This window comes from Vidua macroura, chromosome 3 (genome assembly GCF_024509145.1).
Source record: "Vidua macroura isolate BioBank_ID:100142 chromosome 3, ASM2450914v1, whole genome shotgun sequence".
NCBI classification, from domain to species: domain Eukaryota; kingdom Metazoa; phylum Chordata; class Aves; order Passeriformes; family Viduidae; genus Vidua; species Vidua macroura.
This window is the reverse complement of record NC_071573.1, coordinates 104990663-105278383: the sequence shown is the minus strand read 5'-3', so window position 1 is coordinate 105278383 and position 287721 is coordinate 104990663. Positions and strand designations below refer to the sequence as shown.

The window sequence follows — 287721 nt, the reverse complement described above, 5'->3', positions numbered from 1 at the left end:
AGTCTTACTTCTGTCCCTGGGAAAATTATGGGGTGAATCCTCCTGGGGGCTATCACAAGTCAGATGAAACATATGATTGGGAAAAGCCAGCACAGATTCACCACAGGCAAATTGTGCTTGACAAACCTGATTGCCTTCTACAATAAAGTAACCTGCTTGGTTGATGTGGGGAGGGCAGCGGACATTGTTTACCTAGATTTCTCAGGGGCTTTTGATAGTTTCCCACAGCCTCCTCCTAGAGAAGATGATGTGTTACAGTCTAGACAAGCCATGGGAATAATCTCCCCAGGGAAGCAGTGAGTTCCTCAGCAGTGGACACTTCCGAGATTTGGCTCAACAGGGTGGAGGGCCATCTTGCCTAGACCAGGCTTTTGCCAAGAAAGGCTGAACCAGATGAACCTTGAGATCCCTCCCAACCTGATATTCTGTGATTCTGTGATACACAACTAATCCACCTTGGATCCTGTGTGTGGTAATGCTTTTCTCCACCAAGGCCATCATCTGTGTTTTAATATCTTACTCTATTAAGGGAAAAAATCATTGTCTTACAGTAGTGATTGAATAATTAGTAGAGAGAAGGCTGAAAAGCTTTTACAATCCTACAGCAAAAGTCTGTATAGATGCATATAATTGATAAAATAAATTTGTTTGAAAGAATCTGCACTCAATCCTAAATACAGTCTCAGCTGGAGCAAAAAAAAAGGCTGTGAGTGCCTGTTTCTACAAGGATTATTCTTCAGTTAGCAGTCCCACCAGTCTGTGGTCAGTGTGAAACCCACAGACCCAGTCTGTGGTCAGTGTGAAACCAACAGCTGGCTTTTGGTGGAGTTATCTTCCTGCCCTGCCTCCTGCTTAACGACACTGCTGAGGTGCTTGGTCATCCCTAGGAATGGGTGGCTTTGACCAGAATGAGGCATCTCTCAGGTGCCCCATCCTACATGACCTCAGAGCGTGAAAGTTTGTGAGGGGCTTGAAAATCATATTTATGTTGAAAAAGTTCTTCAGCTAAACCCTGACTGGTGCTGACATAGACACATAGATAAAAAGGAAGATCTTATAAATATACAGATGAAGGTATACACACCAAGACAAAAGTTTCATGGAATTTACTAAACCTGAACCAAATGACTTTTTTTTTTCTTGAGAAATTACCAAATATCAATTGCGATAGACAATAACCAAGAGAAAGAAATACAACACCTCAGATCAGTCATACTCTGCTTGTAGTGATTTACCTTTGGTTTCTCTGTTTGAAGCCTTGTGCTGTTCCATCTACCCAGTGAGCATCACCTGTGGTGTGAGGTCTGACCCCATTCAGACATAGCTAATGCTCACTTGTTGGGAAATATCATATACCACCAGGATCTGCCAGTTCTTGCTGATTTTGTTGCTAAAAAATAAAGCAGTTTTACAGCAATGTTTGCAAAACAAAGTGTATCTGACTAAAGGAAAAAGAAAAAGCAATAACTGAAGTTCAGGATGGAACTCCTCCTCTGGAGTAGCTTACCAGGGACACCAGGCAAGACAGTGCAGGAAGATGTGAGCAGCTGGTGGTGGTGAATCAGCAACAGGCAGGAAGGAATCTGCTGAGGGGGCAGGACACAACCTCATGCCAGCAGCCAGTGTGGTTGGTGGAATTTCCTGTCTGTCTGTCCGTCCTGTGGTCGATGTCACCGTGTGGCTTTTGAAGTCTGGAGAGCTCAGACTGAAGGAGTCTGTCCTGTGCAGGTTCTCAAACTGCTGTTGCTCTTGCATGGTTCTTGCAAGGGAGGAAGGTCAAAGGGCTGCCCAAAGTCCTTCAGGAGCAAGAATCATGGTGAAATACAATACCAGCTCTGAATGTTTTAATTGCTGAAACCTGGGCCTTTGTATGCTTCCCAGGGGACAGAATTCAGGAGGCAAAAGCTGGCTGATGGAGCTTCGTGTGTGCCTACCTTCCTGATGGAAAGCCAGTCCAGGGGGAAAAGCCAGCTGGACTGTAAGCATGTCAAAATAACCAGCAAAGAGAAGGCCCTGGGGAGATCTTACAGCACCTTCCAGTACCAAAAAGGGCTTCAAGAGAGCTGAAAAAGGACCTTTTACAAGGGTGTGGAGTGATTGGACAAGGGGGGATGGCTTTAAACTGAGAGAGGGTAGTTTTGGGTTAGATGTTAAGAAGAAGTTATTTCCTGTGAGGATGGTGAAACACTGGAACAGGTTGTATAGAGAAGCTGTGGATGCCCCATCCATAGAAGTGTTCAATGCCAGGCTGGATGGGGCTTTGAGCAACCTGGGATAGTGGAAGGTGTCCCTGCCCATGACAGGGGAGTAACTGTATGTAACTAGATGTCTTTAAAGCTCCTTCCAACCCAAACCATTCTGTGATTCTATGTGCAAAATAGATTTACATGCAATCAAATTTCAGCAGCAATAATTTGCAGGACATCTGTAACCATTTCAGGATTCTAGTACATTTAGCAGCTCTTCTATGCACTCCTGGCTGCTCACATCAGATGAATACTGTGTGTGCTTGTTAGGTACAGGAGCACTTTGAGAGGTCCTCCTACACTGACCAAGATTAGAAGTATGGTAAAATGGATTAAATTAAAATGATTAAGCAATACTCCCTTCCTAGGGAAGAGACCCTGACATTTATGATAACCCGGTGTTGATAAGCTGAGTCAAGTACAACACCTACACAAAATCCAGCACTCACAGGACTGTTAGCATAGTAGGAAGCCATTGCAAAGGTCTTTATTTTCCACGGCTTTCACAGAAATAGGAAAAGAAAGTGCACTCCATTAGTGCCTGACTGAGGGAGAGGCGCAGAGTTCAGCCCATGTTAGATAACTGAATGAAGAGAGAAAGAGCTTTGTAATGAACGCTTCAAGCACAGGAAACCACCAATTAGTCCCGCTACTCACAGGGTGACTTGTTTTTCCTGTCAGTGCTCAGAAGACTCCTAACAGGGAGTGACAGGAGCGATTTGTAAAGGTCAGCTAAAACCTGCGGGCATGTTTGTCTCCAGCAGCAGACCCAGCTCACTGCAGGCAGAGAGGGGCAGTCCCAGGTGAGTCGTGCCCCGTGTTTCGCAGCCCGAGGTGACATGGCCTCTGACAGCAGTGAGCCGGGGAAGAGATGTGTTTGTGGCAGCTTATGGCGGCACACGGAGCTCCTGAAGTCCCCAGATATTTCTTGAGCATCCACCTGGAAAGCAGGAGTTTGACAGAGTGTGCGATTCCTGGGGAACCCACATGGGAAACAGGGAAACCCACATCTCTCACCTCCTCTGGCAGATGTGGTAGGCCTCATTTTAGCTAATAAATGAAAAGTTTAAAGTTGAATTCTGGGTTTAAAATACTGACATCCTGCAGTTCAAAGTAGTATGACCAGGATAGAAATGGTAATTTTTTTCAGTTGCACAGGGCTCAGAATTCAATGGCATACATTGTGAATTACATGAAGTGTCATCTGACTCTTCATTGTTTTTGCTAGAAAATTAAATAAACTACATTAATACCGGCTTTGCCACCAGTGTACAATGTATTTGCTATGTGAGATGCCATCCATAATAAAACTGTGTAAGTTCAGTAAGGCCATCTTTTTTGTGAAAAATAATTATGCAGGTTATGACAGATAATACATCTCCCAAGCTTTCAGCCCTAGCAATTCCTGAGTCCTAAAAATGGTTGCACCTAAGAGCTAATAGAGACACACTCAAGGCTTCAAGTGCCTATCACTTGTGTCAGGGGCAATGCAGCTGTTTAATCGTTTGCCAGGCCACAGGTGAATAAATCCTGTGGAAAAGGTTTTAAGCAGAGTAGTGTTTCAGTCCTACTTTGCAAAGCGCTTCCTAAGAACCAGGCAAAAAGCTTTACCGTGCTCAGTCACCACAGGAGCCTGCCCTTGGGCTTTGGCTCTGCAGGGGTTGCCTGGAAAACCCTGGCTCCCATTCACACCATGGTTGAAGCTATCTAAGACATGCAGGGTTTTAGGGAAGAATAAATAGCAAAGGAATGGTCTTTGTGGGCTTTATTTCTTCCTGAAAATGTATCAAGTTTATGTAGTACTGTTGAAGAAACCCTTGTGGTCCTTGACCATTGGAGGATGTACATTAACTTTCTTGTTCTCCAGGATGTTGACAGGATCACTTAGGAAAATTTTTTAAAAATTGTCTATGATTCTCTATGTTGAAAGCATGAGTGGCTGTGTGGTGTTACATTTCAGAATGATTTTTGTTTTGTCAGGTTTTCCTCGACCTTGTACTCAGAGTGTACTCTGTCCCCTAAGCCATCTGCCTATGTATTTCTTCTGACTTTCTCAACTTTGCAGATGCAGTTCTTAAGCTTTTACAGGCCACGTTTGCACAGCTTGACACCCTGCTTGGCCATAGCCATGAAGTTCCTGAGTTGAAAAATAATGAGATAAATCACGACATAAATTAAATAAAATTTTCAACTCTTTTTTTCCATCCATGCTATTTAGGAGCATATGCTACAAATATCTAGAAGGCATCAGGATATAGGGAACTAAACTGGGATGAATTAATTTGTCCCAGGTATACCTACAGTGGTCCATAAAATGAGGCTAGAGTGGGGGTTCAGCCACAGGCACACATGACAAGCATGTCCAGCTGTTAACATGGACCCCATCACTGCTGGCTTGTACTGCCTAGCACTGTTCCAACAGCACCCTGAACCAGCCAGGGAACACCACAGGACAATTATTTTTTTCCTGTGGTTGGCTCTCCCTCAGCCAGAGTGTACAGGGGCAGGAATAGAGCTCAGCTCAGCCATCTGGATGGGGGCTGCTCTGCCCCAGAGCAAGCAAATGGTCCCTGGCCGATTTTATTTATTAATGAAAACTGAAGAGAGAAGCAAAACCTGGGTACAATCTGTTAAGTGATTTTAAAATTGAAGTAACTTGTAAATGTGCATCATGGTTTAAGCTGGAAATTGAGTCCCATGGAGCCGCTACCTTCCCCCATCCTGAGGCAGACAGAGACAAAAGGTAGAAATTCTGAGCTGAGGACAACTTACTAGAAACAGCAATGAGATAAAAAAACAAACAGTGACAGCAACAGCAAAAATATTAATAACAAAAGTATACAAAAAGAGGGGAATTTACATGTGGAAAATATTCTCACTGACCTGAGCCTGTGCCACACAGCTCCTGAGACAGGAAAGAAATTGTTCCCCAGACCCTCTGCATGCACCTTTTCCTTCTTGACTGCAAGCCATCCCCCTTTCTCATTGGAAGTGAGAATTCCATATTTCTATGTGTTGTATTTTGGGTTGGTTCAGTCAGGGATTTAATAAATGTTAGTTAGGTCGGTTCTCTGTACCCCTATTTTCCCTCACAATGGCTTGTTCCAAGTTGTCTACCACGGGAGCTCTTACATGTCAATCTTGTAGACACTCCTTGATTCTTCTTGAAAGTTCCGCATCAGTCACCCCACCTTTGCAATGCTATTTGTCCCAGAACACTGTACCCACCTCTGTTATGTTCCCATAGGTTGCTGTGATCTACGTCACTCCCCTGTTGTCTGTCCCTATTGGGCCAGGGGGGTTTCCACCCCTGTCTGCCCACCCCCTACTTAACCCGATGCTTTCATTGTCCAGTTGCCATTTTGCCTTGCGCTGCCTGGGAATGGTCACTCCAACCATCGCTGCGACCACGCGTGGAATAAAATGTTCTCAGGCAAGCAAGCAAAGTGTGCCTCTCTCGTCCCTTCGCTTCCTCTCAGCGTGAAGCTACCAAAGCTGCGTTACCCACGCTGGAGCGCTCAGCGCTAGCAGGGAGGCAAACGCCATAACCCTGGAGTGCCCGCTCCCCTTGCCTCTACGGTCTCACAAAGGCAGCGCTAGCCGGGGCTTTTCGACTGCTTGAGGCCATAGTGGGTAAAAGCCACATCTATCCCCTTCAGTGATGTAAGTGGTGTAGAATAACAACCCAGAGGTGCCCACACAGCTCCAGGTTCAGCCCTCCTCATGGCCTTGGACAAAACTAGGACAGTGTGAAATTGGGAATTTACAAAATATTAAGTCTAAATTTTTTCCAGCCTACAGACATGAGGAAAAAACTGGGGTGAGGACACTTGTTCCATGTCTTGGCAGAGGACAAACACACCGGGATAAATGTTGAGGAAACAAAATCCCAAAGCCATCCTTTCATTTAGTGCCTGGATTCATGAAAGCTGAGTCCATGGTAAGCAGGTCATGGAGCATTGCAGTGCCCTGTCCCTTGCTGTGATGATGGGGCAGCAGCTGGATGGTGGCACAGTTTCCCAGTGGGGTCCCCACTTCTCCTCCTTCCACTGGGAGCCAGAACTCATCCATCTTGGCCCAGGAGCTCAGGAGCACTGCCAGCTACCTGAAGCCAGAGCGATCAAGGGAGCATTGAGTGAATTTTTAAAGCAAAGATAGATTTTCCTTTTTAGAAAAGGCAGTCCACTGGCAGCCACTGTGGTGGCTGTTGAGGGATTTTTTATTTGTACTTTGCTCTAGCAGCCAGGCTGCTAAACACATGCTGGGCCTGCTTATCTGCCCTTGTATCTTCCATAATAAATGCAAGGCTCACCTTTCCAGCAGCATTGTTTGGAAGAGGTTTTACTTTCACAAAACTCAGTTAAACATCTTTCAACAAATAGAATTTTTCTCCTCAATATGTGCAAATAGAAAAAGATGTGTCTTCAGTCTGTGATGTGCCAGCAGATAGATGGGTGTTCAGCAGGTGGGAAGGCTCAGAACTTCAGAAAAGAGTGACAACAAGCCTGAGGGGTGAAATGTTTGCCCAGACACTTTTAGTAAGGCAGCAAAGAGGAAAGAAATTAATATATTTTTTATGCGCTTCCATCCCTCCACAATTCAGAGGGATTTGAACTTCCAGAGTTCAAGAAGAGTTTGGACAACTCTCTCAGGCACATAGTGTGACTTTTGTGTTGGTCCTGTGCAGGGCATGGAGATGGACTAGATAACCCTTGTGGCTCCTTTTCAACTCAGATTATTCTATGATTCTAATTCCATTTCTGCAGCACCAGCTTGAGGCATGTCCCAGTGAGGCACAGTTTTCTGGGACCACCCCTCCTGCTGCTGGGATCTCAGCCATGAGGATGGGTGGTGCCCCAGGGCAGGAGCTGGTGCCCCAGCAGAGTTTCTGTGGTCCAAGGAGTGAGCAACAGGAAGACTTGGGCAGGCAATGGGCCCTGTGGGCTGCTGCATAGGAGAAGCTGTGGGTTTGGGACAGAAGGGTATAAATACACAGGGAGCACTGGTTCAGCCCGGGGCTCCAAACCACCATGCAGAAGAAAGGAGGGAGATGGCAGACCTGAGATCATATCTTATGCTGTTCCCTGTGCCAAATCATGATTTTTTTGTCTAATCCCAGTGGGGTTCAGGCCCCTGGGGTGCCTGTGTTGCAGCCAGGCCAGTTTGCAAAAACACAGCCCAAAGGGCTCCCAGAGTGGATGTCAGTAACCATCCAGCCTTGGCGGAACTTTGTTCCAAGGAAGTTGCAAAACCTGCCTGGGAAGACAGGCAAGTAACCAGGCTCCAGGCAGCCCAAGTGCTTCCTTAAAAGGCTTCTGGAACTGATCCATGAGTGTTGTCACACATGGGATTTTATGAAGTGCTCATCTCCATCCCTGAGCCTTCTCCTTTTGCAGTGACTGGTGAGATTTCACTGAGGGTATGGCAATACCCAGGAGTGAATCACACACACCCTATGTGTAAAATTTCATGGCCTATGAGCTGTTATTATACAGCCCAGATGTTCCTGCAGCCTGAAGAAGCCTCACGGTTCCCTGGCAGGCTCCTTGCCTCAGCACTGGAAGCAGAACTGGGAGCTCTTTGTCCTCCTCCTTCTCATTTCATCTAACACACTGAGCATGGCAAGGGGTGAACTGCTCTAGAAATGACATCTGCTGTCAAAACAGCAAATAATAGCCTATTTTTTATTATTTATTACTAACCTGCTGTTTGTCTGGGCTAGTGGGATAATCAGCTGCTGATGGACTTGTTCAGTGACATTCAGTAAGCACAGGTTTTTAGAGTGGTGTTTTTTAAGACCTCAGAGAGTAAAGATGCAAGATATATCATTAATAATGTTCTAACAATGTAGAGACTGCTTTATTTTATATATGGTGTAACAGAATATGAAGGATACTGCATTTTATGGTACATGTGGAGGCAGGACTTCCAAGATCACTGTCACATTTCACATCAAGAAAACTCTACCCCACTGCTGCATTGTTTCTAGCTGTGTATAGAGACTGACACAGAAATAATTTTGACCATTAACAAACAGCACCTCTTTTGGAAATGCAGCCAAGTCCTGAACTGAGAAAGCAAACATCAGCAGTGTATAATCAGACTCCCAGCAGCTCAGGAGAGGAAGTAATAAATAACTTGCCTACCTAGAACTGCAGGAGAAACCCAGCAGGTTGCATGCAAGGACCCATCTGGGCACTAGGAAGGAAGTTCAAATGGGTTCTCTGGTGCAAAAAATAGGCTTGGGTGCTCCTATAGACACAGTACCTGGGCAAAATTTTCATGGATTTTCCCTAAACATTTCCCTTTGGCAAAACAATGCACTGTCATGATTTGTCACTTTGTTACTGACACAGACAAACCATTACCAGATATGCCTAAGCATTCTGTAACGCCAGGGTTAGTTGGGTAGGTTTTGCTGGAATCAAGCAGGTATTTTCCAATCAAGCAGGTATTTTCCCAGGAATTGTGCACCAAGAAGAGCTGTGCTGAGTCCAGGTGTGGAAGGAGCCACGTGATGGATTTGCCTGCTTGCCTTTGAGTGCAGGGAGAGGCTGGGATCTCTTGCAGGAGCACAGGTGACACCACGTCTCAGACCTGGAGATCAGACTCTGAGTTCAGACCAAATCTACTTTTGGATAGTTTTGTTTCTCTCTGGAAGTCTCACACCCCAGGACTGGGGATCTGAACTACATCTTTTAAAAAGACTTCACTGCCTGCCTACCGGGGTAGGAACTCAATGATGGGAGCTTGCCACTCTCAAATGCACATTCCAACTTTATAGTATATAAATGTGCCTCCATTTAATTCTCAGTTTACTCTGTTGTGCTTCCTTGTTGCCTCAACTTTAATGAAGTGTTTATTGCTTATAATAATACTGAATCTGTAACATGAATGAATGTTACATGACTGTTTTATTTCTAACTTTAAATAATGGCAAAACATTTTTAATAAAGTATATATTACATTCCCATATACTATATACACTATGCTTACCTTTTAAGTGTGTTTTATTATGTTAGTGTACACATTTTTTCATTGGAAGTTTTATCATAGCAAATTATTAAAGGTGCTGCAAATCATGGATTCACTATGTAGAATCATTTGTGTTCAGTATCTGTTAGGACTTGGACTTCGTCTTCATAGATTATGCAGTACATTTGTGAATTAATGATCAAATATTGGCTTGCTCTTATTCCTTTTAACTTCAATGGAAGTATGACTGACAACAGTATAGTCATGTGTCAATATGTTTCATTGATAAAAAACATTATGTTCAAAATTCCTTCCTTATTTGTAGCTAGGAGCTCAGTTTTTGTATTGTTTACAGAGCTGAAAAGCAGTGTAGTGTCAGAGTGACTCATGAATGGAAGTTAAATAGATTACAGTGGGTGATAATGCAGCCTGAAAAGGCTGGGTAAATATAACCCCCAGAAGGGAAATTTACTATATTTTTTCCATGAAAGATCAGCTGAACTTTGTGTTTATCACTCAGGAACGTAACAAGTTCTGGCTAGCTCCTGTGGTTTAGAAACTTTTCACCTTGTAATTTTGATGCTTTATTTCCAAGCTCCCTGGGAGAATTTAATTTAAATTTTGACTCTCTATTATAGTTTCTTCAGGTAGAACAAAATCAGATGTTTTATTTCAGTGTTCTGAAGTTTTGCTTTTGTTTTTTTTGTTTTTTTTTTTTCATGAAGAAATCACACAATGAAAGTGTAGCTCCAAAGTATTACTTCTCAGAGCTGCACAACACTTCACATCTGCCCTGACTTGCATAACCTTCTCTCTGCATTGAACAGCCATCTTTAATGAGGGAGCTGTTAAAATGTGCTCTGTTCTGCACTGAGACATGTGGGCAAGGAAAGAAAAGATTTTCAATTGCTGTTAAGAGAACTCTGGCTTCCTCTGACTTACTGTCTTTTTTTTTATATTTTAAATTTCATATAATAAATTACTTCGGCTGCTTTTAGGAAAACAGCTCACATACCCATTCCCTGCCATTTTATTTCCATACATCCCTAGACTGCCTGATAACAAACATCTTCTGTAGGGAGGGAACAAATGAAACAAGTTGATTCCTGCACCATGGTCACTTTTGGTCAGAGGTTTCTCCCATCCAGAGTATATCCACCACATTTATTTTCCTGCATGTGCTGTGGTACTCTGTGTGTTTATTCAGGTAGTGGTATGTCATCCACAGAAACACCCTTCCCAGGGGAAAGTTTTCACTCTTCAGGGGAAAATGACATTTGGATTATCTGTGTGCACCTGTGAAAGCTGTTGCAGTTATTCTCCCTCTCTGTTGAAGTCAATCTTGAGTAACACCCCTTGAATCCTCTGTGAATGGAGGGGTGAAGAACTTTAACTTGGAAGCATGGAAGAGAAAATTGATAGTACTTACAACCTGCCAGACATTATGTGCAAGAAAATATAAAAAGCAAAAGAAACCTCATAATGGATGAATAACTACATTTGTCCTTCCTGTACAGTTAACTGCAAATAATAAAATGGTCTGTAATCACATCTGGTAAAATGCTACTCTTTGGCCTTCCTTGTGTGTTACAATGGGCTTTGCAAGAATACAGATGCAAAGGCCACGATTCACATTTCAAGGGGCTTTCCCCTTCTTTTTGGGGAAATAAAACAATCAAAGGTATTCCAGGCTTTTCGTATATAACAGAGAACACTTATATCGAGGCATGACTGTTGTCTTCAGATGTCAATTTTGGAATCAGAGTTCCAGAGAATTATTGAAAAAACTACTTGGTAACAAGCACAGGAGATTTCAGCCTGAACCCTGCAAAGGGCAGGGCCAGCTTCAGAGCTAGATGAGATTGCCTACAGGATTTTTCCAGACAGGTTTTTCAAAAGTTTCTAAGGATATAGGCTCCACAGAAGCTTCATATTAGCCAGGTTTTAAGTTCTGGAGACAAAAAAATCCCGAGATTACCCCATAGTAATATTTGGAAAATATGTAATTAATTAACTCTCACGTGTACTGCATATTATCTCTGGCATAATGTCTAATTTTTTTACAGAAATGTGTTGAAGTACAATCTGTTGGTGCTCATAAAGGTAAATGCATGAAAAAACACGAAGAGGTGTGATGTGTGGTTGAGATAAGCTGGGAGAACAGGGGGCACCTGTGAACTTCCCCACCCAGCAGATGGGTGATGTTTTGCAGGAGAGATCTGTTCTTCCTTTCCTCTCTGCTGAGCAAGGTTAGATTTAGATCTTACCTAAGTGCAGGCTTTGTATGGTTCCCAGCACAATTATAAAAAGGTTTTTTTTTCTTTGTACATTAAAAATCAGCAGGAAAGCGAGTAACCTCTGCTGCTACATGATAATTTAATACTGGGGATAATATTGGTATATTGATGAAAAACAATCCAAACATAAATGGCATTATGGCAGCATTAAGAAAAGGAATGTTGGATGAGAATGCAGATTTATAATTATTTATTGTAGTAATGCAAGCAGATATCTACACTTAATTAATCCATGGTCAAGAGAATAGTTTCAGCCAGAAAGGTTAAGGGAAGGTCATTCCAGCTGTACAGGCTGATGGTGCATTTACCTGAGGGGAAGAGAATAGGGGTTCAGCTGAGCAAAACCATTTACCTGTGAAATAAGTTTCCCTGTGCCTTGAAGAGGAAAACTTCCTTCATCACTGCACAAGAGGCAGGCACAGCACTGTTTGGAGATCTTGGGAAAAGCAGTAAAGTGCTGCCACCTCAGTATTCCCATGAAGAGTGCACCTTCATACATACATATATACATACATTATATATATACACATACATGCATACATATATATATAACTAGAAGTATATATTTACATATATATTTGTATGCTCTGTAACCAGACTTCACAGCCTCCCTTTCACCAGAGTCTACTAAGGGTTGGAAATAATCTTGATATCTTCCATGATAACAAAAAATTCCATTTGTTCCCAGATGCCAATCCGCTGCAAACACTTCTCACAATCTCTGAGTACTCAAAACCTTTTTGGTACTTAAAGAACATTCCAGCCACTGTAAGTTATCCTCAAATATCACATGCAAATGTTTACATTTATGGAAACTTAAGTTTCTGCTTTTTCTTTCTTCCTGTCTTGGTCTCACAACGACCAAATTCTTGTGCAGTTTTTGACAGCGCTCATTAACAGCAGCAGTTTTATTTTGAGCCCATGGCTAGAAAATCTGTGATAAATCCTACACTGATCCCTACTGCCTTCTGTGTTTTGAAATGGGCAAGAAGTGTCAGGTTAAGCTCAGCCCACGTGCCTGAGCTGCCCAAGACATTGGTGGTTTCTCGTGGTTATTCATAGCGTGGGGTGCAGCTTCAGTGGGCAGCTTTTTAATAATGTAAGCCAAAAGTGAAAGGGTGATGTTTACCAAACCTGTTTCAAAGTGGCTGATTAATCAAATAAATGGGTGTTTATTGAGGCTGTTGCTAGGTACTTACTGTTATTGAGATAATTGTGTGACTCAGCTAAGCCAGACAAAGAACTCTACTGTTGCTCTAAAGCACCGACTGGCCAAGTTTGCATCTTGCACCAGAGTAAGAGCAGAGACTCTGCTCTTTCTGCTTAGCTTTTTTTCACAAAGCTAATCACTTAGTTCACTTATCTGCCACATCATCCCCTTTTACAGCCAGCTTCAAATACCTTCTTCCCATAAACCCCAGAAACACTGACCCTTCTGCAGAACCCCTTCGTTTTCTTTGCTGACACCAAGGTGTGGACAGACCTTTCTCTGGTGTATATTAATTATATTATATTATATTATATTATATTATATTATATTATATTATATTATATTATATTATATTATATTATATTATATTAATGTTTATAGTATTCATGCCTTTTTCTGCTAAACATCTGTATAAACCATAAAGTAATCACCGTTCAAAGCATTTGTTTACTAAATAACTGAGTACTTGATTAGACAGGCTATTAATGGAGATTTAATGGAAATTGCATAATACGAATCATGACTTATGTTTTTCATCTAAAAAAATACAAACTTTTTTTGAGGCAGCTACTAATGAGTATAATGATAGAAAACTCTCCTTGGTTCTCAGAAGAAAGCTTGGAGTACATGAAGTCTGAGGTACAGGAAGAGATTTATATGTGCTGATTGGGGGGGACACTAAGAACCTACACCTGCCCTCCAACTAAATTTATTTTCACTTATATCTTGGTTTTTTTCTTTTCATGTAATAGGCTTTTTCTCATTCCAAAGAAGCATGTCTGTGTTCTGCTGACGGCAATTTGCATACTTCAGTGAGTGGTAAAGGCACTTTGAAATCACAGGGATAGGTTTACTTCAAGACATCAGTCTCAAGTTGTACCAGTCCAAATTTGGAGTAATGTTACCAGCAGTAGTGTTATAATCAGATTTGCACTGATATATCTGAGAGGAGAATTTAACCCTTGCCAGTCATATTCTGTAGCAGATTTGTTGGGGTTTTTTTAATCTTCACCAAGATAAATTATATATTATAAAAAAGCAGTATTTTACTTGCTCAAGGTTGTATTTTGATTAGAAAATCTTCTGGTGTATGTTAGAGAGATCACTGCATTTTAGCAACAAACACTTTCACTTCCTGGAAATGTTCAATACTTACTTAAAATGTTCCACTAACATTTTCTTTACTATAACATCCAGGCATAACTAAGAAATTTAAGTCTCCCCTTGTAACAAATTCTGGAGGTTTATAGATCAAGGTCTGAACCAGGCTTTGAACCAGGAAGCGGGCTCTGTTTGAACCCTTGCTTTTGATTTCTCAAATTAATGTTTTACTAGAAGAGTTTTCACTGGAGGAAGAGAGCAATCCTGCAGCTGATCTAACACTTCTTACACTCCCAAATATGTTACTGAAAAAAAATGTAATGCCTATGATGGCTTTTTTTTTCCATTTACTGGTCATAAGCATAAATCACATTGAGCCTGTACTGGAGTCTGGAACCAGCCTCCCAGATAGGACAATTTATTAATGGTCTTTGTGGATATCCAGAGTGGGAAAATCCCCATAGCAAGCCACTGTACAGAGGCAGGTTAATGCTAGATTAGTGAGTGCTAAAGGAAAGTAAGTGAAGGGTGGAGCAGAAATCCCCTGCAAGTTCTGCACATGGCCCAGGGGGGAATTAGTGATAACATGACCCCAACTCTCTCTGTCAACTCCCTCCAACCTCTCAGACATCACCTCTAACTGTCACATTGGTACAAACAAAAAATAGTGGTTTTTCTCACATCATCACTTTGAGAAGGTGGGGTGGTACTGCCATCCCAACCCGTGGCACACGATTGTCTCTGCTGGGATTGTTGGTGTCAGCAAGGCAGGAAGCACAGTGGGAAAACTTGAAGAAGGTCTGGATGCAAGGTTCAGTCATGTTCTGATTTTCTCCACAGGGCAGAAGCCATTAGCAGAAGCCAGCTTTTTCTCCAGAAGCATGTGTCAAGTGGCCACCAGTGGAAGATGATAATGGTGTTAAGTCAAAAAGATATTTTTAATACAAGGAAAGATTAAGAGGCAACAGCTCTTCCTTGGCTCTCGCTTAACATGTCTCAGAATTAGGGAGCTCATTTGCCTGCTGAGAGGGCAGCAAGAGCCTTTCCAGGGTCCCTTTTTCCATGTCCCTGCTGTGGGGAACAGCAACCATGAGCTCCTCTCTCCTTGCAGCTTTGGGCAGGAGAGGAAAATATCAGCCTTTTTGATAACAAAATATTTTACATGCCAGATATTAAAGATATGTAACCCACCTACCCAGTGGCTGCTAACAACCTTTTTTGACAATGGACAATATAATTTACTAGCAAGTTCAATAGCAACAAACTACCCTTCAAAACACTTCTCCTCAGGTAGAAATTAGGATTTTTAACTCAATTATTCTTGGGTTGTTTTTTAAACCCAGAATTTGATTACATTGCATTTGCCCTGAAAACTTAGTGAAGGGGGTCTAGATACTGAAAATACTTAGTCTTTCAGTCCCTAGAGGCATGGAAAAAAATGGCATACTTCAATTGATAGCTGTTTCGTCTTCTAAGTTTCCAATGTCATTTTTGGTTTTGGGATTATTTTTTTTTCTTTTTTTATTTTCCCCTGTTTGCAAGCAAACAGAATGAAAGAAACTTTTTTTTTTTTTTTTACATGAAAAGTTTCAGTCCTCCCAGCTAAATGCTTGCTTTTGCCTTCTATATGGCCCAGCCAGACCTTGCTTACAGACTGCAAATCCTCAAGGGATTAATTTTACCAGAAGACACAATTCCTTTCATTCCTTTTACATTACCCTTTCCTTGGACAATGCTAAACAGAGCTGGGAATGCTGCTCCACACCCTTGGTCCTCCCAGTCTAACATTTTCCCAGGGGGGAAGCAGCCTGTTGGAAGTGGTAGCAGCACTGCCACCTTCAACCTGAGCAAGCACAACTGCCTGGACTGGTGAAATGGTTTTGGATTTGGGTTGCCTTGCAGCAGCCTCATTATGCCACACCTAGGTCATGTGCAATAGGAACTGTCTTGATGAAGGACAAATCGTTTATTTTTGTTTTAACCCCGTAATCGGTTTGTGTATTTGCACAATTTCAAGCAGTGTGTGGGAAGGAGGGAATGTGTGAAGGGAAAGCTGTGTCTGAACTTTGCTGCTGCTGACTGAGTTGTTTGTTGAATCTATTTACCAGAAATTACAGGAGTCAGATGAAAACAAAAGCCAAAATATCTGACATTTGGTGCCATCTGATGCATAAGATGAAGCTGGAAAGGTGCTTCCCTAGTTTTCTGTCGAAGTGGTGTATGTATTCGAGTTGTTTGGATAATATTTGGATCATTAAGCATCTCACTGGGGAAGCACAGATCAGCTCTCACTGACACCAACCTGTTCAGACACCTCTGCAGTGCAGGGACCACCTGCAGATGCAGGGCATGGCCTGGGGCAGGATCAGTGCCTGGGAACAGCCTCGAGAAGGTCGAGGGTTGTGTGTTCAGTGTCTGCCCCGCTCACACTCTGTAGCACCAAACCAGACCTGTGAGTGGAGACCCCCTGACCCTGCCTGAAGAGCCTGTCCAGATCTTCCCCCAGACAGAGCAAATAAGTCAGGCACGTGATCCTGATGACACTGGAGGGTTTCCTTACCTGCAACAGGACTTCTGCACATGTTCCTCACACTACAGTGCAAAGGGATGCCCTGAGTTAACATATTTTACAATATGCACATCCTTCACTGGGACAGTGTCTTTGTTTACAGCTCTAAACTCTTTGTCTGGCTGTATCCTCATGTCTCCCTGCACTTGCATCAGTTTGGCTTTGTTAACCCTCACCTATGATTAACAGTCTGAGCTGCTGTGCAGAGTACATAGCAGAGTGAACTGTGGGGTGAAGTTTGCAATATGTCCTCATTTCAACTTCAAAATACTAACCTCTTAAATAAAACCAGCTGCACAGAGCAATTAGCAGGCATGAAAATTAAAAAAAAGCTTAACAATTTGATTTGGGAAGCTTCTGAAGACTCTATGCTCCTGACCCTGGGAACTATGGCTTTGCAAGTTCAGTAAATAAATTACTTTCTTTTTTCCCCCTTTATCCAGGCACAAAATATTTTTTTTTTTGTCATATAAGAAGATTTAAAAATAAATATTAGAGGGTCATGTATACATGCACGGTAGCACACACGTGCTTACGTGTCCCAGTTAAACTGAACTGCTTTAGCTGTAGGCAGATGCATTTGGAAATTGGACATGTTTTGCTTAAGAGATACGGGAAACACTTTGGGAAAGTGTTAAAGAGCATCTGAGATGCATGCTGAAGCAATATAGTGCTAAAGCACTTTCTTGTAGCAGAACTAGTGCCACTTTATTTATAATGGCAGTGCTTGCAGTTTGCATTACAGAGACTCTGGGTTTTTTAGGTAACTTGCAGAAGTAATGGAAGGAGAGTCCTCCTTGGTAATTTCACTACATTTTTTTTCCCATCCAGAGTCAAATGCAATTCCGCCTCCAGCTTGCAATGAAGGAGCATGCTGAGACATCCGTATCACCTTTCAATTGATCACAGGGATTTTCTACGTCCATCTAGGACTTGACACCACTGTCTGGAGCACTGCTGCTTTTGCACCTCCTTTGCTGTCACTGTAGAAGTGTCACCCTGTCCCTACCACCACAGTCTGTCCAAGGACATTGGAGTCAGGACTGGTTTTCCATCACACATCACTATGTGTTTCATGGTGGAGAACTTTGGGGATGCATATGGGGGCAGACTGGTACTGCCTCCCTCCTTCTTCCCTCCTCATTTTTATGTTGTCTTAAATTAAAAATTCAAATAGTTGTATTAAGCAGACACCTAGGGAAGAGCAAAAACTCATTGAGTGTACACAGTGTGTCTCCAAGTCCTTTCCCAGCCTCCAGCTACTCCAAAATCAGGGATTTTCTGAGTCTGTTCAGCAAAGCTCTGTTTCAGTCCTCTCCATAAAGCCACATGGCACATCAACACATCAAACTAACTCAGAATGATGAAATCCTCCTGTAAGAGCTGTTCCTCAATCCAGCCAAGCCAGACTCAGACACTGGAGGCTCCTCACACAAGTATTGAGACACCTGGGAAACCAAATAACAGCTCCATCTTGGTGGCAACTGGCACTTACCATCATCCATGATCCTGAAGGTTGAAAACAAGCCACGATTTGCTGGGGAAAATTGGGGCCACTGCCTGGCCCCAGTGGGGTACCAGGGCTTTACCTCTGCCACAGAAGAAACAACCACAGAAAGGTGCTCCTCCCACAGCTCTGAGTCCTCTGAGCTCTCCAAAACTTGTCATTTACTCTCCTAAACCTCCACCACCTCAGTTTACACTTGCTGGCTTATGGTGAGCCTGCATCACCTTAACCCCTCCACCTCAGCTCTGGGCACAGCCACAGGTCAGGCTGCAATGGCTCTGCTCTGCAGAGGGACGAGCCATGTTTCAGCAGGGGCCTCGCTGCAACAGACCCTCCTGAGCAGAGCCCTCTTCCCATGTTTTATTTCTTCCCCATGCTCCTTTGGCCCATAGCTGCAGGCTACAATTACTAATAGTAACTAATAAAGCAGCAGAGCAGCTCCAGATGAAGCGAGAGAGGTCAACCTGAAAGCAACGGTTTGAGAGCAGCCAGAAAGCAATTGTCCAAGAGCAGCCCCAAAGCAATTATACTCCAGCTAACATTACCCCTCCACATAAATAACTCCTCCTGACTTCTCCAGGCCTTTGATTTGCTCTGTTTGAGGAGCTCTGCTGCTGCTGTCCCCCCGACAGGTCTCACCTCTCTCTGCAGCTGTTTGGGCTGGGGCTGCACTGCACCTCTGCCCATGCCAGTTCACCTGGAGCAAGTGACCCAAACAGTGTCTGCCCTTCCCTGGGCTCCTGGCAGTGCCATGTGATGGCATCAAGTGGGCTCCTCACAGTGCTCTGCAGCATCCCTTCAATACTCCTTGGATGATTTTTACTTTTTCCTTTGGGCTTTAAATGTAGAAATCATGTCTTGATGCTTTAAAAGCTCACATTTGGTATCTACAAGGAGGAGCTTTGCCATTTTTTTCCAAGAATGCTGTAGAAGTGGAAGGGGCCACTCAGCAGGTACTTGAACAAGGTGCCTTTAAGCCAAAAACCCCCCACCATTTCCATGTGACCATATGAATGTTAAGCCTTCACATGATTTCAAACAAGTAGCTGGACGAATTCATACCAGACAAAAGCCCATGTGGGTATGAAATGCAAAGTCCCTCCCTCTGGTGCAGAAGGCCCTGTGCTTTGAGTGAGAGAGGCTGGGAGACCACTGTGGGTAGGCTGGACATGTTTGCTCCATTCCCATGGCCTGCCTGCACCAGATGGGACAGGGACAAGGATGCGACCCTGGGCTGGGTAGATGTCTGATCCCACCTGGGTGTGTGCAACCATCCCTGTGCTCTCTTGTAGTGAGCAATAAGACTGCAGGGGCAAACATTTCAGCTGATTTTACATGATAATAAATATACTTGTAAGGGAAATTGCATAGTGTGGTGGCTACAGTGGAGCCTCTTCATGTTTTAGACTCCTCCCAGCCTTTTCCTTCTCACTTCAGTCACAGCCATTTCCAAGTGTCTGATTTGAAGACCTGATCCATGTTATATCAAATAAAAGATCAAATCCCTTGTTCTTCCAGGAGCAGGGCCAAAAGTGAAACTCCTATATTTTGTCTGGATTCAACCCCAGTTTCTTGCTGATATTAGAGATACCTGGAATTTGGCCCACATGGTTTAAAAATCTCAGGAGCTCTGAGGAAAGTGAAAAAGCACTGTCAGATTTTAGACAAAAGTAAATGCTTGGGAAAAACCTTTATGTTTTAGTTGAAGTTCACACAGTTACCCCTGTTCTGGATGAATCATAATAAATCCTTTAGCCTAATTGCACTCAGGATTTCTTCACAGAGCTCTCTGCAGAGATTATGACTCAAGAAGAGGAAAAGAAAATGGTTGCAAAATATGGGAAACGCAAAAGAGTCTTTTGCATACACTTATGCTCTGTGACAATGAACCAGCGTTGTCCAGGTCCCCAGTAAATATTCAGAGCATTTTATAAACATAAGAAGGCTTGTGAGTTAATGAGAACACAATACCTGGGTGCTGCAAAGCATTGGTACTGATTAGATGAATATCCTTTACCCAACCACAAGGATGAAATGTCACACAAGAGAAGTAGCAATGAAAATGTTGCAGATGAATGTCCAAATACAGGTTTTTCTTCTATAGCAAGAGTGAAAGTCTGTTGTTTCGTCTTCAGAAAAGGTGTCAATAAGCAGTGTTGTTTCCCAGCATGTTTGAAATTCAGAACACTGTTTAAATACCTCACTGTGGAATTAAGAGTCTATTTAAGGTCTTGCTATTAATGTTTCACCTGGTAAATATTTGAGGAATTTGCAATAAATATTTTTTCCACATTTTTTCTCAGTTGCGTATGAATCAACAAGTCCTGTGAATTTTTAAAGGCAGATTTGTGTTGCTCCCTGCTGCACAGTATATAGGAACTCCAGGTATTTTATAGAAAAATACAGAAACTATTGAGACTTGCATATGAGTTGTTGCTATTTTATGCTAAAACATGTTAGTTAGGTGTTAATGTTCTGATCTCACAAATATTTATGCCAATAAATAACTTGAGTCATAGGGGAAACATTGCTTACATGTGCGACATTAGTTACAGTCACAAAAATGTGCAGGACTGGGGTTTCATCTTGTAAACCTTCATTTGCTGAAATTAAAATTGTAAGAGGCCATGTTATTTTAAGCAGCATAGATTTTGACAATATCTTTTGGATATTTTATCTCATAGGGCACCATCCATAATTTATTGGTTTATTCCTGGAGTGGCTCTATTGCAACCAGGTGACAGGACTGTTTGTATCTTCTACAGCAGGAATTTGGGATCACCCTTCTGACTCAGTGTCCCTTGTGTTTCACTGCAGCTGCCCAGAACTCATCTGGGATCTCAGCAGCAAAAGTCTTCTCACCAGGAAATGTCAAAATGCAAAATCCAGGTTTTTATCAGAAATATGTTTGATCAAACCCACTTTGAGAGTTGCTTTAAAAAAAAAAAAAGGAAAATAAAAAATTCTGATTAAATTTAGAGAGGCCCACTGCAGGCTAACAGAGCAGAGAAGCATCTACAAGCTTTCAGGAGCCCTGTATCTATTAACTGGTTTGGCTCAGGCAGAGTAGAGACTTAAACCTTGCTCCCACACAAAGGCAGCCTGGCGTTTGGTTTACCTTACTCTTCACTTTCTGCATTTCCTGGCCAGTCCCAAGGGTAATGTATACTCCTGACACATTAGTACATGCTGGGGATTACAGCAAAAGCATCGACTACTGCAAGCTCTTTAGAAGGGCAGCAGCACCACACCATGAGTACATCTGTGCCCTGGGACTGGGTAAACTGAACAGTAAAGTAGCTAAAGAACAAAATTATACAAAATGCAAGCCATCAATAAACACATTTTCATGCTGGGAACTCTGTGAAATGGTGACCTTTTGTTTGCTAAAAGGAATCTGTGCAACTGCTTACCAGGTTATTACAGCATCAGCATTGCATCACTCCCAAGTACACTACAGACATCACCAATATAAAGGCATCAGAACAATGAAAGATGACTGTGACAATTATTATGTGGGATGTAGCTCTTGCCTTATTAAGCAATCTGTTTCCCACTCCTTTAGGGCAACCTGAATACGCTTTCAGTAATCTTGCTTCATTCCCTGGCAGGACAAAGATTACAAGGCTGTTAGAAAAGAGCCTGAGATGGAAGAACCCTTTTAAAACTATTTAGGGACTACTTCAGTCCCTGGAGAAGATTTGTTTTAGGTAAAGACAACGTAAAACCAGATCAACAGGAAATTCTTGTCAAGGACTTAGAAACAAACAACTGCTGCACAGAGCATCCTAACTTCAAACACCTTAATGCAATAATTTGTTTTTAATCATCCATGAGATGGAAAATATGAGGAAAATGTAATATAAATGTCCAAGAATAACAGCGGTTAGTTGTTTGGATTTAAAATCAAAGGCAGTTTCCATGCTGTTGAAGGTTTCTATACCGATGGGAGCTCAGGGTGCAGTAGGCTTCCATCCACCGAGGACAGGAGTAAGTGGCACTTGTGCTCCCCATATCCTCCTGCAGCCCCATATGCTGGGATAGCACTGCAAGGAGCTGTGCTGATGGGGCTGTGTGGCTTAGCCACTCCCTGGGGGCGAGTGAGCCTGGCTGGAGTCATTCTTCTTGTGGAGATCCTTACCTGGTGCCAAAGTTTTGCTCCAGCGATGCCTGGCAGCCGCCTCACCTGGACCCTCGGAGTGTCTGCAGGCTCTGCCACCACTGGGACCTGCCAAGCACTCAGAGAGGTCTAGAAACAAAGCAGTTAGAGGTCCACTTTAGAAAGACCCCTCTTATTTCCATGGTGATAAAAATAAAATGTTTCTACCCTCTTTTCAGGGACTCTCAAGCCTGGTTTGGGACAGAAAGGAAATAAATTTTTGTCGTGGGGAAATGGAACACAGAAAATCTTTGACGCACCTGTCTGCTGCTTTTGGTGCCTAAATACCTTTGAAAGTCCTGCCTTGAGTGCCAAAGTGATGATGGATCACACAGTATTTCCTTTTTATTATTGCAATGCATCCTTTGGGCCTCACATTAACATAATTAGGGCCATATGGCAACAGAATCTTTGTTGGTTCAAACTGATGCAGCTCCTTTGAAGTCAGAAAGCCTGTGCCAGTTTATACCTGCTGAAGATTTGGTTTATGGTCTGGGAAATAAGAGAGAGGGGGGGGGAAAGGGACCCAGGCACTTTTTGTAGTTAATTAAGAACTACATAGATGTATTTGTTCCCCGCTGCTGCTGTCCACCAGGAGCAGTGCCTGAAATGCCTTCATGGCTGTAATATCCTTTGTGTGATTAACTCTGACTGTCAGCTGCCCTGCCTCTTCTTGTGACTCAGAGTGTTTCAGTGGCTGCAGGTAAAGCTGCATGCAGTGACTCAGAGCCAGCCAGCCACCTTTGGACAGCAACAAAAAACATCCCATTCCCATTCACTTGGTCCTAAGGAGGGAAAGAGCTGCCTGACTGACTGTAGTCTCTGTGCAAAGGAATTACTCTCACTTTTTTCCCCTTGAATTTATTGTGAAAACACTTGACACTTACAAGTAAATAAATTCTTATGAAAATCTCTGCTGGGTAACACCAAAAAGATAACGAAATGTAGAGAAGGTAAGTAATGTAAATCCAAAGCACAAGGCCATGGAATTAGAGCCAGGGAGCAGAGAAGTATTGTGACTGGATGAAGCTTCAAAGCCCAGGACCAAAATTCACACTCCTGAACCCCTTTACAAGGCACCCAGAAAAAAACAGTAGATTATACTCTCAGAAATGTTGCAACTGGAGTCACTGAAAGCTCTGAGTTGTCAGTACCTGGAAAACTCTGGTAATTTGCCACTTGGAAAATAGAGTCATGTCTTTTGAGAAACTGAAATGTGAGTTTGTGCATCCACATTCTGCCCAGTTCCTGTAATGATCCTAAAATTATGTTTCAATTCCAAACACTTCCCTGTTTTGAGGCACTTCATATTCACATCTAACCAAGGCTGGTCTTCAGTGGATCACGCACCCACGTCCTGCAGCCAGCCCAAGTCTGACCCAGAGGGCTGGCTGTCCCCCACCCCCTACCCCAGCTCACCCCCAGGGCTCAGAGCCATCCTGGGATGCAGCAGCCCAGGTCACCACTGCACACATGAAATACATTCCTGGAAGTCCCCCAGCAGCTCCAGTTAGCACCAAAATGGACCAAATAAAAACCTTTTTGCTTCACAAGTGCTGTAGGTCACATGGAGAGCAGGATAATCCAAGTGCTCAGCTGTGGGCAGCAAATACCCAAGCTAAGTCTGGAGCCCAAACATGCCTTGGCCACTTTGCAAATGCCACACTGTACCTGTCAGCTGAGCCACCCTGTGCTCACTGCCTTTCAAATAACCCTTTTTAATCATAGAACCACATAATATGCTGAGTTGGAAGGGTGATTGAGTCCAACTCCTAATGAAGGAAGGCAAATTTTGGTCTCAGAAGGTCCTTGAGATGTGTAGCAAAGGGGTCTGAGACTGCACTGTCTGTCTGCTTTTTCCAGCCCTCTCAGTTTGCCTAAGAATGTGTATTACCACTCCCTGCAACACGAGCTCTTCCCGTGTCCCTGGGTGAGAACAGCAGCGTTGTGACCTCTGTGATCTCAGGCACCAGGATGTGGCTGGGGCTGTTTATACCACAGGAATATCCATGACAGTGGAAGCTGTCCCTGCCCGTGGTGAGGGGCTGGAACTGCATGATCTCTAAGGTCCCTTCCAACACAAACCATTCTATGGTTATGTGATTTAATCAGATATAAAGACAGCTCCTGAGAAAAGGGAAAAAACCAGCTCTTCCCAGGTGCCAGCAGGGAGAGGGCAGCAGCAGGACAAGGTGCAGAGGTGCCAGGCAGAGCCCTTGCCACCCAGACACAGTGTGCCAGATGTTGCTGGAGCCAGGGATGCTGGGCAGAAGTCTGTGTTTGCTGTAGGTGAAGCTGATTTTCTAGATCACATCTGTTCTTAATCTTCTGCTACGATGCACAGTTAAACATTTCACAGGGCTTTTATCAGCCAGCTCTCAGCTGGGACTAGGAGCTGGTTATTCTAAGGAATTTCCTGCTCTTAAATTAGACTGTCACAGGGCAGAGAGGGCTCATCTCTAACCACAGCTTCAGCACATGAGGACTCCTTCCGTATCTCACTGGATGGCAAAGTGATTTTATGTGGCCATTACCTCTTGGTAGTAATAATGAAGATCAGCAGCCTTTGTTAGAAGATGTTCATGTAACCAACGCAGTGTTAAGCTTTGAACAGAGTAAAGAATGTGGATTTAGACAATGAGACCAAAATTTGGTCTGTGTGAGAAAGTTACTTCCCCAAAAGAAATTTTAAACCCCCATCATCTCATATCTCATCAATGCAAATCAATCTAATCCAAATATGGGAAAATTTTACCATTGAGATGAACAGATTGCAAAAAGACTTGTCTAGATGTGAGGATTTCTTAAAAGGGGGGAAGTGCAGGTCATCAGGAATGGCTGTTTAGAGTCAATACAATATGGGGTCATTCAGTCCCTCATTCATGGCAAGAGGAAGAGCCCTGGCTCAGGCAGGTTAGTGGAACAAGGGACTGTACTTTACCCCATCCTCTTCCTCTCTGTGATGCAAAAAAAGTGGAGAATTATGTTCTAAATAACATCACACAGAGTAATTATGAAACTGTAGTGACTGTTTTACCATAAAAATCAGCAATTGATTTGTTGTCTGCATATGCAGTAATGTGAGTAAGTCAAATTCTTAGCACTTTTTGACTATCCCAGCTTGAAAAAATCATAGCTTATCTTCATGTTTTGGTGTTGATGCCACTGTTTTAATGTGGTTACATAACTTACAGCAATTAAAAGCATTTCATTAAACTTGTTTTGCAGGTTACATATCACTTTATACTTCACAAGTGCCCTCCATCAAATCATCTTTATACTTTTGGTAAGCATTCATTATATCCCGTGCCAGTCCAGCAAGGCATGGCAGCAGCGTCACAGTCAAATTGATTTGGCAGTGCAGAGTCAAACACCTGCAGGTGCTGGAAGAGATCAAGATTATTTTGGGGGGCTCAAAACTGCATAATTCAGACTTCCTTAGCGCTATTCCAAACCAACATAGAGTTGGGATAGTGGAAGCTATTGAGCTTTGGCCTTCAAAAACCTTTGTGCATTCAGGTTTCAGAGCAGGGCACTTCCCTGGACAGGGAGGAGTAGCAGAACAGGGATAATGCTGCTTAGAATGTAGGTGTTGGTGAAACAGGAGCGAGAGGTGTTTTGCTTGGCTGCAACAAGTCAAAAGACACAACCCTCCCCTCTCCTAGTCTAACTTTATGTTTTGCCTAATGCTGCAATGACACAAAATGCTCCTGGCAATGGGATGACATGAGTTTCCATCTGCCCACAGTGAGGACAAGGTCAGACCTGGACTGGTTACCCCTTGCTGGGAATGTTCCCCAAAGCTGTGGTGTTTCTGCATGCACTGAGGTGTTGAGGAAGCCCCTGTGGTTTCTCTGGACCTCTCTGGCCTTTGTGCTCTGTGTTAGGGACAGGAATATGACCAAGCCCTTAAGCAGAGCATGGCTTGAGAGGAGGGCAAGAAGAGGGAACCCAGGAGAAATGTGAGAAATGGTTGATGATAAGAAACAACCTGTGTAGGGAACCATATTCATAGTCCCATGTAAAGCTTTTCCCCTGGCAGGGGAACAGGTATGTCCTGGAGCACATCACCAAGCTGGTGCCTACGCCAAGCTGGCAGCATTGGCCACCACCTGCAGTTCATCACACCCTGGGTCTGAGTCCATCACAGACGCCATCACCAGCAGTCCTGACCTTGCTCTGTGCTCTTTGCTCTTCCTCCCACCCCCCTTTTCTGTCTTACACCAGCTAAAAGTACCCAAGTGTTTCTGAAATGCATTGAGTCCCAACAGTGTCCACCTCCAGGTGACCAGAATCCCAAATATAAACTGTTTCTCATTTGAGTCCAAGCACTCCCAGCTTGTCACCGTTGACTCTTTTAGTAAAATTTAGTCACTGTCCTCCAGGGTCTAGGTCCCTGTCATCTAACTTCAGCACCAGGCAGAGGAGCATAAGGCTGGAGCAAACCTTTGCCTCCCCTGGGAAGCATGAGAGGAGAGGAAAGAGTCAAACCCCTTTGGACCTCACATCCCTGGCATAATACTATTAACTGATTTGGCAGGAGTAGCATAAGGCTTAATTAGTAGCTATTTGTAAAGAGTATAAAGATAATTTGAAGTGCAAGATGATGTATTAACCTGAAGAATTAGTCTAATTAAATGCTTGAAATTGCTATTAGATACCTAACATTATGAGAGCAGAGGCTTTATATCAATAATGTAATGCAAGTACAGTTTTGATTTTCTGTTTTGAAAAAATACTGCCATAAATTTAATTCCAAGGTGCTTAATTATTTTATCCCCATTAAAAATAACCATATGTTAAAATAATTTTGCCTTCTCTATGTCTTTCATGCAGATGTGACTAACAATGGTTTTTCTTTCTAAGAAATTAATGCCTGAACTGAAAACACAGGAAAATATTCATCCTTTTGTTTTTTTCAAAATCATCTTTCAAAGGACTATAATATGCAAATTTGGCTCCACAGTGAAGTGATATGGACAGAGGTGTAAACTCTCCATCCAGGTAGATTCAGAGTTTTCTGGGATAAAATGTTCATTATGCAGAGTCAAACTAACAGTGGCTCATGAAAAGTGTACTCCTGTTTCCCTTTCCCATCCCTGTTCCCTTGGGCCAGTAAGAGTACTCTGACCTCGTTGTGAACCACCTTGTGGTGCTAACCCTTAGGAACCCTAACCCCACAATACACGAAACAATGTCTGGGGGACTGAATCCCTGAATCAACTTACTGTAGAGTAAGACGAGTGGCAGAGCAGAGGAGAGGTGGCAGGAGACTGTGCAGCCAAGGATGAAGGAGAAAGCAAAGCCGTAGCACTGCTTTAAACACCATCTCCTTCCAAAATGGCTTTATTTGTAGCATAAAGCCATGCTCTTGGAATGAGGGGCAGCCACCTGGCACACCACTGCCAAGCAAGGAGAAAACAATTAATAGCAATGCACATCAGTTGTGATCAGAGATGCAGCTGATCTCAGGCCTGCTGCAATATAGATTTGCCAAGGACAGGAGCCAGGAACAAGAACAGTTCCACCAAATCTCTCTCCTGCTTTCCCAATCAGGCAGTACCATGAGGAAGTAGGTCAATAGACTGTGTCTGATGGTGCAGTGCTGACACACTGAGCAGACGTGGACCTACTCGGCACAAAGCTAGAAAACATTTGTGCCAGCTCCAGCCAAAGGCTTAGGCAGCCCATAATCGTGCTGCCAACAGGATCAAAAATGGGCACCTAGGGAAATATACAAGGAAAATGCAAATGTAGCACGACACTTGCCCCATGTACTCTGTCAGCCTATACACGCCCATAGCTTATGGGCTCAGGCACTGTGTAAAGAAGCATTTCATTCAGTGAGTTTTGAATTTGCATCTTTTATCTTTGTTTTCCTCTTGTAGTGACAGCAAAAGCAGACAGTTCTTCTCAGCTGGCCCCTCTTCATGATTTTACAGACCTGTATCTCAAAGTACTCGGTTGCTTCTCATGACAGATGAATTGAGGCGCACATGGGTCTTCCTCATGTAGTGACCATCCTCTGTCTCCTCTCCTCCCTGCTGGCCTTCTTGGATATTCCCTTTCCGTGTGTGGGAAGCTGGATCCTTGATGGATGGGATAAAGGACAATATTCTGAAGGTGTAAGGTGACAAGCAGGATATAAAAAGAGGCGAGCCAATATCATAAAAATATTGGTCACTCAACTCCCAGAGGAGATAAAAGTGTGAAGGGATCCTACACATGTTCCTTTTCTGTATCCAGGTCTTTCAGTGAGCTACCCTTCAATCTTCTAGGAAAAACTAGTATTAGGTTTTTCCTGGTATAAGGTATATATATATATATATATATATATATATATATTATTGGTATTTTTAGTTTTCTTTCCATTTCCTCAGTGTCTCCACCCCATAAGCAGAATCAAAAATGCATGAAATAAGGCATTCAAGAGAGAGGGACACATCAAGTAAACTATCACCAGCAAAAAAAGGAGAAATGTCAGTATTGATCAGTATTGTTGAGCAAAGCCTCAATAAGACATCATTTAGTCATCCTAAGGTAAGGAAAGAAGGATTCAAACTGGAGCAAGCTCAGAGAAGACTAGCTTGAATGGCTGGAAGAACTGGCAGTCTATTAGACATGGAGAAACAAAAACGCCTTGGCTCCTTAACTGCTGCCATCCAAGACTGTGTTGTATAAAACAGCTGTTATACAATATGAGAGTACCTGTGAGACATGGAAAAGATGCTTAAGGAAAAGGAAAATGTTGGTACAGCAAATTATTTATAAGCTAGCCATGAATAAGGTTAGGTTGGGAATTGGAAAGAAGTTTCTTCCAGAGGAATGTCACTCTCTGAGCCTTTCCCAGAGAAGCAAACAATCCAGTCAGTTCTAAGCTTAAACAGTTTGTGAAAGGGATTATATCATAAGGCCTCAAGATTATGTCACAGCAAGTCTCTGCCAGTCCTATTTGCCAACATCCTCATACCCAGATAGAGCTGAGCCAGACAAAAACAACCTACGTGAATGGGGGAACTTGGCACAGCGACCAGACTGCAAAACTTCCTTGTAAAACTGCAATCAGAAACCTCCTTTTGGGAGATCCACTGAAGAAAGCAAAACCATTCAGTAAGTATTTCTGTACTGGCAAGGAAGAGAGCAGTGGGTTTCTATGGCTTCCCAGTCCATTAAGAGGACAATGGTGAATGTGTTGGAGAATCAGCAGGTCCAGGTAACTTGAACTCCAGAGCCACAAAGGAGTTAGGAGAGGGAGACTTAGTGCTCTGATTATAAATATTGGAAAAGCTGGAAAGTTCAAGAGGGAAGAAATGGTCCCATGTTAAGGCAGTCACACATGGAAATCAAGATTATTTGCATAACTACAGGCCAGATATCCCACCTCTCTCAGACAAGGTAATGGGAATAATTCCATTAGCAAGATTCATTTCACAAAGAGGGCACGAATAAGAACATAATTCATGGTTCACTGTCCTATTCAGATTAGTTTGATTTAATTATTGGGGGGACTGAACAGCTGAGTGGTAATGGTAAATAGGGGTTCTCAGAGCTTGGTACTCCTGTATCATTGCAATTCCAAAGACCAACATACACTGCCAGTAAAGCACACATTAATTGGACTGTGAACATGTTAATTGAGAGGTCTCAAACAGTGACTGTCAATGGGGAATCATCTAGTGATGAACTGCAGGGATCATTGTATAATCAACACTGCTCAAAATTGTCTGCACTGTTCTGGGAGTGCATATAAGGAACACTGCTGAGATAACTTGCTGTAGGTGACACAAAGTTTGACAGGATGATAAATAATGATGAAGATAAGGCTGTCATCCAGAATCAGTTGGAGAGAGAGATAAATTGAGCTGATTCAAACAACCTGTATTTTAAATTAGAGAGTTGGAAAATGACAGATTTCATAGCAAAGAGAGCTGACCATCTGCAGAGTGAGGCTGGCCCTGAAAAGCCATTACACTGGAAGGATTGAGGGATCTTATCAGTCAAGCAACACAATACCAACTCTCACAGTGACAGAAGAGGATAAAGCTATTTCTGTCTGTACAAGCAAGGAAGTTGTTTAGTAGCAGCAGAGAACATATTTTGCCTCTCCAATTGTCTAAAGCTGATCCTGAAAAAAAAAAAATCTCACAGTTCTGGTGCCCTTTTAAAAATACTCTGTCAAACAGAAGAAGTCAAGAAGAGTGTCATGGGAATTAGTTGAGCAAAACACTTCTAATGAGAAATACAGACCAGCCTCCTCAAATTATCAAAAACAAGAGTGAAGGGAGTTTGACTACAGTATATGCATTTTTTTTGCAAAACTGAAACCTGAAAAAAAAGAAAGGGATAATAAAAGCTATGGCTGCACACTGTAACCAGGTGAATTTTGAGGGAAAAAAAGGGCACTTTTCTAACAGCACATGTGCTGCAGTATCAGAAACAACAACCTGTGGTGTGTGCATCCAGGGAGCACTGCACACCTCTTTGCACTACGACACAAAATAACTCACACACACACACTAAGATCAGAAGAGCAAAAGGAAGGAACTTTTATTTCTGACCCCTCAATATACAGAATTACAAAAGTGACAGTGGATTGGAGGAAGAAATTGCCACCTCTCTAGCCACACTGGTCAAACCAACAGTCCATCAATTCTGTCCTCCCACAAAGAATGCAAAACAATCATTATTTACATGAACATGTGTGAGAAACTCCAGTAGAAATATGTAAACATCAGAAGGCATAGAAAACTTTTAAAATAACTTTAAAGTCTTTAAAAGAACAGGGCAACACACCTCAGCAGCCACAGGTGAGCTGCAGGGCTCCAAGGAGGGGAAATGTGTAGTTACATTAAGTTCTAACTCCCTACTGCAGTTTGGAGAGTGCTGTTGCTGTGTACAATGGAACAGGAACTTCCACTGAACTGCTGATGGACAGCATGGGATATGTGTGACCCATGGTTTGCGTGAAGCCACTGAACATGTGCTCTTCATACACTCATGAAGCTGGGCTTATTTCTGTCTGCAATCCATTGTGGGGTGGAAAGAAACAGTTTGTGAGTTGAGTCACATAGCAGGACAATGCATAATGATAATAATTGACCCCGACAGCACAACACTCCAGTGCTGATGAGTTCAAGCTTTTTGAAGTGCAGGCCAACATCCTCCTGACAGCCAGAGCTTGGTGCTGATTGAAATCTGACATTTTGTGCTCCTGGAGTGCTTGGGGCTGTGGGCATCCCTCCCAGCCACCACACTGGCAGCAGAAACTGTTTGGTCCCATCCTGGTCCACCCTTTTATGGGAGGCTTGTGTCAGATCTGCCTCTTGTATGAGTGGGTGATTAGCTCCAAAATAGTCAGGCTGAGAGCAGAGAAGCAGGTATAGGAGAGCTTGCTTTGACAGCTCTAGAAGGGTTGGCACTGACTACAGGGTGATAGGATGTTGGAGGACACTTGGCTGAAGCCTCTCCAGTGTGTCTCCAGCACAGGGAAGGGGATGTCAGCCTGGCTGTGGAACAGAAGAAAGCTGTGATGGAGGTTGAGCAAAAGCTCCTGGTCAGCATGTCTTCCCCAGCCTTTGTTTAATTTAACTGTGAGAGGTCTCTCAGGAAACCCGGAGTCTCAAAAGCCCAAAGTAAGCACAGAGAAAGGCACTGATAACATAGGAATTTGATAGATCCCAGTGAGGACATTTTTCCATGGATTGTGCGGAGTTTGGATGTGCAAACAGAGCAATGGGTGAGCCCGTGGCTGAGAAACAGAGACATCCAGCTCTGAAGCTGCAAGAGAGGGAGGCAGACAGCCTGTGAAATCAAAGACATGTGTTGCTGGGCAGAGTGGGCAGGAGAGAAAACCTGGGAAAAGCTCATGTAGTTTGGGAACTGTGATTCAAAGAAAGCCAGTTTTGCGTGAATAGTAACTTGCTGCTCCTGTCTTTAGGGAAGTAGGACTTTGTATTTTCTTGTGACAAAGCAGCCATATGTTTGAACCCATCTCCAGCTTTCTCTCTCTAACTGGATTTCTTTTACAAAATCCTGAATTTTAGTGAGCTACTTGGGTTAAAAAGTTCAATGGATGTTTGAAAGTTTTAATGCTCTGTGTGTGTGTGTGTGTGTGTTTGTGATTATGAGTTTAGGCACCCCAAATTATGTTTCAGCTTCCAGTCGAGGGCAGCAACTTTCTCTGCAATGTCAGCAGCCTGACTGGAAGAGCATGTTTCTAATGAGGGAAATGCAAAGTATAGCCAGAGAGAATTTAGGAGACAGACTAGAAAAAGACAACTTCAAAATATTGTTAGAAATGAGCTCATTAAATGTGCATGTTTTGATCTCTGCATCCCACACAGTACTAAGGGTCCACTGGCTGCATATCAAGGAGGGTGGAAGGATCAATTCCTATCAAGGACATCAGCAGAAGTACGCAAGGATTTAGGTGTCTTGTTTCACTTGTGGTTTTTTAATCTTCTGCTTATGACTGCATTTCATTTTGAGCTTTGAACCCAAGAGCAAAGGTGCAGTGAGCGACACATGTTGGGAGAGTAAAACAGGGACAGGCAGCAGGGCCTTGGATGTCAAGGTATGTAAATAGGGGCCATGGAACATAAACATGGGAGAATGGCAGGGTCATGGGCAGTAAACATGGGCTGTGCAAGGAAATCCTTTATAAACATGGTGTGTCTAGCAGGACATGCCTGAACACAGGGGTTTGGCAGAAAGACTGAAGGAGTTAGGTCCCTTCTCCTTGGAGAAGAGAAGGCCTAGGGGAAATCTCATCACAGTGTTCCAGTAGTTATGGGGTGGCTATAAAGAGGGTGGAGGGTGTCTCCTCACAGGAGAAACACATGAGTGTGGCAGGGCCATGAGCTACCCACACAGAGAGGGTGGGGGAAGGAGGATGCTCATGTGTGTGGAAACAGAGCAGGTCAGGGCATGAGACAACAGCAGAACTCTGGAATGGAGAAATTTGGGAAAGCAGCCCCCCTGCTTTGCAACTCAGCAGTATTGAGTGACAGCTCAGGGAGCAGGCTTCAGTCCGCAGATGCTGTAAGGGTAAAAAAGGTGTGGGAAGTATCTATTCCTTCTTAAGGATGGTGTGTATTATTGGCCACAAAAAGCAGCACGAGACAGGTTGCCTTTCCAAGGGGAGAGAGACATTTTGGACATAAAGTCAATATGGACATAAAGGAAATCCTCTTCTGCAGGAAAGTGTACTGTGAAGAAAAATGAACTATTGACTTGGTAATCAATGCTTTACTGGTTAAACTGGAATGAATCACATGTGCTTCTGCTTCTGATCTCATTGTTTCCACTGGATTCTTTGGGCTGAGTGTGGGAATCTCACTTCTGTTACCACACCCGTAAAGATGATCCATGCTGTGCGGCGTGGGTTTTTGCTCTCCCCGGCTGCACGCGGCTCTTGGGAGCCCGGCTGTGGCGTAGCTTCCACGTGCTGCCGGGGTTTGCTGCCGCGGGTTCCCGGACACGGCTCCGTGTCTCGGGCGCGTGGGCTGGCCAACCGCTGTTACCGTGCGCTAGGGACCCGGCAAAGAGGAAGGAATTTGTCCATTTACTCCGTGCTTGGCAGGAACGGTTTATTGGTCACGTATGGCGCGGTTCGATGGAAAGACGCGACCGCTCCCGGCACTCGCATGGGAGAAAATGGCCTCTGACTGCCGGCGGGATAGGGCTTTATAGAGGGGCGGGGCGAGAGGATCCACGGCCTGCCGCCCAATAGGGGCGGCTGCCGTGGCGATGATGTCAGCAACCGCGACCAACCAGAGAGCCCCGTAGGGGCGGGCGCCGAGCCGCGGGCTGAGCGGGATCGTGTGGCTCGGGGCGGCCAGCACGGGGTTTCCCGGGGCCGGACGGCAGGGTGGTTACAGGAGCAGCACAGGGGTAAGAGCCGGCAGCAGGCAACATGGGGGCAGAAACCGCGGGGGGGGAACAACGCGGGGGAAACGCGGGATTACAGAACTGGACTTATTTTAACATAAATTAAAAACCCTAATCTAAACCCAAACTCCGGGATGCAACATCTCCCCGCTTAATAAAATATAAAAAGAAAGCAGTGGTGTTGATTCAGTCTCTCAAGCGGTGGCCTCTTCTCCCAGCTTCTTCTGGTGCTGCAACTGCGGTGACTGCTACGCAGGTGGAGAGGGCCTGGAGATGGTGCTGGGGTTGGTTCTTTTCAGGGTGTTTAGGGATAGGGAAACTGGGACAACTTTATTACAAACATGGGGATTTGGGACACACACAGACTGGGGCTTTGGGGAAAAACATTTTTTTCAGGAGATTGTAGGGTCCTTTTTCTTTTGCGTCGCCTGCGGTTTGATGCAACCCCCCGATTGGTGGGGTCATCTGCCACGCTCAAAGGCACCCCGATGTTCTGAACTACCACCTGCACAGTTACTTGATAACTCACAGCTCCCCTTAAGGTGCTGTGGCCTGCCTTACTTTTATCTTCACGCGAGGCAGGTGCGCGTTGTTTCTTCAGTTTTTTGGGGGAATGGGATCTCCCTCCCCCCCTCTCCCCCCTCCCACTGTCCCTGGGGGTGCCCTGCCCAGAAACGGACATTGAACCACAAAATGTCCTCTCTGATTGCAGTGGAAGCACTGGCGTCTTGCTGGAGGCTGCTTCGGACCAGCGTTCTTTGGAGGCACGGCATCCAGGGCAGCAGTGTTCATGGATGCTGCTTCCAGGACAAACTTGTCCTGAACCTCTGATCCCTCTACATGCCTCTCATCTGTCGGCTCGACCCGTTCCACGGAATCTGGAAAATGCTCAGAAACCCACATCCCCCTGCTTCCCTCCCTCCCGGGTCTCCGGGAACCCTGGGACTGCAGAGGCAGGGGCTCCGATTCCCCCCCCTCTCCTTTTCCCTCCCGCCCAGACGTCTGGGGCCCATGGGAACTTGGAGGTAGGGGTTCCCGTCCCCCCCCCTCTCCTCTTCCCTCCCGCCCGGCTCTCCGGGGCCCATGGGAAGATGGGGATAGGGGTTCCCGCTCCTCCCTCCCCCCTCTTCCCTCCTGCCCGGATCTCCGGGACCCATGGGAAGATGGGGACAGGGTACGGGCAACAGGACGGGGGCTGCCTCCCTCAGGCAGCAGGGTGGAGATGGCAGAGCTCTCCCCGGTGGAGGAGGGCGGAGTCGATGACTCAGCAGGGACGACATGCAAAGGACTGGAGGGAACACCCACTCGAGGGGGAACAATGGGTGAGGGAGTAACCTGAACTCCCGAGGGGGCGGCGCCCACGCCCACGGGGAGGCAGGTGGGGGTTGGGTCAAAGGCGGGGACACCAGGAACAAAGAACAGAAAGGGGTTGTGGGAAGAAGAGACCCTGCCATGTGGCCGCCCTCCATCTTGGGAAGACAAAGAAATCGACCACGTGGCCTCGGCCTCCTCAGAGGAACAAAGAAAGGGGTTTAAAGAAACAGAACTGCGCGGGGTAGCGCCGAAACTGGGATTTTCAACTGGGAACAAGGGATTGGAAAAGGGGTTTAGGGTCATGGCCTCAGCGAATCGACCGATCTCGCTAAGGCGGGGACGCCGGGGTGGCTTGGGGGAGCCAGGCGCACGGTCCACGTTTGTGGAGCTGCCCTGCGTCTCAGACTGACGGGGTGCCCCCCCTCGCCCACCCGGGTTAGGGGAAGAAGGGGTAGGAGAAGGGGATGGGGAAACAGATTCAGAGGGAGTAACAGATTTTCCGGATGGTTCTTTCCTTTCCCCAACCGAGTTTCGCGCGGGGTCTGATTTTACTACATCCGTGATCAACAAATGGAATTTAGGGAAGCAGTCATCTATGGAGGGATCCCTACCGATCCCCTCTGCTAGCCTTTTTCCCACTTGCTCCCAAAATTCTGTTTTGCGCGCGTCCTCGGTAGACAGACGGGGGAAAGCAAAGAACAACCACCGGACAAATTTCTTCACTAAATTTTTTGGGTAGGGGCCCTTCACCAAAAGGATTTCTTTAACTTGGGAATAAAATTCCTTTTGTTGGGCAGATAGCACGGTCCCCATGCTTCTTCCACCCAAACCACCTCACCCCTGGGGCAGTAAAAAAGAGAAAAAAAAGCAAAAAAACGCAGGCGACTCCAGCGGCTGCCGTTCGTGCTGCGCGCTGCACGTCCCAACCTCGGGAACACGGCCAGCCCTCCCCGTATTAGCTGGACACGTTTCCACGACTAATACTTACCAGACTGAAGTCTCTGCAAAGAAAAGCTGCTACCAGGGTCCGGGAGTCCCGGGAAGTGTTCTTTCTTCTGCCCTCCTGGCTGCGAAAGTTTGCACTTCCTGTCCCACGCGGGACACACTGTCTGGTCCCTCGTGGGCGACGGAGACTTCACTGACGTACTTTGGAGAGCCCCTGCTCTCGGTTTCCGTCCGGCACGGAGCTGTGGTCTGGCGCGGATCGCTGCCCGCTCTGGCTTGGCGGCGGCGCTCCCCCCTTGGCGGCAGCGCGGCCCCTGGCCGGCGGCGGCGGCTCCCGGCGCTGTTCCTGGAGCTCCGCGGTGAACCTCCGTCCACGCAATCAGCTCAGCGCTGGCCTCGGCCCCACGTTGGGCGCCAATTGCGGCGTGGGTTTTTGCTCTCCCCGGCTGCACGCGGCTCTTGGGAGCCCGGCTGTGGCGTAGCTTCCACGTGCTGCCGGGGTTTGCTGCCGCGGGTTCCCGGACACGGCTCCGTGTCTCGGGCGCGTGGGCTGGCCAACCGCTGTTACCGTGCGCTAGGGACCCGGCAAAGAGGAAGGAATTTGTCCATTTACTCCGTGCTTGGCAGGAACGGTTTATTGGTCACGTATGGCGCGGTTCGATGGAAAGACGCGACCGCTCCCGGCACTCGCATGGGAGAAAATGGCCTCTGACTGCCGGCGGGATAGGGCTTTATAGAGGGGCGGGGCGAGAGGATCCACGGCCTGCCGCCCAATAGGGGCGGCTGCCGTGGCGATGATGTCAGCAACCGCGACCAACCAGAGAGCCCCGTAGGGGCGGGCGCCGAGCCGCGGGCTGAGCGGGATCGTGTGGCTAGCACGGGGTTTCCCGGGGCCGGACGGCAGGGTGGTTACAGGAGCAGCACAGGGGTAAGAGCCGGCAGCAGGCAACATGGGGGCAGAAACCGCGGGGGGGGAACAACGCGGGGGAAACGCGGGATTACAGAACTGGACTTATTTTAACATAAATTAAAAACCCTAATCTAAACCCAAACTCCGGGATGCAACAATGCTGGGAAGATGATGCCTTTGCTCCACTTACCACATTTATGGTGAAGCTGTTCTTGTACCACCATTTGTAGGGAGCAATGTGGGAAAAACAAGCATGTCAGTCTGACAGAGATAAGGGCATTGGATTAAACCAAGTGGATAGAGAAAGGGACTTGGTAATTTGGAGTTTAGCTAGAGCATCTCAGTTAGCTGGCATGAGTTCTGTCCATCCTCTCCTGTTTCATCACACATGACACAAATCCACGAGCTCCTCGTACGTGGCTTGTCTGCACTTCATCCATGGAAAACATTGAGTAAGAGGTGATGTGAGCCAGCCTATGATAAATCAGGTCAGAGCTGCTAATGGGGTGCAGAAACCATCATGGTAATTTCCATGCTGCTGCACACACGAAGGACTACAGTATATATTTCTATTTATATAATAAGGGAAATAAGTTATTAAATGGGATTCCAGCTGCAGATGTACTTGTTTGTCATAAGAGAGGTCATTGACATGTAGCTGAATCAAGGAAGATGACCAAGAATTCAAGAAATCTGGGCATGTATTATTTATAGAAAGAGAGGCTCAGCGAGGAGCTGTTTGGCAATTGCTGGGGGCGGAAAGACTCACGGTGTCTGGGTGAGGAATACTTTGTGTAATCTGTCTAGGAAGGGAGAAGTCATCTGCTTCAAGGAGAAAAGTATACAGATAACTAAAACAACCACAGGAGGTTGCTACACAAAGGCTCCCAGGAAGGAACAGAAGGGACATTAAGATGCATTTTGGGAAACATGAAAGCTCTGCATAGCACTGAGCACTCAGATGAGTCTGAGGTTTCTTTTAAAGACTGTGCTCACCACAGCTGAGGGCAAAGCCCAGCAAACAAATGAAGTATCATCTAAAATCCAGCAAAATGGCATAATCCCCCTCCCCTGCCATGATACACAGGGGCAGCAGAAGTAAGTGCAGACATCCAGAGCATCCAAGTTTGCTCCACCCTCAGCAGCAGGGAGAGATCCAGGGATCAGCCCTGAAAAAGCAGAGATGCTCTAAAACACAAGGACCAGCAAAGGCTTGGAGAGCAAAATATCTCCTGTGTATCTTTGGCAGCAATCTCTGCAAGGCGTGGGTTGGCATTAGGGGTAGATTAACAGTTTTTTTCTTTCTGCACCTTCTGAGTTTTAGGGTGGGACTCTCATTTTTAGACCTCTGTTTTCTCTCTTGCTCTTCCAGAGTGATCCCATCTCTCCTGGGTCCTCGGCTCTTCCCTCAGCCTTCAGCCTGCCATTGCCTCACCCCCTGGCAGGAGTTCAGTGATAATATAAATCCAAACTGAATTTGGTGGATTTAAGCCCAGCCTGCCTGTAACTGTGCTTCCTGACAAGCAGACATATCAATGTTATGGGAAAATTAAAAAGAAACTTAAAATACAAACCCTTTTGAGGAGAGCTAGTCCAGAACCAGTTTGAATCTGATCATATTTTATGGTTTAAATACAAATCCCTTTAAGGGGAAAAAGAAAAGCCAATAAACAAAAGAGATAATGTAATGGAAATAATGTTTCCCTGCCCAGGACAGAGCTGCCAGCCTGAGCCCTGGCTGCAATTCACACAGAGCTACCTCACACCTACTGGGTGAGGATGAGGCCCCACAGCCACATTTCATTGACACGTTGATGTAGTGCAAATAAAGTAGGTCTGGAGCTGTGGCTGCTACAGGCAAGAGGAAAGGAAATGAGCCAACTGTGATGTCTTCATATACTCGCAGATTATAGGAATGTGTTTTGCTGGCCTAATGGCAATCCGGACTTTGAACTCCCGTTCATTGCCATTCCTCTCTCCCATGACATAAAATAATTCCTCAGGACTGTCTATAACCCCCAAACTCCTCGGAGCTTGTTCTGTGCAATGTTACACCACTGGAGCTCCTCACACTATTGTGTAATGGGATGAGATCACAGACGAGCTCAGCTCGTGTGGCTTGCGCTATCTTGCCCGTCTAATGGTTAGCTGCACTTTAAAAACTAAAGAACCATTCCTGTAGGATTACAGCCATAATTCTTAATAGAGACAGGAAATACTGACATGCAAGTGATCCAGACCAGCAAGAAATCCATTGATGTGGGGAACTTTTCTGCTTATGTCTATAGGTTCATATGCTGTGGTCACAGTTTGGGAAATTCAGCCTTTATTTGTCTTACTGTGCTTTACAAACACATATGGATGGGTTAATTGTGGAGTCTGGTACAGGGACAAGAGCAGTGTCATGTTTTCAGATGTGGTGTTTGGCCTCAAAATGTTAAATTGAAACCTGAACAGTATTCATGGATTTAACGTCTCAGCAGATTCACCCTGATGCTCAGATTAAAGTCTCTGAGAATGAGGAACTACCATCCTGTGGATTTTCCTCTCAAGTGAGTCATTGGCCCTTGCCAAACTCTCGTGTTAAAAGGCTATGGAATGAGAGGCACAAAGACCAAGCACTCCAGCTTCCTGGGGTTTGCCCTCATTGAACAGTCAGGGGATTTTTGCAGCCTTTTTATTTACAAAGAGCCTCTGGAAAATGCAGTTTGAAAAGGAGCCTGGCATGGTTTGCTGAACTGTATCCTGGCTGGGAGGTCTGAGCAACAGAGATGGGACTCCAAGCTGTATCCTTGATGACTTATTTAGCTTTCTAACCACAATTCAAATCTCAGTGCATCATCACGTAAAAGTGAGTGCACTTGATCAAAAATAAGGTTATTTGGAAGCTTCAGACTGTGGTCTGATTGTTGTCACAGAATCATAGAATTCTAGAATGGTTTGGGTTGAAAGGGGCTTTAAAGATCATCCAGTTCCAACATCCCTGCCACAGGCAGAAACAACTTCCACTAGACCAGGTTGCTCAAAGACCCATTCAACCTGGTCTTGAACACTTCCAGGGATGGGGCACTCAAAACTTCTCTTGGCAGCCTGTAGATATTTTATAGATATTTGTATATATTTTATTCACTAAAATTAAAAGAACTAAAATTTGAAAAGCTTATCATATGGATGTGTGAATATGCTGATGCAGGACAGGAAAATAAGAACACATGTAGTAGTGTAGTCACTAAAAACTATTTAGGTCCTCTGGGGACATAAAATCTGTCTGGGCTGAAGGGACAGGAGCACCAGGCTCCCAGCAGCAGCCTGGCAGCTCATGGGATGCTTTGGTCTCCTCCAGTATCAGTGTTCAACCGTCCTGCTGCTGCTTTCCTGATGTCTATTACCTGTCCTTCACTGTTGACTATATAGAGTTAATGGATAATGAAAATATGCTTTGGGAGAGATTTATACAATCACATTTCATTGCTGGGTCATTTTCTGTTGGCCTGTGTGGCTATAAACTGAAGGGAATAGATTACTATAAAATAAACCTTTGGTTAGAGAGGATGAGCTGTGGCTGCAAAATGCCATTCACTGTCTAGAACAGGCTGAGAAGAGAAGATTGCAAATGCCCAAGAGCTTAAACATTTACACTGGGAGGTAAAACAATGACATTCAGTCACCCTGGGCCTGGTGTTGGCGTTGGCACCTGGCCCTCAGATCATTCTCTGGGCTGTTTTTCTGTAGCAATGCCATCCCAGGCTGATTACAGACCAACCCCAAGCCAGACAGAGGACAAGACTGTGCCTGTGGGTCTAGCCTGAGGGCCACAAGATGAAGATTTGACAAGAAACTAGTTTCCTGTTTACTTGATTAAATACAACTATAAAATTAAGATAAAACATATCCACAGCCCACTGGAGGCATGTTGTGAGATGCACCACTGAATGTTTGTAAAGTGATTTGAAAGTGAAAAACATTGCAACAATGCAAAGCCCTGTCCTTATGAAAGACAATTGATTGCTTCTTTTACAAGGCAACAAATTCCAAAAAAGTAGAATAGAAATTAGCAGGTCTCCAGATCCCTGGCAGCAGCTGCAGCTCTGACACAACCTGATGCTGCAATCTTCTGGAGAGAAGAAGAAAGCTATCTAGCACTCAGTGACTTCAGGATGTCCACTGAATTCTGCTGTTTATTCAGAGGGGTACAGCTGCAGCCCCCAAATCAGGAGTTCAGGCCTGAATTCAGCTGCCATCACAGTGACCAGTGTGGCTTCAGAAAAATCTCACCATCCCTTTATCACCAAATCTGCAGTGTTTCTTAGTCAAGGCCTGTGAGTGAAAGCTTCTTCAAAAAAGCTGGCAATTGGTGTCCAGTACATTTTGAAAACTGGCAAAATTATATGATGGCAGAGCAAGCACTGCTCTTGAACTTCTAGAAGCATTTGAGCTATGAGGATGAATGTTTGTATACATTTGTGAATATATGGGACACAACCCCATGAAAATCTTGGAGGGGCAGAAATATGCACAGTGTGTGTCAGTAGTTGAACCTTCTTGAAGAAGGTTGAATCCCTAATTTTATTGAAGGACCTCTGTAAGACATACTGCCATGGCGATTGATAATTCCAGAGCACAGTGGGGGCATTTTGTAGCTCTGTACTGAGAAATCTTGCTATGCAGTGAGGTACAAAAGATCTTCTTATTCCCTCATTGCCAATATCCAGTTGCCCACCATATTATTTGAAATATATTTCCTGACTGAAATGTTATTGCAGGGATCTACTGAAAAAGCAGTGAGAGCCTCTGCACTGCTTGTTTGGCTTCCAAAGGACTCTTGGTGGGCATCCTACCCTGTTTGCTGTCACCTTCTGCTGCAGCTCACCACCCTTCAGCTGTGCTGGGGCAGAAGAGGATGCTTTTATTTCCAGTGGGGATGCTTTCAGTGATGCTGTGGGTGAGGGGGTTTCAGTCACTGGTGTGCTCCCTCTCCCCTCCTGGGGAGGGCTGTGCCCTCTGCCCCAGGTGACATGGCTGTTCATGAGATAAAGCACATACAGCCTGGTGTGAAGTCCTCAGTTTAACCCACAGCAGTGGAGTTATTATGGACAGGGATGGCTCAGCCACTGGGAACTGGAACAGGAGTCAAGCAGCCTCTGTGCCAGTCCCAGCTCTGCTACCCTGTGGGACCAGCGAGACCACAGGAAAACGCACAGGGCAAAGAGAGTATAAAAGTCATCACCTTCCCAAAGCCCTTCCCTTTACCATAAATGCTGATTTAAATGCATAAATTGATTTAAACTTGCATCTCGGGATCATCACCAACTTGTGCAGAACAAAATGCCTTCCCTTTCCATCCTGTAAGCAAGAGGCAAAATGACTTTTTAGGAAAGCTGTGTAATTCCTGCCTGAAATTAAAGTGCTGATTCTTTTTGGTCCCTCCAAGCTATTTTTTTACAGTTCCTTAAGCCACAGATGAGAAGGAACAAAAGCATAACAAAAATCCAATTAAGGAAAAGCTTTGGGAAAGTGCTGGTTGTTTAAACGTGAGCTGTAAAGGTAGCCAGGAAAGGTGGGTTAAATGCAGAGCCTAAATATCCAGCAGCCATAATTGTTATCTGAGCCTCTGCATCATCAGCGATGCAGCAATACTGGTTTGGGTTTTCCCCTCCACTCTCCAGGTTCACATGTGAGCAGGTCTCCACAAGCTACTCATTTATTGGTCTGATGAAAAATTGGTTTGAAAAATAAAACTCTGTTGGAAAAAGAAAGTGTATGAGCAGGCAAAGTAACAATCTTGGAGTCAAGAAAAAAATCTTGGCTCCAAATTATTCTACATTGGGAAAATTCATCAGGTGCCAAGAGGAAAAGAAAAACCCAACAGCCTTGTTTTGATTTCCACCCATTCCAACTTATCCCTAGTGTGTAGGCTGAGCTTATCTTTTTAGAGAGAGTTCCTATTCAGTGAGCCACAAGCAGTGACTGCAGGGAGAAAGCACAGCCTAGTTTTATGTAGGATATTTCAGCTGCCAATGAAAAGATCTTCCTTCCCTGAACATCACAAAACCTACACCACCAAACTGTGCCATAAGTGATGTGCATTGCAACAGGATTTCCTTGTACTCCACTAAATACAGACAACCTGAGACCCACTTACCCCGTTCACCCATTGGAAAGGAAATGGGATGAAGAATCAGAAGAAGGAAGAAGATAATGAATGCAAACACATTTGCCATTAGTTCTTCACCTGACTTTTGTACAGGCTCTTTCTCCTCTTTCTTTCTCTCCCTGTGACCTCTATGTCTAAAACCACTCTGGAGGGCTTCTGCCTTTTTCAGTTTGCTGGTCTTGGTGAAGAGAAAAATTCAGCTTTATTAATTTAAGCTATCTGGCAAAAGGCTTGTTTTCTCAGATGGCTGCACAGATGCAAAAGGCCACAGACTGAGCAGTGCTAATCCACTGGGTAAAATGAAGGCAGAGTTTTTTGGGAAAGAAGTAGTTTTATGCAGGTAAGTGACTGAATCTGCTGCTAGAAAAGATCAGAAGAAAATAAATCAGCTCACTCTATGGATTAAATTCTGTCTGTGGCACAAAAAGGGAGCACAGCTGTACTAAGGGCAGCATTGGGCCCTGGGTATATATTTGGTTAAATAGATATTTTTCCTCCCTCCCAACCATGATAGCTTTGTTTTATGTCTGCACCTCTCTCTGGTCTAGCCAGCCCCAACATGATGGAAATGCCTGTTCCATGCTGCTAAAAGGCACAGGGATTCCTGTCTTTGGTAGGGAAATCAGGGAAAGCTGATGATATATATATATGTGTGTATCACCTCTTCTGGAAGTCATGAGCACTGACAGCTCTTAGTTCAAACTGAAGTAGCTCAGGTATATTCAGGGATCTGTTTGTATATATTATTCAAGTAAGTATGTGTGTAGATATATACAAAAAATGCACATGTGGCTGCATAATCCAAGTGATGTATTTCCATATGAACTCATTTATCTTGAGAGGCAGGCAAGGAACAGTTTCTGGAGCAGCTTTCTGCTGGAAAGACTGACTAAGAGTGATCTCCCTTTGGTCATTTAATGAGTGGTGGGGTCAGATTAAGATCTCTGAGGCTTTCAACATTTAGCTTTCTTTCTCCAACCTATTTGTCTTTCTTTCTTGCATTATGCAAGAGATGAGATGCTCTGATAAAAACTCTTCTTGTGAGAGAACATGACTCAGTTTTCGCAAGTGGATACCCCATGAAACATAGCCATCATTCCCTCATAAGTCTTCATATAACCAAAATAATATCAGAAGTGGAGGCAGGAGAGAAGCAGGGTCAGAGGGGTGAAGTGGAGGAGGAAGTCATAAACTTCCTTCTGTATTATTTGCACTTAGATACTACAGCCTCTGAATCACAACTATGTGAACAAAGATGTCACAGTCATCTGCAGGAGATCACCACAATTGTAATCATCACCCTTTTTACTCCCGAATTTTCAAGGTTAACACATTAGTGGCATAATATATTTGTACACATCCAAGTTATACCTCTGCCATGGAGGGGTCCCATTCCTCCTAATCTCATTCAACTGTCGAACATTTCTTGAATGGGTCAGGGAAAAAAAACTAATGGAATAAGCCACATCTTTGTCCACCAAGGGAGACAAAAACTTGAAAACTCATTGTTTTCTGAGACCCAAGAGTGGATATACCTAATTCAACCACAAATTGTTGGGCTGAGCAGGGTTCATGGCACAGCCAGGAAGACTAATTCCTTCCTCTGCAGGAATTACCATGTTAAACTCCCTGACCTGGGTTACACAGGAGGTCAGATTAGATTATCACTGTCCAAAATTCTGCTCCCAGAAACCAGTTTCCAGTGCCCATCTGGCTGCAATCCCAGGTAAACATGAAGAAAGAAGAAAAGCAAGCATGTGGTCAGGGTATCTCGTTTCTGTGTGCTGTGGTGGAAGGGCTCTCACTGCTGTCGGTAAGAAGGCAGCAGACATTCCTGAAAACAAGAAAAACTTTAGCAGATGTCAAGGAGGGATTTTTAGGGTCATGAGTAGCCAACATGGAGCCCTCCCAGCAAGGCCTTGTGTGCATGCAGGTAGTCCCTGCTGCTGACTCAGGGTTCCCAGATGCTCTGAACTTGGTTAAATACAAAGAAACTCCCCCATGGCAAAGTGAGTCCCAGAGGTACAAATCATTGCAAAAGGCAATGCTGCCAGTTTGCTCCATCCATTCCAGGACTCTCCTCTGGGCTATTAGGTCCCTACTGGAGAAGGGGCTGCCACCCTATGCAGCCATTCAATAACCATTTCTGCCTGTACAATAACCATTTCTGCCCCAGTGAGAGACCAAACACTGCTGCCTGTCTTAGCTGCAGCAGACAGTCCACATAACACAGACCTGGAATGGTGTATTTCCATGCCATGGCTACCCACAGTCATGTCAGCCCTGTACATCTGAAGGCTACAATATAACTGGAGAGGTAGCAGCTCTCTCCAGTCAGCCTAAGCAGCAGAACTTTATTTCTCAAAGAGTTGCAGGAACATCTGCTCCGTAGCTGCTCACCTGCCAGCACAGGCAGCAGAGCCTGTTTCTCTGGTTTGTTGGTGCTCACTTCCAGCTCACACTTATCCCTAAAGCTCCAGGATCCCTTTTTAGCACCTCCTGTGTAAAATGCTTAGGCAGATGGTACCAGCCAGGCTTAAGCTTTCTTTTGAGGTGCCATGGAATCACCTGCCCGTCCCTGATTACCAAACACTGGCCTCCATCTGCTTGTCCTGTCCCCACCCCTGGGAGGCTGGTGAACCCGGAGCTGTTCTGTGACTAATGCAGCATGAGCAAGCGAGGAGGCCATCGGCCACCTAAATCAGCTGAATCAGAACGAGCAGGGGAAAGGAAAAAAAAAAAAAAAAAGCTGTGTGAACAAGCACTAATCACTTACAAGCCGCAGCATGAACATCAGGCACATTAGTGAGTCACGGGTGAAATGTGTGACAATGACTTCGGTGAGGCTGGGAAGGGCTTCACGCCTGGGGGGCAGCGAGGGTGTGCAGTGGAGACACGGCCTGGCCAGCCAAGTGTTTCCCACGCACATTCCTCCACTCCACGCACTATGAAATTCGGTCAGAAGATAAGGCATGGAAGCAGAAAGAAATTCCTAGGAGGAAAGCAAAACAGAAAAACAAAGCAGCATGGTAATTTCTTGCGTGTGAAGAACGGTATTTCCATGTGCGGGCTTGCTCCACCTGCAATTTTACATGTGTACAGTGATTTCTGATACATGCCTCTGGTAAGAAGCTTGATCTGTCTCAGGAAAATCGCTTTCTTGTTAATTTATTATTTGATATATATGTAAAACAGCATACAATATAGCCTCAATCCACTGAGACTCATGCCTTCAGGGCTGTGGGTAAAGGAAAGAGTACACAAAAGATAAACCAGAGGGAGAGCTAAGCTAACAGCTGAGCACCCCGGGTTCAGAGCAGCCCCTGGTGTTCTTTTTGTCATGATTACTAGCACTGTGGTAGCACCCACAGCAGTGCATGGTGCTGTAGCTACATACAGCAGGTACCTATCAGTGGGTATCCCTCAGCAGTGCAACTCTGATGCTGGACAAACACAAAAAAACCAACCTAGGGATTTTCAGGGTAATGAGAGACAGACCCTTTGGTGGTCTGAACTGAACCAGATAAGTCTTTTAACTGGCAATGTTCAAGGTCAGGTTGAATGGGGCTTTCAGCAAGCTGCTGTAGTGGAAGGTGTCCCTGCCCATGGCAGGGGACCTGGAGCTGAATAATCTTTAAGGTTCCTCCCAACCCAAATGGTTCTGTGATTCTGTTATTCTAAAAGTTCCCCTATGAGTCCCAGCATCTGAACACTTTGCAGCAGAAGAGCATTTCTGAAGGAATGCTGCCTCTAAGGGCCCATCCACTCCACACCTTACCTCAGAAGGCATCTGTGCATGATGGGCAAATAGGTGAGAAAACCCTGCTCTGTAGTGAGGAGAGTACTGATTCAAGCAGTGACCTCACAGCCTGCCATGTGCTCCCCGTGGTATTTCAGTCAGCTGCACTGACATGCAGGTACCTGCCGGGACACCGACCCCACGCCCAGCCCCGGGGTGCTCTGTGCCCGGTAACAACGGAGCAGAGCTCGAGGAGGAGCCAAACTGGGATCACAAAAGAGACCTGAGCTGCAAAGGAACCCTGAAGTACTACAGCAGCATGGCAAACAGTGGCCCAGAGCTCCCCCAGCCAAACCACTCACTGGGTGTTGACGCAGCCAAAAAGCATTGGAGGCAGCAGCCTGGACGAGAGAGACCCCCCGGCCCAGCTCCTGGGGGAGGCTCAGCCCCAGCCCATCATTCCAGAGCAGCTCCTTCTGCCAGTACCGGCACACGGGTGAGCTTTCCATGCAGCCAGCTGTGATTGCAACACAATGACTTGCAGTGTATTAAAATTAAGCAAGCAGTTAAATCATTTTTCAAATCAGGTCCTAACATGAGACAAGATGCAAAGACAGTTTCATGGAGGAAACGAAGGGGGCGGAGGAGAAAGGGAGGAGCACTCCAGACGTGCTGTAATATAAACCAACAGCACACCCGCCTTGATGGCTACCAGTCTGGGTGTTTTTTCAGACACACCTGATAATGGGAGGTAAATGCCAGAAGCCCAGGCATACCGAGAGCCCACCACAAGCCCACAGGGTGACCCATCTCCTGTGTGGCTCACGTACCTCTGCAGCCTCTGTCCACCTCAGTGCGTGGTGTGCAGCGATGCCTCGTGGTTGCAGGGCTCCGTGGGGTTTGTGTTGTGTGCGCACGACCTGACCTGAAAGCCCAAGTGTGCAGAGCTGTGTTGCTGGCAGAGACTGCCAAGGCAAGCCCATGGTGCCTGCAGCTCCCTGCTTGCCTTCTTGGTGCCTGCCTGCAGAATTTTCCAACAGTTCAGCACATCTTTTGTTGTTTATTCTGCTGACCTTTGTACAAAAAACAACCTCTGTCTTTTGTAGTGAAGAGGACACTTGCAAAGAGCTTGCAGGTATTCACTGGCTCCTGGAACCTCTCTGGGTGCTAACAGAGAGCTAAACAGCTCTGAGCATCCTTCTTGCCTGTGAGTGACTGGCTCCAAGGTAATATTTTTGTGGATGTGCAAGTTTTAGTTCACACTATCTAGTAGAGGTACCCAGGAGGGGCTGTAGGACATGTGCAACAGCCCTTCACAGACCCTTTTGTTAGATATTAATGAGTTACCATGACCTTGGCTTCCAGGTCTCCATCCAGTTCACCCCAGTTCCTCTCAGGCAGTGTGAGTTGTGCAGCTCTACTGGAGCAGCTGGCCACAAATATACACTTTGTATATTATAGCAAAGAGATTGAGCCTACTTCCATCCTAGTATGAAATGAAAAGTACTCACTGTTCTCCTTTTTTCAGTCTTGCCTCTGGCCTCTCCACCATCATTATATGGCCATAAGGATTTAGCTTCAGTCATCTGAAATGTCTTTTGCATCCCAAAAATGTGCTTTCCTAATGATGCCCTTCCCCCCCATCCTCAAAACATTTTTTTTTTTTTTTTTTTTTACTGTAAGCTACAGTGAGGCCCTGGGACAGACAGGCAGAAATACCCTGGGAAGGAGCAAGGCTCTTCCTTTCCATAATTTCATGGGGCAGAGAACAACTACAGTCCTAGCCTGGCCCCAGGCTAGGGGCCAAAAAAAAAAGATGGGTGGAGAGCCTGGCTAACACCTGCTGCAACCCTACCATGTCTGGCAGGTGTTGGAGAGGCTTGGGAGGCCAGACACCCTCTCCATGATGGAATGGGGTTACAAGATCCCATGTCAAATGAAGTTGTGGCTAATGCAAGCTGTATCTGGGGCTGCTGTATTGAAACTGCATTGAGCACTGAGCTCCTGGTGCCACTGAAGCACTCTGCCTTCCCCAAACTTCCCGGGAAGTGTTTTGAACTTTATTTTTAAAAGTGCAATTAATCACAGACCAGGGCTTGAAATGAGTCCAAGTGCAATAAAAGCAGCCGAGCAGAGCCTGCTCAGCCCAGTGAGCATTGTTCACCACGGCCTGACTTCAGGCACCAGGAAACTTCCAGATGTAACTTTGCCACTCCTGGCTCCTGCAGGAATCTTAAATGCTTCCATCTGTACAGGGGAAAGACTTTGGAAAAGCAGCTCTCCCTCTCCTTTTACTTACATTCCTCCAAGCAGCAAGAGTTACTATCCCAGAGCCTCTGCAAGTTCTGCTGGCTTCACCCTCCTTGATTGAATACTGCACCCTGCAAGGGTGCCATTCCTTGTTGCTCCCATCCCTTGGCAGGGAGCATCCTGACAGAGCCCCTCCACCGGGCGAGGACAGGCCCCTCCATCTGCTCCTGTTCTGCATGTGGTTTACAGTACGCTACAGGAAGGCATTTTCTCATGCTATTAAGTTTTCACTAGATGTGGAGGGGGATCAGGAATGCCTCGGATGGCGTAAAAATTCCCTTCTTGGTTTGGTTATTAGCATCTAGCAGCAGCAGCAGGCAAAATTATAGCCTGCATGAAATCTGAGTATGCTGCTCTGCCATGGGTGAGGAGTGCACCCCGTCCCCATTCCAGGTACACTCAGAATCTCCTGGGCCAGCCCCAGAGCTTCTTCGGTTCCTCCTCAGGCCTCCAAATGCAGGAGTAACTTGTACCTGTGCAAGCTCCCTGTTTATGCCCACAGTCTGAGGGTCCAGCATAAAAGGCTAAAAGGCCCCAAAAGAGCACTTCCAGCTTAGTTGCTGCCCTGGGGAAGTTGTCCCTCACTCTGCTGTTTTCTTTCCAAGAAGAGGCTGCTTTTTGCTGCATGTTTATCACATTTTCCTCTTTCCCAAATAATTCTAAGTAACAACCATGCACAAGCTCTGTAGATGCTCCTAATCATCCCAGTCACATTTAGCACGTACAAAGCTCTGTGCTTGGTACTCTGTGAAGCATTAAAAGTGTCTTGCAAATGTAAATTAATTGATTTTTTCACTCTCAGAGGATGGAGGTGAGCTGGGGCTACACTCCTTTTGCAGATGAGGAGGCTGACACAGGAGAGGTCTGTGGCTTCACATAGGGCCACACAAGGGGTGAGTTAGATCAGAAAGCTCTGGCTCTTAAACTGTGCTCAAACCACCAAATGTCAGGGCAGAGGAAAATGGGAAGGAGTAGGTCCAAACCAGAAGTGAGCAGTGCCCAGGACTATAAATAGTTTAATCTGACACAGCTTTTGTGAAGCTTGTGTAAAACGCAGAAAAGGCTGGTGTTGCCCTGGGGTTTATGGCTGTGTTTCTTTCCAAAACCCTGCAGATCACTCAGCCCCTCAGTGCCCAGATGAGTCCTGGAAATGAAAGCCCAGCAAAGCAGTTTGTGACCACACAGACCTTGTCTGTGGCCAGGGCTTTGGGTGCTATCACAACAAACCCAGTAACAAAGTACAGCTGCTCAAAAGCAAACCTACACACAAGGCCTTGGAACAGTGGAGCAGTGAGTGAGAAACAAGGAGGAGCAGGGGAGAGAGGAATGGAGATGCTTGACAAGAGGAGCTCTGGTAATCCTGCATCTCTGGGGAAAGCTAAATTGCAGTACTGTCTGCAGTATGACTGGATGTGTTTGCACCCAAATACAGTGTGGATGTGTTCAGAGATGTAACTGCCTGCCCTGTGCTCCTGGCTGGGAATAAACCAAAGCCCTGCTCTTTGGAGAGGGGGGATTGTGACTCAGCATGGAGAAGCTCCAGTCATCCTGCCAGCATGCCAGAGCTGCTGTCCTCAGGCTGTACGTGTCCCTGGGGCACATCTTCTGAGAGGAGGGATGTTTTCATAGACACTGTGCCAGAGCAGAGGCAGGATGCAGAGACATACAAGTTACTCATCCTGGCTTAAACCCCACAGGATATCTCAAATGACTGAGCTGTAGGCTGAAATAGAGACTTAAACTATCAGTTTGTGGATTTTGGCAATAAGTCATTGTCCACAGGGAGGGCCAACATGAGATGACCAAGTAGATAACCCCAAATGACAGCAGAAAAAGCTGCCAGATGCAGTTGTCTGTTCCTGAGGGATTTTGGCATCACTAGTGGCTGTCAGTGCCCAGACCCTATTATGGCAATATCAGAGCAGAGAAATTGTGGTCACAGGAGGAACAATGCTTATTTTTTGCTCATCTGTGCTGGGTGATTTTTGTAGCTGTTTATAAAATTTTTAAATCAAGAAGTTTCTGTCTTCTCCATTTTTCTGCCAGTGCAGCTTCTGTTTCTGAGAACAGTCCCCAGATGGGGAGCACTGGAAATGAGATGTGAAATGAGAATTGAGATTTCACATTAGAATCAGAAATTAGGAACGACAGTTAGCTCACCTCTCCACTTGCTATGCAGGACAAATTAATTCCCTCAAATTTTCAATGCTTTCAGTGTTATTTGCTTAATCTGATGGAACAGATCTTTTATTAGGAAATTAAAATCTTGTAGTATGATTCATCAGGAAGCAGATAAAATATATTTAAGGAACTATGTTAAATTATTATCTGTCTAAACATGTATAATAAAGCAAGGATTTTCATATCCAATTTATACAGAAGGTTGTAAGAGATTTATTGGACCAGACATTCTAATGCATGTTAATTTTGGGTGAAATAACAGAAATGCAAAGCAAACTGGAAGACAACACCTGTGACAGTTGTGACATAGTGGAAATAATTCAACACCACCCATTAAAGCTGAGCAAAAATAAAGGAAACTGAGAAGTCAGGAAGATGATACCACAGAAGAACAGAATGAGCTGTTGCTCCTCCAGAATCAGACATGGTTTCTGTCTTTGCCATTTCTTAGCTCATTACCCCTAGAACAGGCTCCAGCTGTAGTGCATTGACTTAGTAGAGTCAGCCATCCTATTTCACAGCTACCTTCTCATCAAGTCTTTCACTAGAAACGAAATCAAAACCACTTGTGATAACTCTGTTAACTGCCAGCAATCTGCTGACTGGCTTTGGAAGCCATCACCCTCACCTTCCAGGTTGTAAGGTTTTCCTCACTTGTTTGCCCTTTTCCTTGGATTCTTGCTCTGTTTTCACCCATATATCCAACAGTATCACAGAAGCAGTTCCTCCACAGTTGCACAGACTGCTGTCCCAAGGGGGCTCACTAATATCTGTGTAGAGTAGGCAGGATTATGATGTTTTGAATGCTTTCTAGTGCTGGTTTTATTTACAATGCTCCTCATTTCAAGGATTACTTGTGATTTCTTGTGACTGATAGTGTTGCAGATGTTGCACTGGAGCTGTGATGGCAGCTGGAGCACACAATGTGAGAACTGAAATTCTGTTTAAAGTTCCTGCAGTAACCCAGGAAAATAATATTCATTTGCCTCCCATTCCATTCAAATACATATGTGTGGACACTATGGCCAGATGGCAGCCTGTACATTTATTTCTGCAGCTCTCTGAGATACTTTACAGGAGATTTTCTTTAGAATCCACATCGAATGGTGTTGCTAAACTTGTTCAGCTGGCCTGATTCCCTCTGGTCAGATATGTATAAGGGTATGTTTCAAACTTTATTTCATGGGGAAAAACTGTAAATAAAAAAGAAAAAATACTTCCTAGCTTATTGCTGCATTCTGGAAAGGTCTCTTCTCTTCACCAGGGTTTACTTTGGCAGACCAGAGTGTGCAGATCTGCCTGTGGGTGTCATTTCCAAGCATGTTTGCTGTTGAAATGATCAGCATCTGATCCTTTCCTATAGAGAAGTCTGGTTCCCATGATCTTTTTAGAAGTGGGAGGGAAATAAAAATGTGACTCAAACATCACAATGACTTGTATAAAGGTACCCTATGGCCAAGCTTCAGGACCTGTCTCTGCCTTCATGAGGTCAAACAAAATGACATGCATAAAAATCTGGACCTGATTCTCTAGGTTATAAACCCACAAAACCTGGGTCCAAGCTTAGAAAATCTTTCATTGTCTCTGTTCCAGGGGATGGTTCCTCTGGATTATTGAGCAATTCAGTTGCTCAGGAAGCCTACCAAAGTGCTAGAGCCCCTCAGCCCTGAGGTACCTGTGCAAAGGGTTCCTCATCTGCTCAGCCACTCCCTGCTGTGAGATGACAGGTGCTCTGCTATTGCCTAAGTCCTTTCCATTAAGGACTGTCAACGGCATGTGTTTGTTTGCCCAAACCAGCTGCGTTCTCAGGCTACACCTAACTCACTCAGGCTGCATCAAGGACTCGTGGCATCCTTCTCCAGTAAATGTGAGGGGATGCTGGTGCAGTAGGAGCTCCTTTTGCTTAGAGACCTTGAGAAACCCAAAAGTAATATAGGGTGATGAGTGCTGAGGACCCAGCATTCATCGAGAGTAGAGCACACATAGAGAGCTTACCTCTATGACATAGAACTCTATTGTTATAGCAAAACTAAATAATAATAGCAACCATAATAAAAGCTGTGACTAGGACAAAAGTGTTGATTCATGCCAACATCCTCAGGATACATAAATACACACAGACACAGACACACACAAAGACACACACACACACACAGAAGTACACTCTTGAGCCTGCAGGTACCAAAGTTGCATAGATAAATATCCAGATAGTTGTCACATGCATTTTACTTCTGTAGCACTTCCCTCTCAAGGATCTCAAGGGCCTTTGTGGACATCCACAAAGAGTTGAAGTGAATAAATATTGAATGTGCTTCTCCAGTGAGGAAATCCTGACCCTGCTCTGAGCAGGGATGTTGAGCCAGATGGTCTCCAGAGATCCCTTCTATCTGCAATGATTCTGTGAAACAGCCTTAGACAACATGGGAAATCTGGGTTAGGATCAGATCCTTTGAGTCAGCTCTGAGCACACCATTCATCAGACCACTTCTTAGGACTTAGATGGATGGAAGAAGTAGTTCTCCTCTAAGAATGTTACCATCAGGAATTTTATGCTGATCCCAACTACTACCTTATAAGGAAGTTGGACTTTGATGATCCTTAAGGGTTCCTTTTAATTCAGGATATTGGATGATTCCAAGGCTAGTAAAAATTCATCTTTTTTCAAAAGTCTTAGAAAAATTATACTCAACAAGGCAAAGTTCCTTCTTTGGATGAGCGTTTCCAAAGATCTCAGGCCTTGACTTGCTTCTAGTTGAATCCATGAGAAAAAAATAACACATTAATTCAAAAGGACTTGAGTTAGGTTGGTACATGGAAAATTCCACCATGTTGCTTTTAGTGAATAATGACTCTAATTAAAAATAATAAATTTTCTCTTTTGGTGCAATGGTGTACTCAGGTTAAATGATTGCTACTCATTACAGTGACAGCTATAACTGGTATGTTCAGTGCTAGGTCAGGTGGCACAGGATCTATTTTTCCTCTGTTCTCCAAATGGCAGTGCACAAATCCCTCGCACACAGGGACAGACAGACATTCATATGCACGTAGCCCAAAATGACTTGAGCCCATCACCCTTCAAGTAGCACTGGTCCATGTGGTTGCATAAGATTATTCTGATTATGTCTGTTACATCAGATCATTTATGTTCTCGTTTTTGTTTCCTGTGTTGTCCTTTTTCAGGGCTTCCTCACTGCAGCTTCTTTTCCTTTGCACACTGCATACCTTGTTTAGATAAGATATTCAGATTTGGATATCTTAGTCAGCTTCCATGGTATTTAGCTCCACAAAACCTTCTGGTAAGGCAAACCAAGCTGCTTGCCTTGGTGGTTTATTTTATCCCTGTCATAAAACTTAAGCCTGGTGTGATGGGGGTGTGTGTTGGGTAATGGGACAAACCAGTTGGGAAAATGCAGAGTGGGAGAGGTATGTCACTGCTGAGAATATTTCATTCACCATTCATGGGGAAGAAAGGTCACTGAGAGTGAGCCATAAAGTGGATGAATTGCCCAGGCAAGATATACAGACACCAGAGGTCATACATTAAGTATGACACTTTTTTATGAAACTCATTTAATGGGGGGTTCTGTATATCCTAAACTTTATTTTTCTTCTGACACAGGAAAATTCCCTTAGGCTACCAGCATCAGCTGTTCTCTGCTATACTGCCATCTGTTATGTAAAATAACTAGAATTCCTTTTTTCTCCTTCCCTCATGGCTTTCCTGTTTTTCAGCTTTGGTCAGTTTTGTCTTTTTGGCTTTCCTTTATGATGCAATATAGCTTTTTACTTGTTTAATAAATAAAATACTGCCAGAAGGACTTAAATTATTTATCTTTACATATAAAATGCATCATTTTGTTTTTACAGTAGTCATTTGAGAAATACCCATTGCTTTGCTTTCTAGTTGCTGACTTAAATCACAATGTGTTCCAGAGCGTATGGGGCATTTATACTGGGGGTTGAGGCAAGTCCCCTGTGATGGTATGGTGGTATACTTCAGATCCAAATCCAGATTCAGACTTTAAACATTTTCAAAATGGAAATGTTACTGAATTAAGGATTAGATTTAGAATTTTCATTCATTTAAGATCCAATACTCAAATTAGTGGGCCAGGAACTAAATATATGTAAAACTTATACTGCCAGTCCTTAACAGGGTGCTCCATAGATGGCATTGAAGTCTTTGGTGACTTCTTAGGTTGATATGGACTGTGGAAAGATCTGAAACATGCTGTAAAACAGACTGCACAGTTGTGTTGTTATCTTATTTTAACTATCTTCTTAAAATTATAGCTATTCTTTATTTTTTTCTGGTGAGCCTCAGACAATTTTTAGGGCAACCTCTCAGCACATTTTCCTGTGCAAACTCTACATTCACTGTTTCTCTGAAACTGAAGAAATAATCACTGTACATGTAGAAAATTCAAATTCTATCTGACCAAAGGGGTTTTACAGAAAAATGACTCTTCTGCAGATTTTCAGATGACTGTCGTAAAGCTAGGGTTCAACAGTCTGTACTGCCCTCAGAAGACAGCAGATGCTGTGATGCAATGTCGATCCCTCCAGCTCCCCTTCCCCCTGGGGGTCTGGGTAGCTCCCTCTGTTCCCTCAGCTGGTGGAAATCATCTTGGAGTCTGCAAACTCTCTGCATCACCAATCTCCTTATAAAAGTTTTTACTTTATAAATGTAAGGGACAGGAGCTTTTCTGTATGTTAACCTCAATTTTGAGCTCAATTTCCAGGAAGAGAGAAAATGTGATGGTGTGGGACCAGCCACAGGAAATTACTGATCCTCTGCTGTTATAAAAGGGACTAGAAGAGAAAAGGTGTTCACTGCCTGGTGCAAAATAGCTCTTCGGTGAACTTTTGTAGGGGAACTGGGAGGGAAGAGGCTGAGGTTTCTTCTTGGAGCTGATCAAGGAGAAGCAGAGAGGAATGACAGGATCTGATTTCACTGGGGACAGTTGTGTCTGCTGGCCTCCTGCAGATGAGCTGCTGGAAATCACATAGAATTCATAACCTTTATGCATTCCCAAACTATCCAGACTCTTTTTTTTTAGTTTTTCAGAAGAAAAGCCACAAAACTCACACAAAGCCTGTTTCTGTGTGTAGGTACTAACTTGCCATCTGCTCCACAAACTCATCCTTCCCTGGACAGCCCATGCTATTTAAGTGATCAAGTTGTCCTGCCTAGAAACTGTGACTTTCCTAAGGGTCAGCAGCAATGTGCTTGTGAGCCCCTGCTTTCATGAAGGACTAAGAGACAGAGATGTAAATTCAGATATGTAAATTTTGTTTCTTAGGTCTCAGCTCTTCTGAGAGTCCATTAAAGTCATTAGAGGCAAAATAGGAAGTTGGAGGAAAATTCTCTTCTTATCTAACTTTGACAGTTGCCTCTGAATGAGAAAAATACCCCCCTCAGCACACTCCTTTGATGACACAGAAGGCAGAGGGAAGCTAAAAACAACTTTTACACGTTGAAATTTAAGTGACACTGATCCCACCTCGAGTCTGTGCCTAATGTATACCAGGAGGAGCCTGTGGAGACCCAGCAAAGCTGAAAGCTGGCAAGCAGTGAGCTGACACTGAGCAGAGCAGACTGGGAATTGTCCATGGAGATGTTGACCAGATCAGTGGCACCACCACAGACACAACCGAAGTTGCTTAAGCTCTCTGTCAGATGCCAGTCAGACAGAACCAAATGCAGCTGCACAGAGATGTCACTCACTGAGGTCCCCTGGGGTAAAGAAGCAGTATATTTTAGAGGTTCCTCTGCTGGAGTATCCAGCATGGAGGATGTGTGAGGATTACCCAGACTTCAGTCTTGTAGCAACACATGGTAAACTGAAGATATTTCCCTCTTTTGTAAGAAATGCTTATTTGGATCAGTTGGGGAAATTGGCAATAAATAATGGCTTTGACCATTATGCCTTTAAGGCTACTAAACATGGGGGAAATTACATATATGCAGATTTTACTCTATGCAAGCCCTCTAAGAAAGGGCTACACGTGGTATATTTACTGCATTATTTTACAGGAATTCTCTGGTTAGGAAACGCAGGACAGCTGTAAATAGTAAGTTACCCAAGTCACAGGACAGTGGAGTTTGCTCCATGAGATGTGTCTTCTGGGGGCTTTAAAGGGAGTTTATAGAGGTTAGTATATTAGGAAATTTGAGCCAGGACACTGAGATAAACCTTTCTGTTACATGACAGGCACACTGAGCACTGTGGTGAGTTGCTGAAACTCCCCAGTCATGACTGCACAGCATGTTCAGTATCACTAACAGAAATAAGGGATTTATCAGTGGCAAAAATCCCAATAACTCATCCTGTCTGCCACTTCAGAATGATATATACTCAGATTTCTTCTTCTTCCACGGACTTGCAGCCACCTTCAGGGATCGGACAAGAGCAGCTGTTCAAACACTGTGTAGCAACCCTAAACCATGCAAGGAAGTGGAAAGATTTATCATTACTCTTCATCTCCAAGGAATTCCTGGAAGATGGTGGAAATTACTTTTCATCCCCAAGTATACCATGTCTCTTCTGACAAAGGTATGCCAAAGTATCTTTAGTGTCTCAGCACATTTGACTTCTTTTTTGTGCCCACCAAAGGAAGGACCTACCATTGCAAGGCTCATGGAAGAAGAAATATTGAGTTTTCAGCTCAATTTTGATAAATTGAGAAGTGAGTGTTAGGAGTGAGAAAGCCTCATTTAATGGGAGTACTGACGTCCACATGCTCTGAATTTTATTTTTTCCTAATCTCTCTGAAAATGCAGAGAATGCAAAAGAGTTTATATAGAAATCTGGGCAGAATTCCTTTTGCTTCTGGCCATTTCTGACTCTCTTGTTGATACATTACTTGATGCCCTTCTCTACAACCAATTTTTTTGTCTCTGAAGAGGAAGTGGAAGAGGTGTTCCTATGTGATTATTTTCAGGAAAACAGTCCCAATTTGATGATACTGTAGGCATATTTATCTAATTATGTTCTTCTAGATGTGTTAAAGAACTATCCTGAGAAGTGCACTCAAAGGAGATGTACATGATCACACAGGTAACACATCTAGCATTGCACTGGGAAGGATTGCAGTTAATTTAGTTAAAACTCAGACACGGGCTGGGCTGGAAGGACTTCTCTTCTTTGTTCAGGGTGCAGGAGTGGCTCCAGAGCCCTCCAAGCACAAAGAAAATCAGAAACAAGGTAGCTCTGCTGTATCTTCATGATCCAGACACACTGTGCAAGTGATACCTATTGCCCATGTCACAGAGGTAAAGGGTTTGATCCTTCAGCTGGACTTTGGATCTCTTGCACAGGCTCCCCAACACCAGAGCAGAGCAGCTAAAAGTGAAAACCTATCTGAGCCTTCACGCATCTTTAATTTTGGACAATGAAGCCTCTATCTCTGCTTGACAGATCCAATATTGCTCCTGGCATGGATTTAAGCGGCTGTAATGTCAAGGATTTACAAAAATTCAAGCAGAAGAGTATAGCCCAGGGCTTCAGCAAGCACAGTTTAAATGGTATCATTAGGCATTTACTGAGATGTTTCTTGGTGTAAATTGTATTACCTGTTATTCACACTTGCTTACAGTCTTTGTTAGCAGAGACAAATGGTACCATCATAAGTCCTATTGAAACATTCAACCTGCTTTTAATGCTGGGCTAGTAAATCCATAAATTCCAGCATTTATTAGAAATGCCATTCTTAGACCTTTACATGGAAAAGGAGCTGTTTATTACAAACCAGGTCCATTGCACCTCACATGTTTTTCAGGTATGGCCTACAGAAATCCAGCCTGGAAGTGCAGAGGAGCAGGGCTGTCCTGGCAGACTGCACAATGCCTTGCTGAAGACTTCTTTCCTCCCTCAGCCTTCATCCCTCTTATCTATCTGGACTGCAACCTCTCCCCAGGTGGCCAAAGTCTGTAAGCATTTCTCTAACATACACATATAAAACATTTTCAGAGGAATAATAGGACACTTGGAAATGGGAATTGCTTTTCCTTTTTGAGCTCCCTGCAATGGGAGATGTTTACCAATCTACCAGGAGCCAACAGCTCATGTTGTCCTTTTTCCCTCTCTCACCCTGACCTTGGTATAGCTCTATTATATCAAGATACAATATTCCTACTATTGTTGAACCTCACTTCCTGAGAGACAAAAATCTGGGTTCTCTCCCTCTGAAAGTGTGACTCACAGCAGGAAAAAAAAAACCTTCACAGGAGGTCTACTCTTCCAGAATAGTTCCTCTTTTTCTCATTCTTGAACTCAGGAAATTATATCAGGAAATTATATAATACAAACAAAATGTGTTTTAAAGGGGAAAGGGCAAATTTAGATTGAACAAATATCTTTCCTGTTAGGATGCTCATGATGAAAACTGCAAATATCTGTCAAGAGCTGCCCTTCAGCCAAGTCTGTGCTTTCTTTACTGACCTGAGTACTTTTCTCCTAAAAAACAGCTCTACCTGCTGTCTTACAACAGTTGCTAAGTGTGAAGAAAAATAGCTGCAGTAGAAATGTAACTTTTAAAACTATTGTTGGTAGATAGTTGTACGAAGAACTGGAGATGTGATTGAAGTTAATGTAAAGAAACCACCTGTGGACCAGAAGCATTTAATTTCTGTCAACAGGGTACAAATAGTAAATGGCTTTGGCTTCCAGCTATGATGCTTACCAATACCTGACACATACATATATAAAAGTGGATGTTTATTCTAGAACATTGTCTTCATTTTCTTCAAGGCTACTTTGAAACAAACCTTTGAGAAGCAATGTCGGCATCATGAGCCCAAAGGCTGAGCAGCCGTGGCTGGGCACTGCTGGTGGGTGTCCAGGCCCTGCCCCAGCCCTGGCCAGGACACCAACATCACTCAGTTTGGAGTCCAGCCCCTCTGGAACAGCCACAGGGTGTTTATTGCATGTGACTAACCCACCACAGTTTCCCCCTCTGTGCAATGAGTACTGCTCTCTGTATCTGCAGAGTAAATTAAGAATAACTCAGTCTCAGTTATTGTGGCATCTAAAGAAGCTAGAAAGGAAATCTAAGTTGTTTCAATTCTTTCTGTGCAATTTGTTCAGCTTTGCCTCCTTCAGAAAGGAGGGAAACATGCAGTGGCAAGTCTGACTGTGAATGTGTTTAGGGAGGGTGAATCTGTGGGTGTAACTCTATCATCCAGTGCAGCCAGGTTCACAAAACAGGCCTGTGAGCCTGAGAAAAATGGGCATAGAAATAGAGAGACAGAGGGAATAGACAACAGAGGGGAGAGGAAGGAAGGAAGGAAGGAAGGAAGGAAGGAAGGAAGGAAGGAAGGAAGGAAGGAAGGAAGGAAGGAAGGAAGGAAGGAAGGAAGGAAGGAAGGAAGGAAGGAAGGAAGGAAGGAAGGAAGGAAGGAAGGAAGGAAGGAAGGAAGGAAGGAAGGAAGGAAGGAAGGAAGGAAGGAAGGAAGGAAGGAAGGAAGGAAGGAAGGAAGGAAGGAAGGAAGGAAGGAAGGAAGGAAGGAAGGAAGGAAGGAAGGAAGGAAGGAAGGAAGGAAGGAAGGAAGGAAGGAAGGAAGGAAGGAAGGAAGGAAGGAAGGAAGGAAGGAAGGAAGGAAGGAAGGAAGGAAGGAAGGAAGGAAGGAAGGAAGGAAGGAAGGAAGGAAGGAAGGAAGGAAGGAAGGAAGGAAGGAAGGAAGGAAGGAAGGAAGGAAGGAAGGAAGGAAGGAAGGAAGGAAGGAAGGAAGGAAGGAAGGAAGGAAGGAAGGAAGGAAGGAAGGAAGGAAGGAAGGAAGGAAGACTGAAATGAGGAGAAAAATAAAGAATAGAGGAAAGGAGGGAAATACATCATGTTTTAAAATTATAACTTTCCTCCTAGTATAATTTTCATTACTGAGTCAATATATGAAATTTACAATTTAAAATGTACTAAAGGAGAGTAACACAGCAAATACTATAAGGATGGAAATATAACCACAGCAATAAACTAAAATGGCTCAAGGTATACCAGCTCTGCACACTAGCACCAAACACCTCTCCGTCCTCAAATATCAAGAGACAATATCAAGCCAAAGAATATCTCAGAGAAGTTTTTTCTCCCTAACTGTTCAAATCCATATCTGACCTCTGCTGGCCAGGTTTCTCCATGATGCATTTGCAGAACACCACGTCGGCTCCCCAGGAATGGCTGACTGAGGCTGGGAAGTGATGTTTTGCATATGGCTATTTTGATTCTTCTCTCAGCAGAGTTTTTAGGGAGCTGGGGAATCTGACCACTGTTTCTAACAGCTTCCAAAGCCTGGGCAGCCAGCAGTGCTTTGGCAGATAGCACTCGGCGGGGCGAGGTGTGCGACTGCTCTCCCGACAGGTACCCGGCAGCGTGACCTCGTTTCGCTCGCCTGCCTGGGAACTCCCCGGGTCAGGTTTCCCACGGGCCAGCACACCTTTACTGCCACCCAGCCACTGGGACAGCTACGGCTCTGCTGACACAAAAATCCAACCCCTTGCTCACAGAATTCTTTGTGGTCAGACTGTTATTAACACAGATTTTCATGTTCATGATCTTGCTGTGCTTATAAAATCATAATTGACTTTCCTTGCTCATTTTAAACATTTAGGAAGTGCAGAGAGAATGTGACTGCATGGGAACATGCTGGACTGGCCCAAAGCTGGGTGAGTTCTCTCCGACTGCAAACCTGCATCTGAGATGCATGTGACAGGTAGGTGATTAGTTTAATACATCACTGAGGGGCATTCACACACAGGGTGTGCTGCAGGGACCTGGGGGAGCACAGACAGACCACAGTGAGATGCATATTGTAGAGGCACAAGTCTCCACAAACACCCCAACCTCGTGCTCAGCCCTCAATGAGAGCCATGGCCTCGTGGGGAAGCGTCCCCCCCCCTCCCGAGTGCTGCAGGGAGCATCCCAGCTCTTCAGTAATAATAATAATAATTTAATTTCATGTGACCATCTGGCAATGACAGGTCCATGAACATTAATCACAGGTAGCCACTAAAAGTAGCTTCAGACACAAACTGTAGTGTTCCTCAGAACTGCCAACTCCTGTTTTAAATGGCAGAGTTTGTGAGCTCTTGAGCTTTAATATAAAGTGTATCGTGCACAGGAACTGGGAGCTATGTGTGGACTTAAATGTACTTTCTTCTTTCCTGCATTAATGTGTTGGTTTCACACTGTAATCCTTAGCTAGCCACAAAACTCTGTAGACTTCTAAATGCTTGTCCCCTGTTAATGAACCCAAAAGACTGATTTCTTTGTCTTATGACATCAATGTGACCTCATATTTACATGGAAAAATCGGTGGCTGAAAGTATTGGTGCAAGTCAAATCCTGAAATCCTTTCCCAACCAGAAACCTCATCAAAATCAGTAGGGCCAAAGATGTAAGAATTGCTCATGTAAAAGTTTCAGGGCTGTTCTTTCAATCTACATATCTAAAAAATACCCGTTAAAATGTGTCAGATCAGTTTGCTTTGTGTCTTTTCTTGCTAATTTGAAAAAAGCCTTGATGACTGCACAATCACAATCCTTCAAAGAATAGCTCTGATTTGACTGTAAAAAAGCTTCATAATGCTGGATTTGCCACACAGACTACACTTGCCTTTGAGATGAATGGGGTACGTTCTGCCTATCGAGCCAAAATCCATGCAGCAGTGCTCAGATTTTAATGAACAGAAAATCTTTGCTGGAAAGACAGGTTAGACTTGATTTATTTTTGTCTTAAGAAGAGAAAAATACTGTCAGTATCAGTGGGAAGGAGTCAATGTGTGTTCACTGGTTACAGCAGTTATAAGATCTTGTATATGAAAAAGTATTAGAACAGCATGGCTTTTACATTTTCTGAGGAAAATTTAGTTACAGATTCATATTGATTAACAAATGCCTTGAGCTCTTCCCACTCCTATTGACATTAAGGGGAATTTTGTCATTCATTTTCTAAGGAACAACTTCTGGTTATTCTCTTTATGCACAATAATACTAACTGAGCAGCACAGGGATTTAACTTCAGAACACGCTTGTGGGACATTATAACACAGACAATGCAGAAAACCTGATTTTAAAGATATGTCTTAACATAGACACTGTATAGGACCAGGGAATGAGCCTATTGTGTAGACAGCAGGCAGCCATGGAAATCAAGGACCGCAGACTGAATTTAAGTGAGTTCCTACTGTAAAGCAGGAGAAGATAATGTTATTCATGGATGTATGAACAAGGAAGTAGTGAGTAGGAGTGGGGAGCTGATCTTATCTCTCCTCACTGCTCTGGTAAGACTAATACTGGCAAAGTGCATAAAGTTTTGGTGCCTTGTATTTTAATTGTAAAAGCTGGAGACAGGTCAGAGAGAGGATGAGAGAAAAATGTCTCTCTCTAGTGAAAGCCTGGAAGGAATCTCTCTGCTTACCTTATCAAAAAGATGGAGACATGACTTGATTAAAGCATACAAGTACCACCACAAGATAATACCATATGCAAAAGATCTTCTTCATCTAGTGGAGAGAGCATAGCAGGAATCAACGGCTGGAAGCTGAAGCCAAACAAATTCATAAAAAGAAACCCAGGCATGCATTATTAATAGTAAGAGCAATTAATCCTGGGAACTACTTACCAAAAGTAGGGCTGGATTCTCTGTCTCTTGATGTTTTCAGATCAAGATTGGATGTCTTCCTAGTAGAGATGCCCCAGGCAAACCCTTATGAAAGGGAAGCAAGGTGAGACATAATAGTCTGTGATACACCATCAGACCGGTTGAGTAGATGATCCTGTTCTTACTACCCACTGGCTCTATCTCTGCTAGTAAATTAAAGTGTCAGGACCCAGGCCCAGACTCCAGAGCCTGATCACCTATGCTATTAAATTGTTAGGACAGTCCTTCACATGTTGTTGACCAGGGTAAACTGACCCTCTCCCAGACACACTTAGCACTGTTTGGGAACAAGCATAGTCCAAGGTTACAGGAAATTTGGACATGGGCACTGTATTTTGGAGAGGAAAGGAATATGATAGTGGTACATGCTGACCAGACCACCCTTTGGCAAGATCCATTTTCGCCTGTATTGCTTGCAAAGATTTGATTTGGCTACAGCAGCTCGAGGTTTGACACCAACCAAGAGAAACATCTGTGAATCAAATATTCCAGAGCCGCCTCCAAGTAGGTGGAATAATGTTGCACACTCACAGCTTTGAAGAGCTCTAAAAGGGAAAAAGGAAGAGTGTTCTGACATATTTTGAATATTCAGAAAGGCTAATTGTTTCCTGAAGTAACTGACATTCCATAGGAGTAGTGTATTCCTGCCCGTCATGTCCATACTAGATGGAGACATTGAAGCAGCGCTTCCCACACAGCCCTGGCAATTAGGCAACATGGAGCCTGATGACTGGGATCTTTTAAATGTCAACACAGCTTCCTATTCCAGTGCTCACCCGGCCCTCATTAGCAGCACTGAGTTAATGTCTTTGTTGCTGCTGGTGATGATGTGCAGGGACACAAGTGCTACCCCTCGATGTCTGCTGTAACAGGAGAACAAGGAGTGCAAGTTCAGGATTTAGTATCTCATCCCAGGGATCCCACAAGGATGCTCTTCACTGTTTCTGAGTGCTAGAAGCATTTCTTGCCTCCTGAATATTAAACAGATGCTAACCCTCAGGCTTTTTATAGAAGAAAAAATCCCATATGCTCTGGCTAAAGCTTTAGCAGGCTCTAAACAATTTCTACAGTGAAATTGCATCTACAATTAATTTTTTTTCCAGCACTGTTGAACCTGGCAGCACAGTATTGTTTGGGTCATAAAGACAGCTGGGCAGCAGTTGCTGGGCTACCACTGTGCACATCAGAGGCCCCTAATGCAATAGTTTGTCTATTAGGAGACATGGGACAAAGGACTGGAATTATAGCAAGCCCCTACATAGAGACTTCCAGATTTCATCCCTGTTTATATATCAGAACCCCCAAGAGAAAACAAAATAGTACTGCCACTTCTTTCTAGTGTAATAAATGAAGTCAGAAAGACTAGGTGCTTTAGGTCCATGAGATGTACAAAGAGAACTGGAGGACAGGTCTCCATTCCAGGCCTTTGTGCAGAGACACCACGTGGCTTTATGGTCCTGGATGCCTCCAAAAGAGATGTTTTGCTCCATGCTGAGTACTGAAGTGCCACGTCTAAGTTAACAGACAGTACCTGAATGAGAGACTTTAGCATAAGTTCCCATATCTCTCCAAATCTGCCTTTTGCTTGGTGTGTATCAAAAAACTCTTGCCCAGGAAAACAGAGCAATTCTGAATCTCTCTGAGGCTCTCCAAAATACCTCCACAGCTGCAGCAAGGGAATGCAAAAAGACCCTTTTCAGTTATCTTCTGCAAGCCTGAAGATCCTATGCTGACAACAAGGTCATCTATCTCAGATCAAGGTTTATTATTTTTGTGAAACTCAGATCACTCAACACCTGGAGGCAATTTCCTAAGCATCTGCACTTTTACAATGTGAAGCCAAGGTAGGATGAAAGGGCAAAACACAGTCAACTCTCAGAAAATCTGGCACTCCTGGGCTTAGCAAGCTAAGCTTGCCTTAGCTGAGTAAAGTTGCCATTTGCAGGATATCTGTGAAAAGCTTCTGGATTAAGTGGAGCAATTCTATGGTTGTGATTTTCACTTCATTATACAGAACACGCTTATTTTAGAAAATTTAATTCACATTTCATGCTGGCCTTAAAATATTATGTTGTCATAAAAGGTGGATATAATGCTGACAAGCAGAGCTCTGAAAAGATGATACAAAAATGTGAGTGAGGTGTAGAGAGGCCCATGGTTTGCCATCACTCATCCCAGGCCAGCCTGTGCTCCTGCAGTCATAGCTCAGGCATGGTTCAGGAGCTGAACTGCTGCCAACAGGCGTTTACAATGGGCCCACACAATTTTGGGGACAAGGTTGCTTACCTGTGTGGTCATGAGGAATGCCACAACTCTGTGTCACAACTTTCTGCCATGGGGCAGAAAGAGTCCTAGAACTACTTTCTTATTCATAGTGGTGACATCTTAGGATTTATCTTGCCAGGACATGAGAGGAAAGGAGCAAATTAAGCTCTCTGAAGCAATTTAGACACCAGGACTTAGCAGAAAAAAAGTCTTTATTAAATTTATTACATTAAGTTTAGGCATCTGCATCTAAGTGTCAACACATGAGATAAAGGAGAAGTTCTTTTTATCACCTGGAACCTTGGTGCTCTCTCTGGCTTCTAGATAGCAATGCAAACATATTTGAGACTGTGCTGTGTCAATTTCCACAGCACCACATAAAAGTCTTGTGCATCCCAGGACGCATGTCTAGCCAATGGAGCTGAGCCCACAGCCCCTCTTAATAGAGAGCTGAAACCCACCCCAAACTACCTAAGGACTGATTTTTAAATTTGTAATAAATATCATTAATTTTAAAAGACAGACAAATAAAATAATGAATTGGTCTTTTAAGATAATTTAAGATTATTTTAAGATTATCTTAAGATAATCTTAAGGAAATTATCTTTTAAGATAATTTGGTCTTTAAGATAATTATAAAGATTGAAATGCTCTTAGTTGTTTTATTGAAAGCATAGAGAGGTATCACAGATATCAAGGGCTACCAGTGTGGATTTCCCTACTTTGTATTTCTCTTCATTCTGCAATTCTAGGTACTGAAATTCTGCCTGTGTGAGATGGCATTGTGTTTTCAGAGAAGGTCATGGGTGGATCATGTCTCTGGATGCAGCACAGGTCTCTACTATTTTTAATATTTTTTATAGAGTACAGAAAGTAAATGTGGGGATAAATTCCTAGGACATATCTATGCTGCTACCGCCCCCTCTATGACAGTGACAGTGAATTTCTCAGCCTGAGGCTCTGCAGTGTGAGAACTTCCAACAGAACAAACAAAGGGACAATTGTAAGAACAGAGTGGTTTGGCAAATAAATAAGACACTTCCTTGGGCACATTCAGTGTTGCCAAACTGAGCCTGAACACATGACCTAGCATCTGTCAGGACATGTCTGTGTCCATGTCCAGTCTCGTGAGGGACATGCTGTCAGGCAGGCCGAGGTCTCAGAGATCTCCACTCTGCTATTGATGCTCTGCTGTACCACAGGATCACAGAGTATCCCAGGTTGGAAGGGATCCATAGCTGGGTTATAGAATGTCTTGAGGTGATGAGAGATCCTGGGACCGTCCCTCACCTCATCATTGTCATCGCATTTTTTAGGTTTTGTCTTCTAACTTCTGTAACACTTTCAGCATGTGCTGCTAAGTTGGGTCCAGTTTTGAACCACGTGTCCTTGGAAACTGAAGCAACCCTGTCTCAATCATACATTCAGAAACTTGGGACACTAAATGCCTCTGTGCACCTTGGATTAGGCAGTGTTTCACCAGTCACAGCAGAAAGCTTTAAATGAAGAGAACTTTATTGGAGGGAAGGAAACAGAAGGAAGCAACAGTCAGGGAAATCTGAATTAACACCCAGCCAGCCCCAGGCTTGACCCTCAGCAGAGTTATATAGGAATTAGCCTGGACTCTTCTTTCTGCTTGCAGCTGTGACAGCACAGAGGAACAGCACTGCCCTCCTGCCTGGTCCCATTCACCTTGAAACATGCCTGTGCGCAGGGTGTTATAGTGGGTTGCCTGCTCAGGCCATTTCCAGGGCTCTGAGTATCCCATGGACAATGCAGTTGCCCCAAACTGGTGCCCACATTTAAGAACTCTACACCTTTTAAGACAGCCAGGATCATGTTTACAAGCCTCCTGGGTGCAGCAGTTGTCTCCTACCATGTGTTTTCACCATACCAAGGCCAAAAAATGTAAAGTTTATAGATATTACTATTGCAAGTGACAAAGATGGTTTCCGTGATGCAATAATACCTGGTCTCTGAGGGGATTGTCACTCTACCTCATGGCCAGAGGTGATGGGGGTGCAAGGAGGGATGATATCCCTCTGCCCCCTGATGCCCCAGAAGAGGGATGTGTGCTCAGGTACAGGAGGAAGAATGGCACAAAAGAAGGTAAGGAAAGAAAACACAGAGAACAACAAAGGGAGAAAAAGAATAGGCAGAGCACATGATATGAAATGGGTCAAAAGAACAGGTAGAGAGACAGCCTATCTGAGACATGGTGCAGCCATTTCCTACTCACAATATTGCATTTTCCCTGAGGATACCCCAGCGCTTCTCCTTCTTTCCCTTCAAGTCTTCACTACTGGCACAATCTGTGACCTGGGGGCTGCAGGCCAGGACACCTCCTGCCTGGACAGCCACAATGGCCCCGGTGCTAGTGGCATCCTAAAGAGCCTGGAAACATTCGTTTTCCACCCTCAGCATGTTTGGCAGTGATATTAGCCTTGAAGGTTCTTATATCAAGAACGAAATGCACTTGGTTCAGGTTTGCCAAGTGCTGTTACAGTCCATACTTGTATTTCTCCAAAACCTTCCTCCCGGATCCCAGGGTATATTCTCCCTCTTACTACATGTTACAGAAACTCCCTTCGTGTTGCACACGCCAAGTACGGGGTTAACTGAGCCCTTCAGAGCAGTCAGATTTTTGAGGAATGGGCCGTGGGCATCGTTTCTTCCAGCGTGCTCCCTCCCGTGCGAGGTGCGGAGCCGGAGCGCTGGAGCGCTCCGTGAGTGACACGGGACGAAGCTCAGGCTGCTGTGACACCCCCGGAGCCGCAGCTGGGCTGTGGGCAGGGCTGCTGGCCCGGCCGGCGGAGACACGGCGCTCTTGGCTTCGATAAGGGCGTGTGAGAGCTGCTGGCACCAAGGCGGCAGTGAACAGCCCCCTCTCTCCCAGTGCCCCCGAGCCGGGCTGCCCCGCTCCCCAGGAGCTGACTCACGGAGATTCACTAATCGAGGGAAACGCGAAATATTTGACATTCCTCGCACCCTCTCATAGGAAAAAACATCCAGTAATCAAGGGAAATGTGAAATATTTGACATTCCCCGCACTCTGTCGCAGCAAGAAATGCTCTGGGTTTCGTGCCCTGCGGGCACCTCACTCCCAGTGTCCGTGTTCCTGGGAGCGCGGAAGGGCCCGCGGTGTTTCACAGGAGAAGGGAAATGCCTGGGCCGTGCCAAGGCCGCTGTGGGATGAGGAGGAGAGGAGCGAGCAGCCCTCAGCAGCCGGGGCTGGGCGAGGCCAGCCTTGCGCCGGGGACGTGCCGGCATCCCCCCGGGCATCAGGATGGAGCGGCAGTGCCAAGCTTCTCGCAGCCAACAGTGAAGAGTTGTGAGATGAAATGGAGACTTTCCCTGTGGAAGAGTCCTGATTCACATTGAAAAAAAAAAAAAAAAAATAATAATATCAGTCTGCTGCCACATGCCTGGCTTGGCCCTGTTAAAATTTACATGTGATTTTTGAGCAGCCCTCCCCGTGGCTGGGGCAGGCATCAGACATTTTGTGCTTAAGTACAAATTAAAGGATGTCTTATCTTTGTTTTCCCATCGTCTGTCCTCTCTGTATCTCATATAGCTGATCTTTATACATCCTTACTTTACAGGAAAGGGCAAAACACCCAAGAATTCACTTGTATCGTATCAAAGAGAATGTCTTAAAAAAACCCAAACAACAAAACCACAAACCCCCGAACCTGCCTCTGTTCCTCCCTCCCTCCCTCAGGTGGAGATTTTGGGACCTTGCAATATTAATCTGGCAGTTTGGGTTCCTGTTTCAATGGGGTGTCTTCATGAAATAAATCTTACTGAAATCTGCTTCTCCATCACCAGAAGAACCACCCTGGATAAATCCCACCTCTCTCCCTTCTCTAAATGGCTGTGATGATATCACTCACCTGTGCTGGATCTGCATTGGCTTAAAGTTAGCAACAATGCACAGAAATAAAATTAGCATTTTTACCATTTCTTTCTCAGATTCTCATCTCCTAATTTCTCTTTCTCACCTACATAGGAGAAAAGAAAGTGAAAGCCTTTCTGCTTGTGAGACAGTTAATTCCTCTTTTTAATTATGAGGGTGTTTTGCCGTAAATGTGGTTTAAATTCTACCCAGTTTGTCTTCTGCTTCTCCCACTACTTCTCAAAACCTTTAAAATATATGATGTGTTATTGCTTCATGGGCTCATTGACTCCCACATTGTGCTGGAATATGCTCCCATGGGAATACTTATTAAGTCAAGCTTTTTAAAAATTAAAGGGGCTTTAAGCAATCCTTCTCCCTGCCAGTTCTGATTGCATTGCTGAGGACAGACAGGGCTGAGTCTGCCTCTCTGCCTCCTTCCCACGGGGTCTAGGTGGTTTGAACCCCTGCCTCCCTCAGCAAGGCTGCTTTTTTTGAGCAATTTCTTAATTTCTCACCCCTGCAACAGCTGTTTCCATTGTTGAAACGTGAAAGGAAATCACCCCACAAGTACCCTGGCAACTAAAGAGATTTAAAAGTTTCCTACAGAAACCTTCTCTATCTGAAAATTTTGGTTCATATGAACCAAAATTTTTTTTTAGACTATGTGTATCTGATTTGGAGGGGGGAAAAAAGGAAATTATTTTTTGCTTAACACAGGAGAAAATTATTGCACAAAGGTAACTAGGAGGTCTTTGCCTAGACCAGAATTCCAATGTTCTCTCTACAAATATCTGGACATGAGAATAGGGACTTGACTTTTCCTCTACAATCTATATCTGAGTATGAAAACAAAACTTCCTGTTTAGGCAGAGATTGAATAAACAGTCAGAGGAAAAATTTTCCCTTAGATTGAACCAAGAAACAGAAGTTTAGGGTTTCTGGAGATGAGAAATACTTCTGTTAACATCTAGATATTTTTGATCTAAACCAACATATCTCTTAGGGGAGATAGAACTTAAACCTTCAAAGGCTTTTTTTTTTTGTAAATTTAAGGTAATTTTAAAATTCAAGATGGCCTTCTGCAGTGAAAAATAAAAGGTTTTGTTTAGCAAAAGCCAAGAAGGGATACCAAAGTAATATTTACAAAACATATGCCTCCATTTTGAGGGTCAAAATTTTTTGCCAAACTTAACCTAGATTTATAAGTAGATTTATTCTTTCTAAAGGTATTTTGATGGGTTTTTTAAAATTTGTTTTGAGTTTTGGTGGGTTTTCTTTTTCTTTTTTTTTCAGGAAAAAAACATACTGTTGGTAAAACTAAATTTAGAAAACTTCCATGTCCTCTCACTACATCTGGAATAAGGATTGTGACCATTTGGTTATGCTGAAGTAGGTAAGAGGCTTCTCCCTCATTCCTATTATTTTTTCATCTCTAAAAATAGTGGTTTTCTCCTGTGGTGAAACAAGGAATCAGTTTTCTAGTTGGATTTCTTGCCAGGCTGTGACCTGTCTCCCAGCGGGATGAACTCCACTGCAAACCTTCTTTCTCATTTAATGCCTGGCCAGGGCATAGGAACAGTTTTGAACAGGAAGACTGTCAGAAGACTGTGCACCCCTGTGCACTTTCCAGTCCTCTGGCATCTCACCAGGTGAAAGAAAGAGGTGATAGAGGAATTATCTCAGGCAGTGGCGCAGTCTCTTGGCAACTAATTCCTGAGGGAAGCAAGAAATACTGTCCTCCAGGTTTGAGGCTGTTACTATCCAAGGAAGAGAACAAAACACTAATGCATTACTTTTGGTGAGCTACCTATAGGTAAGAACACATTTAATTTCTTGAGCTGGGTATCAGTTACAGTGTTGTGAGTAATATCAGCAGGATTACGGCGATTTTGCCACTCCTGCAGAGTCAGAGGACGGCAAACTGAAATCGCTGCCTTGATCTGCTCTGCCTGTTTGCTCTTGTTAAAAGGCTATGGACTGGTTTTCAAGTGGGACAGGTTTTTGAGGGCTCACTGTCAACAGCTGTAAGTGCTTTCAGCACAGCTCACACCCAAAGGCAGGTCAGTGAGCACTATTTTTTCTTCCCTTGGAAATGTACTGAGCGACGCCAGAGATGCAATTTTATGTAACACAGTGGTGTGCTATGGCATTCTGCAGGCAATTTAGGGGCCTTGTGATCTAGACTAGCATGAAGAGACAAGGTTACTTTAATAAATGCTCACTCCTGCCCCTACGGTATCATCAAAACAAAAAGTTTTACATGACCTCAGCTTCAGGCATGCTGGTTTTCAATGGCAGAGTGGTGCACTGATGCACATGGGAGCTCCAGCTTCATAGCCAAAGCACATGCCACAAATTATTACAAATTCATAAAATAATAAAAATGTTTTGGCTTCCCCTATATTTGTAGGACCAACATGCTGCCATGCATATTATTGTGTCTTTAGATTTTACAACATTTCCTTCTGTGGGCAGAAACCTTAGAGCTCCCCAGATTAAAATAATTAAACCAAAGTAAATGCCAAGGGAATAAAGGCTGCAATGTAAACTGCCTAAACTCTGACTCCTCCGTGGATACCTTGCTTTTATAAGAACCAGCAAGTCAGAGTATGACCCTGAGTGCCCAGCCATTGCCTCCAGGCTGTCGTGGGGAAAGCAAAGGCTCATCTTGCCACCTGCTAATTCTCGAAAGTTCATAGTGAAATACAACATCTGAAAGGGCAGGACTGAGCTTTACGTCACTTTTTAATTCAATGGCTCATTCATTCAAATAAGATTTACAGAGACATTATGCAATTTTGCAGCACACAGTAACCAGGGCTGTGTAATGAGTATCTAACCCACAGCATGTTAAGCCTTAACTGGGTGTAGATCATCTCATGACCATGGTGGGGAAGCAAACAGGGGCCATGCACCAGCTGAGCTTGTAAAAATGTGTTGAAGTCTCTGACTCAATTGTTGTCTTATATAAAAGAGAAATGCTAGAGCATTGTGAAACCTTGGAGTTATGCAAGGAGGGAGTTTAATTACTATTATTGAATTTGTACATTTTTTGCACTGCTAGTAGCTTTTAATTACTCATTACATTTTAAGTACTCAACAATTAGAAATAAGAACTGCAGGCAAATTTGTCCTTGATACTGCTTTTAGAGTAATGGAAAGTTAAACCCATCCATAAGCTTATTTTACAGGGATATTTTAATTCATACATGATATAATGAAAAAGAAAAGCTAATAAAAATCTTATTCACTCGTTTCTGCCTAAGAACTTGTCAAAGAGATTAAATATTTCTCATTAACAGTGTTTTATTAGAAAGGTTTTCCCACCTTGAAAGACTCCAAAAGCATTTATTTATATTACCAGAAAGCATTTCTGGAAGTTATAACATGCACACATCTATTTTCCAGCCTGCAGTTTACTGGGAATATTGGCGTCGTTTCTTGCAAACAAAAGGTGTAAAAAAGGTAAAAATACAATATTTATTGCTAAATGTATGAAAACCTAATAATAAAAACTTGACACAATTAATTGGAAGAAAAAACTTCTCATTTAAAAATTCAGGAAGGAAAAACAGAAGCTTAAGTATACCTCATTCTTTACCAAAGTTTTGAGTGCTAATGACAGAATGCTTTGAGTGAAAGACAGAATGCTTTGGGTTTGGGTTTTTTTTTTTTTTTTTTACATGGACTTCTGCAATCATTCTTATAGAAAATATCAGGAGAAAAACAAGCAAAAAATGCATTTGATAATGATTCATACTTGCACTTGTAAACATGGCATAAGCACTCAACACAAGGAAGTGAACGTCAGTTCTGCGGAGTTACAGAAAGAAATATAATGTACGCTAGGCCAGAAAAAATATGAGTATTTCAAATAATGCTGACCTCAGTCCCCCTTGTCCCTTAACATAGTCCCCATGCCCATGGCAGTGATAGTCACTGGATTTAACTGAATTCTCAGTTAATTTCTGTTGCTACTGCTGGGTTTAATTTACTTATTTGGTTTACTAGGTAGTTAACAACTTGTGTGACTTCAGGTGACTGTCATTATCAATACCAGTATTGCTCAATACACGGGATTGAGTTCCATTGATTCTATTAACCAGCAAGAAGTACAGAGCCTAAATTGTGGTAATGGGGGGAAAAAAGTATCACACTGGTGTCCTTGTATTTTTATAGTTATCACTTTCCACTTAGTCTATGCTCTGCACATCCTCAGGGTTGCAGCAATTCATTCTGGTGGCTGATCTGTTTAGTAATTTAATTTTTTTGTTTCTTATATAGCAGAGTGATGGCACATATAAACAAAGCATGTCAATTTGATTTGAGTATTTTGACTTCTTCTCTGACATCTTTACAGCATAAGCACAACAATAATAAATCTCTGCCACTATTTACTTTTTTGCACCCAAAATCCCTGGCCAAGCTCAGGAGATGAACATAACTTATTTCTGCACAAAAGTTATGATTACATTTTTGCCCTAAAGGTTCAAGGTGGCCACAAAAATAACTGAGTCACTACCATGGAGGTATTTAAAAGAAAGACATGCAGATGTGTTGCTCAGGGACATGGCTTAGTGGGTGACTTATCAGTGCTGGTTAATGAGTGGACTCTATGATCTTAGGTCTTTTCCACCCTAAAGGATTCTGCGATTCTGTGAATTAGCATAATTTCCAGGTTTATTCCCACAGCCAGGTTTTCCTGGTAGCCAGAAGGAGATGGCAGGACGTGGAGGGTGTTTTGGGCCTGGATGTGCCCAAGTGCTGCACAGGACAGCATGGTGACCTAGAACAACATCCCGACAGGTACTGGTGCCTGTGCCTGGACCTGTGCCCTGCAACCCTGGAGTTTGCTGGTGCCAATACACCCAACAGGGTCAGACTTCCAGCTCCAGACACCTTCCCGGGGTAGTTACAAAACAAGCCCCAAATTACATCAAGCTCACTCAGCCCACCACCGGATATTTATTTAGCCTTGCCACTCTCAGGCAAAGTTTTCAGCTGGTGGTGAAGAATTTGATGCTCAACACTGAAGCCAAAAGCCCCAAAGGCTAAGAAGCTGTGAGAGGCAGTGGCGCAGAGCTGCAGATCCCGGCAGCCCGCGGTGACCCTGGCTCACCTGGCCCTGTTTTGGGTTACACAGTGTGGGTGACTCAGCCAGGGAGAGGGAGCCCTGGGAGGGGGAAATAAATGTGTTTAGAGGAGGAAATTGAAGGAAGAAGAGTATTTTCTGTAGGGGAGCAGAGTGTTATGTAGGACTGCTTGGTGGAAATCCAACATAAACCTTGCACAAGTCTGACTGCTATGATCCCCACCACTGTCTTTTCATTCCTTAAGTAATTGAGGCTTCAGCTCAGCAAAACATGAAAGCTCAGGCTTCTTTTTATGCTGGCAGTAAGTGCTTTGCTGAACAGGGGCTTAAAGTATCAAGCTCCTTGCATGAGATTTATCCCACCTAATTTTAGACATTTGCAGTGCAGACATCTACACCAGAGCTAGTGACCCCAGGCCTTCCCCACTGTGAATGAGGACAAATAAGCATCTCTGGGGTGCTATTCATTAGGCCTACTCTACCCTAGAACAAGAAATAGCACTCACGGAAGTATTTGCAATCAGAGCTCAAAATAGCGAAATCAGATGTAAACATCCACAATCCGTGTACCTACATTCACGCACCTGAACCACAACAGCCTCAGACAACAGATGAGTAGGAAGAAACCATACCAATTGGGAGAAATCAGGAAAATGCAAACTGAATTTTAACAGAGAACGGAAACTGAAAATTATTTTCTCCCTGAGAAAGTTACAGTTGGAATTGTTTTTAAGACAAACAGAGGAAGAACGGAATAGGCCATTGTTATTCCCTTGTTTAAGGCATTATTTCTTTCATACTTGCATTGTTTGAGATTGCTTCCCTGCCTGCATCAGTTACTGGGGATTCCTGCTCACCCGCCTAACTTTTAGAAAGCTGTATTTAGATGAGGCTAATCTCCTCTTGTGTCAGACAGATATTTTTGAAGGAGTAATCTCAAATATTTGAGATATTTCTGCAAAGCTATTTAATTTAGAGCTCATGTTTTTCTGAATATTGAAAAACACTGCTTTCCCTGCGTAGGCAACTGTGATGTAAACTTCTGGGGATCACTGCAAACATGGGAATGCCTGGAATCCCTCTGGGAAATAACTGCAAAATCTTTAATCCCCGTTATCTCTGAGAGCACATATTTTTGTTTGCTTGATTAGCAGTGGGAGAGGATGAGCGATTGGTGTGTTGGGCAGTAAAGTCTTGTGCTGTTTCTCTGCTGCTGCCTCAGGCTTCCTTGGGGAAGGTGCTGGTTTCTGGGCAAACACCCCTGAGCAGCAGAGCAGCAGCAGTGCTTGGTGTGAAGTGGTGGGAGGCAGGGAATGTGTGGCAAATACAAAATCAGCAGCAACAACTGCAACCGTTGAAAGTACAACACAGCACTGTTAGACTTAGTTGGTGCTCACTCACAGAATCACAGAACCACAGAACCACAGAATGGCTTGAGTTGGAATTCCAACCCTCTGCCATGGTCATGGTCACCTTCCACTAGAGCAGGTTGTCCAACACCCCATCCAACCTGGCTTTGAACACTTCCAGGGATGGGGCACCCACAGCTTCTCCAGGGGCAACCTGTTCCACTGTCACACCACCCCCACAGTAAATAATTTCTTCCTAATATCTAATTAGGAAGAATATCTAACTAATGTGGCCTGACTCCTATGGCAGGAGTTTGGGATGCCCATTTAAGCACAGAGTTGAGACAGTAAGTTAGCAGTAAAATTTCTTGACATTTCCTTCTGCAAACAGTGGAGACAGGCAGCTCTAGAAAAGAATTCATCCTATCCCACGGAAAAAAATTAAAATTTGTGCATTGAATCTCTCTCTGAATACAACAGTCTCTCTTTCTAACTGCAGGAAAGTTATGAGATACTTAACAGTAGTGGATAGTTCACTCCTTAAACATTGCTAATACAAACACTGCTAATACAGAATCTTACCACTGGAAAACTCTTTTTTTCTGCACTTTGACATCTACTAAAATGAGGACTGTGCTGAGATTGCTGCTTCCATGTGCTCTCACAGGGCAGCTGATAACAGAGTTCTGGGCTCTGTGAAGCCTGCAGAGGGAAAATTCATGTAGAGGACTACAAGACATCTTTCTATTTTGACATCTTTCTGACTCTAATGTGAAAGCTTCTACCACAAGCCTGGGAGCTATGTGGGGACCTGATCTAGTAAAGGGTGTATTTTACTTGGGGACAGATTCTGTCTGGGTGTTTTGTGGGACCAAAGAACAGGAAATGATTCACTGACAAAGGGGGGAACAGATGCCTTGACTCACAGTTTCCTGTTATAACCACTAGACAATTCCTCTAGCAATTCCTTAGTGCATCAAAAGGATGGATTAGTTTCTTAATTCCTTCAACATCATGAAATGGTTTTCCAGTATTATACACCCAGGCTTACCATATTGTCTACTGGAGGAAGATCTCTGGGTTTTATTCTGTAACTTAGTAGAAAAAGTGCCAAGCTAAGTGTACTTGCCTGTCCAAATGCTAATTGCTGATGGAACCAAAGTGCCAGATCTGCTGCACTGCTTTCCTCACATGTGGAGGGCTGAGAATTATGGAGTTGATTTACCCATATCTGACTTAGTTCATGAAATTCCAAAACTAACAGAAGATTTTTTTTGCCTAATTTGGTAAGTTTCTGGATGATGTTTAAGAATCCCAAAAGGATTATGTCCACATAAAAGCAAATTTCATACATTACTGTTCAATTAAATCATTCTGGGGTTTCACTTTCTTTCCAGTAAATAGAATTTCTTTGTATCCATGACCACTCTAAATGGTTTCTAGATCATACAAGGATGATCAAAAGAGCGATTTATCAGGCATGGATGCAAAAATATCACACTTAAGCTGTCAGCTGTATTTGAGAATCTTAAACGAAACTCCACTGCTATCAGATTGTCTCATATATGCAGTTTCTTTAAATTATTTCTCCTAAAGAGAAAACACACTGTTTTCAAAACCAGTATGCTTAGGCTGACAAATACACAAGATCCCCTTGAAGGAACGCTCAGATTCACAGCCCAGGCAGCATTTCCCCTTGCGGGCTGATTTTAGTTTTAAGACTGTGCCACCTGCTGTTGGAATTGCAGATTTCCCTGGGTCCGCAGAGTCTGCAGTAGTCAGCTCCGACGGCCGGGCCACACATGACTGTGATTTGTCCCAGGTAGGGGACACGTTGTAGAGTGACTGCCATCCCTGTCAGAGGCTTCAATCTTCCCAGGGTCATTTATTTCACCGCTTTGAAGGGCTCTGCTTTGGCACGGACATGTAAGGGCTTCCATTTTTCCCTCCTGCTCAGAAGTATCAAAAGTGGTATGACACACATGGGCTGCAGAGTCATATTCTACAATATTAGATTTTAGCAGAAAATAGAACCTCCTTCTGCTCTTCAGTTCCATGAACAGAGAAGGTGCACAGACAACTAAGGAATGGGCAATTTCACCTTCCCAGTCTTTAGTTCCCATTGTTTATATGCTTGTGGGATCACAGAGCTATTAAAAACTAGACTGAACAATAGAGATATTATTCTGCTACTGAAACTGGATTACACTCTTAACCACAAGCATCTCCTGTGTGCCAACATTAAAGCGATACCGATTTGGAAAAACTGAAAATGACTGTGCACTGGGTACTCAGATTCCTCACATGCGTAACCCACATCCTCTGCAGAAGCATTTCTGTTTTCAAAGGTCTACCAGGAAAGACTGGCAGGGAAACATTCCCAAATGCATTTTGAAATTTAACATTTCAACACAGGGCATTTTCCTGACAGTCGCTGCAGAACAGGCATGCTGTGCTCCATGCCTGTCTATGGCAGCTCAAAAATGAGGCAGTTGGTATATGGACGAGCTCTCCAAGGGAACAATACCACATTTTGAGAGACACAACTGACCTGGAACGTCTAATCCCACTCCTGCTTCCTGTTATAACTACATCTAACTGCCTCACATCACCAACATGCCTATCTACTGACACTATTAGAAAAGGAAATGTCTTGTATTTTATACACAGAATTATATGAGCAGTTAGTTAATAGGATTTTGTTACTGAGAGCTATAGGACCTGGCACCTTTGGCACCTGTCTAATGAGGGGGATGTATATGCCTAGGGATCAAACTGAGAATGGCCAGCACACCACACAATAAGCTCATTAGAAATCCTGAGACATACACCTTAAATCCTGCTCTGCTTCAGGATTTAGGCAGTTTTTAAGGCTTGTTTTTCTCTCAATAGCATGAAGAACTCCCAGATCAACAAAGAGTCATTAATACTCACAGCTGGCATGACACCAGTGCTCCTCCAAGTACCTGTCCCCAAGGCTTTAGGTGTCCATCCTACCATCAACAGTTCCTGCACCAAAATGTCACCGCCTGGCCATACCAGCCCACACCACTGGCCACACCAGCTGACCCTGCTGGCCACACCAGCTGACCCTGCTGGCCATACCAGTCCATGGCTTGTGGAACCTGCCCCAATGCTACTCACAGGCACAGGACATTCTGAAGTTAAAACTGAGGCTCACAGGGACAGCAAGGGGTGGTGTTGCCTTGTGTAGACCATGGGCTGGTGGAGTTTGGGGAATGCTGGTCTGAGAATACAAGCAGATAAAGGATGTGAAACAAAGCCATTAGCTCCTGAGCTGAAATGACTTGGCCAGTATTACATAGCAGAGCTGGGAAGTGAACATGGCCCCCAAAGGTCATGTAAACCATGGTTTGTTTTCTAGTTGAGAAATAAAATGGAAAATACCAGGAACACAAGTAGAAAATCCCTTTTGCAGACTGAGAATATGGCTAATACTGGTGTTCCTCCTCTGCTTCATATAATTATCTTACAATTTGTTTATAACAGCAAATGATTCAATTTCAGATAGAAACATGATGAAGTGTCAGTAGAGACCCTTGACATAATGATGGCCAGCATTTCCTTCTAGGATCTGAGTTTTTCCCACAGGACATACCATCCACACCAAGCCCTTTTTCAGTGGGAGCTGCCCTCTCCCAATACTGCCTGCAGCCTGTGGCTAATTAGAGGACAGCTGTACAGAGGTCAAGATGCTGAAGACCTTTCCCAGTTTTTGTGGCTTCAGGAGGTCTCAGAGCAAGCCAGAAGCAGGACTACAAATGAAACAGGAGGGCTGAAAGCAGGAGGCAAAAGTAGCTGTGAGTTTTTGACCAAGAGGGCTTGGCTGAGAGCGAGACATGAAGAGAAGGGAGCTCCTCCTGGAGGGAGACCTTGGGATCCAGCCACCACTGGGCAGACCTGGCAGATGGAGCTGGGCTCTGGCCTCAGCTGCCCTCTCCTGCCTGTCCCGCGGCCAGCACAGCTCTGCCCAGCAGCAGCACCACTCAGATAAAGAAACTGAGCCTTGGTATGACTGCCTACATTTTCCAGCCTGGATTGCCTCCTGCGACAATTTGCTTTCCACATTCCAGAGGTAGATTTAAAAATAGGACTGCCTCTGATCCATGCCAGGTAAAGAAATCTCACTTTCCTGGTTTGCATGTTTGAATAGCATGTGTTGCATGGTATCTAATGACCATGGTAAGCTGCAGGCAGCACAGTTTTTGGAGGCTGAGAAAAGACACATTTCATCTCTGGAGATGTCTAATACAGTGAATTTAAGCTCAATACCCTAAATTTAGAACAACATTACATGAAAGGAACATGAAGTGTAAGGAACTGCTAAAGGACTTGAACTTGGCTTAAACACACACTTCTACAAGCACTCAGAAAATTGCAAGGTACTCCCTTCTGAAAAACAGCTACCAAATATGCAGCCTTCCCTTCTAAAATGCTGCATTATTTGGGAAGAAATCCAGAAGAGCAAGTAACCCTGTGCATGGGAGTCTCCAGTAGCACTGTTGCAACAACATGTTACTGTATGGTGTGGCTGGCAGGCTGGTGGGATGGCTCTGAGTGCTAAATTATGCAATTTTGTGAGAGATACAGCCCCAGAAATGAAATGTTATCAGAAAAGTTACAATATAGTTGCCATGGCAATTATAAAATGGGAAACCATTGGTGTCATTTATTTCATTGTCACATGCCTTACGATGAAATCTTGGCACCCTGGGTTGGGGAAGGAGATGATAAATGTGGGGTTTATCCCAAGAGGCTGAAGGTTTTTTTTTTGTGTAGGCTGAGCAGAAGAGTAACAACCCCAACAAATCCTGATTGTCTGGATCCTTGGGGCACAACTCAGGGACACAGTCTTGGGATCCAGACAAAATGGTAGCTTGAAAAAACCTTAGGACTTAGCTGCTAATAGAGATTTCTCCTAAAAACCCAGATCCAGAATCTTCTTTGTGATTACTGTAGCCCTGTGGCCTGGCTGCTCATGGGACAGAGCCCTTGTTAGAGCAAACCTATGTGTACTGGAACCACAGGCAACTTCCAGCCATAGAGGAGACTCAGCCCTTTGCTGTGACACCTCCTTTGAAGGAACCAGGGTCACATTTTATTTAATTGAAATTAGAAAACTGGCTAGGAAGCAAAGAAAACATGAGCAGCCAGCTCCACTGGTGCCCCTCATATGCTGATGAGGAAAAGAGAGCTCAAATGATTCCACACCATGTGTCTAGGATCAAGTTAATAGGTTACAAAGGCTGAATGTTACCTCTCCGTAAGACAATACAGAAAAAGGATGTCGAGAGAATGTGCAAAATAAGAGACTCCAAAACCAGCATGAGACCTGTTGGAAATGCCTTTTGGTGAGAAATACAGTTTTAATATCTTTTATTTATCAGAAGTGAGTCTAAGAGGTAATGTACATGTGACACTGAAGCACGTTCTCAGGAGGAACATGAGAATGATATTGCTGTCAGAGCAAGTCACAGAAATCAGTGGTGGGATACCAGAGCTAGGTAACGTTAAATTAGCAACAAGATGTAGGTTTTTTCATGTGGAGGATGACTAAACATGAGAAGAAACCATGGAGGATGTGGTGGATGTGGTACATTTTTCAGACCTCCACATCTCCAGATCAAAGTGGAAGATCCTCTTCAGATGCGAAGCTTATCTGAGCACATCTGGGGACAGCCATGCCTTTGATACCCAGACTTCATGAGAATGTGAAACTGCCTGAATGCTGCAGTGTAGCCACACTTTTACCAGTGGATGTGTATTCAGACACTTTTGACACTACAATCTCCCTGAGGGAAGTGATGCCCTCCCTCCAGTGTGTCAGCTGCATCTCTCTGAATGCTGGTTTTGATAGCAATAAACTGTGTGTCATCACTCATTTACTCCATGCTCACTGTGTCGTGTGCCAGTTTGGATTAAAGCAAGGAGAGACATCTTAATTTGGAGACTTCTCTGTAGACATCATGTTCCTGTAAAATTGCACACGTGCCGCTGGTTGCTGATGAAGGGACCTAGGAAGTCTTCAAAGCATGAGCTTGAAGTGTTTGTCAAAAGAAACAGCAAATTACCAGCTGGTTTCCCAGACAGCTGGATGTGAGACACAGGCTGAAAAGCACTGAGAATAAATATGCATGGAAAGAACATAATAAAGCCCTCTCTCTTGCTGCTAAACAAATACATTTATTACTTGTATAAAATATTTATAATAGTATAATAGTATGTGGGGGTTTGTTTTTTTTTTTTTTTTTTGTTTGTTTGCTTGTTTGTTTGGTGGTTTGTTTTTTTTTTTTTTTTTTTTTTTTGTACGGGGGAATAAATTTTCCTGCCAGACTCCCAAATCACCACTGAGATGTGCAAAAAACCTACCAATCCTGCTGTATATTCATGCAGCTCTGCACAGGCTTCCACCCAGGGGAAGAATGGGTGCTAAGGGTGACCTGGGGCACTTAACAGCTTCTTTCGGAATTGTTTGACAGGGATGCAAACCTCTTCACCTCCAGGAAAGCCAGTTATGCATACTTTTACGTCTACTTCTGCTTTGCTCTCAAGGCCTTTGATTTTATCTTTAAACCAGCAGTGTTTACGGTTCTCAAGATGATGTGTTCTGCTAAACAAGTTCCTTTGTCCCACAGTGTGGCTGACAAATCTGCTAGTGAAACAATTTTACTATTCAGCAACTTCAGTTCTGCCTCCAACGTTTTCTCTGTCGCCTTTGAACTGCCACTGCTGCATTGATGCCTGCTCTGGCTCTGCCTGCCGTGCATGTCACTGCTATAGCCCATTAAAAGCAGTTGCAGCCGTGCTTACCACTGGCTTCCTCCTTCCTTTGAAGCCGTTTTCTTTGACTGGTCTTAATTAATGCATAAGCTGGGAAAGTGCCTTCTTTCCTCCTTTCAAGATGTTTTTTGTTTCTTTGTTTTAGTTTCATGTCTTTGGCTGAATAGATGTTTCCAGTATGTTCTTTATGAAAATGAAAGGGAAATTGAAGCTTACACAACTTTTTTATTGGTGAAAGAAACCCAGGCCGTGATCTTTCTCTCACTGTGTTACCATTGCGTGCTTTTTTGACTCCATTTCTTCTCTCTATTCAGGAAAGCCAAGTAACATGATTAAAGTCTTCTTCCAACTCAAAGACTTTGACAGCAAACAAAGATGGATCACTTACCAACTGAATGAATCATGTACAGGAAACCAAGGCAAGTGTTAAACATATTTACTAGGGGAATCAGTTAAGAATGGTATGCTGAAGATCTGCAATTAATTAACAGCAGTTCCCTGTACTGAAACAAGAGATTGAAAGCTATTAGATAATTAGTAAAATTCTATAGAGCTGCATTCCTCAAAGCAGCCACAGATGCCGAAAGGAAATGCCGGACTGCTAGGCCAGATACCAACTTGTCAAGGAATGAATCATCTTATTTAATGGCAAATACCTGGCCACGTGGGCAGCTGTGCAAAAGAGCTGAATAGTCTGAACAGATGGAGCCCTCCTCTCTCATTACTGGTCATTGTCACACTGCTGCCAGGCGTGCAGATACCACCTTCCTCAGTTTCCTCATCGACAGGCTAAGCAAGCTCAGTACTTCATCAGCTTCAGGCATGTCCGTGGAAAGTCACTGCTGCACCAGGGCTTCAGACAGGAGGAAAAATGGGAGACGTTTGCAAATTACACAAATATGTGATAAATACATGTCCTGCACATCAGCAGATGGACCTCAGGACTTGGTGCAAATGTCCCTTCAAGCCTGTAAACAAGCAGGTTGTGAGACCATCTCAGCCTGTGAACGAGCTTCATTACAGCAGGGCAGGAGGGTCCCAGCCCACAGCAGGGCCTGCAGCAGGAGCCTTGCTGGGGGACACGTCCTCACTCAGCATTCATTGCCCACGAATGCCTGAAACGGAGACCTGTGCTTTGATCTCAGCCACGTCCAAACATCCTCGGGCCCACATGTGCACAGTGCTCCCCCAGAACCTCTCCCAGCTGTGGGCTCAGAAACAGAAAGCAGGGACTGCTCCATGTCACTTAAACAGGTGCAAATCCCCTCTGTTCTCCACCCAGTTACCCCAAAATCCTGAGGCTCAGAGAGTGGAAAGCAAAGCCTTGTGATCCTACAAGAAGGGTCTGTTCTGAACAGCCTGATCAGCACCAAGGGCTCCTCCAAGGGAGGGCACAGCTCATGCTCTGCCCTGATGCAGGGATTTCTGAGCAGGTGCTTACAAACAAACCTCATCTGCCTTCTTCCAGATGCAGCTTGCTGAACTCCTCAAGGTTAGGGAGTCTGATTAAAGAGGTCTCCTCACTGCCCCTCAAAAGGTGGTTTTGGTGGGACTTCAAAAGATGGTTTTGCTGGGGCAGTTTAAGCTTCCTCTCTATATCTCTCACTTGTTTGAAATCACTGATTTTTCTATCGTGTCTGTTGCTGTTGATTAAACATGAGTAGTGTCAGGGTAGGGCATTTCTCTTGGATTTTGTGGGAGAATCCTTAAGTCTACTGTTAATACATCAGGTCAGAACCTTACAATTTCTGTGAAATGTTATTAAAAATAATTTAATTCCTTCCTTTTTTAGTAAATTTCATTTTTAATGATTCAATAGAAAACATAAATAAAAATAATGCTTTCATTTCAGCTCAAAAACTCTGCTTTGCCTTTACCATGAAAACTGCCCAAACCAAGGTTTTTGCCTTTATGTTCAGTTGCCATATGATTTTTGGCAAAATCAAACAGCTTTCATTAAATATTTAAACATTAATAAGGCTGTATTTTTTTCCAGAAAACTTCCCAAAGCCTACCTTCATAATTTCAGCACCCTGAATGACAAACTCAGTAAAGAAGCAGACAGGTTCGACCAGCACCCATCAGGCATTAGTGTTTGCACTATTTTGTCTGTGGAAATCCACCACATTTTGATCTATGACAGATAGGGGGTTCCAGCTCCTAGTTTTTGGACTTTCTGTCCAGGTATGGAGGAAGAACAATTCCCCATCTGACATTTGCAATTAGCTCACATCATACATAAATGGGAAAATATCTCCTCACGTTTGCAATAAAATTTCAGTCTTTCCATATAACATGACATGATAATAATTTGTGCTATTTTCATAGAGCAATAGTGTAAGAGATATGCTGCCAAATGAGCCTGTAATAATACTAGAAAAAAAAGGTCTAATATGATGATGCTTATCTTTTTAAATAAATGCCATTAGAGGCCAGCCACAGTAATTGCCTCTATTGAAGAAAAAAAAAGAGATAGAAAGGAATGGTGCAAAGCAGTAATCTCATACTCAATTAAGCAATTCTGACTCCTGAAATGTCTTTCAGCTTATGTTTCCCCAGGAAAAGAAAAACCAACTAATTTATATGAGCTGAAAGTAGTGAATTTATGTATGAACTGAGATATAGATTGTATGAATTTTAACAGCTCAGACCTGGAGAGATGTATCTTCATTTTACAAACAGATACATAAAGAAAGGTAAAAAATAAAAATCAAGATAAGGAAAAAAATAAAATACAAGTATCTAAACTAACCACATAACTGCGATTTTTAACTATGGAGGAAGTCCCCCTCTCTCTGACATTTGCACATGACTACTCAGTTATCAGCTCAGGGCTCCAGATGGGTGCAAGATAGACATATTCTCACAAGACATCAGTATCAAGCCTAGGAACAGAAACACTCAAATTCCTGAGGTTTTAAACCACAAGATTATTCAGTGCTGAATTTTAGAAGATAGACAGTATGATATACAGAAAGAAAATGATAACTTGTGTGACCCATGTTTAAGCAGAAGCTTCCTATCCCAACAACAGTATTTGAAGCACCACCATAACCCCACAGCTCCCTCCTATATATTAAGCATTCCTCCCTCCCTCCCAAAACCTTCTTCTCCCCATAAGGCCATTCAGCATATTATTTTATTCACAATTCTCCTGTATTTCATCTGGAAATTTCTAGAGTGCTATAAACACCTTATTGTGCTTTCAAAACCTAGACTTGTTTAGGATTAATTGTAATTTGGCCCAGGACATGGGAATAATAAATCTTTAATCCCTGAAGAGTTGATAATCCAATGGAAGGATGGATAATGAGCCTTTCCCATTGGTATCTTTTCAGTGGGTTTGAGTTTGAGCTCCAGCACTTGGATCCACACTCAAGAGAGAGCAGTCCCTGCTGGGTGTGAAATAAACAATGACAGATAAAAGAGATAAAAAGTCATTCCCTTACCAGCCTTTTCTCTGTGCTGGATTTACTACAAACATGTTTGGGTTTGTTTTTTATTTATTTATTTTTTTTTTTTTTTTTGTTAGTTATAGCCCCTGGTAAGTCCCACGGTGTTTGTGCCAGGTGCAAGACACAACCATGCTGAGAGAACGAGGAGCTCACTCCTTCCCTTCACTGCTATTCAACGTTTATTAATTGCTCAGAGGTTGTCCCCCTAGATTGACCAAGGCAAAACCTCAGCTTTCCACTTGAAAAGAAACTCGGTGACTGAAAAAATACTTTCTGAGAGCATCATCTGCACTTATTCATCAGGTGGCTGAAGAAATTTTCCGTCCAGCACGGCAAAGAGGTCTGTGGTTCGAGGCGCTCTGCTCCGCGCTCTGCTGGCGGCGGTAAAATGCTGTTTCTCGGAGGATGAGCCCGAGATGAGAGCGCAGTTACATGGCAGCGCTTGTCATCACCACAGCGATGGTGCTCGATAACGACATGTTTGTAGCGCTGCCTGACAACAGAAGTACATCCCTAAACACTGTTCCGTCTAGACTGGGGAATTTTGCAGAAAAGCATCACTTGTGAGCATCCCTGCATACCCCAGTCCTGGGCCAAACATCTGCTCTCAAACCAACGCTGCTGCTTCGAATCGCATCGCCTTCACCTTTCATCGCGTCCACTCTCATCGTTCCATAGGGGAGACCCAATCCGTGCATTAACCCCTTCCTGCCCCCGCACCAGCGATCGACCGCGCCCGGGGTCCCACTCCCGCCCCCCCGCACGGCGCACCCGCCCTTCGCCACGAGGCTCCCGTAAGCACCGACGTGTCCGCGCCCCCCGGGCCCCCCCGCATCCCCCGCCCCGGCCGGCCGGTCCCCCGCCCGCGCCGCTCCGCAGCCGCGCTGGAGCCGCTCGGGGCGGCGGCGGCGAGCGCGGCTCCGGCACCAACTTTGGGAGCGGAGCGAGCGGAGCATCCCCGCCGGGGGGGCGGCGGCGGGGCCGGCGCGGCCATGCTGGGGCCGGCGGCGCGGATGGCGCTGGGCGCGGGGGAGCTGCCGGGGCGGCTGCTGGCGCTGCTCTGGCCGGCGCTGGTGCTGGCGGCCGCCGCGGCCGCGCTGCTCGTCCTGCGGGGGCTGCGGGACCGAGGGGCCGTGCCGGGACCCCCCCGCCGCCGCGCCGCCGAGGAGGCGCAGGAGGAGGAGGAGGAAGAAGAGGAGGAGGAGGAGGAGGGGGATGGCCCCGCGGGGGCCGGCGGCCGGGCGGCCGCGGCGCTGCCGGCGCGGCAGCCGGAGGAACAAAGGCGCACGGCGCAGGTAAGGGTAATAGGGGGTCGCGCTTCGCCCGCTCCCTGGGACGGGACGAGCATCCTTCCCTCTTTCCTCCCCGGCACCTTTTCAGGGCAGAGAACAGTCCTGCACCCTCTGCGTCCGGCCCCACCGGGCTGCTGCCATCCCATCTCACCCTGTCTCATCCCATCTCATACCGTCCCGCCCAGGACGCACCGTCCCGAACCTCTCGATGTGATTTAGGGGTTAGGGGGCTCAGCCATTCCCCGTTAACCCTGCGGTGCCATCAAGCTGACAGTGCAAGGCAGCAGGTTGCCCGAGCACCTGGCTGGGGGTTGCTGGCACTGGCCTTTCATCCACCGTTCTGTTTGACAGCGTAACTCCATATGAGATTGATCGTCTTTGCAGGGAATTAAGAAAACGCCAGTTAATGTCCATTATATTAAGAAGGAATATACAAGAATAGTTATCCATACTACGGTTTTAATACAATGTGCTAATTATGTGTATTTACTCCAAATTAAAGCTCTGTTGTTACTGCATGAATACCTGGCTGTGAGCTGATGACCATGGCCACCCTGTTGAATATATGCTGTGAGTTTGATTTGATGCACAGTGTTGAAGTTTCTGTATGACATTGTCATGACTGTTGCTTTGACACACTGTAAGCTGTCTGTAGCAGAAAATCTCAGTGTAAATTACAGAAAACAATTTCACTGAGGCACTGCAATATGGAAAGCTCTCAGAATAACTTACCAAACATAAGTATGTACTTAAAATTAATACATCGAGCTTTTTTTAACATTTTAATCTGTTACTATTGTCTCCTAGGTCTCATTTCTGAGCAAGACAAGCAAAATGAATTTGCAGGATTTTTTAAACGTGTGCTATAAAATAAGTGGGCTTGTGCCTCAGGAACAGAAATGTGTCAGGCTTTCCATTGTAACACTAGTTTTCAAGGGTTTATTATTTTGTCATGGAAGCTTTAGCTTCTAGTTGTATTATAGTTATCTTTTAATAAACTATTCCATTTTAGGGCATTTCTTTTTTCATCAGTCAGAGCAGAATCTTGACCTGGCAGCACAAGTACTCCTGAATTAGCAAAGAACAATTAAATCCAAAAGCAATCTGAACTGAGCTGCCAGTGTCAAGGGGTGAAGAAGGATTTCATAACAATTTTATCATACCTTTATAATCATCAATACTAGATGACTTGAGTCGTCTGCAGAACGAATGAAAATTTTCCAGAGCCACCAATACTGGAGGCAGTGTGGGACAGAAAGGGGAGACACCCACTTTATTGTTTAATCTGTTACTATTATCTCCTAGGTCTCATTTTTGAGAAAGACAAACAAAATGAATTTGCAGGGATTTTTTTAAATGTGTGCTATAAAATAAGTGGTTTTGTTCTTCATGAACAGAAATGTGTCAGAGGTGCTGTGTCAGGAATGTGTCCAGGTGCTGTGATGGTGACAGGGTTATTAGTTCAAGCTTACGGCATTGATTTGAAAAGATATCTTCTAGTCAGAGACGCTGCATCTCACAAGCCTAAGTAACAGAAACCAAAGAAGAGGAGGGATAAACTGAAGGGATAATTTTTTTTTACAGCCATGCGCAGTTTCTGCCATTAATCTCATCTTTTCCAGTGCTGAGCAATTCCTACTCTTTAGGAACTGGGCTCTAGCAGTTGCATTTACACAGTAGCATCATCTTCTGTATGAGACTCTCTGATTATTGTGTAGAGTATGGAAAACAGGGTCCTGAGGAGGTGGAAAATGAGAAGAGGATGATCAAGAAAAATAACTTAAAAGATCCTAAAGATCGATAACCCAGAGAAAATATCTTGCATACTGAAATGAAAAATGAAGGCTTGTCCTTCCATGACAGTACCGTGCCCTTTCCTTTCTCTATCTCTTCTGTTTTCTTTTCCCCATCGTGCCTTCTCCACTGCTCCTTGTCATTTCCCATCAGGTTCTCTCTGTCTTTGGAACATCATATCCTTGAGGCAAAAACTGTATCTCCTTGCTTAAGTGTAATATGCTGCCCTGCTTTGGCACTTAGCTGATGGGAGGATGCCAGAACAGCCAAACACCTATGATATGCTGAAATTTGCATATGAAAATCTCCACCAAAGCAGCAGCAGAGGTGCCATTAATAACAAAGTCTCCCATTCATACACATGGCCAATGTGATAAGATGGCAGATATTACAGGATGGGACCCCCTCTCTGCTGCCTGCTGAGATATGAAAAAAACAAGACACAAATTGCCTCCAGTGCTCAGGTGTGTTGATACATCCCAGCAGCCAAACATCTGCATATCCTGGAGTGGTGGATAAGTCAAGATCTTAATTAAAAGAACCTAGGTGGTTAATTATTTTTTCAGTTTGGGAATGCATGTTTGCCAGTGATTCCCAGTTGCTGCCCCAGGGGTAGGCTGTCTGGTTGCCTTCCCATTAAATCTGCTCTTACTTGGCTGCAGGATGATGTAGGACTGATCTTCCCTTTGTGTGTCCCTACTCCCCATAGCAATCGGCAGACAGACACTGTCCAGGAGCCATGGTGCCCTGTTAGACTCAGCCAGAGTGGCTTCAACAGCCCATGTGAGATCAGTCTGTTGAACAAACTTTCCCAGAATTATAGAATGGTTTGGGTTGGAAGGGGACCTTGAAAATCATCCGGTTCCAATTCTCTTGCCATGGGCAGGAACACCTTTCACTAGACCAGGTTGTTCAGAGCTCCATCCAGCCTGGTCTTGAATACCTCCAGGGATGGGGCACCCACCACTTCTCTGGGCAACCTATTCCAGTGCCTCACCACCCTCGTGGTAAAGAATTTCTACCATTACCTCCTCTCTTTCAGTTTGAACTCATTCCCCCTTGTCCTCTTACTACATGCTCTTGTAAATAGTTTTGCCCTATCTTCCCTTCAAGTTCCCTTCAGGTAGGGGAAGGCCTCAGTTGGATCACTGTCATGGTTTAGGAATGCTAGTCCCCAGTTTAGTATGCCCACCAAGATTCCCCAAAACCAAATACTCCTCTCTTCTGCTCTGAAGCTTTTCCCCTCCCACCTGCAGTGGGATGGACTTGAGACTTGGAGGCACAAAAGGTAAAGATCATAAAATGAGATAAGATCAATTTACTGGAAACAGCAACGAGATAAAAAAAAAAACCAAACAAGCAGGAAAAGGAATAATACAAATGACAGAGTGTTGCTGTCGAGCAGGACGGGAACAGAGAACTCCAGCTCAGAAGGCAAAGAAAATGAGCTCTGATTTATTTCAAATGTACCGCTCATTATATAGAGAACATCGAGAAGACTAATTTCATTGGTCTTAGAATGAAAACATGTCACACCATTGGTGCGCAGTGAATGACGCACAGTGGCAGAGCATATCTATAAACAATGTGAATAACAAGATAGATTAGAGAATTATTTACATTCTTTCCCAGCTGTTTCCCAGGCTCTTGCCTGGTTAGAAAACCTTTCTCTTTCTCTCCGACTGAGCTGAGAATATCCACAACAGAGGGTACAAGAAAAGAAATTATTTACACAGAAACCCCTTGACAATAGACAATACCAGACTGGAAGGAACCCCTTCTCCCCAGAAGAGAATCCCTTCCCCTGGCACCCCTGGTAATGACAGTAAGGTGGGATAGAATAAGCTCCCGGTCCTGGCCACACCCCATGACAGTTTCTGCAAAAAATTAACCCTGTCCTGTCCAGAACCAGGGCAGTCACCTTGAAGTCTTCTCTTTTGCAGGCTGAACAACCCCAATTCTTTCAGACTTTCCTCATAGCAGAGGCGCTCCATCCCTCTGATCAACTTGGTGGCCTTCTCTGGACTTGCTCCAACAGGTCCATGTCGTTCCTGTGCTGGGACCCCAGGGCTAGATGCTGCACTGGAGGTGGGGTCTCACCAGGGCAGGGTAGAGCAGAGCACAAGGCCAGAGTCCCCTGTCCCCTGGTGCTTTGGGTACAGCCCAGGACACACTTGGCTTTCTGGGCTGTGAGAGCACATGGCTGTGTCATGTCTAGCCTCTCACCCACCACTTTGTTCCAATGATTTCATGGCCTCCACACAATCATACAAGCACATTTTGAATGTGATCTCATGCATAGAACAAAACAAGTTACATTCTGGCTGTTGTCACACAGCCACGCACACACAAAAAAAAAAAAGTCTAGAAATTATGCTGATAGTGTTTAGCCTTTTTCAGGATTGCCTTTTCCCTAATTTTGGGAAATAATTTTGAGACTTGCTGGAAGCCAACTGATCTGAATGACAATGTTTGATTTGGGGGGTTTGTGTTTATTCAAAGTTTTTGAGCTGTTCTGCAAATTGGTCAGCTGTAAAGAAGAGCATTTTTTACAAATGCAGTGACATCATCTTCCTTAAAAAGCTTCTAAAAATATGTGCCATCTGATACATTTCAAAAGAAAGCTTTCTGCTTTTCTGAAGTGTCTTTATAAACTGGAGATACTTTTTGCTTCTTGCAGGATTGCTTAAGAGTACCAGAATTACATATCCATCCCTTCAGCTTCAGAATTTTGCAAATAGATGTTTTCTTTTACCTTTTCAGGTTACACAGTATTTTTCATGCCAATGCAACACAGTTGCACAATTATGTTTATATAGCTATCTTGGACGAGAATTGATTTTTAAAGTATCCTGGAAGGTGTTGGAGATTGGTAATTACCTCCTTAAAATGGAGCCTTTATCCCTTCTTGAGATGGTGTTTTAATTAATCAGAATAGAAGATTCCAGGAAACTGATTTCTTCTTCCCTCCTCACAACAGTAGTTTTAATCTACTCATGCTGCAGAAACTCTTTCCCCAGATATGTTTTTTTTCCCCTGATGATGAGAGCAGCTGAACCGAGGCAGGTACATGTCAGGTGTGATTGTGTTTATGGCTGCTGCGTGTCTTCTCGTGTGTCCAGGGAAGGCTGGCCAGCTGGAGGACATGTAATGCAGGCAGCATCATCTTAAGGATGTTTCCCTAAATTTTCTCGTGCGACTGCTTTTGGATATGAATGGCTACATATGCAGTCCTGGCTCCCACTCCTTGTTATCAATCTGTGTTTGTGCTCAAGGGGTCCCTATGGGCAACTTCATCCCTGGGAATATGTGCAGATGAATGGGTTTTCTGTGCTGATGGCCCAGATCCTTTTCCACAAGTTTCTTGGAGCATCCATTTGATGGGAGAACTGCCCCTTTCTTTTCTACATTAGGTGCTGTAAGGGAAAGGGAAAATTTCACATATTCTTAGTCTGTAGTTCTATATATTTCTGTCTGTTCATTGCATGAGTTTCCTATGTAATTTTGCTTTCCAACAGTCTTCTTTCCTACTGGGAACACATTTGTCTGAAGTGATTTTGCCAGGGAAAACTTTGCATTACCACATATCAATAACAGCTATTAACAACAAGATTATTAGTACTTACAGTATTGATCAAAAACCAAGATTCTGCTCTTTTCCCTCCCCTTTGCAGATATGTCTCTGTAGTGTTGTGAACAGCCATATCCCAGAGAAGTTCCTTTATGTCCTTCTGCCATGCATGGAAAGCCACTTAGTTTCCTTTGCTAACAAACCCAACATTTTTTTGGCTTTCCATTGTCACCTGAGCAATTTGTCATTTCCATTGTCACCTGAGAAATTGTCATTGTGTTATCCTTTCTCTAGCTGTTAGAACTGAATGAGTGATTTCCTTTGAAGCTGGTACTCTCCTGTTTCTCGGATGGCCTCTGCCTCTGCCTAAACCCCATCCTTTCTCCTCTGACAAATGTAGGCTTGTCTTTTCCCATTCACCTGGTTCCCATTGGTTTAGGGAATAAGTCTCCCTGAGCAAAGTCCATCATCAGGACAAGACCATGTGGCAAAGCCAGACTGGCCAGGATGTCTGCTTCCATTTATGAGTCAGAGTTAATGAAAGCCAGCACTGCTTTGTTTCCCAGCACATTTGTCTTGCCAATTGCTCGCTGTCTGTGGATGCAGAAACGCGAGCCCTGTCTGGCCACAGCAGCAGCAGCAGCAGCAGCACTTGGGTTTGCTCTCCCTGTGGTCCAGCCCCTGCTTCTGTGCACAGGAGACAAGAACCCACCCACCTGCAGAGAGCCAACAGTGAACTGCAAGTGGTGCTGCAAATAATCTGACTCAGAGCATGCAGTGTAGGGAGCAAGAACTGGATCTTCCAGAGGATGCTGAGAGGGATGAAGACTTCCTGCTCACTTTTCAGCTTGTTGAAGATCTACTGAGAAAGCTGAAAAGTGCAGTCATACCTTGTTCAGTTGTAACAGAGCATGTTTAAGGGAGATTATTTATTTCCCTGCTAAGAAAGTCCTTATCTTTTTGTTCTTTTCTCCCACCCCCTCCCTTAATATTTTAATTTAGTTCATGTTGGTGTTACCTTTGTCATACCAGTATTGCCTTTTGGCCTAAATCCACGACATTTTTCTTGTGTTGTAACATAAAGTGAAAAAAAAACCTTTTTTTTTTTTTTTTTCCCACTGGAATTGAGCACTAAGAAACAATTTAATTGAAGTATTTCTTAAATCTGGAAATGGTTTTGTGTTCACAGACCCCCTGCCAGAATGGGATAGTTTTGCTTCCTTTCATTTCCAGTATCCAACCCACTTAATTTGAGTTTTCTGAAAATGGTAGCTGAGAACAATTTTCTGAATCTTTATTCATGTTCTTAAATTAATTTCCTGATTTCCAATGTGTGAATCATATAATAGCTCCATTTGGGTTTCATAGGCTGAGTTTATTTTGTGCTAGTATCCCTCTACTGGGCAAACCTTTCCATGCCTTCCTAAGGAAGGTAATTTTAAGCACCTTTCCCAAGAGGGACAAAGGGCAGTTAGTGAACCTGAAGCTGATATTCACATGTTTAATTACTCCTCTAATCAGTTGATGGCACTGAGATGTGAAAGCAGGCAGCCTGATCTGATAGACACAAAGGTGTTGGGTTTTATAAAAATGACTAGTCTAACAAAACTATTGAAATGCATAAAGGTAGGTCTCTAGGCATACAGCTTTATGGCTTTGAATACAAGATTTATATACTATTTTTTGGCACTTGGAGATGTATCACTTTGCCTCCTTTCTTTGTGACTTTATGTAGAACTATATTAACAGCATAAAATAAATTAAACACTAGCTCAAGAGAATCAGAAATTGCTAGTTTCAGAAAAATAATCAGAAATATAACCTTAAGTTACATAAAAAGGGGAAAAAAAGGCAGGGGGTGGGGGGGAAATCCTGTTCCACTGGGTCATGAACCAAATGGCCATGAACTAAAAATAATCTTTCTATTGTTCCACAGAATGTGAGTAGAAATTAATATGCTAAGTCTGATTCCACTAAAAGTCCTGATTCTGTTTCTCTGCATATATTTGATGTATTTGGAATTGCACTTAATATAGTCATTTAATGTGGTGGATTTAGATGTGTTTTCCCTGTACAAAACTACATTTTTCATTAAGAAAAAAATTCCCCTGACAATATTAATTTCTCTGTAATGATTCCATTAGGTTAAATAAAATAAAATAATGAAAATTCCTTTTTCCTTTTCATAGTGGCCAAATGGCACGATAAAGAGGCATGACTAATCCCCTACCCTAAGGGCTTCAAAAGGGAAGAATAGGGTAGGGTGGGGTTCCTCAGCCACACAGCCAGCTCACTGCCTGAAAAAGGGTTGGATAAGGGCAGGATTTAATACAAAAGGTCAGGCTAACATAATACCTTTCCACTGAAAGGAAATAGAACTCAGTAAAAATTCTTGGTGATGAAAGAAAGGGAGTTGCTGGTATTACTGAAGGATGGCAGAGAAGCAAGAGATATTTCAGGTTCAAAAAAAGAGCAACACCACAGTGGTGGGACATTTGCTGAGCATCAGTCAGTGGTCAGGTTTGGTATTTTTTTGCACTCAGCTGCTCTTTAGGAAGGATGCAACAAGGTTCAGGAGTCCCATGTGGGCACTTAGGGCTGAATAGCCACTCAGTCATCATGAAGACCCCTGGGACATAGTAAATGACTATTTAACCTCCTAGTCAGTGATGGAGAGAGAGGGGGATGTTTGTCTAGCAGGTGAAATATCATTTCAGTAGCAAATGTTGTGCTTGGCTGGTAAAAGTACGCAGCAGTCAAGTTGGCAAAACACTAAAACAAAGTGCTGCAATTTTCCAGCTCCTTGCTTACTGTCATTTATACGGAGAGAAGGTCCAGGAACGTGATCCTGCCCCAGCTGAGATGAGTCTGTCAGAGCCAATATATTTTGCATCTTCCCTAATCCTTTATTGCACTCAGCATTTTCCTTCTGGAGTTCTTGCCTGTGTGAGGGTCCTGTTCAGCCTCGGGCTGTGCTCGCTTACGCCAGCCTGGGGGAGGAAGGCAGATTCATGCCCTTAATCCTGACATTTCCTTGTCTCTGCCTGCAGTCCCTCATGCTTACAGAAGCATCTTGATATAAAGAGAGGCTAACAGGATGTCTCTTATCCTCTTATCTGTGTGTTTCTGAAAGACAGCAAAAAAGCATCCTCCTCTTTGCCTCCTAAGCTGGTGTTGCTATTTCTGTGCCCATGGTGGCAGTCTTGCTCAAACTGCCTTCACTTGGGAGGTCCATTTGCAAAGCCTTTAGAAAACAGTGAAGATTTCATTATGAAAACTGGGAAATCACCAGGGTTTGATGACATCAGGAAGGAATATTCCACTTACATGTTGTTTGGCTTCCCTCAGTCATCTCTTGCATTCATCCAATAAAATTCCGTTTTCCTGAAGTTCTCTGTCATATAATTGAAAGTCATTCCCCCAAGATTCTATATTGCATAGATCTTGTCCACTGAGACAAGATCTATATGTACTTTCACGCATTTAAATGAACAGAAACATATACTGAGAAAGAAAGAATAATATAAACTCAAGATTTTCCATATCTACGTGGTTCAAATTTTCACCAAAATGCCCCTGGCTTTGTATTTTATATCCCACATTTTATGTGAGAAGCCGCTTCCCTCCCTGCTGCAGGTAGAGTGGGATTTTTCCCTTGAGCAAAGCAGGAGATGGAAAATGGTTTGCTTTGTGCTGGGATTTATGGAGTGCCTCTAGGAAATGAACCTGAGAGGCTTAGAAGAAAGTGCCCATGGGAAAAAACAAGACAGCCTTGCTAGCTACTAACAAATGTTGCTGGGTTTTAACAGAGAAGTAATTCTTTTACTAATGTTCAGAATAACATAATTGTAAACAATTATATTGTTTGCATTTGACAGCCAAGGGGATGGAGGAGATTTTGGCTTAAGCTTATAATGTGAAGCTGGTGGAATTACTGATATAACAGGCAGGGGTTTTGCTGCCTGCTACTGTGATGTTTTACTGGAAGACCCTGAATCAGTATTGTCTGTGTGCAAAGTCCAGAGTTTTGGGGCTTCTGCTCCTAATCATTGTGGAACTTGGGATGAACACCAGCCCGCTGGGTCCATGTCCACCATGGGCTTGTAACTGGTCTGGAATTACAAGCAAACACCTCCAGGGGCAAAGCATTTGCCAGCATACGGGTGCCTGTCATGCACTTCACTCTTTCTGATACTTGTGAAAAATAGCTCTAAAATCCCCAAAATATCAAAGAGATGACCATTAATAGTCTGAAGGACTGCAGCCCCACTGGGTCTGCTGGGGAGAGACATGGGCAGTCAGCCACAGGATTTTATCTGCTGTTAGCTAATCATGGCCCCAGTGTCTCAGGGACAGAGATGTCCTGTGAGAGTGGGGAGAGGGAGGAGGCAGAAGGAAGCATTCTCTGGCTTCCCTTCCCCAAGAGGACTGGGCACCTGAATTCAACAGGGATCAGATGGGTTTTGTTCCAGGCAGGGCTGCCTTCACCTGCCAGGGATCCCCTTGCCCCTGGCAGAGGATGGATCAAGGATTAGGGTGACAGCCTGAGTCAGGCCCCCTTCTGGGAGATGTGGGGTCAGCTGGGCAGCCCAACAGGTCTGATGGGCTGAAGGAAGCCTGGACAGTGCTGAACAGCAGCTGCATTGCATAGGGAGAGCAACCTCGATAAGTCAGAGAAGTGCCATACATCCAGCAACGAGCTGCTGTGTGTGTCAGGGGGAAACAGAGGCACCTGTGGAGGGAGCTTCAGCCTTGTCTTGGATGCTGCTGGCTCTGCAGAGTGTGCAGTGGCCCTTGCTGCCACAGCCCTTGCTGTCTCAGCTGCAGATTTACACCTTCCCATCCCTGTAGCTGGTGGCTGGCAATTCCCAGGGAATTCTGAGACAGCGGAGACATTAGTCAAACTATCATTTGAAAAGTCCTTAAACTTTTATTGTTTACTGGATCTAGGTAGGATAAAATCTATTCTTTTAGTTGGTCAGATAGGCTTGAGAGGGAACATAAGGTCCACCCCAATTGGTAAACAAGAATTAAAATAAGCCCTCTCATGTCTATGCTGTTTCTTTAAGACGGGCTTACCCTATTTGAAAAACAACATTGATCTTAGACAAATCTTATGATAAACCACATAAATGTCTGCTTTGGAACAAATCTTTGTGGAGTTTCTGGACTTACATTCATGAAGGCTTAGCATACACTAATTAATTTGGAATTAATTACTCCAGTTGGAACAAGGGCACAAATTCTAGCCCAGATTCGTACAGGGGGTTACTTAGCTGTATCTTTCAGACTATTATATGTATTATAGGAAGGTATTGAAATAAATATATTTTTATAAATATTTACACATACACACACATGCATGTATATGTACTATAATGCATTTTGTTATTGTCCACCTCCTAGGTTCCAGTGAATGGCCATCTTATCACATCAGTCAACATCAGAGAGAAAAAGCTCCTCAAGGTACCAGCAAGAGTTTTAGATATACAGATTATCTTTCAAGAGACAGTTGTTTTAAGAATGTTCATTTTATTAAGATAGTTTGTTCTTCCTTGGTTTGCTGCACTTTAGAGATGCTGCAGAAATATAAGACCATGTAATTTTCTGGCACAGCCACATTGTAGTTTTTGTCACTGCCACCACAAGGGGGATGATCTCATCATCCAAGCCCAGAAGTGGGTGCTGGAATCTCCTGTATTTCCATTCCTGCTCTGACAGGGACATTTCCTTGGGTCTATTTAAGGGTTTTACCTTGGGCATTTACAGGCATTTACCTTGGGTTTTACACTTGTACTGGTGTGGAGAAGGAGGCTAATGCTTTAAAGAGCTTCCAAGGCTTTACAGCAAGTTCCAAGTTGCCCAGAGGAGCTGTCTGCCCTGTCCCTGAAAGTGTTCTAGGCTGGGCTGGATGGGGCTTTGAGCAGCCTGGTCTAGTGGAAGGTGGCAGGGGGGTTGGAATTGGATGGTCTTTAAGGTGCCTTCCAAACCATTCTGTGATTTTGTGATTCTAAGCGAGGAGCAGCCCCTGAGCCTGGGCAGGGAGCTACATTTTCTGGCAGGGGTTTCCCACCTTGGAAAAGTGAAGAATCACTGTTTAAATTACAACATTCAAAATGTATAGTTTAGGGTTAGCACTACTGTTTCATCAAGTTGTATGCAAATGGCCCAGCTACTCCTGTGCCCTTTCAGATTAGTGCAAACTACAGATACCTTCATTAAAAACAGGCTGTTCCATGGTTTGAAAGGGCAGGGAGGGGGCTGGGTTTTTTTTTTGTTAAGCATTGGGCAGGGTCCTAACTCTTGATTATAGCATTCCTGATTTTAAAAAGGGTAAATACTTTTGACTTTCCTCCTTCAGAGGAAGAACTTAGGAATAATGAATGCAAATCTTACTATAGAGCAGGTACCTGAATTAAAATGTGAACTTTCTAATCTAGCAGATAAGATTTGTAGGTCCAAAGCAATAGCATTTATTGGTTTGGAATTTGCAATAAAATCTGTTCAGGAAGACTTTTGCACACACTTAAAAGACTCCAGCAACCCCCTACTCTCTCTGAGTATCACAGCTTGTCTCCATTTCACAACTGATGTCCTGACTCTTTTTTTCTTCTGGATGAAACATAACAAATATTTGTTTTATCTTTCTGCTCTATATCTCCTCTATACTGTAGCCTAAGAAGAAGAGGAAAACCCAGGGCTCAGACAAGGAAGTGCCAAAAGATCTTCTTTCTGTGGAAAAAGACAAACTGCAAGATGAAGAAGGTAACAAAAGATCTGATTCTTCTGTTATCTGATGCATATTACTAAATAATAACATGGGATAAAATATGTCAAAAGGGAGGCCTTCTCTACTATTCTAGAGTTCTATGTTAGTGGGGAAAGCTGCCAGTTTGAGAGTTATTTCTATCACTTGCTCCTTTTCATGTGTAACTACGTGGACAGGTGCTGTTGTGATCTGGTTTAATTAGAGAGGAGAAAAGAGAACTAACTCTCTGTGAATAAAATGGATCTAACCCTGGAAGATTTGAATATACCCAAAAAACGTGATTCAAACCAAATGAGCTTAGATGTTGAGATTAAAAAAATAATATATTTGATTTAATAGTAAAAGAGGCAAATAGAAAGAAAGAGAAAAGAAAGAAAGAAAAATAGAAAAAGAGGTGTGTGGGGGAACAGGGAGAGTGACAAAGATTAGAAATGTATCACCCTTCCATGGGTTCCAATGATGCCTTGTTGCTTCCCTCCATCTGGTCTTCTTGGTGGTGAGGGTCCCCTGCCTTAAAGTATAGAATCCCATGGAGTAATATACATTTGGGCAGATGGGAATGCCCATGTGCCTCCCCTGATGGGGCAGGTTTGACACTGTCCCTTGCAACACTGTGGATCTCTTGCATCATGTGCAGTGCTCTGGTGCAGGGTCTCCTTTGGGAGGGGCCTTTGATGGACCATGACACCTCCTCTGCTGTCCCTCCCATGGATGTCCCTTAGATGTGGCTTCCCTGGGGTGAAGGGGCCCCACAGCTGAGCTGGTCTGCACAGCAGAGGGTGGGCACTCATTGCCTCTGGTCAGAGGCTGTGCCACACACCCAAAACTTTTCCTCCTCCCCCCTTTGGTGCAGGGTCTGTGTGAGCTTGGCAGCTGATAAACCTGGGGCTGTGGCCTCCACCTCGAAGCAGGTGCTGTGCTGGGCCATGGGTGCTCTTCCAGATGCTTTGAACAATAGTGTCACTTTCCTTATCTCAAGTTGCCTTATGGGTTTAACTCACAGTCCAGGGTTTCAGTCAGGAGGCCCATCCAGGGTGGGCTTCGGTGGTGCAGCTTCATTATGCACTTTTTCTGTAATGGGCAAAAGTCCTTCATAAAGATGTTTAAGCCATAAAATTTCAGTCTCTGACAGAGGCATATGTCCTTTCCTGCCACACTCCCCAAGTCTCAACTGTGTACACAGGGAGGGCAAATCTGCAGGTGAGGAAGGATCTCTGACGTGGTCAGAGGCCCAGTGGTCAGCGGGGTCCTTCCCCTAATCCTCCTCTGCCATGCTGATACACTGATGGAGCAGCACACTGTTGTGCCCATGACTGAGGCTGGTAAAGGTGCTGGGGCAATTCACAGCCAAATTGTAGCATGCCTGTGAGCAGAGCCAAGACCTTTGTTTGCAAGAAGATCTGCAGAGAAATCTGGCAGAGGCCAGCAAGGCTCAGGCAGCTAGAATTTCACTGGAAAATACATTGCATCCCATGAGACCCTCTCTACCTCCCCCCACCAAGGGTTGCACTGCAAACAACAAATTCTAAGCTTTTCTGGGCTTAAAAGATTACAACGTGATTAGTGTGGTGGTGAGAGCAAGAGAAGCCCTTGCTGCTGTTGGACCAGAGTCCTTCCTGGGGCCTGTGAGGCTGCTGGGGGAGAAGGGGACACAGCAGAGGCTTTCTGCAAACAGATCTGTAATTTTTTGAATGGATGAGCCAGCTGAACTGTTTCATGTGTTTTTCAGGGATGCTTCAGAGAAAGGAAGTGTCTTGGTCAGCTCCAGGGGCTGTGTTTTTTCTTTCATTTACCATTTTTGCCAGCACCTCCTCTGACTTCTTGGGTCATGGAGAGCATGGATGGAGACAGGATGTGGCCCCATGGGTGTGAATGAATGTGTGTGTAAAGCAGCTGAGTGGGAGAGGGTGTCCACATTGCAGAACAAGTCTAGGGCTAGAGGAACTCAGTAAATTGAAGCCTTATTTAATGGTTAAGATTTTCATTAACTTCTCCCCACTGTCAGATATATAAGGTGGTTGATGCTTTGCTGTGACATCTCCCCCAAGGGAATGGGTGTCACATCAGGCTGAAACGCAGGACAGAAGAATATGTGCAGTTACGTGAGTCAGGACACAACAGACAGGTCTGTGATGGGATTTCTTATGTAACATCTCTGCAGAGGAAGCAAAGGCTGCACACAGGGGACATGCTGCATGAGATCTGATGCCTCTTTTACAGCCAGCATCAGAAACTTTCAGATGGCTATTTGCCTTGGTGCTAAGCAGTAAAGGCAATGAAGAAAGTTGTTTGATAGCTTAAAAATGAACTTTGCTCTCTGTTGCAGGAGTTTGGCAGACCAAGATCAGCAGCCGTGAAAAGAGACACTTAAGGAAGGAAAGGCTGAAACAAAAAGGTAAATGTACAGGCTCAATTTGCACACCTGATCTGGCTGGGCTTGTTACCCCTCCCCACACCCCAGCGTCTGTTTGCTCTATTCATCATTTGGCAGCAAAATCCATGCACTCACTGAGGCTATTTACTTAAGAAAAAACAGCTTTGGGAGCTTGCCTTTTCCTCCGTGCTCTCATTAAAACACACAGCAGAGCACACAGCATTACCCACAGGACTTTGAAAGCAGATGTCTGTTAGATCATAGATCTGCTAAAGGCTTGGTGTCACGTGGGCTTGTTCCTTTTGCGTGGCTTGACAGAGGTTTTCTGATAATGGACGTATAAAAACATGAATAATTTTCTCAGTTCCAAACAGGTTCTTTAGTCCAGGACTGTCCAGACCAATACTATAATAGGAATATACTCTTATCCTAATGAGATAAAATGAAACAACACTTCGTGCTCACTCCACATTTTTTCTCTGGGGATTTCAAGGTGTCTGCTGTGCACTTACGCCTATATACATTTCTACTAATCATACAGCAGAAATCATAGTGGTTATATGTAATAACCACTATATGAAAGCAGATAATAGAATTAAGACATTTGTAAGTATTTTCATTATCTGTGATAAAATGATCAAAATAACCTTTAGGTTTATAATATTAGAGTAATTTAGAAGCTAAGATAGGAGTTTGGATATTGGAGAGACATAGCTGGATTAGGAGATTTAGCTGGATATATGTGAGTTAGTGCAGTGTCTGCAATAACACTTTTAAAGTGCTCTCAGGTGCTGTATTAAAATTGAAGGGTAGGAGAACAGGAAATTTCAATAGAAAAATATACAGACACCTTGGGACCACTTTATCTATAATTTGGATTATATAGAGTTAAATATCAGGAGTTTAGATTTTTGACTCTTGGTTTATCAAGGGTCTGTAAAGACTAGAGGTGCTGAGGTTGTCAGTTTCTCTCCAGTAAATGGGTTCACATTTCCTTCTTCATGTAAGTTGAACTGCTGTCATCAGTGGTGCCAGCTCCACATGCAAACCCCACAGGGATTAACCCTAAGGTCATGCAGGTGTTAAGGGCTTTGCTGACCCAGGAAAGGGAGTTCCAAGTCTCATTTGAAGCACCAGAAGTCTTTGGTGCAGTCCTGCAGCCTGGGCTGTGCAGAATGCTAAATCCTGGATCATGCTGGCATGGGCATTTACAGAGTAGTGAGATCTGATCTAGGAAGAAGCCCTAACCTGCTGAGTGCTGGCTGCTGTTCCCTGGCAGGGGAGAAACAGCAGCATCACCATTAAAGTATGTGAAGGTGGAGTTGGTGTCAGCAGTGGTCTCCTCCTCGCCAGAGCTCCAGAAAATGCTTTGCTATTCTGAAGGCTGGAGTCATAAAACACTTGAGGAGTTCTTCGGAACACAAATGTTGGAGATAACTGTCATTTTTTATAATATTCATATGCCTGGACTGATTTCTCTAGCAGCCTTAAATGACCAACATCCAAGAGGTTTGCTTTCTTTTTTCTTGGAGGTCCAGCTGTTCTGTTTCTCTCCCTTCACTGTTCTAGGGCCCTAGCAGAACCCTGGAGGCCTTGAGCTGCCTCCTCTCCAGGGAGGAATGCCCAAGGCCGCTGTGGCACCGTCCTTCTCACATTGGCCTTCCTGTTTTCCACTTCAGTGTCCCATCCCAGGAGTTGTGTTTTGCTGCCACCATGTCTGTAAATAATTACAGCTGGAAATAGTCTGATGGGTTTGGATCAGGCTTTGTTCTGTTTTCTCTCCTGAACAAACTCTTCCTTGTAATTAAAAATAATGATGTTCCTGTGGTAATGTTTATTCCCGAGAAGACCCCGGCAGAGCATCTCTGGGTAGCTCAGCGGTTGAGCCAGCCTTTGACTGGGACGAGAAGGGAGCGGTGTGGCCACTCACAGAGGACACTGGTGGTGGTGGAAAAGGTGCTTTCTTTGCCAAGGCAGAGTGTGGGACTGTGCTGAAGGGCTCAGGAGCCCTACGGGAAGAATCAGCACCCTCCAGGTCAGAAGACGATGTTTTCTCCAATGTAGGTGAGTGTTGACATTCAAATATTGCCGAGGGGAAGCTTCACAAATTGCTTTGTCCTCATCAGAGTGCAGCCCCACTGACATTCATCCTGCACACGCAGTGTTGTCCACCCCCCTTGGACCCTGCTAGGTGTCATTTATTTCCCAGCAATGTGAAAAGAGGGGTCCTTATGGCAGGAATTCTTTGTGTTGTAGACTACCTGCTGGGTGCAAGCTGTTTTCTACCCACAGGTACTATTTGTGTCTTTTAAAACCAAAGCCTTGCCTTCTGAGGATCCTCACACATGGCCAGAGTTAGGCTGCAGGGTATATCTGGGTCTTTCGAAAAAGGAAAAGGCAGGGTATTCCTAAATCGAAAGCATTTGATTTTGACTACATTCTCAGTGAATAATTGAGCATAATTGAATAAGGTCACATGATGACTCACCTTCAGCAGCAGTAATCCAGTACTGTGATGATTCAGAAAATGCTCTTAGGTTGCCCTCATGTGAGTTGCCTTCTCTGCTAGAGTCCTTTTCTTGCAAAGTACAGGGATGATGGGGGAGGACATTAGTACAGTTTTTACTCTAATGCTTTCAAAAGGCCAAATTCCAATGCATGATGACAATTTTGCCAGCAGTGCATAAAGGGTATCAGTTCAGATGAGTGAGGAATTTAAGTCCAGAGAAGTGCCATGCTAGTGTGACATGCACGTTAAAAGTCTGAGAAGGTGTACATGGTGATGGGGCTGGACTCTCTTTGTCCATAAAGGTGATTTCTCCTTGCTTGATGCTTGTCCAGCAACAGCAGCGGATGTAGGCTTGGAATGAAGAGAACATGGAAGGGCTGTAATAAGCTTGGAAGCATGAGGTAAAAATTGTGAACATGACATCAGATTTTGGGTTACTGTTTGTTTGCATTTTAAATTCAGGAACATGGGATATTGCAGATGTAAAATCCTGTCCTGTGACCTTTGGGACATTGTCAGATCTCTCCAGGGATTTAGGTGAGTGGCCTCTCATTGCACTTCTATCTGAATTCTTCTATCACTTTCTTAGCTGCTTGGCTGAAAAGGGCTCTCATTGATCACACATGGGTCTTCTCCCCTGGAGCCACATCTCATTAGTCACTCTCCCTTGCAGAGCTTGCTTGCATCTTCAATCTGGCACACCAGTGTTTTAGGGAGCGACATCAGAACCTTTTATTGAGCGCTTTCCAAACTCGTGTACTCATCTTGGAATAAATAAAAAAAAAATACTGCCTCCCCTGCAGATTCTTTCTGTTAGGTTGACTCACACAGAAGGTTTCTGTTGTGCTCTGATAACCAACAAATTCAGAGAATTTCAGACCGAGGGAGGGAGTGAATGTGCATCTTGGAAGGGCTGTGTTAGAGGCTGCCTAAGCCAGCAGCTTCTCATCCAGCACAGTGAGAGATTTCCTGCCTGAGCCTCTCTATGCATGGCCTTGAGAAGGATGGAGCATCTCCTCGTTTTGCATTGAGTTAAGCCTTGTTTCTGGCTTTCACTTTACATCTTTGCAGCTGTCAGTCTTCACTGATTGACTGCAAGCACCCCTGGTTCATAAATTCCCTGTCTACCAGAAACTCATATTTGACTGAAAGCTTAGCTGGATGATGAATGCAGAGTCTGGTCCTGAATCTGTTAGAGATGCTAAAGACAAGCATAGATACATATAGATATCTGTGCACAAAACAGAGTGTGTGATGTTAGTCAGAACGCTGAAATCAGCTTCTAAAGCCAGATAAGGCAATTAATATAACACATACCATATTTAACCATCTGTTTTCCAACACTTTGTCAGTGGATTCAAGCAGTTCCTAATGTATAAGTACTCAACAAGGAGAAATACTTTCTAATATCTGCTTTTATGCAGCAAAACACCAAACTGATACACAACTGCATAAACCTCAGAGTTCATTAGGTGAAAGGAAGAAAGGAAAAGTCAGAGATGTCAAAAACCCCTGATTTATGAAAGATGTGAAGAATACCCTAGTCAGTTATGTACAGGTCTTAGAAAAGGGCTAAGGGGAGTCATTCAGGGAGGCATGTGAATGCTACTGGTTGCTTTAGTTACTGAAAGTAATCATCAAAGCAACTTCTTCCTCCAGCAGCTCTCTCACCTGTGCTCTTTCATGGAGCAATTAGTTTGGTAATTATGGATTTCTGTTAGCTTGAGCAGAAGTCTTCTCACTGAAGGTGGTGGGAGTCGGAGCTGGATACTCTGGATTTGGCTTTTGTTCTGCAGGAACTACAGCTCCCTCCTTAGGTCCCCAACAGAGATGTGCCAGAAGTTTACCTTTTGGAATGTTGTTAGTGTAGCCATTCCTGAGTGAGCTGCTTTTAATAACTTATGCATGTAGTGTCCTCGTCCGGCCTTTGTTAATAAATCCACAGTGATGAGAAGATAGATTAATGTGTGGCTTAAATTACATAACATCCAGGCATTGTGACATAGTGAGCAGACAGAGGCATGATTAATTGGTTTTAATAATGTGAATATACCTATGTGATTATCTTTTAGGTTTGGGATTTGGGCTTTTTTTGGTTTAATTTTTTAATGAAGATGCTTTCCTGTGTGCAGATAATGTGAAGAGTAAATCATCTGAGGACAGTCCTTCCAGATGCTGTTGGCATGGCAGCTTGACTTTCCTCCCAGCAGATGATGCGTGGCAGGGGCAGGGTACATCTCTTTGCCCTTTTTCTGTAGACAGACAAGTGCACCAATGCAGGAACTCTCTTCAGGCCATTCCCTAAGCCTCAGACATCAGGGTCCACTTCCCATACGGCTCACTTGCTGGTCAGGGAGAAATCCTGTCTGGGTCTGGTTTTGAGCAGGTGCCCAGAGCTGCTGTGAGCTCAAGTCAGGGCAGCAGGTGTCCATGTGGAACTCTTGAGAAGGGCAAGAAAGTGCATTTTATTTGTTTTCCCTCAGAAGAAAAACAAATAATGCAGTAGGTACAGTCTGTTTTGGTGCTTACATCGTGGTGCAAAGTGTAACTAGAGCTCCTGGGCAGCAGCAGCAGCTGTAGGGGGTTGTCTGCAGGCTCTCCAGCAGTGCACTGCTATCAGCTGCAGGCAGATAAGCACAGGAACGGGGCAAGCACAGGGCAATCCCTCCCCACACCCTGAAGAGAATGGGTCAGGGACTTCCTGAGCCAGAGGCAGCAGGATGGGCTCTGCGTTTCAAAAAGCCCCATGTGTTAGCAGTCAACTCAGATTACTGCATTTGTGAAACGAGTTCAAAGCTGTTTGGTTTTCATAACTGAAGCATTGTGTTTCCCTCCCTCCCTCCCATGGCTGTGTGGGAAGGTGGAGCTGAGTGGGCCTTTTCCAGGCAGCTGCAGCTGGGGCTCAGTGGGGTGGCTGGGGGAGAGCCATGGGAGGACAGGGTGCTTTTCTAGCTCCATGTACCTTTGCCAAACTTTAAATTTCCTTGGAAATGCCCTGAACCCAGATGCAGAATACAACTCCAGTGTTTTGTGGCAGTCAGGATTTCAGTCTTTTTATGACTGGTTATGGGTATTTTTTTAGTTTTAAAAGAAAGACAAGCATGGGTCCTGAGTGGCTGGAATAATTTGGCATGAACAGTGTGGGTATTAGATGACCTTTTCTCTTGACCTTCTGGTCAGGATCGAGTGAAGTATTTATATATACCTCTGTTGTTGGGAAGCCTTTCCCTGCTCTTGCAGGAATGATGGCTGATGAGCTGAGCAAACCTCTTTGTTCTCTAGCTGCTCTGATTGCTTAACTGCAGGAGAACCCAGAGAGGTGGAATGCATTAAGGAGAAAAGATTGTGGTTGTCTTGCTTCTCTGCCCAGCATAACTGAAGCTCTGCAGCAGATGCATCATTTTGGCCGTGACTTTATAAATAACACAGTTTGCTTTAAAAAGAATAAAAACAAAATCCCCAGCCCTGAGCCTTTCCTTCATTTGGTGCTGTGTTTCTTTACCTCTGTGTTGCTGCAAAGAGTGCCTGGCCCTTTCCAACTTTGGAGCCCTGTCATGCCCACGTGGGATGGAGGGAGGCAGTGTGGGCAGCTCTTCAGCAGCATTCCCTTGCACTACATTTAGCACATGTCAGACTTGGCACACTCTGGGCTTGATCTGCACTTGCAAAGCCAAGCTTTTGGAGCTCCATATCTGTCTGAGAGTAGAATGACAGGAGCAAATTCAGCAGCTTGCTTCTGCAAACATCAGAGCAGAAGTGTTTAGAGGATTCAGTCTGTCTTACAGCTTGCTTTTTTGTCCTGGTATTTTTTTTTCTTTTGAATCATCAGCCTTACTATTGATGCAGGGGAGGGGTGCGTCAAGAACATGTATTCCCTGAATTTAGATGAGGTAATGGTTGGCATTAAGGTTGGCGCTGCAAGCGAAATGAGCTCTTAGACAGTTAAACACGGCCTGTTAGCTCTTGCAGGCTTGGGAACTAAAAAAAAAAGCCATTCATAGCCTAAACATGACCTGGGGTCATTTTATCGAATCCAGAGCAGTACATGTAATGATTCTCTTTGTTCTGTGCTGGGCTGGTACAGCCGAAGGAGCTGGATGCTGGACTCCTGCCTCTGGCCTGGCTGGTGGAGCTGCCTTGGCCTGCTCCCTGCTCTACCTCGGGTTATCTTTTTGAGAAGTACCAGCAATAATAACACTCTCACTTACAAAAGGCTTGAGATTCAAGTGTTGGCACAACTGAAAGCATATATATACAGAGGGAGAGAGGGAGATAGTGGTAAAGGGAACTAGACAGTCACTTTTGGAATATTTGAAAGACTCTCAATCAGGCTGGTTTCCAAATAACACACTCCTGTTTGTTTGTGACTCCTGTCGCATTCATTAATGATACACGCTTGCTGGTGGTTAATTCTCAGTTATTGTCATATAATAATTGAGAGTCCTGTGTCCACTTCTGGGCTCCCAGTACAAGACAGTCAGGGTTATATTGGAGAAGGTCTAGCCATGCCTGTGTATGAGCACCTGATGGGGTCATGGCCTGGAGAGTGGAGAACAGGCAAACGGGTAAGAAGTGATTTTCCACTTATCCATAAGTGAAAGCTTTTTTTTATGGGGAGAGTGGTCAGGCAACAGAACAGTTTGCCCAGAGAGGCTGCAAACTTTCCACCCTTCAAAATATTCAAAACTTTGCTGCATTCTGAGAAACCTGCTGTAGCTGAGCCCTCTGAGAGACATGAGGTAGGACTAGACAATCTCCAGAGGCCATTTCCAACCTCATTGATTCTGAAATTCTCATTCTGTCATTGATCATTGTCTCTGCATATTCAAACTCTAAGCCTTTGTTAGCTGGGGGCATTCCGTGTCTTGGAGTTGAAGCCACATGGTCAGCACTGATGGCTGCAGACCCAGCAGTCCCACCAGCAGGATGAGGTGGCCAGGACTCTGCCATGAGGGAAGAGAGTCCCAAAGTTGGAAGCTTTGTTCATCATCTTTTTTTCCCTACTCATCATTAGTGTTTGCATACTTTTAATTCCTGTCATAAACAGGTCCTGACATAATTCACTTCATTTTTGAGCCCAGGAAGTGCTCTGCTTTCACCAGGTGCCTTTCTTGCTTCTTCTGCAGGGTTGTTCTTGATCCTCCTGCCTCTGCCTTGGAAGCTTTACTTGCATGTGCTTCCTACTACTCCCTTTGTGTACCTATGCCACACATCTGCCACTGCCCCTTTGGTGACACTTATGTACTTGAGCTTTGCTGTCCCACAGAATGCATTGCAAGCTGTGGCTGGTTTTGCTGTTATAAAACATGTAACCCACACAGTGAGGGCTGGGCTGTTTTAGAGCATTTGTGTCTGGTTCCGAGGCAAGGGAATACTAATTTTATCCCATGCGTCTGCTTCCAAGTGCAGCGGACCTGTGCTTTGGCAACAGCGCAGTGCAATCTCAGAAAATCCACATTCTGCTTTGCAAATGCAACAGCTCATGACCACGAGAGTAATTTTTTATCTGTGTCTTGGCATCCTCCCAATGAATCCTTCTTGATTGCCAAAGCAAAATTTCCCCATAACCTTAAGAAAAGTTCCGTGTCTCCTGATTCCCAACCTTCCTTCTGTTCCAGAGTTACAATCAATTGTAATTCCTTTGTTTTATGGGAATTAGTAGCTTTTTTCCACTAAAAGAAGTCATCAGTCTGAGATTTATTTGATATTTTGCCTCTGCTGAATTATGCTGCAGGAAGGTGCCAAATAAGGGATTCTTCCACCCAGCTATTGACCTGTAACACAGAAATTCAAGCTTTAGACTGGAAATTATCTACCCATTTCAACTGAATGTATTATACTTAGTCTACAAGTGATGACTTGGCAAGGATTTGGGTTAGGATTGTGTTCATAACACAGTAAACTGCCCTTTGCAAAGGGGTGGGTTTTCTACAGCAGCCACAGAAAAGCTCGCTGCCATGGACAATATGCAGCCTACTGAGGGGTTTGCCCTGTCAGATGAACCTCCCTTAAGTCTCTGCTGCCCATATTTTGTGACAGCATGCCAAGAGAGACGCTGGTGGATTAGAATCCAAATGTACAACTCCAGAGTAGAAAATTTTTAATCCCCTTCTTGGTGATACAGACTGAGTTTTGCTGCAGTACTTTCCAGTTTCATTTTCCAGGCCAGATAATTAGGTTCAGCCTGTACGGTGCTGTACTCCACCTTATCTATCAGCAGGTGCAGAGGAGTTGCTGACTGTCCCTTTTGACCAGATCCTGCTGCTGTGGAGCCCTGTTTGCCTGCTCCCAACAACCCCCAGGGTGCAGCCATCTGCTCCCTGTCTGCTCCTCCTTACACAGGAGAGAGACTGGAGACAAAGGATGTTCAGGTAGTTGGTGCTGGGATGGACTTTCTGCCTGCAGAGGTGCTGGCAGCCTCCCTGATTTCTGAAGACATCTTCAATGTTGTGCCTTTCAGGATCTAATAGTTTTTTTCATTGCATGGGGTACATGGAAACCACCTTGGTCTTGAAATGCACTCTGCAAATGTTTGCTGCCAACAGAAAAGTACAGCTTTGTCTGGGTGGAGTTTGCTGGAGGACTGGGGTGGGTTGCAAACAAGAACTTAGCTGGAAAATGACATTTAACAGCATTGCTTTTGTAAAAATGAACAGCAGGAATTGCCAAGATGTTGGTCTGTGTTGGTGCTGAGAGAGATAATCACCTCTGTCAGGGCTAAACCCACATGGGGAGCAGGGGGACATGCTGCTGCACGGCACATTCCTTTTAGTATTTATGTTCATAGAAATTACTGATCAGTTTTAGCCTGTGAGATAATTGATGACCCAAGGAGAATCAGATTTAAAAATACTAGAGAATATTCAAAGTTTAAAGACACTGTGGGAGATGTCACTGAAGTGAAATATGCTACACAACAGAAGAGATTTTAAGTCAGAGCTTTGAGATAAGTACATTTAATCAGAGCTTTGGGATAAGTACATTTAACCCAATTTCCCCATCAAATCTGGCAAATTTTAAAGAATCTTATATTGCCCTTAATTTTAGTCTGAATTGATTTTAAACACTCCTGGGACACAATACTTTGGGAAGAGTATTTCTGAGACAAGGCAGAGTCACCACTGTCTGGCAGAGTTTCATGCCCACATGTGACAAGGGTGAAGCATTAGCGTAGGCCCATTGCAGGCAGTTTGCCATCAAAACTATTTTCATATTTAGAAGTATATACATGAATGCACTTTTTGAGATATCAGAAGTTAAAAAGGTGAAAACAATAGTTATGGCTTTCCATGTGTTAAGTTATGGTCTGTTTTGCTTGCACACCCATGAGAACATACATCAGCAGAGTTGCTGAGTTGAAGCTCAGGATGCTGAATTCTGTTTTGGACTGGAATTTTATTGGAAAATGCATTCAAAATTAGTTGTTCCTTTCCTTTTTGAAGAATGAAAGACATATTGTCTATATAGAGGGCATGGATTTTAAATTGAGAAGCTTGAAAAATGTTTATAATCATGTTTATAACATTTGGCAGCAAACTGGTCAGAGCAACTTTTTGGAAACAGTTTTCTTTTATCATTCCCAGCATGCTTTTGGTTTTGGCTCTGCTTCAAGTAGAAGTTTTTCCATCCGGCTTGGGATTTTTTTAAGAGAAGTAATCAGCTAAGAGTTATTATTATGTTTTTAAACATATATTGTGTTTTTAAAGTCGTTCTTCCTGTTAGGATAAGACTTAAGATTGTTACATTCAAATTGCTAAAAAATAATCAAGTAGTCCTTTCAACATCTTATGCTGATTTATCTGCTTTTTTGCACCTCATTCAGTGTGGGTGAAGGAATTAAACTGGTCTGTTTTGCCTTCTTGACTGAGGATAGTTTGCCAGTTGCTTTGTGGAGAGGCAACTGAGGGCTTGCAGCCAGATTTTCAAAGATACCAGATGCTGAAAGATAGAGAAACCTAAAAGATTTTGAAAAGTTTTTTGCCCAGTTCCCATGAAATGATCTGAATTTATGCAGAGTAGGTGTTCCCTATTTCATGCCTATTTAGAGTTGTATCTTAAGGAGGTTTGCAAATCAGTGCTGGGATGGTGCTTTTCTGACTTACATTCAAGAAAAGAAAACAGAAAAGGAAGATGAAGTTGAGAATGTACTTGGTTCTATTTTTTGTAAGAAAGAAGACACCAATGAGAGCAATAATGAATGCACAAATCCTTTGTTAATATTACTCTTCCATATGAATAATTGCCCAGAGGATGGTGTGTTGCAGTGAATGAAAGTCTGTTGTGTCTGACAGTGTTTCTGGATATGCCTCAATCCTTCTTCATAAAATTAAAAGAAAATATTTGACAAGCCACACTATTAGTTTTGTAAAGCTTGTTTTCTTGAAGTGCAGGCTTGAAGAGCTTTTGGTTTTGTATGTGCTTTTCTGCCCTTCTTTAATTTTTCTCCTGTCCTGAAGTGTGCTGTCACTAATTGTGAATTGGCAGTCAATGTATATGTCTTAATATGTTTTTCAAATAAATTTATAAATGTTTTAACACATTTAAGACATGCATACATGCACATCCAAATATCACATGAGCAAGCAAGAAGATGTCAGGTATTTTTGTAGCCTCATGTGAGGCTGGGAAATAGTATGGATTTGAACATAGCTCATTTGTATGCTTGCCCTAACAGGTGACCCTTCTGTGATTGACCTGGACTCTGACTGGAAAGCTCCCACGGAGGAGTGGGGAAACTGGACTGGAGATGAGGAGCCTCAGATGAGGGATGAGAAGAAGGTGAGGCAGTGCTGTTGATGGCCAAGGGAGACCTGGTCCACTGGGGTCAGCCTCATCCACACTGGGGTCTTCAGTCCAGCCCTGGAGCCAGGCTCCTTCGGTTGTGGGGGTTTTCTCATGCTGGGAGGAAGTGCTTGGCATGGTCCCTGCCTCACCTGTTTGAGATAGCTGGAGCTGGGGAACACACTTGCAGGAGGCATGAGATGGGCTAGGGGGAGCTGGCTGTTCTGGGAGTTCATCATCCCCCTAGTATCACTGTCTTAAGCAGCAAACCTTGGGTTTTTGCACCCTACTGCTGCTGACCTTCTCAAATACCCAAGCCTTAAAAGAGCTGTGGAGACCAAAGCTGGCACAGCCTTCACAGCATCTTGGGCAGCCAGGACATATTTATTTAAGTTTGCTGATAAGAGGGTTTGGTGACAGTGATACAGTCGTATCTTGGGTGGAGATGTAGAAGCAGAAGTCTTGCTGTTTAAATGGTTTCTAGAAGCCCAGGGAAGTGTTCCCTTCGGGCAGCAGTGGGAAGAGCAGGCTGAGCTCTTTGCAAAGACATGTTCAGCTGAGATGTGCACTCTATCCAGAGAGACAAGCCCACTTGTACACTGTCAGCACACACTCCTGAAGGTAATCAGTTTACCTGAAAAAAACAAAATTAGTTGTCCCATGACTCCTCTTACAAAATCTCTGATGCTTTCAGGATTTGCCAAAAGGCAAAGCAGGCATTCGTTTCTGTCTTTCTGGACCTGAAAGCAAAACACAACGGAAGAAGAAGAAAATGGAGGTGAAGGAAGCAAAGGGTGGAGCTGGACTGAGGCATGTGAGTATTTTGTATTCCAACAGTAGTGTTTGGTTTTCCATTAGCAGAGGGGGGATTCTTCTCTGTTAGGATGACCTAAGGGAGACTTTTCTTCCTCTCTGGGTTTCTCTTCTGGCTTTCTCTTCTCTTCTCTTTTCTCCCTGTCTTCCCATAAAAAGAAGTTATGAGGACAGTGAACAGTGGAGTTTTGCAACATGGTATTCCCTAACATATTTTCAAAACACTTTGATTTTGCAGTACAGAATGTTGTGCACTAAACTTGGAATGCATCTGCATAAACATTTTTTCATCCATGATTAAAACCAGATGCACTCCAAATTTAGCGTACAATTGGCCTGCGTTTCATCTGTAGCTGAAGGTCACCCAGAGATATCAATAGTAATGAAAAGGTGGCTCCCAAAAGTCAGTGAAGATAAAACAAGGCCACTGTTATAGCACTAAAAATGTCTCATAGTGCAACAGAGAAAGGCTGTGGAGAATGTCAGTTCATTTGGGATGGGAAGTGCACAGGAACAGAGTGTTGAGTGGCTTTTGGACCAGTGCCTGTGATTGGTGCTCAGTGAAATGAGAAATTGTGGGGGGAATGCCTGAAATGTCCAAATTGTCTTTCATTCACTCGTCACAGAATATGTTTTTCTGGACATGTATAGCTGCTTTTTATTTTTTTTAATCATTTGTCTTCCCCTCAGACCCACTGTGGTCTCTCATGATCCTTGAGACAATTTTGCTCCCAGATCTCCTGATGCTCTTATTTTAAGGGAAAGGTTTTAACTACCTCACTGACCACAATCCACATAATCATTAGGACATCCTATCAGTTCCCAGAGTGCTTCCATACCTTTTTATGTCCTTTTTGGACATAAAAAATGAAATTACATACGAAGCCAGATCCACAAAGTTGCTCATCACACTCCTTGTGCTACCTCCAGTGTTTCTGTGAACTCTAGTCATTTAGCAGTCACTGGGCACATCTTACTCTTCAGTGTCACTACACAATGACAGTACTTTCATCTCAGTATATCTTGCTGCTCTTCTGTTCACTGGGGAAGCAAGGGGAGAAATAACACTGAAAGATAATTTCAACACTTTAATCCCCTCTAAAACAAATAAATAAGAGATAGGTAGATAACATGGCAAACTATTCTAATCATGTAAAAATTAATTTGTCCTGCAGTTTCTTTAAATGCCCCACAATAATGACATGTTCTCTCATATTTTGTACTTGCATATGCTGCGTTTAACTCATATGCTTAGTGAAGCATATTGTTTCAATTAAGCCCCAGCAAGGTTTGCAAACAAGAATGGAAGAAGGCCCCAGGGACTTGATATCTACAAAAGATGGCAGTGATGCAGTCAGTGCTTCCTTCGAAAAATCCTTGGACATTGTTAATAATTCACCCAATAACAGTAAGTGATTGTTTTTGCACATCTGATGAATTTTCAGAATAATGCGTAATCTAAGAAGTGTTCACAAATGCATTTTTAAGTGAATATGTGAAATGCTTCTCCTTTAGCTGCATATTTTAATTCTTTGAGAGCCTCTGTATTGCTCAGAGGCTATTCTGACAAACACTGTTCCTGTTCCTCTCAGAGTAACTGAGCAAAAAAAAAAGCTACTATTGCATATAGTGACCGTAATTTTTGCACAGCTCTTTTCAACATGAAACAGAAGCAAATATGAATGAGTTAGAGCCCACTAAAAGCATTGAGTCCTCCCCATGATTTTGAATTACCCTTGAAAGTAAGTGGCCCTTGTAAAACACAACTAAGAACCCTTAAATCCTCTTCATCAGGAAAAAAGCCAACAGTTCTCAGGGATGCAATTGCATGTGGAAGGGTTGTGCATTGTCCCTATTGTTTGTATGACAGGTGTACCTGGAAAAAAGGAGAGGAGGAAGAGGAAGAAAATGAAGAAAGAGACTTGAGGGAGCTGTGTAGCTGCCAGAGTGCCAGTCTGATGGGGCAGACGTGCCAATGAGCTGCAAAGATTCTGCTTTCTGCGATGCCGCTGAGCCCCAGGCAAAGAGAGGCTCCGGGAGAGCTCCCAGCGAGAGGAAGAGAAGAGGAGCAGTGAGCCAGAGAGCGTGAGTGTGTGAGAGAGCGGAGAGAGGGAGCAGGCTGTGCACAGGAGGTGGTTTTGAAACAGAGTGGCTGTTCATTGCAAGCTGCTGCCCTCGATCAAAAGATGTTGAATGGGGTTTGACTGGTTGCATTAAGTCCTTTCAGTTTTTTGCTGTCATGTTGTTTGTCAACTTGTAGTGTTCTATGCCATTGTAGATAATAGTCGGGCTGTACCTGACTGTGATTGTACTTTGGTCCCGTGGAGGATCCACCAGCTAGTCTGGTCTCCTCTGGCATTTTTGCAGAGGTGCTCATCGACAGGCTAGTAATGTACAGAAGGAAGCACTCTTCAGAAAAAAAGGGAGCATAACATGGATAATTCTCCAACCTCCTAACTCTTTTAAATCCTTGGTGGCTGCTATTGTCAGACTTTTGCCTCTTACCTTGCCATATTTATACTTTTTATCCCACATCAGACTAGTTTGCTCCTCAGGGAACATCTAAACTCGTTTGCTCCTCAAGGAACATTCCAAAGGAGGTTTTTAACTTGTTTGGAAATATGGTCTAAACTCATTTTTCCCCCTGGATTTCATGGTGGGCTAAAGTTTAAAGTCTGTATGTCCAAAGCATGTTGCATCTGTCCTTATAGTAGATTGAGGTAACTTTTAAAAATCATTTTTCTTAATCTAATGTTTGGAAGTTTTTTTAACATTTTGTCACTTGAATATTCTAATATAAACTAAATTTGTGAATGAAGTTTTTAAGTCAGTTTAGTATTTATTGAAGGGTGTGTATTTCTTCTTGTCAGAGAGCTCATAGTATGGAGGAGAATGTGTTACAATAGAATACTGTGGTTTATAAATAATGCTGAACTGACACCACTAAAAGCAGAAGCCCTTTATCCCCAGAGGAGCTGCAGCTTTGGTGGTAGCTGGGGGGTCTTCCATAGCTGGTAGATGGTCCTGAGACTGTGCCTGACCCATCCCAGAAGTGCTGCCTTGAAGGATGAGATAGTTTTTCTCAAATCTCCATTTGCATTTGACTCTGTGCCTTTGGAGATGGTGGGGGACAGTTACTAATGCATGTTAAATGTGTGCACATTTGTAGGCTTTGGGCTGATGCTGTGAAACTCTTCACTAGGACAGTGAATAACCAGGGATGTCCATGGCTTTACACTGCCACAGCTGCACTCCTGTTTGCATCATGGAGCCAGAGGAGAGCTCTGTGCTTCTGCCACTGCATCCCTGATCCCCGATCCCAGCTTGTCTAAGCTTTACTTGCAGCTCAACACTTTTCCCTGATGGCCTTCATCTGTTGCATAGCTATCAGATCAGCTGTACCCTTCAGAGAAGCAATTAACTGCAGCAATGTATTTGTGTTTAGAGTTTAGCTACTATATGTTGAAGGGCAGTTCTCTTGTGCTGTGATTTTTGGGGTAGTTAGCTGTACTGTGTGCCCTGAAATTTAGCACAGTAGAGTTGTTTGAGACAGGCAGGGGAGGGGTAATCTTAACTGATGCCACTTAGCAGCCCACTGTCTGGGATCTGCACATCTTGGTGTTTGTGTCTCAGTGTAGGCGAAATATTGGCAGTTCATGAATGGACTGAACAGACCAAAGAGCTTTTATCGGGAAAGTAACTGGTTTGGAATAGATGCGTAACAAGAAAATACATGGCCTTGCTGGAGGAACAGGTACAGCAAGTTCAAGGATTTAGAAGATGTGGTAATGAGTATGTGGGTAATGAACAAAGTTCTGCTATCTCTGAAGCCAATGGAAAACATTCATTGACCCCATTGGGGCCAAGATGTTGCCCATGGCCTTTGCTTGGCATTGAAGATAACTTCTGTCATCCAAAAAAGAAAGAAAAAAAAGAGATAGAGAGAAGCTCACAAGATTGGTGGACTACAGATTTCTTCTGCTTTTTTCTCTATATCTGCTTGTAAACGCTTTGATGTCTTTGTAATTATGCTTTATTTCAACATTTTTCAGTATTTCAAATGTCAGTGTTTTTATAATAAAAAAATCAAAACTTTTGTCTGAAGCCCAACACTCATGAGCTGTTTTATTTAATTTGTATGTGTGTGAGTAAGAGCATGTGTTTTTTGCTAGAACCATTCTATTTTCAAGCTTTTTCGAGGTACTATAAATTTTTTTAAGAGATTCCCTTCATCTGAACTCTTCAATGTTTAGGAAATCCTTGTGACATTCTTTTGTTGTTGGGATGAAAGAGCAATCCAGACTTACAAGCTGACTGAGGTGCTGATGACAAGCAGCAGCAAATTATATTACTGTTTTTCTGTCAAATTCTTTAGTACCTCTCCTCCTGACTTCCGTGGTGTCTGAGGCCTGCATTTTCCTTCTGGCTTCACTGTTTCACCCCTGGGAAGTCATCACAGTAATACAGAGATGGGCTTAATAGTTTACAGCAGCACATTATTTAATACCACATTCTAATGTAGACAAAAAAGAATACACTTCTACGACTAAATATTCTTGATCATAGGCTTTCCTAAATAATTGAAAAGCACCTTTCAGGGCAAATTAGGTGGCAATGTACAGCATGCTGGTGTGATTAATCTCTTTTGTCAGCAGTTAGGAAAGGGTATGTTGGTTGTTGCTTGTTTGAAATGGCTGTGGCAGTGCCTGGAACCTTCCTGTACCACATCCCCCAGCAGTGCTGCTGCACAGGCTCCCAAGGATGCAGAAGTGTTCAGTGAGAGAACTGAATTTACAAAAACAACCAAATCAGAACACAAAGCTCCAAGCAACTCTGTCAACTTCCATTCTTTCACTTCCCAGTTGTCAGAGGCTAAAAAATCATCACACAGCTTAATAAATGGTCTCTGCAGATGCTTTGAAAATCAGACAAAGCTTTGAGTTCCTTAAGAAACTCCCTTTCATCACCGCATGTTCAGGTTATTCCCTGGTTTCTGTGCTTTTAGGACAGAAGACCATCAGCCTGCTTTGCTGCTCCTGGTTTTGGTAGGGTTACACAGGTGTGCTGGACGTGTGCATTCCCCCAGTCTCTGATCTTTGCTAGCTGGAGACTATTGAAAATCCTCAGAGACAAGATTCAACATCCCCCGCAACATGCTGAAGCATTGCTTGAGCTATAACTGAATGTTATCCCTTAGAAGAGTAAATCGAGAGTAGTTCTCTCTGCTCATAATAACCCAGTGTGTCTAATTGCCAGTTCATGGGCCAGGTCCAGCTGGCACCCCCTGCCTTTTCCCTAAGCAATTTATTAGCTGCTTGAGGGGCACTTGCTTTAGGAACAGCCAAAAGCTCTCCACATGTCTGCAAATGGCCCAGTGGCTGGAAATCAAGCCTCTGGTGCAGCCACAGTCTGGGCGGTGGGATGAAGTGTGGCTGGCAAACATCTATGATCTGGTTAGGGGCAAGCAATTAATTGTTACAGCAGCAGCTGTAAATGACGAAATACACGGCTTTAAGTTTCCACTTTCTCTTAAACTCAGTCTGCTCTATTTTTCTAATGATGCTCTTTCTTGTGGGCAGCTCTTGAAGGTAGAAGATTGGCTATATCCCTAATAAAAGAGCCATATCCATATGTGATCAATCCATTGGCATTAAGATGTGGCTGATTATGTAACTGACAAGCTCCTGACCTACAAAGTTGTGTTTACTTGCAGGCAGACAGCAGGATGCAGATGTAAAGCTGAAGCTTCACACTCAAACCATGGTGTAACACTGGTGTAACACTGCCAGGGTAAAGACAGGCAACCACAGAGAGGAATTTGGCCTGCTGTTCCATAATTATCCATAACTGATCACTGTAATTGTCTATAATTATCAAGGTCCCACCCAATGTGGAGATCAGTGGCACAGCCAACATGTGCACAAGCTGACTAGCAGGTAGACATGCTAATTGCCTGGAAGGAAATGATTTCTTTACTATGCTTACAACATGGGCCTACTCTGTAGTGCTGAGTATTTTCTAAGGGTAGCTGGATGTTGTGAGAGAGGGTTTTTAAGTCATGGGCCACAAAAATCAGATATAGGAAACCTTGTCCTTCTTTGATTGTACTGAACAAGACCCAGGGATCTTTTCAAGGTAAAATGAACTTCCTAGCATGTGCCATTCCTGACATTCAGCCCTGCAGGTGTTCCTGCAAAGGAAAGATCCTCCCATACTGACTGAAGAGACACTGTAATGCACTGATCTCAGAAACAACTCTGTCTTCTGGGGAAAAGGCCACTGTAAGAGTAATTGACCCCTGTGTCATCCCACCAAGAGAGTATCAGAATTTTGGTAAACACTGCTTTCTATCCAACTTTGATTTCTCTTTGTACGCATGATTTTCGTGTGGTGGTGGTTCTGTGCACTGCGCGTTGCAGGGACTCACAATAAATGGCTTTATCGAGCTCTTCTGGCAGCAAGAGTCTCCTGCCACAGTGTTCCTCCTGGAAACCTGCTGGCAACCCGAACTGCAAACCCAGTCAAGGAGCCAACGTGTAAAGAAATAACAGCCATCAGAAGGTGACTCCCTGCTTCCCTGAGGAGATAGTGTTCAGGTCCTCAGGCTCCTCCTGCTCACCCTGCCAAGATTCATGGAGGGGCAAGTCTGGGCTGAGGGCTGGAAGGGGGAGGCTGCCAGTGAGTACAGGAGATTTTCCATTTCCAGTGCTCACTGTTGTTCATGTAAAAGCACTGAGATATCTGAAATTCCAAGTACCATTTTACATCATGTTATTTTTAGACATTTTCATAGCTCCTCAACTGTGTGGAGGCTGCTATAAATGAACCACAGATCTTTTAGTTTAGCAGACTTTGATTCTCTAAATGAAGACAAGAATTTTTATTCAGTATTTGATTTAGAAAATCTGAGCATACAGCAAGTAACCCAGAAACAGTCCATTCTCCAAATTAGATTGTTTTCCTACAAAATTCATCTTGGAGAAAAAGGATAGTAAAATTTGTTAATGCTGACTTCAGGCTATCTGTGATTTGGCTGTATGAGTCACCAACAGGAAAGCTTCCTCCTGACTAATTTATTTGAGAGTTTTTTCCTCTCATTGATATGTTAATGCATTGCTTTTACTCTAGTACATTCTTACCTTTTTTAAAGGAAAGAAACAGTCAATCCATACTTTCAACCTGGGTATTTTTCACACCTTCTGCACCAGTTCTGTAGATTTTTCTAAATTCTGCTAAGGTGATACAGTACTATATATTGCAGTTTCTATGTAAAGATATGACTTTGTCTGTGATGTTGAAAAACTTTAGTTTTTTTAATCTAAAAATGTTTGTTCAGCATGGAAAATAACTGAATCTGAGGAGCTAACAAACCTTTTTTGTTGTTGGTTTTTGTTTTTAGTTTTAGAATGCAGAGTAGCAGGCACATGCATAAAGTTATAGGAAAAAAAAAAATAAAAATAGCAGTAGCTTGTTCCTGCCCTCATATTCAAGGGCCTTCCATTTGGGATGGAGGAGCTCCAACATGTCCTGCACTGTACCTTTTATTTCCAGGCAAAGAAGCCAATGAACAAGATGTTCCTAGAACTTTGATTGACCTGTAGTAGTCAGATCAGTGCATCTCACTGCACCTTTGTTTCTCAACCCCCATCAGGACAATATTTTCACTATGAAGTGATATGAACTCTGCCCGAGGTTACATATGGTTATCAGTTCAGAGTCTGTAGGTTTCCATTCACACAACACAGCAAATGCAGAAACAGAACAGCACCTTATTCTTCAAAATATTGCCATCCTGGTAATAGTTCAGTGTATGGTTACAGCATTAATCCACCATCTTCTAGCCAAGGGATAGACTGAAGAACAGCACAAAAGAGAAAAACTATGGTATTACAAAACCTAGCAGAAAACAGTCTTAGTGCTGCATTGCCTTGACATCTTGCAAGTGTAGGACTTTAAATTTTTAAAGAAGTTGAAGTCTGATCTCTCATTTACCTGATCCTAGTTGTTTTGCTGTCACCTTATTAAAATCTGATTATCCAAAACTAATTTGTGTTTGGTAAAACATTATCAGGCTCTCTCAAGACAGAAGTGCAAATCTCCTGTCTAGACATGGGTTTTCAAAGCCCGACTAGTTTGGCTAATGAGGAGCACCTCGATATCAAACCCTCCCTACCTGCTGAGAGGGAAGGAGTTAAAATGTCATGCTGGTAAAGGAATCCAAATCATTCTTCTGCAGCTGCTTCTGACTTGCAGATCTGTATATGGCTTCCTGCTCTTACTGTTGTGGATGGTTTGGTCCTGCATGCCATGGTCTGCTTGTGAGGAAGTTTTATCACTACTACTCGCTGACTCTGAGGATTTTGCTCAGCCTGTCACGACTGTAAGCTGAGCCCAGAGCTTTTAATATATTTAGCCTCACAAATCCTCTCTGAACTAGCAAAAAGGAGAGAATTAAGGCTCAGCGAGAAGGAAGTCTCTTGCCTGAGGTCATCTGGGCTGCCTGTGGCATGGAAGAACTGGAATCTTTCACAGAGGGTAGGACTAAAATCATTAGCCTGTTAGCTCTTCCCTTAAGTATAAGAAACAATGCAATCATTCTCAAAATATTCTTTAAATCTTTCTTTTCCTTTTTTACCTTTTTTTTTTTTTTTTCAGGGACAAAAAAGTGGAGAGGTTTTTTTATGCAAATTTAATAGTTCCACATCAGCCCATCCTGCTGTGGAAAGCTCCTTTGTGATGTTAAATGAGATTCACATTATTCTTCCCAGTATCTTTGTTGCCGAGTATAACAAGCAGTAAAGCTCAAGGGAATCGCATCAATTTTTATTCTGAGTCTGGCTGACAAAGATATGAACACTTAATTAAGATTTCTTTCATCTCATGAAAATAGCCCTGACAATCTGAGCCTGATGAGAGCTTGATCTTAGCGAAGGCAGTGTCCAACTGCAAGCTCTTAGTTGGAACACTTGCCCTCACAAATCACTTGAAGTGGGAGTGGGATTTAAAGGTTTCCAAGGATGTCCAAACTTTGAGGGAGTGGCTCATGCTTTAATTTCTGACTCATTCTAATCCTGTGAACTCCTGCTACACACAGGGACAGACCAACAGGAAGAAGAATCTCTCAGCTCCGCAGAACAATGTAATAAATTCAGGCATGCGTGCAGCAGGAGTAGTTGGCTTAGCTTCCCTAAGTGCCATCTGTAAGAAAACCGATTTTTTAAATGACTGATTACAACAAAATGCACATTCTTTTTTTCTATTTTTTTTTACATGGACATGTGTATATTGATTAAAATTAGTCCCTTCTTGCTACATTAAATCAGAGTGTTGATAATTAGGCATCTGTGCACAGGGCTGAGAACATCAGCAGCACTAAAGAACAAACAATAGTTTGTAAGAGGATCATTACAGCTATCTTAGCAGCACTTACAACATGTTTATTCAAAAATGAAATATGCCCTAAGGAAGAAAACACCAACTATGGAACTCTGGGGATTTAAAATAAAAAAGGTCACTTTTAAAGCCCTTAAGTAAACAATTTCAAACAACTCAGTAACAGCTCAGATTAAAAACAGACTAAGCGTCTAAAGCAATAAACTGTGTTAATTGTATAATCTGGAATGTATCAAAAGGACAACCACTGTCACCCCCATTACCTTCTTATTGTTCAAAGTGAAAAAACTCAATATTAATACTGACGTACATCTTGGTGTATATAGGCACAAGCAAATATTTATGGTTCTGTGTTTCAAGACTGTGCACTGCCAAGAAGGAAATACTTGCAGCTGCAAGTAGAAGGTTAAAATAAACTGTGTGCATTTCTGCATCAACAGCTCAGGTCTTCAGAAACCATTGGGTCAGGAGGTCCTGCTCCATGTGGGAGCAGGAGACTGTGTGTCTAAGTGGTGGTGAAACTCATCACATACACAAATGAAGACAGCACTTGGATTTACAGACGTTTTTTCTAATTAACGTATTGAAAAGTGCAGCACCTGCAGGTTTCAGTGGAACTAATGAAGCATTTCCATTACCCACTCACCAACAGAGGGGCTTGAGTAGGGCTTGGAGTCACCAACAAAGTAAAGCACTTCTGTGGACTAAATTTCACCTCTTCTGTTCTCCCTATGATGGCATATCCTCTTAGCATGTAACACAGTCTTAGTATTATTCTTCAATCCAAGGAATTAACTCAAAAGAACAGCAAAACTGTTCATGTGAACTAAACCTTCTGCAGTGCAATTCAGTGAAAGCCGAGGGATGCTGGCAGTACCTCAAAGCAGACCTCTTCAGGCTCTGCCCCGGTATCATGATTTAGGAATGGTACTTCCCAGTTCAGGACCCCCACTGAGACTTTCCGAAACCACACGCTGCTCTCTCTCACTCCCCCTCATCTTTCCTGCTGCGTTGAGAATTAGAGGCACAACAATATACTGGAAACATCAACGAGATAAGAAACCTGCCCCCGCTCCCAATACACAATACCAGTCGGCTCCCTCCTCCACGTTTTTTCCATGGGAAGAAACTCCTTTTCTCCCTGCTCCTGGCAATGACCAATGATATGAGGTGAGACAGAATAACCTCCACATCCGAGCCATGCTCCCTCCTGGCAGCTGCAAAAATTAACACTGTTCCAGCTGAAATCAGGGCATCAGCAAACATTACTTACTCATTACAATTTTGGAATTAAGGGCTGTCCATAATTATAAAATCAATTAGGTTGGAAAAGACCGGTGAGATCATCGAATCCAAACCATGACCAAACACCATGACTATGGCATTAAATGCCAGTCTTTCTTTAAACACCTCCAGGAACAGTGATTTGTGTTCCAACGTCTAATCACCCTTTAAATGAAGAAATTCCTCCTGATGTCCAAATTAAACCTCCCTGCTGCAACTTGGGGCCATGTCCTCTAAAGCTGTTCCCAGCTGCCTGGGAGAAGAGGCCGACCCCCATCTGGCTACAACCTCCTTTCAAAGAGTTTTGAGGAGAGAGCCATAAGGTTCTCTCTGAGCTTTCTTTTCTCCAGGCAAAACACCCTCAGCCGTTCCTCCTTCTGCTCCAGCCGCTTCACCACCTCTGTTGCCCTTCTCTGGACGTTCTCCAGAACTTCCATGTCCCTCCTGAAGTGAGGGGCTCAGAACTGGCCCCAGAATTAGAGCAGCCCCTCACCCGCGCTAAGTACACGGGAACGTGCCTAGACAACGCAGCTTTTCCCCATAGGTTTTTCGCTGCCTCCCCGGCTGTCAAGTTCCGGCTCTTCAAGCCCCCGGCGAGCTGCTCCCCGTGCGCCAGGTGAGCAGAGCAGGGTAGGACCTTTCCCCGCCAGACCCACCTGAGGGCCGGCGGGAAACGCAGGCAAAGCCCGACATGGCGGAAAAGGCACCGCCCCCCCCCCCAGGTGCGGCCCCCGCCGCCGCAGGTGAATGCGGGGCGTCAGTATCAGAGCTGTTGTGATTGGTCAGGAATGCTGTCAATCACCTGTCACCGCGGCAACACAGGCCCGCCCCGCGACACTCTCTCGGCGGTTGATTGGTCAGTGCGGCGGTGACGCGCGCGCCGGGGGTTTTACGGCCCTCGGTGTCGGGAACTGCTTGGAGAGGGCGGGTGGTGGGTCTGGTGGTTGGGGCTGCGCGCTGCCGCCATGACGTTCAAGCGGAGTCGTGACCGCTTCTACAGCACCCGCTGCTGCGGCTGCTGTCATGTCCGCACCGGCACCATCATCCTGGGCACCTGGTACATGGTGAGAGGCGGCGGCGGCGGCCAGCGGCTGGAGGGGCGGCGGTGGGGGCCGTGCTCAGCGCGCGTGCGCGGGGTGTTCGGTGGGGCGGGGGAGCAGCGCCCGCGCGGCCGCTCTGAGGGACCGCGGGCGCCCCGCTCCCCTGCCCGGGCAGCTCTTCCCTGTCCTGAGGCGGTCCAGGAAAGCGGCACGACGGGATTTCCTGGGGTCACCCGGCGGGGTTCGGGTCCATCTTCTTTCCCGGGGTCTCCTTCGGGCTAACGAAGTCCTGTTGTCCCTCGGCAGCCTTCCTTGTTGTGTTTGGAAAAAGAAAGCGAAGAGAAAGTTCCGGGCGTTTTAATCTGCGTCTCAGAGAGAGAGAGAGATTGTGTTACTCTTCTCTTTCTTGGTTTGGAGGGATTGAGACTTTAATGCAGTAATGAGCGTGTAAGGGAGGAGACCGGGAGAGACTGGAATTTGGGGTGTATAGTAGGGGAATGAGTGGTGCGTAACCTCTGAGAGGAAGATGAGTGTCTCCAGAATGAGCAAGAACTTTGTGGCAAGGGAAGTTCCTGGTTATTCCATATTCTGTTCCCGAAACTGTGATTGAAAAGCAGTGAAAACAAATTTGGCTCCCAAAACACTTCCTTTCTTCTGACCGGTGAGTGCTTTCTCTCTGAGAAAGAGAGCTGTGGTAGTGCGGATGAAATATTAGAAATAAAGTGCTGGACTAGAGCGAAGTAGAAATGTGCAAACAGTTCCAGCAAGTTAAAGGCCTGGAGCCCTAACTTCCCTTGGTTCCCTTAAAGGGGGCCTGAGCTCCCTTTTATTGTAGTCATTTCCTCCTCTTTCCTTCCCTTAACCTCGTGGGCAGTAAAAATGAGAGGATAGTTTACAAAAGTTGCGTCATACTTTTTCTGTGTTCCTGGAGCTGTAATCAAACCTGTGTTCTCCTTTGCACCTCTCCAGATTGTAAGAAACAAAGAATGCTGAATTTTTATGTTGATACGAAACAGCCATGCACAGAACTTGCCTTTAGAGGCATGGGGGTTTGATTTTGGGGAGTTGATGGTTTATTTTCAACAAGTATGGGGAGATCCTTTATGCATCTTGGTCCCTCAGTTGACAAAAATTGTACAGGCAAAGAAAGTCGCTGGAGAGACAGGACTTGAGGAAAAGGCAGGGTAGGGGGTTGAAAATGTAATGAAACTTTAGGGAAAAGGTATCTCTTTCAAAGAAATTGACTAAAGTCTTGGTGCTGATTAAGTTCTTTTAATTAGTTCATTTCAAAGGAAAAGGTCCATTGTAGTATTTAGAATCAAACTTTTAGAAACCTGCAAACCACCCTGTACTGATGGATGGAGTTCAAGAATATGCTTGTGGTCCCTCAAGAAAAAGCACAAATCGTGAGCAGTACGGGGGACAGTAATCCTTGTTAGAGAACAAAAGCACCTCGCGGCCTTCCTCACTGCGATTCCTGTTCGCGGGAGTGTCTGTAAACCCAGGAACTTGCTGGGGGCGGGGGACAGGGAGATGCTTCCGTGGCCGCAGACCTGGTGGCACTTCCAGTTTCTACCTCTCCTGCTGTGCTTGTGTTTCCTCTTGTTGCCTGGATGCGGCACCTCTTTCTTCTTTCTGAATGGGTGCTGGGGACGGTGGGAGCTGCGCCGGGCACCCGTGAGGCTGCGGCTCCAGGGGCGGAGTGCGGCTTTGATCTCGTGTAACCGCAGCCACTCGGTCTGGAAAAGTAGAGCTGAGTTCATGGTAGCAGGGGCCATGCAAATTGCTTCAGAGGTGCCGGTTTTTATTAAAAAAACCTTGTCTATCGAGCACTTCGTTATACCGTGCGTTGAATATCTCTATCCAATTCTCAGCTGTCACCTAGGTAAGGGTGAGAACTTTTCAAGTCTGGCAACAGCTGTCTGTTGGAGCTGAATTAAGGTTATAACATGAAGCTTTAGGTGGTCTTCCCTAATGCTTTAAAATCAGAATTCAGCTATAAGTTATACATTTTTGAAGGTAAAATACGGTTTTGGTAGTGAAAGTTGAATTTAATTGCCTTCTGCCAAGCTTTAAAAAATTGTCCAGAACGTGTCAGGTTTTTTAGACGTGTTAATTAATGCACCATTTAAGTATAGTTCTAACTTAGTCTTTCAGGTACTTATGAGAAGTATTTCTAAATCAATTAAGTAATCTCTGCTTTTAAGTTACAGTGGGACAAATAGTAATAACTTTATGTGGAGGGTGGTGTTTTTTGGTGTTTGGGTTTGGTGGGGCTTTTTGTTTGTATTTTTTGTGCTTTAGTTTTGTTGGGGTTTTTTTGAAGGATGTAGCTTTTGGAGGGGGTGAATGTTTAGTTCAAGAATAGTTTTATGTTACTGAAAATCTTGCTGTTTACTATATAAACTGTGTTCCCGTGCAGTGCAGTCCTGAAGGAATTTGCTATCAAACTTAAAATGGAGTCTCATAGCAATCTTCTCCAGATGTTTTAGTAAGATAAGACTTCTGTCTACTTAATACATGTGTTATTCTTATGTAACCATTTCTTTAGGCATTCTCCTATTCCTTGCTTATTTGTGTACTTTAAATCAAGCATATAATTAACTTTGCTCCTCGCTAGAACAGTTTTATCACTGTCCTTGGTGTGTGCTTCTGCAAGTCCAGAGAGACTGAGGATTACCTTCTAAAATGTCTGCTGCTGGTGCTGTGTGAACAGAGAGTGTCTCAAGCACAGTTCTGTCTGTGTGCTGCTGCTGTTTGTGATCAGTAAATAAAATGTCTTTACCAAAAGACAAGAACATTTCTGGCAGGATTGTACTTGAGTTCCAGGTCTGATAAAGCTTGCTTAGCTCTGCAACACCCACTGCTGTTCTGTGTAGGAAGGAAAAAGAAACGTCCTGTTCCTCTCTCCATAATTGCAGTCGTGTTGCTTTGAAGTTTGTTTTTTCCTGTAAACTTTCATATTGGGCACTGCACTTTCCAGAAACCGGAAGCACGAACACTGCACTGGCAAAAATGGGATCAGAGTTCAGTAAACAGCATAAAAGCCGATAGTATTGTTTTGGAGGGAGGGGCTGCTGTGTTCTGGCAGCAAACTTCAGGGCTGCAGTCAGTGATGCAATTGCTGCTGGTTAGCAGGAGCAGGAGGGGGATCTCTGGAATTGTTTGTTCACTGAACCAGATTGGCAGGAATGAGCCAATATAACTGGTCTCAGTCTAATAGTGGTAGTGCTAGAGGCTCTGAAGTACTCGATTTAAAATTACTCTTCTTCAGTTTTGACTATTTCAATATATTAATAAATCAAATCAGACTCTCCATCTTGTTTTTTTTCTTTTTTTTTTTCCTTTTTTGTTTTGTTTTTTCCCCTTGAAAAATAATGTAGTAGTGCAAGGCAATTTCCGTTCTTCCCCTCATAAAAGGATATAAGCAAATTATAAGTAGGAATTCTTGGTTTTGCCCAAGTCACTCAGAGTGCTTGGGGAAAACTAGACTTCATTTTCAGGCCTCCAGAGAGATGAAGCAGTTACATGATGAGGCATCAAGTGTATACTGTGGAGATAAAACTCACTAATTAAAAAGCTAATGCTTGTTAATAGTTCCACAGTCTTTTGAGTTCTAATCATATGGGGAGCTAATATTTCTGTTACCAGTATGTAATAAATTATGATTTTCTACTTGAGAATTTGAAATTTCAGCAATTTGAATTTTGATACAAGCTACACCAAATTGTTAAACTTAGCTATCCCTGATATGAAAATGTAAAATACACTCCTTAACCCTAATTTAGTTTTGTAATAGTTTATTTTCATCTTAATGGGATTATTTTTTTGAACAAGAACTTGAACATATATTTTGCAAATTTTTTGATTTCTTAGCAAAAAGACTAGAATGAGGCCACTGAGATTTCTGAGGTGTTACTTCTAGGGTGCTGCAGTGTCCACTGAGTGCTGTCAGGTTTGTTTTTTTTTTTTTGAGTTTGGTTTTTTGGGTTTTTTTGAGGGGGAGATGATAATGGTTTAATACTCATATTACACTGAGGCATACATGAGTTTCATTTTTTTGGACTTTTCTGTGTAGATATTTGTGAACATACATTTGATTTGCAGTGAGTATATACTTAAAAGCTCTAACAGTGTTCTGTGGTCTGAACCATATTCTTGCTGCCTGTTACACTGATTATTTTGAAACAAGCCTTGTGGTCTTGCTGTTACCAAGTTTCTGGGAAAGAATGGAAGTAGTTAAAATAGAGGCTCTGGCTCTGTAGGTCATAATCACATTTAACATACAAATTTCAGTTAATTACTCAGTGTTGTGAAACGGTAGTAATGGAGTGCTGGAAACCCTGAGGTGTTAGTTGGCCAAGGTTTGGGTTTGTTGTTTGTTTTTGTTTAGATTTGTTTTGGTTTGTTACTATTTTTATTTGGTCTCATTGATTCTAATTGATTGGATTTTAAATGACTCTTATTTTCTGTTTTACTTGCATACCATTTCAGGTTGAGAAAATAAACCTTTAATACTTGGAACTACACTCAGTAACTAGTGAAATTACTAAGGACTTCGGTACACTGAATTAGGACCATATATAAGATGAAAATAAAAAAATAAAGGGACATACGGAGAATTACAATCTCAAAATTCTGAGGCATTCAAATTTTTCAGTACTTCTATAGTAAATTCAGGTGCTGCTTACTCCTTATCCTGAGGCAGATAGCCTATTATGGCAGTCAAACTCATGACTGTGTATAAACAATAAATGATTTAGTTGTAATTGAACATGTACTTTTGGGCTTTATAAAGTAGAGATCAATGTTTCAACTGCCAGAGACCTGAACCTTGACATAGGCTTTTTGAAACAAGTACAGTGCAGAAAGGTATTTTCCAATATACCCAGTTCACTCACAGAGGGAATAGAAGGGTTGAAAATGCATTGAGAGCAGAAGGCCAGAGTACAGAAGGATGAACCAGGTGGGAGATGAAAGTGTTCTATATTTGTGACCAAGGGTGAAGCAAAATAAGATTTGAAGACAAGAGGCAGGTGAGCAACTTGACAGTTTGTCTTTTCAGAAGTGTCTTGTGAGAGTGAAAATAAGTGCATTTTGAGGCTAAAGATACTGGTGGTTAAACAGAGTTCTTTGCTGCCAGCCGTTTTGGCTACAATGGTTTATATTCCAAGGTATGAAATGCCTTATAAAAATAAAGTGGCTCAAAGTAGCTGGAAATTCTAGTGAGTTTGTGTTATACATGATGAGATGATTGCATTTCTACAAAGTGAAAGGCACTACTAACTTTAATTCCACTAAAGGTTAATTTTAGCAGAAAGTGCAAGCAAGCTTATCACCATTTATCTCTAAACCCCTGGGGAAAAAAAAAAAAGAAAAAGAAAAAAAAACCCAATAAAAACAGTGATGGAAAAAAAGTAGAGGAACTGTGAGTCTCAAAAATTTTAAAAGGTTCAGAATGTTTTTTTTTTTCCTTTCCAAAATCTTCAGTAATTGTATGTAGACTTGCCCCCATCATTGACTCCTGGAACCATGCCAGATAATCTCTTTTCCAAGCAGGGGAACCACAAAATTTTGGCTTCAATATTGCTAAAACCCATTTATTTACCACATCTATAGACTCTCGAGTTGGTTTCTTTGTGTTTAAAAAAGAACAAGTATAATCTAACTTGTGGAAAGCAGCTGTACTTCTGTAATGCCAGTAGAAGAAATACCTGGCAAATATTAAGTTGTGAGAAACTGCAAACCAGTTTTTTTTCTTTTGAGGCTAATTGGATGGGATCCTGCTGCTGGTGGTGACAGTACTGAATACTGATTGGAAATGTCTGCATCTCGAAAAGACCATCATGAGGTTTTTTTGTGTTATGCAACCTTTGGCATGTGTCTCCAGATATCAGTAACCGAAACTATGTCCCTGTAAACCTTGCATACGTTATAAATGCTGTCAAGGCAATTTTACGGAGGATTAAGCTACTTCTGCTTCTTTGAGCTCTTCCTGAAGACATTTCTGGTGTGTACCAAAATGGGGCAACAGAAAGAGTCTTAAGTGGCAGCATGAGGGAGGAGAAAGACTGGTGAGCACACAGCCCGTGCTGAATGCATACACATTGTGGGGGTTGATCTTCGTGTGAAACTTCTTAATTTCCCCCGTGGTTGTGTAGGCTTTCTGATAAGGACTGGTGAGGTTTTAATAAGTGATCTGGGAAGCAGAAGATGATGTTCTCTCTAGTTTATTAAAACTGGAATGTGGCAGAAACCCAGTAATTTATTTGTATGTTAAATTAACTCATTGTAGAAAACAGAAATTATTTCAAAATATTCCTCGTTCTGTACCTTTATCTTCCTGACCTTTTTTAACTGTTTCCAGTTTTTCAGTTCACAAATCTCTAGAGCATCAGCTTAATTATGTTATTTGAATCCCTAGGAACCTTACCATCCCCTCAATTTGCAAAGTTATTCATTGTGATTCACTGAACCTAGCAAGTGCTCCACACTTTTTGGGTTGTTTTGGTAGTTGTTTAACTAAATCAGCTTCAAATTTAACTGTAAGTTGGGCTTTTTTTTTTTTTCTTCCACATACAGACAAAGGGAAGAGTTTATTTTTAACTGAAATAAAGGATTATTAGTGGTCATTAAAAACATCTTAGCTGTTGCAATGTAATTAACCTTGAGGTAACTGTGATCTCTCTCAGGTGGTGAACTTGCTGATGGGCATCTTGTTGACAGTAGAAGTGACTCATCCAAATATGGTGCCAACTGTTGATATCCAGTATGAAGTCATTGGAAATTACTATGCTTCTGAGAGAATGGCTGGTAGGTCTAGAACTCTGCTGGCTGATGGGTTGTAATATATGCATACAACTTCTAATAAATATGGTTATCTTATTTTTTGAAATTCTCTTCAATTATTCTGGGATTGAATTCTTCCACAAGAATAAAAAGAAAGCTCTATGGACTATTATTTTAACTTCATTTTATACCCAAGCATCTTAAGTGATGAGATTTCTTGGCCTTCTGATGCTTTGAGTGTTGAAGTATGTGCGGGACATCTCTGATTCACTTTCTCCATAAGCAGTATCTTTGCTGTCTCAGTAAAACAAGCAGCAGAAAACAAGTGTAAAGACTTTTCTTCAGAATTTTTGGTCATCTTCATAGATCAGGAAATGCCTTAGAGCTCCTGCATATGAATTTGCTAAGAAGAAGACCATGATATCTTTTGAAGAAGAAGGGACAATTGGGATGCCAAGTACTTGAGTGAAACGAAAGTGTTTCTCTAAATTTCACCTGGAGAATAAATGAAGGAGAAAGCACCATGAGCAGAATTAAGCCTGCTTTTCACTTTGTTACTGAGTGTATGATGTATACAGCTATAATTGGTGTCAAGCTTTTTAACTATTGTGTCTGTAAACTTGTGCATATGCTTTGCTTCTCTTGGTTTTAAATGTGTAGAAATGTGTAGGGTGGCACTTCTAATCTACCTCAGTCTGTTGTATTACATGAAAATGTAGGGAGGGTCAGATTCAGCAAAGTTAAATAGTACAGCACAAAACTGGGTTTTGAGCATTTTGGATTAATTGTTCATGACCTGAATTGAGGATCTGGCAGTTCTGACCTGTGACTGTAACTCATATTTACTACTAATGAAATAAGAGTGGGAGCAAGGACCAAATTCTTTATGAGGCTAAGATATGAAGTAAAATCACAGCAGGTGTCTATAGAATGTCATATGATCTGTAAAGGCTGTTGGTGTACTTAGTAGCCTTAAGCTTATATGAGTGAAAGAAGCTTCTGTTCACTCCTTAGCGTAAAATCTATCACATGCTTTTGACTTAAAAATTCTTACTCCTTATGTTGGGATCTGGGCTAGAGGGTTTTGTGTGTGTGCGAGAAAATTACAGGTATTATTGTACTTGTGTATATTGTGAGTAATAACTCCTCAGAAGACAGCCACACTTGCTGAGACTTTGATCAACACAGTGCATTTCAGACATGGGGGGCTCTTTCTTGATGCCATCTATGTGTGTAGATATTAATTGCAGAGTAGAAAGGGTTCTCAGATAATGTCTTTTCCAAGCAGGGGAACCACAAAATTTTGGCTTCAATATTGCTGAAACCCATTTATTTACCACATCTATAGACTCTTAAGTTGGTTTCTTTGTGTTTAAAAAAGAACAAGTATAATCTAACTTGTGGAAAACAGCTGTACTTCTGTAATCAGTAACTGTGATGCACAAGGAGAATCTTTATCATGCAGCTTCCATTAGTGTCCTGGATTTTGCTAGAAATTGGTTTCTATTCAACTGCCTTTTCTTGTAAATAGTGGGATACCTTCCACACAGTGATTTCCTGTTTTCCTTAGTGTTACTGAAGGAGCAGTGCTGCTCCCACTGCCAATGACCAAATTACATAACCAAACCATTTTCAAGTGTAAAGGTTGATAGTGTGTTAGCTTAAGATTCTGTCCAGTTGTAAAGTTAATCATTCACATACTTTTCAGCACTGACACATATTGCAAATCAGCATCATTATGGTGCATTACTGTCAAACTATGTCAAGCTTCTAATCGGTGTTCCTGGGCTTTAGTCAGGCTTTTGATTAAGGCAAAGGGATTTTTCCAAGTAGTTGTAGGTTTTCTTGAACCAGATCTTTTTTTGTTAGGAAGGATCTGAACTACTCTGTTCTGCTGCTGGTAGTTGGCATGGATGAATCAATTGAGAACAGATCATAGTGATGGACAAAGCTTGGGTACCTGTCAGCTGCGGTGTGACAACTCCAGGAAATTACTGATTCTTACTGTGTTTTTTTTTTTTTTTTTTTTTTTTAATGCAGAAAATGCCTGTGTTCTGTTTGCTATCTCCCTTCTCATGTTCACAATCAGTGCAATGATGGTGTATGGTGCCATTGCTGTAAGTATATTTATAATCCATGGTTTTAGAGTTGCTACTTGATTTTTTAAAAACTAAATAATTTACAGGCTACTCCTTTTTTTTTCTATTTCTTCTTAGCATCGTGTAGGCTGGCTGATCCCATTTTTCTGTTACCAACTCTTTGACTTTGTGCTCAGTTGTCTGGTTGCCATCAGCTCTCTAACCTACTTGCCCAGAATCAAGGATTACCTGGATCAGTTGGTAAGTATTCAGCTCACGCTGATATTTTGCATTTAAAATTAAAGTTTGTTTTAATTGGATCAGTGACTCCCCTTCCTCTGCATAAGAAAAAGGAATTCAGCCTGCAGCAGCCATAGGTGGTTATTAGGGAATGGTAGCTTATCATTGCAGCAGAGGTGGAAGAGTTAAAGTTGTCATTGCTCCCTAAAAGGAAAGCCAGGGAGAGTAAGGAAAGAATTGTGATGGGAACTACTGGTTTAAACTGTATTGGCTACAAGTGGACTTGGAAGTGTGTTCTTTAACACGCTTAACTGTGCCTTTTAAGCAGTGGGGTTCGATGGCAAATTTGCTACTGCAGATTAAAAATGTGTTTGGTAGGGAACAGGAAGAGAAGTGTAGGTAAGGTGTGTAGAAGTGTAGGTAAGGATTCCCATGGCATTACACATGGAGTCTGAGCTTTCCTTTTTACATTCTATGTGTCTCTTCTCAAGTTGCCACAGCACTTTCTAAAGAAACTGCAGTGGAGTTCTCACTAACACTGCCTGTGCTGGAATGGCAAGAAGAGTCAATGCATAGAATGTACTGTCAGCAGGGACCACAAGTTCTGGCTGGCTGATGTTTTAATCTGTTCAAGTAGATGTTTAAAAGCAAGTCCTTTTTAAAACAGATAAAATGTTAGATTGGTGTTTGAGAGAGGCTTTGTTACTGTGGTCAAGGAAGGAGAAGAGACAGGTTTGCAGAAGCTCTGTTTCAGCTCCCCCAGTTTTGGGGGTGACATCTTACACTGCACACCTGTGTGTTACAGGTTGGACTGACAGGATGTAATTAACAGTAAGCCATTAAAGAGTTGTAGAGGACCATGAGTACAAATACTGTCCTGCAGCTGTGAAGAAGAATCTGTGTTGGCATGAGACTGATGAAGTAACTAGGGACACAGACTGTACTGTAGTGATCTGTTCTTGTGGGACAGAGACAGGATAAATACTGTGCTTTGTGGGTGGATAAAGAGGAAACTTGTTAGAAATGGAACTTTTTGTTTCAGGGGAGTAGTTTACACAAGAGTTTGTTTCATTTGGTGTGAAGTTTGGATGTTTTTCTATCATATTTGATTATGCAGTGTTCATTCTTATCTCTTCCCTTTCTCTCCCTTCCCCTGTTTTTTTTTCACTAGCCGGATTTTCCTTACAAAGATGATCTCCTTTCTTTGGACTCCAGCTGTCTCTTGTTTATTGTTCTGGTGTTCTTCGTATTATTTATCATTTTAAAGGTAAGTTAAAACTTAAATCGTGTGTCTGTTGCAAGAGTAAATAAATATTAAGATGGTGCCAATCTGAGTTAATTCTCAATGCTGAATTCAGAACCCAGCTGCCTTCTGAGGTAAGAACTTCTTTGAGCACAATTGTTAGGATGTTCGGTTCTGGTATGACTTGGGTCTAACATGTTGTGTACTGGTGTCTTCAGCTAACTGCGCGTGTGCAGTGGGGTGTGCTTATGCAGCTCTGCCCTTCCTGAGTAGGAAGGAGGAATGCAAAAAGACTTTTTGTGTATGTGGAGATAATTTTAATATTTGTAATTAAGCTTGTAGTGAAATAATACTGAGTTAATAGATACAAGTTTCTAAACAAAATGTTTAAAATCTCTCACTGTGCCTAACATACCAGAATGCAAGTTTTGGAAGGAAGATGATTGAATGAGGAAATGTATAAGTTAATTCTAGACCTGCATCTTTCTCCCTGCTGAAGGGTGATAGTACTAGTTACTTTCTTTCTGAAGATCTAAATAATCAGGCATTAAAAACTCTTGTGTAGACAAAGCATATTAGAGAAATGAATGGATAATATATATTGGCCATGATACTTTTCCTTTATTGCATTCAGGTTACATTTAAGAAAAAATGAAATTATGAAAAATAATTTTACTGGTTGTCTATACTTTTTCCAAGTGGAATGTTTAACTGGGGGGAGTGAAAACCTAATACAGTAGATAACACTTGTGCACTTGTGTACTGATTGGGAAATTTGGTACCTTTTGTACAACAGTGCTAACTTGCCAGTGAGAGATTTGGAGAGGTTAATGTTACACAAATTAGTAATAAAAAAACACCCTAATCCTTATCATGTCATGATAGTGTTTCTTTCTGCAGTAGTCAGTGTTGACTCGATGTTCAAGGTTCATTCTACCCTCTCCCTGCTGCCTCAGTTGTGTGTCTGAGCTCTCTCCTTAGCACTGGCAGTTAGCTGGGGAATCAGTGCTGAGGGATGAGTGGGATTGTACTGAGATCCACAGAAGCATAAGCCAGATGGGGATTAATTTGATTAGCGCTGCTGAGGCAGACAGAGATTAGTTGAATGGATCTGTGAATTCTTTTGCTAAAACCTGTGTGATGCATCCTCTGAGTCACTGTGACAGCAAAGCTAAATGGATAGCAACATAGGTATGTGGCCAGGTCTGTGAAATAGCAACCATTCCTCAGCTATGTATTGTCTAAGTTGATTTATGCTCCTTTTTATCATAGGAATGTCATCCAACATCTAATTTCTGAATCAGCCAATGCTTATGAGGTGTTTAAAAAGAGAAATCTCTCTTCTTTCAGGCATATCTAATTAACTGTGTATGGAACTGCTATAAATACATCATCAACAGAAATTTGCCAGAGATTGCAGTGTACCCTGCTTTTGAAGCTCCTCCACAGGTAAAACCTCTTTTTAAGATAAAAGGAAGCAGTATCATTAATTTTGAAGTAGAAAATTGCCACATCCATGTATATTTCTAAGTCTTGTCCAGTTTCTAAAGAAAGACTAGAAAGATAAAAAAATTTAAAGTAGCTAATTTTGTGATGGGTTATTTCTTAGCTAAATTCTCAGTGCCTAAAAGGAGGGTCTTTAGAGAGAAGTCTTTGAATGTTTTTCTTGTGGTATAGGGAAGCTTTGATTGCACCAGTCCAAACCTTCACTGCTGCTTTGCAGTGGGGTGTGAAATGAATGAATGAGGGTTAGGCTCAGCAGAGCAGTAAACTGCTCCTGCACCTTCTTTCACTTCCTCATTTGCTTACTAGGAACTGCAGCAAATTCTTAAAATAACTTTGCCTACAACAGAGGATGAAGTTGCTAATGGGCCATGTGTGCTTTTTTTTCTTTTTTTTTTTTTTTTTTTTTTTTAATCTTTTGCATTAATCACTTCAAAATGTCTTCTCCTTAGTATGTTCTGCCAACCTATGAAATGGCAGTGAAGATGCCTGAGAAGGAGCCTCCACCTCCCTACATACCTGCCTGAAGCAATTTTTATGTTCATTAACATCTGTACCAGCTTCCTGGGGGTTTTGTCTTTTAATCTTGCAAAACTGCTTAAGTAATAGAAATATTCAGGGCTTTAGGAGCAAACTGTTATGTTTAAAATGTTTGATATAAACTTACTAAGCAAAACACATCTGAGAGTGATTTCATTTGCTTTAATTTCTGTTCTCCCTAATGCTCTTAAACATTTTATTGCCTTAGGGCCTTACACCTGCAAGAACTTATGCATGTGACTAACTTGTGGCTTTAGTAAAACCAATTGAGCCACTCTGATTGAAGTTAGCTGTGATTATAAGTGTCTGCAGGATTCTGCCCTTAATTTATATTAATTTTTTGTAAAGTAGTTCATAAAGACAATCTGATCGTGCAGCAAAATGACAGTTTGCCTTTATCCATTTTTTGGAAGGGGAAGGGTTTGAATGTGGCATATATGTGACTTTTTTACTTTGCACTTTTCTCATATGTTATCTTACCTTTTATTGTGGTTTTTTTTTTTGTTTGTTTGTTTTTTGTTTTTTTTTTTTTTTTTGTTATCCTATGTCTTGAAACAGTATTTTTGTGGAACAAGTGAGGGTAGCACAAGAGTTCTATTACAACGAGCTGGGAATGCAAGAAAAATAAATAGAAATGTGGAAGATGGTTGCATGCTTCTAATCTTCTATGTATTTTCCTCTTTGTGATAAATGATACTTAAATAAATCTTTTACAAAATGTTTACCAGTAGTGTTGGTTGATCTTTTTGGTGGCTTTTTTGTTTAAGTGCTTCAGTGTGCTGCAGACAGTCCAGCATACTTAGTTACAGGTTTAGTGGTTGATCCATGCTTCAGTAGAAGTCCTTATGTGGCTGGAGAACATGGATTCTCTTAACACACAGTCCCTGTGTTAAAGCCTTTGCAGTTCAAGTACTTGGGTGACTTCCACTTGTCTGATTGGTACTTAGCCATGAGCTGGGAAAAGGGAATTGTACTGGAGGCTTTGAGCCCTTGGGGAAATCTGATGTCTGGTCAGCTCAGGCATTAAAAGCAGGACAGACACCCAGTAGGACTACAGCATTTACATTGGAAAATGTCCAGAGTTGCTGGAGATAGGCCATAACTTGTGATGTTCTACAATCAACAAAAGACCCCAAACCAAAAAAAACAAGCTGCAAAAAACTTTTCATTCTTCCTCTTTTGTAGCAAGAGCTGTAAAGAGATAAAAGATTATTTAACAGTTTAAATAATGTGAAGAAATCTGACAATCAAACATTTTACTGCTTTGGAAGAGAAGAGGTACCTGGTGTTAAATTCTGGGAAAAGGGATTCAGATTGCTGCAGCATATAATTTGTGGGGTTATTCCTGTACTTTCAATATCTATCTCTCTACATGTTTAAAAATGCTCTGTTAAGGGCTGTGCTGCCAGCAGTGGTTAACTCAGGTGCCACCTGTGAGAGCACTTTGCAGAACAGTGGTCTCAGACCCTCTCTGCCCCTGTTCTGAGAGTGCTGTTCCTCTGTTACCCTGAGGGCATACCCAGGGCGGGCCCAGTGTTGCTGGCAGTGGCACTCTTATTTCCAGATTCTGGAGCTGCACTGGATCTGAACTCCCACAGAGACTCCAAACCCAGGGCGTCTTTAGATGCTGCCACAGACTGCTTCAGTCTGACTCTGGAGGGAGGAAGGGGGGTGTGTGAAAGACCACCGGTTTTGTGAAGTATAAGAAACAGAGCTGCAACTGGGTGCTGCTCAATTCCAGCACACACACTGCTGTGGGTCCCTCTGCAGTGAGGGTGTGTGTGTCTGACCATGAGTGGGCAAAGAGCTCCTACCAAGGGCTGTTTACTGAAATGGGTGGCTGACGATGTGTGTGAGCAGTATTTGACAGCAGCAGGCACTGCCTGAAATTTGTCAGGTGTGTGTGTGCATGTGCTCTTGCTCAAAAAGCTGCAGTGTCTTCTGAGAGATAAAAGCCATTATACTCCCCTGGAGCCCTGCCCTGTGGCTTTCTTCTGCTTGAAGGGTGGTGGTCCCTCTTCCCTGATACTGTTTGCAGCCTTTAGGAATATGATGGTGGTCTCTTCTACTGTGCCTTCGTGGCAGAACTTGCGGAAGTGAGTCAGTGCCTGCCTGATACTGTACAGCTGGGGGTTGGTGGTTCCTCTTCTAAATCAAGGCTTCCTGTTCCACTGATGGAGGTGATGGAGAGAAGATGATCCTGCAGTACAACAGGATACAGATTTGGCAAAGGCGTCTTCTAAAGCCCTGTGCTGGAGCTCAGGGTGCCTTTGTGCCATAAGCCGTGCTTTCCCAAAGCTCACTGCAGCTTGCTGCAGGAATTGGCCAAAATGCCCTTGGCCAAATTTGGCAACAGAGTGGGGAGTTTGTGCCTCTGTGACGACACTAGGAGCTTTCTCCCTTTCTTTGCAACTACTGTGCTGGAGACGGAAAGGCAAAATAAGCCTGGACCAAACACTTGCGGTGAAGGAAGAACGGCGTCTCAGCTCCCGCTGCGCCCAGGTTTGAGCCCTGCCCCGGCCCTGCCGCACGTTCCTAACGATGAGCTCTAATCCTCGCCCCCCTTCCCTCTCCGAAGGGCTGAGCGCCCGTCGGGGCGGGGGAGCGAGGGCCACCGGCCCGCCCTGGGGAGGAGGCGGCGGGGGCGGCCGATGCCCCCTCGGTGTCCCGTCCCCCTTCCCGGTCCCGGCAGCTTTAAATGCGGCGCGGCGGGCGCGGGCCGGCGGCAGCACCATGGGGCGGGCGCTCGGCATCCTGGGCTGCTGCCTGGCGCTGGCGCTGCTGCCGCTGCCCGCGGCCCCGCGGGGCCCCGCGCTCCGCCCGCGCCGGCAGCCGCGCCCCGGCGGCCGCTCCGCAGGTACCGCACCGGACCCGCGGCCCCGCTCCGCGCTCCCTCGCTGCTGCCCCGCTGCTGCTCCGCGCCTCTGAACCCCGAGCTCTTCCCTACCTGTGCTCGAAACATCTTTATTTCAGACTCGTGGAAGGACCAGGTTGCTGAAAACCATTTTTTTCCTTCTCACGCTAAAAAAAAGAATTTTTCTTTTTTCCTTTTTTTTTTTTTTTTCATGTCTTAAGCTACGCATGCATGCACTAACATTTCTTCCTGTTTTTTCAGCTTTCCAAAAGCAAAACTGAATTACAGGATGAATACAGAATTATATAGAATACATGTGGCTGGGATCCTAGATTTGTCTGGTCTATTACTCCATCCAAAGGCAAAATCAACTATGCTGCTATGCTTCCTGAGGGAATTTGTGCAATTTCATTTTTTTCCTCTGTTTTCACTTGAATCAGAGAAAAAAGGTTTCTAATGCCTTGGAAAAAAACTAAAAACTGCTGTTTTCACCCCTACTTTTAAGATACTTGTTAAGATTTTTTAAATTTAAGCTAGAATGGCATAATAAAAGTCAACTTGATAGTAGCCAGGAGAAGTGTGTCAGGTTCCCAAAACAAGGTGTGAATTCAAACTGGACACCTCATATTTTGCTATTTAATGCACTGGTGAGCCAAGATATTTCTTTTATAGAAATACTCTTGTTTTGGGTTGTCCATTTTTCAGCTGCAAATCCAACCTTGATGGTATAAATTAAGTACATGGTACTGTCTGTGTCAGGATGTGGTATCAGGACAAGGAGGGAGCGTTTCAGTTGCCTGCTGTCACTGTCTTGATTGGTTTTTGTCTTCCTATAAGTGATGCTTGTCTCTGATCTAAGCTATGGCTTTTCTGCTTCTGTCTAGATTTATATGGCAGTGAGGAATTTTGGAAATGTGTGTGTAAATGTTCATTTTTACATATAAAATTACTTCATGAGTAATTTCATTTTTCTCTCTGCTCTACAAGCCTTAAAACAATAACAATTTCCAAAGAAGCCTTTTTACAACATCATTTTTTCTTTTCCTTGTTGGCCTTTATTTGTTCTTGTTGTGTATTTTGGATTGTAATTTAAAAACAAGAAATCCTAATTAGCAGTTTATATTGTTACACGACACTATCCTAAAAAATATTACAATCTGTTCCCTATGTGATCTACTCAGATGTTTTGCCATTTTATTTTTTATCTTATAAAAACTGGAATTCAAACTTTATGAAAATAAATAATAAATACATTTTTATATAATTGTTCCATCTCTTTGTTGGCTGGTTACCACAAACCTTCGTTTCAAGGATAGTCAGACATTTTGAGAGCTCAAATGCACTTATCTATTAATGTTTAGAAAAAATCAGTTATTTATTACTTGTCAAAATTAATATTTATGACTCTCTAATATGCTGCTCACTGTAATTTGAAGCCTCTTCATAAAGAATCAACCAACATTTTCTGGCAGGAGTAGTTTGCCATGGCAGCACTCACTGCCCTTGGGTGAGTGAGAGCTCCTGTCCTGTGTAGGAGATGACTGAAGCATTTTCCTTCCTTCTTGGCAGACACTGCCTGTAAGAACCGGCCTCTAGACCTCGTCTTCATCGTAGACAGCTCCCGCAGCGTCCGACCTGAAGAGTTTGAGAAAGTGAAAACCTTCCTGTCAGAAATGATCGATACCCTGGATGTTGGTGAAAGAACGACGCGTGTGGCGGTCATGAACTATGCCAGCACTGTCAAGGTGGAGTTTCCCCTCCGGACCTACTTTGACAAAGCCTCTATGAAGGAAGCTGTGTCTCGCATTGAGCCCTTGTCTGCTGGCACGATGACCGGCCTTGCCATCCAAACTGCCATGGAAGAAGTCTTCACCGAGGAAATGGGTGCCCGGCCAGCAACCTTCAACATCCCCAAGGTGGTCATTGTTGTGACGGATGGACGGCCACAAGACCGGGTTCAAGATGTGGCGGCAAGCGCCCGGACAGCTGGCATCGAGATCTACGCGGTCGGGGTGGACCGGGCAGACATGCAGTCCCTGAGGATAATGGCCAGTGAGCCTCTGGATGAACACGTCTTCTATGTGGAGACCTACGGCGTGATAGAAAAGCTGACATCCAGATTCAGGGAGACTTTCTGTGGTAAGGGGATCAGTCCAAGAGAGTAGTGTAACTTGGCTCCTTGTGACTTCTGCTGCGGTTCCACTCCTTAAGAAAGAAGTTTTTCAGAAGTGTTATGTATCACATCTAAATATTTCCTTTACCATCCACTGGGCAAACAAGCCAACCCTCCTTTTCAGTAGAGCCCAAGTAACGGCCTTTCATTTTGAATAGTGACCTTAGTGTAGGTAACAGACCTGACTCGAGTGGACCTCCTTGTTCAGTTGGTCAGATTTAGGGAGAAAGAGAAATCACAGCAATCTAGAAAAGGTTTGACTGCATGTATTTATTGAATTACTGCACACCAGAGCTGTGCAGGCTGCTCATTTATTTTCCCAGCTCACTGGGAAGCAAGGACGATGGGCATGTGGAGCTGAAGGGATTCCCTTTAGGTTCAGAGTAGGACAATCAGCATGGCAGGTAAACCACTGCAGTGGCTTGAGCAATCTGGTGCAGGATAAAGTGCCCAAATGCAGCAGCAGGTCATCTCAGGACAGCTTTCACTCCTTAGGCACTGCTGGGCTTTTCCAGTGTGTCAGGCTCACATCTCCCTCTGTTTCTCTGCAGCTTGATTTACACAAGGAACTGTGGGATATTATTAATTAGCTTGGTTTTTTCAGGGCTGATCTTATAAAAATGCTGTATGTATTTGGTTTAGGCTAGAACTCCACTAACAATGCTAGGCCAGAGTGGGCTGTTACTGTCATTTACAGGGAAAAAAGGTAATCTGGAGCATTTAGAACTGCCTATAGATAGCTGTGACACAGCCCTACTCACAAAAATCAAATGACAACTTTCTGACAATCAAAAAACATGTGCAAAGTAGATTTTTCTAGTGAATTTCTAAGAAATTTACTTTTGAATAAATCTCCAGCAAATAATAGGTATAAATGACATTGTAAAAGAATTAAAATAACAGCCACTTCCTTGGGAACTTGGTTGGCAGTGTGTTACTTTGTTTTTTCAGAGCCTTACTAAAAATTACCACCACACCTTTTGAGTATGTTTAGAGTGAATAAACCTCTTTCTCTAGGTATGAAATAAATGTGTAAGACTGTCTGCAGACAGGACATTTTGCCAGTAATTAGCATAGGAAATGCCTTGAGGTTTGGCTTGACACCACGCTGTGCTGCTGGTGTGACCAGATCCTCACAAGTGCCCACCTGGCTGGACAGGTATGTGTGCTGTGAACACAGCACTCATGTCCACCTATGTTCTCACCAAAGCAAGTCTTTTCATAGCAGATAGAAAAATCTCTTGTTCTTAAGAATAAACTGTTTATTGTGCTGAAGCCCAGAAATTACGCCCCTGCAAGGCTGGAGGGTAAATCAGAGAGCTCACACGTGTACACTTCCAGCGGAACTCTGAGGTGCCTGCGTGCAGTTTGCCAGAATCTGGGATTCATGAAAAAAACAGGGTGAAGGAAACAGTCTTTAAAAAGACTCCTATAAATCAAATGAATCTAAGAGGGTCTTGTAAGACAGTGTGGTAAACTGGGTCCCTTTCCAGCTCCAGAGTGCTTTTTGGTCAGAAATCTGTACTCACCAGTGGCAACTAGGATTTTTTTTTGCTTTGACCAAGGCAATTAATTTATCTGCAGGGTGAACTGAAAACAGGAAAACTAATGTTCAGGGGAAAACCAGCTGGCTAAGATCAAGGTCTTGATGCATTGAAAGCATTATTCAGCATGAGGCCATCCTAGAGATGGAAAAGTCTTAGCCTTGAATTGCTGTCCAAGTCAGTGGACATTTGACTTTCCTACCACAAAAATCTGACTATTTGAGTCTGAGCTTCTCACTCATGCTTGAAAAGACCACCCAGAAATTTTGTTCATGTTAAATGTAAAGACAAGACAACTCTATCAGCCTTTTTAGCAGACTTCTAAAACAAGGAAGATTTCCTTGTTTTAGAAAATGGGAAATGTTGCCATTTTGTTGCCACAAAATTGCCTTGTTTTCAGAAATACATGAGAAGGTTTAAGCACTCTTGCTTCTAATTTTTTATCTCACCAGTATTGCTTTGGAGATTTATTTTACCAGTAATGCATACCCACTATAATACTAATTAGTAACTACTAATCGATGTAAAAAACTCAGGTAAAACCAGACCTGTCTTCCCATTTCTCTCTAATCCTCCCTTCCCTTCCCTTCCCTTCCCTTCCCTTCCCTTCCCTTCCCTTCCCTTCCCTTCCCTTCCCTTCCCTTCCCTTCCCTTCCCTTCCCTTCCCTTCCCTTCCCTTCCCTTCCCTTCCCTTCCCTTCCCTTCCCTTCCCTTCCCTTCCCTTCCCTTCCCTTCCCTTCCCTTCCCTTCCCTTCCCTTCCCTTCCCTTCCCTTCCCTTCCCTTCCCTTCCCTTCCCTTCCCTTCCCTTCCCTTCCCTTCCCTTCCCTCCCAACACCTTGTCCTTAATGGAAAGGAACTAGATGCAAAGAGCCAGAAGGTCCTTTTCATGGCTGAGTTCTCCTTTCCAGTGTAATGTTACTGAATGCTTAAAATCTCTCCTTGTTGAACCATCTCATTTTCAATTCATCTTTTCTCCTGCCACCTCAGGTAATGAGTTATTTCCGTGCTGTTTATGGCCTCTCTCTCCTGTCTATGGAGTGCTGCAAAGGAGGTCTGTAACTTGTTGTGACAGCAACACAGCACTGACATTTACTACCAGTGATCCAGCAAACAGTGCAAGATGTACTTCTGTAAGCATGAATGAGCAATGCCCGTTCCTTCCCTCTGGGGTGACTGAAGTTCCTCTCTGTCATGCCCTTTGTAGCTGTGAACGTGTGTGCCCTGGGGACCCACGGCTGCCAGCAGCTCTGTGTGAGTAACGGGGCATCCCACCTCTGCGACTGCTATGAAGGATACACCCTGAATCCAGATAAGAGAACCTGCTCAGGTATTATTCCTTTGGATAACGAGTTCAACTAGAAAAAAAAAAAATAAACTAACACTATTCTTGGATTTGAGATGCTACTTGTATGCTTCTGTTGAAACAACAAACTTCTGTATCTTTTTCAGTAAAAATTCTAGAAATTAATAAATAAAACTCAGCTGCAAGTAATGGTGAGATGCAGTTTGATTCTATCACCGTCCTTTTTATTGTGCCTACAGATCCATTCATGAGGGCCAGATGCCAAAACAAAGTCTTCAAATACATTATAGATATTTTCTCCTACCACTTGTTCTAATTCCTTCAATTACTATTGCCATTTCTGAGCTGATTTCAAATCAAAATATATTTTAAAATGGGAATGTGCACTCCATCCCAAACTGCCTGTTACTAACAATGAGTTGTTTCTCTAACACGCCTGACAAGCTGTGGACATGTGTGCACCTGGGAGGCACGAGTGTGGCCAGATCTGTGTGAGTAACAACGGATCCTATGTCTGTGACTGCTATGAAGGCTACACCTTGAATCCAGACAAGAAGACTTGCTCAGGTAAGACTTAAAGGCTACTTGAATACATGAAACTCATGGAGATATGGACATGTTTTCCGTGAGTTACTCTAAAATGAGAACTCAGCTGTAGTCTTTTCCTTGTTTCCATTAACAGTAACATTGCATTTTTCTTTAAATTTGTCGATTAGAAAATGTAGTTTGGCACTTATCTACCATTTTATGGTCTTCACAGAATTCCATAAACATTGTTTAGCTGCTTAGTCTGACACAGGGCAGGTTATTGCTCATCTCATGTGGGTTTTTAGATTCATCCTTACTGGGGATGTATGGGACTGTTGGAATTGCTGATGAAAGGCAGAACTGCATGAAATGTGGTGTAGTAATGTCTTGCAGTATCTGCCTCCTCCATTAAATAATTAATAACTGAATTCACTTGTCTGCATCATAATATAATAATGTAGTAGGGCACTGGTTAAATCGTAATGAAATTGTAATTAAAAATGTTGAGCATTTAAAACAGTTTGTGGAAGGGATTAACAGGCTTCTTTCCTAAACCATGGCTCCCCACAGCCCAGGACATGTGTGCACCTGGGAGGCATGACTGTGCCCAAGTCTGTCTGAGTAATGATGGATCCTACAGCTGTGGCTGCTATGAAGGATACACTCTGAATCCAGACAAGAAGACTTGCTCAGGTAAGATTTGATTAAGAAAAAAATGTATTTCACTAAAAGCAAGCAGCTTTTAAAAATCTGGTAAATTGATGTTATTTTTCTGATAAATTATCCCAGAGTTTCTGTACAACTCCTGAAAACAACTTTGTTTTACCATATGTACAGTAGTAATTTTAGATCTTTGGCTCTTCTGCTGTTGTGTGAAGCTTGTATTTGGTTAAGATTAAAATGCCATTTGGCATTTCCTTGAGGACTTCACAGTATTTTCACACCCGTGGAGCGTGAATTGCCATATCCAGCATGTGATATGGACCATTTTTGTCAGAAAACTCTTCAGTAAAGCAGCACAAGGGAATGAGATGAGGGAGAGCATGGACTGTGCTGGAAGAGAGATTGCAGTCTGTATCATCATGAGTGTGATTGCTCTTTCTGGTGGATGTGTTTGGACCTTAAAAATATTCCAGTCTTACAGCTCTAGAGGATGGAGGTAAATGTTCCTTCTCAGTGCTGGTCTCTTGTGGAGAACAAGAGCATAGATGTAGCTGGTACTCAGGGATGTACATACAAGTATATATTATCTACAAATTGTTATCTATTCTATATTATCTTCACTTGATTAGGGTTTGATCTTCACTGTGAATTTCTTTGGATGTATCACTGGTGATTTATTTAGGGAAAATAATTTTTTTTTTTCCCCACTTCCACTATAATCCCTTTCCTTACTATATTTTGTGTGACAAACTGTTGAATTTAGGCTTCCGGTTCCAGGAAGTTCTGGGCAAATCTCTCAAGGTAAGTCACAGGTCTCACATCTCAAAGAGTTCTGAAGCCAGAGGGCCTCAGTATTTCTCCTGCCTAGGTTAGGAGCCGATTTTGTAAATATGGCGCTTAGCATTAGCTCTTAGCTGGCATTACAGAGAAGCAATAAACATGTGAGGGAATGTAAATTCAGTTAGGCCTCCCCTTTGGGAGTCTAATCCCAAACCTCATTTCATAGCACCGATTCTCCTTCTGCTTACTCAAACTTTAAATTATTTTCTTCACATTGCTTGCTTTTTTTTTTTTTTCCCTTTTGAATCTCATTTTGCAGTATCCTGCTAATGATTTTCCAACCACCCAGGTCTTTGTCGCAATTATATCACAAAGATGTGCAAAAAATGTTGCAAAAATAGTCTAGGTCTTTTCCTTTTTTTCTTCTTTTCCTTTGCTTCCTTTCCCTTCTCCTTTTTTTCTCTCTTTCTTGCTCTCTTCCTTTCTTTCTCCACCCTTTTTTTTTCTTGTGCCTTACTGGGCCTTCTTACTGCAAAGATATCCAAATATAGGAACTCCTTCTCAGCTTGCCCTTTCAGAATTGACATGTTAAATTTGGCAGAAAACAGCAGCCTCACACATAAAGTGCCCACTTTATAACTGGCAGTGGGTGTCACATCTTTTTTAGCAGCCACATATACTTTTCTGTTTATGGTCTTTTCACTCCCTAAAACAGTGTCTTCTCCAGCTCAATTACAGCTGAAATAATGCCAAATAGTCTCTTAAAATCAAGATATTTGTTCTCTGAAATTCTGTTGGAGAATTGTTTTGTAACTTCTTCACTTCCAGTTCCATTCCTTTTGCCATCTGTTACAGCTGCAGAAAAGTGTTGCCAGTATTCCAAAATTTCCTACTAATTTTGTGACGTTGATAGCCACATAGAAACACACTCTGTGCACCCTGCTCTGGTTAACACCACACTGACACGCAGTAAAAACATCCTGGTTTGAATCCAAATGAGGATACATTTGCGAATGGGAATCAAAGTTTGGATATGGATTGATATTCTCCTCTGCAATGCCTCCCTCAGCTGCCGACGTGTGTGCGCCTGGCAGGCACGACTGCCAGCAGGTCTGCGTGAGGGGCGACCAGTTCTACTCCTGTGACTGCCACCGAGGCTACACCCTCAACCCAGACAGGAGGACGTGCTCAAGTAAGAGCAGACTGCTGATCCCCTTCCAGCCATGCCCTCTCTTGTTAGCATGTGAATATATTTGTATCTGCCTGAGGAGCTTTCACACAGGCTCGGGTGTTAAAATTAACAGTTTAGTTAATTTAGGGTGTTAGAATTAACAGTTCTATATCACTCTGCCTAGCCCACTTGAGCAAATGTCAGAGACACAAAGAACTTTATATGTAACAATGTTGGTAAATACTCACCATACAGTCTTTGTCAACTTAGAAATAAGGCCTTCCCTAATTCATGTAATATTCAGCAAACCCAGAACTGACAAATTGTTGAGAGAAGATCTGGGGTTAGTCACACACTTTACTGTGGAATGTGTGTACCACCATGCAAGACAGTTTGAGGTGATGTCCTCCCCTCCAGGCTGAATTTCATCTTGCTGTTCCTTTCTTTAGCTTCTCAGTGACTTTGTTTTACAGTAAAAAGGTAACAATTTCAGAAGTGTTTCTTTGCTTCCCAGTCTCCTTACTGTAAAGTTATTGTGTACTGGAAACCTTTCCTAGTGTACCTTTGGAGCTGATGTGGCATCTCACATCTGGTGGGGTTACGCAGCTGGGTCAGAGGGAGCAAGGTCTGACGTATCCCTTGATTAATTAATGTATTAATCCCCAGTAAGACAATTGCTGCTCCAAGGTGAGACCAGTTACATATCTCAGCAGTTCCTGATAAGATTCATAGAGGACAGGATCCTGGCATGGAAAAGCATTGCCATTGGGGAGCATTAAAAAATGTTATCTTGGTTTTGGATAACTACTTCACCAAAGCACATCCTGTGTGAGCCGGTGTGTGTGCACCAGGAACCTATGCCTGGCAGCAGGTCTGTGGGAGTGGATCATAGACCTGTGACTGCTATGAAGGCTTTATCTTAAATTCAGATGACAAAACATGCTCAAGTAATAACTTAATGTTTGGGTATTTTACTGAATATGTGTATTTATTGAAGCACCTCTTTTTATTGTGTTAAGCATTTTTAATCTGTTTGAGAAATGGTCTATCAACTCACAAGCTCTCAGGAAGTATAATCCCTTTTCATTCTTTTATGCCTCTTTCCAAAATATTTTGAGCTAGTTTGGTCCTTCTTCTTTAGTTATAGCAGTTACTGTATTTAAAACTAGTTTAAGGTTAATGTTGCTGCTTATCTATCATCACACCTTGAAGGACTGACTGTATTTAAAAATACAGTCTGTCATAATCTGCATTCCTGAAATGGGAATAATTGAGGGTGTTGGCAAGGCAGGGTTCTGGGGCACCTGCCTCTGGGATGTGAGTCTCCATTGCCTACCAGCATTTGGAGAATGGCTGGGGGGTCCCCAGGGGAACAATACTCAGGTTAGAACTAATGTAATGCTAAACCTTGTATTCTCAGCGTCTCCTCTAAGCTGAGTGGGGCAAGAATGAACTCAACAAGTGTTTTCAGACAGGCAATACTGGGATCAAATGTTGGCAGAACCTCTCCACAGTTTGATGTAGAATCCAAAGTTAAGTTGGGTAGGAAGGGACCTCAAGAGCTACCTAGGTGTACCCCTGGTTCAGAGTGGGAAAAACCTGCCATCACACCAAGTGGCTGAAGATGCTGTGTAAGAGCAGAGTTATAAAATAGGTGGATATAGATAAACACCATCTGCAAAAATAGTTTCTTGTTGGTCTGGACTTGACCACAAATGCAGTGTAAAAACACAGCTTTAGCATGTTTTGTGTGACTTGCTGGGCATCCCAGTGGCAACAGGAATGCCCCAAATTTTGAATATCAAATACTGGAAGACCCTCAGTTTCACAGTTGGACTATAGAAGAATTCAGAATACCCTTGGACAATTGCCAGAGCTAGTTGGAAAAATAATTTTGTTAAAACAGACAAAATCCAAGGAAGATCTGTATCTGTCATTGTAGAATTTAAATGCAGACATAAAAAGTTAACTGGCAGTTGGTTGGAAACCAACCATAGTGGTGTGATGTTCTGAACTGGCCTTCCTCCAGCTGACTCTTGAAGAGCTCTTCTTTGTACATTGACCAAAAAGCCAGTGGAATGTTCCAAAGAGGGGAGCTGAACAAATACATGCTCAGTGGAATCAAGGAGACACCAATTTCAACACTGGCTTTAAGACAAATGAGTTTCTGCACTGCTAAATCTGCTACCTCATAGATTTTGCAGTTTTGTTGCAAAATGGGAGTAATAATAGCATAACTGCTAAAAAACCCAAACAAATCAAACCAACCAACCAACCAAACAACCAAACAACAAAAAACAAAGAAGCCAAAAACAGTTCAGGAAAAATGGGAAATGTACTTATGTATAATATTTCTATTTTTTTACTGTTACAATGCTCACACACATTGTTTGACATTGATCAGCTATGCATTTATATAGCCAAAATTATATATATGTATATATTATTAATTATATATATACAAAAAATTTTTACTATGCTATTGTTACCTTTGCAAGTAATGTAAAAACACATGTATTAAGAGATGGGTATTATACACAGGTAATACCTCTTGAGAAGCTATTGAAAATGTATTTCTAGTCTCTCTTTTAAGAAGGCTTTGCTTTTGGAAGCTTATTATTCCAGTCTCAGATGTGGATGGTGAACTCTGCAGTTCCTGTGCTGTAGTATCTGTTGATACACTTGTTCTCAGCCTTCATCAAAGTGGTGCAGCCTTAACTTATTTACTTTATGGAGCAGGTGAGGTTAAATTGAGAACCCACAGCCATCTACTGATGCTTGTCATTATTATATCACAGTGAAATTGTCATAATTTTTGGGGTTTCTTTTGTGAATTATGGAGAAGAAGGAATTCTTGAGGACAGCTGAGGCTGGTCCCCTGCAAGTTTGGAAGACTGAGTACAAGACTTAGGAACCGATTAAATGGAAGCACTGTGGAGTATAGCAAAGATCACCTTCTCTTTCTGAAGAGACTGGTAGCTCCTCTGTCATACTAACTAGCTCCTCCAGTTAGATTGCTGTGACTTTCTGCTAGATTATAAATTCACATGGGCCTATTTGAATGATGTCATTCCCTCCATCTATATTAATGTGACATTTGAATGGATTTGTGTCCATACTCTTGAATCAAGAAAGATACTCCCTAGGCATGCATGTCACAAATGTTAGAAATCAAGAGTACTTGTGGGGCAACACAATTAAAGTTGAAGAGGAGGCTGGTTGGTCTCTGCAGCCAGAACCTTTTTTTATTTTATTTTTTTTTCTCAGTAAAGGTCTAATTTAAAGAGAGTAGAGGATTCAGGCAGGCAGGTGAGGAACATCCTGCTCTGCTTCCTTCTTGGTTCGAGTTGAGCTCTCTCTTGCCTGTCCTGGACTATGACACTCAGGTCTCTGGCTACACACCAGCCCCTGTTCACTGCTGCCCCTCCTTCCCAACTGCCCTGGCTTGTAGTGCTTGCTGTAGCATCACATCATGGGTTTGACTCCTTCCACAGGATCAAGCATTTTCTTGGGATTTAAATGTTCAATAATTGTAGTAAATATACTAAATGCTGTTTTCTCTCTTAGGAGCCATAACGAGCAGTCTTGTAACAACTGAAGAGTCCTGTAAGTGTGAAGCCATAATTGCCCTCCAGGACTCAGTGACCTCACACCTTGAAGCTCTGTCCAAAAAATATATCCTTTTTCTCACATGATCACTTGCATTCAGCACATTCCTGGTGTTTTAGAAGTAGCTGTTTTGTTATAAACCAGGGAAGAAATATCCAGAGAAGTAAGTATTTTCAGGGTAATTTCACAAATATTATGGAAAAAAAAGATAGGTTGTTACAAACACCATTATGTTTTCACATTTCATTGAAGAGCAACACAATACAGATAAAATAAATGCATATGCCCACATCCCCTAGATTATATCTGACATGTTGAACATCAAGCACTGTTCATCAAACTCATAATTCTTCTAGCTGGCTTTTACTGTTACATCAAACACTCAGTTTTGAGCCCTCCTATTATGTCCCAAAACTTTAGGGACAACTTCACGGGCAGTGTGACAACAGTCCCATTAGCTGTGGTATTCCTCTGCATCCCACCTCCATAGGCAGGCACTGTCCCAAGTGTTTTTCAAGCACCTTCTTTTCTCTGAAAATCTGTGAGCCTGTTAGTATCCGGGCACGCAGGAGCATGAGAGGGCTGTGAGGCAGGGTGCTGAGGCTGGAGGCTCTGGTTAAGCCTTGTGCCCGCAGGAGACCCGAGGTGCCGGCTGGCGCTGGAATTTGCCGGCTGCCTTTGCTGCAGTGCCGTGTCTGCAGCCGGGAAGAGAAATGCGGTCCGCCCCCGGATCAGACATTCCACAAACATGTGGGAGAGAAAAAAAACCCAAGCAATAAGCAAAGAGAAAGTGGTGATCTGTGTTGTACCACAGCAAGCCTGAATGCTGAAATAAATGCCCTCAGATGACATTGCAGGAACTAATAACTGGAAGTTGAAGTTGGACAAGCTGTGGTACATCATAAGGCATAATTTTTAGAAGTGAGAGTGCTTGATCACTGCTACAATTTACCAAGGAAGGTCACAGATTTTCTTTGCTGAAAATTTTTGAAACAGAATTTTTTTTCTGTCAAAGGTGCTCTTATTCAAATAGAAATTGATTTAAAGGAGCATTATGTCTGTGGTTATCATCCCAATCTCTTAGGCTTCAAAATGAAGGAAGAGTGGACTATTTAAGACTAAAAAAAAGGAGAGTAAAGTAGTGAGTTTTATATATCACTTAGATAGATACAAGAGTTTTTCAGTTTGCCTAAGTATCTGAAAGTCAAATAAAGACTTCTGCCAAGGACACAAAACTTTCCCAGTTTTTGAATAAATTCAAAGTTATTTTCATGAGATCTAATTGCACATCCCTCTTCATGCAGTGCACTTGGAATTCAGTTTATCTACCTGGGAAAAGCAAGGGGAAAAACTCAGATTTTCCTGGATTATAATGTATAATTCTAGGGAATCTAATTAGTTAAAACTGAACACCAAGATATTTAAACCTGTAATGTCATCTCAGTAGTAGCACATCCTTCAGAGATCAATCTTTCTACCCCAAGAGCTCATGTTAAGCAAGAAAATGTTGTAGGTTTAAGTTAGGAATAGACTTTATTTAATAGACTGAGGCTTTCTTTCAAAGTCATTCTTTGATGTGCCATTTCTATCCCTAGAACCCTTTCAAGACAACCCAGAAAACAGCAGAGACTATCACCTTCTGCTCCTCATCCCTGGGTATCACCTAATCCAACTCTTTCTAAGAGATTAGGGTTGTTGAGATTATTTGGGAAGATGCCAGATCTTGACAGAAGTCTAATATGTTATAGAAATCTCTGTTTCAAGCATGTATTGACTTAATCTAGAAACCAGACTGTTTTTTGAAAATGCAGCAATGAGAAAGACTGTAAATAAAACAAACCTTATAGCCATCTATTTTATTCCCCTTAACAACTGACCACTAGAGGAAGTGTCTGAGAAACTGCAGGCATATCAAGAGAGACAGCAGATTGTCTGAGCTATCATTTTGCTGTATTTTAAAATAATTTTTCAGAATCAAACCTTGTAATTGTTTTCAGGAAGCTTTATTTCATTGCACAGCTTACAAAACAGCAGTGGTTTATTATTATCAACAAATGTCAAGAAGACTTCAGGGAGACAAGAGCCTTGAAAATACAGTGACCCTAAAGATCTTCATGTACAATCACTTTATAGCGATGAAGCTACTCATACCTGCTGTGCTTCAGTTTCTACTGCAGATATTGCTTTTCTGTAGTAACTGCATTTTTTATTCTCTTACTTCAAAGCAAATACAGAAAAAAAATGAATGGATACAGTATATCACATTATATAAAACTTTCAAATGGCAAGGCAGAATGCCAGAGTGCCTATGTCTTCTTTCAATTAAATGGGAAAGTTGGATCTTGTAACTTATTTTAATAAAATACAATATGATATGCACATTGATGTTGGAAGTTATTTTGTATTCAACCTAAAGGACACGTGTTATGAAATAAAGGGTTTAAAAAACCCAGGGAAACAGAACTTCAAGGATAAAAGAGGCATAAATGGAAGAAATAAACAGAATACTCCCCCAAGTCACATGTTTGGAAAAAGAAGTATTTGATTTTAAAACCTAGATGTCACTGTAAATATAGATAAAAGATGGAACAGTAATTTCAAGTATTAATAACGTTAAAAATGTAGAAGAATGAAAGACATCCTCCAATTTAATATTTTTATCCTGCAAGATTTACTTGTGTTCTCGGTCGTTCCTATTGTCATTACGGACTTTACTGACACTTTACTGGTGTCAATCTGGCTTTTAGGATAAAACACACAAGCTAACAATTAAAAAAAAATTACTTGTTAAAGGAATCCAGTCATTATATACACTTGGAATTTATAATCATCCAAAGACTTTAGAAGTTATTTTTAAGTTAGGAGTCAAAATGATGGGGTTTTTTTTCATGGAAAAATCCCATATATTTTGTAGACCTTTACAATATCATTACACAAAATATTATATCTGGTAACTGGTTTGCCAAAGATGTATTAAACAACATCTGTACTTGTTTCACACCCTGCACACACCACATTCAAGCACGTTCAGTTATGTTCACTTCACTGCACATGGGAGTGTGACTTCAGGTATGCCTACACAGTATTGTTAGGCTGGAATATAATACAAAACAGCACAAGTGAACATGGGACACAGCTTCAGCTGTAAGGGCTAAAAATGAGACTATAAACCCTCCAAGAATGCTGGATTTGGATGTGCTTTGTATTTTGTTGTGTGTCTCTGTACTGATACTAATTTGCTGTAGTACAATTAAAGTTAGCATAGGACGTCCTGGCTATGCTACACTTGCTTCCTCAAAGTGCTGTGCATGCATAATTTTTTTATTTCTCCAAGTCATGGAGTTTTATATCCAGCACTTTACTTTGCTTACTTTCATGTCCTCTGCTTAAGCATGAGTATTATACAGGCATTTATAGGGCCAGAAGTATGCCTTGGCCTCTGTAATTGGTAAGAATAAACAAATTGTAAATCTAATGCAAGACTTTACAAGTTCTTGGCAATTGGGAGGGGATTACATCAGTCCTATTCACACTAAGGCCAGCTGTCAGATGAGATGTAAAATTTTATAGGATAGTGGAATATTGTCCTGGAGGCCAGATGTATCTTTCAAGCTGTCAGCTAGGCAGGCTTTGATTCATGCACTAGTATTCATAACTTCATTTTGTATTACGAATGATAATATTTACATTCAATTTCTCTGAGCAATTACCTGCCTCACTTTGTGAGTACCATGTAAAATTCCAAGATGATATAAATTACTTGTTTAAAGTAGGACATATTGTTGTTCAGAAAAATTGGATTTATTATCCAGTGTGCTACAAGCCAATAATTACACACTCAAAAGAGACCTGATTGTTTATTTCAGAGTTGTGCACCCAGGCCTGGGTGCTCAGTGGTGTTCCAAAAATCAAGCACATTGCCTATAAAAACTTTTTAAACTTAGTAAAACACAAAAATATAGTAAAATTTCTCCATGGACACAATAAAATTGCAGTACAGATTCTGTTTTTGTCCATGTGCAGTTAATGAGTCCCGAGTCAGTTTCAGCTTCGGGGTCTTTCTGTTAAGACCACCACAAAGTTGGAGGAATACCTTTGGTCTATGTGTAATGAATTCATGAGTCCAGTCATTTCAATTCCATGGCTGTGTCCTTAGCAGTACCTGATAAGGTTCTTTCCACTTCTCAGCTAATGGAGTATCTTTCCAGCTTTTCAGGTTGACTTGATCTCCACGCTTAAAAGAATATATTGGTGACTTGATTGGGACTGGTGTTCTAAAGAGCAAGTACCTGTGTAATAATCTCAGGGTTTTCTTTAAAGACAAGAGATAACCTGTTAAAGCTTTCTCTCTTACCACATCATCTGGTCAGTTTTTCCTGTCAGATTCACATTATGTGGTGTACCATACAGAATTTCAAATATTTCTGGATTTCACAGTACAGCCTGGCAGATTCCTTCCAATGTATCAAGTCAGTGGTTGAGAAGGGAACTTTTACATATACGGGGTTTTGGTGTGTCCAAATTCAACCTCAATTGGACTAAATGCATCACTTCCTCCAGTCTTACCATCAGTACTTTCCTGGTCCCAATTATCACTATCCTCTGATTTTTTCTCAGAGAAGCCAACAATTGTACACCTTCTTCCTCACTACCCACTTTCAGATACCTTTTCGCTGTACTACAAGCAGAACAGCAACAAGATAATTTCTTTTTCTCTTCCGTCATCATTAACACATTTGAATCAGATGCCAATAATCTCCATTTCTTTCTTGTTTTATGACCATTTCTCAATGAGAAAAATAAATCCACACACAGGATTTCATCCGACTTTTCCAATCTTCTGCAAAACAACAGTTGTAGCATGTTATTATAATATAATGTTCCCATTTCTGGCCACTTTTCATCACCATCCAATTTATATTTTGGCTACCACTGAGTACAGTATTCCTTTAACTTCCAGTTTGTAAGGAGCTCTCCACTAAACTTGTCCCAATGATTCAAAATATTAAAGGAGAACAAGGACAAGGTTTAACTGATTGCCCCATTCCACATTACTACCCAGAAGAGAATGTTTTTTAACCATGACTTCATACACTCCACTTGTCATTCTCAAGCATGTATGAGTTTTCCAAAATTCTGCTACACGATAACAATTCCACAGTATTATATCAACCCCTCTTCTTCTTTTATACAGTCTCTTCATATGTTGCATCTTTGCATCTCTTACCCACTCCTGGACGAGGAGATAGTTGCATAGTCCCTGACCAAAAGGCCCATGGGTGCTGGAGCTACATAGTGCTATAAGTTCTTTTATTAATTAGTGTTCTACCTTCTGTTGGTTAATGATTCTCTGGCTTCTCCTGTTAATTAGTCCACGTGCTCAGAGTTTCTTTTCTTTTGGGTTGGTGGGTTTCTTGGGTCCGATGGTTGCAATCTGCCCCTGCTGGAATTACCCTTTACCCAGTCTGAGCTGATTGCCGCACGATGCTGAGTTGACTTAGTAATTTCTTTCTTACCTTGGGAGTTCTGCCAAATGTGGGCCTTGTGGCCCATAAATTCTGCATTCTTTGTGTCCATTATCAGTGTGACATCCTTCTTCCTAGGCTTTATTAACCTGCCTCTAGGTCTGACATCAGCAAAACTTGTCCAGCTGTAAATTTTAACATGGCAGTACCAGTGACAAGTAATTTATCTTTCTAATACCTTAACACCACTGAGAGCTTGTTAGTTGCTCTCTCTTTCAATGATTAAGTCTCCTTACTTTTTGATTAGGAATGCCTTTAAACTGAAAGAGGGCAGGTTTAGGTAATGTATTAGGAAGAAATTCATTACTGTGGGGGTGGTGAGGCTCTTGCACAGAGAAGCCGTGGACACCATAATTGGCAGTGTCCAAGGCCAGGCTGGATGGAGACCCCGGTCTAGTGGAAGGTGTCCCTGCCCATGGCAGTGGGATGGGATCTAGATGGTCTTTGAAGCCCCTTCCAACCCAAACCATTCTATGATTCTATGTTGATGTAAGTTACACTACAAACACTTTGCCCAGACAAGCTGAGGTTCACAAACTCTGGGATTTTTCTTCGTGTAAAAGCAGTGTTATTAACGAACTGGCAGCGCCTTCTAACCAAGCTGAGCACTCCCACACTCCTGGGCCGGGAGATGCCCTCACGGCCCAGCCCGGCGATCCCGGGCGCGGCGCCGGACGGGCACTCCCTTCATGGCGTCGGCCGCTCCCCCGGAAGCGGCGCCATTTCCGCGGGCGGTTGCCAGGGGGACGCGGGGCCGGCTTGGCCGCGCTGCCGTGAGGGCCGGCCCGGGCGTCTGCCGCTCTCCGCCGGGATGTTCATCTACCTGTGCAAGAAGGTGCTGCTGGGGCGGCGTGGGGCGGCGGAGGGCAGGCCGCTCTCGAGCAGGGGGAGCTGCCCTGGGGAGTCCCGGGGTCGGGAGCGCGGAGCCCGCGGGGGCTGAGGGGACCATCGGGGCTCTCCCGCCGCCTGCGGCCGCTGCGGGGCGGCCGGACATAGTGCGGCACTCCCGGAGCGCTGCACTCCCGGAGCGCTGCCCTGCTCTGTCCCGCCGGTTCCCTCGGCCTGGCTTGGGGCTTCTTCGGTCTCCCGCTGCTCCGGCAGCTCCGCCGTTTTCCCCCGATAGGCTTTGGACGCGGCTTTTCCGCTGGAGACTGAAGCCCTGTGCACTGTGTGACCCTTGTCACCTGTTTTTGTTGCTCAGCACACCTTTGCAGGTGTCCTGTTATTATTAATTACTGCGTGAGTTCAATGGCTTGAGGGTGGCACAGTTTCGCTGGTGCTTACAGTTCTGTCTTCTCTCTTTTTTTGCATGTACAAATAATAGAAATAGATTTATAGAAACAGAAATAATTTTATCTCTTGTGCTATTGTGGGTGTTTCTGAGGTGTTCAGATAGACGATGTAAAATAAAACAACTTATTATTGAAACTGTGTAGAGATACAAAATACTTCTTTTTCAGATTGCAATTCCCGGTAATATTCGATTAAAATGTATTTCCTGGAATAAGACCCAAGGTTTCATAGCCTGTGGTGGAGAAGATGGATTGCTGAAAGTTATAAAATTAGAAATGCAAACAGGTAAATGGGGGGGGTGTGTGTGTTTGTTTAGGTTTTTTGTTGTTTTGCGTTTTTTTTTTTATTTTTTAAATTTTTACCTTAAGACCAAAACCCACCACACTTAAGCATAACTTCTTCCCTGAGTTACTTGACAATATTGCATATGTTTTAAATCTGTACATAGCTATTATGTATTTCTTCTGACATCAGATTTTCTCATCACTGTCCTATGTATACAGTTTTTCTCCAGCTGGTCTTATTTGGCACACAAATAATTTGTCTACCCATTATATCTGCTGAACTTTTCTTCAGTTCTGCTCCCTTTTTTTTCCAGGGCATATAATTAATTTTTTTTTTTTTTTGTAGACTTCCTCTTTATTTTGGAACTTACCTTGTTATTTATTGTTTTTATTTGAATAGTTTTTACCATCTTAATTATTTTATGGAGAATGCTGTATTTGTTTGTTTTGTTTTGTTTTGTTTTTTTTGGTTGGCATTTTTCCCTGAAAAACTGCTAGACCACAAGGTGGTCTATTTACATAGATAAACTGAACCACAGGATGAAATTTCCACCCCTCAGTTCCATGTGTTTGCTACTCACATCTGTCATCCAAATTGTGTAAATAGTGATTAGAGCTTCAGAATTCATAGAAACATGGTAACATGTATGCTTTGTTAGGTTTATTTTCATAGTGAATTGTGTTATTTTTTTTAGATGAGGCAAAGATAAAGGGACTGGCAGCTCCTAACAACATTTCTGTGACTCAAACTCTTGAAGGTCATAGTGGTAAGTGCATTTGGGCAATTGGTCTACTTTTAGTTAGAATAGAAATACAAGGTTTTGTGAAGCTGATAGAGTAATTATGGTATAACATTTTATTGTAAATCCAAAATAAAGGTTGTGAGTATTCAGCATGGTATGTAACAGCTTGGCTGTATATTTTTATCACGTTATCTTGGATAAGGCTGTTTGGATTTTCTTTTTAATAATGTCTGTGAGATTATGTGTTACAGTAGCTCTCCATTTTCTTCTGAAGAAAAGAAAATCGGTTCAATAAACTTGAATTCTGTGTTAAATATATGGTGATTTTTTTCCCTTTATTGACAACTTACAGAATGTGTATATGCATAGACTACAGTGTACAAAATTAAGAGAGGTTAGAAAGCAAGCCAGAGAAGTCTAATGTGTGAAAGTAAAAATTGAATGCAGCAAAATTAGGGGAGGACTTAACTTCTCACATGAGAAATGTTGAATGGTCATTAGCCATGGACAATGGGATATGAAGAGGATGCTAAAATCCTTGCATTATTTGAGGGACTGGACTTTTTTATGAGGACTTGCAGTTGAAATCTGCCAAGAGTCAGGTTATTTTAAGGGCTTAATTAAATAGGATTGGAACAAATTAATTGTGAGGAATTTATTTAATGGATACTTTGAATGGATGTCTTCAATTCTGAAATAGATTACTATTACCTTAAAAATCCCTGACAATCAGAGTATCTTTGATTGCATTTGTTGATAACGTTCTTGACTGAAACACTAAAAATGGAAAGGATACAGAGAAAATGGATACCCAGCAGTGAGGAGAGGAGAAAGTGTGGTACAATTTGATCCGCAGTATGGAACTGATAAAAGTTCAAACATGTTTCAAACATTTGTGAGTGGGATCCCATATGAAGCTTGTGGGTCTGAAGGATTTGTGTGTAGAATGCTCTTTTGGGTAATTGTCAGGGAGATTATATTTTATATGTGCAGTGATAGTGAGGATCAGACTACTAAGAGGAAGAAAAACCCCAAACTTCCTACAACTGTAAAATTTTGTCATTGTCCCAGAGTGTCAGATGTGGTCAGAAACTGCAAAACCATGATTTGGGTTTTGGGTGTAGAATCAACTCTGAGCAGGATTTGGAAAGGATGTTACTCCAGTGGGTGAATACAGAAGCAAAAGGAGCTCTTGGGCAGAATTTTGAAAGAGGAAATAAGTGACACTGAAAGAAGCCTACAACTAAATCAAAGTCAGCAATGTAAATTTCTGAAAAGTTCCAGGTTGATTAAGTTGAATGTTGTATTTTTTACTAACTACTTAAATAATAATAAAAAACTTTTTACCACTTTCTAGGTTTTGTGCAGGTTGTGACATGGAATGAACAGTATCAAAAATTGACTACCAGCGATCAAAATGGCCTTATCATTGTGTGGATGATGTACAGAGGTATTCTGCAGGATAAACTTGAGATGTGATAATATTTTGTGTCATGAGAAATATTTTTTTCTCACTTGCAGTTTTTACTGTTGTTTTTCAGAGTTTTTATTTTGCAGATTGTATAGCTCAAAATAGTTTAAAAACCATTTTCAGGTTTTATTGTAATACTTGTCTATATTTTTTATAGTGTAGCCACATGAGACAAGGCACTTGTCCTGCAGAGCTGCTGTAGGTGAAGATATCAGTACTTAGCCATGTGCTTGATAAACTGCTCTAAATTTTTCATCTCTCTTGCTTGGAATACAATATGAAAAATATATTGTGCAGTAAGCACAAACATGTGACTACAAGAACTTATCACCACTGCATAAGGCATCAATTCAATACTCTCATAAAAACTATCTTTAGAAATGTTTAAGGTAGTGAACCAATATGACTAACCAGTGTATGACTATAATTATCTTTTATTGCTCTTCACCCTTTCACACACACATATACTGTGGTTCACTGGAATTCATTTGAAACCCAGCAAACCTCACAGTCAAGGTAACCACTTTCCAACACGTGTGGGGAAAAAAAAAGAAAATAAAGAGTTTTCCTATTCTCTTGGGAATTTTAGTTTAATGAAAAATGGAAACAAATAAAATCTTAGCTGTTCTCATTTCAGGAGTAAAGAATAAAAGTCTTTCTGGCTGATACATCGTGGCTACTGTCACATAAATAATCTGTTTGTTTTGGAAAATAATGAGTAAATTGCTTATTACCTATTCCTAGCAAAGCCAGTTGTTCCCTCTGTTTATGTTTCCTATTTTATTGTCAGTTCTGAAATTACCGAAGCACAGAGCTCTTTCTGTAGGCTCCTCTTGGACTTTGGCTCCCCTTTCCGAGTCCTCATTCATCATCGTTGGCTTTGGAAATGAGCAGCTCCCATGGGAACACTGGGTTTCACAGTAACTGTGTCTGTGTCTTCTGGGGACACTGTACTGTAGTCTTGCTAGGCTTTTACTGAAAGAGCAGTTCAGTGATTAGCATGTGCCTTGAGTCCTCTAGAGGTTTATCAAATCACAAGTGTAACTCAGCTTTTCTTTCACTTCTGATAGGTTCTTGGTATGAAGAGATGATTAACAACAGAAATAAATCAGTGGTTCGAAGTATGAGCTGGAATGCTGATGGACAGAAGATTTGTATTGTATATGAAGATGGAGCTGTGATTGTTGGATCAGTGGATGGTAAGATTTTAAGCCCTACTAATTATTGTGCTATCGCACAAAATTGTTTGCAGCCACATACACAGTGGCTCTGTTTCTCTAGGTAAATACAATCAATAGTTACTTACTAATTGTTGCTTTGACTTAAGCTGTTTTAGTTTTCACACTGGTTGCTTGCATCCTGCTTTTAATTTTGTGGTATATTTATTAAGTGCAGTCAATGTTTTGTTCCAGGCAATCGCATTTGGGGAAAAGACTTGAAAGGCACCCACCTGTGCCATGTGGCCTGGTCCTCCAATAGCAAAATTTTACTCTTTGGAATGGCAAATGGAGAGATTCACATTTATGACAATCAGGGAAATTTTATTGTAAGTTCGTTGTGATATAATTAAGGATATAATTATATAACATCAGGATATAATAGTAATTATATATAAGGATTATGATTTATTTCAACAGGCATAAAAGCTCACTTCCTCTTTATTTAATTTTTATTTAATTGGTGGACATGAGTCCTGGACAGCCTCCTGCACAGAGCTTTTATTCTAGAGTTCTGCAGCTTTTTATTATAATTATTTCTTTTTTTTGGTAGCTAAATGATTATCACATCAACTAATGCCTTTCAGCCTTGCAATAGTTACGGAAAATGTAAAAGTAGTTGAAATTAAGTTAAACTCTTTAAGACATCTGAAAATCTTTACTTTCAAAGATGTTTGTGATAATAGGTCAGATTTAATATTTTTTAGCTGTTATTTTTTTCCTCCTTTCATTATTTGGAGGAACTAATGCTAGCTTAAAGGATATTGTCTTCCTACAGCTTCGTGCTTCTTAAAGTATTAGCATGCTTTTAGGAAAAGCAATAGTTTATTCTCCTATTGCTCCTATTAATCTTTAGAGAAATCCTGGTAGTGAGTAGAAAAATAGAAGGAAATAGATATAGTATATTGTTGAATTCCTGCAACCTAGATTTATTTCTTTATTTTTATCTACTTACTTAAAGTATTGGAATACGACTATAACAAAATGCTAAGTAAAACACTGACTTTAAAACCAGTGTATTTGGGACCATGTTCTTAACTTTTAAATGCTTAATATGGTGAATTTTCTTCTCCTTTCCATTACTTTCCTAAGAAAGTATCTGCTACTCTTCCCATTTTCTTTTCTTTTTTCCTCCCACTATATCTTTCTTTTTTTCCCACTGTATGAGTCATGGTATTTCCAACTGCTACAAATTACTGAAATTCTTCAAATAATTTGCTGTCATTTCCCCCACCATATCAACAATATGTATGGTCATGCTCTCTCTCTCTCTCCCTCTCCCCCTCTCTCCCATAATTTACCTGGCATTCCTCTTGGAATTGATTCAGGAATACTCTTATCTTTCAGACGAAACCTCACTGGTGTTACCAGGTATTCTGGGCTAGTTATTGCATAAGTTCTCTTAATTGGTGTTCTAATTTAGACACCATTTTTTTCCAATTATTTTTATATGTTATTCAGCAAACTTTAGTCAAGAAAAAGCAAACAATTTTTTTTTGTTTTGTTATTTTTTTGATGGTGTTGTTGGTTTTTTTGTTGTTGTTGTTTTCAAATATTGTGCCTAGGAATGGTTTGAAATAATAATTATTTTTTGCAGTGTTCCAGGGGGTTTATTGTGTCTATGCACATGTGTGAGTGTGCCTTTTTATGTTGTTGGCTTTATTTGTTTTTAATTTAGTTTTCAAAGAATGAGAATGCCAACATTAGGGTACTTCTTTGTAGTTAAAAATATATGTTTTTTGTATGTCTGATCTGGCTTTGATTATATAAGGAAGTTTTTCAAACCCATAAAATTCTGAGAACTTCAAGATCTTTCTTGGGACAGGAAAACAATTTTGCTTAAACATCTTGTCTTTTGCAAGTGTCAGTAGAGATATAAATAATTCTTTAAATAACATGTTTTATATGACTTTAATTAACCATTCTTGTGCAGGTGAAAATGAAGCTGAGTTGTTTGGTGAATTTAACTGGAGCCTTCAGCATTGCTGGGATACACTGGTACCACGGTACCCAAGGCTACATTGAACCCAACTGCCCTTGCCTTGCTGTCTGTTATGATAATGGGAGATGCCAGATAATGAGAGATGAGAATGACTACAGTAGGTACAAAATATAGGGTGCAAGTTACTGAGCTTCTCTTGACCCAACATGTCTACTTGTGTTGATATTCTTAATGTTTATTCCTTAAAAACTAGATCCTGTTTTGATTGATGCTGGTATCAATGTTGTGTGTATTCAGTGGAACTCCAATGGAAGCGTTCTGGCACTGGCAGGCTCCCTCAAAGCAGCTTCTCAAGATAAAGATGTCAATGTTGTGCAGTTCTATACTCCCTTTGGTGAGGTAAAAATATTTGATACGTAGTGTAAATGTTTTGGGTTTTTTTTTTTTTTTCTGTCTAAATTTTATTATGTTTTGTTACAGAGTCATTACTGGTGGAATTTGGATGCCAAAATGTAGGTGTTTAGTGCTCTGAGGTATCCATCTGGGATATCCACATGGATCTGGAAACAGGACCGCTTACCCTTTTAGAAAAGCAGCATAGTGGCCAGTGTGAAAATCCCAAGTGCTTCTCAAAACACTAGTGATAGGACAAGTGTGGTGTCTAACTTTGAACACCAGATCCCTGAGATGAGACTATGGAAGATAAGCAGTTTGGAGCTTAGGCAGCAGTCCAGATGTCAACATCTGTGTATCAAATACAGAAGTACTTGTCTTTCTACACTGGCTGTGTAAGAGACCTGGGTATCTCTAGATTAGAAGCTGAAAATACAGCAGTGAATGAGTATTGGTATTAAATACTTGGTTTTTGCTCTTTTATATGGAATCAGTAAAACTGGCAAAAAGGCATCCTGTATCAGTAAAAGCAATGGCTCAGAAACCTCAGAAAAGAGAATTTTTTTCCTAAACTTCTTCATTTGGTTGTTGTGGCTGTTGTTTTGTAAATGGTTTTCATCCATCCTGGCTTTTTATAGTAGATTAAATGTTTGATAGTTGTGAGACAACTGGTCAGTGTATTTTTGTTGGGCTGTTTTTGCCTTGACAGGTAATATCCTGTTCCCTCTTAGTAATACAGCTGAAAATCAGTAAGTTAGTGTTATGTATCAGAGTGTGGTGAAGTTTGTCCCTTGTACAGAGGAAGTAGTGGCCAGCTCTGAGCTGTGCTGTGAAGGGGGTTAAGATCCAATATCATCTGTAGGGGTTGCCTTAGTTGAAAGGATTTATTGGAACCAAAGGTTTTGGCAATAATGTTGCATCTCTGGTTGCTAATGTCCTTTGAATGAACTGAAACTGGTGTTCCAGATTTTGTATTTAGTGTTCAGAAGTAAATTCTTCAGGTTTTAGAATTGTTTTGTACTCGTTCTGATACTCAGATATGGACTTCACTTTTTGGAAGATGGTATTTTCCATGAATAATGTGTGAGCAGTATTTGACTTGGTATTTAATCTGATCAAAGGCATGAAATAGGTACTCTAAAGGAGAGTTAGACCTGAGCATCAATGTTCTACTCAGTAAAATATATTTTTTAAAGCGCAAGATTATTCAAAAAGGTACAGTAAATAGTAGATAAGTGTATCTTTGACTACATACATCTATATTATTTGCAACTAAAAAGGTACCCCCAAAGAAGTGCTCTGTGGGAATAAGGTTATAGCTTTTGAAAACATTATTTTTTTCTTAATTGTTTCCTTCGTTCAGTTTAAAATTCTGCAGCAAAATAAAGATATTTGAAAAAAGATGGAAAGTGTACCAACTGCCTTTCTTAGATTCTTTTGGAAAGGGGGTAGAGAAGAGGAAAATGTCCATTGCCTCACTGAAAATTGTGTACCTATGCAGCTAATTAATTGCATGCTCTTGACATAGAGTAGGGATATGTTTTTATTTGTTTAAGCTATCAGCTGTAGTTAAGAGTGTTGTTGTACATGAACTGACTAATACACTTCCAGCGTCAGTGAAACTTCTGAGGCATGTCAGGGTCAGTACTACCGCTGTGTTTTAATTGTGACTGAAATCATAAAGGTGATTCAAATTACCAAGCAAAAGGAATAATGTTTATACTGTCATTATCTACTGTTTATTTCTTCAAGCTTGAACTATCACTGAATCCTGTTGTTTCTTTCTCTCTGGAGAAATAAAACACAAATTAAAAAACAACAAACCAAACCTGAGGTGGAAGAACACTTTATGGTGTACACCTTAAGTATCTCTCTTTCTTTGCATATGTTTGCAATTTGAGAATTGTTATGGGGTACTGTAAAGAATATCTATAGAGTTTTTTTCAACAACTATCAAAACTGTAATTTATGTATTTTAGAGTGGCTTTCCTGTGATAAATTCAAATCTTTTTCTTTCCTTGTTCTAACCAAGCACTTACGTACACTGAAAGTTCCTGGCAAACAGATTTCTTCCTTGTCCTGGGAGGGAGGTGGACTGAAAATTGCACTGGCTGTTGATCATTACATATATTTTGCAAACATTCGTCCACATTACAAGGTATGTAGTAATGTGAAACTTAATTGTATTAATAAGTTTCCTGTTACTTATTCTCTTTCTAATCAGGTTGAAAAAGTAGCTTGCTCTAATATACATACATACATACATGTGTGTGTATACATGTATATATGAAACTAGTGCTTCACTTATGATTGCAGCTTCATCAACACTACTGACTTGCAGTTTTAGTGGAATGTGAGGGTCTGTCTTGGTGATGCAATGACTTAGCCATTGCCTTTGCAATGCATTTGAAGTTTCATGTTCACAATAAGGAAACAGAATTGGGCACGATTCTAAATTTGGTAGGAATTGAGGATGTCATTAGGTAAGGCTACTGTGTTTTCACTGCTGTCTGGTTGACTAGGTTGGGCTGAGTCATACAATGGGAATTGTTTGAGCCTTACTTTACTGCCATTTTTTTTAGTGGTGAATTATTCATTTGAGCCTGGAAAGTTGAGTAGGCACCTGAACAACAGGAGTGAATGCAACCTGATAGATGTACTTCCTGCTTACATTTGAGTTCCTAATATACTTCTTACAAGTGTCTATCATCTAATTCTAAATAATGTTGTATTTTGTTTACCACCTGTGTTTTTTCGTTTTGTGTTTTTTTTTTTTTAGGAGCTATTATTTAATTTAAATTTACAGTTAAACAAATAATAGCAATTACTGTCAAATATAGAGTATTGTATACTTCTTTTCACAGCACACGATATGTTCTTTAATCAACAATGTGTAGCCACTGCAATTAGAGAGAGTGCAATGTGAGGAACATCCTGCAGCTACATTGAAATGTATTTTAGTCAGGGAGTTGTAAACACAAATCTGCTAGAAAGCATTTTAAATTAGTTTGTTGTAAATATTCTGAAGTCTTTGGAAATCTGAGCTGGAAATTAGTCTTGCAGGAAATGCTACCTAATGTTTATTCTGGGAGATGTGCAACAGCTGGAACACAGGCCTGTTGCTTTTTCTTTAACTCATCAGTATCTACGAGACCATGTGTGTTTCAAGATCTGGCACAGTTTGCAAATTAATAATACTTTGAAACTTTTGTTTTAGGAACTGCATGTGTAAGCTCATTTTTTTTCCATTTTGCACAATTGAAAAGGAAAGAGAGATGTCCAAATTAATTTATTTCTGTAAATAAATTCTTAATATGTTGGTGGTGTACTCCATTTAAATGTTAAATGTTTTTATGGTGAGTGATACATGTTTTCCTTCAATCAATACTTCTGCTGTGTTTTGGTACTATAAGTAACTACCTTTTAGGAGCTACATATTCTAAAAGGTGATACTCATTAAATGAGAGTGATTCAAAGCTGTAATTATCTTATGCTGGATTGGAATTAATGACCTGGAAATGAAGAGTTAATATCACATTACCAATCTACTGAATAATCTGTTTTCCTCTATTTTTCAATAAGCCATAATAAGAGAAAGGAGGTTTTAAATGGACATGACAGTAAAAATTATGAATTGAACTGATCTTTATTTAAACTAGTCATAGTTTTCATGGAGTTGTAATACTAATTTAGAGTCTGCAGGTCTATTCTAGAAGTTCTTCTGTTGATGCTGTAGTTTATCACTTTGGTTTCAGTTCCTGAGGAGTGTGGGAGCCTCTCTTGCCAACACTAATAAGCTTTCTCTTCTCCCTCTCTAGTAGATGCTGATGCAGAGATTCTGTTAGGTTTTCTACAATTGCATTTTCGTCTTTAAGTGTTTTGCTTTATGTCTCATTTATTTGATAGCTTCACCTCCTTTCTATTTTCTGATTTTGTTGTATTAGAAAGGATTTTCATCATTATATTTTGTACTTTACATAAGTTGAATGCAATAAAATGCATCCTTATGTATATTCTGTTTCTTTTGCCTTTTTGCCCTTTCTCCTACTTGTTACAGGAATAATTACATTCTTCTGGGAGGAAGGGAGGGGTTTTCTCATGGTACCAATATGGAAGAGGTGATGGAGTTATTACAGTGCTCCTGTATAATTGCTTATTTTTGTCTGCTTCTGGAATTGCACTGTTTAAGGTATTTATTGTATTTCCTTTGGGAAATGAACTTCAGGTTTCTGAATCAGTAGTCACAAAGCAAGCATTTTCATGGCAAAAACGATCATCACACTGGGTATTTCTGAATACCTGCTGAACTATATAAATATACTATATACCTGCTGAACAAGGAGGAAACAGGGCAAAGTGAGATCTTGTCACATTTTACGGTTGATCCTTTAGTACTGAAGGTGATAGAAAAAGCTTGCTGTGATAGAAAACCTTCTTTTGCCAGTTTAATATTATTCCAATATCTTATTATGTGAGCTGTGATCTCATATTAAATCAGTTTGTCACTTGACAGGTAAGAAATATTGAATACTAATTGTGTATATGAAATAAACTCTTTCATGGCTGGAACAATTCATTATTGAATTCTTATAATTTCTAATTGGTTTTATGAACATTGTCTTTCTTGGCAGTGGGGTTACTGTTCCAATACTGTTGTTTACGCCTATACCCGAGCGGAGCGCCCAGAGTGCTGTGTAGTCTTTTGGGACACAAAAAACAATGAGAAATATGTGAAATATGTCAAGAGCCTTATTTCCATAACAACTTATGGGGACTTCTGTGTTTTAGCAACTAAAGCAGATGAAAATCAGCCTCAGGTAAAATCTGTCTTAATTTTCACTTGAAATGCTGTGTTCCACATGTCAGTTCTCTACAGCTGGAATAAGATGAAATGTAAAAGTCTGAATCTGCCTTAGAGTTGTGTCAGTTATCATTTGACAGAATGGCGTGATTAGGCTCAGTGTTCAAAAACATAGAATCACAACAAACAACCAAGTAGCTTATTCATAGTAACTGCATCTACAGATCAACTCCTTGTAGCCATTAGTAACCTAATAAAAACTGCAGCCTTCCAGATGAATGTTTCTTCAGAAATATTTGGAACAATTCTCCAGAGACAAGGTAAAAGCATCAGAATGGTAATGAATATTTCATCAGTCAGAAATGGAAAAAACCGGGCAATTTTTTAGGTGATATAAATTACATTTTACTGCAAACTGCTTTGTTCATTAATTTATTTTATATATAACCACAATTGATAAATGTATCCTTTGGTTAATGAATGTTCAGTTAGTGTGATACTGTTACATGATTTTTCCTGTGTAATCATTTCAGAATTATTTTCTGTATTACTTATATATTGCTTACAAAGGAGGAGCAGGAGACAGAGTCATTTGGTGCCATGGTAAAAAACCCCAAACATGCTGTAGTGCTGCTTTGCTTCATTGTGCTGTAAATGGTATACTGTCATATGGACTGAAAACATAGGATTGTGGCCATAAACATTTGGTGAAGTTGAGTGCAATAAGATAATTTTTTTCTGAATTGTAATTTTATAGGAGGAAATGAACAGTGGAGAGACATAGTGTAATTCTATTGAGCATAAATAAGAGATTTAATTTTAGCACCTGAAAATTGCAGATAGGAAGGACCTATCATTTGTTTTGAAATGGCTCCAGTGTAATTATTGACACTGTGAGTTGTCAGGTTTTAAGAAATGAAGTCCATAGGCATATGGATAGCAGTTGATTAGAGTTGTTGTCTGAAAAACTGATTTGGTTTACAAGAGATTTTGGTCATTAAAATTTAATGACCAAATGAGGTTTAAAAATGGCAGAATTTAAGCAATAGCTAATGGGAGAAAAAAAGACTTAATTTCAGCAGGACCTGTTTAAAGATATTGCAAGTAGATGTGTCAGTAAATTAAGAAGGACTTCATGTTGATATCCATAGCAAGGCTGGATAAATCAGCCAATGGAACCTCTCTGCCCTGGCACCACTGTGTGTGGGTCATACAGCCTGTCTTGGATACTGTTACTCCATTACTCCTTGACAGGCTCTGATCTGCTGACATGGAGTCTCAGAAATTACTGGATAGGGCATAAAAGAGAAATTTATTGTAGACTGAATGTGGGGATAATTTACCAGAGAAGAATTAATGTAAACATGATTGAAATAAATAACAGAGAGTTAAAGCTATGTGTGTTTTCCTACACAGGCAGAGGCACAACTTTTTTTTTTTTTTTTTGAAAATAGAAATTTGAGAATGCTGTGGAGAATGCTGGTGGAAAGTTTAACTCATGAACAAAGAAAAATACTATTTTTGTGAGATACTTACTGGTGGCCAAACCAGAAAAAAAAAACAACTTAATGGAAAGAAATCCATGTTCAGGTCTTTTTCTTTGGAAGAATGAAGTTGATATGGTAGATGAAAAGCTAAATTGAGCTGCTCTTGTGTAATGAATAAGATGTCAATCTATCAGTTTAAAAGGGTAGCTGTACAGTTACTGTAGTCTCATACCACAATTACATAGATTGTTCAGGAGGTGAAAGAGCCATGAAAAACTAATTATCTTTCATTTCCTGGAGAATCAGGGTAACAGCTCATGGCTAATTCACATTTTGGTAGCCCTGTGTATTTTATTTATTTTAAGTTTAAAGGCTTGACAGTAAAAGTTGCTCCTTAACTTCCACACTTCTCATTCAAGGCATTTCCCTATGCAATAATCATTAATCATTAATAATCTTTGATTAGACCTGAAGAAATAAATACATAAACTACAGGAATTAAGCATTATTGTTGAGTGAATTGTTATGTATTTGCATCTTCCTGAATTTAACAGCCCAGTCTCTGAGGTAACTGTGCTATTAAAGCCTTCCTGAGTGAGATCACAAGAAGGGAAAAACTTTAAAAAAACCCTCATCACTTCTGTAGTACCTGTGATGCTGCAGGACAGAGGGAGAGCCTAATTGACAATTCTCCCCACACTGTTACCCTCTTGGAGGTTCAAGGAGATGGAGATTTGCAAAGGATAGAACAAAGATCCTAACTGCTGGGAGTTTATTAGATTATCTTTTGCATGAGCAGCTGATGAGAACTAAATTCCTGAGTCAGGGGTGTATCATGCCTGGAAATGCTCTCAGTGCAGCCTGTGCCTCACACAGCAGCGGGGGAGACACTGCCTGTCTTGGCTGTGTGTTGTCTGTGGATGTGCTGGTGGTACCTCCTACTTGTTGGATGTTGTCTGGTAGATTTGCTCCCATGCATAAAACAACTGGTGACTTGCCTGTTTTCTGCTTGTTCTTAATTTTTAGTGCTAATTGGCAAATAGCTCATTACTCTTATGCTTATGCTGCTTTATATTTACTGCAGTCACGGTCTCTGTGTATTCTGTTGCTGATGAGCACGAGAATGTGTGGCATGGGTTATGAGATGCACCTTCACAGAAAACCATGTACAGCTTACTGATCTACAAGAAGTGTGGTAGTAATGACACTTGCTTTTATTTCCATACAGTATGTGCTGGTTCTCTGCAATTCTATTGGCACACCCTTGGACCCAAAATATATTGATATTGGTAAGCAACTTGCAACAGTCTTATTCTGTAATCTCTGTTGGAATTGACCTGTTAGTTATCTTTTAATAAAGATAATGGCTTATCAAACCAGTAACATTCCTTGTCAAATTGGCTAAACTTAAACTGATTCTTCCAGTTAATGCAAACTATGGATAATATAATTTTTAAAAATTGCTACTTTTTTTTTATTTTTTATTTAATGGATGTCTTTTGGCAATTCAGATTTTCCTTCAGAACACTGGTAATTCAACTTCTTCTTAAGAAAATGTACTTTGAAAAGAGGAAGTGAAATAATTTGATACGGACTTTCATTTAAAAATAACTTGTTGCTGCTTCCCAAATAACTTAAGCATCAATTTCTTGTGTTTCAGTGTTGATAATATCTTTCCCTTATCTTCCTCACAAATGTTTTACCTAAGTAGTTTGAGATTATAAATTAAAATTTAATTTAAAAAAAACCAGTGAATTATAACACAAGTATGAAAACACCCCCAAATCCTAACTAGTGCCGAATTCCAGGCTTTCCGTACTGTTTGTTTGCTGCAGGCGTGGTACAGAACATTACCAAGTAATTGCAAGCCACTGTTTTCTGTGATTTTTGCTTGAGTATAATGATAATTCATTATTTTCCCTTTAAACAGATGAGGGAGTTGTAGCCAAACGGACAAATTAATCAGTTTTTTGACTAATGAATACACTTTTATTTGTTCTGGTTTTTGCTTTATTTTTGGCCTGTTACCCAAATAGATCTGAATTTGGATTCAGAGTAGACACTGTGAATCCTGTTTGCAGTTTTCTTTTTCAACCTTGATTCTTTAACTCTCCTGTTTTGTTGCAGGACTAAATAACTTATTTAAATTTATAAAAATATTTATTTGCTTTTTGAATGAGAGGGAAGATTCTATTATGACAAGAAACCTCATGATTTTCTTTTTCAATATAAATTGCCTTCTAGAGACATTAGTTTTATCCTCTGCATAAAGAAACTTTTCTGGCTAAATTAGTCTCAGTAGAGATGTTAGTTTTAAGTCATAGTGCTAATACTTGGTGTTAATATTAAACAGCAAACAGCTATTCTCTCTGATAAAATTGATGGGCAAAGTGTCTAGCAAAGTGTTGGTAAGATAGAAATTATGAGGAAAGTAAGGTGAAGAACTATTGAACAAGAAAGTAACAGCAATTCACAGAAGAATATAGGTAGGAAAAAAATCAACCAAGGACTAGAAATAACCAAGATCATAAATTATTATTTTCCCTAACTAATGTTTCTAAATGGTTTTAAACTTTATTTTATATTAATTAGCTTTTAAGTATAATTTTCTAATGTTCAGTTTTTCAGTGATAGCAGGAGGAAACCAGCTGTGAGTCATACATATATTTTGTAATTTGTGCCCTATATTGTAGATCATAATTAAAATGAAGAGTATGCTCTGATGAATGAGTTTGACTACTTTGTCCTATGGGAAGTTTATGAAATATTGTGGTAGTTTTAGTCTTGTTGTTTCTGTTTCTGTCCCTTTGATGTCCTCTTGCCACCTTTTGCAATAGGGGGGCCATATCAGAATCTGAAGGAATAACATGTCCAAGAGGTTCAATACCGAAAAGTTTACCAGGACTGGAGGAAAGAACATCAATAAGACAACCAAACAATGCCCTCCCCTTCCAAAAAAACCCCAAACAACCCAAACCAAAAAACCTAAACCCAAAACAGAATCCCATGAAGTACGATGACGTGATGGGTGATAGTGGTGTAAGTTGGGTGTGTGTTTTGGCCCTGTCCTGTCTCTGCTCCTGATCAGATGTCTACACTGTATGTGCCCGCTGGTTTCCTGGATATCCTTGGCAGGCAGGATTGGGGTGGTGGGAGGAGGGTTCAGGGACTTAGAGGGAGTAGGTCTTGTAGTTTCTGCAGCTGACATCTAAAATAAGTTGAGTGAATCATTCATGAAGGGGGTCTTTTTGCTCTTCACTGGGTATGAAGAAGCCCAGGGCAGCCAGCTCATCTCTGTCAGAGATGTATAAAATTAGGTGAGATGAATCCCCCTCACTGTTATAATTAGCTTTGCATGTACATGTCTAACTCTGCATTTAAACTCTTTGCTTTGCATTTTTCTAGTGTTCTGTTTATGTGAACTTTCTGAGTCTATCTGTGAGAATTTTATTTAATTTTCTGTGTTTTTTTATTATAAACAAAGGTATCTTTATGATTCTGCCAGTATGACCCATCTCCTGCAGCTGCCTGTACACAAAAAAAGAATCTTTTTCAGTAACTGGGAACACTTAAAGGCTGTTTAATTGAAAAATGCTGTTGTTATTCCAACTGTACTTGAATTGTGCTGAAGAGATTAAACAATTTCTTCCTTTAGCATAGCAAAGCTTTCTGCAGTCTGCTGCTGTTCCCTTCAGTACTGGAGGACCAGTTTAGTGCATAGATTTGCTCTTTCCTAGAGTGAGTTCACTTGTGAAAGTGCTGGGCATTACAATGTTCAGCCTCATAGATGGACAAATACCTAAGGTTAGGAATATTTACATTTTTGAGTCCTGAAAAATTTCTGTAGTCTCTGTAATAGAGTCTTTCATTACTGTATGGTATACACAGCCAAAGATTCAACCTTTTTTTTTTTTTTTTTAATATATGCATCCTGTAAGATTTCTTTAAAGTTTGCTCTCCAAACTTGCAGAAGGGATTGAAGATGAAAGTGAAAAGCAAATGCCTATAAATGCAACTCTTTTGGAACACATTGTGCTGGTTTCATCATAGTTACTTTCCTCTTTTTGTAACATTTGAAAATGCAACTTTATAGATCAACTAGAAATATTTACAACATAAGGTCAGTTGGTGTGAGAGGTTGACAGCTGTACATAGTCAAGGTCCTGTTGTACAGAGTATCATGCTGTTTATCACAGTTGCAGCTCTTTGGCAGTAGGAAGTGTAATTGTTCCAGTTTGACAGCATGCTGAACTTAAGCAGCTGTCTGGCCTTGCAGAAGTCAATAGAGAGAGAAGACCTTGTAAAACTTTAAGGGCAGAAGACCTTTCTGAAAGTTCTCTAAGATTCTGGTTGATACATGGTTTCTAACAAAATCATTGTCCTTCTGTTCTGTTTATAAATGAGGAAAATCAGTTTAAGGAATAAGCAGTTAAACATTAAAATTAACTTGTCTCTTACTCAGGATAATTGGATGGGTATTACTGACTTATGAAAAATGCTATTATCTGTTTGTAAAATTCTTTTTTTCCCCTTTTCTTTCTACTAATAAAAAATTTCAGGTTATTCTCTTTTAATAAACTAATAAATTGTTGCATAAAGTTCTGTCCATAAAAAGTTAGGTAATTTTTGCTTTGAACTCTTGTATTTGTTTTAGACTTCAAAGTGCCATCTTTCAGAGTGGCTTAAATACACTTAGGCTGTTACTTTATTTGATTTTCATAAATGCTGGTGAAAAATTATTTCTTATGTTGTAGAATGTCCTCAACAGACCACTTGGTATCTGTGTACTCCTGCCTTTTCTTGAGTTTATGCTCTTCACTACCATGAGTTCTAAACTATACTTTTTGACTGGTTGTAATTACTGCAAATTGAACAGGGACTGTCTGTGGTTTCTAACAGACTGCCCCTTGTTGGAACAAGAATTACCTGGAGCTCTACTGAACATAAAGGGTTTACTCCTCCTTGAGACTTAGGTGCCTTGCTGGCCTCTTGGGCAAAGCCTCTTGGACTTTGTCCTGGTAGGAGATGGATAGTGGAGAAAAAAGACTGCTCATATAGGGATGCTAAGTAGCTGACAGAACATTTAAATAATGCATCTGAGAAAGTTTGTTAAGACACAATTTGTCTGAATTGTCCATTTATAATATTTTATAATATTGTTTCAACAAACCGCTATTAATCTCCTAACGACAGAAGAAATTTTGACATTATGCAGTGTTTGATTCACTCTCAGGAGATGTAAATCTTGTGTTGTTGGGCTCTAAGCCAGTAGCTCAAGTAAGGCTCAAAAAAAAGAAGTGTTTTTTTCCTTTATTCTGTTGAATTTTTAATCATATCATTAGCTTTTTAATGTTTGTCTCTGTTAATGATGGCAATAAAGGATTAATCAGTCATTATCTGATGAAGGGCCATCACTTAAGCTTTCTTTAGACATTGTTGGGTGGTTACATTTTCAGCTGTTCCTCATACTGCTTTTTATTTTGTCCAAAGGCATTTTGCTTCCTCTGCTTCCTGTGCCTTGTGTTTGAGGTCCTTCATAATAGCTTATGTTTGCTAGCCCATAAATTACTCTTTTCTTCATTGTCTAATATTACTGCATTCCATCCTACTCTGGGACAAAAATTAACCAACACAGTGTCTTCTGTGCTTGTTTTACAGGCTCACAGGCTTTCTGTCAAAGTCCTTTGATGAATAACTAAATATAAACTACAGAAGGTTAAATATCTTGTTATATAATATCTTTTTAATGGAAACACAACAGATGGTATCTGCTAAGAAAAGGTCACTCAGGCTGGATTATATCATCTTCTTATATGTGTTTAGGAGCACTGACATAGTGAAGTGTTGAGTTATCTTTCAAGTGTGTATTAGCACCCTGTGAAATTAATACAACAGCTTGACCAACATACAGGTGGATTAAAGGCAGAGCTGGAGTCCTGCCCAGGTGTCTTACCTCCTTCCTGGATGCCTTAACAGGGATGACTGAACTACATATGAAAAGCACTTGAATTGCTGTTACTTAGTTGATCCTTTTAATGTAAATTGTAACAGATTTTGAATATTTATGTTTCGTAAACTGTGGTTGTTCATGAGTTGTCCCACATGTCCCAACATGTTCAGTTGTCCCTGCTGTTGCCTGACATTTTCTTCTATTTGTGAGCCAACACTTGTAGAGATACTTGAATCAAGGTCTAAAATTAGGTAGATTTATTGATTAGACTAAGTTCTTTCCAGTTTCTCAGGAACAGCCTGTAACAGACTTGTATGAAAACAACAGTTTAATATTGTGTCTGTCAGATTGCTTCCTTTCCATCAGATTTAGGTGGGATCGCTTGTCTTTCTTGTTTGTGTATACTATCTCATAGACTAGAAAGCAACTCAGCTTTTTCATGTGGTGAAGTAATGTAGTCATGCATTAAGTTTGATTTCTGTCTGTATTTTTACAAGAAGGTTAGACATGAAGCAGGTGTTTTCTAACAGCTTTGAAGTGAGATGGAGTGTGTGTGGATGAAATGCAAACATTGTAGAAGGTTATTCGAGATTCCTGGGTATATAGGAAAGAAAGTTTCTTTCCTTCAGGGAGGAGGCTTTATGAAAGAATAGTGAAGAGAAATGAGGTGAGAAGAGAAAGGAGGGCCAGAAGAAATTTAAAGGGCAGTTGTTTCACATGTTGGAGTTGTTTTTATGGGGATAGTTTGTTTAGCCCTTTTCAGTATTTGGTCAGGACCTGAAAAGCGAAGCACTTGTTTAAATGTTTTCCTCACATATTTTCAATGTTTGAAAATTAAGTATTAAGACATTAATACTGAAGTCGGGTATCTGCAAAATCAGCAGGAAGATCTCAACAGTCTAACAAGTTTACATATTGAGCATGGAAAGCTTCTGTGCAGTGGAAATGCTGAGCAGAAGAGTGTCCAAATTTCTTTCCTCCTTCAGACTTTACGTGCTTGCATTTCTGTCTGCTTAATAGTCAGAGCACAGGTTCTGTGAAGGGCACTGATGCTCAGGTGAGTAGCACCTGCTGGTAAATCAATGCTGCTGTATAAGATGGTATTTCCCTACACTAAAGGAAACTTAAATAGTTAAACCAGTTGCCTGAAAAGGGATTCTAGATCTTCCTCAGCCTGAAGGGATTGAAATGAGCATATTGTCTTAGGAAATGACAAACCCCATTCTTTCCTTCTCTGCCCAGCAACAGCCCAAACTTGGAGTGGCTGGGACATCCTTCTCTCATGTTGAATTTATGCTGTCATGCAGTCAAGAAGGAAAACATTTTAGGAGCAGAGATAGCCCAGTGTGGAAGGCTCTGAGGTGAGAAGGTGGAATGGAATACTTTCAGCTGGAGGGGACTGGTGATCAGCCAGTCCAGGATCACTCCAGGGCTGACCAAAAGCATGTTGCTAAGGGCATTGTCCAAATGACTTTTAAACACTGACAGGCTTGGGGCACTGACCACCTCTCCAGGAAACTGTTACAATGAGTCTCTACCCTCCTGTAAAGAAATGTTTCATAGTGTCCAGTCTAGACTTGGATTGGAGTTTCTTTTTACACAGATTTTTCTGTTTGAGATTTTTTGTTCAATGACTGACCAATATAAAATGCTAAAACAGTCCTAGAAAAAATGCCATGTGTCCTACTTTTATGCAATTGTTGAAGTTATACAGGCAATTCTGTAAAAGCATCAGCTCCCACATAGAGATGCTACTCTCTCAGATGTGGCTCTGCATTGATCTGATCCTGATGATTGTGTCTCTGTGCTGTGCCCTGCAATTTCACATTTGGCTTAAATCCAGTCATTGCTGAGCCTGTTGTTGCAAAGAAGGGAAGGCCCTCCCTGTGTGCTGGCTGCTCATTCCTGCCTGCTCCATCATTTGTGATTTTCTCTTTAATCCAACTTAATGTAATCTTTTATTTATTTAATTTTGAGGTCAGTTAGATGAATGAACTGATCAAACTTACTCTGTTGTCCAGCTGGGCTAGAGCTGATATGAAAGAAGTGGCAGGAAAATGTGTCAGGGCTTAGTGTGTATGTGCTTTTTGGCAGCAACTGTCAGTTTAGTCTTAGGCATGTTCATAAAACACCTAATTGATTATATTCCTGTGGATAAAGCATGGATACTTTGCCGTCTTCTTTCTGGATGACAACAGACCTTATGCGAACAACTGTTTTCCCCAGATTCGGGTATTTCAAGGTGTGCACAAATAAGTTTAGGCTCCATGGAAGCTGTAAGTCAAAGGAGGAGTCATCTCTTGAGTGTGAGGAATGTCCATGGCTTCAGATGTTGGTATGGCAATGTGGTTTAACATTGTCTTGGACTACAAGTACTCAAATGTTGACTAAGTTGAGTTCAAATATGAGGCTTAGTAGAAGTGTTGTGATTTGAGCAAACCTTATTCCCTTACAGGTCAGGAGATTCTCATGTTTCATTTGTAAAGGATAAAAACATTGGTTGTTATGGCACATACAGTTGGAAGTTAATAAAAAAACAGAGCAAACACATAGAATTTGTTAATGTTTTTTATTATACAGGAGACTGTATCCTTCAGTTTGGATGTGACTAATCACAGAAATGAATGTGTTATAAGTACATGAAATACATGAGTTGCATATAATGTAAACAACTGTGCTGCTCACGTTAAGCATTGTCACTAAGCCTTCTTGCCCAGTATTGACATTTTTACTAAAAAGTATTCTGCAGCCATTGGGTAGCTTATATAATCCTCTTGGTTTCAAAGAAATGAAATCTGTTCAACCAATCTTCCCCCATCTGTCTCTTGTAGCACTGCTCTTCTATGTGGAAGGCTTATAGCTCCCTCCAGAGTTCTGTTCTGTGCTAAAATACAGAGGAGAAAAAAATTAAAAGAGATTCACTGTAAAATAATTGTATTTTCTGCTCACATCATGTGATCTGTATGACTCAGTGTTCCACTACCAGGCTGGTTTGCACAATTCTTTTGAATTTATCTAGCTTTTTTTGGTAAATATACAATAAATTGTGTCATAATGATTTACTTGTAGAACTTAAAAGACATTGGCTGATTTGCATCCTAGGTTTCTTCATTTTTCTATGCCTTCACTGTTTTGTTTTGTTTTTTTTTTTCACTGAGCATGGATAGCAGGAATGAGATACTCAGTTTGTGTACATATTCTAAGTGGGTTTAGGGCTGAAGTAAAGAAAATGTCCTGCATTCCTACACTGTGATTTCTTGGTATAATAAAGTAAGACTAAGTGTACAGTCTGCTAAATATTTAATTTGTTGCTATTCAGATAAAGTGTTGATATTTGGCCCAACTATAAACTAAGGTGCAAACAGCATTTCTAGGTCTTGTCGAACTTAAAATTTATGAATTGTTTTTAAGAAAAAGAATCTCAACTTTTGAATAGCCTTAAATATGTCAGATATGGAAATATTTAATAGATATTGTTAAGGAGATTTGAGATGCTCCTGAGCTGGTCATTAACCTGAAAGTTTGTCTGTATGTATTTGCTGTTTTCTGCATCAGCGCATGAAGATTTACTGAAATAGCAGGGAGAGGAAAGTGTTAATGGTGAAATCAGAATCTGTAAAGAAGTTCTCTGTTCTTCTGGACAAGACCACAAGGCCCCTGTGAAATTTGTTGCCAGCTAATGAAAACTGCTGTTAGGTTGTGTGTGGGCAGATTTTTGGTTGTTGTTTTTTGCATTTAATATATGGGTGTATGTTTTCATCCATCTTGGAAAAAATGTACGAATCAGCATCTACTCCAATGCTTGCTGATCTAATTTTGTAATTCTTTGGGTTTTGTAACAGAGCCATTGTTTGTCACAATGACCAGAACTCATGTGATCGCGGCTTCCAAAGTAGCATTTTACGTCTGGCAGTATCGGGTGGCCAAGAAGCTCACAGCCATGGAAATCAATCAGCTGGCACGGACCAGGAAAGAAGGCAGGGAAAGGTTTGTCTTTAGGCTTTGTCATTTTTCTTCTTCTGCTCTGGTGGCATTGATAAGGTGGATTCTGCCATGTCTAAAATGCAAACCCTTGTCCTCTCATTTTTCTAATCAGGTTTGTTGACTTTCAGGCCTGTAAGATGATATACTAGTTTTGTATAGCAGCTGTGTGTTTGTTATCCACATCCCTCAGATGTTTTTGGATTAGTTTCTGTTCAGTGTCTCCATTTACTTGCTGCATGTTTTCCTTACAGAGCAGTGTGTCTTGATGCCTTTTTACCCCTTCCTGTTTCTCCTCCATGCTCTTAGTTTCCAGGCAGTTCTATTCCCTCTGATAACTTTAACTGCTTCTCGTCTGTCATTGCCTGTAAGAACTTAGTCTGTCCAGCTGGCTCTTCTCTAATACACTTGTGTCTGGTTGTGGCTTTGACAACTAATCCTGTATGGACTTTTATCCTCTCAAACTAAACAAGCCAAAGTCAACATAATTTTGCTTCCAAAATACTTCTTTCCCAGGTGCTCATTTGTGGTATTAACTTTTCTGTCACCTCCGCAGAGCTTGAAATTTTGTTATGGTTTTCTTTTTATTTTTTTTTTGTGTGTTCTTCCATATCATCTCTACCCTATATCATCTTTCTATAAACCTACCATCTCCTGTCACCATATGTCCCTAATAATGAGTAATATTTGTACATGATATAATAACTTACATTTTTGTAGGACCTGGATGTCCTAGCCTTGGACAAGATTATAAATTGATAAAAATACTGGAAAAGGTAGATAGTTGTAATTCAGCATTAATGAGGATTTTAACATTCTAAAATCTTTCCTAATGCTAATTTTTAAGGCAAAAGAGAAGTTATAAGTTTTGAATAATACAGTAATACATAAGTTTTTGTGGATATGAAGGTGAAGCACTTCATAATTATGGAGAAAAGCCTGGGGAAATATGGAAGTGCATGTTTCAAAGGGACAACTGAGTGGTTGATGGTTTTCAGCAGGACACTTAACTGTAACAGCAGGAAATTACTGTTACAGGATGAAAGTTTACAGATCATAGCGGAATAGACCATCAGGGGCTGTGAAAGTGAAAGCAACTGCCATATCTTTATAACAGTATAAAGCAGGTTTATCAAAGGGGATGCTTTTGAACATAAGAACAGGCATAGCTTTTATTCTCTTCTCCAATTCCAATGGTTTTTTCTTCAAGGATGGAACATACCGATGCTACCAAAGATGCTCCTTTCTTTGGACTCATTTTTTTCTTTTAACTTTCCTTCTCTACAGGATCTATCATATTGATGACACCTTTTCAGGGTCTGCAGAGGGACACCTTGATTACAGCAGAGCTTTTGAAGTGAGTGATGTTATGAACTAGTTTATTGTGGTGTCGCTGTTAGCTTGAAAGAGCAGAAATTAGTGTTGATTTATTTATTTTCTTAGATTTTCATTAGTATAAGTGGTTGTACTTAAAATTTCTTTTACTTCTACCTTTTTTACTTAAGTGTTATGCTTCTTCCCTCTGGTGGGTGCTGTTACTGTGTCATTGTGTTATTACTGGAAATATACAGCAAACTATAGAGAACATGGAAAAAGTGTATTCTGGGTGTGACAGGTGACAGCACCTGCTGTCTTCCTGGTCAGAAGCAGCTCCCCTTACTTCAACAAAATATAACTGTTGAAACTCAATAACCTTTATGATATTTTCTAGTGTTTTTGGCCATTTGCACATCATGTGTGTGTACAAGTGCTGGCTGTACTTACTAATATACCTGAAATTAATTAATTAACAGCCCTCATAAGTCAGGGATTGTTGCTTTCTTGTATTTTCTGTTAAACATCTGTTACATTTTGAGTTTCTTATTTTTCTGGAGGGAGGGTCAGGAAAAGAAAGGAAGCTGTTAATATTATTGTTATGATTGCCATAGCAAAGGCTACTGATACCATAAACTATCCACAGACTGTATGCTGACAGGGTTTGATAGCTCCTTTTCATGTGGATACTTAGCAACACTCTTGTTTATTTAAATAACCATCTTTCTTTAGCAGGGCACGCTTACCTTTGCAGTAAAACTGATACTGATATCACTTGTTTACTTTCAGGGAACAAGAGATCCAATTTGTGCAATAACAGCATCTGATAAGATACTACTTGTGGTAAGCTACATGATTAACAGAACTCCTAATTGCCTCTTGTGCTTGTAGGCATAAGATTCTTCTCTCTATGTTCATAAGCAGTCATAATTTCAAAGCATTTCTGAATTTAGAATTTACACAGACAAAATCTCTTTCTAAACTTCCTCAAAGATAACTTTAATGGATTCTTCTGTTAGCCTGGACTCTTTCTTTAGGAGGGCTAATTCACTAAGTACTTGCAATTTAATTACTAGTTGCCTGAGTTAATACTTGTGGCAAGCACATTTCATCAACAAAAAATACTTACATATAGGATTTTATAAAGTCTAGGTTAGGACTTAATTTTGTAATCTGAATCCTGAGAAGTCTCTTTGAGATAGTATGTTCTAGACACAAAGATTTACAAAGTTTGTCTGTTTACATATTAATGGTATAATGCATGGCACTGTACTATATACAGATGAATACACCTCTGTATTATACAGATATGTGAGGTATTGAATAATGCCAAAAAGCTGGTGCATTTTTTTGTTCTAAGCTGGAAAGTGATCTCATTAGATGAACAAACTTATATGTGGGCTTTATAGCAAACTAACTGAACAGAACAAAGAGATAGAAAGAGCAGTGTTTCTTTGTCTTTTCCACCTTCCAGGAAAGATCTTGTTTTGTCATGTTCTGATTCTAGTGTGGATTTTTTTTTTGTTGTTTTTTGTTTTATCCTTTGACTGGATTTTACAAAATCAGAGGGTCATGGGAGAAAGCATGGACAAAAGAAGTGTGATGGTTAATAGGTGACTATGGGATTGTTGCTGCTTGAAGAATATGAAAATGAACTTCTGACAATAATTAATCTGTGACTTTTTTTTAAAGGAAAGGAATGAGAAGAAATGCCTTTGAGACTAGATCTGGATAAATGTGCTGAAGCTGAATGCATATGATAGTGATTCAATTTTCTAACACTTCTGAACTAATCTGCTTGTTTAGTCTATAGGGTATACAACTGTGAAAAAGTAAAAAATGGTAATTTATGCTGAGGATGTTAGGGATGGCTTTGGGGAAAGAAGAAATAAAGGTTTCTCTCTGTTGAAATGTAATGTTGACTCATTTCCAACATAAGAGTTGAACAGTAGGCAAACCAACCTGGATATGTTGTTGACTTTTACAGAAACACCACAAGAAAATAGTGGCAGTGATCGTTTCATTTCAGGGATGTCACTCCTTTCACCCTGATGGCCTGATGGTATCTTGATGCAGGGAACTGGTGTTTCATTCAGCAAAATAAAGATAAACCACACTACTACTTAGATTTCTTTCCTGTTACTCAAGCCTGTGAATGGCCAGTATATTTTATAGCATTTCCTTTTAAATCTAGCTCTGGTCTTGCAGTAACTGGTGAGACTTGTTGGTATGCAGACAGCCCCACATAAGCAGAGCTGTCCTGCTTTCAGACCTGGGCTGGTGCTGCTATATGAAACTCTTTGAGGGGATTTACCAGTGTGGGACAAGAATCTTTTCACACCTCTCCTGTTTTATTATGTAGACCCTGTCTGGAGGGTCATGACTCCTGAAATTCTGTGGGCTAGATGTGGACTGTAACTATTTGTTTTAACATCCCTGATTTAAGCAGATTTGTCAATTGTAGCATCTTAGACTATCTTGTTTAAATATCAGAATTCAGAACTTTTAGGGTGATGACTCCGTCTTTTCACTCATGCTCTGTCACTTAGCCCAAAGCTCTTTTGTCTAAAACCGCATATAAATAAGACCGTTTTAAAGGGTTTACTGATGGACAAATTCTCTTACTGAGGCAGCATTGCTTTCCTCTAGGGAAGAGAATCTGGCACTATTCAGAGATACAGCCTCCCTAGTGTGGCTGTGGTGCAGAACTATACCCTGGACTGTCGTGCCTATCAGCTGTCTTTGAACTGTAACTCCAGGTAAGTTACAGACCTGTTTCTAACACAGATATCCAATTTCAAAATCAAGCACTAAAATTTGTGATAATTCTGTGAAATCTATAATTCTATAATAATTATGTACTAATTTTAATTTAGTATAAACCATTTATTAATTTTAGTTGTTCTTAATGTTTGCTTAACCATTTATTTATTACTAATTATTTCCATCTGGACAGTCATTGTTCTGAGAGACTGTTAGTAAAGGCCTCCTATGTTTTACACCCTATGTACGTGAAAATACCTTTGTTTTCTTCGATGAACCAAACATAACCTTCCTTTGATCATAACATGAATTGATAAAATTACGTCATAACCTGAAATTTTATATCTTTTACTTCTCTCTATTTCTGTGTCCTTCTAAAGCCTGGAAATTTTGTTCATCCCATTTAATTTTCCATTGTTACAGGCTATAACTAGTGGTGATGTTTCTAGTAAGTCTGGTTCTCCTGAACTTCATCTGTGCTAATACTAAAGTTGTTTTCTACTCAACAGCTTTTTTTTTTGCAAGAGAGTGCATGAGAGTGTTGGCAGAAAAGGCAAAAATACACAAGAATTAGCAAGGCCATTTTAATCACTTCAAAATAACTTTAAAATTTCAAGCAAAATTAATAATATATGTGTAGAGATCTCTTGCCTCTTCAGGTGTAGCCCAAAAATAGATTGCTTTGCTTAAAAGGCAGCGTGATCTAGTCAGAGCCATATTCATTTTGTTTTGAACCCAAGCTGTTTTCTTCCTAAATGACTTTGTTCTAGAGAAATAAACTCAGATCCATAAGCATTTTGAGGTTAATTTTCTAAATTGCATTTGAAATTTTAATAGGGATTAAGGCTGTCTACCTATCAATATTTAGAAATGCTTTTAAAATGGCCTTGTGGCAAATACAGGTTATTATGATTCACTGAAGACCTATGCAACTGTAAATTTTCAAATATAGCCTTTTAGAAATTGTATTTTTCCCATATTTTAAATGACTTCAAAGATTAATTGGATTATACTTAACATTGCCTTGGAAAAAAGTGAAGAATACCCTTTGTAGAAACGCAAGAAATCACATTTTAGGAATTAACAGTCTGCATCACCACACTTACTTTTTAATTTACTAATCTTCTTCATTGCCTCCTTGTAAATAAGGAAAACCCATTCTGTTCAGTTGTTAATTTGAGTCTTTGTCAAGAAAAGTTTGGTGAGGGATAGACCTGTAATTTCTTCTACTTGGTATCTGATGTATCTTCAAAACGCTGTATATAAAAATGGGCATATTTCAGAACCTTTGCAGGGCCAGATCCTGTGTGAGCAGATGAAGAACATCTTTCCATGTATCTGGTCTCTGCTATGCAGATACATGAAAACCATATGGATCTGTGCTGGTTCAGGCACACAACAGCATCTCATGCAATCTATAGAATTATAGTGTGCCAGGTTAGAGAACTATTTCAGATTTACAGCCTTGAGTAGTGTCATTTAGCTTATTTCTTCTCTGTTTGTTTTTCTGCAGTCGTCTCGCTATCATCGACCTTTCAGGGGTTCTGACTTTCCTGGACCTGGACGCGCGGGCTGCAGACAGCGCGGGGCAGCAGGAGGCAGGCGGGCAGCTGAAACTGGAGCGCAAAGACGTCTGGGACATGAAATGGGCCAAGGACAACCCGGACTTGTTTGCAATGATGGAGAAAACAAGAATGTATGTTTTCAGAAACTTGGATCCAGAGGTAAATATCAACATACATAAACTACTCATTTAAAAAAATTCACTCTTAGGTTAATAGCTCTTTCTTGAACAGTATTATTGTTGTGCTTATCATTCAGTTCTGCAAGTGTTTGTTTATATAAACCTCAAAATCTTAGGAATTTTGGGAATGTTGTTTTGGACCATATAGGTAAAATGAATGATCAGTCCTAGAAACGTAAAAATGGTGTTATATTTTTCTTAAGTGTATGAGATTTTCAGGAGCATATTTTTTTTGGATGCTTTGGAATACCTAAATGCAATTTTAGTAGAAATACTTGTAAAACAGTTCAGTTGAATCTAAATATTGGCAGGTGTTACTCTATCTCATTATCATAATTTAGTTGCAGAAAACATGAGGATTTTTAATGATGTTTTTAATTATATTTACAGAATTGTCAATAATGTTCATGATTATAGTATTTTTTTCTTGTTGGAAGTGCAAGTATATCCTACTTTGGAGAAGAATGTATCTTAATGTATACTTAACAGATTTGATTAGGATTTAGTCAGACAGAATACAAGTTCATTCCTTTATAACTTATTTAACTTTCAGGAACCTATACAAACATCTGGATATATTTGCAACTTTGAAGATTTAGAAATCAAGTCTGTTCTTCTGGATGAAATATTAAAGGTCAGTATAACTAATTTTATTTTGTAGGAAAAGTTGGTGTCTCTCTTAATGATAGATATCTATTTTGTTGGGTGAAAATAGAAGTCATCAGGAATAAAAATATGTTTCTTTATCCATTATGTTAGAATCCTGAACATCCTAACAAAGATTACATCATCAATTTCGAGATTCGGTCATTACGAGACAGTCGAGCATTGATTGAAAAAGTTGGCATTGAGGAATCTTCTCAATTCATAGAAGACAATCCACATCCCAGACTTTGGTAAAATCTCTATAAGCCAAATTTGTTTAAATTTGTCTCCTTTTCTATTCTTTTCCTGTTCAGACAGATCTAGTGTGAAAATAAAAACCTTCAAATTAAAACAAGCCAAAGCAGTATACATTTTGCAATCACTTATGATTTAATGAATGTTGGAGTACCTAGAATGTCAGGCATGTGCTGTATCATGATAGTGGGTATAACGTGTAGGCTCAGGACAACTTTTTGCTCTGTGCTATATGGGCCCCAAAACACAGTGTTCCTTGTGTTTTGGAGGGAATTTAAAGGAAATGAAAGCTAACAGCAAGATAAGTTGGTTAAATTAAAATTTATATATTTGATATTGAACATTAAAGAGCTTAAAACCCAGTAAAGGAAACGCATCGGACTGATAGCAGGATAAGAGTACTTTGAGTAACCTTGTAGCATTTGGACAGGCCTTGAAGGACAGAAGTGAGAAGGGCTGGGTGTGTTGTGTTTCCATGCATCATCTCAGAAGTAATCTGAGAAATGGAGATAGTGGCATGCTTAAACTAAACATGGCTCAGCTATTTAACTAAAGTTGAAAAGCCTGCAGAGCAAACATGTGAGAGTAAACCTGTGGAAACAGGAGTGCTGGAAATCTGTTTAATATCCCAACTTGGAAAGGCTGGAAGAATAAAGGCCTCAGTAGGTAATTTAATGAAAAGTCAGTGCAGAACCTAAAACTTCATTAACAAGTTCCTTAATGAAGGAGACTTAACTCTCCGGAGACTGTTTACTTATCTGTACCTTTCTTTAATCATTTTGGATCTGTTTCAAAGCTAAATGGTCTCTTGCAGCACTGGGTGCTTAGCTTGCATCAGGGGGGTTGGAGAGTTCACTGTTAGTTGTGATGGTTCAGAGATTAATTTAGAATTGCTGAAAGACTGGACAAGACACCTTGCTTTAAAAGTTTGTCCCAAAAAACATTCCTTTCTATCTAGTTGTGCCTTTGTCTCCAGAATGTTCATTTTGAAAAACAAGACTTGCTAGTTATATATTGAAAGTTTCTGTAATACTATAATTTTATTAGTTTGAGTGTGCAGGGTGAAATGTTAGTGTTTTGAGTCTTCATTTTTACAAATGTCTTGAACTAGCTGAAGATATTTGGAGCTTTGAAATTGTTCATGGTTTTTTTGCTAGTACCATCTGTTCACTTAATATAAAATGACTATTAGTTTTGCCAGTCTGTGTCTCAGAAAAAGTTCTATATCGTATAATCATAAAATATAGGTCAAATTCTGCTCACCTTGCTCCGGAATTGCCGTGAATTTTATTTTTATTATGAGAGAAAACGCGTCACATATTTATGAAGAAGATATTGATTAGAAGTGCTGGATATAAAGCCAGTGTATTCCAGATCAGAACAAAACAGTGACCTTGCTTCTAAAATGCAACAAACAGGGTGATGTGTAGATCAATTGGTTTCTTTGATGTCAGTGATAAGCACTTGAGTTTTAGTGATACCAACCTTCTCAAATTCATTCAGAGAGACACAGCTGATACTGCCTAACATGGCTTGGGTCACTGAATACAACAATAATATTAGTGGTTTTGTCAGTGCCTGACTGCACTGAGTTTGTTTCACAGTGTCAGTCTAAATTTTAAATAGCCTTATTTTTGCAGAAAATTCTAGAGCCCATTCAAGCACCCAATGCACACAGGTTGGCCTGAATTCTCTATTTGCAGAACTAACCAATGGAGCAGTACCAATTATAAGGCTCCCCAAAGGTTTTTCCTGCTGTCCCAAACTGCTGTCCTAACAGGACCAGGAATGGACCAGAAAATGGATCCATCTGGATCAGAAGGATAATTTATTTGTTGTGGCCAATGTAGCTGGAGGCACTTAGATTGGGGCTGCCATCAAGGCTTAACGTTTCCACAAATGCATAGGGAGAAATAAATAAATGGAACTGCACTGAGATCAGCAACACATTTCACATAAATGTAACAGTCAAGTCTTGCCCATTCCTCCCAAGCCAGTGTCCATCTCAACAGCTGAACTAAAGAATATTAGCAATTATTTGAACATCTCTCCCTGACCAAATACTGGTCAGATCACAGAATGTATTAGGAATAAACACACGACTGTACTAAGATTAGCTAGTAAACAATAAATTGCAACAACTTGTATGCCTTCTTTAAATAATTACTAGTTAAATGTACCCTCATTTAATTTACTCTATAGATGCTTTTCCATCTGCTATGTTTGTTTTTCACACAGGCGACTCCTGGCTGAAGCTGCTCTTCAGAAGCTGGATCTGCAGATGGCTGAACAAGCTTTTGTGCGTTGCAAAGATTATCAAGGCATTAAGTTTGTGAAGCACCTGGGCAATCTGCAGAGCGAGTCCATGAAGAAAGCAGAAGTGGCAGCCTATTTTAGCAGATTTGAAGAAGCTGAAAGAATGTATCTGGATATGGACAGGAGGTAATTGCATGTAAACATCACAGCAGTAGAAAAGTCTGGGGAAAAAAAAGCATTCCTTAATCAGGAATGGCTGTTTTCTCTGGAGAGTCTTTACCAGTTTCTGCAAAAACATAAAAGGATCAGATGGAGAGAATTTTGGTTTGTCTATAGATAACCAGTTCTGTATGTAAACCAGTGCATTCCAAACTGTTTACAAAACCTTGGCTGCTCTAGGTAGTGCTGTATTTTATACATGTTTTTTTTCACAAGTATTTTGTTGGTATTTCAACTGGGATTCCAAAAATACAAACAGTCTTAAATAATGTTTAATTTATGTGGTGTTGCTCTGCGCTAGTAGCCAAGTACACATTCTTCTCAATTACATATACAAACAACAGAGTTTTTAATGAACTGTAATCTTTGGAGAGACAGAAGGACTCTGGATGAAACTGTGAAACATTGAAACTAATCAGTGTAATTTTTGCTCAGGAATGAAAACAAACAAAGCAAAATTTTAGTATTGTTGGGAATATAAATTAACATGAAGTAATTAGCTAGAGCACTGTCTATTGAAAAAGGATAATGAGAAATCAGCAGCAGCAGTTATGCAGTGTAGCCTGTAGATGGTGGTCAAACATGGAGAAACATGAATCACTTATGCACATGAAAAAATTTTAAGCTTTGATAAACGGAGCCATGAAAAACAGTAGAGAATGATGGAGAAAAAAATTAGTTATTATTTCATGCTATAAGAATGAAAGTAAGGGGGACAGGGTGGCAGGGCAGAGGGAGAAGGCAGAAGCTGGGGAGAGATGCCCAATAGTGCCTGGTAATGAAAACTTCCTTGCATGACATTAATTAGTTGCTGGCAGTTTGGTGGTCTGGGGATGTGGGCTGCCTCCTCAGCACTTCAGTCACACTGCAGCACCAGTTTTAGATGTGGCATATTCCTTTTCACATGGCTGAAGAGAAATTCGGACATAGAATTGCAGAAGTCAAAAACTTACTTTTTTGTTTACTGGTTTCAACTTTCACAATTAGAAAAATCTTGATAAGGATCTACCATAAATCACAATGAAATAAATCTATTTTTCAAATAAAATTTTAATGTTTTTAGATAGATGGTCATACTTAGCTGACTGCATTGACTTTCTCGTGCTTTCCTTAATTTACTTGTAAGTTGAGGGCATTTTTAAAAGAAGGGCATAGGTCTCTCCCATTTATTTTCTACGCACCTGCAGAATTACTTTTATATGAGGTAATATAGAATTATTCTATTTGGTGCAAAAAACATCCCAGACAGACACACAGTGAGTCATATGTATGCATGAATAAAAAAAAAGGAAAAACTACTGCTGAGTCCTTTCTCCTTTATCCAAAATCACCCTGAATCTGGAAAAGAAGTCTTGAAATCCATTTTATTACATCTCAGCTTTAGCCTCCATTATTGATATTTGTTGCTTCTTGGTCTTTCCCCTCACCTTCCTTTTGCTTTTAGCCTTTTGCAGCTGCTGCCATCTCTTTTAGTGGTCAGCAGTGAAAAATACAGAATAGAGTAAGAGGGAGCCTGAAGCAACATCAGCCCAGCTGTCTCACTCATTTAACTCCTCACACAGGAGCGTGGCTGATAAAGAAGTGCATACGTGTGATATAATCTAGGAGCTCTCTTGAGTATTTGCTTTAATGGAATAGTGTTTAAATTGTAAACAAATTACCTGGGATCACTCTGATACCTGCATTGCAGGTGAAAACACTTTTGGGTGCTTTTCTCGAGATGTTTCTTACCTGTTTTGTTGTGTTTGACTTTTCCCTGCTGTTTCCTGTTCAGAGATCTTGCCATTGGGCTGCGGATCAAGCTGGGCGATTGGTTCCGGGTGCTGCAGCTGCTGAAGACGGGCTCGGGGGACTCGGATGACGCCCTCCTGGAACAGGCACACAACGCCATTGGAGACTACTTTGCAGACCGGCAGAAATGGTATGGTCTGTAGAGGAACCAGGAGTAAGGAACTTACAGAGGAAATTATTAAACTGATGACAAGACTTAATTTATGAGGAGGGACGGATATCAGGAAAGGCAGGATGCAATACATTGGATAATTTTGGAATAATGAGATTTAGCTCATACCTCTATGGTTCCATGGTACGATAAACAGAGAGCTGCTGGTCAGCTACCTAAAGGGCAAAGGTGATATAAATCTCTGCTTTGCCAAAAGTCTGTCTGCTTCAAAGGAAGGGAAGGAAAGAGGAATAACTATAGTTATATTAGTCTGGATATAGAACGTATTAAAAAAAAAAACCCAAAAGGGATTAAAAGTAGTACAGAATTACTAACTCTCAGTGAATGTTCTAAAATGCTTTAAACCACAAATATTTGAGAAGGTGTCCAGAGTTCTCTGACCTTAATCTGTCTCCAGCTCTTGCCCAAACTGGGCACCCAAGGAAGATTTTAAGTGCAGTGCACAGCTGTAATGGTATGTCTCCAGAACACATTTTGCAGTCAGGTGATTACTGAGCCAGAGGTAATGTCTTCATAGCTAATAACTTGCAGGGAATATTTTCACAAACATTTGTTGTTGCCTTCTAAGCCTCTGTCTTAGACTTCCACAGCTCCATTATGTATTGCCATTATCCAAACTATTGTCACAATGCAGCTGGAAATTTGTGATTAGATTTTGAAAGTTGAGTTTTAGATGCTTTAGATAACTTTGGAGAATGGCCTTGGAGGTCTTGGTGTTTGCATTTTAAAATACAGAAGCACAAGAGTAAAGCCCTTTTCTGGAAATTTAGCTGTAAGTTGTCCATTGTCTGCCCTCATCTCTGCAGGTGTGGGAAGACTTCCTAAACTTATGCTAGTCAGAGAATCAATATTGCTACACTTTTAATATAATGATCTGTAAAAATATTTTGGAAAAACAGTGAGATTCTAGCTATGAAAGTTTTTCAAGCAAAGTTACCTATTTAAAATAATGTGATTTAAAATTTACAAATGCAAAAGGCTTACAGAATTAAAACTTCTCTTGTGTTTATACATCACAAGCCATCACATTTTTTTGTCTTATTAGGTTAAATGCTGTACAGTACTATGTCCAAGGACAAAACCAGGAACGTTTAGCTGAATGTTACTACATGCTAGAAGACTACCAAGGACTGGAGAATTTGGCCAACTCACTTCCAGAGAATCATAAATTGCTTCCTGTAAGAAGAAAGCACCTTTATTGTTCATTGTCTTATACCAAACTATTTATTTAAAATTTCCCATCTTGGGAGGGTTAAGAATGAGAGAATGAATGCAGTGTATGACCTACTCACTTAAGTGCGATGGTGTTACTGTGGTATTGATCTCTACTAATTACTGTTGTTTTCATACTTCATCACTCTTCTTTTATTGTTCCAATTCCCCAGAATGACCTGACTGACAATACTCTAAAAGAAGGGAAAGTAGATGGGATAGGGTGTGTGGGATATATGGGTGTACAGGGTATAGGTGTGTATATGTAGCAGGAAATTGCCTACTAAACAATAGATAATTTAAAACAATGCTGTGGTTGACAATCCAAAATGCTTGAAAAATGCCAAACATGCTCCTTTAATGCCTTTTCCAGTAAATCAAGACAGCATTTTCTTTTAACCTCATTGTAATAGCTTTCTTAGTTTAGAAGCAGTGTGTGAGACTACCACACTGTTCTAAAGATTTACAACAGTGCCTGATGCCTTCACAGGGTCCATGAAGCAAACAACCCATTCCCCACCCTCTTGGACTTAAATTAACCAAACAGGAGCACTGCTGTTGCTGCACAATGTACTAAAAATGCAGAAGTGAATTTAATACAGTGCTGATGCTTTTTGCAGGATATAGCTTATATGTTTGTGAGAGTGGGGATGTGTGAACAAGCTGTGTCAGCCTTTCTGAAATGTAATCGACCAAAGGATGCCGTGGATACCTGTGTGCATCTCAACCAGGTAAAACAGCAGGAGATAATCTGTAATAATACCAGGTTAACAGTGACATTTCTATCCTAATGCCCAATAGAATACAAATCCTTGTTAAGTGTGAGATGATTTGTCATAATTTCCGGAAAATTCATCTTTCAGTGCTTAAGACAGTTCTCTGAGATTAAGATTAAACCACTGGAGGGGCAGTGCAAAGCAACATGCAGGGTATGTGAGCAGCATGCTCAGCATACAGACATTAGTAGGCTCTATGGAGCTAGGCTGTGCTGCCTCCTGATGGACTGGGAGAAGACTGGAGAAGAGACAGATGTCCATTCTGGATATTTACCACATCCCCCTCCTTCTTTGTATAGATGCAAAAGGGTTTGTGACAGCATGAGGACGTAGCTGGAAAAAGCTGAGCTGGAAACTAATCTGCATGTTTATAACTAGAGCTGTTTCCTGGTATGACTTAACCTGTGCAAATGTCTGTGTCAACACAAATAAGGGAAAAACTGAGGATGGCTATGAGGAACTTGATGGATGGGAATGGCAGGACTGACTAGGGCTGGCTTTTTGTGAACAGTTTCTTAGTTTATGGATCTGAAGAGCTATTAGGTGTGAGATTCAGTTAAGATCTCAGTCCTGCCAAACTTTTCATCTGGGGCAAACACAGTAGCCAAACCACTGAAAATCAGGAAAATTCACCTACAAAATGAGATGTATAGAAGGATAAGTGTTACTGTGTGCTTTAAGCTTCTGGGCTGAGGTCCTCTTTCAGACATGCTTCTGAGAGTCTGGTTTAGACTTTTCTTGGTTAAAATCCACATGCCCAGCTATGAGCTACAGTGAAATGATTTTGCATAGCTTTCATAAAAGTAGAAGCAACTGTTTTATATGTAGTTTTGGACAGATGTCTATCAGCAATGAAGAGAGACAGGGAGGACTTTGAGATTGTCAAAGAATCTGATTTTATTGTGGACTACAAATGTTTATATAGTGTTTTAGGAAGGCTAGTAATGTTTTACTACGATGATTGGGTTAAAGATCACATAAACAAATTTATATTTTAAACATCTCTTGCTTGCAGAAGTCTGATGTAATTTTCTTTTTTCCGGTAAATCCGTCTGATTTGATCTTCTTGCAATCTTGATTTAATTCTCAAAGTTCTGTTTGCTCTTGCCAAGGCATCCTGTTATCAAGTCTCTTATGCTAATAAGGTCCAGAGTACTCTGTTTTGTTACCCCAACATTGGTCCAGCATTTTTTTCAGTACTGCTGCATCACATGATTGGAAATGATGTAAGCATTTGTATTCTCTTTCTTTTTATGCTAATATTATAGTAGTCTGGTTCAAAATGGTGATGAAATATTGCACACAGACGCTGCAGTCTGTTCATGGATAACTGGTTTGTTCTGAGAGTGTATTTGAAAACATGAGATTAATAATTGTCTCCTGTAATTTCTAGTGGAATAAAGCCGTGGAGCTGGCCAAAAATCACAATATGAAAGAGATTGGATCCTTGTTAGCCAGATATGCAAGTCATTTACTGGAAAAGAACAAAATCCTTGATGCTATAGAACTCTATCGTAAAGCCAATTATTTCTTTGAAGCTGCTAAGCTCATGTTCAAGGTATGGTGGGTTTTATTTTTATGTCAAATGACTGGAGTTTGTGGACTAGCTCTTACTATTTCTGTGCTACTTTTATTCTCTTGGGGTTATTTTAGTTTTAACAATGTTTAGGCAATAAGCAAATGTCATCATACAGGATACTGCAAAGATGAACCCAACTCCCAGAGCTCAGGTATCTCTATGTGTAATAGTTACCCTGGGTGTCCTCTGTAGCTAGTGGAGAGGAGACTTTGGGGACACAAGCCATCTATTTAAATATTTTGAGACTTTCAGTAGGAGATGAACTGCACCTCAGAAAAGGTCCTGATGCCCTGCATTGCCTAGTAAAAGAGTATGGTAGACTGGCCTGGTTGCAGTGTCCACATTATTTTAGATATCATGGGAGTTATTTTTATCTCCTTAAAAAAAAAAAAAACAGTAAGAACTAGAAGTTAAATTTTGGTATAGTTCTTCAATTAGTTGTGATTTTTACAGCAAATATTTATAGCAGTGTATATATATATATATATATATATATATATATATATATATATATATAATATATATCATATATGTTACTTTCAAAAGCCATTATTCTTTTCTGGGAAAACCACCAGACCTTATTGAAAGATATATATGGGTTTAAAAATTGCTATTTTTTAGTTTATTTTTATACTAGATCACTAGACTTACACATGGTTACACTGATTTATCCTTCCTGAGAACTTGGCTTTATATACATGTTAACCAAATAAATATAAAATAATGTGCATACTTCACTTTGACATTTTCATTTATAGTTCTGTTTGCAGTCTAAATTATTGCATTTAAAGGCAGAATCATTTCTTGGCATGATTTCCTAGGTTTTGTACAAGCATGCAGTTGTCCAAGAGAATTAAATCCCTTTGGTGTTTTTTTTTTTTTTTTTTTTTTTTTAAGATTGCAGATGAAGAGTCAAAGAAAAGGACGAAGCCTTTGCGAGTTAAAAAGCTTTATGTGCTGTCAGCCTTACTTATGGAACAGTGTCATGAACAAAGGCAAAATGCACAAAGGGGAAAAGTTAAAGAGAAAAGTTCAGAGGTAATGTATTTTTTTTTCCCCCTTTCTGAATTCTGGTATCTGCTAGCTAGTCAGAATTAAGCAAGCCATCTTCATGGGAGCCTATAATGTTTTTTTAATTACTCTTTTCCCTGTTAAGAACAAAGCTTTCCTTCAAGCAAGTTCCCCATGAAAACATATTGTTTCAAGTATTATTTTAAAACATTTAAATCTTATGTATTAATAGATATTTTTCTTCCTAAGTTTAACATAGTTTTCTTAATATTTTCACTATAACAATGAAAACCATACTAAGAAACTTCCTGCAAGACTCTTGTTCTTTTAGTATTTATTCATATTCATTTAAGTATTGATCCCAAAGGGTGATCTGTGATTAGATTAAGCTATGTTGGCTGTAATTCAGCAGGGAGATGGCTCCAGATACAGGGGAAGCAAATGGAAGAATTTTTTTTCTCTGCTCACATATTCATCTTCATATGCACAAATGAAATAGTTTAAGCAAATTTTTAAGAGCTCTGGTATTGAAATGAAGTACTAATCCAAACTATGAACCAGTCTGCAGATGTGCACAAAATATATTTGTATACACATGTATATGATATTTATCTTTGAAAATGTTGTGCCTGTGCTTTGTACAGAACACCTGACAATGCTCACTGTAGGTCCATTTGTATTTTGCCTACTTAACACAGACAGTGTTGTTATCACCAAGTATAGAAAAGCTTTTTTCATATATCCCCATTTTCTGCTGTATCTGTTTCATAGAAAAATTACTTGTGATACTGGTTTGTTTTCAGAGTGCTTCAGCTTTGGCTGGTTTGCTGGAAGAAGATGTTCTTTCTTCAACAAATCGCTTTGCAGACAATGCTTGGCGAGGAGCTGAGGCTTACCACTTCTTCATACTCGCACAAAAACAGCTCTATAAAGGTTCTGTAGATGCAGCACTTAAAACAGGTAAGAATTCATTTTCAACCCTGTAAAATCAGCACATAACGTCTTTTATAGCTGCCACATTTTTCAGTTCTTAATAAATCCATGGAATTTAAACCAAAACCATGTAATGAATTGAATATGGCTGCAGTCACAATATCTGGAAAGGACTTTGCTGAAGCAAATCCTTCCAAATATTACCTGGTAAACTGGTTAATCTCGGTAGATGTTCTGCTGACTGTTTTGTTTCTCTCCCTAAATTATAAGGCATACCTGAATTTACATCAGACCTTCTTGTAGAGATTCACAAAAAATCTGTGGGAATTAGAGAAAAAAATAGCAACTTGTACTTTGTCCAAGTAATGAAGATTTCAAATCCTTCTAATATTTTTAAAACCAATCAACCAAAATAAAGTGTTTCAAGAAGACATCAATTTCCAAGTGGTATCTCCTAGTTTTTTTTTTTTTTAGAGCAATGCTTCACAGTCATGTCAATAAAAAGACTGTAGTTCATTTTGTCCAATTTTTTAGAATTAATACTGTTGTCTAGGAGCAACTATTTCATACAGATGTTTGCACTTCTCAGAAGATGTGTAATAATTTCCTTGGATTTCTTTTTTTTTCATATTTTTAGCTCTTCATTTGCGAGATTATGAAGACATTATTCCTGCAGTTGAAATCTATTCCCTTTTGGCACTCTGTGCATGTGCAAACAGAGCATTTGATACTTGTTCAAAAGCCTTTGTTAAATTAGAATCCTTGGAAACGCTTAAGCCAGAGCAGAGGCAACAGTATGAAGAGCTTGCTCTACAGATATTCACAAGATACAGACCAAAGTATAACAAAACACCTGATCTGGATGATGTTCTTGAGAGGTGGGTATATTTTTATATGATACTGTAATAATATTGTCACTTTTTTCTGCTTTTCGCTATATTTTGGGTTTTAGCAGGTTTTGTGTGTGACCAAATTAATTAAGTGCTTTGCTGCTTAAACCAAATATTGGGCAAGAATGAGGCAGGAGTTAGCCAGTTTGGAGGAAGGTAATACAGCACTATGTTGTTTGGAAAAATAGAAATTGACTGCATTCAAGGATCTGGGCATAAAGATGTAACTTATGCCCATAGATCTGGGCATAAGATGTAACTTTGCATCTCCGTGGTGGAGTGCTGAAAGTATCAACAAGGGACTGTTTAACCATTACTAACTAACAGGTCTCCAGTGTTTTGTGAATTACCTAAATCTACTTGGTGTGAAAAGAGCAATACGTGAAGTTAAAATTAGTATAAAGGGCACATTTAAGGGGTAAGTCTTTGGAGTGGCTGTACCCACAACAGTGTGTTTGACGTTTCCTGCTGAGAGCATGGAACTTGTAAATATGGAAATCAATTTTATTTGAGCAAACAGGATTTTAACCTGTCTTGATTGACCCTACTGTGCAGCTGTACAGAATCTCAGTAGCAGCTGTGATTCTGTTGACCCTTCAGACCTCAGAGGACAGAGTATAATAGCAGTGCAGGTGTCTAAATCAGGCCTTACTTTTATATGGCCTTCACTGCGTATTTTCACTCCATCTTTTGGATCTGCTGGTCCTGATTTGTTGACTGTGTGGTTCTGGGGGTGGGCATTCTCTGGTGTGAAGATTTATATACTCGGTTACATGGACAGTGAAGTGTTACACGAGCTAGTAACAACTGGCACACCTCATTTTTATTCTTTCAGCTTTACTCTTTTCTTCTTTTTTTTATAGTGGAGATGGTAAAATGCCTGTATGTGTTGCAACAGGAGCCCCTATCCTGGAGTATCAATTCTGGATGTGCAGTGTGTGTAAGCATTGCATGAAAGCCAAAGAAGCAGGCCATTATAATGCCTGTCCTCTGTGCCACAGCCCAGTAAGCTGAGGATAAAGACTCTGTATCTGCATTTATGACAGCTAAGAACAGCCTCTAAAATGGTACTATTTTTGAATTACAACTCAGGTATTGTATTGAAGCAGTTAGTGCTGCTGTTAGAGAAACACTACAACTCAAAACCAAAACAGAAAACCCACAAGAGAAACCATTACCGCTTCCATTTATCTGAAGAAAATACTGTGTAAATAGATTCCATTTTTTGCTACACTTTTAAAAAAAGATTTAAGGTAAAAGCATTCTTTTTGAATTGTACATTGAGCCTAGTTTCAAAACTATGTGAATTGAATGTAGGCTCATATCAATATCTTCTACTCTGAGCAGGTTCCATTTTTTTTTCTCTCTAATTCCACAGGAAATTACTGGGTTTTCTCAGAATTCAGTTTTTTGAAGGAAGTGATTCCTGAGTTGAAATACTGTTACAATAGTTTTGATAATATTACCATATATGTTTTTGTACTACTGTTTAGAATTACTAAAGTGATGATACCAGTATAAGCATATGTTAGTGCTGGTTTCTTTTGCCAAGTGTATTTAAACCCACCATAAAATAAAGGGCTTGAAAACACGGAGCAGTCAGTGTGTCAGTTGGGTTCCTGAGCTTGGGTGATGTCATCTTCAACAGCTTAAGGAAACCTCCATGAACTTGCAACCTGGAACCTGGCATTTTTCATGTAGCTTGAGAGAACAGCCTGCATCTGTTGAACGGATTTCAAGAGCTGAAGTGTCACCCTTGTTAGACACAAAGGTCCAAGGAACGATGTCTTGCTGTCCTACCTCACTGCTGGTTTAGGCCTGTGCTCTGGCAGTGCTGCAGGGGTGAGCTGTGCCCAGGCCAGCCAGCACCTGGCCGCCTGACAAGAGCCGTGAGCTGTGACAGTGAGCTGTTCACATTGTGCCTTGGCACGTTTGAGAGGAGAGCGCAGGATTTCTTCTGTGCTCTCACCTAAGCTCAGGCTAGGTAAGGATAAACCCCATCTCCACAGAATCAGAGCAGTAGAACGGCCTGGGTTGGAAGGGACCTTAAAGACCATCTTGCTTTAAGCCTGATGACAAGGGCTGCGACACCTTCCTCTAGACCAGGTAGCACAAAGCCCATCCAACCTGTTCTTGAGTATTTCCAGGGATGGGGCATCCATAGCTTCTGTGAGCAATCTGTTCCAGTGTCTCACCACCCTCACCGTAAAGAATTTCTTCCTTATGTTTAACCTAAACCGTCCCTCCTTCAGCTTAAAGCCGTTCTCCCTTCTCCAATCCCTTTATGCCGTTGTAAACAGTCTCTCTCCAGCTCTCTTAGAGCCCCTTTAAGTACTGGAGGGTGCTCTGGGGTCTCCACAAAGCCCTCTCCAGGCTGGACAACCCCAGCTCTCCCAGCCTGTTTCCCGAGGAGAGGTGCTGCAGCTCTTCCATCATCTCGGTCTCCTCTGGCCTCGCTCCACCGGCTCCATGTCGTGCCTGTGCCGCGGCCCCAGAGCTGGACGCTGTCCTGCAGGTGGGGTCTCAGGAGAGCGGAGCAGAGGCGCAGACATCGCCGTGGCCCCGCTGTTGTTACGGCCGATATCGCCGTACTTCTGTGGCTCGCGTGCGGCTCCTGCTCTGCGGGCAGCTCTCTCCGGCCCAGCACCGTCCCTCACGTGGCCGCGCGCGCCGGCGTGCCCGTGACGTCACGGCGCGCCCGCCCCGCGTGACGTCAGCGCGATGGCGGGGGAGGCGGCGGCGCTGCTGGCGGCGGCGCGGGCGGAGCTGCGGGCGCGGCGGCTCTCGGCGGCCGAGGAGCTCTTCAGCCGCTTCATCGCCCGCAGCCCCGCGGGGTAACGCCGGGCCCGGGGCCGGGGCGGGCGCGCCGGGCCGGGCCCCGCTAACGCCGCTCCCTCTGTCCCCGCAGTGCCCGCAGCGACCTCGCCACGGCGCTCAACGACCGCGGGCAGGTGCGGTACCTGCGCGTGGAGTTCGCCGCCGCCGTGCAGGACTTCACGGCCGCCATCGAGTGCCAGCCCGGCTTCGAGGTGCCCTACTACAACCGCGGGCTGGTGCGCTACCGGCTGGGTACGAGCCGGGGCGGGGCAGGGCAGCGCGCCCCGGGCAGCCCCGGGTCACGGGCGGGGACACCCGCCTGGCACGGGCGGGACGAGGGCGGGCATCGCCCCAGGACAGGCGCGACCGCGGTCTCTGCAGTGACAGCGCTTGCAGCTGCTGCCTGCCCAGCCTGTGCGTACACCCCTGTGCAGCTGGCTGTGCTGCGGAGTCGTTCGAAACGATGCTGTTCCGTGGGTGTAGTTGACTTGTGGAAAAATTTGCACTGGGGTAAAACAATCCAGTTCCAAACACTGCTGTTAAATCTGAGGTAGAGCATCTCCCAAGCAGCTGTAGCTGCAGTGAGCACAGCCTTCTCGACTTCCAGTGGGCTGCCGGCCACCTCTGGGGAATTTCTGCCCCGTTTTTGATGATGCCATCACAAAATGACAGCCCTGTGCCTTTTATTAGAGCTTGGCCATTGCAGAGGTCGAGGGACTGGAGAATGGAGCCAGGCCACGGGCCCCAGCTGGAAGCTCTGTGCCTGTGTGCCAGCCTTAAGGCAGCCTCATTATTGGTGTGGGCCTTTTTCTCTTAGAAATAAACTGGCTGAACTGACCCTTAAGTCCATTTGAGGTTCAAAAATACATGCTCTGGTTGTTGATGTGAAACACTTTCACTCCCAGTTGGGCCTGTGCACAATCCAAATGCTGTGGGTCCAGGAAGTAGCTGCTACTTTGTGGGTGAAAGTATTAGGAGGTGTTCTTGAGTTGTGAGAGGTTTGTGAGCATGAGCAGTTGCTGAAAGATAATTTTCTTTTTTTTTTTTTTTTTCTTTTTTGGGACAGGAGACTTTGATGAGGCCATGAAAGATTTCAGGAAAGTATTAGAGTTAAACCCCCAATTTGAAGATGCTGCATTGAGTCTAAAACAGGCTATTCTTGATAAAGAAGAAAAACAGAAGCGGGGTTATTGAAAATTTCAGGTAGTGATGTGGTGTGAAAATATTCTGCTAAACATGTGATTTTTGTCATTGATGGATGAAACATAAGGTCATTTACATCTCTTATGACCTGTTGAAGAACTTCATTCTTAGGTAAATAAGTTAAAAATTGATTATGATTGCAAAATAATCTGGATTTGGGATTTTTATTCTTGAGGGAAGGTGTAATGTTGATCTCTGTGAGACACATGTACAGATTTTGTACAAAAGTACTTTGTAATGCTATAATAAATATATTGGCCAGTTTAATTGAAAACAAAAATGAACACGTTCTTTTTATCTCATGATTGTCTGCAGAGTTTATCATAGAAAATATTCACAGGAGGAGTTGTGGCTTTCTCTTCCTTATTAAAGAGATCAATTCCCTGAACAATACAGTGTGAAATCCATCTGATGGAGCTGGCTGTGAACACCCAGGCAGCTTCATTTCTCGCATGGTAGGAGGGACCATTACTGAAATCTGTAAATCATCAGCAAGAAACACCGTTGCAAGTTCATAGCAACACAAGTTCTAATAAAAGAAATACTCTCTGATTGCTCACATGAACATTAGGATTTTGTTTTTTAAATTATGCCAGTGACATTCCTGCTTCTTATGGTGAGTTCCTCCGTGGATGATCCCGGAGCCTGCACAAACACAGGGCTCACTGAAGATGGTGGGACCATTGGGATGAGTGGTGAGAGCAGGCTGGAGCCTCTGGATATCCTTCCCAGCAGCCTCTCTGAGACCACTTTCAGTGTGGGGATGAAACTGCAACAGCCACAATGAGCAAATTTGAAACAGGGCTGAGAAAATGCTGCATTTACCTCATGCTTTTGACATTTGACTGCAAATTTTTCAAATTTAACCATTTGAAATTACAGAAATATGATATGTATGTGACCATTCACAGTTTGAGAAATAGGCAATGACCATATTTTCCCCCTCAGAAGTCTTAATTTTGGACTTGATATGTTAAGCACATGCTTTGCTACCATTTATCTTGGTGTTCTGTCTCTAAAACAACACAGATAATTCAATGACTTGACACACTTCATGCCACCTCAGTCTTAAAAACTGAGAAACCCTACCAACTCTTGACTGATGGTGAGAAGGTGAGCTAGAACTAAACATGCTCATGACTCACCTTGCCAAGACAATTAAAAAAAGCAGTAATGAACAGTTGAATGTGACTTAGGAAGTTTTACTGTGAGAAGAGAGATCACAGATATGATTCTGCACAGAACACTTAAAATGCCAGGATATAGATCAAAATATTAACAGTGAATAAGTATTTTAGAAAACAAAGATGCTAGAGATAATATTCCAGCTTGTGTTGTTTTGTGTTGTTTAATTACTTCTCATGCAATTGCTGGCACAGAAATACTGCACAGGGCTGGGGAGCAATTGCCAATTCTCCACATTTGTCCATTCTTCCTTGTCTCTCCTGTGAAAGGATGAACTGTCATCATATGTTTCAGCTTAATCTGGAATTCTTTCAAGGTATTTTTGGCCAGTAAGGTTTTCGCATTTTCCCCTTTCACTTGCACACAAGTCACTTAGTTCTCTGGCTTTCAGGTTTTCAGCCTGAAATTATTAAACAGCCCTGGTGGTTTCAGCTGGGGTAGAGTTAATTTTCTTCACAGTGGCTCGTATGGGGCTGTGTTTTGGATTTGTGCTGAACACAGGGTTGCTAATATGGAAATGTTTTTGTTATTGCTGAGCAGGGCTTACACACAGCCATGGCCTTTTCTCATTTTTGTACTGCCATGCTGGGGAGGATGTTGGGGATGCCTGGGAGTGTGGGAGGAGACACAGCTGGGACAGGTGACCCAAACAGACCAAAGGGATATTCCACACCACAGGGCATAATGTTCAGTATATAATGTGTATAAAAAAACCCCAAAACTTGAAGAGGAGGATGTATTTAGTAACTCCCCTTGTCCTGCAAAGTTTCCTGTTATAAAAGTTTAAGAATTAAAAGCCTAATGGAGAGTAATAAAATTCTTTTATGTAATGTTTTGTGAAATTCACACAACCTCTCAGCCTGTAAAAGGAGCAGGGTTGTGTGCTTTGGATGCTTTGCAATGTGAGGTGCTGTAGCTTTATACTTTTACTGGGCTTTAGGGGTTGTCTCTTCATGAGAATTCCATCCCTCTGTGGAGCTCCTGGGTCAGTCCTGCCCGTTCCACTGCCCTTGTCAAAGTCAGGGGTTGCACCAGTAAGTCAGAGAGGTGGTTGCTGCTAATGCACTGTGACTCTCTTTACTCTGGCCAGAAATATTTCAGACGTGAATAATTCTCAGCTGCTTTCCCAAGGTTTCCTACCTATAAACCTACTCTCTCAAACCCCTGACTTTCCTTCCACAGCTGTCACTGGCAGCCCCTCTGCTTGGCTTGTTCCTGTAGGCAGGGTTAATTTGGCAATGAGTAACTTCTCACCTGATGATTTACTCTAAACTTATGAAAAACCCTGTGAATTCCATAATGAGTTACAGAATCTCAAAGAATAACATCACTGCCTTACAGAACAAGGAAAAGAGTAACATAATCATCCTGTGCTTTTCCCTAGGACTCCATTGTCCTACTGAAACATAGGAGGAGGAGTTGTCACACAACTATCAGTGTTGCAAGGCCTTTCCCTTGCTTTTGCAGAAAGGTGGGAAAAGCTGACAGAATGCCAAAGTTAGCAGGGCACTGAGCAGTGTGAGAAGGGTTTCATGCTTGTTTAGTGTGATCACAGCATGGGGAACAAGGAGAGCCTTTCCAAATGGAAAGCTGCAGCACATTGAGGCCAAAGGGTTTGGTTGTCAAGTAGCCAGAATAAGTCCCTCTTCTAGATGCCTGCCTTCTGATTGAGCAATGGAGGTTTGGTCAGCATGAAAAGCCTGAAACTCTTGGGCTATTACAAGTGAGGGCTGCACTGTGCACTTCTCATCTAGCAGGTAACCTTGTTAAAAAGTGACTGAGGAGAGAAAGGTGCACTATTCCAGTTTTGTGGGGATTGAACACCTCTATCTCCGTCAAGCTCAGCTATGCAGGTCATGCTCTGTTGCCTGTCAGGAGGGGAAGGATTCAGAAAAGCAAAAACAATGTTCAAAACTGAAGATTGCTAGTGGGAGGATAATATCCAAAATTCTTTTATGTCAGCAGATGTTCATCTGCCGTCTGCCTCATCCTTTTAACAGAGGCAGGGGCTGGATCAGTGAAACAGATTTGACCCCAGCCAGCGGCTTTCATGCAGAATGGAAGGTCTGGTTGCTTTGTATGAAAACAGTTTGCTGAGAGATCTGGTCAAGTTGGAGTCCCCACTTCCAGCATGTTGTGACGATTTGAGTAGAACATCGGTCCGTTTCCTAAGATTCTTTCCAAGATTCTCCTTGTAGGATCCCTTTAGTGCATGAGCAGGCAGAGATTGGATACAGTCCAGAGCACTGCTTCCTACAGATCATGGTGATCAGTGTTGTAACCTGAATTGTTCAGGCTGCAACAGATCAGTTCTTTTATCACTCGTGTTTGTGTTGTACAAGGAGCATGTGAAATGGGCCTGAAGGATATCTTTGTCTCCAGCATGTGAAACGGGCCTGAAGGATATCCTTGTCTCCCAGCATATGAAATGGGCCTGAAGGATATCCTTGCAAGGATCCCAGCAAGAAACAGCTGGTCCAGCTGTGTCCCAGGCATCACAACAGTAGGTTTCAAACTAGCTCCTGTTGCTGTGGAAAAGGCCGATCAGTGCTTTCCAGGCTGGGGACTCCCCAGCATGGGGACTCTGGTGCGCCTCTGTCTATGCATTAAAAATAACTTCTCTCACAATTCCTTTTCTTCATGTTGGGTGAATAATGAAGGCTTGTTCAACTACAGGGGTATGACCAGAGTGGCTCCTGAAAGATAATCCAAGGAACTGTTTAAGCCCATAGGCCTGAAAACTGCAATCTAGGACAGGAGTTAAGTGCTGAAGTTCCCTGTGCAGCATCTGAGAGGTAGGAATAATCCCAGGAGAACGGAGGAGCAGAGCAGTACACCCGTGCAATAGCATGGCTGAATCATACCTTGGGAAAGACACCCTCAAAGGTAAACAGGGAATGCCTAACCCTAACACACAGTGAGATTTGGTGTGAAAATCATCATCTACACCATGAACAGCAGCCAAGGTAGGAGAAGGAGACCAAGGATATGGAATTGCTTTGGCTTGTCTATGGGAAGGGGGAGACCTGAAATTTCTGTTGAAATGCAAATGCAAGTCTGTCACTCCTTTTCCATCTCCCTTCCAATGTACGTGGAAGAGAAAAGTCTCCTCATCTGTCAGTTAGTGGGTGAAGGGTATGGAATGCTGCTGGACCTCTTCCTGGTTTTCTAGGGCAAAAGGGGAGGATCTGGGATATCCCACTTACTGCAGACAAGTTTATCTAAATATACTCTGCAAGGCTGCAAAACAAAATGAACCTTAGTTACACCAGACCAGACCTGATGCTCACCTGTGTGGCCTGAGAGTGCTGAGAAGAGCTAGCATTTGGTCATAATTATTTTCCCTTCATCCCAGTCTGCAAATTTCTAGAGGACTCCTTTTTAGATTAACAGAAAGTTAACCTAAATTTATGAATTTGCTGCTGTTGTTAAAAACGGGGAGCGTGCTCTCCTGGCAAATGCATGCGTGGCAAACGCAGTAACGTGCTGGGCTCTGCAGTGTGGGCTGTGGACAGCAGAGTGCACTGCTCATGCAGCAGACGAAGGCAGCACCCAGGCAGCTGCTGGGGGGTCCTGGGGTTGCAGCACCCTCCCATTCCTTTTCACAGATCTTTCTCCTTCGGCAGGTACAGCTTTAAGAGGGCATTTATTCAGCAATCATCTCAGGCAGCATTGCAGCTTTTGGGAAGTGGGCCTCGTGTGTGCACTGACCAGCCAGCCTGGGAAGGCAGGGGCTGCAGGAGCTGGGAAACCCTCTGGAGTCCACACACGAGTGTGCCACCTGCCCCCTCTGCACTGCTGTTGAACATCTACATGTGCTGCAGCCACACCTGCAGTTACACTATAGGCACATCCTGAGAGTCATTACAGGTGGTCATGTGTCAGGCTTGTACTTGATCTCTAAAAAATAAGAATTTAAAAAAAAAAGCTTTCTGTGTGCACAGAAACAAAAAATACCAGGTGTCATTTTTGCTCATACTACAGTGTCCATCTGCTCACATTTTGTAGAGATAAAATAGAGTAACTTTTTCCATACAGGGGCAGGCGAGAGGAAAATGAGGAACTAACAGGTTTCCAAGAATGTCAGGTTGATGTCATGATACAGACAAAGCTCTGCATTAGTGGGAAGAAGTGTGTGCCCTAGTGTTGCCTGCTGGAGGGGCGCTGGCAGTGATTGCTTGGCTCTTTGAAGCCAGTGTTGGTACAGCAGATGGTTGCTGTTGCACATTAGCAAGGAGATGTTCTGTGCATACATTGTTCTGGTGTATTTTTATTTGACTTTTCAGATTTGCACTTTACATTCAGATAGGAAGACTGACATCACTTTATGAAATATTACAAGAAGCAGCCACAATCAGGTCTGGAATAATTTTAGTGATCCGCAAGTCCATATTTGAGCATCTGGAAGAAACAGAAAGTGTTATTTTGCAGCCTTGGGTTGTTTTCTGCTAAGTTTTCTTCTATAGCCATTTTAGAGAGGCAACAGGTTGCAAGATTTACTGATCTTGTTAGCAGACTCAAGAACTTTGCAGTGCTGTCCCATCATCTGGTCTTTAAACTTCATGCAAATAGTTCTGGTGGCTCCTGGAAGAAGTAGCTCCTGTGCCCAGTGGCACCATTTGGAAAGCAGCCAGCACAGCAGAGCCTTCAGGTGCTGTTGGAGAACACACAGAGGCTGAAGTGAGGAGTGATGCTGTAGCAGACAGCTCAGCAGCTCTGGTTGTCCAAGGGGGGATGAAGCTATAGGAGAAACCCGACTTTTTGGAGGATTTGAACCATTCAAATGCATTTGGAATATGGCAGTGTGCCTTAGTGCCTTAGTGTTTGTTTCTAAAATTTTTGGATCTGTTTTCTCTCAGACTGGGGGCAGTCCCGTTGAAAACCTGTTGAAATAATACCTGGCTCCAAAACTGCCTGCTGTGGCCCAAGTCCAGCATGCCCTGCTCTGCTGCTGGCATCTGCTCCAGAGCCACACCAGCTGTGTTTGGCTTGGCAGGGAGCTCTCCTTCTTCCCTCTCTCATGGGCTCAACTGACACCATGGGACTGCAAACCATGTCCATTCCCTGTTCTTGTCCCAGAACTTTTATTTTTGAGGTCATCAAGGACAGACTCTGCACTACTTATGTCACAAACCATGGTGACCTCTCAGGCTGAGTACACAGGGCCTGGTGTTCTTACCAAATTCAGTTTACATGTGTCATCTTCGATCTGGAGCAACAATCCATACTGGTCCAGCAAGTACATAGCCCTGGAGACTGTGAGAAGGGTGACCTGGAAAGCCTGAGAACGATACAGATTTTAAAGAATACAAACATGCTGCATGTTAAAGGTGACATCAACGTTCACAGTCCATGCTTGAGGCATTTCAGATGCCAAAGTCAGAGCTCCTAAATCTCTGAGAAACATCAGGTCAGGGGTGCATTGCAATGGTTCTTTTTCTCCTCCACAACCTACCCTTCTTCTCCCTGCTTGAGCTGCACTGTCCTCTGCAGGTGCTGCCAGGTTGTGTGTTGGTAGGAGAGCACGCTGCCACCGAACAGTGCACATACACCTGAGAAGAAGAAAAACTGCCACTTCATCCATATCAAATCTGACTTTGCAGAGCATTATTTTGTCTTTGCCTTTTGCAGAAACTACAGCTGATTAGACTTATGCTTCTCTGAACAGCTCCATGTGGCACCTTCTAGCTGAACCTGCCTTGAATTTAAAGTTGATGCCAAGGAAGCCCTCAGGCAGTTTGGTAACTGAGAAGCTGAGACAGGAGAAGTTAAAACCTCATGTGCTGCAGTGTATCAAAACTAGACAGAAACTCAATCTGGTGCTTACTGCACACTTAGGAAGCAGCACAAGCCAGAATTGCATCATGTTCATTTCTAGCAAGTTCAAGAGTTGAGGTGCCTACAAAAGGCTGAGTAAATAACGATGCAGTTACTTGAGCTGCCCAGGCAGGGTGAACACACCACGGCTGGTATCAGTATATGTCAGGACAGGCAGTTCACTCAGCTGGATGCACAAGGAGCAAAGTACCCTCAGGTGACTGTCCTGGGTTTTTCTCTGCTCTCCTTAGTCCTTAGAGGAGAACAAGATCTCAAACTTTAAGATCAAACCTACATGCCTCTGCTTCTCTGCCCATTGGGCTGACACCCGAGGAGAAGGATGACTGGCTAGGACAGATGGGAGACAACAGAGCTGAACTTCATGTGGATATTGGGATTCATAAGTTGATTTTTCTGCTCTAGACATTTTGAGCTGAAGTGATATTAATCTGATCCTACACAAAGCCAGAACCACCATATAAAAATCATATTTATGTACCAAATTCTTTTGTTTACTCCAGCCTGTCCAATCTCAAGCCAGTTAGGTGGCAGAGGAGATTTAAGAAGAGAACTGAATTAAAGCTGCACACCAGTCAGGGCAGTTGAGTTGAATGCTGGTTAGGGTTTAAGTCTGTGAGGTGCTTAAATCTATTTCTTGAAGCATAGAGTCACAGAATATCTCAGGTTAGAAGGGACCCATATGGGTCATCAACTCCAACTTCCTGCTCCTTGCTACCTCCAACTAAACCACATGACTAAGAGCATCATGCAGACTTCCAGGATAGAGTCCATGAGTGGGAGCTGAGCCTTTCACTCAATCCTACCTGTTCCAGTTGCTGTGCCAGGGTCCTTACTGCCAGCCTTTTAAAGTGAGAAGGGTGTCTCACCCTGGGGCTAACATGTACCGGGCAGAACTCTGCAGCAAACTCACTGCCATCAATCTCACACCTATTTGAGGGGAAAGATCAACAGATTTAAGTAGAAGTTAGGGCTTTGCTGATGAGATCATTGGATATTTAATACAACTTGCCCATCCACAGTGATGTTCCATCTTGGGGTGTTGTTGAAGTCTGGAGATGTGGTTACCCAGCAGTTTTCCAGATATAACTCAACACTGGGGCTCTCATCCTTCAGCTCCACCTCAAGAAACACAGGCTCCATGGGTTGTTTGAGTATTGCCATGCTGGGCCCATAGAACTCCATGAAGGATTCATCTTGAGAAAATGTCAGGGGATTTTGTTGTTGTTTAATATTATTTAAACTAAAACATAATTGGAAATTCTCTGATTTCCATAGGAGGACATTTACCTTTGGACACTCTTGAAACTACATTCAGAGCTTGTCTTACCCTTCTGTAAGCTGCAGAGAAGGAAATGTTAGTGAGGTTCTTTAGGGGAAAGTAAGGCATGTCTTAACAAGGGAACTTAGGACTGAAAGTCAGAGAGGTTTAAAATGGAGGAAGAGAATTGCACACCTGCAGTATTTGAACGTGGAAACATTGTCCCAGAGCCAAAGGGAGGAGATGTGGCCAGGTCCCTGGAGAAGGCACCAAGCACTAGGGTCTCTTTTGCTTGGTAGTAGCACAAGACTGTTAGTCTAGAAGAAACAGCAATTTTTGTGTTCACATCTGTTTCCCAGCAGCTGTACAGAAGTGAGCAGTGTCAGCAAGCAGCAGCTCCTACCTGTAGTCTGGATCTCTTGTGATTGTTGGTATGCTCTGTCCTGGAAGAGTCTCTTTCTCATAAGAGATTTCATTCTCATAAATAATGTGGTCACCTTCAAACTGTGCATATGGGAAGCTCATTGTAAATTGACTCTTCTCAGGAGCTGGGGTAGGGGACCAAAAGAGAAAATGCAGGAGAGGCAGAGGGTTCCAGCAGGTGTATCTGCTCTGGTCATGGACTTACCCTTACTGAAGTGCCACAGGTAGTGACATGGAACTTGAAGAAGGCATGGGCTTCATTATACTCTCTAGGCTTGCAGGAGCTATCCCTTAGCTTGGTTTTACTCATGTCAATGGCAGGAACTGTCTTCATTTGGGCAGATACCATTATGGTACCATCTGGGTGGCATACTGAGAAAGGCAGAGAGTTGGTTATGAGCTCGAGAAAGAATCACACATCTTTTTGTTGATTGATCAGTTGCATAACTTACTTATAAATGCTGAAGAATTAAAACTGCAGCTAATGGAGAACATCTGTAAGGTCTCCATAGTTCTCACTTTCCTTAGGGCAACATCAAACCTTGCTTTAATTTTCTGAAAGGACACTTCCTGCGAAGGAGGAGATGGAAGAGATCTGTTATCTCCTGTACATCATCCACGTGTACCAAGTTCTGCTGCATAGCGCGTGCCACTTGAATACTAACAAGTCACAAGAGTTAAGTCAGTGTGCAGGCTCGAGCCTGAAGCAACATGGGGGCAGAAGTACAAGTACAAGTTTTCTTGTATGAATTTATCAGTCACTGTCACAGAGATAAATTTGGGCTGATTATTGTAGAATAGTTCAAATTATTACAGCATCAATTTTCCCCTGCCATGTCTTAAAATTTCTGCAAAATTTCCTTTAAAAGATCTGCTTTCATAAAAGCTATATTGAAATATTGTTTCTGGCTCAGTGCAGATGGGACATTTTGCCTCATCTTACTAAAAACACTGAGGAGTTTGTTTTTGAAGACTTGCTGCATATCTTTTAGAGACAAGTGGGGACTGCAGATTGCACAATACATGGCATTTCCATAAAGGTCCATGTCTAATGCCTCTTATCCTACTTGCTCTGTCTCAAGTCCTTCTCTCTGGAGGTTTTCCAATCTATGTAATACCGCAGCACTAGAGACTGTGACTGTAGGACTCAATGAGAGCAAACAGTCCTATGTGCTTTAGAAAAGGCATTGCTGAACAGCTCCTTTACCTCATAGATGAGCCCCCCAGCAAACAGAGGTATTTGCAAGATCAGGTGTGTGGAGTTGGTAGCTGCAAGGTACCCATTGGTGTGGGCAAGGTGCCGGTTCAGGAGCTTGTTGCCAAGGTACAGGTCCCAGTACTGGTGCAAGCCAAAAGTGGGCAGGGTTAGATACAGGTTTTCTTCATCACAGGAACCAACTGCTTCTGGTACTTCTGTGGGAAGAAGGTGGGATGAAGAGTTAGCAATGAAGGAAGGTTTGAGTGGTGAGGTTTGGCCCAGGCAGGGATTTCTGTCACAGGTAAAAAACCCCAGCAGCCTGTTATGTGCATGCTGGCATTGTCTGCAGGGCTTGGCTGTGTGGTAGGGGGGTGTACCAGCTGACATCTGATGAGGTGGGAAGTCCTGCTTCAGCAGTGGCCTGCCAGTTTGCTTCCAGGACTGTTCCCTCTTTCAGTAAGGCAAGCTGAGCTATGTATGTAAATATATTTTTTGATCAGCCTTCTTTGATCTGAACCAAGAGCTATTTCAGAGATAAAATAGGACAGTGAGGAGACTGTCATCTTTGTGGCATGTAAAAATCTAATAAATTTGAGAAATACCAAACAGACCTCCCAATTGTTTCAGTAACCTGCTAAGTACAGCTCTTAGTGAATGATTTCTCCTTACAGAAATTCTCTCTTTGGAGATTAGAGCAATGTTTTTGAGTCAAAGTTCTGCCCTGGATGTGGAGGCAGAATTGTGTTTGAGGACAAACTGAAACTTGTAGCAATGTCTGAAAGCTTTGCCAGTATATGTATGTTCATGTTCTGAGGCATCTTGTTCACTGAGTTTGCAAGCCAGCTTCTTCTACACACTTGTTTTATTGCTCTCAGTGTCTCGAGACTGTCTTGCCAGTATACAGAAGAGCTGCCATCAGTGAAGCAGCAACTTGGCTGTTACCAACAGTGAGCTATTGGGAGGGGTGGGGTTTTCCCCAAAGCTCTCACTCTCACTCTGATGCTCTCGCTGAATTCATTGACAGCCATGCTGTTGATGCAAACCAGTTAATGGCAGGGGAAAGCTTACCAATATCAGCAATCATGCACTCCACCTCTGCCGAATGATAGTAGAGTGTCATCTCTGGACCCACACTAAGGGTGTAGTTGACCAGAAGGGTGTATTTTGTTTCATTTCTATTCACATACTGAAAGGGAGAGAAGAGTAAGGCTGCAGCAGCTTTCAGAATAAGCAGGCATGTATATTCTGAACAACATTAAATAATTATTCTAACACCCTCCTCTCCCCTACAAATAGCTCATCTAGCCTAAAGCTATTCAGAAATCTGGCCTGGATTCAACAGCTCTTTCAGCCAAACATAAATGTGGAGAATGTTGTGCCTTTTCAGAAAATGAAGACGGAAATGAACACAATGGTGGTTCCTCTGTAGCCCAATGGTGAAGGAGCTCATAGAGGGAGATCCAGGTCCAAATCCTTATTCTTCTTTACTCAGAGTGTGGGCCGAAACCAGAAGAGTAAGTAATCGGTTGAATAGAAGGTGTGAGGAGAAGCTGTGGGAGATCCCTCTCAGTATCCTCGTCTCCTTCACTGAAAGTGCTGAAAGCAAAACCTGGTGTTCAACCTGAAATAAATACTTCTGGATTTTTCTTTTTTTGCTTTGATCCTTAATGCAATTTGACTGTGGTTTGACTGCAGCCTGAAAACTATTTGCACAAGTCCTGTGCGTTCACAATGTTGTTCCTTGTAACAGCATCACAGCCCTGCGTGGTTTGGTTGAAAAAGTGGTAGAGAACTTGAAGTTATGCATCCTCCCACTGAAAAGAGAGGTTGAAATCCCTCTGTGAATATGTACCTTTTACAAATATTTAGATTACAAATGGTCTGAAGCTTAACAAAATTACATTTAGAGTACCCTGAGGCTGCCCGTAGCATGCTCGCACGGGGCATGGCCTGTGCCAGCAGTCAAACAGTGGGTTCAGGAGTTACTGGATTTTTGAAACTGGTGTTTGCCAGCATTGCAATAATTGATTTATTTTTCCAAGACACTCCTGTTTCAAAGGGCAGCATCTAATACAGGTTTGACAAACCTCTTCCTGTTGAGCATGCACTTGGACATGAGCCATGCTGACAGGCACTAAAGGAAGTAACATTTCATCCCATCTAATTACACTTGATACTGATCTCCTAGAGATCTATGGAGAGCAAGGTGGGCACATAAAAGCCTCTAATCTTAACTCAGATGATCTCAGACTCATTGACACCTTTATGATCAAGGAACTGTTGTTGGTTAATAAAAGCTGGACCAGGTTCTGCAAAGGGACTGCCCCACCTCCTCCACTCTGCTGCTGAAGTGACCTGCTGTATCCTACCTCTTTCAGAACATATGGATCATCAAAAGAGACTTCCAGGATAAATGCTTTTGTTCCATTAGAAAAGGGAGTTTCATAAATCTTGAAGCCGTGGTGCTGTGCTTCCCTCAGGGAAAATGGCACATTTCCTACTGTGATTGCCACCAGAGAGACATCAGGAAGAAAATGTCCAAATGCAACATTAAATAGCCGTTCCTCTGGCACAGTATCTGCAGGGAGAGAGCATCAAATTACTGCTGATGTGGATCAAATAAGGAAGACGGTTGGGGTGGCCTCCCATTCAAATTCCAGGAAACTTAGCCAACAGCCATCTCTTTAATGGCTCTGATTAATGAGTGTTTGTGTTCTAGTCAGATCTGAAATTCTCCAAGTACATGAGAATTGCTTCAAGCTGCAGGGGATTAACAACAAATACATAGAGCTTTATAGAAAGTGGATTCAGTGACTTTCTAGAGGTGCATTCTGATGTGCAATACCTTTAATGAAATCTAGAATCTAGTTCAGCCACATAAAATTTGAAAAAATGATCATAATGTATGGTAAGAGACTCCTTTTTCTTATTATATCACTTATCCAGATAATTCCAAGTATGTTAAGTGCCTTAATGCATTGGAAAATAAAATTTTAAAACCATGACTACAGCAATGGGTGGCACAAGGATTTCCGTATGCTCCCAAGGTATCAAATGCAGGTAGTTTGGGGGAGAAAATACCATTGATGACTGCTGTCCTCAGATAGTTCTTCCCAGTGTGATAACTGCACATCACAACATCTTTATTCCAGTGCTCACTGGAAAAATCCAGGGATTAACATGAAAGAAATGTTTACATTTTTACCAGCAACTTATAAGTTAAGGCTAAAGGGTTTTTACTGGGTTTTTTTTGTTTGTTTGTTTTAATATAATACTTGAATTTTGACTTTGCCTAGAAAATTGTAAGTGGGAGTTAAGAATATTCTGGTGAATGTAGATGTGTGGCATAGGTTGGGTGGAACAATGTATAGCACAGCAGAAGATTGGTGAGGGTCAATGAGAGGAATGACTTACTGTTGATAACAGTTGGTATTTGTGGCATGAAAGGTGTGGTGATGGATTTGATGACTGTATACTTCGTGGTTTGCCAATCTGCATCCGTCCATGTGTGCTCCAGAAACAGGTCAATGCAGTAAATGACTCCATACACACCACCAGTTATGGAGCTCTAGGAGGTGAAATGTGTGATTAAGTCTTCTCAGTAGCTTAATGAAGAGATGACTGAATATGGTTAAGATTCTCACACTAGGAAGAGCAAATGGTATTCTAGTAGAGCTTGGGATGGATTTTTCTAGGAGATTTTGCTTGTTTGTTTGGTAGCTTGGCCCATTAGTCTGGTCCATGTGTGGCTCAGATACTGCTGAGACCCTTAATAAGGAAGTATCAGGGGTGTCCTCATTAAGTTTAGCACATCACCATATTTGTTTTGGTTGGCTTTTTACCATTCCTGGATTACCAGTCACATCTCTTGTTCTGTCTGTTACACAAATAGGGAACTCCTGAAGGGGTTAAGTAAAAATCACACCAATACCATCTTGTAGGAATGTTGCCAACTCCTTTCTAGATGTTCAAGTTGGATGGAGTTTTGAGCAACCTGATCTAGTGAAAGATGTTTCTGCCTATGGAAGTGGAGTCTGGAGTAAATTGTCTTTAAAGGTGCCTTCCAGCCCAAGCTATTCTCCTCTGTTCTACTGAACATTCCTTTTGACATTGCCTCTGTATCTGTAAATTATATATTGATGAGGAATAAACTGTGTTCAAAGCAGGTGACTGCACCACAACAACATGCAGAGAACCTGTCCCTTGCTAAATCATGCTGTCTTGGAAATTGGCAGGGAAATTACTCATTGAGCCAGGCCAGAAGTTTACCAGGACTAGTTTCATTATTGAACAACAAAGACAATTAAATTCCAATGTCCAGAAATCCCTTCACTCTTAATGTATTAGTATGTCTTATAGATTATTAACAAAAGGCAGCCTCTTGCTTCTACCATGTTTGGTCATTGTGAATTCCTAGTTTCTGCGTAAGTGCTTTCAAAACACAGAGAAGAAGCATCTAGCTCTTCAAATATTTATTGTATCTGCAAATTTTAAGCAGCAGTCAATCCGTATTTGGATTTATCATGATTTGATACATCCATAGTATAGGCCCTCAAATGTATTTGTTGTGACAGGTTTGTACTAACCTCTAGCTTGCCTCCTCCTGCTCCAATAGGGATGGTTATTCTGATGTGTGTCTCGTTGTACTCCAGTAAGTAGTTCATCTCTTCTGGATTCACTATGACTTGATCATCCACTCCCATTACAATGCTTTTAGACAGAAAGGTGGATTCCTGGACCACTAGTGTGGGGATAACTCTTGGCACAGTCCATGTTAGCGTGGTATTGGTGAAGCTGATGCCATCTGTGGAGTTAGATAGACAGTTCCAGAGAAGGGGCAATTGGAGTTACCACTCAGTCCTATCTCTGCCTTTCCCTGATTCCATTTCACCAGGATATCTCTACAGCTTTCACTGATGCAACACCTTGCAGGATATTAGCCAAATGATGGCTATTTTGTCACAGAGACCCTGGCACTCGAAGCAGACCTGAATCACCAGTTTCAGGGGAATCATTAATTTATTCAGAAGAACTGGCAGCTGTGCTCCCAGCTACCTGCTCTGTTGTCCCATGGCTTACTGGCAGAAGGAAGAGGGCACAGAGCATATTGGCCTCAAGGTCTCATCAACTTAAAACCTTGTGCTTCCTCATTATTTGTTCACATTAATAATCTCTGTGAAATTATTAATGGCTGTGAGAGCCAAGTGCAGCCACCACTTCTCTGCAAAAAGCCAGGATAGTCCTGTCTCTCCAGAGAAAAGGATTATGTGAGTTTCAGGGATGCAGAGCTGCATGCCTTGCATGGAATAGTATGAAAAAGAACAGCCAAGGCTGTGGGATTAGTCCAGGGGAGGCCCTGGCAGTTTTGCTTGTTTCCAGTTTCCTGCATCTAATGTGGGGATTTGAGAAACCAGAGACAAGGCATGACACTGCACTGGGAACACAAGGAATGTAGTGTCACAGCAGGGACTGTGTTTGTCCGGGACTAAAGCCACAGACTCTTAGCTCATGTTGTTCTGAGGGAAGCTTGTAAACCTCTTCTCTTATTGAGAATGGGAAGACTGTGTTTTCTACTACCTCCTTTGGTGGTTATTTTTAGTGAAGAAGGAAGAGATCCTTACCAACAGGACAGGAGACAGTTGTGTCAATCAACAAAAGCAGCCACCGCTGCCTGTACATGGAAGTGGAAGTGATCATGTTCATATTTACACCACTGACCTGTTTGAGCCCAGGCAGAAAAAGAGAACTGATGTTCTGGAGAGGCAGTGGGAACAGCAGAGCTTTGTGTCTGACTGGGGTCAGCAACTCACCACGCTGACGTCAGACTCATTGCTGTGGTAGGGCGCTCGCAGGTACACTCGGGACAGGCTGTTATTGAAGCTGTAGCCCAGTTTTACTGCATCACTTACTGTTATTCTCTTTCTCCCTGATGGAGAAACAAACATCAGTTGCCATTGCTGGTATGCAACATTTTGAGTCTGCAAGAGAGAGATGAGCTATATCAGTTCTATGTCTACCAAAGTCTCTTGAAAAGCGGAGTAGTGATACTGTAGTGCCTATTTTCCTGTTAGAAGTGAGAGTAACTGGAATGATACTACGAGCTCATCTCAGGCAAGAAATACCCTTGAGATATATATGTGTATATATATATGAATATGTAAAGATAAGGAATTCTAGAGCTCTTTAAGGCATGTTTAGGGATACTCTTCTAGCAGCCCTGGAAGAAACATAGACAGGTGACCTTGAACAAATCCACTGTGGACAAAATATCTGTGCTGTTAAGAAACAGATTGTCTCCATGTCTGTTGATTGCTGGAGCAGTACAGAGGCCAAATGACCCACTACCATTACTGTGTAGCCATACTGTGTCAAAGATTAGAAGAGAGCAATGCCTGTACTGGCCTAGAACAGAGTCCCCTGCAGTGATGGCCATATGGGAGCACAGTCAAAAGGAAAATGGGCATCAGGAGCAAGTAAGACATGAGAAGCATGGGACAAGCATGTATATTTGACAGAATCACAGAATGGTTAAGGTTGGAAGGAACCACTGGAGGCCATCTGGTCCAACTTCCCTGCTTAAGCAGGTTCCCCATGAGTGTGGTGCTCAGGATTGTGTCCAGGCAGCATTTGAACTTCTCCAGATGAGAGTCCACACCTTCTCTGGGCAATCTGTTTCATTCTTCCTCACATTCAGGTGGAACTTTCAGTGGATCAGTTTCTGTCTATCTTTTGTCCTACTGTTGGGCACCACTGAGGAGAACCTGTGTCCATCCTTTTGACACCCTTCCTTCAGATACTTGTGTACTAAGATCCTCTCCTAGTCTTTCCCAGTCTAAACAGGCCCAACTCCCTCAGCTTTTCCTCATAAGATAGATGCTCCTGTCATCATTTCCCACTCATTCTTTCCAGCCTCAAATATTTTTCATCTTAGTGACTCCTGAGCTATCTGTACCTTCTTTGTATTTTGTATGTCTTATTTGATTTCTCTTCAGTCAACTTTTCCAGACTTTCCTTGGGATCAAGTAAGCTTTTAGCAGCCACAACATCTTTTGGTGATGAGTTTGAGAGTTTCACTACCCATTGTGTGAAGAACCACCTACCTTTGTTTGTCTTGAACTCAGTTTCCACTAATGGAACAAGCATATGACTCTGTTCTCCCACCTAAATGTCTTTTTGCAGTCTAGAGGTCTAAAAATACTTGAGAGGTTTTCAGTACTTGACGGCAAATTTGTCAACTCCCTTTTTTTTTGTCAGAGATGGAGCTATGCCCCAAGAATGACTCATAAGAGCAGAGAGAAGAGGTAAGCTAGGAACTGTTAGGAAAGACTCCCCTTCATACCTCTGGCAGTGCTGACATCCATGCTACGGTGTAGTCATTTGAAACCGCTGGGACATCAGTCTTCACTGACACCTGGGGACACAGGAGATTCTTTGGGAGCAATGGGAGCAAACAGGTCTTCAGTGTTATTACAGGCCTGGGGAACAGCATCTGTCAGGATTTAGCAGTGTGCATTCACTGGAGGTAATTAAAGTGTTTCCATGGAGGTTCTTGATGGCAGTAATTTTTGTGGCCTTAAAATGAAAGTTAATTGGCCTGTGTCTCTCCACTGGAGGTGTAGGAAAGCAGGTTATTGGCATTAACAGGACTGGTTCTCTCTTCCCATGCAGGCTGAACACCTAAAAATGTCCCCAGTATGTAAGGTAGGTGCTGTGGTGTAAATTTTTCCCACATGTGCTGCAGAGTGAGGCAAGGAAACAGGACAGAAGACATCTGTACCATGGTTTAATTGTGTTACAACCCAGACATGACTGCACATCCTTGAGTTCTGACAGGAAAAGTATGTTTTCTTTCTCCTGCCTGTTTCAGGCATGCACAGAAAGCAATGAAATTTGGATTGTCTGCTGCCTCATTTCTACACTGGTGTGTAGGTGATGGCAGCAGGCCAAGCAGCCCAATTGCACCACCTGGCAGGAGGCAGCTCTTGTTTCACAGGCATGTCCTGTGAGTTGTGTGATTCAGCAGAGATGCAGCTCTGCAAACTCTAGGTTTTATTATTTCAGATATGAGGATGACATTTGCACAGATGCTGCAGCACTTTATGACCAAAAGAGACTCTCATGAATTTAAGAGCTTGGCCTTAAGTCTCTCTGTTGATTTGCTTGCAGAGGCTTGCCTTACTTAATCTGTACAGTTAACTGAATTTCACTGCATACAAAATATTTATGGTATGTAAATGTGTTACCAATCAGATCTACAGTTACACACTCTGCTAAATAGTACGTTGCTATTATGCCTGGTACATGGGGTACAATCAAATTCTGACAGGAATTTGTGGAGGTTGCTGTGCCTGGCAGGGAGCTTGGATGTAGCCTTGCCTTCAGTGGGAAGGGTTTACCTCCATGTAGTTTTCTTCGCACATGATTTCTCTTGAAGCCCAGGATGCATAGGAGCAGTACATAGGGTACGTGTAAGTGACAGCTGCCCTCATGCTTGAAAATGAGGAGACCTTGATGTTCACAGTCAGTGAAAACAGCTCATCTGCCTGGGAACAAAAACTGGCAATTCAGCAGATGGTGTGGAAGGTTCCAGGAATGGCTGCATGGGACCATACAGCCCAGTGTTCTGTTTCTGAGAGTGTTTTATAATGATGAGAGCAGCTTGAGAACTGCAGTAATAGTTCCTACAACAAACCATCCTGTCTGAAATGGTTTGTGTCCAGGGTCATACTGATCCAGGGACATTGCTTCAGCACTCACAGCCTTTGCCTCAGACCCCATCTCAGCTCTGTTCTTGCCACACTATAAAGGAGCAGCTGGTCAAGGGCAGACCTGACCTACCTTACCGTGAGGTTCATGTTTCTCCTCTTTGTGACTCTGTGTGTCTCCATATGGAGAGAAAGTACTGGAACTTTTGTTTTGATCTAAGTAGTTCAGATCTAATCTACAATGCTGTTTAATGCTAGACTAAGTCCAGTAAAAAAAAAATCCTTTTGGTTCTTCGGCTCCTCAGGAGCCACACACAAAGCCATGGACTGTCCTTCTATCTGACACAGATGTGTATTTTTCAACAGAAGAAGGTAAAAGCTTTACAGAGAAATTTCCAGCCTGGAAATCCAGGTCATTGCACAGCACACTGTATACCCCCGTTCTTGTTAGCTAACTCTGCCTATAAAGTTTTACCATATTTTTTCTGTGGGGCTTCCAGGACCAACCAGACTAAACATGGACAAGCAATGAAGTTTCTACTCTGATTTGTTCTGGTTTTGGGTACATTTCATCTCAACTAACATTTATAAATTAGAAATCCAAGCTACACTTTTACACATATTTTTGGAAGGGGTGAATCACCTTCTGGAGATGCCTGCTTCTCTCCATTGACTATTGTGGAAGAGTAAACAACTAGTTTAGACTAGACATTATCTTTTAGATGGCTAAAGTTACGTGAGGCAAATTTGGGTCTAATAGACATGTGTGATCTACGTTCCTAGGCATGTGTTAACAGGCACATTACCACACAAATTAAGCCAGGAAATGATCTGCCAGAATCACACTGCAAACATTACTTTTTCAAGCAGATGCCTACTTCTTTCCAGAGAGGCTTTCAAGAAACTCTCTGGCAAATCAGCAGCTACAAGGATATGCTTGAGAACTGGCAGCTACTCAGCAGCATTAGGATAAGTGTCATTCCATGGAGAGAGGAAATCCCATGTCAGTCACACTGAACAAACCTCACAGCAGAGAGCCATTGCCTATTCATTTCTACACTACACTCCCAACACTAGTTCCTTGAGTTCAGTATTCTCAAAACATGCCATTAGAACGCATATACTATCTCAGTCTTGTATTTTTGGAGAAGATGTACTGCCTGAGCTGCTTCCAAGCCCATGTCTGGGCCTTACCTCATTGGCCACGTGACAGCCGAGCACTGAGGCACGGAAGACGGGATTGCCCCACACATCTTCTGTCAGGACATAGCCACAGCGAGATGCTAATTTCTCATCCAGCAGAACAGGACCAGAATAAGGATCTACAGAAAAAGGGAAAGATATGTGGGATGTAAAGCTCAAGACAAGTCCTGGGGCAGAGTGGTGCTGAGGTCCTCTCATGCAGCTCTCTCCATGTGGGTTGGGTGCTCTCCAGTGACATGTGCTGCTAAGGAGCTGGTGACACTGTGCTGGCATGTGTAGGAGTGCATGAGACAGTTTGGCATGACTCAAGCTCACACATATAATGTGCTCTTCAATGCCTGTTTCCTCGCATCCAGAAGCTTGTGCCATTGCCACTTTGAAGTGCTATTATGGAGAGTTTCTCTGAAGCATCACTTACATTTCTCCCTACCCGATTTTCTTCTCTAGAAAAGAGTTATGGGCTATTAAACACATCTGTTTCTAAAAATCATCAAGTTAGGATAATCTGCTGCTCACTTTGCTCAAAGGATGTGGTCACAGATCTGTTTTGGGTGGGCACTTTTACATATTGATCAGGTTTACTGCTTCTCTCTGCATGCTGTGAGGCCTATAGGGGAGCCAATAAGAGACATGACAGGGACTGGCTGTGCTCAGCTCTTGATGATGGTAGAATTAATAACATCATATTTTGTTAGTCATCTGCCCTCTGATTAAGGAACTGTTTTAGTCTTGGGCTAGACACAAGAATCTGTACAAATAGATAGGGTTTAACTAGCTGCCACTGCAATTTCTAGATTTGTCTGTCATGCCTATATGTTGGACAGTTCTAGAACTGCTGTTTCTGTAGATGTATGCCTGCAGGCAGGATAGGCTCAGGAGATAAGTAGGAATGATTTTGGAAGAAGAAGGAATAGCTTTTATGAGACCAGCTGATAGAGCTGGAAGAAACAAACATCATTTTGTGCCTGAAGGCTGGTCTGTTTTTTCCAGCAGTATCAGTTACTCTAATAAATGCTATCCCTTCTGCCCACACCCTTTCCGTATTAGATTTTTTCAGTTCTGCCTCCAAATCAAATGAAGAAAAACATAACCCAGAAAAGAGTGCACCGATCTCAAGAGAAATTAATTAGGTTTGGGGTGAAATCACATACTTTTTACAATCTGATGTGAAAATTTTCTGGTTTTCATTTTGGTTCCGAAGATTTTTGTTTTTTGTAGAAAATGGAACCCCGTTGTCCAATCTGAATCATGGTATTTAAATGCTATTGTGGTGTTAAATAAAAAGGAAATAAAGTCCTTTAATTGCTGCAGCACTCACTCAGCCCTCATTGAGAGTGTGTTTTCTGGGTATTACCCAGCCTACACTGCTGTTGTCATTATGCTGTTCAGGTCATATCCAATCTGCAATGTTGCCTTTGTTTTCCTTGTTAGACATGTGTAAGGCTCAGCAGAAGAAAGAATGAAAGTCAAATATCAGTCCTTCCTCCTCAGACCATCCTTTCTCCTTTCCCAGCACCACAGTAGCACGGGGCAGAGGGGGCTGTGGCTGTAGTTACCAGCTTTACTCCTCTGCAGGGTTAGTGGCCAAACTGAGGTGGCAGAGGCTGGCTCAGGGTGACAGTGATGTGCTGCAGGTTCCTTGGGGTGAGTTACCAATTATCAATAGATGGCAGCAGCATCCAGATCACAGACTCTGGGATCGCTTAGGTGATACCCCAGCCTTCATGTTATTTGGGGCTGCCACTTGTAACTCACCATAGATTTCCAGCTGGAAGAACTTTCCCTGGAGCAAGAGTTTATTCAGTTTCATCCAAAAAATTCTGGAGCGGCAACTGCTCTCTACAAAACCTAGTGGGAGCACATATAGAGCTGATGAGTCAGTGGGACTGGAGGGCAGAGAAGAGGCACATTGTGTTACAAGCAAAATAACCAAGTTCTCATCCTTTCCTCTCTCCCCACTCTGCTTTTTTTATGTTTCACCAACCTGGGGGAGCCATCTGCCTCCCTTGTCCCAGCCAGAACAGTAAGAAAAACAGCCAGATCCTGCAGTATAAGCACACGAACTAATAATGAACAGGGAGAAAAAATAAAATATCAAAATGGAAAATTAAGGAGGTGGAAACCAAAGTCTTGTTACCTGTGTAGCAAGTGACCCACAGCCTCCATCTGTCCCCAGCGACCTGTGCATGGGCAGCAAAGTCCTCCTCCCTGTGAAGTAAAGGGGACCCACGTGTGCAGATGGCACTTGGTCAGACCCAGGAGGAGGGGTACAGGTTACCTTTCACAGACTGTGCTGTCTTCTCCAAACCCTGTGTGTGGACCAGGAGAGACCAATGGCTTCTGTTGTGGAAGGACACCTGGGTGGAATCCTGCAATGCCCTCCAACGTTATCAGAGCTCGCTCCTGGCAGAGGAGGCAGCTCCCTCTCTCTGGGAGGGCACAGCACCCTCCTGCCAGATATTTGCAAGGTCAGAGGCTGCTGCTGAGCCTAAATGTAATGAATACAGCAGAGGGTGCTTGGTGCTTTCCATCAACCCCTGGGAAGTATTATCATTCCTTACAAGCCAGTTGGGTAGCTCTAGGTTCAGGTGTTTAGAACACATGAAACATTTCTCCAGAGGTATTTTAATTTGGTCTACACAGGAAATACATTTTTGTTTCTGTGAAATGTCTCAGTGACCCAGCCATGCAAAAGATAACAGCAGTACTTTGGCAGCTGCACATTTTGCTTTTGTGGATCCAGTTAGATTGCCCTTTGATTTGTTTGATTATCAGAGAGTGTTTTGGTGAAAACATCTTGTTTTCAGAAGTGCTGCAATATCTCTGTATCAGTCAGACCATGTGCAGGTCTGTAAAAGGCCAAGCATCTTGCCTGGGAAAGTCTTTGCTGATAATGGGAGTTGTTTCTCTGGGACTGCAAGTGACCCAGGAAAGAAAGGCTGACAGGCTTGGAGAGCTAAAAATACAGCTTGTGTGGCATGGATGAGCCAGGGCGGGGTGAGGAGTACAAGAGACTTAGGTTGACATTTTAGCCATTTCAACCCAGAGCTCAATTTCTTTTTGCCCACCATTTTGGGCCATTGACCAAACGTTCATACCTTACCTTTTTTTCACAGGCATGAGCAAAGCTGTGCTGTAGAACAGATTGTTTTTGCCGTGCACTTCACACCACTGTGGGATAAACAAAAGCCAGTGGGCACATCCCCTCCCAGGACACAGTGCAATCAGTGTGATTTCTTCCTCTTTCAGAGGACCTGTGCAGAACAGGTCCTGCAGAACAGGACCCTCACCACAGCAGAACCCTCACCACTGCCCTGCCAGACATGGTCACTTTGCACAGTGGGGAACAGTGGCACACATCTTGTGTGAGTGCTCTGGAGTGGAGCCCTGGGGCTTTAGCAATCTCCTAATTAAATGTCCTTTGGCCACAAGACCGTTTCTCATTCAGTGGGAGCTGAAGTCCAGCTTCTGCCACAACTTCTCATGAGCCCACGCAGGCTGCATGATCCTGGCCCCCGTTAACTCTGCGTCCGAGTGACTCCTCACTGAATCCAGCTGGAGCTGGAATTCTGCTGGAAATGGCCATACTCAGATACCACAGTGATGAGTGTGGTGTAACAACGAGATTTTGAATTTTGAGTGAAAACTTCAGTATATTTGGATAGCAAACAGTTCCAATTTTGATAAGCCACTTCCAAGAGACGTGTAGCATCTCCCCGAGATACTGTGAGTCAGGGTCTGAGGGAGCCATGTTCGACAGAGCATGATCACAATTGATTAATTAACAATCAACTGTCAGGGCAGGTACACAACTGCAATTAGCTGCCACAAGCAGTAAGACAAATTTCTGCATCTTTGGACAACTCAGACCATCATGATTACTGTGTTTCTGGCATTAATTTGGTTCTAAGTGTGACAGAAGTGACTTTGGATGTGACATAGAAATTGTGGTCAGTGTGTGATAGCCAGCTCTTGGCCTCACTATCAACCAAGCAAAGCAAAGCATGTCCAGGTCAAATGCTTTTGGCTTCCAAGGATCGCTTAAGTGCTGTGGAAAGCATTGTTAGCACTGGGCGTCTGGAAGCATCAGCTGCTTGTGGTCCCTAAAGTTCCTCTGGTACTCATTATAAAGGTAGGGAGGATAAGCCTATGTGTTCCAGGTTATTATATTTGTCTACTCGGTTTTCCTCGCTGTTTTGGCTGCCAAGGAGCACCCATCTTAATGTTCTTGCAGGGTAATAAACAGCTGCTGCATTTCAGCTTCGAGGTGATGGCATTCTGTGGTGGATAAAATGATTAATGGCTTGGGTTCTTTTGAGCTGAAAGGTACTGTTTGAACGTAATGTTTTGGTTTCTCTCTTTTTCCTGCATGGGTCTGGAGCTGGACTTTGTATTATATAATGTATTAGAAGGTTTAAAACCAGCCACTTGGAGCAGTACCTCTCCCAGTGAGGCTTGCTTTCAGTGGTGGAAAAAGGCTCCAGCCCTTTGAGTCATGGTGTTTGTATCTGTTGTTTTGTGGCGCTGAAATCCCCAGGTTACATGAATACTACAGAAAGAGATTTTTAAATTTTTCTGTCCCAGGCCGCTTAATGATTACTTTATTTCTACAATTGGTTAAAATGCAAGGAAGCTGGTTTTGGTGTTTTTTTGTTTGTTTTTGGTTTTTGTTTTTTTTTTTTTTTCCCCCCACTATGTCCTGTTTGTTGATCTGAAGTAAGCCTCAAAGCCTCATCATTTGATACTTAGTCTGACTGTGGGATATAGTAAAATGGCACCCATTATTGGACCAAAAAAACAAACTAGTGAGCAATGGGAGAGGAAATGGGGCAAAGTTGGGGCAAAGTTTTGTTTTAATGAATCAAAGCCAGATTCATAGAATCATAAAATCGCAGAATCGTTTGGGTTGGAAGGGACCTTAAAGATCATCCAATTCCAACCCCTCTGCTATGGGCAGGGACACCTTCCCCTGAATCAGGTTGCTCAGGGCTCCATCCAACTTGGCCTTGAACAGTTCCAGGGATGGGACATTCACAACTTCTCTGAGCAACAGTCTTTGCTTATATAGAATCTTTGCTTATACTTATGAGTTGGGAAAAGCCAGTATAAGGCATCTCTGCCCTCCTTGTCCCCTTCCAACTGTAGGACTGGCTAACCTTAAATAGAGATAGAAATATTTTTATGTCAGTGTTTCTAAACCTAGAAGTGGCTGCCCAAGAAGGTAAGATGTGTCTGTCAACTAGAGACAGCTTCTAGAAAATTTTCAAGGAGATGCTAGAAGAGATGCTTCTCCAAGGGAAAAGAAATGCCTTGGAGTAAGATGAGAATTAGATAAGCAGGTTGTGGGTTCAAAGGGTGAGAAATGGGAATGGGGTAAAGCTTTATCTCTGAGAAGTATTTTCTCAGGGTGTGTGTGAGACAGAGATGTGCAAGTGGCCTCCACCTGCAGGGTAGCATTGCTGTTCTGGAATTAGCTTGGTCACCTTGGCAGGAATGTGAGCCTGAGCTCTGCTCCCACCCACATGCACTAGGAGCTTGTAAATGCATTCAAAAGGCTCTTGAATTCCCAGGGTAAAATAGCATAGAAAGATAGCTCTGGTTGAACTTCATACCATGGCACAAGATAACCTCAGTGACTGATGTCACTGCTCTGTCTGTCTTCATATGCACACTCAGGTTTCAGAGGGTTGAGGCCTCACTCTTCTCTGCAGATGGTGCAGGGGGAAAATATACTTGTAAGGAACAACTGTAGAAAAATCAGCTTCCAATCCCCATGAGCAAGTAGTTGGCTTATGCTCTGGACTGTGAGAGTTTACGTTCCTCATCTGTTATTATTAAAGTATTATAATTATTATTATTATTATTGTCTATATAATGTGTGTTTAGAAATTGCCCTTGTGTTTATGCCATTTTAATCTTTAAAACATACCACTCCCAAATGCATATGAATGCCAAAAAGCAACAGTTGCTATCATTGCATGCCACTAAATTGTTAAAGTGGTGGAAAAAGCACAAATAAGCAGACCTGTACCTTGATGGGCTTTTAATTTTTTTTTTAACATGCAATTGGTGTTAATTTCTCTGTGTCTGTAATGTTTGTGTTCACCATAACTGAACAATAGAACTTTGTTTTTGTTCTTTGTGTAAATTAAAAACATCTGTTCTCTTTATATGAAAAGTTGTTTTTTAAAAGAAGCTGGTCTGATCTAACTAAATACCAATGCTGTGTCCACAATGAGTTACTATTAATATTTGGGAAAGGCAACCATCCAAAGCAAGTGTAATGTCAAATCACTGGCGGGAGTGCATATTTATTGCTCGAAGTGACAGATAAAAATGCAGAGGTTACAAAAACAAAATTCTTGCAGATGACTAATGATGCATATATATGCCCCCAGTGCCCCATCACCACATTTGCAATTGGCAGGGTGTTCTCCACTGCCTCCTGCTCTCCAGGATTAATCATCAAGAGACTGGTAGCTTGGCACCCTCCCTGGAGGAGCGACACTGCTCCCACCTTCCCTCCGGCAGGCCCTGCATGGAGTGACCTTTGGGGCATGCTGGAATCTGATCCATCTATTTCATTTGTCTGACTTTTCCCCCACCTCTCTCTGGTATTTGACTGCATGGGTTTATTTTCTGCTGAAGGCACACGATTTTTTTCTGCGCAGGTGGAGGAGGTGGACCATGCACTGCTTGTTTCTGTAGTGCCTGTGATGCCAGCACAGTGGTGGTCTTCAGAGCTGACTGTTAAGTTCTGGTATGAAAGAGTTGGAATCCCAAGACCGGACTGTTATCTTACTCATGAGGAGTACTCCTGCATTTAGCAGGCCTGAAGTAGCTATTTAGGATGTTATTTCAGAGAAAGAAAAACCCAACACTATTTGTCATGATCTGTAGTAGCAGAACTGGGATCTGAGAGGTTCGGCGCTCTCACTGCCCAGGTGACTGTGGAGCCTTGTTACTATTGTATTTGTGCATCTCAGAGACGGTGAAATTGTCCTCACAGGCAGATGTCTTCAGAAGGAAATATATCTAATTAACATTTCTTGATGAAGGGCCTGATTCAAGAAAACATCTCTGTTGAGTACAGTAGTTAAGCCCTTGCTTAAATCTCATTTATTTCAGTAAGATTTAGACGCAAGCAAACCCTTCCCAGACCAAGCTCAGACCTGTGTCTGACCTTGCTGCTATCTCTGGTGTCCTGTGCTAAGGGTGACATGCCTTTCACTGGCAGGAATCAAAAAAAAAAGCTTGACTGTGTTAAAGAATTAGGTATTTTGTTGATATGCTTATTGCAGTCAGTTCCACAATAGGCATTGGCCTATTATCAGCATAATTTCCTGGCTCCTTCTTGGGGGGACATAAATGAGTATGTCCTTCCCCTCTCCTGTTCTCCTGTAGAGGAGCCCTGTGCTCCTTTCTTTCTCTTACCCTTTTCCCTGACTACCCCTAATACCTGTATTATTCCTTCTTCATTCCATGTCCTTCTACAGCATCTCTGCTCTCTCTGCCATGCACTGTGGCATGCCCCATCCTGCTCCCCACAGGTACCTGCACCAGTGGGCAGCTGTCTCCCAGGGAGCTGTGAGCAGCCTGTTGGTGGTATTTCACCTTCATCTCAGACACCCACAGCTTCCTCCAGGACCAGCTGAGCACAGAATTTGCTGACTCACATTTTCACCACAAAAACACTCACGTGCTTCCCCACAGTCACACAGTTATAGGCACAGAGGGAGCAGACAGCTTTCACCCTGAAGCACATCCAGGAATGCTGGCAAGAAGTCGCTTTTATTTCCTATCTCCGGTTACCGCAACACGGATTAGGACTACAAAAGCTTGAAATCCCTGGCAAGCTAATGCTGTACATCTGTCTAAGATGATGGCCAGCATGGACAGCCATGGGCTTCGGCCCATGACCAGTGTGAAGCACTTTGTTCCTTGCTGAGCAGCTGTCATTAACAGTGATCTGTGAGGCTTCTTCCCAATTTCACTCGGTGGCTTTCATGGCTGCTCTCTTCTCTGTGTGTTCTCCACGCTTGCCTGTGTGGCTGTGGAGGTGATCTACTGCCTGGCCCCACTGGCTAATTCTTCTCATCATGTTGCTGTCAGGAGGATGGATGCGGTTTCCATGAGTCTGATGAGCTGTAGCCCCTCTCATGCTTGGGCATGTAAAATCTGCAAAATGGGAACAGTACTTGCTTCTAGGGACTCTTGCAAGGGATGTAGGGGATGTTTGCTGGGTAACTTGAGAATATCGATAACTCACCAGGCTCAGCCTCCCTGGGAGTGGAGATCTGTTCGGGAAGATGATCTGTGGGGTCGCTGCCTCTTATCACTGGTACCTTATGTGCTCTTTCTACTGCCAGAAATTGGTGAATTAAATTGGTGCTGCACTACAGGAATTGAGCCTCTGTATTCCCTGGGACCTGTCAGACTTCCCCACCTCTCAGTAGGATCTGGTGCTCACGGCCCGCAGTGAAGGGGAGAGCAAGGTGCAGTGTCCTTTTGTTCTCTTGAGGGAAACAATTTTGATGCCGATTGTCCCCAGGTATCCAGGCTGATCTACTGCACGATGCTGCTGTCACCTGCAGGCATGATATTTTTTTTTGGTGGGGGTGGAACAACAGCCTAACCGGGTGGATGTCTTTCCAAAAGCAGTGTTCAGAGAGGTAGCTGCCCAGCCGTTCTCAAAGCCCTAGATCTCGCTGTCCCCGCCGGTTCCCATTAGGTGTCTCCCTTCCCCTCCGCATGGAGAGAGCGGTCCGTGCCGGGAGGCATCGTCCCTCAGCGCCGCTCCGGGACGGCGCACCCGCATCGGGGCACCGCACCGCCGCCGTCAGTTTCTGGCTCGGGGAGCATTGATGGATGCTGTGCCGGGATTTTTGCTCAGGAAATTTTCTTGGCAAGGCAAGGGAGCTGGATCCTGCTGCCGGCACCGCTGTCAGGGCAGTGTGCACCCTTTTACAACCTCTTAGGGTCGCACAGTGGTCCTTGGGGCTCCTTGGGGTTCTTGGTCCATGTCTGTTTGGGGCAGACAGCATCCCTGCTTGGGACAGGTGTCCCAGCAGGCAGGGACAAACAGCGCTGATCGTCACAGAATCACAGAATGCTTTGGGTTAGAAGGGACCTTAAAGATCATCTTGTTCCATCCCCTGCCATGGAGTGGGACACTTTCCACTAGGCCATGTTGCTCAAAGCCCTGTAAAACCTTAAACATGCCCAGGGATAGGACATCCACAACTTTTCTGGGCAACCTGTTGCAGTGCTTCACCACCCTCGAAAAAAAAAAATATTTCTAGTATCTAATCTGAGTCTCTCCTCTTTTAGTTTACAACCGTTCTCCTTTGCCCTATTACTATCTGTCAGTATAAAATCTACTTTCCCTGTATTTTATAAGTAGTTTAAGTAGTTAAGTTTCTCCTTTAAGTACTGGAAGGCTACTAGGACATCTTTGTTTGGAGACCTTCCTGCTTAGAGATCTCACCTGAGCCTTCTCTGCTCCAGGTCTCAGCCTGTCTTCACAGGAGAGGTGTTCTAGCTCTCTCACCACCTATGTGGCTCCCTCTGGCCCCTCTCCAATAGATCCGTATCCTCCTTGTGCTGGGGACCCCAGAGCTGGATACCAGCACTGCAGGTGAGGTCTCATGAGAGCAGACTCACAGGGCAGAATCCCCTCCCTCGCCTTGGAGCCACAGTGCTTTGGATGTAGCCAGTACATGATTGGCTTTCTGGGATGCAAGGGCACTCTTGTGTCGTGTCCAGCTTTTTGTCCACCAGGCCCTCCCACAGAAAAAGGGATGTATCCGTGTTGTATCCATACAACTTACTTTGCAGCTTCATTCAACATATCTAGATGGAGTTTCAGGCTGAACCCAGATTCCTGGTGTCAGGAAAGCAGGCCAGTACGGTGGAGGGAGGCCTAGAGAAGGTCTGTTGCCCAGTCACAGGTACTATGTGCTGTCCCTGCTTGGGACCCAGGATGTTCCCCTGTGTTACCAATGTGTGAAGTAAACACATGCAAAGAAGGGCGCACCATAGCAAGCCATGCACAAACGTGCCTGCCCCCCTCCCTGAACCCTAATATGAAATCATGACAATGATGTTCTGGAGACTTTCTGTGGTGAGAAAAAGGCCCTTTTGGCAATGGGGTAGCTGGGAGGCTTTTGCCTCTCTTTCTGCAGATGATTTCTGATCCCACCTCTGCTCTAGTAAGTTTGGCTCCTTGGGACATCCCATAGAGCTGTCTAAAATTATTCAAGTTTTGTGCATCTTGACACTGGACATGAATTTCTGCTGATCCAATATTATCTGGTACTAAAAATACAGCAGATTGTGAAGACAATACCAACACAGCACCCTGCATGCTGCAGCCTTCACAGAAATCATCCAGTCACTGCCATGGCTTGCTCCTCATCTGAAATCACCTTGCAAGGGGATTTTAGTGGCACTAAAAGTTTTACAGCTGATCGCATATTTTATTCTTTATTCACATGCAACACTGAAGTGCCACTAGTGGCACTCCTGCAGCATATGAGTTTAGGTCATCTTGTCACCATTTTGTAGAGAGGAGGACTTAAGCTTGAGCCTAAAACATTATGCTAAGATTTAAATGCCAGAGCAGAATGTCTTTACAGAAGTATGTTTTAAAATTTTATTTTTGTTTTAATTTATTTATTAATTCTGGGCATGTGCTCCTGTTCAGCTGTCTCACAAACAGAGTTTTGCCCCAGAAGCAGCTGCATCTACAATCTGTGGCATAGGCTGACTTATTTAAACAACATGTAGCATCTGGTCTCTGTGGCTTGGGCCACTTACTGAAGGTCACACAGCAGAGACTGGGAAACAGCCCAGCTCTCCTGCCTCTGATCTCTGCACTCGAATTTTTGCAATGCTTCCTCAACCACAGAACAGCACTAATGTCCACAGGCAAGAGAGGTGCTGTAGCCAAACTTGGGAGATGTGGAATTCAAGGGGGCTGAAAATCTGTGGGCTTGGAGGTGAGTGGTTAAGGAGCTGGAGTCTGGCTGGTGGTCAGTGCTGAGTGGCAGCTCTCAGCTGTGTTACTGGCATGGATGGTGTCAAACACCTTCACCACTGCCCCGGGTGACAGCCTGGCAGGCACCTTTGTGGATAATGCCAACTGAGGGGAGCTCTGAGTGTGCTGAAGGTTTGACTGCTATCCAGAGAGACTTGACAAGATGGAGAAATGGGCCTACAGGAACCTCAGAGAGCTCAGCAAAAAGAAATGTGAGGTCCTGAACCTGGGATGGAACAAACCCATGCACCACTGCTGGCTGGGAAGTGATTGAGTGCTGGGAAGGAGCTTTGCACCAAAGGACATAGGTAGGGGTCCTGGCGGACACCAAATGGGACAGAAGTCTCTAGTGGGCCTCTGTGCCAGTGAGGCTACGGTCCCCTAGGCTGTATCTGCCAAAACATAGCCAGCAGGCTGAGGGAAATGGTGATTCCTTCCTGACTGTTGTGTGCTGGGCTACTGTGCTCAGTTTGGCCCCTTGGTACAAACATGACATGAACATCCTCAAATGAGTTCAACCAAGGCCACTGAGCTGGCTGGGGGCTGCAGCACATGATGAAATAGGAGGAGAGGCCGAGAGATCTGGGCTCTCAGCATGAGGAGCATTTACTCACTGTTGTGTCCAGCTGCCTAAAGGAGGGTTGCAGAGAAGATAGAACTGAACTTTCTCAGTTGTTCATGGCAAAAGAACAGAAGGCAATAGTCACAATCTGCAGCAAGAGAAATCCTGACTGAATGTGAATATAAGGAAAAACTATTCACAATCAGTGGTTAACCACTGGCATGATTGCCCAGAGAGGCTGTGCAGTCTCCACCCCTGAAGATTTTCAAAACATGACTGAACAAAGCCCAGAGCAATCTGATCTAATTTTGAAGTTCTGAGTACAAGTTTTGACCAGATGACTCCAGAGGTATCTTTCAACCTCATTTATTCCATGACTTTACAATAGCTGGATACCTTTAGTATAATTCCTGTTGTATTCCTGAATAGAGCCCTTTGTCAGTATTGTTTTCACAGGCACAACTTTCATAACCACCACATATATCACAAAAGAGAAAAAAAGAAGTCCAACACTGAGAGAAAAAATTGAAGCAAAACAATGTTCAAGAGCTACACAAAACCTCCAGTGTCTCAAAGCTGCTGGTTGTTGCTAGTGTTGGCATGAGAGGAAGTAAAGTGCATTAAGAGCAAGGACAAACAATCTGAGGCATCCTGCTAGCAGATTCTCCTGTCATCCTCCTGCCTCCCAACATGATGGTGATCCAAGCAGTGCAGAGTCTTGGATGAGGCTCCAAGTGCTGAATCACTTTGACTACCCTCCCTCCCCTGCAATGATCACACATAGAAAACAGACGTGACTGAGGGAGTCTCGGCCCAGTTTCTAAAGCAAAGTCACTTTTCAGCACAGCCCTCGTGAAACAGTATTGCTTACTTTTGTCACTTAACAAACTAATGGCCTGATGAGGAACATACTTGTCAAGCTGAGTTTCCTTCCTCAGGCTAGAGGAAGGTGAGTTTAGAAAGCTCTTGTTGCTGCAAAAATGTGATGGTAGCCTTGAGATGGGATCTATCCCTTGATGGCCTTCCTCCCCTGTGGCCCCAGTCATATTCAATGAAGGAGATGCAATGAAGTGACAAACATATCTTCATGCTGCCAAAAAAGTGCATTGATAATGTAGTTCTTATATGGTACAAAACCTTTTGTATTTGAAGAATATTAAGGCTCCAAAATGAAAGTCCCATTAATGTAACAGTAACTCTATCCTCTCATTTTTATGAACGAGGACATGAGGTTCTGTGTTCATGGGAAATGGACTCCAGGCTCGGTCAGTCAGGTAACACAGCAAATGGTCAGTGAATTGTGTGAAGAGTCTTTGGGCACATCTACTTTAGTATCTTAAACCATCTGGATATCTAGGGCATGGGTACAGGTCACTTGCACAGTTCTGTCATGGGCAAACTTGTCCAGTATAGTCAGAGTTAGCACAGGCAAGCAGATCTGCAGTTGGAGACAAGAATGTTTGATGAGATGAATACAACCAGAGAAAATATAAGTTTACAGGGGTAAATGTATTTCTGTGCTTGGCTCCTAGCACTACTCAGCCCTGAGCCTTAGACCTCATTCTTAGCCTTGGTCTCATCTTCCTTGACCTGTGCCTTCTCACCAGCTTGTTTCACCCTTGCCTGCTCCCCTTCCACAGCGTGTTCCTGCCCAGTGTGTTCTGCATTGATTCCACTCCTCTTCACCCCTGGCATTTCCCATCCTGTCTTTTGAATATGTTAAATCATCTTCTTGACTTATGGGCTTTCCCTGTATTCTGCAGTCATGGTCTTACTTCATCGCTCTTCTGGTGCCTGACCTCATTTTGCCTTCATTTTTACCACTGACTTCAGACTGACCAAACTAGTAGGCAGATCCATGTTGTTACAGTAAAGGTGTTTTTCTTGGGCTGCAAATCAGAGAAACACTTTGGTGTGTCTTTAAGCCAATCCTTGGTGTGCTGAAGTGTGTTCTCCTATTGCCTTGAGCAAGGAATATCTCATCAGGCCTGCTGATAAGTGAGGTGGGATTGGGCTCCTGAGCTGTGTGGAACAGTTCAGAGCCTGTGCAGGACTGATGTTAAAGCACAGATGAAAGCAGCAATTTGCCAGCAGTGTTCTTCGTGTTGCTGTTGTGGCCCAGACAGTTGTGCTGCTGAAAGGCCAAAAGTGACATATGTGAAGAACAAAAGACCAATAAATAGAGGTCAAGGGGACTATTCAGTATTCTGTAATCTAAGCAGTAAACACTGGGAAAAAAGGGTGCAGGCTTTACTGGAATGAGCCCTAGAAATCAATGATGTGGTACAACCTGGGAAAAATGTGTGGAAGTAGCCATGCCTAAAGCTGGAATTAACACTTGCTCAGTCAAGGTTATCCTTACTTGGACTTAGTATCATACTGAATCTAAGATATGCACCAAAACTGTTTCAGCTCTGTTGGCCAGACTGAGAACTTGCTAATCTTGTTTTCTGCTTTGCACCTCTGGAGTTCACCTTTTGTTGTTTGAGGTTGTTTTCCTTTACATTTGCACAATTTGAAACAAAACAAAACAAACCCCAACAAAAATCAGCATAACCCAAAATTTCAGAGCAATTTTTTGAGGAGTTTGAGAATATTGTCTCTTCAGGTGTGAGCCCATGTGAAGCTGTAGTAATTCAGTAGTTCCCTTGGCAAGGGAGAAATAACTATAATGACTGGCCATGTTCCCCCCTGTTCCTTGAATTTGGACAGCTTCAGGCAATGAGGGGCAGTTGGCAGCTTCCTGGGTAGCAAGAACAGTTTCAAGAAGCAATTACAATTATTTGTCTCTCCTCTCACCTAGAGGAACTGACTGCTGCTGCTTCCTGCCTCTCTGTTTTGAAAGCCTTTGGCCTTTGCTTGGGCATCACCATTTTGAAGTCCTGCTCATTACACACATGCCAAGTAATGCCACTTTAAAAAGCCAAGTCCATTGACTTCAGAAGGACTGCTTGTGTACTTCGACTTCTGTGTGTTTACAAACTGAGGTTTTACCTTGGGTTACCAGCACAGAGATTGATGGGAAATCTGCTCAGAGGGTAAAAAAAATAATGGAGTGTATGTCTAGCAGGATTTCATTCCAGGCTTAAATTATATAAACACTCCTATAATAAGCATCTTTGGCAAAATCTGTGACCCAGCTGTGCCACTTTTCTTGCAGTATTTCTATTCCTGGATCCATTTTGCCAAGCTGTAGGAAATTTCTGAAGTGCCTAAGTAAGCATCTCCTCAGGTTATGCTCCCACAGCAGCCAACAGACAGAGGTCAGCTTCTCCAGACATTGTGTCCAGTCCTAGCTCTGCTCTGGAAGTAGAGGTGAAGCCTGTCTTTCTTCCAGGACCCTACTGGGAATTCTCAGCGACTGGACTCCAAACCAGCCTCAGTTAAATCCCTAAAGCCGGGGGACAGAGGGAATACCCTCAGCTCTTAATGTCTAAGAACCACCTGTGAGGTTATTTCTCAAGTCCTTGTACCCAAGACTCCCCTGACCTGCAGCGGGCTGTGGAGGGTGACGGAGCTGGTCCTGCTGCTGCGGCCGGAGCCGCGGGTGGCTGCAGCCGCCCGTCCTCTGTGCCCAGAGCCGTGAGATCAGAGCATCTGTGAGATCAGAGCATCTGTGAGATCAGAGTCTGAGCATCCACACGTGCCGGGCTCTCCACTACACGGACGAGTTGTTTGCAGTGGAGAATCATGTATCATGCAGCAAGTTCAAAAAGACAAAATTCTTGCCCTTCAAGAGTTAAATCTGATGAATATAAAATACTGCACAAACTATAATTATAGAACTATAACTCAGGATATTCACTATGTTCGCTAAATCTCTCTCACACAGCATTTTAAAAGACCAACATTTTTTGAAGTAATCTTTCCCCAGCTATTCTGTATTAATGACTATTTACATAATAAGTTATTTTAAAAGATATATGCATAACATACTTCTTTGAAGATAGGCACTGGATAACTTGGAATAAATCCTACCTCATTTAATACAGATTTTCTGAGATGTGTAGAAAAATGAGAGTCTTGAAAAACCTGGAAAGAATTCACATCTGATGAAAAAGAAAATATTATATGTGATTAAATTTTCCAACCAGCTTTAATAAATACACTGATATTTAAACCAGAGCAAAACAGAACAGTGAGGTATGTCAACATTTTTCAAGGCTTCTAATCATTTTTCAGAACATGAATACTGAAAAGTTATATCCAATTATCATTACTCCTTTTTCTTCTATAAATGACTGTAAAGTAATTGAGAAGGTAAAATGGTATTCGAACATGCTTCTAAAAGTTACTAGAATACCTAAATCCTCTGAACTACAAACAAAATAAAATGGGGATCACTGTAATGATTAAGTTATTTAAATTAAACTAAGTACAGTAAGAAAAGTATTTTTTTTTATAGCAGGGAAGTGAAAAGTTAAAAAGAACTTCTATATGATATTGAGGTTCATTAATAAGACCTGCAATACTTTTGCCTCTTAAGCCCATATCACACGTAAAGTACTCTAACACTTCTAGTTTTTAAAATTTCATTTTTGTGTGTGTTTTTTTTCAACATTTCAATGTATCTCCTACACCTAAAATTCAATCCTTCATGGTGAATGAAAGTTTTTAAGATGCAGTACCTGAAGTTCTGGGAATATTTCATTATCTATCTCAGAACACTCTTTCTAGCCTGCCACTCATACTTTCAAAATTTAAACAGAGCTGAAATAAGGAAACTAAAGCAAAATAGAAAAGAAACTGTAACTTGAGTCTGTTCAGCTGCAGCACAGCCTGTCTGTGAGAAGAGATCAGAACACTAATCTCATTGTTGATTTACATCAGATTCCTTTAACTTTTGTCTGAGTCTTTACTGAGGCTGTTTAAATCAGTTTGTAAATGTAGATTGAAGGAGCAATTTATACCATTATCTTGACAGGCAGCTCAATCAGGATAATTCATTGAAAATATCTATTTAGAACTCATCATGGAGACAGAGCATTTAATGCTTCCCTTTTTCAAAAAAATAAGGACGATTTGCTAAGGAAATGAGGAATTGAAACACTTAAAAAAAACACTACGTTCTAGAAAACAGATGTACTTAAGCTCTTATTAGCTCTGTTTGCATTGATGTGATAATGCATGACGCTTTCCAAGTCATGAAGGAGCCTTAACCTGTAAAATTACTTGCAAATAGTATAATCTAAGTTTTAATAAATAAATGTTTACCAAGTTATAGTAAGGGAAACAGTGTCCACCGTAACAGAAATTTATTACTTTGAAACACAAGTCCCTATTCAGCAAATCAATTTAACACGTAGCTAGTAGACTAATAATTCCCTTAAATTAAATCTATAAGGAACTCTGTTGTTGACATGAAGTTCAGACATCTAAACCAGGAATCTTTCCAGCAATTAATGAATAAGGTGCTCAATTTCCCAGATGCTTTAAATTTAGGATAGGAAGGCAGTTTATCTGAACTGGCTCTTACCTATTGAGGGATTGATTTTTTTCCTGATAATTTTACTGCTCAGGAGGCCTTATTTGCAATTCTTAGGTGTATCTTCTCCCTGGCTGGTAACCCCAGGAAGGGCCAGGAGGCTCACAGACTCTGACAGCATGGCAGGATCCCTCAACTTTGAGCAAACGGACCATTGCAGGGATGCAGACTCTGCCAGATTTTGAAGCTGCTCCCTGGTCAGAATCTCAGGGGCTGGCAGTGAGATGCAGAAAGGATTCTTATGAAAGATGCTAGTGAAGAGCAGAAAGCTGCAAGGGGCTTCTGTAGATTGGTATGGAAGTGAAACCCTGATTGCTTGGGAAACCTTGCCTAAAAAAACATAATGCTTCTTTATAGAAGTGTCCAAATGTTTTTTCAAACAAAAGTCCAATGAAAGAGTTAATATGTCGTAATTTCACTAACAAAACAAAGGCACAGACAACTTTTTTCCTTAGTATCACAGATACTAAGATAGCCAAAAGACTCCACTCTGGTTCTATATTGGGGCATATTATTGCCTTTTCTTTTCTTGAGGAGTTATTAACATATTTATCTCATAATAAAGAGGTATCTATGCAATATCCAAATATGCTAGGGAAGAAAATGGGAGCAAAATGTATGGATTTGAAACTGCCATTTCAGTAAAAGCATCCTAAGTTTTTTTCTTTGAATATAAAAACAGTGAAAAAACCTAACAAAAAAGTGAAGGCACATAAAAAATAGTATATTTTTATTGGTTATGAGAGCAAACGTTTTTGTAAATGCATGAACAAATGGATAGATGGAAGAAACAGTGGGTTTTGTGTGGCAAGGGTCTGTCCTTGTGTTCAGTGATATACCTGACTCCAGCAGGGTTGCCTGGGATGCTCAAAATGCCGTTAACTCTGCAAGCCTAATCTATTTTTGAGGAAATTTTAAACACATAAGGGCTGTTTAAGCCTCTTAAATTTAAAGGGCTGCAATACAGCACAGAATGAAAATGGCACATTTTCCAAACAGTGAGATACAATTGCAAAGTTGCACAGCGGCACTGGAGAATAAATACAAGTGTTTCAGGTTGATAAGCATCGGGGTACAAACTGAGTATAATTTATATTTGTTTTTCTTTGGCTATTATGAACTTTGATGATTTTCATCCTAATTTAATAGCATGATAAATCATTTTTATGAACATCATGCACTTTAATTGCTTCCTTGTTAAAATGTGAGCTAATTGTCCTTGGTCTTCAGGGAAAATAAAATACTATTCTGAACAACCCGAGTATCTTAAATTCAACAAAGTTGCATGAAAATGCAAATGTCAGAACAGCCTGCCGTCGTGTTCCTCGCAGGAAAAGATAAAATCGGAGCGCACTGCTGTGAGCTCGTCACTGCTGCTGGGTAAAGGTCTGTGGCTGAGGGAATTCCAGAGCTAAGGTTCTGACCCCCTCGGCCTTTTCAGACTGTACCAATGGCTAAGACCAAAATCTCACTGGCCTGGGCAGGCCTGGACACCTGCACTGGACATGGCAGTGCTGCCCTCGCCCAGACTTTCTGTAGGGAAAGAGCTTTGCTGCTCAAAAACCCGTAGGCCTGCTCCTTGGGAATGGCACCAAAGAATACCTTATAAATGAAGTATGCTTCCCATTAGGGATTACAGCATCATTTGATCAAAGTCCACTGGAAATAGCTCTTGGCAGCACAGACATTCTCTGTAACTCTTCACTCGCTTGAGTCTGATTGGCAAAGTTGGGAAAAGCAATGCTGACTGGAAGACTGGAAGGCTAGAGGAGACAAGGACATGACAGGGGTTCTATTGTTGTTTTTGTTGTCTTTCTCCTTGGTTAAGGAATGCCTGTGTGAAATTGGTTTTATGGATGTAAAGAAAACATTGGCAATGACTTTAGTCTTCTGTGGAGCTGATCGTGCCCTACACACTGGCTTAACTTGTAAAAGTAATGCAACACAGGCATCGCTTAAAATGAAACAATTTTTTGGCAACTCTGGTGAAATATATTGTCATCGGCTGTAGAGCACCGACACACTTGATAGAGTTAAAGAATGTTTGGAAAACTTCAAGCTCTCTCTGGTTTGAGTTTAACGAAATCTGGGCAATCAAAATGTCTACCTGGCAGCTCACAAGAGACACTTCATGTTCATTATTTTGTAGTTAAGCTATCTATCTGCTCTGATACAATTTGTATACATTTTTAAATCATCTATTTCCATTGTAAATTACCCATAAATTAGATACAGACATTTAGGTACCTCTGAGGGGTTTTTCAATCTCTATTTTGGTATTAGGGATGCATGTTGCTGAGTTTTGTACATTGGTTCCTCTCTGGAGAAGATCAGTGTTTGCAGCTGGGAGAAAAATACACCCCTCCACTGCCTCTTCTTCCCATTCTATAGTCCATAAATCATAACCTTTAAAAAGATGAAATACTAGTGCAGTGCTGTTTTTTATGGCTTTTGTTTGAAGACTGCAGAGCATCTGACAAATGTAAATTGATCCTGACAAAACCTCAGTGAGTTATTACAGAGCTAAACCTGTCCTTCATAGAGATGGCAAAACATAAGCAATATGATTTATAAAAACCTCCATACCCCAAATAGGTTGTGAGCATAGTCCTAGTTAAACACATTTGAGTCAGTTTTCCTGTTGCACGTAAATCTACAAAGCCGTTAAGAAAAAAGGCAGAGATAGATGAAGGAGCAGGTCCTTTTTTTCTGCCATATTGTGCCTCAGTGTTTGCACTTCAATGTAAGAAAATTAAGGACTAGTTCACTGTATTCCTTTGACTTTGTCTTGATCCCAAGTGTTGGTACACAGATATTTTGGACACTGAGATGAGTACACATTTGTTTTATGCCATTAATGTAGAAGAGACGAAGTTCTCCTCCCAGCTTACTCCCTGTATGTGAAAATTGTCCCATTGTTAGTGTATATGCAATTCTATTTAAAAAAACAATCAAAAACCCCTGTAAAAGTAGGGTTTGTACAGAGCAAGAGAGAATGGAGGATAGCAGTGCTTTCCTGCTAAAGCAGGTCCCAGATTCCTCTGAGCGGTCTTCAGGCCTTTCTTACCCCTTTTCTCTGCAGACACACATGTTCCAGTTCATTTTACTTTTATTTCCTTTTTGTGACTGTAATGTGCAGATTACGCAGCTGTCTTTTTGGTTATTAAATGGGTTTTTATAGTTTAAATATATCTCATGTCTGTGCATATAATGGTCCCAACATGTTTATGACAGGTTATGTCATTGGTTCCCTTGTTAGTGAAACTAACAAAGCTTCTCCATTAGTTTAAGAGGCCTGGGAATTTTGTGCATCCTGTTCTTGTTGCTGTATGTCAGTGCTGGGCGAATTGCCATTATACCTCGGTGCACAGTTCACTGGTTAAGAACATGTAAGTGTGTCTCCCTCTAATGTGTAGCTCCAACAACAACCTGCTCATTCCCCAAAGCCAGCAAAGGCAATCTTGCCAATTCTTGAGATTTTATTGTGAGTCCCTTGACATTTTGTGTGTGCCTTAAAAAACACAGCTCCTGGAGTTAAAATGACTGCATAAGAACCTCAGCTTTCATTTGAAAAATAGCATAAAATAACATATTCTGAGCCTTCCTGTTGTGGAAGTGTTTGGAAGTAGACCCCAGTGGTTTAAAAAAACCCTAGACAGCAAATGCAATCAACCCCTAATGTGTTATTAAAATCATATATTGCGGTGTGATTTTTAGCTAAAGACAAGTTCATGAGTATGGGAACCTGTCTGCAACTTTTGGATGGCTTGAGCTGGCAATGTAAGAGATGCTGTTCCTGTTCAAGTGCTGGGCTTTTGTACTTTTGATGCTGGAATTCCCATGCTTTTTCCCAATGACAAATATAGTGCTGATCTGTGTGCTGCTCAGGATTTGACTCATCTGCAGCCAGCAGCCTGGGGCTGTTTGGAACTGAAACTCAGGTATGTTGCACTTAGTCAAGGACAACTCTGCCTTAGTTTACTCTCCTGGAAGAAAGACCAGACTGTGCAGGTGCTAAGCAAATTCTTCCCTGGTTCTTTCCCTGAGAGCCCTCAGCCCCTTTGGTTGTGACTCCAGAAGCCACACAGCCATGCTAATATTGCTAATATTGCAATGCTTTCTGCTTTCCAGTGTCCCAGTTCATTTGGGCACCCTGCTACACTAGCACAGAGATACAACTCCCAGACAGGGTCAGCTTGGAATTTGGGGTGAATGCATTGGCCTGTTCACACCACTGTAAGGAGAGTTATGCTAGCAGTGCTTGGGGAGTCACTTCTTAATGGTCAATTGCCCCAAGAGGCTCTGTGCCACCAAAGCTGTGCTCTCCAGCACCTGTGCCCACCCACGTTTGACAAATATTGTGTTCATACATGTGTGAAAATGGAGCATCCCAAGCTGGATTACATTTTATATGTTGGGCTTTTAAATATCTGCCCATGCATGTATCTAAAAGCACCCTCTTCATTGGACTGGACTTTCTAAAGATCACAGGCCTTTCATCAAAAATTGACTTGTAGCAACTTCAGCACTAACTTGATGATACTCACTGTTTGAGATATTGATACTCTTCTGTCTTTTCCCATCTATTTCCTCCTTGGGTTGAGCCAACCCCTGTGGTCCCATATGGGCAAATTTGGCAGGTGCAGGGGCTGGATAACAAGCTCTGGAATATATTTTTCCAAGTGTGTCATCTGGCTTATAGGAGAACTCTGGCTTAGCTGTACTGCCAGTACTGGAATGACTCTGGAGCTGTCTCCCAGTCAAATGGTCATAGAGCTGGCTGGCTTGCTTTGTTTTCCTGGACAGCATATTGTCTCCCTTAAAAAAAAAAAAAAAAAAAAAAAAATTCCCTTTTCACTGTGAGAAATATGGTCCATATGAAACATCTGACATTAAACCTCTGTTTTAAATTCCTTCTGCAGACTGTGTACTAGGTCCATTAAGATAAAGGGAAGTATTTTTCCAGTGTCCATATATGTTCGTGTTAGATCTGGGAGAGGAATTATAGGAACTAACTGTGTCTCTGCTTTTGAAATCCAAATCTCAGCTCTGAGAATGAGTGCAGAATTCTTTGCTTGCAAAACCACAGCTGAGGTTAATGACCATAATGGAGATGAAGCAGCACATTTTCTTGCAAACGTTAATAACTCCTGTGCACATTGTCCACATTTTGCAACCACATTTTCAAACCACAGCATGTTTTTCAGAGGACAGCTGCTTGAGGAAAGCCTTTCTTGCTACCAAATGCTGGCACTTGGTTGCAAAGGTCTGCTCTCGATTTAAAGAGCAGAAATACAACAGGACTGGTGGCCCAGCACTTGAAAAATCAACAACTAAATAAATCTGCTAGCTCTTATTGATCATCATTTCCCCCCAAATGGTATCAGAATTCAGCATTCCTCAGGCTGAAGGGAATGAGGAGTTCATTTTTGAGTACTTGCCATAGTGCATGTCAGTACTTGCCACTGACTTTCCCCCATCGCAGCCGTCTGCAGCCCTCCTGAACAAAATCATGTGCAGCATTGTGTTTAATGTTCCTGAAAGAAAAGGGAACATGTAATAATTATTTTAAAATAAACACCAAAGGGACAAGTACTGTGTTCTTTGGCTTAATTCATACATGGATGAAATCATTTCTCTAAGCAGTCCTGCCAATGTCTTGTTTCAAAGTCTGAGCCTTGGAGGAGGGCTGCAATCACTGAATGAAGTGTCGGCCATGCCTCCCTCCTCCCGCCCTGCTCCCAGCTCCACGGCAGCCCAGCGAGCTCAGCCACTGCTGCATGGTGTCCAGGGTGAGAAGGCATGGAATACCTGCTCAGGATAACAGTATAGCAACATATCCAGGGTGAGGAGGCATGGAATACCTGCTCAGGACAAGAATATAGCACAGGCATTGAATGTGAGCAAGAGCCCAGGTCCCCTGTGGCAGCTGGCTTAGGTGCCCTGGCACTGGCTCCCTACTTCACCTCCACCTCAGCATGGAGCAAACACAAGTCCTAATGGCACTGAACATTGTGGGCTCAATGCCTCCAAGAACTTGGGATCAGCCTAGTCCCCATGGTGGAGTGGGGATGAGTGGGTTCCCCTGTGGGTGCCACGTGTGCTGCTCTCCTGCCTGGCACTGAGGTGCTGTGGCTGTGGCACTGGGGCTGTGCTGCAGGGAGGTGCAGCTACTGCTGTGTCCAGCTCTAGTGTGTGGGCTCCAGCTCCTGGTGCGGGCAATATTAGACAAGTGTGCAGGCTTAAAATTTGTTGTGTCTGTATTAGATAAGAGTCCTTGTTCTCTCTCTCTCGCTCTCTCTCATAGTCTCTTCCTCCCAGTCAGTCTCCCTTTATTTGCAACATTTAGTGGCAGTGGTACAGAGAAGGGGTCCAAGTTCAACATGTGGCTTAGCCCATCCTGAAAATCCCACTGCTCTGCCTGGCTCTCAGCCCACAAGAGAAGGTGCCATTAGGCTGAACATCTGAAGATGCTGAGATACACATGGGTTATTCATGATCACCTGAGGTCAGGTGTGGTGAAGTCCAGAATAATGTCTAGCTCACATGTATTTCAAATGTATTTTTGCTTTTTTTTTTTTTTTTTTTTTTATACCTGATGGGCACAGAAAGATTTGGCACTTGTGTGCTGGTGTAGAGCCACAGAAGTTGGGGCACGATGACCTCTGCAGTGTCATGGCCAGGGTTGTGCTCCTCTGCTACCAACATGCCAGGACAGAGGACCAGGGACTTGGCAAGGGCATTTACCACCTCTTGGCAACCACTGTCCAGTTTAATTTTTAATTACCTTTGAGGACAATCTCAAGATATTACCAATGCCCTCAGAGGGAGTTGCATCAGTCTGTATTCAGAAATCACAGTGAAAACTCAAACTTTGCTTTGGCATTCATTCTGAGGAACATTTTAAAACTTTAATATAATTGACATGAGACCCAGTAACGGACCTGCATTTTGTTTTTAATTTCCAAATAATTATTTGATTTCTCTGAGATGGTGCCTATCTTGTCAAACAGAACATGATACTGACACTTTATTTATTGTTTATAGGAAAATCTGCAAAACCTTCTTCCATCCAGGACTCCGTAAGTCCCACATAGTGACAACTGAAAGAAGTGGGATTCATCTTGTCTGCACAAGGCTGGCTTTTCCCCATTAGCATCGTTGCTTTAGCTCTGAACCAGAACCAGGATAATTCACACCAGTGTGTGCTGTGCCAGCACGAGGGACGTTTACAGACAAACCATCCTGCACTAGTAGACAGCACAGTCAGAACATAAATGCTTCAAAGGCTTGCAGCCATCTCAGTGCGAAGATGCTGATCCAGTGAGCAACATCCTGAACAGATGTCTGCTCTGTAATTGCTTGTGTGCATGTTAACACTAGCAGGTGATGACCTGACCACCGGGCTGGGTGTGCACGGGTGTGTGTGTGGGTGTGCAGGGGGGTCAGTGTGTGTTAAAGAGCACGATTTTCTGGATGCTGATCTTTATGTACGGTAGCGTTTGATGAAATGCACCGTTTACCCTAAAGAGGGGCCTGATCAATCACAACAGGTTGAGCTCTATCTGCCTAGTCTTAGCCATGTGAGTCGGTGGCTAGGGAGGAAATTGTTACTCTCCAGCTCAAGTGAAATGAGTCATGAAGAAGCAAAGATCCTGTGTGAGTTTGATACAATGTTCACTATGTCTTGGAAGAGCTATTTTAGGAAGAATTTGGCCAGAATCCTCGACTCTTGATTATTCTTCTTTCCTTCTCCTTGGATTTTACTGTTTCCCTGTAGCATGTTCTAAACGTTGTGTCTTGATTTATATCTGTAAATAAATCTCCTTATTTATGAGGATGTAATGTCCCTGGGGTCCAGGAGGCCCCAGCCATTCCATGTAGCTGAAAGAGACGTTACCTAAGTGGACCATGAATCAGAAGTGGGGCAGACAGGGAGAACTATTTTTACCAACCCGCTTGACTTTTGAGGGGGTCTGCACAAAAGGCAGTGCGGGCAGCTGTTGGGGGGGACTGGGAAGGTGATAGGAATGATACCCTGGGGTATAATTTCTGAGCGTTACAAGGTGCTGTGCTGAATTATGGAACAGTGGAAGGAAGCAGGAGAGACTGTGGGAAAGCTGTTCATGTGCTACCTAAGCAATAGCCGGGGCATTCTTGACAGAGGAAGAAAGGTAGAAATTGGTGGTGGCTGATAAAATGAATAAGTTGCTTTCTGCTGTTTGCTTGCCAGAAGTAACCTGATAGAAAATGTGTAGCAGCTGGAGTTGGGTTGGTCACACTATAGATATGATGGAGCTTTTCTTGCAGCCTCGTAGGCTTTACTTACATTCCTGCACTGCCTCTCTGATGACATGAAATAAAACCTAGTGCTAGCAGTGCCATTGCTGGCCAGTGTCCACAGAGGAGCTACAGTTCCATTCTATATGTTTGAATGCGAAACTTACAGGAGGTTTCTGCTTCTCTTGGGAGATGAAGTCCTTCCATCTTTTTCTGGACAGGTTCTGGTTGGAGAGATGTGATGTTATCCACAGCAAATTCAGGTTGTGAGGAGTGCCTGTATCTGTCACCTGACTTTCCTGTGTTTATGGATTTTTTTGGTGGGGTAGAAACGTTGTCCTAACACAAGTATAATTTCCATTGCCTTCACTGAGAGATTTCACAGACTAGGGATAAAAAGAATTTCCTTGATTTTTTTTTTTTTTTTTAATTGGTCTTTATTTTTCAGGAATTTTTTTTACCCATTTATCTTGGTAATAATATGCTGCTTGCTCATCTCAGTGAACTGGAGATGAAGAATGGCTCTATGTACTTTTACAGATAGTTTTATTGATGCTAGTAGTGTCCTGATCTATGATTAGAAAAGTGTCTTGGAAATGGCATCTTCTCACTCAAAATATATGTTCTGGCCTGACTTTGAGTCTAGGTTTTTACTGTGAGTGATTACTGAAGATAATGTGTTTATTTTAATAAACTAACAAATGTTCTACTAGCACATCATGTTTAAAAACATTTTCATTGAGTCTTTCCTTAAAAGGCTCTAATTTCATGGGAAGATTAAGTCTTCTGCATGAAAAAAATAGAAAGATTTCAGTAAAACCAAGAAATATTTCAGGTGAAAAATATTATTAGAAAGTTCTGTGTCAGGCCATCTTCATGTCCACACTTTCTCATATGGACTAGCCCCATCTCTCTGTCCTGATGTAGGCACAGAATTGCCACCTTGCACTGCTTCCCTTTGCTATGTAAGCACATCACAGTGCACTGGGGGATGCAGTTCAACCAACTACTTTCATGAAACAAGAAGCATAGCATTTAAAGATTAAAATATTGGTTTATATTTCCCCCCTCCCGCCATGCCCCCCAAAAATAAACAAGCCCAAAACCCTCCTCAGGAGTTCTGTAAAAAGAGGGAAAGTGCTGGCTTAGACAGGAGACTGACTGAATTCCTCTACATGTCACTTCAACACACTTATTGGCTTAGAAATGATGACAAAGTCCTCTTGCTAGTAGTGAGGTAAGTGGCAGAAAGCAGCCAGTACTCTTATCAACTCCCTTGAGGAGTTTGGGGAGTGACAAAGAAGAAAAATCATCTTTTGTCTTGCACATAGACCAACTATGATATGTAATCACAGAAAAAAAGAGCACACAACCAGCCTGTCTTTGTCAGCTGTCTAATTATAGCTACAGCCAACTAAATAGCCAGCAACATGCAGTCCTCATTAAATCTGCTGTGAGCAGAATTTGCTGTTTGGGTCCAGAGAAGCTGGGATAATGAGAGAGGCTGGACAGAAATCATGCAGGGAAAAATGATTTGAGGAGAGGAATGGCTCTGTTGTCCCCCACCTTTGGAGATCAAGGAACTGAAATGCTAATATTAAGAGGACATGACTTTTTTTTCAGAAATTCAGTGTGTGAGTGACCCAGAGATGTTGAGGATGATTATTCAGCTGTTCTCTGAGATATTTTCAATAACTTTTTTTGCTGGAAACTTCCCTTTCAACCTTTTAATGACTGAGTTTTCCTTTGCTTTAGCCTCATTTATGTTGTTTTAACAGTGATAGGGGATGAGGTTGCCACTCTTGTCAAAACACAGAAACAAAAAACCTAACAAATAAACAACCCTTCTATGCTTTTATTACAAAAGAATGCTGGTTGTGTGTGGGCAGCTGTGATCAGAGTAACAGCACTGAAAACATAAGATAAACGTGTGAAAAAGCTAGCTAAAATGTCTGGGAAGTTTCCAGGTGGCAATATTAATAGGAGGACTCAGAGATTCTTTGAAAAACTTTGAAATCTGTTATAGAACACTTTGATAGCTATTTTTAAAACATGAACAGTACGTTTGCTTTTCCTTCTTTCCATGTATCCATTCTCTCTTAGGATTCTCCTGTGGACAAAATCCCTTCCTGAACTTTAGCTGTGATCATCTGTTGTCTGCTTCATTTCTGAGCAGGTGCACACCAGAGCCTCAGGCTGTATTAATGGTTTGATTCAGTAGCAATAGCTGAATGGTAGGGGAATAGATAAGACCAGCTTCTTCCACCTGAAGCAGTTCTCTAGGGAATCATGAGTTCAAAAAGGAATGAGATCTTCCTCATGAAAAAAACCCAAACACTTTGTGGTCTTGGGGATATTTAAATGCAACCTGAAAAATTCCCTGAATTTTTCTACCAGCAGCAGCAGCAGAGTATGTGCAGCCAGAGCCCGCTGGGAGCTGTGCAGCCAGAGCTGGTGGCACTGGGAAGATGCTGCCAGGTGGAGAAGGGAAATGAACTCCTCTCTGCTCCCCCCTCCCTCACCTCCACCCTCCTCCTGGCTCTGCCGGGTCAACAGCGAGGAGTGACGGGAAGGGCTCCATCTGCTGCCATCTTTGCTTTTTCATTAGGAGCTGGCATCCATTGCTTCTAGACCAAAATGATTTCAGCTTTAGACTGTGGGATTCTGACCCCCTCAATACACACCTCTGAGCAGAGGAGTAGTGTATACAAGCCCATCACTCACAGCTAAAAGGCATCCACAGAAGCCTTTGGGCCTAGAAAGGCATAGATGCACAAAACAGAAGACATGTTACTGATGATTTGCTTCTATTTATTCTCAAAGACCAGTGTAAAGGAGTTTAAGGTCTGAATTCATTCTTAGCCACGCACTGAAGCTGACAGAGTTAGATCGGGACTGTGTTTGGCAGGATTTCCATATCCTGCAATTCAACATGGAATATGTAATCATCTGACAGAAGGTTCAGTATGTTTAGTTGTATAACTGTTAGAACAGATAAAGGATCAGCCAGGCAAACAGTGAAATATGAAAACGGTTCTCGTAAAAACATCCCAGCCTTGGGGCATGCATCTGCCAAAACTACTCCGTGGTGACATGAATGGACATAGCGTTTAACTACTCTCCAAGAGAAGAGAGGATTACAGGGAGGTGGGGAAAGCAGAAGAAGCCAGAGCAAGCCTGCCAACAATAGCAGGTTGCAATACTTAATCTCAATGCTTGTGCCAATGAGCTTCGAAGCTGCTGTTGTTTTTATGAGGAAAAATGCAGAAAAGACTAATCTGTGTATTTATGTCTGTCTGGAAATGTTATAAGTGCCGTGTGGTCATTTTGATTCCAGAACCAATGGGGTCGGTATTCCCAGGATGGGGAGACTTGGACAGGGTGCCAGAACTCAGCCACTACACGTGGGACTGCAAAAAGAGAGAGTGAGTAAATGGAGAGATTCAGCAAAGTGGAAAACAAACCACGAACTCTACCCACACTTCCAAATAGTCAAATTTTTTTGTGGCTGTTTCAGCTGAGGGCTACAGCTTGTATGCCCTTGAGAAGTTCTAGAATATTGTCTTCAGTCCTCTCAAATAACAAAGTCACCTAAATTGCTCATTTGTTTTCTGCTGTGAATATAACTGTTATTTTGCAGGAGTTTATGTTGTGGAGGCAAGCTAAAGAGAGCATCCTGTGTGTTGCAAGCTTCACTGAACACAGACAAGTGCAATAGAGGGGCAGTGCTTGCCTTCCAGTGACAATATTTTCCTGTGTTTACAAGTATAATGTTTCACAGAACAAGGGTCTGTGCCTTATTATCCACTTGTCTTTCCATTCTCAATGGAAACAGAGCATTTCTTGACAAACTAGTTTGGGTTTTAATTGGTGGCTACTCTGTTTTGGTTTTTGGTCCCAAGTAATTCTTTTGACAGTGGCAGCAGAAGTTGTCAATACAGCACTGACTTTTTGTGGGCACTAGGATCTCTATGCAGGTGACAGGCACATCACATAGGTTATTGATCAGTATTGGTACAGAGCAGGCTTAACATGACAGAAAATTGAGTCCTTTATGGTTACCACTGTGGTTACCACCGGCTGCTTGGGGGCTCTGGGGTCAGGTTTGGTTACTAGGAGGAAGTAGGCTTTCCATGGGTTGTTTGAAAGATCTGCAGAAGTGGATTTGGATTCACTGAGCATTCCCTGAGGAGTGTGGAAGAATAACACAGATGATTTGCTGCTACTTTATACTACTCTTTGGTTATACAAAAGCCTAATACACTGATTTGTCTTTCCTATCTGATCCTGCCGTGGTAGTCTCCATGCTGTCTAAGGGTTTGTTTGATAATGTGTCTCTGGTGGTTTCTGCAGTTTTGCTTTAATCCAGCTAAAGCTTAGCTCTGTTTGACTGGTAAAAGACAGTGACACGTAGGAGTAGAGCTTCTTTGGCTTTCTTTGTTGGGTAGGACAGATACTTGGCAGCTGAGTTTCCCAGAGACCCAAGGATTAAAGTGAACCTTGAGTTTCTTTCTTAGTTGAAAGTCTCCATCACTCCAAATTTAACATTTTTCTTCTATACAGGCTGTAAACTACTGCAGGGAAGAAACGTTTTCCAGATGACACTGCTCCATAAATGGTGTTGTAGGACGTCAATTAACTGTGATGCGAATTGCACATCTCTAGAGTACTCACGAGATCTCTTTTGACAATGAAGTGTCATTTTGGAGATAAATGAAACATGTGTGGACAGGTAAGAAGTTGAAAATTAGCATAATCCTTGTCTAAAATTGATTTGTGTGAGCTTCAGAACAATTTCTTGGCGAACTGGGCTAAACCTAGGCTCGCCTGAGTCTAAAAGGGTTTGCTGCTTCTGTAAAAACTTTTATCTTTCAATGTCTTTGTATCTGTTAATGTTCCTATAGTTTTTTAAGGAATGAAAAGAGAATTTCCACCACAATGGTGTTATATTTTGATGTTTACCAAAGTTTGTGACCTTCCATATCCAAATCTGAATGTCTAACATGATAGCCTTACACAGTATAAATGAGAAGTTGCTGTGCAAATGGGAGTTTCAGCTGAGGTGTAAGACGGAACCATTTCCTTTGGAAAAGGAGGAGACAAAAAGGAAAATGGATGTTCAGCAATGTGGGTACTTCAAATACAGATTCCCACATGCCTTACTGTAACTTGTCTTGATTATTCTGTGGAAACCAATTTTTACTCCTGTTATCCTGGATCAGATCTCTCAAACATACGAGATGGAGACGAGGAGAAACTGTCTTTCGGATTGAAAAAAAATCAGATCAAGCAGCAAATAAATAAACTTTATGTAGTCAGACACCGTTGCTGCATACCTAAAGCTGTAGTATCATATGAAGTTTATCAGAGGGGTTGGAACATTTACACCAGTGTTGGGGCCAAATTTCTCCTGGGCGGATTGTCATCCATCTTCCTAAATCCTTTTGGCAGTTTCTACTGGAGAAAGAAAAAGGGTTTGCCATGTGCTGAGGCCCTGGACTGCACTTAGGTCAGGGCTCATGCCTTATCCCCGTGCATGGTCCCTATCTGAAATGGGTAACATTGACATGGACTGCCGGTCCGCTGCCCACTGGGATGATAACTTGGGATGGGAAATCAGGGAATGGATTCCAGAGAGGCTCAGAGCCCCTTTGGTGAGGTGGGCCTTAGCAGAGGAGTGTGCTCCTCACGCCCTGCTCCAGACACCTGTGTGCTGCTTCTGTAACAGCTCCAAGCCTCGTTCCCTTTGTTCCATAGAGGCAATTGCCTTTCCCTGGCATTGTGGGTGGGTGAAATGACTCTTGCAAGCACGTAGCACAAATGAGTTGTACGAGTGCCATAGTACACGGGAGAAACGCGAGTCATAAATCATTGTTAACATCTGCTGGAAAACATATTTGTGCCCCAACACAGTACCCGTGATTGGTGTTATTTGGTATGTTTGGGACACAAACCCATAAAGATTGAGACTAATGGCTGCTTTAACAGGCATGTCAGTTTGGGCTTAATGAATTTGTTAATATCAAGCAACTTTCTCCCCCCAAACAATGGTGTTGGTAATTCACAAGCTGTTATTCTTGGAGCCCCACTCTAACAAAAGCCAGCCTCTCTGTCTGAATGTTGCTGCTTTCATATTTTATTGCAGAAATTACACAAAAATATTTGGCTTGTCTAATGAGGGCTTGACAATATAGTATATATTGCTGAAAATGTGTCATCACATTATTCCTACAAAAACAAAATTTTGTGTTTTTTTCCTTGTCCATTGGCATTTTGCTAGTTCAAACTGGGGAATACGGGATGTCTGTGTGACTTGTCTAATAATACAAAACAAATGATACGAGTGTAATGGTGGTATTATCATGGCTACATAGATTGCTCCTTTGCACTTACACTTGTTTTCCTCCTTTAGATCTATAGGTTTAGACTGCTCAAGGCATCTGGAGTTTCAAAGGCTTTAGGAACATGTGTTTTGTCCTCCCTGAATGTCCTTATTAATCCATGTTCTTATGTGCTAGATCATGCAATTTGTTTTGCAGGAGGCCTTTAGGCCAGGAAAGCTTATTGTGGTTATCTAATCTGACCTATTTCATTATGGAGGTCACTGAATAGCCCCCTCAGGATTTCCTGCAGCTGGGAGAGAGAGTACTTGAAGAAAGTTTTCCATTGTAATCAGAGATGGCTGAAGGCTTTTTGGCAGTGAAGGCAAAAATTTCTTTTCAGGGCAGCAGCAGGACGGGTTTGAGATTAGAAGGGCTGGAAGGGGCCAGGGGATTTCAGGAGATGGGGATGAGAATGCTGGGATTGATCAGGAGGACTCCAGTAGGCAAGTGTGAGATTAGCAAGCTTTCGGAGACCACGAGTGTGAAACAGGAGCAGGAAATATCACAGGCAACTGCAGAGAAGATATGGAGGTGATTAAGTTTATTTTCTGGAAGGTGTGTGTTTCAGGAGGAGGTCACAGGGCCAGGCAGTTTAAAATTGAAGCATTACAGGCTGGAGACGGAGAAGAAAAGTCATGGATTCCAGAAGGGGAATGGAAGTGATGAAACTGTTGAGAGAGGTGTGAATGGAGGGATTTGAGAGACATGGGTAGTTTGAGGGAACTGTCATTTGAAGCAGGGATCCTCACCTGAGCAAATCCTTTCCCCTCTGGATTTACAGAGGAGACACTTCAGATACTTCCTATACTTAGAGAAGAGTGAGCCCCACAGCCTGAGCCCCAGCTGACCCCCTGAGGTAAGAAACACCTCCTGATTTGTGCCGCTCCTATTTGTCCTACCCTGTGTCAGGGGACCAACACAAATGGATGGGAAGAGGGCTACAGGCAGGCAAGGGTCTTGAGGTGGGGACAGCTGGGGAACAGTCCTTTCTGCTGCCAGGAGTAGCAGGATACACCATAAATTGCTTCCCACTCCACTTGTGCCCTGCCACTATTCCCAATCCTTCCCTTGGGGCAGGATCAGGGCATTACCTTGGCATCCAGATGTGCTGTGGCTCAGAGGGGTCCTCCACCTCTTTCCTGGCACTGCACGAGAAGGTAGCTTGTGGATCTCCCTTGCCACTGCTCTGGGCTCAGCCCCTCTCACCTGCTGCTGTGATTTGGCTCTGATTTTATATAAAAGCCACACAAGTAGTGGAGAGTCTACCAAGGCTCTTGGTAAGTAATTTCAATGAGTAATGCAAAAACCATACACCTCTTTAGTGGTTTGAATCTATTTACCATCAGAAGTATGGGAGAAAAAGAAACAGAGCAGAAGAGAAGTGCAAATTTTGCAAGGCTGGTCAACAGTTTGAAAAAAAGGATAGCAAAGACAGCTTTTCTCTAGGTGCAAGGTTAGAAACACAGGGCAGAAGGAAAGAGAAGAAGCTGACATGAATTGGATTAGGCAGCTAATGAAGGATTGAAGCAATACATTATATTGCTTCTGAGGAGGAAAACAAATACCTTCCTCCCAGAGATGAGAGATGAGGAAAGAAGTGGATATTTGTTCAGTGCAGAGTGCAAAAAGCTAGCGGTTGTCATGTCAGAATACAGTATCATTGGCTCTGTGAGGAGGAAAGTGTGGAAGAGTTAAGACTTCCAAACCTGAACTGAAGATTTATAAACTCTTCCTGCAAAATGAAAGCAAAAATTTCCTTCAATAAACAGAATTTGTCAAATACTATATCTTTTGTGTCCAGTTTGCTATTCCCTCTCTGACAGTGCCCAGATCTGATTTGTCAGAGGGAGACAGTGTGTTTTGTGTAACACACACACACACAGTGAGTAGCTCAGTCTTATGGAGAGGAATCAGGCCACACATGGATGCCTAAGTCCCATTTTGTTTTCCTGACAACCTCTAATCCAGCCTTGGGCTGTATACTCTCTCCTTTTTCAGTGGTCACACTACTTAATCTATGACTGGAAGCAAAGTTAGTGCACTGAGGACTTTATGAAACGCTGTTCATTTAATGACATAGAGGAAACCCCACAGAATAAGGGGGCAAAAAGAGATCAGAAAACCAGACAATATTGTTCCTGGCTGGATGCTGGCCTGAGTGAGCCAGAGAAAAGGGATATAACCTAAGTATGGCAGAAGTAGGGCAGAACAAAACAGGATGCTCCTGTGTCTGCTTACCTAGTTTATTATCATAGAATTATAGAATATTCTGAGCTGGGAAAACCCACAAGAATCATTGAGTCCAACTCCTGGGCCTCCACAGGACAACCTCAAGAACCACCACATGCCTGAGAGGGTTGTCCAAATTCTTCTTGAGCTCTATCAGGCTTGATGCAGTGACAACTTCATGGGGACCCTGTTCCAGTGCCCAACGACCCTCTGGATAAAGAATCTTATTCTAATATTCAGCCTAAACCTCCCCTGACACAATTTCAGGCCATTCCCTGAAGTCCTGTCACTATCACTACAGTGCCTAATCCTCCACTTCTCGTAAGGAAGCTGCAGACTGTGATTAGGTCTCTTCTTTTACTCCTCCCTGTTACTAACAGAGAAATACAGACGTGGCACTTTCTAAATGGAAATGAAAATCAAAATGGCTTTTTTGATAACTGATCCAGGTCCTGGGAGAATATTTGCCTAGGTCCATCTCTCAGAAAACTGCTTCTGGTGGCAGTTTTTTCATTTCAGTGACTGAAGGAGTGTTATGGAGAAATCTGGTCATCACTGGTGAGGAGTGGGGGTCCAGGCAGCTGTTCCAGGTGTGCTGTGGGGCTAGTACACATCTGGATGCACTAGGTGGCAGGATCTGTCTGCAGCAGTGAAACATGCTGTGGGAATGGTGTTTGCACTGGACAGAGAGCAGGTGGAGAGCATATTTCCTAGGAGATGCCAAAAACGAGTCCAAAAGATCTCTATCTAAAGATGGTATGCAATTCATTACCAAATGCAAAACAGTCTGCTCCAGCATAGCTCACTGATGAGCAAGAGACTTATATTTTGTTGACTGAAAAGGAAAAAGGGGAGTTTTGCTATCAAAATATCTATAAGCCTTGTCTTCAGGTAGAAAGAGAACACCATGGGAACCAGCTCAGTGTCCTCTTCCTCTGCCTTTTTGATATTCAATAAATTTAAAACTGAATTGCTCGTTACATCTTGGGCAGACAGAGATTCATGTCTGCTCTTATATCCTGCTCTTGGCCTCACAGAATCCTAATTTGATTCTTGCCTGGAAACTGCTCAAGAGCAGCAAACAGCAGGTGTGTGAGAAGAGCTGAGGTGTTCTCCAGTGAAAGCCTTGTTTGAAAAGCCTTGGTCCAGGGGAGGGCTCTCTGTGTAGAAAAGTTTATTAGAGGTGCTGGTAGCAGCTGTGGTGGCAGAGGTATGGGCAAAAGGAGAAATCATATCCTTGCTTCTGTGGAGGGGTATATTGAGTTGATGTGATCAGGATGAAACTACATGGAAAGTTAATACAGGGCCAAGACTGGTGCCAAATTAGCTCCCTGGAGCCCCATGTTTGGATGTGCAACCATGTCTGGTGTAAAAGCAGGTGTTAGCTGCTTTCTGAGTTATGGGCCAAAGATGTTGATGTTTTTTGACAAAAAGAAGATAAAGCTTGGGAATAACAAAAAAACATTGACCACAATATTGGAATGTTGTTACCCTGAAAGTGTAGTTTGGTGAAGAGACAGGTCCTGGTTTTCCCCACTGTGGAGCATTTGGGTTTCAGCCTCCTCTCTGCAGATTCCAACAGGTCACACATTAAGTATCTCATTTCCTAAATGAGATCCATGGGATCTCTGCTGGGAAAGATCTCCTAGTCACAAAAACTTGAAAACTGTTAATGTGGTTGTAGACTTCTCCCTTTGCACTTCAGAGGCATAAACATAAAAGACAGGCCCACACCAAAAGGGGAATCTTAATGCTCTGTCCCTGGGATTCTGAAAGGTCTTTTATTTTTCCAGACTAGCAGCATGAATACAACCTGACATTTTTAATTTTAAGCAATGACTAAATGAACTTTAGGTCATGCCTTCATATGGAAGTCAGTTGTTTTGGCTCCTCTCTGACAAGCAAATAGTGAAAACCAGGTGGTGGACAAGACTCTGACACACTGTACCTTTATGTGTCCTTCTGAAGAATGCATCAATGATAAGGCAATACAGCTTCTTCCCCCCCAGAGAAAGCAGAGTATGCTTTCTATTTTGTGCAGGTTGCAGTGCATATTGGCTCATTTTTTCCTATTGCAGCCTCTGGTCAATTGGTCATGTTGCACATAATTAATTTTGACGGTCATCATCTGATCCCTCTTCCCACATCAGTTATACCACTGCTTATACCACTGTAATTACAGCCCTTGCTCAACTTCTTCTGATCTACAAAATGTTGAAGGAAAGTATCATTTTGCCTTCAAGATCCATCCTGACCAAAACCTATGTTTGATTTGATATACTTGGACTGACAAATAAAACCACAGGTAAGAAAAATAAACCTGTGGATTCTTTGCTAGGTAGAGCAAAGGAGGAAAGTAAAGCTGCCCTGTTCCCTGCTTTCCTCTTCTTGCAACAGAAAAGTAAACTGGCAGAGGGAAGCATCCTATGGCATACAGTCAAAGGGGCAACTTCATTGCCCTGTCTGTACTTGAGGACCATGGAAAGGGATATCACCTTCCTGGGGTGATGTGGAGCCAGCTGTGGTGTTTGCTTTTGATGGGGAATAGATCAGAGAGCACACTCCTGGTTGTCCTTGGATTGTGCAGCAAGAGCTTGGGGCTGCTGCTTTACCCTCAGGTCTGACTCCCCACAGAGCATCTCCAGCATCGGCCAAGGACCCGCCGGGCTGGCTGCACACAGGGACCATGCGGGTGCCTCAGGCACCACCCTGAGTGCTTCCAGTACAGTGAGATTTTACTGCTTGGAGGCCATAAAAGTGCCTTAACAAAAGCTGGCATGAAATTTGGGCAACCTTCCAGAGCAAAGGCATGAAAATTCTCCCAAGCTGAAGAGCTGCATTTCAACTGTGTGTGACCACGTGCGTATTAACTCTGTACCTCTGGCTTTTTCACCGCTTCACAGATCCTCCTTCCATTGGCAATTATCTCCTCTCTCCTCGCTGCTCACCCCAGTTAGTCATACCTCCTTTTCTTCTATTGGCCAATTCCACTTTCCCCACCTCCTCCTGCCCATGTTTTTTCTTCCCATCTTTCCTCTCCAGCTTTACCAAGATCCTTTGCTAGTTAGAGTGCTCTCTTACATTAGCTAAGCCCAAGACTCATTTGGCCTCCTTCCAGCAGACAAACTTGGAAGAGGCCAAGGCAAGATCAGGAATGGCTATCCAAATGCACCAGCAAAACACACAAAGCTGGCACTTATGGGTCAGTGAATATCACTTTGGGCACAGGAACAAGACAGCACTGGTAATCACAGGAAACAGTGTTTTTGGCAGTGTAGGGGAATGACATCTAGTCAGGACTTTCCAGGTGCAGCTTTATTTGCATTTCTGAAAAAAAGGCACTGAGAAGGGAACATGGATAGCCTAGGATGAAGCATGTCTGTCTGTGGGAGGGCAAGCAGGATTTCCAGCCCAAGTTTATGATGGCCTATCAAGTTTGAGAAGCGGTCTGCAGCCCCAGGAGTAGCCTGAACTGGTATCCAAGTACAGCAGGTGGACTTTCCTCTTATAAACACTTATTTGTTTCCAACAATGGTTCCACCAGACAACAGTCAGCCTTGACCAGGCTGAGTTCACTCAGCAAGTACCTCAACTCAATCACTTGTTTTTGGTTTGTCTGGAAAAAACAAAAAAAAAAGGAAATGAGAGAAAAAGAAATCCCAGGAAAAGTGAACATTTCTGAGAATGATGGTTGTTTGCTGTTTCGCTTCAATTTTATATGAACTATTTGGGTTGGCTATAGCAGAGCTGCCAGGTGGCTAAACATGCCGAGTGAGTGTGGTCAGTGCTTGGGACACGCACTGTGCTCAAGGCATCCAAAAAATTGCTCTTGACCTTCATTTAGTCTGCCAATCACTGCAGGCTGCCCTTACATCACATTTTCTCACTAGCCAGTAACAGATTCATAGAAATTAGGGATGGAAAAGACCTGTTAGATCACACAGTCCACTTCCCCCCCTTCCTTCTCTCTGCTCCCCGAAGGTCAGCCCAGGGCTGTTCTCTACAGTGTATTTTCTAGTGCTTTGTCCAGTCTTATTTGAAATGACTCAAGTAGTGGGGCTGCCAGAATTTCCCTCTGGGAGCCTATTCCACAGTCTAATGGGCTTCACTGTTAATTTTTTCCTGATTTCCAGCCTAAAATATCCCTTTACTGGTTTTGTCTCATTACCCATTTGCACCACCCTCCACAGTTCCTCTCCTTCCTCCTCGTTAGCAGCGCTAACACTCCACGCTGAGAAATCACCAATTAGCTGAGAATTCAAAAGTGTTTTGCAAAAAGTAGGCACTAGTGCTTCCTTTAGAGCCACTGCAAAGAGAAGTGAAGGAGCTGTGAGAGAAAGTGAGTGATGACTAGAAGCAGACACAAACCTCACATCTTGTAGCTCATTTCATGGCCTTGGTAGATGAAAGCCTGTTCTCACCTCTCCAGTCAAATTTACACACAGTGAGTTGAAAATGAGCAGGGAAGAGAAGGTTTTGATATTGATCACAGCAATCCCTTGACACTTTAGTTTATTAAAATGGTGACTGGAAAGAAGGTTCAGAGTCTTTTTCTGTGATCACCTTCTCCCAAAAAGATGTCTTATTGATGTTCGGACATAGCAATATCCAGAGCTTTTTTTTGTAATAGGATGAGGCAGGTTGCCAGTGTTTTCTGACTAGATAACGACTCAACCCAAATTTCTGGATATAAACAGATACCATAGTAGACTGTCTCCAGCTCCAAGCTTCACAGCTGGGCCTTGTCTCTAATGATACACTGAACTAAAATCCCAGCCCCAAACAGGCACAGTATCAGATAGGGGTTTTGAGCCCTGAACCTCTGTCTGGTCAAAGAAGAGATGCTTTCTCATTTACACTTCATCAAGTGTTTTTGAAACCACTCTGACTTTTTAGATCGGGTCTTATTTCCTGGAAGACCTTTGCAAAGGTGCTTGCTAATCTGTGATAATGTGGTCCTAGCTTGATCTTAGTGCTTCTTGGTGCTCTTTGAAGCAACCTGTGAGGTCCCTTGAGGACTGGGCCCTCAAAAACTAGAGATGGAAGAGACCTACAGGATTACTCATCCTGTTCATTCCCCCGCCAATACAAGCCTGTTCCCCACGGTACATTTTCCAGGGCTGTGTCCAGACTGATCTTATTTTTAAATGATTCATATGATAGGGTTTCCTCCAGTTCCATTGGTGACTGGATGGTTGCCAATTTCCCCCCCCCCCCCCCCCACCTCTTTCTTTGACTTTGCCTCTTTGGATTCATCCAGAATTTTGAGGTCTGCAATTCGTACTGAACATAAACTGGCAGGGAGTAACTGCAGAGAAAATTTTGACTTTATCCTTGAGGATAACCTTGAGGTTTCTTGAGGCAAATAAATCTCTGACAGAAGCCAAGAGAAGTGTTGTTTCAGAGAGCCTGGGCTGCTGGTGAAAGCTGCTTGTGAAGGACAGATGTGGGTTGGTTTGAAAGCACCGCTCCAAGCCTTCAGGCTGACATCAGTGGTACCACTGAGGTTTCTGTCCTAGCTGCCAAACTCTCATGGATGGTAACTAGGATTGTTTTCTTCCCTGAATTTACAATGGCAGTCTGAATTTCAGGGGACTATGCTGGGCCTATAGCCAGTGTGTAAGGAGTGAGATTGGCCAGGTGCATTGCTGCACTGTGGCTCCTTTTTTTTGCCATCCCCTGGCGTAAACGCTTCAGTTACTTATTGCTATACATACACTGTTTTCCCTCCCATGTCACTTTCCACTGTCCTGTGCACTGTTTGGAGTTCTTGGATACTGACGTCTGTGTGCTCAGGATCTCATCCCTCATGAAATTCATGAATTGCCACCTGGAAAATCATTTGGGATGACCAATATGACCAAAATTTCTGCAGTCTTCAGCACTTGTCTGTGGGCAGCCATGTCCTCAGAAGGACAAAGCCTAGCTCAGGAAAGAGCTGCAACTAGTAGCAAGGCTCCCACTATGAAAGGACCAAAGTTTCACCCCTTGTACTTTTCCCTCTGTTTTTTCTCTGCTGCTTCTTCAAAATGTTTTCTTTTCCCTTTCAGGGGTGGATTGTTTTTTGTGCGGGATGTGGGGTGTGCCTTCAGGGCATGCTGTGTGTATCTCTGCAGCTGTGGGTAGCTAATGCTTAAAGCCAGTGCTGCCAACAAGAACCCAGTCAGGACATCAGTGATCTGTAGGCTGAAGGATCCCTGCAATGGACAGCTAGAAGGTAGGAGAGATTTGGAAATAGTGTACGAAAAACTAAAGGAGGGTAAGGACAGAGCTCAGGGCCAGCTCTTCAGAGAGCACAGTTGTCCCAGAGTCCTTTGGAGCTTGCCTGCCCTCATGCATCACAGGAGCCATGACCTTGATCAGCAGGGTGAAGTCACCTCTGGAGATAAGTCGTCCACGTCTTCACACTGGACCCCAAAAATCCTTGGCCCAGGCCTGTTTCCTCCTGGACATGTAGAGGTTTCTTTTTAACGTCCAGACATGACATGTCACTGAATGACAAATTATGCTCTGGTATGATTAATCTTAGAAAACAGCTGGGTGTCCATCAGCCTCCTTATTACTTTTACTTAAAGGAGTGGCAAAACCCAATTTCTTCTTTTTTTGTGCCAGCCAACTGCAATAGGCTTATCTAAGAAGACCTTAAAGCACACTTTATCTTCCTGCATGTGCTCTTAGAGATGTCTACATGTGGTTTTCATTATTTTATCTTGTCATTTTTTTCTTGGAGCCTGGAACAGTGACTCTTAGACTGTACTGACTTTTGTCCTGTAGGAACAAAACCAGTGGGATACAGACTGGTTTCGAGGGATGATGGCCAAGTGAGCTCTAACAGGTGACAGTTGAGTGCACTGCACTGTGCTACATGTGACCTACGTGCTTTTCTTTTTTACTTGCACAGCTAAAATATGTGAACCTAAGGAAAATTCTTGCCACTCATCAGTCAAAAAGCTTTTGTTACTTAGAAGCAAAGGTCATGAGGCAACCTGTATTGTTTAGCAGAACTAAAATTATTATTATAAACATTCTGATCTGAAAATGTACTGTACTGTCACCAGATAATCTGCAGAATAAAAATATTATTCCTTAGCAGTGACTGAAGTGGAAGACTGACCATAGAGGAAATAATATGAATTCTGACAAAAATTAGCCAAAGCAAGTTAATTAGAAATCAAAGCAGGAAACTGGCATGGAGGAATTTAGTCCAGTTCTTTCCACACTGCAGATGATTGTAGATACATTCACCCTGCAGTGTATTTCCTACATCCTGACCCAGTGAATGCATTTGAAGTCAGTGCCCATGGCTGGCACCAAGTTGTGTGGTCATCTCTGTGGGATACATCAAATCTTCCTGCTCCCAGGAAACATTCTGCTCCATCAATAGTGATGAGATATGACAGCTGAGATCTGCACACTTAGATTATTTCGCTTTTCCTCACGGAGGAAACAAATCACATTTAGTTTTGTTTATAAATTAAGCTAAAATTCAAATGTTGATCATCCTGTGGACAGACAGGAAATAAAAAGGTGGTCCAGTTTCACAGCTACAGAATACAAACCAGAGATAATCTTTATTTTTTTAAAGTCATCCCACAAAGGTCAAATTTAATAAGTTTCAGGGTAAAGTGAAGGACTCATTTATTTTATCTGGCATGTAGCTGATAACAATGAATGTGGTTTTGATCTGTTTATTTATAGCACCACCAATATTGTAGATATGGTGGGTTGCAAATTTTCCATAAAAATTGTTATTGGATGATTGTTTTCCTTTTGACAGAGTAATTTATTTTGGTGAAGAAATGATCACTCTTGGGAAAAAGTTTCCCCTGAAAATAGCATTTTGCCTGAAAATAGATTTTTTAAATTATTATTATTTTTCCTTTTTCCTATGAAAAGTCAGAATTTTCCATGGTGAGAAAAGAAAATTCCAAGTAGCTTCAGCATGAGGTATTTTATAGATAGGCGAGGAATAATCCTGCCTCAAAGGGAATATAAAAGAAACTGACAAAAATCTAAAAAATTTGGATCAGTAATTTTGAAGTTACAAAAGTTTAAATTCAGCAGCTTTTCATGTGCTTAATAGAACCTCTGCAGTGATGTGTTTTTAATGCCTCAATTTGGGATTGCCCATCTGAGAACATCTCATTCCAATCACAAAGTCCTTTTCCATAGTGTTTAAAGTCAGTAGAGACCATGAGATCATCTGGTTTGGCCTCCTTACATATAACTCAGTTAACCCCTTTCTGAGCCCAGAAGTCACATTTGGCTGAATCACAGATAGAAGAGCAAAGCTCCTTCACTTTCCTTTCAAGAGTGGTTCATCTTCTTCATGTGTTGTTTCTTTTATTGTTAGATCTATCTAAAATTGCTCACACACTTAACTGAAAATCTGTTTTCTTTTGGCTATTGACAAAAATTTTCTATGTGTATTCAGATAGGTTAAGGATCCCCTGTGCAATCCATTACTTTATTTTCATAAGACTGTGGTATATGACCACCAAATTACCAAAATTTTAATAATCATTAATAATGTGTTGGTGGTATATGCAGTAGAGTTCTTCAGTCTCTGCCTGTGCTTGCTGGGTGTGTGAGGAGTGGGGAAAAGAGCAAAACAATGTTCTTTAAAAATGTCAAAATTTTATTCAGTGTGGTGGCTTTTGCCCCACCAAAGGTACAGGAGGAATTTAATCTTAGATAACAGAACCTTAACAGGTTTTCAGGGCTGCAGCAGCACTTTTTGCTTGATGCCAGGACCTCAGCCTGGCCCATTAGAGCTTTAAAATCCATCTCAGAATTGCTGCTAACCAAAGAACCTTTCTGTTTTATAGGAACACCCCATTCTTTTTCTCCTTGCACGTATAAATTTTTGGAAAGCCCTTTTTTTAGTAGACCCAGGTTACTGGGCACTACAGTTCACTCTGCTTGCCCTCTTCCCACTTTTGTCTGCCATTCACTGTTTTAAGATCATCCATAAAAAATATCAGCTGTAATTTTAAATTTCCTTTCAAATACTTGAGGAGAGTATGGTGTAGATCTCATATTTATAACCATAATTTTGTGAGCCTCCTAGAAACAGCCCTATTTGCCACATTATTTTCAAACACTTTGGCTTATATCAGTTAGGTAATTTTCAATATATTTTGTATACAGTTTCTAAGTACTATATACTCCTGATTTTTATATCAGAATATTGTGTGGTACCAAGTCAAACACCCCATAAAATTTTATTACATCTACACAGTTAAATTTATCCAAAAAAAAACTTCTTAGAGAATGAACTCAAGTTTGTTTAAGTAACACTATTTTCCATAACCCATTTCATGTTGTCTGGTATTCATTATATTGTTCTCCTTTATCAGTTAAATTCCATATGTGCTTTTTTTATTCTTTTGTTTGAGGTTGATGTCAGGATATTCAGTAATGTAACTCTGGTAGGTAGTTTGCTGCTCTCAAATGTTTGCACAAGGTGATCATTCATCTTGTGCTTTCAGACTTGTTTGGTATTCTGGGATTTAGTAAAAATAAGCAACAAGTGAGCAGTGATTTCTTTAGGCAAGTCTTTTATGACTCCTGAGTTCAAGTTATCAAGTGGATGGCTTTAAAATGTACATCCTTATATAACATTATCAAATTCCCTATTTTGTACCTTTTTTTCTTCTTTGAAATAAAGAATTGACTAATCATACTTGGGTGATTGAGACACATAATGGTAATATAGAAAACATATTTATTTTTTTTTTATTTTTTAAAAATTATTTCTATTTAGAATTTTGCCCTTGTCACTAAGAAATCTTCATTCATCTTTGATCTCATTATATTTATTTTTTTTATTTCAACTTGTTTTGCCAACCATGATATTTTCCTTTAGGATACTTTGCCCATTTTACACACCTTCTGCTGTTTACAAAAGCTTATCTCTATGGTTTGGTTTGAGGCATGCTTTGAGGTACTGCTGTCTTTTCCCATTGATCAGGTGCGGCCTGGTCATCTAACAAGTTCTTGAAGAACTCTCCACTGTCTTTCATAATTTTTTGTCCACATTTTTCCTATTACCGCATTTCTCTTTTGTTTTCCCAGTGTCAGAATATAACTGTTTGGAAATACCCAAATATTTTTGCTCTTTGGCCTGTACTGTGTTTGCCTACATGAAATAAATAGAAACTGGTCATGACCTGCAGTTCCTAATCCAGCACTCTTTCATTGTTCAGAAATCAATTCACTTTTATCCATATGAAGAGTTACCAACACTTCATGGATTTGTTTCTCTTTAATAGGCAGCTGCTTCATCATATCCTTTTTTCCTTGGACATTTGTAGTGGCTCACAACCTTCTGCCCTCTCTCCTCAAAAACTTCCTTTGGACTTTGCTTATTGCATTGACCCATGGATGTTCAGGTTCCTACATTTCTGACATTCCAAAACTCAGTCATGGGCTGTCAGAGATCTGAGTTAACTTATTAATCTGATTTATCTTATCTGATTTACCTTATAATACTACCCACCATCTCTTCCATTATAAATTACTTTCTTCTGGTGTGGTCAATAGGGACTGCAGCCACACAGATTGAAAATATCCATTTATGGCAATGCACTAAGTCAACCAGGGAAAGCTAAATTTAATCTGTAAAGCCTTTTGGGTCTCTCTGATTAACAAAGTACAGAAACCTTTATATTCTATTCTCTGAAGCAGTGAGATTTATGAATTCACCAACAAATGATTCATAGCTTAAAAAAAAAATAAGCAAAAACTTCCTATAATTAATTACTCAAGTGCTGAGACTGAATAGCTGGAGCTGAGAAGGTAAGACATTCCAGAGCTTGAATTGTTGTTGCAAATTAACTCCGTTGTTGTACATATGCTTTTTTTTTTACAGTTTCTCTTTACCTGCAAAGCTTGCTTTCAGCATAACTGTAACATATTAAAGATACACAATATGTAACAGCACAGTTAGGGGTTTGACCAAAAAACCAATTTAAATGCTGATGGATTAATGAGATTTGAAGCTGAAAGGGACCACTGTCCCAGTGTATCTGACCTACTCTGTGACATGTGCCACCTAATTGCAGGCAAGATTTCTGCAGTGTAAGGAACTGGAATTATTTTACACTTAGACAAATGAATGATGCTGTGGTTGTTAACTTGCTGTTGGACTACTAGAACATGTCACTTAAGCATCCAATCTGAATTTAAAGGCTTCAAGTGATGATGAATTTACCACTTCCTTGGGTAGTATGTTCCAGTGATTAATTACTCTCTCACTGTAAGGAATTTGTGTTCTATTTTCAGTTTATATTTCTCCACTTTGCAGCCAATCGATCTTCTAGGGCCTTTCTCTGATACGATTAAGGGGTGGCTCATATTATGACTACAGAAGCTTTCAAAATTCTGTTTCTTTGAGGGCCTAAACTGATTGAAATCTTTACATTTCTTGATGGAAGATGTATTTTCTAGAACCTTTCCAACTTTTGGTCTGCTTTAAAATGCAAATTCCAGAGCTGGACACATTGCATAAGGTTCTTAACAAATTGTGTGTGGAGGCATTACTGTTTTTAGCATGCAATTAAAGTGATTTTATAGATCATACTTTTTGCTGCAGTATCATGATTCCTGTAGCAGATTCCTGTGATCCACAGTCCACCTCTGCAGTGTCAATCTTTGTCCCATGCATACCCCCACTGTTAACAAAGGTCGTTTTTGTGGCAGAATTCACTCCATTACAGCAAAAGTAACTAAAGCCTGTCACCACTCTAGCAGTGAGTGTAGGTGCTTACCTTGGAGCTGATCTGGGTGGGTAAATATACTGTAATGGCCAACTGGAGCACATCCATGGAGTGTGTCAGAAAGGAACCCTGACAGTCTATTGTTTCACTTTAATGTTCACCCGGTGTGAAGAAGAAAAAGCAATTATCAAAGGCAGCTCTCAGGAGTTACTTTACATATGGGATGCAATTACAGTGTGAAAGAACACTGGCTTCATAGTGACAGACAGTGACTAAGAGATATGATTACCAGGGAGCTAGCTGCCAAAATCACATCCAGGAAAAAGGTGCGGGGAAAAAAAAACTTTCAGACTGGCCTACATATCTGTCAATCCACAGTTAGTGATACTGGCAAACTGCTGAGCATGTTGGTTCATCCTCAGATGGACTAGTGCAGCCCTCTGAGTCCCTCAGATACTTGTGCATCCACCTGCATCTCCCCTGCTGGAGCCTGGAACATGGCCCTGGTGAGAGGCACAGCCCTGCACTGTCACTGCACTGCCAGTGTTGTGCCCAGCTTTGGAGCTGCTGAACTGTGTCACAGGCCTGCTCACCCTGCTCCCAGGGACACTGCAAACCCAGGGCTCTGCACTGTGTCTGCTGCCTGGCAGAGAGGGCTCAGGTGCCGGCAGTTTTCTCAGCAGCCCCTGTGCTGCCCTCCACAGAGGTCTGCTCTAAGCTAGGGTCATTCCTAGCTGAGATGCTGCAGGGCATAATGCTAAAGTCTGGAGACCTAAATACCAGTTTAAAGCACTTGCAACACTGTGCCCTCTATCAGCTGGCCTTTGGTATTTAAACCAACAGCTATTTTTCTATGAAAACATAACTCTGACAAATGGATTCCCTTTTTTCATTTTCCATTTGTCATCTCAGATGGTTTTATTTAATGCTTTCCCCCTGTGGATTTCTTTAGTTTGGCTTTGCTGTGAGCCCTGAAGAGTCCAGGATGTCACAGAAAACCATATGAAGTCACCACCATGCCCTCATGGCTCTAGGTTTGCTCTTGAATCCTAGAATAATTTCAGAGTGGCTCTGTTTTCAGTACACCTTGTAGCCTGACCTCCAGCTACTCTTGGACTCCAGGTTACCTCTCTCTTGCCTCATGTTTTGTTTTGGCCTCTCTCCTCTGCTCTCCTCCTGGCATTGTTCCGTGTTTCCCAGACTTGCTGCCACCATCTCTCCCTTCAGAGAGATTCTGTGCTCAGAAAGTCAAGGCCCTGGATTGCTGTCTGTGGTTGTGTTTCTTTTGCCATTAGCCTCAGGTGGTACCATTCCATTTGGTAGTAGTAGCAGTGGGATGGTGGCCTGGGAAGGATTTGGGAGGACTCTGGGGAGCTGAGAGCACCCCATTCTTCTTGTGAAACTATCAGTGTGGCCGCTGGCACGTGCTGACCGTCTCCCCTAGGCACAGTTTGGTGGGAGAAGCCAAAGCCCTCATTTATTTCACTGCTATGGATGGAGGCTCGGTCTCAACACAGCCGTGCATCTGCTCGAGGATCATGCCTCTCCAGTTGGGAACTGCTGGCTTTGCTGATGCTCTCGCTTGTGTCTGCCTTGGCTGACGAACCGCTCACGCAGAGTTGTGGCATCTTCACGCCCTGTTTTAATACTGCTACTTGTCAGTGGATACATGAGTCAGGACATCGCCAGCTGCCTCCTGCCGCGCTCATCTGGGGCCCAGTCTGAGGCTCTGATCTGCAGGCTGTGCTGGGAGAGACAGCGTTCTGTACTGTTTCCTTTTTCGTGCGCCTGCCTCTGGACCGACACAAGTTTCAGATGTTTCACTTTGTAATGTGCCTTTTTTGCTTTCTGGTGTGTTTCCTGGGTTGGCTCTGAGAGAATGAGCAGGTCAGGCTCAAGCTCATTTGAGAGGTTGGGAGAGGTGTCCATCAGGGCAGGCACTGCTGCACCTCCTCATCTGTCCAGAATGGCACCTGCGTCCCAGCTGGAGCTGTGATTTAACCAGAGCTTGACACGGCCAGGGGTGAGCTCTGAGAGATGTGCTCTCACTCCCTGCATCCCTTGTCCCTGACCAATGACTATGTGACTCTGATGAGCAGTGCAAGGGCTGCTCTGAGAGAAGCTCAACTCCACTCTTGCCCCCAAAAAGCACAATGGGCCAGAAAAACATGGACTATTTTTCTTTATGTATCCATACCTACTAAAGAAAAAAGGGTTTGGTTGGAGGACTTTTTAAAATTTTATTTGGGCATGGAGAGTGAAGAACTAGAATGGAAAATCAGGTGCAAACATTTAGTGTCTGAGATTTTTTCTGTAACTTTGACAAGATAACCAACCTCAGAAATGCCAGCAGAGGTGTGTACATAGGGCAGGATTTCTAGAAATGTGACTCCTGACTTATTTGTCACAAAACTTCTGTTACATCTTGCAATATAAATAAGCATTGACAAGTAATTTGGGTAATATAGCCTTTACTATACACTTGTGCTGCTTCATGTTCCATCAGCCTTTTACTTTAGATTATCTCATGCCACTTGGAAACATGGTAATATTGTAATTTCATAGTATCTGCTGTCTTTTGGATGGTGCTGCAGTTTTTTTGTTCCTGTTTTCTTTTACAATCAGCAGATTATATCCGGAAAACACACTTCATATTCTGATAATGGAGGAGGAGTGTAATCCTGGTCCAAATGAAGTCAGTGGCAAAACTCCCATTGACTTGATTAGGGATAGAATTTCACACCATCTTGTGTTGCCTTGCCTAAAAAAGGAGAAGAGACCTGATGTAAAGCCTATTGTAGTCAATGGAGAGGTTCCCAGGGATTTTAATGGGCCTGTATTTGGTCCAGCATGAGGTTATTCTGTCACCTTCAAATTTTACAGAAATATAGAACTTGTGTTGCATTCTCAAAGGACTAATAAACTTACTCTAAGTTAGATAAATTTCTACACATTTCTTCTCTTGAAGCATTTGGGTGTGCTAAGATGTTCTTTCCTTTTTTTTTTTTCCCTTTTCCATAGTTTCTCTTTTCAGACACTCTTTTGCCTTATAGTGATTCTAAATCATCACAAAACAAATCAACACAGAACAATGAGCAGGATATGTAACTTTGGGTTTATAGATTCCAGTTCCATGAACTTTAATAAACCTACCCCTCTTTTTTTAGCAGAAAGCACAAAACATGGGCGGGCTGGTGGATTTGAAACCTGGTTCTGATTCTGACCTACATTTAAAACCTAAATTTGAGTCTGATAAAGTTTTAAAAACACTGGTAATATAAAAAAGATGCTTCACTGTTCCCTTTGTATTTTTAACCTTTTTTTCCTATTAAATCTGTAAACAGTTTTATATTATTGCAGTGAATTCTTCTCTAATTTACTCCAGTGTAAATCCAGAGGAATGTTTCTGAGGGCAGGGGAGCTGTTCAGCATTCACACTGGGGTGAGTGACGGGGCTCTGCCAGGCTGTTTGCCCTTCCTCTTCCTCCTTTCACTGTTTGTCTTGGATAATCTTAGACAAAGGATGCCATTAAATGCTGCACTGGTTCCAGTGATGGTTGGTTGTCTCTGCCATTCCCCATCCCTTTGACTGTGAGTATTTAAGTGCCTCCAATATCTAAGAACCAGAAAAGTTCAGGCTAAAAAAAGCCTTTCTGGTGGATTCTGTTTACCTCCTAAAAAAATATGACTATTTATTTTCATTTTTGCATTGGAAGAAAAACAAAACCTCAAGCATTTTATGAAAAGCTTTCTGTGGGCTGAAACATCTGGTTTTGCCTCACATGTCAGGGCCTGATTTGAATCTCTTGCATAATTTTTGATAAGGCAGATGGACTGTCTCCTTCTCTCTCTCTCTTTCACACACACACACATGCAGACATTATCTGCTTTGAATTTCAGAAAATTTTGTGTCAAACTTTTTTTTTAATTTGAGGAAATTTTATAAAAAGTGTTTTGTTCCATTTAAGAAATTAGCTTTATGTTAATGTTTGTGAAGCGTTAGCATAAAAAATGTTTTCAGTTTGTTTTCTTGTATAATGAATTTAATTTCAGCAGAGAATGGACTTTTATTGCGTTTCACTTCAAAAGTAAAAGCGTTCTGGAGAAAATCTTGTATTTTTATAATTTTTCCCCTTTCTCTTCCACATTTGTTCTTTATAGTTTTCCAAGAGTCAGCATACAAGTGGGTGTTTTTTAGATTTTGAGCTAAATCACAATTTTTCATTCAGTCTGTGTGCAGATGAAAAGCACAGATCTGTTGTCCTTTGGCTGATATATACTTGTATCCTTTCTTGATCAAAGCATCAGTGCTCATTATTACAGTGGGAATCATCAAGTCCAGGTGCACAGACCTCAGGTTGTATCTGAAAAAGGAAATATTCCCCTGGAGCTCTCGGAGAATTAGGTATCTGCAGCACATAGCCCTGACTGCTGTGCCAGCTGCAGGATAAAATAAATAGTTTCTTGGAGGTGGCTCCTTCTCTCTTTGACTCTAAAGGGAATGTAGGGATTAGATCAGATTTAGATACCTAAATGTTAGACATGCAAACTATGGCAGATGAATCCCGCACAAAGTCCTTGGAAATGTTAATTGGCTTCCTGGAAGAATCAGCTTAAATCTTCCACTTGGTGGAATGCTATTGTTTATTTAGTTGCTAAATGAAATTTTTGCAAACATGAAATTGCAAACTAAAGGGCCTTTGTGCCTTATGTGGTTTCTTTTCAGAGATAAGCCCATTCTCTTCATGCATACATGAAGCTAATTTTATACACTGTGACTGCTTTATTCTACCTCACGAAAAGAAATCCTTCTGGGAAAAGTTGCAATGTGATCCAAAGTCCAGATCTTCACATAGACTTCAGTGACTTTTGAATTATGAACAAAAGTGTTTGGCATTTTTTTCAGCAAAAAAACCCAAAGTGAGGTTTTCCATTATTCAGAAGATACAGTCTGTTGTCAAGTGTTAAGGACATTGTGATTTTTAACTGAAAACGAGTGCCATTAATTATTTTGAGAGGGTTGGTTGGTTTTTTTCTCTTCTACTTCCATGTGTCTAGTAGTCAATAATTGTTCATTAATAGCAATAAATGCACGTCTGTAGGCAGCACGATTGCATCAGAAATTAAAGTAATTTTTTTTCCATCACAGATTAGATCCTGGTTAAAAACCAATAAACAGAAAATAAAATTCTCTAAGATATTGTTGGACTCATCTTCTAATACTGCATAGGAAAAAAAAGCTGATACATTGTTTTCTAAACCAAAATAATTGTTTTCTTATTTTAAAATCTCTTTAAGGCAAATGTTCCAAAACCTTAGGCTGTATTTGCATTTTTTTAGCAGCTTTCTGTAGTTAATTTTTGTCATATTATCAGCACTACCTTCTGTAGTTAATTTGGCGTGCAGAAAGCTGTGATTAATGGGCCTTTGCTATAACATTAATTTTCAGCCACAACCCCTCCTTGCCCTTTGGTGTTATGTTAATTGCTGGAAAAGAACCGTGAAATCACGTATGGCACAGAGCTGTGGTTTGGTCAAGAGCAGCAGTCAGGACCCAGGTTCTTGCATCTGGGCAGCAGAATGTATCTGATCCAAAAGTATCTGATCTGGCTAACAAAATGAAAAATGTGAGGTGTTCTAGGGATTAGACAGTTCTGGTTTATTCTGAACAAGTGCTCCATCTTACCACTTTTCTTTGTCAGTGGTAATATTTTGGTAGTTGTGAAGACAACTACTGAGCACTTCTTTTCAGTCCTTGGGAGGACACTTAACTTGAAATCACTTTCTTCAGCAGATTTTCTGCCTGGCCTGACTGCTGTAAGGGCTGTTGGTTCTTAATTCAAAACGAGCTGGAATCATTGCAGTGAGTTAAGCTTTACATCTACCCTGTTCTTATAGAGAAGATAGTCCTAAAATGGTCACCCCTGGAGAAGTAATTTGCTGTGTTAAAAATACCTAACATCATTACTTAATAATCCTGTGAGCAAACCACTTGATTAGCAAACCAAATAATTTCATGATGAGGCCAGGATTATTATTTATTACTACCAAAATAAATGTGAATATGATAAGCTTTGGTAGAAAAGAATTTTCTTTAACATGGGGATGTATCCTATGTCTCCATTTGTTGAAAATATCCTCCCCATCAGGCTGTTTGCAAAAAGGGGGAGAAAGAGTGGAAGGTCCTACTTCTCCCTGTTTTTGAAACTGCTCCTAGGGGTAGAAAAGAGTGCTAGATGCAGCAGGAAAAGACTAAAGACGGAGGAAGCAGGTGGTGTAACCTGCTGTTCCATGGGCTGTTGCAGTCGTTTGTGCTGAAGCTCACTAGCAGTACCCTAGTAGCAGGACCTAGAATTCATATTTTTTATACACAAATAGCACTGCTTGCTGGAAAGTCACATTCATTAATCACCATGTTGTCCTCAAATGCAATACTGTCCCTCTGAGGTGTCTGAGTGGGATTGAGCTGCAGGGTTCAACAGAATTGTCAAGTTAGCCTGGGCAATGCAAATATGTCAGGAGCTTGGCAAGACACCCCTAAGTGACACCAACAACAGGTTCGTCTGCCTCGTTCTCATCAGGAGTGGCCTTGTGAGCTGAGAAAAGACAGATGTCACCTGCAGACAGAGGAAGACTGGAGAATAAAGTAGATAGTACATTGTAAAATGCTGTGACTTTGTACTTTTTCCAGATTAAGTGCCAGACTTACCTCTCTGAAGCCAAGAAGTATAATTTCAATCTCTCCCACTGATGACATAAGACTGCTGCATGACACATAGCCTTTATAAAGCATCAAACATCTAGCAATGTGATAGTTGTTTTTATCACAATGCTCCCAACAAACAACACATGCTGTTAATATGAATGTATCTTTCAGCAACAGATATTTCAGGCACTGTTAGAAACATAATCTCACAATGTTGCCCTAATAGAGTACGCTGCAGATGTGGATCTCACTGGAATGTATTCTTTCTTTGGTTATTTTCCTGTGGTTCATGGCTTAAGTGGGACACGTGCCCATGTACTGTGCCTTGCTAATCTTTGTCTTGAGTCAGGTCTTTGTTAGCCTAAGTTTGTAAGGGCAGAGATGCTGGAAGAGCACTGCAGGAAGCAGCATGGGCTAGAGGGCACTGTGGAGGAAAAGGGGAGCAGCAGAGCTGACCAAAAAATAAACAAGTAGCAAGGTTGTGGTGCTGTTACACCCTGCTTAAAAAAGCGCATAGCACATTTGAGTGGGATTAAGGGCACAGCATGCCAAGGGCAGAGGAATCCCTGAGCTCCTGGTACAGCACACCCAGGGAGCCTACACTGGTCCCCACATGAGGCGCTACTCATGTTAGTTATGCCTGCAGGGTACCCATCTCTCTTGTCACCCAAGAGTCACCCATCTCTCTTGGGCATTATCCATATCCCCCTGTGGTGTCTCTACTGGCACATCAGCGGTGCCAAAGTTCTTGTCTTGGCCCTGAATGCTGGTATTTCTGACCTTAAAATGTCAGAGCTGGCCTTAGCATGGACTTGGCTTGGGCTTACTGAAAGTCTCTTGTACTGTTCCCGGCCCAGAGTTACCCTGGGCCAGGGACAATCAAAAAAGATGGTTTGGATACGACATCCCTATTTTAGAGGCCAGAAGAGTTTAATAAATGCATGTGGCGATGTTATGACAGCATGCTTCTGCTCACAGGGCCAGAGAGTGGGGCCTGGAGATGCCCAGTTTATTGTTAGGGATGTAGTCATTGTGTTTGAGACCCTCCTGCAACAGGAAGGCTCTTGTTTCTTCCACTGTGTTGTAAAGAGCACATGAAGTAAGAAAAAAACAGGCATTGATTACATTTTATAAAAGGTATGTTCTTTAAAATTTGCATTTTTGCTAAGTAGAGAGCAAGACAGAAAAATTTAAAAGTTAAAAGAACTCAAAGAAAAGTGTATCTTGAATATTAGACAATATGATTTTACGTGTGCATAAAAATTAAGAAAGCTGCAGAAATCTAGAAACAACAGAAAGTCAACGTATAAAAGTCTACATGCTATGTCACAGGGCGCTGTCGTATCGTGCTGGGCAGCGACAGCAGGGGCACAACCTTCCCCCCGTGAGCTCTGCTATTCCCAGTTATCGCTCGGTCCAGTGCCGGAACAGATAACATGACACGGGTCTTGGCGTAGAACTGGATGGATTTATTCCTGGACTCCAAGACAAGATTTAAGGGATTATGCAGAGAGTTTTATAGGGGGAGTGGTATAGGGCAACCAACCAATGAGGGCATGGCAGGGGAGGAGTCTAGGGCAGGACTAACATTCTATAAACCTATCAGGGAGAGCAGGGGAGGGGGATAATACAAAGTAACAAATGGGGTATTGAATACTACAAGATAGACAAGGAACACTCTGGAAAAAGGGGTAGGGATAGAGAGGATTGACAATTTGGGAGGGAGGAAGTTAGGGAAGGGCTTGGGGAGATTGGCAGCTCAGGAGGGGAGGAGATTAGGGAGGAGAATAGTGGGCAAACACAAACTCAAAGCAAAAAACTACACCACAGCAATGCTATATAAACTACATCTGGAAGATCTTGTGAGTTATCTGGTTGGTTTTGCAAATTTATATATTCTCAGTATTCATATGAACAGAAAAAAGTGTTAAGCCAATATTTAATAATTCCTAGCTTTACCACGTGTATGCTGTCTTCTGTTAGTAACCCCACTAATTTAAATGGAATTGATCTAATATAAGGTTGGTGGGGCACATTGTTGAATTGCACACAGAAATGCTTACAGACTACTATTAGGTTTGCTGTCACAGGCCAGATAATTGTTAATTTTTGAATTCTAAATGAATAATAATTTAGTATTATAGATTCATTAAGTCCTCTGCATTTGTTAATCTCACACTCTGTGTAATCCTAATTAAGATCTGTTTCCAGTATATGCCTCTGTTGTCCAAATCCTAAATGTATATAACACATGGTGTTATACTCAGTTGTTTGGAAAAAAACCCACCAAAATGACTTCAACACTGTGGCCTGAGAAAATAGTGTTCTTGCAGCTGCTTGTAGCTATCAGTCGGGAACAGTTATGTTGACCAAAATACTCAAATAACTGGGTCATTGCTGTATTACTCTAGTTTTGTTGTAAAACCTGACCATGGTGTTATTCTGACAACATGATAAAGTCTGGCTGTTGAGTTCTCTTTTTTTTGTAAAGTGAACCAGCAGGACTGGAAGGCAGGTAAAAATTATAGTGGTTTCTCAGAGTCTGAAACTTTGGATAGTGCTTCTAAGCTGTCCTTACCTTCTCACATCTCCATAACCTGGACAGACAAGGATCCTGCTCTCTGCAGGCTCCAGTCTGGGTTGCCAGACCTTCCCACCAGTATTCCCTAACCATCTGAGGCACATCTTTAATTTTTCTCTTCTTTAGTTGAATTTGAAAACTCGTTTGATGGATCCTGTGTGTGTTTGTGGGTGACAACACTGTGGGTGTTGAGACAGAAAGGAAAGGGTTGACAGCATTAGCTTGCAGCTATGGAGAAGTCACCCTCCTGGGCTTAAGAGATAATACACTGCTCGCGGCCTCCTGAGTGGCTTGGTGATGCTGGTTGGTTTGAGACTTTATACCAGCAAGCTCCTCTGGCACATGGAGCCACTGATGAGAAAGGAGACAGGCTGGGCTACAGGGGCACATGGATGACACCCAAAAAATATCTTCTCCAGAAGAGCTCATCTCACTCATCTGCGTTTTCAGCTCATGCCGACTGGCTTGATGCAGAACCCAAAGGAAGCAACAGTGATTTGCTGACCAGAGTTCAGAGCACATCTTTTCCATGACACCCATGGGGCCCCAGTCCCAAGCATTTCAGGGAATAACTGTTTTCCCTTCTGCTTCTGCTCTTCAAATCTGGTAATTCAACATTATGGTCTGCCACAGACCTGAATGAGAGCAAAAGTTTAATCACTTCCATACTCCTTCTGCTCCAGTCAAGAATTTAGCCTAAGCCCATTTGCAAATAAAACTATGAAGAGAAGGCTGTTGTCTTAAATCCATCTTGGAGCTGTGTATTACAAAAAAAAAAAAAAAAAAAAAGTGAGAAGCTGCAAAGCCCCTTCAAAGGCAGCTGGTAGAGCTAGGAAGTGTTTTATTTTTGCATAGAAATAATGCTCAGTCAAACACCTAAAGATTGTAATTGCACATGACAGCCCATGTCAGAGTTCAGCAATGAAAATTGAAATGAATATTTTTTTGTTTTTCAAGCTGGAAATCATGTGTCAGCCTAATGAGTAACAGGTTTTGTTTGTTTGTTTGTGTTGTATTTCTGTTGGTAGGGAGGACATGCTCCTTTGTTCACAACATTTTGTGCTGTCTTGGGTCTCTAATGCTACCATCACGTTGCCTTTGACAGACTCAGCTGGAGAACCAGACTTACTTTAACTAGTGATGCCCAAATACCAGCTGTGTGATATGATTCGCTTTGTGGAGGAGGAAGAGAATTGTTTGTTTAAGTCACTGCCTGGTTTATGCCTGAAGGACGCCTGCTACAGAGGTGGTTTTCACCTGTTAAATCTATACAACCTGTTCTCTTTCTAAAAAAGTATTTTTGACAGTTGTCACGTACACACATGTGCTGTACAAATGAACTGACATCTGCCTTACACACCTTGAATTATAACCATGCTGTGGTGCTATTAATTGTTTTTGCTATCTGTTTTCTCAGTAGCTTGATCTCTCCAGCACAGCCCCAACCGAGGCCCATCTTTCTGAAGTAGTTTAGAAAGATATGTATTTCTTTCAGAGAGGAGGTGAAAATACTTTGAACTTTAAAAGACAAGCTAATTAAGCAGTCAGGGAATGTTAGTTTTTAGACTTCAATTCATTCAGATCCTCTAACACGCATTTTTGCTAATTTAGTGTGCTGGATGATTGAGGAGGGTAGAAGGCATGTTAGGAACCAGATATGGCATGATTTTAGTGAATGGGGAATGTTTATTCATTGTTTATCATAAAGCAAAGCATGAAGGGACTTCTGTGAAGGTTATGGGATGGCAAGTTGAAAATAAACAGCACATAGTTAAAGTGCGGCACTTATAATCTTGAAAGTTTATGTGAATTTAAGAAAGCAATTAGATGAATTCATGGAAAAAGAGTACTCAAAGGCTAATAACATGAAGAAATAATCTCTGTCTTAGGAAGTCTTTATGCCTCTGATTACTGGCAGCGGGAAAGGAATGCCAAGAGAGGCATCAAGAATCCTTTCTCCTGTTCTCATTTTCTTAGTCATCCTCTATCACTCACAGACCCAAATCAATCTTTGTGCTCTTCTTGCAAAATTAAGACCATAAACACAGCAGTGAATGTAAACTGGTGTTAAAGCTCCATTGAGTAGATCCTAAATTTGAGGTACTAACACTGACAATTTCATGTTCCATATTGTGAGCAATTGGTTCACACAAAATTTGTGATTTAAATTTTCTTCTTTTATGTTACTCCATAATTTTATGCTGATACCAAAATACTCCACATTGTTTTAAGTAAGCTAATTTTTAATATTATCCTGTTGTTAAATAGATACCATGAGAGATTAATCACTTTGGAATTCAAGTAAAGGTGAAAGATTTTATTTTATGGTATTATAATAACCGATCACCTGACAAAAAGAACATAATATATGTATGCAATTAGTTTGCTTATTTTGTTCTTATTTCTTATTGTAATTTGCAGAAGAAATGGTCTTTTTTGAGTTTAAAGAATAAGAGTTCTACAATAATGGATGTTGAGTAATATTATAAACTTTACAATATCTTTAAGTTCATCTGTATTAACCAGTGTACAAAAGATCTGACTTTCAATTTGTGCCTATAGTAATGGGTCCTATATATCTCTTGCCTTACACACACATACATATATGTATTCAGGTATGCAAGCTCATAGACGTATTTTCTGTACGTACACTGTGTATTTATGAATGATATAGAAATGACACATAAATTACAAACCAGAAAAGAAAATGAAAAAATATTTCATATCAAAGCAGGACAGTGATGCTTTCCTCTCATCATCTGAGTTTTAAAATTAAAATTATATATTGTTAGACCTGTCCTCAATGTAATATTAATCTGTTGACTTTTTTCGTCATAACAAAAGGCTTATTGAAAAAAGTTGTTCCAGTCTCTTAACTTTGTCACTACTACTTTTGACAGATTTGTTATTACAGTTTCTAGCAGAAAACCCTCATTCTATGGGTCTTATAATGGGAAATGTGTCTGTTAATATGGCAAGTTATATTTGGAGACAGCATGTACAATACTAAATGCCAGAACACCGATACGACCCATCTGCCCAATATGTAAAGTATAATAACACTATTATGAAGTGATGATATGTTTACATACCCTTGTAACAGGATTAAAGTTTTCTTAATTGTCTCCTGCTTGAACCTAATGTAATGTTTTTGGTGTGTCCTATAGAATAATACTGAAAGAATGAAGAAATCAGTGGCGGAACCTTCTGAGATTTGCCTAATTACAACTCAAATTGTTCCCATATTGGAAATTACATGCATATAATGCCTTTTGGGGCACAGAGTAGAAGAAGCATGTGAAGGTCAGCCAACAGTATTCTGCAATGAGTTCTGTCTTCATGAACTTTAAAAATGTCTTTTTCATGCAATGAGACACATTAATTTACTTGAAACAGATTTCAGAATTGTTTTATCCCATTTTGGAAGGCTTATTTCTGCAATCCCCATGAACCTGCTGAGGAAAACACAAATTGAAATTGGCCTGAATTTAGTTAAATCACTACAAATGGAAATCACTCAGCTAGATCATGTGTAGTATTAGAATGCTGCTGCTGCATTTCAGGTATGTGATTTAAGGGCTCTCGAGAGGTTTAGAGACCTTCAACCAGATCTTGACCCATGCATCATTCAAAACAGCCCTGTGACAAGCAGGGGAGTCTTGGGCAGGTCAAGAAGTACCAGCTGCATGCAGGTGTGTGTTCCCATGACACTGCTGCATGATTATCATAGGTGAACATATGACAATTTTTTCTTTTCATTCCACTTTAGCATTTTTTACAGCACAGCTGCTCGTTAACCAACGTGATGACTTTTTGCTGGCCTAGAAGTGCAGCCTCACTGAGCAGAGCTGCATGTCTGCGAGCAGAGAGATACTTGCAGAATGACTAAATCTTTGGGGATTAAAGATCAGTGAGGTCTTCCTGAGCTATTGATAGTGGCACATGTTTCAGGACTTCATTGACTTGATTACTTCAGGTTAAAAAAATCCTTTGGCAATCTCCTTCAAAAGTGCAGTACAGTTTTCATAGTGGTATTATGCAATAATTCTAGGTATTGAAAATCATGCAAGTCATTAAAATGTTAGCATATAACATTTTAAGGTATATTCTAACACCAGTATTCTAGTAAAATCCCAGTTTCATTCAATGAAATGAAATTCATTGAATTTCATGAAATTCAATTAAATTCATTAGTGACACTGAGAAGTGTCTGAGGGCTTACATGTTAGAAACAGCCTCCGCACCATCCTGCAACAATAAAACTAAACAATATGCACAAGTGTTGGTTGTCTGGGTTTTTTTTTCAAATAAAATATAACTGTTTGGAAGGAGCCTTGCTTCTGCCTGCTTCAGAAGTATGACAATGCAAAGAAAGGGAGTAGATATAGTCCATGATGGATATGGGTCAGAAAAGGATCTGGAAATGTTGTACTGTTATAGAGAAAATCTGTCTGGGACATCCTCTTTGGTAATAGAGTTCATGTATTGTAGCTTAGGATCTTTTACTTTCAAAAATGAGTTTTGGCATCAGTTTTGTTCATTGGTAGCCTTTTTCCTTCCAAAATCAGTGCCGAAACCCATTCTAACTGAGAAGAAGGAAAACAATGTCATTTGACAGTGCTCCATGATCTTGTTTTGCTCTCTTTGGAGGGTACAAATGAAAGCTGTATGGTTGTTTTTTTGTTTTTTTTTTTTTTTTTTTGTTTTTTTTTTTTTTTTTTTTTTTTTTTGTTTTTTTTTTTTGTTTTTTTTTTGTTTTTTTTTTTTTTTTCTGAGACTGTTGCTTACTTTTTTTCAGTTCACTGGAAATTTAGTGATTTAGAGACCCAAGTCAGACTCCTTGAACGTGTGAGAAGGGAAATGAAAATGCAATTTTTCAGAGTGAATAGCATATTTGACATGCTTTGATAGACTTGTACTTGCATATCTTGTGAGCTTGGGGTTTAACACTGCATCATTACTATACAATGATGGGAGCAACATAAACATGTTTAGAACAGAATCTTAAACCTGAAGTCTACCACTACCAAAGATTTGTGCCTCATTTTGTTATACAGAAACAGCAGTTTAGACTTAGTCTATACCAAAGCTTTGCAGCTTTACAGAGCTTTGGAACCTTGCAAATGTTTAGGTTTTGTCTTGACCTGCTCTAGCAGGGATGAGTGGGCAGGGAGTTCATGCTCCTACCCATAGCACAAGTGTGGATAGCATTAGGGTTTGGACTCAGTCCCGTGACAGGATAACTGCAGCCAGACTCCCTGGAGTGCTCTGGATGTTCTGTGCTGAACCTGTAGTGCAGTCTGACTCTCCAGCCAGTGTATCTGGGCCCATCACATCAGCTTAGTTGGTGCTCGCAGACACAGAGAGCTGGCGTGGAGTTCCCAGTGTCATTCTTTTCCCAGATTTTGGCTGCACAAGGCAGTCATGTGTTCATGACACGAACACCTTCACGTTGCTCCAGTTCATGGTGGCTAGCTGGGCCCCATTGCTTGCCATCAGCTAAAGTAAGATAAGATGACTTCTTGCTGCCTCATCAGTGGCACTAACTTGTGTTTAAAGGGTCTGGGTACGTTGTCTGCAGGGCAGACATAACCATTTCCAACATGGTAATGTTCATTAGCACTGCTCTTTCTTTCTGGAGATTTTTAATATATAATTTTACCCTTAGTGAACCTTGTATCTGCAATAAATGTTGGCAGTTTTGTGGGTGTTATCTCAGATAATCAGCTTCATTAGCAAAATCAGGTCTCACAGCTCGCTTTGGCTTGGTTCAATGCAAAGCAGCATTAACAATTTAAGTTTAGTCTGAGCTAGTTGCCTACAAGGGGGTTGCCAAGTTTATGTGCATGCTTCTGTGTAATTATAATTATGAAAATTGCTCTTCAGCTTGTGAAATGGTGCATTTTTGCAGGCTTTTTAGATTAAGAGGCTGTCAAATATGTATGCTGTTCCAATGTACAATTCCACAGCTTTAAAAAAAATAAATTATTTTGAATGCAGGAATCCAAGGCTCTCTTGCTATACAATTATATTATGATTTAAATATTATTCATGTGAATTATGGCAATGCCAGTTAAGAAAAACTTAAAGGGAATTTATGATAAATTATTTTCATAAGTTGCATTTAATTTGATACCGTTACTCATTTGCAAAGGAACTCTTTTGTTGTCTATCACCATATTGTTAGAGGATGGAATCCTCAGCATAATGTAGAATTTATGGTTCACACTTAAGATTATGTACAGAAGAGAGCTATCATTAATCTAAACTAGTTACTTTGGGTCTTTAGCAGAGCAAATCCATAGCAAAATATTCAGGCATACTTTTGGCTGATGTAACTTTAAAGAAATAATGCCAAGTTTTCACAACATGATCTCTTGTCTTATCTTTTGTGTCGAAATGGAAATAACGTTGGTGCAAAGTGTTCATTATCAATACCAGGACCATCAGTGTTAAAATATTTCAATCAGGAATAAACTTGATCTAGTAACAAGCAGTGGGTCTAACAGCCTGTGTTATTCCACAGGCTGGAGGGAGAATCTTAATAGTCTTTTAAAGACTCAAAGTCTATGAGTAGAAGTAACACATTTGGAGATGTAAAAATGCGTTACAGGCTAATTTCCATATATGTTTTTTATTAATGCAAGAAAGAGCCATCTTCCTTTCTCTCTGAGTAAAGCTGTCTGTAGAACAACATGAAAAATACAGGAAAAATGTGTAAATAGTAAAAAGGTTGGGTATGGTGAGGTGAAGTTGTGAGCACTGGGAGTCTACAGGGAGACCTGAAATGTGCAGTCCTGAATGGCCATGAATCTACGCTAATTAACAAAGGCCAGGAGCATGCACTAATGTAAGTTAGTTACAGCCCACTGAACCCAGCCACAGCAACACCTGTCTTTAATATACAGAAAGAATAATTGTCATGAGGGACTTGAATCCAGGATGCAATGATGGAAGCTCCACTTTGTGCAGAGGGTAGAGAAGCCTCTAAAAATGATGGATGATAGATGATGGTTTTCTAACACAAAACATACTGGGTTTGACAATGAGTAATTTTATGCTGGATCATGTTCTGATGGATATAAATGAATTAAACAATGTGCAGCAGCCTTTAGTGACTGTGGGTCTGATGATCACAATCTGACTAAGAAATACTTAACTTATACTTAATATATTAAAAGAGAACTGTCCCAACAACTAGCACATTTGTGAAAGTTAGGGAGAAGTGATGAATAAATTTTGTGGAAGTTAGGGAGAAGTGATGAATAAATTTGCCTCCAAGGAAAACTGGAGATGTAAAAATCTGAATGAAAGCAGGGAGTTCCTCGGCAAAAGTTTATTATTTGGCTGGTAAGTCTTGACTCCACATTCATATGATATAATTTGCTAAAATAAATTCTGGTCCAGTGGAAAAACAAGGCTATGATCATCCCCAAATATCTGACGTGTAGGAAAAAAAATAGAGATAGTCGTAAGCAACTTGTATAAATTAGAAATAAAACTTATTACAAAATCCCTGGTTACAGAACAGGGAAAAAGATATTTGGAACAGAAGAAACCTTTGGGAGGAGGTAGATTTGATGCTAGAGAAAGCAGATGATACTGACAGTGATGAAGTAGAAACGACAGAAGTAACAAGGATTTCTCATCTCCATTTGGAAATATATACTGTAACATACTTTATCACCTTCGTAGCTCATCAGTACTGAAAGAAAACAATAGAGATCTGCTAGGGATAAACATTTTTATATTGTCTGTCTTGGCTAACTTGCACTTAAGGATCCTGAAAGAGTTGGCTGAGGACATCTCTGCTTAACAGATGTTCATTTTTAATAAGTCCTGAAATCTTGGGAAACATCCAGAACAGAGGAAGAATTGCAATATTGTGCCAGCAAACAAACAGCAGAAATGAGATGATTCAGACAGCTGTAGACTGGTCTACCTGGCCTCACCTTCCAACCAAATAATGGACAGTCTGGTACAGAATTCTGTTGATAAGAAATTAATATTCACATGAACGTAACAAAAGTCTGAACAAAGTTTAGGTAAATATGGGGTTTACTTTTAGGAATGACAAATTAAGTTGATTCTGGTGACAGCACAGAGCACATTATGGACTGTTTTGATTGCAGCAAGTGTTATTCTGACTAAAGGATCAGCACTGCATGATATCAACAAGGTGTACTTGGAGTCTATTGTGATTCACATGACAAAATCTTAAAAGTTTGTCAGTGGGTACCTTCACTAAATAGAAATGCTCTCAGTAGAGCTACAGAATGGTGGCTTCTGCCTCCAAAGCTGTGTAAATCTTCCCTCAATGCTACAGAAGTAAGTGTGCGTCTATCCCTGTGGACATTTCTGAAAGACACAAATACTGTCAAAGTGATTTCTTGTGATGATTACATAAGGTAATCCAAATTATTTGGTCCAATAAAAAAATTACTTGCTTAACTGAGACAGAGATATGAAGATCTTTTTTCTCTTTGTTCTGTTCTTCATAGATCCAGCCTATTGTTCCTGAAAGGAAAGGTGATGAGTTGGAGATTTTGGAAAAAAAATAAACAAAAAAGCCCAAGCCATTAAAATGCTGGAGAAAAA

The 287721-nt window shown here is 42.1% G+C and overlaps 6 protein-coding genes and 2 long non-coding RNA genes across 16 annotated transcripts; 5 read left to right on the top strand and 3 right to left on the bottom strand.

Annotated features, from left to right (window-relative positions):
- The first annotated feature begins 87482 nt into the window (after positions 1–87482).
- On the top strand, positions 87483–119030 carry LOC128804967 (translation initiation factor IF-2-like). Its single transcript, XM_053973315.1, has 11 exons — positions 87483–87528; positions 87747–88318; positions 99087–99146; positions 100355–100445; positions 102776–102844; positions 104672–104887; positions 105795–105869; positions 114007–114110; positions 114808–114927; positions 116205–116334; positions 116797–119030. Exons 1-11 carry the CDS (start codon positions 87483–87485, stop codon positions 116850–116852), a joined length of 1539 nt encoding a protein of 512 aa, XP_053829290.1. The 3' UTR covers positions 116853–119030.
- A 2761-nt stretch (positions 119031–121791) lies between these two features.
- LOC128805241 (uncharacterized) lies at positions 121792–126306 on the bottom strand. The gene is made up of 2 exons (XR_008436335.1): positions 126097–126306; positions 121792–124124 (listed from the first exon to the last, which is right to left on the bottom strand). It is a non-coding gene; the product is annotated as an uncharacterized LOC128805241 (long non-coding RNA).
- Positions 126307–126490: 184 nt separating this feature from the next.
- Positions 126491–139760, top strand: LAPTM4A (lysosomal protein transmembrane 4 alpha). 3 transcript variants are annotated; one of them, XM_053973794.1, is made up of 7 exons: positions 126491–126667; positions 133336–133456; positions 135473–135549; positions 135649–135771; positions 136922–137017; positions 138344–138442; positions 138949–139760. In XM_053973794.1, the coding sequence occupies exons 1-7, from the start codon at positions 126569–126571 to the stop codon at positions 139021–139023; spliced, it is 690 nt and encodes a 229-aa protein (XP_053829769.1). In that variant the 5' UTR covers positions 126491–126568; the 3' UTR covers positions 139024–139760. The 3 variants fall into 3 exon arrangements, with proteins under 3 accessions (XP_053829769.1, XP_053829770.1, XP_053829771.1); XM_053973795.1 differs by lacking the exon at positions 126491–126667 and adding an exon at positions 126825–127304; XM_053973796.1 differs by lacking the exon at positions 126491–126667 and adding an exon at positions 128389–128528.
- A 56-nt stretch (positions 139761–139816) lies between these two features.
- Positions 139817–156447, top strand: MATN3 (matrilin 3). Of its 3 annotated transcripts, none has more exons than XM_053973791.1 (8): positions 139817–141538; positions 143460–144029; positions 146813–146935; positions 147356–147478; positions 148010–148132; positions 149952–150074; positions 153621–153728; positions 155543–156435. In XM_053973791.1, exons 1-8 carry the CDS (start codon positions 141367–141369, stop codon positions 155596–155598), a joined length of 1398 nt encoding a protein of 465 aa, XP_053829766.1. In that variant the 5' UTR covers positions 139817–141366; the 3' UTR covers positions 155599–156435. The 3 variants fall into 3 exon arrangements, with proteins under 3 accessions (XP_053829766.1, XP_053829768.1, XP_053829767.1); XM_053973792.1 differs by lacking the exon at positions 139817–141538 and adding an exon at positions 141770–141893 and having other exon boundaries at positions 155543–156432; XM_053973793.1 differs by lacking the exon at positions 149952–150074 and having other exon boundaries at positions 155543–156447.
- A 138-nt stretch (positions 156448–156585) lies between these two features.
- LOC128805240 (uncharacterized) lies at positions 156586–159879 on the bottom strand. Of its 3 annotated transcripts, XR_008436333.1 has the most exons (4): positions 159695–159879; positions 159179–159312; positions 158992–159105; positions 156586–158502 (listed from the first exon to the last, which is right to left on the bottom strand). It is a non-coding gene; the product is annotated as an uncharacterized LOC128805240 (long non-coding RNA). The 3 variants fall into 3 exon arrangements; XR_008436332.1 differs by having other exon boundaries at positions 158992–159312; XR_008436334.1 differs by lacking the exon at positions 158992–159105.
- A 72-nt stretch (positions 159880–159951) lies between these two features.
- Positions 159952–201900, top strand: WDR35 (WD repeat domain 35). The gene is made up of 27 exons (XM_053973790.1): positions 159952–160022; positions 160648–160765; positions 161460–161531; positions 162865–162957; positions 164049–164177; positions 164391–164524; positions 166129–166294; positions 166391–166536; positions 168563–168688; positions 171162–171347; positions 174047–174107; positions 182611–182755; positions 184037–184106; positions 184853–184906; positions 186713–186822; positions 188340–188550; positions 189124–189204; positions 189330–189466; positions 191709–191912; positions 193720–193866; positions 194954–195086; positions 195741–195851; positions 197290–197454; positions 198373–198513; positions 199290–199446; positions 200057–200297; positions 201173–201900. Exons 1-27 carry the CDS (start codon positions 159999–160001, stop codon positions 201321–201323), a joined length of 3513 nt encoding a protein of 1170 aa, XP_053829765.1. The 5' UTR covers positions 159952–159998; the 3' UTR covers positions 201324–201900.
- A 1035-nt stretch (positions 201901–202935) lies between these two features.
- On the top strand, positions 202936–204883 carry TTC32 (tetratricopeptide repeat domain 32). The gene is made up of 4 exons (XM_053973798.1): positions 202936–203143; positions 203218–203378; positions 204193–204329; positions 204645–204883. The coding sequence occupies exons 1-3, from the start codon at positions 203031–203033 to the stop codon at positions 204318–204320; spliced, it is 402 nt and encodes a 133-aa protein (XP_053829773.1). The 5' UTR covers positions 202936–203030; the 3' UTR covers positions 204321–204329; positions 204645–204883.
- Positions 204884–209764: 4881 nt separating this feature from the next.
- On the bottom strand, positions 209765–226474 carry LOC128805202 (zona pellucida sperm-binding protein 2-like). Of its 3 annotated transcripts, none has more exons than XM_053973736.1 (23): positions 226277–226474; positions 226124–226182; positions 225895–225987; positions 224131–224258; positions 222628–222774; positions 221571–221642; positions 220042–220209; positions 219853–219949; positions 218818–219035; positions 217646–217799; positions 216601–216809; positions 215300–215417; positions 214241–214446; positions 213486–213603; positions 213239–213405; positions 213014–213114; positions 212806–212927; positions 212640–212690; positions 212355–212545; positions 212156–212272; positions 210970–211066; positions 210694–210795; positions 209765–210189 (listed from the first exon to the last, which is right to left on the bottom strand). In XM_053973736.1, exons 1-22 carry the CDS (start codon positions 226303–226305, stop codon positions 210713–210715), a joined length of 2745 nt encoding a protein of 914 aa, XP_053829711.1. In that variant the 5' UTR covers positions 226306–226474; the 3' UTR covers positions 209765–210189; positions 210694–210712. The 3 variants fall into 3 exon arrangements, with proteins under 3 accessions (XP_053829711.1, XP_053829710.1, XP_053829712.1); XM_053973735.1 differs by having other exon boundaries at positions 209765–210168; XM_053973737.1 differs by lacking the exon at positions 222628–222774 and having other exon boundaries at positions 209765–210168.
- Positions 226475–287721: the final 61247 nt, after the last annotated feature.

Bases quoted from the DNA above. Each gene is read 5' to 3' on its own strand.
- MATN3 (XM_053973791.1), top strand. From the start codon at position 141,367: ATGCCCTTGGCCAAATTTGGCAACAGAGTGGGGAGTTTGTGCCTCTGT. The intron at 146,936-147,355 runs GTATTATTCCTT...ACGCCTGACAAG, and splicing joins AGATAAGAGAACCTGCTCAG to CTGTGGACATGTGTGCACCT. The intron at 147,479-148,009 runs GTAAGACTTAAA...GGCTCCCCACAG, and splicing joins AGACAAGAAGACTTGCTCAG to CCCAGGACATGTGTGCACCT.
- TTC32 (XM_053973798.1), top strand. From the start codon at position 203,031: ATGGCGGGGGAGGCGGCGGCGCTGCTGGCGGCGGCGCGGGCGGAGCTG. The intron at 203,144-203,217 runs GTAACGCCGGGC...CTGTCCCCGCAG, and splicing joins ATCGCCCGCAGCCCCGCGGG to TGCCCGCAGCGACCTCGCCA. The intron at 203,379-204,192 runs GTACGAGCCGGG...TTTTTGGGACAG, and splicing joins GCTGGTGCGCTACCGGCTGG to GAGACTTTGATGAGGCCATG.
- LOC128805202 (XM_053973736.1), bottom strand. From the start codon at position 226,305: ATGGAGGCTGTGGGTCACTTGCTACACAG. The intron at 224,259-225,894 runs GTGAGTTACAAG...CTTTTTCTGTAG, and splicing joins CTTCCAGCTGGAAATCTATG to ATCCTTATTCTGGTCCTGTT. The intron at 221,643-222,627 runs GTAAACCCTTCC...CTGTGTCCCCAG, and splicing joins GCGAAGAAAACTACATGGAG to GTGTCAGTGAAGACTGATGT.
- LAPTM4A (XM_053973794.1), top strand. From the start codon at position 126,569: ATGACGTTCAAGCGGAGTCGTGACCGCTTCTACAGCACCCGCTGCTGC. The intron at 135,550-135,648 runs GTAAGTATATTT...ATTTCTTCTTAG, and splicing joins TGGTGTATGGTGCCATTGCT to CATCGTGTAGGCTGGCTGAT. The intron at 135,772-136,921 runs GTAAGTATTCAG...TTTTTTCACTAG, and splicing joins AGGATTACCTGGATCAGTTG to CCGGATTTTCCTTACAAAGA.
- LOC128804967 (XM_053973315.1), top strand. From the start codon at position 87,483: ATGGTGCTCGATAACGACATGTTTGTAGCGCTGCCTGACAACAGAA. The intron at 87,529-87,746 runs GTACATCCCTAA...CCCCCGCACCAG, and splicing joins AGCGCTGCCTGACAACAGAA to CGATCGACCGCGCCCGGGGT. The intron at 100,446-102,775 runs GTAACAAAAGAT...TCTCTGTTGCAG, and splicing joins CAAACTGCAAGATGAAGAAG to GAGTTTGGCAGACCAAGATC.
- WDR35 (XM_053973790.1), top strand. From the start codon at position 159,999: ATGTTCATCTACCTGTGCAAGAAG. The intron at 184,907-186,712 runs GTAAGCTACATG...GCTTTCCTCTAG, and splicing joins CTGATAAGATACTACTTGTG to GGAAGAGAATCTGGCACTAT. The intron at 186,823-188,339 runs GTAAGTTACAGA...GTTTTTCTGCAG, and splicing joins TCTTTGAACTGTAACTCCAG to TCGTCTCGCTATCATCGACC.